The sequence below is a fragment of the Trichomycterus rosablanca genome, chromosome 11, assembly GCF_030014385.1.
Source record: "Trichomycterus rosablanca isolate fTriRos1 chromosome 11, fTriRos1.hap1, whole genome shotgun sequence".
Taxonomy (NCBI): domain Eukaryota; kingdom Metazoa; phylum Chordata; class Actinopteri; order Siluriformes; family Trichomycteridae; genus Trichomycterus; species Trichomycterus rosablanca.
The window spans coordinates 13,153,212-13,441,569 of NC_085998.1; the positions used below are offsets into that span (position 1 = coordinate 13,153,212).

The 288,358-nt window shown below is 38.4% G+C and overlaps 6 protein-coding genes and 1 long non-coding RNA gene across 15 annotated transcripts; all 7 read right to left on the reverse strand.

The window, feature by feature from the left end:
• Positions 1 to 11,953: 11,953 nt before the first annotated feature.
• lgals4 (galectin 4) lies at positions 11,954 to 37,151 on the reverse strand. Its single transcript, XM_063004458.1, has 50 exons — positions 36,946 to 37,151; positions 35,596 to 35,688; positions 35,401 to 35,489; positions 34,904 to 35,105; positions 34,702 to 34,815; positions 34,479 to 34,592; positions 33,666 to 33,754; positions 33,017 to 33,224; positions 32,817 to 32,930; positions 32,521 to 32,631; positions 32,325 to 32,413; positions 31,978 to 32,173; positions 31,300 to 31,413; positions 31,092 to 31,205; positions 30,838 to 30,926; positions 28,926 to 29,133; positions 28,737 to 28,850; positions 28,524 to 28,637; positions 28,320 to 28,408; positions 27,336 to 27,534; positions 26,190 to 26,303; positions 25,990 to 26,085; positions 25,770 to 25,858; positions 25,474 to 25,672; positions 23,477 to 23,590; positions 23,267 to 23,389; positions 22,784 to 22,872; positions 21,664 to 21,856; positions 21,467 to 21,580; positions 21,253 to 21,360; positions 20,964 to 21,052; positions 20,446 to 20,647; positions 19,638 to 19,751; positions 19,433 to 19,546; positions 19,253 to 19,341; positions 18,599 to 18,797; positions 18,410 to 18,523; positions 18,220 to 18,324; positions 17,465 to 17,553; positions 16,838 to 17,036; positions 16,639 to 16,752; positions 14,851 to 14,976; positions 14,602 to 14,690; positions 14,289 to 14,487; positions 14,092 to 14,205; positions 13,888 to 13,998; positions 13,645 to 13,733; positions 13,334 to 13,532; positions 13,140 to 13,253; positions 11,954 to 13,051 (listed from the first exon to the last, which is right to left on the reverse strand). The coding sequence occupies exons 1-50, from the start codon at positions 37,045 to 37,047 to the stop codon at positions 13,028 to 13,030; spliced, it is 6,294 nt and encodes a 2,097-aa protein (XP_062860528.1). The 5' UTR covers positions 37,048 to 37,151; the 3' UTR covers positions 11,954 to 13,027.
• A 4,043-nt stretch (positions 37,152 to 41,194) lies between these two features.
• LOC134323616 (galectin-6-like) lies at positions 41,195 to 44,222 on the reverse strand. Its single transcript, XM_063005190.1, has 10 exons — positions 44,144 to 44,222; positions 43,589 to 43,708; positions 43,345 to 43,433; positions 42,925 to 43,123; positions 42,728 to 42,841; positions 42,509 to 42,622; positions 42,263 to 42,351; positions 41,952 to 42,150; positions 41,758 to 41,871; positions 41,195 to 41,661 (listed from the first exon to the last, which is right to left on the reverse strand). The coding sequence occupies exons 1-10, from the start codon at positions 44,213 to 44,215 to the stop codon at positions 41,638 to 41,640; spliced, it is 1,134 nt and encodes a 377-aa protein (XP_062861260.1). The 5' UTR covers positions 44,216 to 44,222; the 3' UTR covers positions 41,195 to 41,637.
• Positions 44,216 to 46,715, reverse strand: LOC134323516 (galectin-4-like; the record flags this gene model as incomplete). Its single annotated transcript, XM_063005050.1, has 7 exons — positions 46,684 to 46,715; positions 46,332 to 46,530; positions 46,143 to 46,220; positions 45,938 to 46,051; positions 45,119 to 45,207; positions 44,341 to 44,539; positions 44,216 to 44,257 (listed from the first exon to the last, which is right to left on the reverse strand). Coding segments are annotated over exons 1-7 (753 nt in total), but the record flags the coding sequence as incomplete, so codon positions are not given.
• Positions 46,716 to 47,133: 418 nt separating this feature from the next.
• LOC134323078 (uncharacterized) lies at positions 47,134 to 47,602 on the reverse strand. Its single transcript, XR_010014007.1, has 3 exons — positions 47,512 to 47,602; positions 47,310 to 47,423; positions 47,134 to 47,218 (listed from the first exon to the last, which is right to left on the reverse strand). It is a non-coding gene; the product is annotated as an uncharacterized LOC134323078 (long non-coding RNA).
• A 27,242-nt stretch (positions 47,603 to 74,844) lies between these two features.
• Positions 74,845 to 84,351, reverse strand: LOC134323517 (galectin-6-like). The gene is made up of 13 exons (XM_063005051.1): positions 84,307 to 84,351; positions 84,136 to 84,224; positions 81,546 to 81,750; positions 80,456 to 80,569; positions 80,332 to 80,370; positions 79,861 to 79,944; positions 79,227 to 79,262; positions 79,092 to 79,118; positions 78,919 to 78,954; positions 77,432 to 77,461; positions 76,486 to 76,574; positions 75,171 to 75,336; positions 74,845 to 75,085 (listed from the first exon to the last, which is right to left on the reverse strand). Exons 1-13 carry the CDS (start codon positions 84,349 to 84,351, stop codon positions 74,939 to 74,941), a joined length of 1,107 nt encoding a protein of 368 aa, XP_062861121.1. The 3' UTR covers positions 74,845 to 74,938.
• Positions 84,352 to 86,545: 2,194 nt separating this feature from the next.
• LOC134323614 (ryanodine receptor 1-like) lies at positions 86,546 to 226,534 on the reverse strand. Of its 9 annotated transcripts, XM_063005180.1 has the most exons (108): positions 226,468 to 226,534; positions 217,886 to 217,953; positions 197,332 to 197,451; positions 196,700 to 196,801; positions 195,757 to 195,777; positions 191,063 to 191,137; positions 189,600 to 189,678; positions 189,225 to 189,337; positions 189,039 to 189,138; positions 187,104 to 187,200; positions 186,890 to 186,964; positions 186,535 to 186,691; positions 183,441 to 183,605; positions 183,213 to 183,334; positions 181,902 to 182,088; positions 179,483 to 179,618; positions 179,065 to 179,160; positions 178,489 to 178,607; positions 178,028 to 178,161; positions 177,628 to 177,869; positions 177,342 to 177,534; positions 176,965 to 177,181; positions 176,427 to 176,531; positions 175,152 to 175,255; positions 174,910 to 174,993; positions 173,584 to 173,743; positions 173,342 to 173,489; positions 172,621 to 172,823; positions 172,169 to 172,343; positions 169,598 to 169,806; positions 168,467 to 168,819; positions 167,305 to 167,434; positions 166,244 to 166,404; positions 165,417 to 165,579; positions 165,091 to 165,177; positions 163,771 to 163,997; positions 160,808 to 161,252; positions 160,133 to 160,684; positions 158,939 to 159,139; positions 157,422 to 157,533; positions 155,836 to 155,979; positions 155,390 to 155,663; positions 154,400 to 154,517; positions 153,456 to 153,588; positions 152,025 to 152,119; positions 151,795 to 151,930; positions 151,323 to 151,506; positions 151,115 to 151,226; positions 150,884 to 151,004; positions 148,300 to 148,469; positions 147,354 to 147,574; positions 146,103 to 146,193; positions 145,880 to 146,020; positions 145,639 to 145,799; positions 145,480 to 145,558; positions 143,546 to 143,635; positions 143,310 to 143,444; positions 143,131 to 143,208; positions 142,949 to 143,024; positions 142,744 to 142,867; positions 140,847 to 140,962; positions 140,684 to 140,751; positions 140,458 to 140,579; positions 139,160 to 139,209; positions 137,708 to 137,768; positions 136,898 to 137,024; positions 136,684 to 136,792; positions 136,506 to 136,587; positions 134,956 to 135,086; positions 133,653 to 133,973; positions 132,973 to 133,213; positions 132,524 to 132,611; positions 132,012 to 132,104; positions 130,075 to 130,089; positions 125,469 to 125,639; positions 124,489 to 124,548; positions 124,251 to 124,385; positions 121,250 to 121,362; positions 121,060 to 121,156; positions 120,870 to 120,976; positions 120,710 to 120,761; positions 118,297 to 118,386; positions 114,444 to 114,543; positions 112,884 to 112,963; positions 112,620 to 112,696; positions 111,620 to 111,693; positions 111,460 to 111,477; positions 107,392 to 107,472; positions 107,221 to 107,309; positions 105,805 to 105,933; positions 105,610 to 105,714; positions 101,034 to 101,115; positions 98,920 to 100,223; positions 97,285 to 97,367; positions 96,704 to 96,875; positions 95,669 to 95,755; positions 94,702 to 94,953; positions 93,739 to 93,869; positions 93,071 to 93,113; positions 92,774 to 92,907; positions 92,626 to 92,686; positions 92,395 to 92,541; positions 92,114 to 92,248; positions 91,875 to 92,031; positions 91,126 to 91,190; positions 90,017 to 90,117; positions 89,876 to 89,927; positions 86,546 to 89,785 (listed from the first exon to the last, which is right to left on the reverse strand). In XM_063005180.1, the coding sequence occupies exons 2-108, from the start codon at positions 217,928 to 217,930 to the stop codon at positions 89,690 to 89,692; spliced, it is 15,201 nt and encodes a 5,066-aa protein (XP_062861250.1). In that variant the 5' UTR covers positions 217,931 to 217,953; positions 226,468 to 226,534; the 3' UTR covers positions 86,546 to 89,689. The 9 variants fall into 9 exon arrangements, with proteins under 9 accessions (XP_062861250.1, XP_062861253.1, XP_062861254.1 ...); XM_063005183.1 differs by lacking the exon at positions 226,468 to 226,534 and having other exon boundaries at positions 118,315 to 118,386; positions 217,886 to 218,147; XM_063005184.1 differs by lacking the exons at positions 195,757 to 195,777; positions 226,468 to 226,534 and having other exon boundaries at positions 217,886 to 218,147.
• A 10,094-nt stretch (positions 226,535 to 236,628) lies between these two features.
• Positions 236,629 to 241,514, reverse strand: LOC134323045 (guanylyl cyclase-activating protein 2-like). Its single transcript, XM_063004460.1, has 4 exons — positions 241,311 to 241,514; positions 239,658 to 239,807; positions 238,047 to 238,146; positions 236,629 to 236,756 (listed from the first exon to the last, which is right to left on the reverse strand). The coding sequence occupies exons 1-4, from the start codon at positions 241,512 to 241,514 to the stop codon at positions 236,629 to 236,631; spliced, it is 582 nt and encodes a 193-aa protein (XP_062860530.1).
• Between the last annotated feature and the right edge of the window lie 46,844 nt (positions 241,515 to 288,358).

A 288,358-nucleotide genomic window follows, 5' to 3' on the forward strand; every position in this document is an offset into this window, starting at 1 on the left:
AAAATGAAATATCTGTTTGGGGTTGTAAAACAAGACATGTTGCCAAATGCCAATTATGTAACGCACAGCATACTGATTAAAAGGCACTGTTTTCAAGCAGGATTGAGGCAGGGGTTATAAAATAATGACCTTTTTGCCTCATAAGACTCACTAATGATGTCAAGTGAAAATATGAGACATGTTAATGACTGAAACTGCTTGGTCAGACACATTTCTAAACATTTTGCTTAGAGCTTTAAAGCAAACAAGTGTTTAACTTACGTCTATAAAACTGATGATTTTAGTGGAAACATCCCCAAACATGCGAATTGTAGTCACTTTCTCAAATGGAATGCGGTGGTTGAACGTGGAGTGATGATGATGATGATGATAATGATAAATATTCATTCATCAGTCTGTTTAACCAGTGCTTTATCTTGGTCAGGGTCATGGTGGGACTTATTCATTGGGAAGCACCTCGGTCAGGTCACAGGGAAGACACAGATTCACTCACACACACTTGCACTTTTTTCTTATGATGGATTGGCACATGCTGGCCAGTGTGTTTGTCTTGCGTGCAATGATTCCATATTAAACTTGACCCACTGCAACCCTGACCAAGATTAAGTGGTGGTAAAACATACAATGAAAAAATTATTGAATAAATAAATGAATGTATTAGTAATATGCTGAAACATGCTTTACCAGCAGTCGAAAATGTTCTTTGGTTGACTTTTAATGGTTATATTAAGAGGTTAACTATTAACAATAATAATGATACAAAAATATGAAATGAATGCAGTTTGCATATGGTAGTAAGAATTTCATGGTAGTCAAGGTAGTAAGAACATGATCTCTAATGGTTGTATTTTAATTATAATTTTACAGTTTTAGTAATGATTTTTTCCACAAAATTATAACAGTAGATCAAAATAAAGAACCTACCACTAACTACAATACTGTTAGACATTTCTTCACAAGAATGTTAAATCATATTTATTGTAATTGTATATTTCAGCTATATAGTGTTTTTCAAATGGGTATTTTCAAGCCCTACTCAGAGTGAGCTTTTCAGAGTTCTTACAGAGAGTGTAGTAGGAGTGCACCACAGCCTATGACGAACAAAAGGAATGCCAGTTCTCCTTTTTGCAAGTTCATGATCACGTTCATGAGAAGGTGACTTTGGTATTTACATTCTAAGCATTAGGTAGATACTTTCATCCCAAGCAACTTACAACTAATACAGAATGCATTCCAAACAAATTGGTGGTAAAATTGGAGGACTGAAAAGTGGCAAGTCGTCAGTGGTAGAGATTAAACTCTCTAATTTTGTATTTTTGTAAGTACAGAGTTGCATACACAATAATGATTTTTTTTCTAAACTTTGTTTTAATGCCTATCTGATATATGAATTGTACTTACAGGTCCGCTAACTGAATGTGAAAGTTCAACCATGATGGGTGTCAACCTTAAGACAGAGCTTCCGGTTTCTGTGATCATCTTCGCTTCCTTAAAGCAGGAAGAACTACTCCAATTCTAGGGGAAAAAGTGACAGTCAAAATGTTATTCAAAAATCAGATTGACCAGATCAAAACATTATATTTTCAAACCATTAAAAGCAAACTAAATAAATTAATAAAAATAAACCACAGAGGGAGATGGAAACAGTCCCATTAATGGCAAGTGTGGTAACTTTCTCTATAGGGAAGCGATGCTTGAACATGCAGAGTCTCAAGCCATTCAAATAAACCTGAAGAAACAATGCCAATATGCCAGCATTAATGCAGCAAAGAATACTGTCCCAACGTATATACACAAACGATAGATAGATAGATAGATAGATAGATAGATAGATAGATAGATAGATAGATAGATAGATAGATAGATAGATAGATAGATAGATAGATAGATAGATAGATAGATAGATAGATAGACAGACAGACACACAGACACACAGACACACACACACCTCATAACCATCTGAGTTAATAACAAAAAAGAAGATGAAGGCTGCACCTTTGGTGAAGGGCTTATCGGAGACAGTTTCTTCATTCTCCCAGCTTCCATTTCTAAAGTTGTTGAGGTATATATTTGAACCAATGTGGGGGTTAAAGTAAAAAGCAATGTCATCAGCATCAGATGAACCTGTCTTAAAATTAATCGAAAAGATTTTCGAAGAAAAAAAAAGTTTGGGTTTGTACATATTTAATGTAATTTTCAAATCTTGAAAAATATCTTTCTGTTCACAGAAAAGTGGTTATTTAAATGTTTGTAGCCTTCCTTAAGCTTAAATCAGTATATACGAGAGTAAAAGAAGACATATGCTGTGGCGTCTGCAGGAAGAGTCCCTTGGAAGAATACAGCCATGTTTTATTTGCATAGGGAAGTACCAGGGGGAGCACAAACCATCAGTCATTTTATTTATATATACACTGGTGCAGGTCATAAAATTAGAATATCATGAAAAAGTTGATTTATTTCAGTAATTCCATTCAAAAAGTGAAACTTGTATATTATATTCATTCATTACACACAGACTGATATATTTCAAATGTTTATTTCTTTTAATGTTGATGATTATAACTGACAACTAATGAAAACCCCAAATTCAGTTTCTCAGGTATGTCGTACGGGGCGAAAATACTTCAGTTTAATTGCAAGTTAACATTTTGCCGTCCAAGTTCTGTTTTCACTATGTTGCAGTTTGCACAATAAAACTGTTAATACATTCATATAAATACAGGGTGAGTCAAAATTATGCTAGCAGTAATGGATCTAGTCCCCATGAAATGTGTGTCCGGGCTTTAAATGGTACTGTTGCTTGCTGGTTTTTGTGTGTTAAATATGATGCCAAACAAGTTAAGACTGTCCTGTAAATCATCTTACGCATATGAAGTATGTTTTGTGAATAAATGGTTTCCACCATTGAAGTGTTAACATCATTTTGACTCACCCTGTATATATATATTTATGGTATTTACACCGATCAGCCATAACATTAAAACCACCTCCTTGTTTCTACACACAATGTCCATTTTATCAGCTCCACTTACCATATAGAAGCACTTTGTAGTTCTACAATTACTGACTGTAATTCACTGACTTAATCCACTGAAGGGAAATTAGAAGGCCATAATGAAATGATATTATAGAGCTTTTTACACCATCAAATGAATACATTGATGTATGAATACTACTAATAATAACCACTAACCACTTAAAGCCACATTGCATACATGAATCATTCATCTCTCGCACAGGCATCTCGACCAGCCAGCATCGACCTCCACCCTTCCTCTCACGCAGCCAGTTGTGACTGGTGGACACCTGGCTTGGGATTTTTTTTACATCCCAAAACTCCCATGAATTGCAAGTACCTTACAAGTGAATGTAAACTTTTGACTTAAAACCGTGTATTGTGTTTTCAAACTATTTTGAGATTAAAATAAAAGTTTACCATTGAGCATCTTTGAGCATAACCCCTTGAACAAATAAGGCCATCCCAGGGCTGATTCCTCCTGGGATTGCACCCACATAGGGAAGTGCCTAGGAGGTCACAAAAGGGGTCAGAATGAATGTTTATATGGGTTTTATTTTCGATTCATATCACTGATGGAGTGGGACTGCTTCTAAATGTAGTCCCCAAGGAGTTTTGCAACTTTTGTACACTAGTCCAAATTTGTTAGCCTTTTAGCAATGAGCTGATTAAACACATCTTTGAAAATGGCACAAAATGTACATACAGTGGTGTTCAAAAAAATAGCAGTCCAACACCATTAACTTGATAAATCAAAGTTTTTAGTAGAAATGCTATTTCTACATAGCAAAAAATTTACTTGAAAGTGTAGTAGAGTATTGAAAACAAAACAAACCCAACAATTAGGACATGCATGCCACTCATTCTGAGTAATCGAAGCATTAATTGAAAGGGGGTTGTTCAAAATAATAGCAGTGAGGAGTTAAATTGGTGAAGTCATTAATTCTGCAGAAGAATGGGTGTCAATTTTGGCCCTTATTTAAGGTAGGAGGGTGGCAAATGTTGCACAGGTTTGTCATAGCGCATTTCCTTCTGAAATACTGGGTAAAATGAGTTGTTCCAGACATTGTTCTGATGAACAGTGTACTTTGATTAAAAAGTTGATTTTAGAGGGGAAAAAACATACAGAGAAGTGCTGCAAATGATAGCCTGCTCAGCTAAAATGATCTCAAATGCCTTAAAGTGACAACCAAAACCTGAAAGATGCAGAAGGAAGCGTGGAACTACTGTTTGAATGGATCAAAGAATAGCCAGAATGGCAAATGTGATCAGCTCCAGAAAGATCAAGGAACATCTGAAGTTCCCAGTGAGTACAGAAGATGATTAAGTGAAGCCAATTTACCAGCTAGAACTCCTTGCAAAGTCCCGTTGTTAAGAAAAAGACACGTCCTGAATGGGTTCAAATTTCCCAAAGAACACATTGACTGGTTCAAAGAGAAATGGCTCAACATTTGTGGACTGGTGAAAGCAAAATTGTTCTTTTTGGGTCTAGTGGACGTAGACAGTATGTCAGATGACCCTCGAGCACTGAATTCGAGCCAAAGTACACTGTGAAGACAGTAAAGCATGGTGGTACAAAACTATGATATGAGGATGTTTTTCATACCATGGTGTTACGTCTATTTATCACATACGAGGGATCATGGATCAGTTTAAATATATCAGAATACTTGAGGAGATCATGTTGCCCTATGTCGAAGAAGAAATGCCCTTAAAATGGGTGTTTTAACATGACAATGACCCAAAACATCTTGGTTACAGACAAACAAGATTGAGGTAATAGAGTGACCAGCCCAATTTTTTGAGGCAAAACCCAAAATTGCAGAAGAACTGTGGAATGTAGTGTAATCATCCTGGACTGGAAAACCTGTTCAGAGGTGCCAGAAGTTGGTCGACTCCATGCAACACAGATCTTGGAAACAATTGTTATGCCACTAAATATTAGTTCAGTAATTTAAAGTAAAGTGAAACCTCAAACATTTTCAGTTTATAGATAAATTTTTTGAGTTTTTAAAGAAAAATGCTGCCACTGCTATTATTTTGAACAGCCTAATATTCATTTTTCTTAACTTTCTGTAAATGATGAACACAAACTGGCTAAATGTTATTAATGTTTTGATTTAGAATTAAAAGTGTAGTATTTTCAGTGCATTTGCATTTATGGACATAAAAGTTATTATAATGATTTTGTGCTTTATTCACTTTTTTAAAATCACTGCTATTTTTTTGAACACTACTGTACTTTAACTTTTTTTTATTCTAAACAGTAAAATACATTTCACTTTGAAGTTATCTGTTGCTAAATAACACACACACACATTGATTCACACTCATGCACACAATCAGTCGCACAGTCACACTTCCTTAACACACAACCCTACACTGCTGCTTATGTATCAGACTATGTTATATATTATTTTCCTTACTTTTCATTTAGTTAGTAGTGTGTACTAGTTAGCACCACACTTGTTTTTTGATGCAGTCCTGTCACTTTCTCAGGTAAGAAAATTGGCCCTAAATTTACTGTAGGTCTTTGTATTTGTCTGAACTGTGTGTATTGTGTTGTTTGAACCCTTGTCTTGCACCCTGGTCATGGGGGAATTAGCAATTTATTAGCATTTGTTTTTGCATTTTTCAGATGTAAATCCTTTCACTAAAGAGGTCAAGTGATGTAAAAACAATATAATAGATGTATTGATTTTTGTTTAGTCATGTTTTCGCATGTCACTATGGAAAAGCAATGACGTGTGTACTGCATTTCACATTTTCATTCTGGTAACTGCATTTCAATTTTTTAATTTGTCCTCTTTAGATAGGCAGACATTTGATTTATGTATTTTTTTCTGGTACTATATGGAATTTACAATTGTATGTATTTTAGACAGATTACCAAGGTTTAACCCCTTGGCTGAGTGTAAGTAGGAATGCAGGTCTGCAATGCCATTACCAACACTTTATTCCTGTGGCAAATGTTGTTTACAATCACCATACCAAATGTTTAGTTTCTAATTAATTCTGATCTGGAGTTATTGATGTTGGAGGAAAAAGAGTCCATGTTGCTCTCCAAATGTCTCAAAAGCTTTCCAACACAAAAAAACAGATTATATTGCAGAAAAAATATGTAAGATTAATTATTTGTACTTTATAGTGTCATTATTCAATACATTTGTGCCTTTTTGGCTCTAAAACTCTCCCAGACTCTGTCCATACACATTAAATTTACCCTCCCCCATTTCTTCACATCAGTCTGTAAAAAAGCAACTGAATCACTGAGTAAAACAAGTCCAAAACGACTCTTTTCAAACAAATTATTTATTGGAATCGAATCAGGGAGCTGTACTCATATCTATGGTAAAGATTCATTTGTTTTGCTCACTCTATGTGCACCAATGTGCATCATTTAGGTGAGCTGGTAATGAAAAAGACGGTTTTTCATTAGTTAGACGGACAAACACAGTAAAACATGGATATTTATATTCTGGAAATATTTTGGAAAAATCCACGATGTCCGCCATGAAGGAAAACATTTACAAAAAAGAGGATTATATCCATAATGGAACAACACACAGGTGTAGTTTTGGTCTTAATTTGAAGAAGAGAAACTCAGGTAAGCAGCAGTTATGATTTTATGCGGCTGTGTGGTTGATCTGGGTCGGGGTGCTGTTGTTTACCATGCGCTTTCATTTTGCAATAATAGCAAAGCATTATCATCTATCATCTTTATTGGGATTTTTTTGATGCTCATTTATTTAAAGTAAAACGGACAGTATAAATGTGACTGAGATTCTTCTGGTTTGTCTTGTAATAATACAAAATGTAATCACTGTCATTCTGTCAGAATTTATCAGAACTATAATGTTTTATTATAACTTGTAAACAAAATTAGCTAAAATCATTGACAGTGCTAAAAAGTACAGTAGAAGTTTTAAGTTTTCAAATGGTACCTTTTTTACCAAGAGATGTGTTGACAAAAAACATAATAATTTTTGTTCATTTTTGGGCCCATATACGGGTCGAGGACAGCAGAAGTCTCAAAACATTGACTTCTGAATGTAAGAACTTTAAAGGAACTGGTTGCAGATTTATCTCAATGAAGGCTGGCAGACTATTGCCAGGAACAAGGATCCCAACTGAAGTCCACAATATGATTCATTACAAACCAGTGTTTTGTGAATTTACACTCAACGCTACTGAATAAAAAGGGGAACTGAGGTGACAATGTTTCATAATGTGTAAGACTTAAAGAAAATTGTAGACCTCAAGGACTACTAAAAGTTCAAAGCAGAACGTTGAATTCCCATAAGCTAATTTATGAATTATTAGCCAGGTTATTCTGAGAAACTGCATGTTCACTTCTTGCTTGGGAAAATGCTCTTAACATATAATGAAACTTTTTGCAAGTTAGGCTGTTAGCAAGATTCCAGATAGCAAATGTTTTGCCTACAGTTAATACAGGGTGTCCCAAAAATAACTGACATTTAGATTTTTTAATAAAACACATTTTTAATTTGAACATTAATAATATTTTTGCTTTATTTCAAAGTAAAGACATGGAGGTTATGTATGAAACAAAATCTGACAAATGACCCCCTTGACCGTGGCAGCACATGTTCACTCTTTTGATGAAATTTTCCATGACACATTGACATAATTGCTGATAAATTTCTGCAATGTTGTGTCGAATTTCTTCTTTGAGGTCCTCAATGGATTGTGGTTTGTTGGTGTACACTTTATCCTTAAGATAACCCCAAAGAAAGAAGTCTAACGGCATCGTCACACGATCTTGGCGGCCAATTCACATCACCATTTTTAATGTGAATTTTTACAATTTCTATGGCATTGTTCGATTGTGTACCTTTTCATGATTTAACCTCAACGTTTACTAATGACAGCAATTTAAAAATCTCTAACTCAGGTTTTGCCACGAAAAAATGGCGGCAAATTTAAAATGTCAGTTAATTTGAGGACACCCTGTATACAGCCTACAGTCTTGAGCAAAAAGATTATTTTTTCACTAAAGATTTTCACTTAATACATATATTATATACTGCAACAATGAAAACGGGTTATTTTAATTACTAATAGCTCATCTCATGAACTCTCAATGTGAAACTGTTGTAAAATAACTTGGGTTAATTAAATCCACATAATCAAATTTAGGGACAGTGGTAGCCTAGTGGGTAGAGCTTTGGGTTATCGATTGGAGAACTGTCGGTTTAAATCCAGCCTTTGCTATGCAAAGCAAGGCCCCTAACCCTGTCAGCTCCAGGGGCGCTGTACACTGGCTGACCCTGCGCTCTGACATCAGCTTCCAAACAAGCTGGGATATGCAGAAAAATATTTCATTGTACTGTACATGTGCATATGACAAATAAAAGCATTCTTAAAAAAAAAAACCAAGCATATAATAATCTAGTCCAACACTGCTATATAATCACATGAATAAATAGCAGAGATTTTGGGAATTGTGTTTTACACAGTGGATTTCCATATATATATATATATATTTGCGAAGTGGCATAGCAAAATGTCATTATGTGTTGGTAATGACGTGTTGCAGTAATGACAATTTTTACTTTTTTTAAGAAAAAAACTAGATAGGCCATGGATTTGCTAAAGTTAGTCAACAGCTAGTACAAGATGCACTTTAAATACATATAAATAATGTGTAAATTTCTTTTTTTTTGTTGTAAAGTACTGCCATACTGATGTAAATGGTAATGACGCTGAATAAATATACTCTATGATCAGGAGGAATACATGATTAAATTACTCACATTTCCAGACATTAAAATGTTAATCTTCTCTCATGGCTGGCATGTGCTTCCTTGCAAGTCTTTGTTTCCATGGTTACAACATAAACAAGTGTTACCTTCAAATGATTCCCTACAGAAACCATACACTGTTGCGGTACTGACGATAATGCTGGGGACAGTAATACTGTATATTGCTCAAAAATATGCATAGGTTGTACAAATTACATTTTGTTTCTTTTTAAGTTATTATAAAACTCATATTGTGATTTTTATAATGAATTGATCACTTTTTAGCATTTTATTAGAGCAGAGAAGTTTTAAAGTCTGGGTTGGGGACAAGGCCAAAGTAGCAAAATATTGATGTTTAAATCATCATAAAAAATGAAAATCAAAAATTATTTTGGTATGTCATTTTTTTTAGTGATGCCATGAATGATCTTTTTAATACCTAAAATATTTGTTTTGTAATAAAGTATTTTTAACACAAATTTATAACTTAGGGACGTAAAAGTTCCCCCAATTGAAGAATCACCCATATGCAATGTATATAAAATTAGGTTATGGTTTAATTACAGTACTTGCACGTCAGAAGTATTTACATTAACATTAACGTTAGGATCCTAATGAGAGTGTGAAAATATGAGCATATCACGCCGATTCTACGTGGCTTCTCATCTCTGTTAAGATTGAATACAAGGTCTCCCTCCTTACTCACCAGTGTATTTGTGAATATGCTCCCACCCATTTGAAAGAACTGCTCACCACTCAAACCTCACTCCGATCCTTCCACTCTACCAACTCAAATCACCTTCTCCTCCCAAGAACCAAGCTCAGTACCATGGGTGATCGGGTGTTCTGTTCTGCTGCCCCTCGCCTTTGGAATGCCCTCCCTGACCATTTGAGGGCACCACAGACGGCTGGGACTTTTAAAGAGAGACTCAAAACCTTTCTTTTTAGCAGCACTTACGAATAATTTTTAATTAATGTAGTGATTGCGGCTATTTTTTATTATAATTACTTTTTATTTTTATTGCTTATTTTTTGTAGTGATTTCTTTTATCTTATGGCACTTTGAGATTTGTACGAAATGTAAAGTGCATTACAAATTAAATGTATTATCATTATTAACCATGTGCACATGCGCAATGGTTTTTGTTTGTTTTTATTTTGTGATATGTGTGTAATGTATAGTATAAATATTGTCAATGTCATTATTATCATCCAACACTAACACGCACATTTTGCAGGGATCCATTGCGCTTCATATAGGTTCATAAATTACTCCAATACTTGAACCGCTTTCTACACACTCTTTATAAAAAACTTCCTGGATTTCTCGAAACATGCTCCGAAGCCTCGGCACAGTACATCCCATCACTACCAAAAAACACCACACCTTCCATGTTTATTGAAAACACGTGACAACTGTTTTAAGAAGGTAATATTTTTCAATTTGTGATTTGTAAGATCTCAGAGTGTGTAGTTTTAATTTAAGAATTGGTTCACAAATATCGCTTGAGGTTTTTTCATTCAGAAGGTTTCCAATGTGTGTCATACTTTACACTCATAGTAAACTGGTCACGTTTAGTGCACTGGTCGCATCTAACTAGACTGCACGTTGGAATTTGGATACAATCATCAGCTTTTGAGACTTTGCCATTTCCAAGGTGTCTGTGATTTTAATTTGGTTGCTCATAAAGAATAAAAAAAAATGGAAGGAAAATGAAGGAAGCCGTCTTCTGAGAAGCAAAAGTTCAACATTCTTCAACAAAAGTTGAGAACCTCAACCTAACTCCTTTTGCTGAGACTGGTTCAAAAGTTGGATTCTGAGAGACTATTCTTGAGACTATTCTTCTATGTTAATATAAAGAGTTTGGCTTTGATCATTTTAATTGCTTAGTACATTTCATTGTTAATTGGTAACATACATTTAAATAAGATTATAAAGTGTTCCTGGTTCCACCACTATTAGAATAATATTCCAAAGTAACTACCTATTATCATAGTCTTTATTCTTCCATTATTACCACTCAGTTACTTCATTTACCAATTAATTGTTATTGTATGTTCTACGTTTAGTATCCAATAAACATTATAATTATTCAGAAATTGACTTGAAAAAACCTTAGTCAATCAGGAAATGACAGACTTTATAGTTTGGTTTTCCTGAGTTTGACCATAAGATTCAGGTGGTGCTCCATAATTTATTACATTTTTAATTGATTCTGTCATTCTTTTGAGACTTCAGAACATCTTGTTAGAGTAACATCATTCTGATACAAAAAAAGAAGTGTTTTTTATGAAGCATATTCTTTTTTACAGGGAAAAGTGTTGCATTCACTGTTTGTGTAAAGAGGAACCCAGTTTCACCAACATTATGCCACATCCATGTAACTCATAATGGATTTTAGAAAGTATTCAGACCACTTTAACCTTTTGCAGACTTTATTTTGTTATGGATTTGATTTTAAATGTGTAGTATTGCCACTTTTACCCATCATGCTACACTTAATTATTCACACCAAATGAAGTGAAAACATGTTGTTATAAATCTTTAGAAAATTAAAAGCTAAAATCTGTTATTTATAAAAGTATTTAACCCCTTTGCTTTGGCACTTCAAACTGTCGTCAAGTAAATTAATTTTGCTTTATTCTTGAGATGTGTCTAGAACTCAACTGGAGTACATTTGTTCCAGTTTGTATAAACTGAGTTTAGAAAGTCTGCAGCTGCAAAAGGAAATATTCAACCCCCCTCACCTTAAATGTTTTCATGATTATGTAAAAAGTTTAATCAAAATTTACTAATTTCTAAAGTTGACATAATTTTGTGTTTAAATAAAATGCATCAAATTCTCTTGATTAATATGCACCATCATTCAGTTTCCAACCTCAGAGTTTGGTGAAACATCCTTTTGCCTTAATAAACTCTTAATAAAATAAGAAACTTATGCAAGCTTCAGACACCTCTCTTTTGGTCTCTCCACCCATTCGTCTCATGCAAACACAAGGTATTTATCATGGCATGCAAAATAAGGACTGGAATTTAGCTCCCTTACAGTAAGGAGTTTTTAAAATTCCTGTAGATAAAATATGGAAAAAGTATTTACATACTCAATTATGAACATGCATACAGCATGTTTAATAAATACAAATATAGCAAGAAGTATCAGGACACATGATCTTTAGTCCCATTCTTTATTGAATGCTCGCAGAGAATTACCCTAAGCGTAAGGTACCCTAAGGTACATCAGCGTAACAGACAGATTTCAGCAAGGTTTAAGTAGCAGGCATGAATAAAAGCAAAGTAGAGTCATAAACATCACACTTATAACACTAAATTATGTTTCAATGTATAGATGAGCATATTCAACAAATCAGTAAATGGCCATGTATGAATGATGTTTCACTTAGATAGTTTTAAATGGACTTTTGAAGTAAATGCTTGTCACTTTAGAACAGTTCAGCTAATGGCTGCTGTAGGTACTCCCACATTAAAGGAGCTATTAGACTATATTGTACTACACTATAATTAGTACAGTGCATTCCTCTATCTACCAGTGCAGTGATTGCCACATAATCACACATCATAATAGGACCACTCCCATGCATAACAGCTGGCTTGGTATTTGGTCTTTTTTTAAAACATACCTTCAGTGATTGTGGCCAAAAGTTTTACTTTAAGTCCACAATATCTGCAGTAAATGCAGAGCATTTTAGTGCACATCAGAACAGTGCACAATCACTTCTGTGTCAGATTAATTTTATGCAGGTTTTTTGCTGTCATTTGGGAAGGAAAGGGGGAGGGGGTCTGCAAATTGTAGTGGCATATACACTTTTGCTGCAGAGTTTGCATTAAAAAACCCACAAAATAAGTAGTGTGAACAGGTGTGAACAACTGTAAAGGCCTTACAACAATCTGATTGATTTCTCAATCAAATCAGTTACTGTTGCCATGCCTTTTCCATTTGATGTTATACAAGTAATGTAAAGATAACTGATTCTAAGCTGAGTTTTTTTTAGAATCAAGAATGTATCATTTGTCAGGCCCATTTGCTCAAAAGTGTATAAATGATTCAGATATTCTATAAATCATAGAAAGGTATTTAGATTAAATAAAGAAAAGATAAAAGCTTGTAAAACCATTGTAAACACCATAGGAATGCATTCTAATGAAGCACTGGAAAGATAAACCACTTGTAAAATCAGAGAATGTGATGAAAGTGCATCATATTCCCAGAATGCATTTACAAGCGAGTTAGAAGCCAAGGGGAATGAGGTTCTAAAGAAGGAAAAACACAGAAATGTAAATTAATAAAATGTGCCAGATCAAACAAATGTTAATTTTATAGCATATAGCATTTACTTACCTCAATAAATCCAAGTACGCTTATGGAAACATCCCCTTTAATTCCTACTGAGGACACTTTCTCAAAAGGAATGCGATGGTTGAACCTGCAAAATTTCTGGTAATTCACATAGACCTGCAGAAACAAGATATGTTTGTTCATGGTTTTCCAACATTTTTACAGCTTTATTTGCAAAGAATCCAAGATACACATACCTCATAGCCATTTGATCTGATGGCAATAATTATATTAAATGATGCTCCAGCATCGAAGGGTTTTAAAGGAGCAGATTCCTCAGTCTCCCACCCACCACTTCTAAAGCTGTTTAGGGCCGTATACCGACCCATGCGGGGGTTGAGGTGAAAAGCAATGTCATCACCATCTGATAAACCAGTCTGAAAATTTATTCTAAACCTGCAAACCAAAAAAATAATAAAATATGTAATTTGGGGACCAGTAGTAATAAAAAAGGCATCACAGTGCATATTTGTTTATATTTGTTTCTGATAAAAGCATAGGGTCATACTCTTTGGCATTTGCTAGGACAGTCCCTTGAACAAAAATAGCCACATCTTGTTTCACCCCGATAGGGATTTTACCCACATAGGGAATGGCCTAGAAATACAAAAATAATGTGCTTAATCAGGAATGTCCTTACATGTTCTTGAATAAACAAGAATAAATATAGTAAAATTGAGTGTTTACTACATTACTATAAATTTACTGTATAATAATTTTGTGTACTTGAACAACAATATTTTTTACTCACAGGGTTGCTGATTGGTTGGGAAACCTCTATTTTAACCTCTTTTAAACTTGTGACTGTGATTGTTTGTGTGAGTTCCATTACTGCCTTAAAGCAGGAAGAACTGCTCCAGTTCTATTTAAGGGGAAATGTTATTAAATAAAGCAGTTTAACCAGACATAATAAAAACATCTAATCAACATCTAGCAAGAAACTGAAAATATTTACGTTAATTAAACCACAGATGGAGAGGGAAACATCTCCACGAATGCCGAGTGTGGAAACTTTCTCTATAGGAATGCGGTGCTTGAACATGCAGTGTTTTATGCCATTCACATACACCTACAAAAGAAGCTTTTAGTATTGTTTTACATGATTTATTAACAGTAATACTTTATAACAATAAAACCTTATATAAAACTCACCTCGTAACCTTCTGAGGTTATAACAACAAACATGATGAAGGCTTCTCCCGTGGTAAAGGGCTTATCAGTTGTGGTTTCTTCTTTCTCCCAGCTACCATTTCTGAAGCTGTTAAGGTATATGAATTGACCAAAGCGGGGGTTGAATTGGAAAGCAATGTCATCACCTTTACCTTGACCAGTTAGGAAATCTATTGTAAAGCTGAAAAGGAATAAAAATAAAATTAAAGTGTCACACAAAATGTCAACCAATTTCTACATTTCTAGACTTTCTATAATTGTTTACTAATGTAACAAGCATAATGTGAAAGCATACCTTTTTGCCTCAGCAGGTACTGCCCCCTGAAAGAATACAGCCATATTTTGCTTTATTCCTCCAGGCATTTTACCCACATAGGGAAGCACCTAAAAGCACAGACAATGTGCACAACCGGGTTTATTTCAGTGTTTAACATATAGTTCATAATAATGCCATTTTAGTTTATAATAATTAATAAACTTTAGTCAATTTAATGTTTTAGCCTATTGTGATATGTCTGTTTATCTGACATGTCATTCTACTTACTGGGCTGCTGACTGGATAAGAAACCTCAAACTTGATGGGTGTTGAACTGGGGTCTGTGGTCCATGTCACTGTGGTTTTCTTTTCTTCTACAGGAACAGGAACAAAATAGGAAGAAGTCTTCCAGTTCTGGTAACAGAAGTAAAAAGAAAAATTACTATATACACACCATTTTCAAAAACATGAGATGTTTTGTATAATGCAGTAAAAAAAATTAATGTTTCCAATGTTTTACTGATCAGTTGTATTGTATTTTGGAAACACATTTAGAATTGGATGACAACACACTACAAAAAAGTTAGGACAGGCAAAAAAAGAGTGAAAAGTTTATAGGATACAATAAGCAGGTAAATTGGTAACAGTTGAGAGAATAATAATTGAGTTGAAAAGGAGAATCAGGCTCAGTCTTTACAAGCAATGATGGGCCATGCCAAAAATTGTGGCAAATTTGTCAAACAGGTCAAAAAGATAATTTCTCAGTGCAAGATAGAGCGCTAAAAACAGGAAACACACCTATGCTGGATTGTGAAAATCACAGATTAAAACTCAGAAAGCAAAACGGAAAGACTCAGGAAGAAGCAGAAGTAACTCCACCAGCTACCCAGTCAGGCTATGGCAAAACGAAGCGTTCTGAAGCAATGAAGCTTTCCTGCAAACTGGTTCGGAAAAGGGTTCATTACTCGAAGCTTTTCAAAATGCTGCACAGTGGCCCGTGGTCAAACCAAGTAGTGCATTGTACCCTAGTTTGGAGTGAATCTTCTTTAGTGTAATAAAGTCAACATTAAAAAAGTCTCGTTTTTTTTTTTATTTAATTATAAAATTATTATTATGAAATAACTGAAATAATCTTACATATAATTTGATCTTATATATTATTTATATCAATATATATCCTTCACAATCATGTTAACCAAGGCATCATCAATCACTTGTTTTCTGGTACCTAAAGCACAAAAATACACATGTAATATATATCAGATCTTCTATAAGTGTGTACCATTATTGTAAACAACAAACCATATAGATGTAGCCAGAGAGAGATTTGGAGGAATGCCTTTGTGAAAAAAAAAATAAAAAAAATAATCCAGATTCACTAGAATATAAAACCAGTGGTTTAGGTTTCATTTTAACTTTGGAGTGACACACTGCTCACATCACCCAATACATCATCAATCATATGAGTGGTGATTTATCTTAAATAAATGCTACATAAGGAATAACAAACATTGCTATTTAATATGCCAAAGATCATTATTAATTCCAGAGGAAAATCTGCAATTTTATTTTATTTTTACATAAATTACATAAATAATAATAATTCAAATAACAAATAAACTGTATTTTCCCTATCTATACCTTGGCTGCTACCACACAGGTGCCATCACAGAAACTCAACTGAAATAATGCACCGTTTCACTATGGCGACTACCTGATAATGCTCGAAACAGGTCGAAACCCGACATGGGGTTCGCTCTTCTTTTGAACCGGGGCAAAGCAGTCACATGATTCGGTACAGAACGAAGCTTCAGACTACACTGGTCACGTGAACGAGGTTAAACGAATAAAGCATCGATACACTGCTTTAAAACCACTGCTTTGTTTTTTTGTTTTTGACACAAGCTTCAGAGCTCCAGTGTCACTTGCAACATCACTACTACAAACCTAGGCTCAAAATAGAAAAATGAGGGGGACTCCACTAACAACTTAAAAACTTAAGAATTTGGCACCACAACCATAATAATACGCAAACAGAAGATGTAGAAACTGACATAATTAAATGTTTATACTTACATTTATAAAACCACAGATGGAGAGGGAAACATCTCCACGAATGCCAAGTGTAGATACTTTCTCTACAGGCATACGATGGTTGAACGTGCAGTGTCTTACACCATTTATATAGACCTGGAAAAATTGCATAAGTTTTATTTACGTATTTATAAAAATCTTACAATAAAACTACTTTCTAAATTATAATTGAGAAACACACCTCATAACAATCAGATTTTATAACCACCAACATGATGAAGGCTGCTCCCTTGGTGAAGGGCTGGCTGGAGACAGTTTCTTCTTTCTCCAAGCTACCATTTCTGAAGCTGTTGAGGTATATCTTTTCACCAATGCGGGGGTTAAACTGAAAAGCAATGTCAGCACCAGCAGCCTGACTCGTTTGGAAATTTATCGTAAAGCTGGAAGAAAAGAAAGGAATTTATAGAATTATAAATATTTATGAGCATAATAAAATTAATCTATACACAATGCAGTATTTGCCCCTCATCCAATTTCTTTTATTTTTGTAAATTTGTCACTTTTAAATGTTTCAAATCTTCCAACTAGTTTATTATATACAGTGTAACTCTACTTCCCCTAAACTCAAAATTTTCAAAACTCAATGCATTTCGTGGAGAAATTAGTACTTGTATTTGATAAGAAATGTTTATTCTAACCAAAAAACTAATTACGCTTCAGCTCAGAGTCAGATAATCTTATGTTCTCCTATATAAAAATCTTGTTAAACATAAATTCATTAATTCCTCTATGGAATCAGGTCTTCAAGAATAATGATGCAGTAGAGTATTATTTTAAAACAAAGGCAATCATTCACATAAAAGCTTACTTTTTGGCATCTGCAGGAACATTTCCTTGGAAAAACACAGCCATCTCCGGTTTAATTGCTTCAGGTATTTTACCCACGTAGGGAAGTGTCTAAAAAACACAAGCAACATGTCAAAGGGTTAATGATATAGTGTATATTTTGTGTGTATACAGCTATGTATTTTTAAAATAATGTATACATATAAAACAAACTATTTTACAAATGTTTATGTGAATACAAAATAGAAATACATAGTAAATCAGAATAAATACTGATATAATGTCTCAGATCTCAGCTTATACAAGAGCAACCTAACTGAGTACACCAACCCTCTTTGCTTTTAAAACAGGCTTTCATCACAGAGCAGACACACACACACACACACACAGGGCAATTTTAATTAGCTCCAATTGACCTGACAGCATATGTTTGGAGAAAGGTCCCTGGCTACCCGGCCAGGGAATCAAACCCAGGTCCTTCTTGCTGTAAGCAAAAGCACTACTCACATCTGTCAATTTCTTTACAAAATCAAGATAGAATACAGAATAAAGTATGTGTAACTATAAAAATAATAAAAACATTGCTTGCAGATGGTAAACTGACTTCATATTTAAAAAACATACAACATCTAAAACATCTAAAGCATCTACTGTATAAAACAAATAAAATAATTTAAAAGTATTAGTATATAAACAAATAAATTTAATATATTTATATTAAATAATTTTTTCTGATATGTTGTGGCATTTATGTCCATCTGATGCTGATTTACTCACAGGATTGCTGACTGCATTTTTAACTTCTGCTGGGATGGATGGTAGGCTGGCGGCTGGGGTTGTAATTTTTATTACTTCTTTAGAGCTCGAAGAGCTACTCCAGTTCTTTCAAATAAAAAAAATTAAAAATGCTAATTAACAATAGTTTAGTCTGTACATATGTCAATAATAGAAAAAGTGACAAACTTACGTTTATAAGGCCACAGATGGAGAGGGAAACATCTCCATTAACGCTAAGTGTGGAAATGTTCTCTAGAGGAATGCGATGCTTGAACATGCAGAGTTTAACACCATTCACATAAACCTACAACAAAAATGTTAATTAATGTGTGTTAACTGCGGTTTAATTACATCTTTGTTCTTAAATAATAAACCTTACCTCATAACCATCTGATCTGATGAACACAAAAATAATGAAGGCTGCTCCCTTGGTGAAGGACTTGTCAGGAACAATTTCCTCTTGCTCCCAGGTATCATTTCTAAAGCTGTTGAGGTATATATTTTGACCAACCAAGGGCTTAAATTGAAAACCAATGTCATCACCATCTGTCTGGCCCGTCGGAAAATTTATTTCAAAGCTTTAAAGAAGAAAAAAAAGGAAAATCATGCATAAACATACAGAAACATATATGTACATATTTATAGCATGAAAAATGCAATATGTTTTTGTATGTGTATTTATGATTCTCATTTAAAGTCAAAACTGGGTAATTAAAACAGATTTCTAGTGTTTAAAACAAAAATCACTTCATTTTAAAGTTGTGTTTTTTGTTTTAATTATTTATTTAGTTTTATTTAGTCACAGAAAATAATAGTTACAAAAATCCTTCAAATCTTAAGACTGCGATGACACTGTACATTCTACTTAGAAATGTATGTGAACTTTAAACTGTAGTAAACTTGACTTCAACTATGCTTACAAATGCATGATGAACATGCAAATGAAACAATCATGTTTAATAAAAAAAATAATACTTATAATAATACATAATATGTTTCCTCAACTGTTTGTGAAATGTACATGATACTATACCTTGTGGCAAATTTATTCACAGTCCCTTGGAAAAATACAGCCGTATCTGGTTTTATCCCTCCAGGAATTTTGGTTGCATAGGGAAGTGCCTGAGAGAGCAAAGCAAACACTTTATCTATTCAAGTGTATATCTTGTTTATTATTATAAAAATGTTACTACATGTTAAAAGTTTCACTCACAGGCCTGACAATCTGGAAAAAAATCTCAGACAGCAAGAGTGTGATCTTTAAAGATGGGCTCCATGAAATGTTGATGTTTTTTCCTTCAGTAAAAAAGGAGGAATTCTTCCAGTTCTGAAAAACAAATATCAAAACAAAAAGATTTACAACGATTTATATATAAATAACAGACACATAAGTAAAAGCAAGAGATTGTAAAACTAACATCAATGAAACCATAAAGGGAGAGTGAAACATCCCCACGAATGCTCAGTGCTGCAACTTTGTCCACAGGAATGCGATGTTTGAACATGCCGATTCTAATGCTGTTTACATAGACCTGCAAATATGACAGAAAATTAATGAACACTTTATCTACTACTTTTATTTACCAAATTTCATTTATTTTATTTATTATAATATACAGTCACATCTACAATTATTGGCACCTCTAGTGAAGATGAGTAAAAAGGGTTTTTATTCAAGTTTGTCACAGTTCTAGTTGATTGGATATTCATAATTATACTGTACATATTCATATACTGTAAATATGATCATTTACATATGTACACAATATCCACCATCAGAAGGGTGGCTATTTATTATAGCTGTCCCCTGAATTATGAAGGTCAGCACACTTTTCCCCTTAAGTAAAAGTGAGTGTTCTCCTGTCATTTTCATGTTGAAAAATAACTATGAGAATTTGACCTCTGTGACACCTCATATATAGACCCCAGTGAAACAGTCACAATTTACTGCTTTATGTTCCTACAAACAAAAGTAAAATATACTAGAAAGAATACTTTAGTTACATTTTGTTTTTAAGAACATCTATGGGTGGCAATAATTGTGACGTGGTTTTGGTAAAAGTAATTTATAATGTAATTTAAGGTTGGAGGTTTTCTTATATATTTTAGTTTGATCTTTCAGTTTTTTCTTATTCACCCAAATGTGCATTTCTTATAAACTTTTTCCTTATCAGGGGTGCCAATAATTGTGTAGGAGACTTAGACATACACATGCATAAAACACACCTCGTAACCATCTGATTTAATTACAACAAACATGATGAAGGATCCCCCCTTGGTGAAGGGCTTGTCAGAAGAGACAGTTTCCTCTTTTTCCCAGCTACCATTTCTGAAGCTGTTAAAACGTATGTACTGACCAATGAGAACGTAGAAATGGAAAGCAATTTCGTCACCAACAGACTGACCAGTTTGGAAATTTATTTCAAAACTGCAAAGAAAACAAATGTTGTACAAAAAATGAATAAACTATTATGTCTGCAACTGTAACAGTAATTTAAAACAAAACTGGATTGATTTGATTTCAAGTTTTTCCTACATAGCTGTAGGTTTTTCACACTGCGCTCCTTTACAGTTCTTTATGATTCTAAACCAACTTTGACAATGAAAAACGAATTAAAAATTCTGCTCAACTGAATTCAAACAAGGAAATTGGTTTCCTTAACCCCTTCATAGGCATCTCATATTAATATTGGTTGCTTACATCATGAACAACGATGAAGTAGCAATTTTTAGTTGAGGTATACCTTTTAGCACCTACAGGAACAGCACCTTGGAAGTACACAGCCGCATCTGGTTTTACCTTACCACTGATTTTATTGACATGGGGAAGAACCTAATGAAAACACAAAATAATGTGCACATGTGTATTGGGCCATCATATATTAATTTAAAGACAATTCAATTAATCAAATTAAAATAATAATAATATAAATAAATAATTTCACAATTTTTCAAAATTGTTCACATAATTTCTAAAAAGTTTCACAATTCTAAGAAAACTTATTTTTCTTGGAACATTTATTTGAGACTTACAGGCTGGACGATGGAATTTGAAATCTCTGGAGTTACTGGTAACAGGCTTTGACCTTCCTTGACTGTGATTTTTGATCCATCCGCAGAAAAAGGTGATGTGCTCCAGTTCTATTAAGAAATGTAATATATCAAACAGAATTTAAAACAAAGTAGCTTCAGAAAAACACATAACTTTGCACGAAGGACATGATGGTCAAGAAACTAATTTACTTACTTCAATAAAGCCATATACGTTGATAGTAAAATCTCCATGAGCAGCAATCACTGAAACATTCTCTATTGGAAAGCGGTGATTGAACGTACAGTGATATAAACCATTCACATAGACCTGCAGATTGTAGCATTACAGCAAATTTTACTTTAATGATTGTCATTTATTTTTAAGTAATATTTGCATAATTATAAACAAACCTCAAAACACTCTGGTTTAATGAGGAAAAACAGAGTGAATGATGTTCCTCCTGTAAAGGGTGCGATGGGGGCAGATTCTTCTTTCTCCAAGGCACCATTTCTAGTGCTGTTTAGGTATACATGTTTTTTACCAAAGCGGGGATTGAAGTGAAAAGCCATTTCTTGGGTCTCAAGTGCGAAATTTATCTCAAAGCTACAAAAAGCACAACATGAAAGAAAAATTATGGTTAAACTTTTTTTGTTTTGTTTTGTAATGCAAAACAAATAGTTTTTGATTTCTGATTTTAGTGATTTCTGATTTAAAAAAGGTTCAAGACTCTTACTTTGCCACATCTGCTTTCTTTCCTTTAAACCACATGCTTTTTGTCCTGTGCGCCTAAACTTCATTTCCAGTTTAATATTTCTGGGGTGCTTTGCACTCATGTTTTAAAAAGTGAATTTTAGAAAATGCTTAGATATTATTCTTTTGGTATAAATCATTGTTTTGTGTATTGGTGAAAATGTTTTAAAAAATGAATGTACATGCTCCGAAAGCTAAACATAGATTTTTAGGGCATTCAGTTGTCTGGTGCCTTGCTGTGAACAGTCCTAAAGTTGAAATGAGCTGCTTCATATTGGTTACTAGATCTCTATTTGGTGGGGTCAAACTAATGTGATCAGTAATTTTTTTTCCTATTTATTCATGCATTTTCTTCCATTTTCTCCCAATTTTTTGCATAGTCAGTTTGTCTTCCACTGCTGGGGGATACCTGATTCCGTTGAGGTGGGTATATTGCTGCTCACGCCTCCTCTGACCCGTGCGCAGCCCTTAACTGAACCCTTTTTCACCCATGCATTCTGCACAGTCACCTCTATCTGCTAATCAGGGTCCTTACACAGCATTTGAAGACCCCACCCACATAGTCGGGTCATCCCACCCTAGCAGAAACATGTTTGCTGCATGCACTGCCAATTAAGCCCTCTAGATGGCGCCCAGCCGACCAGTGGCAACGCAGCATTTTAAACAGAGAAGTTCAGAATCTAGGCGCTGGTGTGCTAGCGGAATATCCCACTGTGCCACCTGGGTGCCTATGATCAGTATTTTTTACATATTTGTTTTAAAAGCATTTTTAAAACATACGCTTTGGGAATGGCAGAAAAAGTCCCTTGAAAGTATACAGCCATGTCTGGTCTTAAGCATCCAGGCAGTGTATTATAATGAGGAAGTGCCTGGAATAAGAATAAACAGAATCCATCAGTCATTAGAGAAAAAATAATATATACAGACTTTTCTAATAAATATGATATTTGATGTACTATTCAGGTAACATTTATCACTATTTGAACATTGTCTTGCTGGGACAGACTTTTACCATGACAAGATTAATGTCTGGTGATTTCAGCTAAATGATGGGTGAAACAACCTCAGGTTAAACTGTAAAAGCCAATCTGTGCCCTCTGATGTAGATATATTTCATATCACTACTGTACTGAATAGTATGTTTAATAAATGCACATCAGATGGTTAAGTTACACATTACAAAATGTACATACATAAATGTAGTTTGAAACACAGTTAACCAAACATTGGCATTTATATTGATTAAATATGCTGTTAACTTACAGGCTGGAGAACTGCATATGACAGAGCAGATGGCACAGGTAAAAGGCTTGAGAATGGCTGAACAATGCTTCCCATGCCTTTGACTTTATTTTGGTCTGTACCAAATGGAAATCTGCTCCAGTTCTGATAAGAAAAAGATACATGAATCATATTTATATTCATAACAAATTACAGCTTTCTGCACAAAACACATTAAAGTGAGAGACTTACATCAATGAAACCAAAAACAGGGAGGTTAACATTGCCACGAACGCTAAGAGTTGAAACCTTCTCTATGGGAATGCGATGCTTGAACATGCAGTGTCGCCAGCCATTTACATAGACCTGGAAAATAGAAGATTACTTTGTGAATATACAAACCACATTTCCATAAAAGGACATTTTGAATTTATTTATTTAAATGTTTTATACCATGTTTACACAATAATTATATTCATAACAGGAGGGTTATGTCATTTTTATATCAGTCTATAGTCTTGTCAAACGTTGTTTTAGTATGCTGTTTTATAGAGATAGGTATTTGGCAAATATCACAGAATGGGTAGCTTCCCCCCTTATAAGATATGATTGTGTTAAATGTGTGTGTCCAATGCTGCGTGTTGTATAAACCACCTAATCAATACATTTCATTGGTTGTATTTTATTGGTTTGGATTTTGTGAAAATGACAGGGCATATTTCATGGAGTTTGTTTTTGGATTGTGTGTTCCATTTTGTTTGCCTCATATTTTTAATGTAGAAAGATATAAACGGCATCAGATGGAGGGAGTTTACAGTCTGTTTTTTGATCTCCTGTTGTGCTCCTTGCTTTTCATTCCCAGCAATGCTGCAGTGTCCCGGAATCCAGCAGAATCTTATGTCATAGTTTATATTGTTGAGTTCTTGTTAGCAGGACTTGGAGTCAGTGCATATCAGTGCCCTGGAACGGCACTCATTGTCAATGTATATCAGAGCCATAAGACTGTGTAGACTGAGCTGTACAGAGGTAGTGTTATTTTGTTTGTTTGTCTGCCAGCTACTATCACTGCTGCTACTTGGTTTGTGGATTTAGAGCCATCTCTAAATAGCACTGAGTGGAATGGGAAACTGTCTCTTACTTGAAGGAACCCTTTGATATATGTGCTTGGATAAATGGTTCATTTTTGGTATTTGACGATGCCCAGGATAATGTTAGGCCTTACTAATTTTGGGTAACTTACTAACTAAGGTGGGGTCATTATCATGAGGTTGGAAGAAGTTACTTAGGTCCAGGTTTAGTGAGCTAAAGTGATGCTTGATGCATATCCCGAAAGGTTGTACACTGTTTGGTTTTGCACTATACAGAAAAGGGTACAATGGGTTAAAGGATGCTCTATATGCAAGGTTCTGTGGGTTATATCCAAGCTTCACAGCATATTGGAGTGCAAGTTTTAAACGTCAATTTTAAAGAGTGTTGTTGGGCTTCCACATATAAACTCTGTACAGGTTATGTTCGGAAAGCCTCTAGTGTCAGTCTGATGCCCTGGTGGTGGATGATATCTAGATAGTTCAGAACGTCTATGCAAAGTCGGGGCCAAAGTGCTGTGTTGGGGGACATGGCAGCCGCAGCCACCATTCCCCTCAAACACCAGGATCCCTTTCTATGCAGACACGGGTTGCACCTCACGGCAAACAAGGCGCCTCATCCGCTCAGCATGAGGAGACTGAGGACCTATTCTACATATATAGAGGACTGAGGAAACTAATTGTTGCACTTTTGCAAGTGGAACTGTGGTCCATTCTTGCTGTATACAAGACTTGCAGTGATCAACAGTCTGTGCATGCCGTTGTCTGATTCTTCTCTTCATGCTGCATCACACATTTTTAATAGGAGACATTCTGGACAGCAGGCAGGCCAGTGTAGCACACTCATTCAGCGTTTATTTAGCCATGCTATTGAGCCATGGCAACATCTTGCTGCAGTAATCATGGATTTGTCTGAAAAAGCTGTCACCTTGATGGCACCTTGATTCACTCTGAAATCCTAATATATGCCTCCCCATCAATGGTACCTTCACACATATGCAAGTCACCCCTGTCATGGGCACTGATGCACCGTTACATAATAACAGATAATGGTTTTTGCACCTTTTACTAATAACAGTCTAGAAGATAGTTTGCCTTCAACATTTGTGCACTTTTTTGGTAAACTGTAAATACTAAAAAAGATATACAATTATAAAAGCTTACCTCATAGTGGTCAGAATTGATGACAATGAACATATAGAATGATGCTCCCTTGGTAAAAGGCTCATCAGGAGCAGTTTCTTCTTCCTCCCAGGAACCATTTCTAAAGCTGTTTAGGTATGTACATTGACCAACATGAGGATTGAAATGAAAAGCGATGTCATCACCATCAGACTGACCTGTCTGGAAATGTACTGCAAAGCTGTGGGGGGAAAAGTTATTAGAAATGTATGTGACATGAATCAGATGCATGATCAACTTATTAAACTGCAATTGTTATAAAAATTATAAGAGCATACCTGGGGGCATGTAAAGGAATTACCCCTTGAAAGAATAAAGCCATGTCTGGTTTTATCCCTCCTTTGATTGGCCCCACATATGGAAGTGCCTAACAAATAAAAGAAATTTCCAATCATATATCCATCATTTAGTAGGACAATTTATTAGGACAATTTGGACACAAAGAAATTAGACTGTGTTAAACATAGTATGTTTAAAAGCATGTGTCGTTTAACTCACAGGTTGGATGACTGGATTAAAAACAGTAGATGGGATTGATATAGTTGGTGGTACAAAGCTTTCCTTGCTCGTCATTAAGGATGATTCGCTCCAGTTCTAATTAAAAATGAAGATGTAAACATGTTAATGCTCTTATTTAAACCAATCAACACATTTCATTTATTTACACAAACTACTTTAATACTATGAAATAGTTTTACCTCTACAAAACCATAGATGTTGATAAAAACATCCCCACGAAAACCAAGTGTGGATACATTTTCCACTGGAATGCGATGCTTGAACATACATTGTTTGAAGCCATTCACATAGACCTGAAAACAATTCAACAATTTAATTATCATAATCCTGGCTTTATTACAACCCCAAATCAAAAGAGGTTGTAACAAAAAAGTTAGTATGACCCAAAATACTTCATGTTTTGTCTGGTCAACTTCTTTGATGTACTGTACAATCAATCCTGAATTTCCTGCAACACATTCCCAAACATTTGGGCCATTAAAGGATTTATCGTTTTGTAATTTTGCCATTCCTTCTTACAAAAGTTAAAAGATGTTTTGGCACTAAAAATTCCATGTGATTTTGTTTCAGGTGGTAGTGTTCCCCCTTCTTTCTGCTAAAACATGTTGAGGTGTGCAACAGTATGGGGTTGTCATTGTTACATTTTTTGTTTAAAAATTATCCACACATTCTCTATTGGGGACAGGTCAGGACTGCAGTCCAGTACCTGTACTTTCTTATTCCACAGTCATGCTTTGTAATGTGTGCAGCATTTTGCATTGTCTGAAGAGAGCATATTTTGCTCTAAAATCTTAATTTTCTTTGCTGCATTAATGCTGCCATCACAGAAGTGTAAATTACTTTTACCAAGGGCACTGACACAACCCCATACCATGACAGACCCTTTCTTTTAGACTTGTTCCTGATCCATTTCCTCCAAAAAAGCTTGAGAATACTAATTCATCTGGATTGCCAAAGTAATCCCTTGTCCATTGTTTAGTGATATTACGCACTGTAGAGTAAGAAATATACAAATATAGAGTAATCACACATTCACTGACAAACTGGAGATCCTCTGCATGTCTTTGCAATCTTTTAGTTTTCTAACTAGCTCTAAATTGCCCCTTTCCAACGTTTTTGGAATGTGTTGCAGCCCTGAAATGGAGCGATGCATAAATATTAACAAATAACAAGAAGTTGACTTAACATAATATCAAATATCTTGGGTTCATTATGTCTGCACAAATAAAATGAAATAAAAATCAATGTACAAAACACTGTGGGGGCTTTTCATACTGTCCCAACTTATTATTTTTAAATTCTCTACAGGTTCACTTTAAACACACCTCATATCGCTCTGCTTTAATGACAACAAACATAGTGAAGGATGTTGATTCGGTTAAGGGACGCTCTGACACAGTTTCCTCTTTTTCCCAGTTACCATTTCTAAAGGTGTTCAGGTAAACATATTGACCAAAGCGTGGATTGTAATGAAAAGCAATGTTGTCACCATCGGACTGGCCTGTTTGGAAATTGACCTCAAAGCTGTAAAGAAAAGCAAACAGTTATACAAAAAATTCATTAAAATAGATAACAAATTTTAATCTCAGTCCTGTCGACCTTATTAATTCAGTAGAAAGTAGCAATCAACTTAACAAAAGATGATTTATGACAAAATCAGATTTATAACAGTTTAATGAATGCTGCTCTTGCATTGACACTGCCTTATTTTGCCCTCTATTATGTTCAGTGACATCTGTGCCACTGTTTATTGTGTTATTAATACAGTGCAAGTATGATGCAGAATCAATTAAAATTATTGTTTACCTTTTTGGCATTTAGCAGACACTTTTCTTCAAAGCGACTTTAAATACAGTATATTATCTAAGCAATTGTGGTTTAAGTGCCTTGCTCAAGGGCCCAACAGTGGCAGCCTGGCAGTGGTGGGGCTTGAACCAGCGACCTTCTGATAATAATTGTTCAGTACTTTAACTGCAAAGCTACAACTACCTTATGCCCAATTTAAATGTTTTTTTATCATCAGCTAAATATTCAACTTTATATATAGATTTTATAGTGATAGCATGGCTAAAAAAATACCCAAATGTGCAGCAAGCAGTAAAGTGTTAGGGCGTTGACCACATTAATGCAAGAAATACATTTTAGCAGTCTTGCATTTATACAAAAAGCACAGTAAAATCCAGTGGTAATTCTATCATGCATCTTACTATTTTATTACTCATTATACAGCATGTTTTAAATCTTGCAGTCTTTACTGATTTTGTTCTTGGGTTTTTTTTAGCATTTGTTAATAAAAAGTAAAACAATACCCTTTAGCGTTTTCAGGAACTGCTCCCCGAATAAATACAGCCATACCAGGTTTTATTCCTCCATTGATTGTGCCAACGTAGGGAAGTGTCTGTGGAAAGCATGTAAACAAAATGCACAGTAGTGCATAAATATATGTCCATAAAAAATATAAATAGTAACAATAAATATCAAATTACTTATACATTGAAACAATGGCAACTCACAGGCTGGATGACTGGGCTGAAAAGTTCTGAAGGAACTGGTAACAGGCTTGTAAATGATAATCCTGTGTCTGTGATTGTTGGATGTTTTGTAAAAAAGCACGATCTTCTCCAGTTCTGGTAGCAGAATGAAAATGTAGAACATAATGATTAGTTACACTTTTAACACTTAAATACTTTACAGTAAAAGTAATATTAGATTATTGTTTTACTCACATCCATAAAACCAAAGAAGTTAATATTAACATCTCCACAAATGTAAAGTCCGGTGACTTTTGTTAGAGGAATACGATGCTTGAATGTACAGTGTCTAACACCATTCACAACCACCTGCCAAACAGTTGTACATTTGTTTAATGATTCAATGATAATAAAAAGTGTGTGTGAAATAAGTAAAAAACATACCTCATAGTTCTCTGCATGGACGGCAATCAACAGATTGAAAGCTGCTCCTTTTATAAAGGGTTTATCAGAGACTAATTCCTCCTTTTCCCAAACACCATTTCTAAATACGTTCAGGTACACATATTGACCAATCCGGAGATCGAAATGAAAAGCAACTTCATCACCTCTGTATTCTGTACTTAGTCCTGTCTGTAAATTTACTGCAAACCTGTAATTTAGAAAGTAAAATCATTCAAACTGAAAAGAAACAGCATTTAAAATTTGGAGCCTGTAGATGATTTATATACAGTATATATATATATATATATATATATATATATATATATATATATATATATATATATATATATATATATATATAGTAGCTCACAAAAGTGAGTACACCCCTCACATTTCTGCATATTTCATTATATCTTTTCATGGGACAACACTATAGAAATGAAACTTGGATATAACTTAGAGTAGTCAGTGTACAGCTTGTATAGCAGTGTAGATTTACTGTCTTCTGAAAATAACTCAACACACAGCCATTAATGTCTAAATGGCTGGCAACATAAGTGAGTACACCCCACAGTGAACATGTCCAAATTGCGCCCAAAGTGTCAATATTTTGTGTTACCACCATTATTAGCACTGCCTTAACCCTCTTGGGCATGGAATTCACCAGGGCTGCACAGGTTGCTACTAGAATCCTCTTCTACTCCTCCATGATGACATCAGTGGTGGATGTTAGACACCTTGAACTCCTCCACCTTCCACTTGAGGATGCCCCACAGGTGCTTAATTGGGTTTAGTCCATCACCTTTACCTTCAGCTTCCTCAGCAAGGCAGTTGTCATCTTGGAGGTTGTGTTTGAGGTCGTTATTGTGTTGGAAAACTGCCATGTGGCCCAGTTTTCGAAGGGAGGGGATCATGCTCTGTTTCAGAATGTCACAGTACATGTTGGAATTCATGTTTCCCTCAATGAACCGCAGCTCCCCAGTGCCGGCAGCACTCATGCAGCCCAAGACCATGATGCTACCACCACCATGCTTGACTGTAGGCAAGATACAGTTGTCTTGGTACTTCTCACCAGGGCGCCGCCACACATGCTGGACACCATCTGAGCCAAACAAGTTTATCTTGGTCTCGTCAGACCACAGGGCATTCCAGTAATCCATGTTCTTGGACTGCTTGTCTTCAGCAAACTGTTTGCGGGCTTTCAGGTGCATCAGCATCCTTCTGGGATGACAACCATGCAGACCGAGTTGATGCAGTGTGCGGCGTATGGTCTGAGCACTGACAGGCTGACCTCCCACATCTTTAACCTCTGCAGCAATGCTGGCAGCACTCATGTGTCTATTTTTTAAAGCCAACCTCTGGATATGACGCTGAACACCTGGACTCAACTTCTTTGGTCGACCCTGGCAAAACCTGTTCCGAGTGGAACCTGTCCTGGAAAACCGCTGTATGACCTTGGCCACTGTGCTGTAGCTCAGTTTCAGGGTGTTAGCAATCTTCTTATAGCCCAGGCCATCTTTGTGGAGAGCAACAATTCTATTTCTCACATCCTCAGAGTGTTATTTGCCATGCGGTGCCATGTTGAATATCCAGTGGCCAGTATGAGAGAATTGTACCCAAAACACCAAATTTAACAGCCCTGCTCCCCATTCACACCTGGGACCTTGACACATGACACCAGGGAGGGACAATGACACATTTGGGCAAAATTTGGACATGTTCACTGTGGGGTGTAATCACTTAAGTTGCCAGCCATTTAGACATTAATGGCTGTGTGCTGATTTATTTTCAGAAGACAGTAAATCTACACTGCTATACAAGCTGTGTATGTGTGTGTGTGTGTGTGTGTGTGTGTGTGTGTGTGTGTGTGTGTGTGTGTGTGTGTGTTTTTTTTTTTTTTAAGACAGCGTACTGGTTGGCATTTGCAGGAACACTTCCTTCGACATACAATCCCATTCCAGGTCTAAGTCCTCCAGTAATTGGTCCAACATAGGGAATTTTCTGTAGAACAAACAAGTTATACATTTATTATAAAGGTAAAATAGGTAGTTTGTTTAAATAAACTTCAAATTTATCTTTAAACTATTTGTATAATCCTGGTCAGTGATTTTCCTTTAGGCAATACATTTTGACATTTAACACTACTGTGTATGCTGTTTGACTTACAGGCTGTATGACTGGAGTTGAAATCTCAGTCACCACTGGTAGGACATTTGAGAATGAGTTATTTGTACAGGTGATTTTCGGTTGGTCCGTAAAGAAAGAGGATTTGCTCCAGTTCTAATAGGAAAATGGAAATTTCAATATGAGCTCCAGCAAAACAAACGTTTAACACCTTCTGAAAACAATAATATCAGGAAACTGTTATACCTACCTCAATAAAACCATAGAAGAGTACAGAAACATCTCCCCAAATACAAATGTCAGAACTTTTCTCTAAAGGAAGGCGGTGCTTGATAATGCACTGTCTCATGCCATTTACATAGACCTGCCCAAGAGACACAGTATATACATTTGAATAATTACTATGTAAATAGAAAAGCCTGTTTTATCTAAAATGACACAGGGCTTTCCACTGATCAGTCAACACTGGGCTGGCTGGCTACATTTACCTTCCCCTCATTGCTCTTATATGAGGCCCTGCTGTAAATTACATAAATGATTACATATGAGTGGGGTCATAGGCTTCTTGGTGTCAATGAGAACCAAGAATCCTCCTAGACTGCCTATTCTTAATTTCAGCAATGGTAACACATTTGACGCTTAACAGACGGTTAGTTGAAACCCAACATAACTATAAATTATTATTATTGGTAGTAAAAGAGCAATGTGGTTTATAGCTGGTTGGAAGATTGTATTAGGCCACATGCAGATGTTTTTTTCTATTATTGGTTGAAGAGTTAGATTCTATACTGGACCATTTCTTGCTAACACCTACCAGTCCCAGCCTGACCACACTGACACCTAACTGGACATGGATGATTAAGATTAAGATTTTTATATAATTCATAAAAATGTTAATTGAACATTTAAAACTTTTAAAGGATCATACCTCATAGCCTTCTGATTTGATGATGACCAATAAAATGAAGGTAGCCCCCTTGATAAAGGGATGATTGTAGACTAGTTCCTCCTTCTGCCATGCTCCATTTAAGTAGATATTAAGGTATAAGTACTGACCAAAACGGGGGTTGAAATGAAATACAACATCACCATTTTTCTCTTTTGTTTGGAAATTTACTGCAAACCTGTAATACAAAAATATTTACCAAATCTGTAAATCAAAGTAAAAATCTGATCTGCAGATACATACTTAACAGGACAAAATATTTTACTAATAATTATGCAGCTGACAGCTTAATACAGATTGTTAATATTAAAATAAAAATGACAGCATACTGGGTAGCATCTGTAGGAACAGTGCCTCGAACATAAAGAGCCATTCCTGATTTTATTCCTCCTGGTATTGGAGCAGCAAAGGGAATTTTCTACAGCACATAAGACAGATATATGTTAGAATAAGATCTTTAAAAAATCCTGAAGTGTTTTAAATTTGATAAAAATATATTTGACATTTATCTGTATCACAACTTACAGGCTGTATGACTACATTTGCAAGCTCAGAAAGCATTGGTAACACACAGGATGGACTCTTAAAGCCTGCCAATTTGTATTCGTCTACTGGAAAAGAAGGACTGCTCCAATTCTGAAAACCAAAACATCAATGATCCTTTTAATTAAAATTGTTGGTCAGAAAATAATACTTATAATGCTTATTATTCTTAGTACTATAAATTAGGTGGCAAAGTCTATGTGTTTAGTTTCTAGGTACTTCTGACCATATAGTGTATTCTAGGCCCAATACAGATTCAACATAACTGTGTTACTTACATAAACAAATCCAAGGAAGTGGATTGAAACATCTCCATAAATTTTGAGGGCAGTAATGTTATTTAGGTTGATGCGGTGTGTAAATGAGCAGTGCCTCTTGCCATTCACATAGACCTGTCAAAGAGTTCCATGCAATTATGATACGTTTATTTAAAGCAATTTGACATTATAGAAGAGTAATATGGGTGCCATCTACTCACCGTATAGTTCTCTGACTTTACGACGATCAGTATGGAGAAGGTTGTTCCCTTAGTGAAGGGCTTCTCAGCAGCTAATTCCTCCTTCTGCCAGTTTGGTTTGATCCAGGTGTTCATGTATACATATTGGCCTATCCGAGGGTTAAAGTGAAAAGCGACGTAATCAACAATATCCACAGTATTATGTCCTGACTGAAAGTTTATGAAAAATCTGTAAAAAAAAAAATATATATATATATCAGTCACACAAAAGACCCAAGTATGTAAGAAAGTAAGACATGGTTAGAGATTACAAAGCTGTAAAAAAGTTTTTTCCCCTCTGTTTTCTGCTTTTAAATGACCATTTTATTTATTAAAATGACCAATTAACCAACCAATTACTGCAGCTCTCGTTAATTTAAACATCACTCAAATAGAACCTTCCCAGATCAGTGAAGGTTGGTTAAGGTTCTTCACAAAAGGTCCTTATCTCCAAATGGGTGATATATGTGGTGCATAAGTTTTCTTTGTGGTTTCTCATGTTGTTTTTATTATGTTAAATTTGGTATAAGTATATAAAACCATTAAGTGCGGTTAGGTTTGGTGGGACAAATATGCAAAAAAAAATCTGGAGATCAAAATTTTTGACAGCTATGTAGAACTGACAACATACTGTGTAGCATTCAGATTAACAGCCCCTTGGATATAAAATGCCATTCCTTGTCTTATGGTTTCAGGAAGTACGCTGAAATATGGACTTTTCTGTAGAACAAACAACAAAAACATACATCATAGAAATAAAAAGAATCTCTTTGTAAAGACTTTTACTTCACAAAGTAAATTTAGGATCTGAAAAAGAATACAAGACAAAATAATTGGATACTGTGCTATTAAATATCAATCCAAATCAAAAAGGTTGAATTAAAATAAACTTTATAGTTAAAAAGAGGGATTCCTAATCTCAGCTCTATCAGCCGAACTGTGAGAAGTGATACCACACACGTGTCGGGGGAGTCGTGTGACAGTTGCAACCTTCCTTGTGTCAAAAGTGTAGGTCGGCAGCAGTAGATAAGATTCAATTTTAATATTTTAAAATTAAATGTAAAAATGCTTAAACAAAAAATACCAAAACAAGAATCTCTCACAAAATGAAATTGCAAAATGTCACTTCATAAAACTTCACAATGCAGTGGCAAAAAGTAAAATTAAAGTAACAACAGCTCAACGGTAAAATCTGGAGGAAGCATAATCATCAACATTGAGAATGCTTCATAACATCAGGGTCTCATAAAAATGTTAAAATCTCTCTTTACTGCGCACTATTTGTTTTTTTTAAAAAGAAGGGGATTGAAAAAATATCAGTAATAAATATTAAAATAGTGAGGAAGTTGACAAAGGATGAATAGACCTCCTTGGTATAATGTTTTTTAACGTATTTTCATATAAGACATTTGGTCTTTAGAAAGAAATATTCTGTTGAACTTACAGGCATTATGACTGGGTTTAAGATCCGAGATGGGATTGGTAACAAGCTCGAGAACAAGCTCCCCATGCTTTTGGTATTCTGTTGGTCCTTATAGATAGAAGATGTGCTCCAGTTCTGAAAAGTAATGGAATTATCAAACTAATATGGTAGAAAAAAATCTTCTCAGAAACAAATTTACTCACTTTTATAAAAGTCATTCTTATTAAGAAACTATTTTACTCACATTAATGTAACCAATCACAGAGATGAACACATCATCACGAATTGTTAGTGTCGTAACCTTCTCTATTGGAATGCGATGCTTGAACAAATAAAGGTATAATCCATTCACGTAGACCTGAAAATTCAAAAGAACTCCATTTTATTTGATGTAATAGACACAGTAGTAATGTAATTAGAAACTGCAAGTATATGAAAAAACACACCTCATATCCCTGTGACTTGATGACGATCAGTATATTGAAAGATTCACCAGCAAACATTGGCTTGTCATAGACAGATTCATCCTTTTCCCAGGCACCATTTCGGTAGGTATTCATGTACATTAAGTTAGCATAAATGCGAGGGTTGAGGTGAAAAGCCACGTCATCAGAGTTAGACTCCCCTGTTTGAAATCTGATATCAAATCTGTAAAGGAAAATAAAGTTAATTAAAATGAGGTGAAATTAAATCAAATCTGATGTTATATAAAACAAAAAGTAGTTATGCCTGGATGTTATGTTTCATACTTTTGTTAATTTTATGAAATAGTACAACAATGACAAGAAAAATATTAAAGTATGTGCAAAAGGACACCTCTCCAATAGTATACTCTTAGAACTTTATTAAGCTTTTCGACTTTAATTGACTTGATTGGCAGATCAGGAATTCAATAGTGTGTGTGTATATATATAAATCTTATGTGTAGAATATGAGAACATACTCATTGCTATTTGGAGGAACAGCTCCTTGGAAGAACACCGCCATGTCTGTCCTTAACCCTCCAGGAATTTTTCCTAAATAAGGAATAACCTAGAGGTAGGACAAACAGCATTCACATTAAGTATTTTTAAATAAATAATTATTTCTAAAAATTAAGAAAAAAATTTTTGAAGCACTATTTGGCCACTGTACTTACAGGCTGGATGACTGGATTGAAGACCTCTGGTGAAAAAGTAATTGCGAACGGGCATGTTGGTTTTGTATATCCGGTTAAGAAAGTCACTTTGGTCTGGGTGTAATAAGGATAGTAAACAAAAGAAGAATATAAAACTTTAGATCATTTGTTTGTTTGTTTATTAGGATTTTAACATCATGTTTTACACTTTTGGTTACATTCATGACAGGAACGGTAGTTACTCTTTACATAAGACTCAATCGAACACAGTCTTGGACAATTTTGTCTCCAATTCACCTCACTTGCATGTCTTTGGACTGTGGGAGGAAACCGGAGCTCCCGGAAGAAACCCATGCGGACACGGAAAGAACATGCAAACTTCACACAGAAAGGATCCGGACCCCCCCCCCCCCCCCCTTCCCTCCCACCTTGGGATCGAACCCAGCTGTGAGGCGACAGTGCTACCCACTTAGCCACTGTGCCACCCCTTAAATCATTTGTGTAAACACTACATTAATATGAAAAAAATCATATTTACTTGCATCATTAAAACTAAAAAAGAAAGAAAAAAGAACATCTATGTCACTGTAGTCGCACAGGGCCAGATATCATCACTAAAGTGGCTAGTTTAAAATAAAGTGTTTACAAATTTTGGTATGAACTGCACTGGAACGTAATACTGTTTAATCCACAAAATAACAATGTCATAAATTTGAGTAAGCAGGCTAAATCTTTGTTTTTTGAATTGTTTTAGAAATTATAATTAAAATTAAATTATAAACATATTCCACTCACTAGCTTTGCTTAATGTGCTTAGTAACCCAACAACCACCATACTTATTTACCCATAATTTGGTGGATTTGGATTGGTCTTGTGCACAGAGTCATGCACTGATCTATGTGTTCCTTCACTTTTGTATAGGCGCCTCGGGCTACTAACCAGGGTCCTTACACAGTTTTTTCTTACCCAACAGACAAGTGGTCAATTTTTCTGCTGCAGGCACTGCCAGTTGTGCCTGCTAGGGGTGCCCAGCTGACCGGTAGCAAAGCTGACATTCGAACTTGGAGAGAATCCCAGTGTTAGTTTGAAATATCCCTTGCGCCACCTCGGTGCCCAAACTTGCAACTTAAGGTGCTGAGTATAAACTAAGCTGTTGTGGTGTGTGTGTTGGTGGGTCTATTTTTGAACCACTAGATAAATAAATGAATAAATAAATACAATTAAGTAAAAAAAAAAGAACAGTAGTATTAACTCTATTAAACTGTTCTGTATCACAACTAACTCACATGACTTTTTTTCATAGTAACCAGAATTTTGCTAAATCATTTTTCAGATCATTTGTATTAAACCTACATTAATTCAACACTTACTGGCTCTTGCGGGGTGCTGGCTTGATGTTGGCCACCACAATGCCCATGATGATGCCCATGATGATGACCACCATGAGAATGGCCAGTATGACAGTCTTGCATGTGGCCACCATGATGATGGCCACCAAGATGATGGCCAGGATGACATTCTTGCCCTTGGCCACCATGATGATGGCCACCATGATGATGGCCACCTTGAAGATGGCCAGGATGACATTCTTGCCCTTGGCCACCATGATGATGGCCACCATGGTGATGGCCACCATGATGATGGCCACCTTGAGGTTGGCCAGAATGACATCCTTGCCCTTGGCCACCATGATGATGGCCACCTTGATGATGGCCACCTTGATGATGGCCACCTTGAGAATGGCAGCCTTGCTGTTGTCCGGTATGATGACCTCGTCTCATGTTGGCAGCAATTAGCTGTACAGACACTTTACTCAAACAATTCTGTGAACACAGAACAAATGTGTCAGTGTGTGCACTAAGTTTTATAGTGTAATGGTAACGGGGTGGGACAGCATACATGAAGATAATTGAAGCCCACAAGGAGTTTAACACGTTGCTATAAACCAGTTAAAACACATTTGCTTCTGGCAATAAACTGACTAGACAGATCTCGGGGGAAAATACAAATTTGACTTTAGAAATATGTACACACAACAAATGTGTGAGAACATTATTCTTCTCAAAAATGTAAGTTATTTGTAGCAAAATAAGCCATTATCATTTATGCAATGTTTCAAATAAATGTACTTTTGTGCAGATAATATATAAACTGTTGGACAAAAAGGACCAGTTTTAACAAATATACATTGAAACATCTTCATAATTACTGAAAAGTTAAATTGCAGTTTAACCCATCAGTTTGCAATTTATCATCCCATGAGACAAGGTGAGTTTTTTAAAAACTAATTTAAATACAGTTTAAACCTCTTTTTACAAAAGCACTGGACTACTTAGTCCTTATTAGGGTCACCCAGGGTTAAAATTCCTGCCTGGGTGTCAAGTCAAGTCAATTTTATTTGTATAGTGCTTTTTACAGTTAACATTGTCTCAAAGAAACTTTACAGACTCCAGGACCAACAGACCTAAAACCCTGTTGAGCAAGCCGAGGGTGACAGTGGCAAGGAAAAACTCTTTTAAAATTACAGTAAGAAACGTTGAGAGGAACCAGACTCAGCAGGGACCCCCATCCTCCTTGGGTGGCCTGGAGGATAATTCAAATGAATAGAATTTACACAAATCATACAAGGCAGGCTGTAAGGCAGGAATACCCTGGACAGGGTTCCCACTACATCACAGGTCTTTGGCCATCCCCCCTCTCACATTAGACATAGCAAATCATGTCTGTGCAGATGCCTAGCTGGCTTATAGCTTGGCTGAGATTCAATCTCTGAACTCAGTGGTGAAGGGTAGCATAACAGACTGCTGTGCCACCCGAGCACCTTACATGTGTAAGTATTTAAGATGAAAGAAAATGACCAGTCAGTATAAACGAATACAGATTTGTTGTGATGTGCTTAGTGGTTAGCTGAATTAATTTAATTAATTAGCTGAATGACTATTTTCACATCCAAATGTCACAATGATGTTATTTATGACAATGTTAAATGTGTTGTTAAGTGCATAAATTATGACATTGAATTTTTAGCAATTTTTGCTTATATTGTTACTTTGTAGTAAAAAATATTTCTCAACTAGAAAACCCTCTTTATAACACAGGTTTTAGTAATCCATAAATCATCAGTATTTGCTACAAACTGACATGCCCAAGGTGGATACTGGCCTAATAAAGAAAAAAACATGTTTGAAATATATTTGAATGGTTTTAAATATGGCTTGCATGTGTTCCAATAATTATCACTTTATTTTGAAGTACATTTTTGCATGTTGGCAATTAGGTAACAGAATTATTATGACATCAATAACCAAGTCTTATCTTTGCATGATCTGAATCTGCCTAAAGTGTTATCTTAGACTTAAAACCTAATGTTCAAATGCTTCAACCTATATCCCCCTAAAATCAAAGGGCTTTTTCTGCCAAGTTATATTACATTGCCTAACTTTACATAATCAGCCACACAGTCATTTTACTGGAACCCTGGTAAAGATGGGTTTGAGAAAATTATGAAAAATCTGTCTGTGTGGGTAATTGGTTCAATTGTACACAATATTTAACTGAAATATAAGGAAAGTAATAACAAAAAGGAAAGACTTTACTGAAATATGACACGTTTATTCTGCCACCATGCACAGTAATAAGGATAAACTAGGTTAAACAAAGATGTTTATGTACAATTAAACAATTAATTGTCCTATTGAACAAAAAAAGTTTCTAGCATCCAAAACCTTAAGGAGAGGATTTCTGAAAAAGTAAAATTATTTATTTATGTATTTATTTTTTTAGCTGTGGCAACAGTATGGGAAAGTAATAAAGACATTGTTTGACGAGTTTGATGTAGAAAAATACTTTGCATAAAATCGTAAACTCAACCTCAATAAACATGTTAAGGTTGAACTGAAACATAGATTGGAAGCCTGGCATTATCTTTCAACATAAGAGCCTAAACAGTGATAGTTTAATGTGCATGTTGGCAAGAGTATTATAAAAATCAGATCATCAGGACCTCATTAGTTAATCATGCCTTAGGAAAACATTGAACACAAAAAAGCAGCATTTAGCTTTGACAGTGACCTGGGGTGTTACCAACTGTCAAAAAACCTTAGAAGAATACCGACATTAGACATCTAATCTAGTTTTTATGTAAAATTCTATTTGTCTTTATGTTGTGTATACGGTTAGATTTCATTTCTGTCTTTGTTAACTTTATGCTTTTATATTTATTTATTTAAATAAATGTATTTAAATTTAACTTTTTTTTAAATCTTTTGCACCTAGATAACCGTTGATATGTTATGTGCTATAAATGAAATGCCTGTCTTTTAACTGTTCTGTTCTCTGTAGTATAGTCCAAATACTCTCTGGCATATTTCAGAACTCGTTTTTGTGCTTCTTGGTCAAGAGTGGCATTAAACCGACCATAAAGTGCTTAGTTGTAAAGTGAACTTTTAATGGTTTTACATTTTACATTTACATTTTCGACATTTAGCAGACGCCTTTATCCAAAGCAACTGACACTACTGTGACAGTATACAATTTAAGCAATTGAGGGTTAAGGGCCTTGCTCAAGGGCCCAACAGTTGCAACCTAGAAGAGGTGGGGTTTGAACCGGCAACCTTCTGATTACTAGTCCAGTACCTTAACCTCTAGGCTACAGCTGCCCATTACAACTGTCCCAGCCTTTATCAGGTCATTTTTTTTAGATCATGGGATTTCTCCCATGGTCAGGCAGTTTTGCAGGTTGGAACCTCTAGACAATATTCCGAGTGGTGTCTCTAGGAGCATTCAATGTCTTGGAAGTATCTAATCCACTGGCCCTTTGGTGCAAAGAAATCCCCACTCAACTTTGACCACATTTCTGAGTGGTGCTTATATAATACATCACAGCTGAATCAAATTACACAAGACATGAAGGCCGGGAACACACGTGACTATTCAGCTTGTACCTACAGTGTTTAAATATAATAAAACGTAATAATTGTAAGCATTCTCCATATACCTTTGGCCCTACAGCCATAATTAACATAATTAATTAAACATGACGACACCATAGGAACAATGTTATTTATAGACTGTGTAAAAACTTTTTATTAGAAAAGAAAAATCAAATCAATTGGGCAGTGGTAGCTCAGCAGTTAAGGTACTGGGCTAGTAATTGGAAGGTTGCTGGTTCAAGCCCCACATATACCAAGTTGCCACTGTTGGGCTCTTAAGCAAGACCCTAAACCCTTAATTGTTTGGACTGTATACAGTCGCTTTGAATAAAGGCACCTGCTATTTTTATCATAGAACTTTTTTTGTGGATTATTTATGTAGATCTAAAGAAATAACATGATCAAAGCTGTACCCTTGGTAATCTAATAAATAAATAAACATATAAATAAGAGCACAATCAGGTATTTATCATGGCATGCAAAATAAATAAATAGCAAACACTGGAATTGGGCTCCCTTACGGTAAAAGGTTTTTAAACTTCCAGTATTTACATGCACAATTATGAACATTCATACAGCATATACACTAATACAAAAATGGCAAGATGTATCAGGACACAGAATCTTTAGTACCAGTGTTTATTGAATGCTTACAGAGAATTACTTTAAGCAGTACATTTCAGCAAGGTTTAAGTAGCAGGCATAAACAAAAGCAAAGTAAAGTCATAAACATCACATTTATAATACTACATTGACACCAATTTAAATGTATAAATGAATATATTTAGAACTGATTAAAATATTTATAGAGCTTTAAATTGCCTTTTGAAGTAAATATTTGTCACTTTAGAACAATCTAGCAAATAGCTGCTGTAGGCACTCTCACATTAAAGGGGCTATAGTGTACTATACCATAATTAGTACAGTGTATTGTTCTATCTACCAGTGTAATGTTTGCCACATAGACCCACATCATAATATATCCACCCTCATGCTTAACAGTTGGCTTGGTCTTATTTATATTTGGTCTTTGATCAGATAGTATTTTTAATTTTCCACAGTTCCATTTAATTTGCATTTGAAAATGTGATGAAAAGTGCATCATATTCCCAGAGTGCATTTAAAAGCAAGTTAGAAGCCAAGTGGAATGAGGTTCTAAAAAAGGAAAAACACAGAAATGTAAATTAATAAAATGTGCTCGACAAATGTGTCAGACAAATAATAATTTAAAACCATATAGCATTTACTTACCTCAATAAATCCAAGAACGCTTATGGAAACATCCCCTTTAATTCCTACTGAGGACACTTTCTCAAAAGGAATGCGATGGTTGAACCTGCAAAATTTCTGGTCATTCACATAGACCTACAGAAACAAGATATGTTTGTTCATGGTTTTCCAACATTTTTACAGCTTTTTTGAAAAGTAATCCAATACACACATACCTCATAGCCATTTGATCTGATGGCAATAATTATATAAAATGATGCTCCAGCATCAAAGGGTTTTAAAGGAGCAGATTCCTCAGTCTCCCACCTACGACTTCTAAAGGTGTTTAGGGCCGTATACCGACCCATGCGGGGGTTGAGGTGAAAAGCAATGTCATCACCATCTGATAAACCAGTCTGAAAATTTATTCTAAAGCTGCAAACCAAAAAATAATAAAATATGTAATTTGGGGACCAATATTATTAGAAAAAGGCATCACAGTGCATATTTGTTTATATTTGTTTCTGATAAACGCATAGGGTCATACTCTTTGGCATTTGCTAGGACAGTCCCTTGAACAAAAATAGCCACATCTTGTTTCACCCCGATAGGGATTTTACCCACATAGGGAATGGCCTAGAAATACAAAAATAATGTGCTTAATCAGGAATGTCCTTACATGTAAGAATAAACAAGAATAAATATAGTAAAATTGAGCGTTTACTACAGTACATTACTATAAATTTACTGTATAATAATTTTGTGTACATGAACAATAATATTTTTTACTCACAGGGTTGTTGATTGGTTGGGAAACCTCTATTTTAACTTCTTTTAAACTTGTGACTGTACCGACTGTTTGTGTGAGTTCCATTACTGCCTTAAAGCAGGAAGAACTGCTCCAGTTCTATTTAAGGGGAAATGTTATTAAATAAAGCAGTTTAACCAGACATAATAAAAACATCTAATCATGCATCCAAGCTATAAATAGCAAGAAACTGAAAATATTTACGTTAATTAAACCACAGATGGAGAGGGAAACATCTCCACGAATGCCGAGTGTGGAAACTTTCTCTATAGGAATGCGGTGCTTGAACATGCAGTGTTTTATGCCATTCACATACACCTACAAAAGAAGCTTTTAGTATTGTTTTACATGATTTATTAACAGTAATACTTTATAACAATAAAACCTTATATAAAACTCACCTCGTAACCTTCTGAGGTTATAACAACAAACATGATGAAGGCTTCTCCCTTGGTAAAGGGCTTATCAGTTGTGGTTTCCTCTTTCTCCCAGCTACCATTTCTGAAGCTGTTGAGGTATATGAATTGACCAAAGCGGGGGTTGAATTGGAAAGCAATGTCATCACCTTTACCTTGACCAGTTAGGAAATCTATTGTAAAGCTGAAAAGAAAAAATAATGAAATGAACTGCACTGCAAATAAATAACAGAGCTCTTTATTTTCAATTTCTAAATGTCACTGTGTCTTCATCTTTCATTCATATGTGTAACCATTAATGCACCAACCACGTATCTAGAACATGTTCCATGTTTTTAACAATGACATGCTTATAGACTTTCTATAATTGTTTACTAATGTAACAAGCATAATGTGAAAGCATACCTTTTTGCCTCAGCAGGTACTGCCCCCTGAAAGAATACAGCAATATTTTGCTTTATTCCTCCAGGCATTTTACCCACATAGGGAAGCACCTAAAAGCACAGACAATGTGCACAACCGGGTTTATTTCAGTGCATTCAAGAACCGAAGTTTAATATATAGTTCATAATAATGAATAAACTTTAGTCAATTTAATGTTTTAGCCTAATGAGATGTTTATGTTTACCTGACATGCCATTCTACTTACAGGGCTGCTGATTGGATTAGAAACCTCAAACTTGATGGGTGTTGAACTGGGGACTGAGGTCCATGTCACTGTGGTTTTCTTTTCTTCTACAGGAACAAAATAGGAAGAAGTCTTCCAGTTCTGGTAGAGAAGTAAAACAAAAAACAATTACATACACACCATTTTCAGAAACATGGGATGTTTTGTAAAATGCAGTAAAGATTTGTGATTTGTTAATTATTTTAAATGTTTTACTGATCAGTTGTATTGTATTTTGGAAATATAACACATTTAGAATTGGATGCCTACAACACTACAAAAAAGTTAAGACAGGCAAAAAGAGTAAAAAGTTTAAAGAATACAATAGGCAGGTGAATTGGTAACAGGTGAGAGAATAATAATTGAGTTAAAAAGGAGAATCAGGCTCAGTCTTTACAAGCAATGATGGGCCATGCCAAACATTGTGGCAAATTTGTCAAACAGGTCAAAAAGATAATTTCTCAGTGCAAGATAAAACGTTCTTATATTTCTCCAGATGCATTTGAACCATTAGCATAATTAAATGTTTATACTTACATTTATAAAACCACAGATGGAGAGGGAAACATCTCCATGAATGCCAAGTGTAGATACTTTCTCTACAGGCATACGATGGTTGAACGTGCAGTGTCTTACACCATTTATGTAGACCTGGAAAAATTGCACAATTTATTTATGTATTTATAAAAATCTTACAACAATACTACTTTCCAAATTATAATTGAGAAACTCACCTCATAACAATCAGATTTTATGACCACCAACATGATGAAGGCTGCTCCCTTGGTGAAGGGCTGGCTGGAGACAGTTTCTTCTTTCTCCAAGCTACCATTTCTGAAGCTGTTGAGGTATATCTTTTCACCAATGCGGGGGTTAAACTGAAAAGCAATGTCAGCACCAGCAGCCTGACTCGTTTGGAAATTTATCTTAAAGCTGGAGGAAGAGAAAATAATTTAAAGATTTGGTCTCAAAAGCATCAGTCCTTAATTGCAGTGCAGAACAACACACATTGTACTGAGTAAGCCTTTATAAACAGAATTAAAAGAATCTAGGGCAGGCTATAGTGATAAAGTATTTGCCCTTCACCCAATTTCACATTTGTCACATTTAAATGTTTCAAATCCTCTAACTAGTTATATATATTAAGATAAAGACAACAAAGGTAGACACAAAATTATATTTAAAATAGTATTTTTTAAATTTAAAAACCTTTGAAATGACCATTCCATTTAATGAAGTAAAAGATTTAAACCTGTAATTGCTCCCTAAAACTAATTGCTAACAACAGATTGATTCCTTTTTGTTGTATTTATGTGCAGTATATATGTATGTGTATTCATGAATATACTCATATATCTTCACCTCAGACTCAGAAGATGTTATGTTCTCTTTAAAAAAAATCTTGATAGAGACATAAATTCATCCATTTCTCTATGGAATCAGGTCTTCAAGAATAATGATGCAGTAGAGTATTATTTTAAAACTAAGGCAATAATTGACATAAAAGCTTACTTTTTGGCATCTGCAGGAACATTTCCTTGAAAGAACACAGCCATCTCTGGTTTTATTGCTTCAGGTATTTTACCCACATAGGGAAGTGTCTAAAAAACACAAGCAACATGTCGCATGGTTAATGATATAGTGGGTATTTTGTGTGTATACAGTTTAGTTATGTATTTTTAAAATAATGTATACATATATACTATATATAACCCACTATTTTACAAATGTTTATGTGAACACATAAAATAGGAGTACATAGTAAATCAGAATAAACTACTGAAATAGTGTCAATTGCTAAGCTTGACTATCTCAGCTTATACAACAGCAACCTAACTTCATGGTCAGGCAATTTAAGAGCCCACTTTGGAGAAATGCATGTTGCATTCCACATGGGGAATCCATGTAAGGTCCTTCTTGCTGTATAAAAGCACTACCCACAGCACTACCCATGATTTTAACAATACTTAAAAAAACAAAACTGAAATTCAAAATACAATTGATAAATACTTTTAAACAATTAGGATAGGTCAAATTAGTTAATTGGATATTATTTCTTTAGAAAATCAAGACAGAATACAGAAATACAGAATAGTGTAACTATAAAATTTTGAACATTGCTTGCAGATGATAAACTTGTTTAATAGTTTGTGGCCAGACCCCCTCAGCTAAATAATAAAAAAAGTATTAGTATATAAACAAGTGTTTTATCTACACAAATGAAACAAATACTAAAATTAATATATTTTTTGTGTTATCAATTATTTTTTTTTAATAATTGAAATATTTTTTTTATATGCTGTGGCATTCATGTTCATCCTATTTACTCACAGGATTGCTGACTGCATTTTTAACTTCTGCTGGGATGGATGGAAGGCTGGTGGCTGGGGTTGCTACTCCTGTAATTTTTATTACTTCTTTAGAGCACGAAGAGCTACTCCAGTTCTTTCAAAAAAAAAAAAAAAAAAAAATTTAAATTAAAAAACATTAGATTAGTCTGTATAAATACCAATAATAGAAAAAGTGAAAAACTTACGTTTATAAGGCCACAGATGGAGAGGGAAACATCTCCATTAACGCTAAGTGTGGAAATGTTCTCTAGAGGAATGCGATGCTTGAACATGCAGAGTTTAACACCATTCACATAAACCTACAACAAAAATGTTAATTAATGTGTGTTAACTGCGCTTTAATTACATCTTTGTTCTTAAATAATAAACCTTACCTCATAACCATCTGATTTGATGAACACAAAAATAATGAAGGCTGCTCCCTTGGTGAAGGACTTGTCAGGAACAATTTCCTCTTGCTCCCAGGTATCATTTCTAAAGCTGTTGAGGTATATATTTTGACCAACCAAGGGCTTAAATTGAAAACCAATGTCATCACCATCTGTCTGGCCCGTCTGAAAATTTATTTCAAAGCTTTAAAAAAAGAAGCAAAAATTAAAGTCATGTAAAACCAGACAAAATTCACTTCATTTTAAACTTATTTTTATTTCATTTTTTATTTTTATTTATATTATCTATGTTTTTTTTTTTATTAGGACAGACCTGTTTTAGTGGTTCTTAAATTACATTTGATAACCTGGACAGGATTTCTTAAGCATAAGTTAAAAGCTGTTTTTATGACCTTGACCTGTAATTAAAATAGATTCAGCCAAACTAGGGCTTTAATTAAGTTCACTGACAAAAAATTAAGAGACCATGTGACAAACTAAAAAAACACCTATAGAAGTTTCTCCACTTAAGTTGCTGTATGTATAACTCTGAACCAGCAGGTTTTAAGCATGTTTCAAATATTTAGAAAATAACAGTTACAAAAATCCTTTAAATTCTAAGACTGCGATGACATACTGTACATTGTACTTACAAATGTATGGCAACTTTTGACTTAACTATATTTACAAATGCATGATGAACATGCAAATAAACCAATTATGTTTATAATAATATAAAATAATACTTATAATAATATATAACATGGTTCCTTAACTGTTTGTGAAATGTACATGATACTATACCTTGTGGCAAATTTATTCACAGTCCCTTGGAAAAATACAGCCGTATCTGGTTTTATCCCTCCAGGAATTTTGGTTGCATAGGGAAGTGCCTGAGAGAGCAAAGCAAACACTTAGCTATCTATTCTTCAAATGTATATTTTTTAACATCATGGCATTATGTCCATTCGGTATTTCACTCACAGGCCTGACAATCTGGAAATGAATCTCAGACAGCAATAGTGTGATCTTGGAAGCTGGGCTCCATGAAATGTCGATGTTTTTTCCTTCAGTAAAAAAGGAGGAATTCTTCCAGTTCTGAAACACAAATTTACAAGATTTACAATGATAAATATATAAATAACAGTCACATAAGTAATTAAAAGCACAAGACTGTAAAACTAACATCAATGAAACCATAAAGGGAGAGTGAAACATCCCCACGAATGCTCAGTGCTGCAACTTTGTCCACAGGAATGCGATGTTTGAACATGCCGATTCTAATGCTGTTTACATAGACCTGCAAATATCACATACAATTAATGAACACTTTATCTACTACTTTTGTTTACTCAATTTTATTTTATTTATTATAATATACAGTCACGTCTACAATCATTGGCACCTCTAGTGAAGATGAGTAAAAAGTGGTTTTATTGTAGTACATTTATTTTAAAATTCTGCTGGAAGATACTACTATTTAAAATTTTTTGACATAGGCAGAGATATTTTGATTGAAATGTACTGCTATTTCATGAAGTCCATGATGCCATGTGATGCTACGTTCCCAGGGCCTTTGGAGAAAAAAACACCTCCACAACATCACAGAACCTCCAGAATACTTAACAGTGGGTATTAGGTTCTTTAAGTGTAGAAGTGTTCTCCTTTTCACACCAAACACACCTTGTTTGTTGCAATAAATTTCTTACATTTCATCTGACTGTAGAACATTGTTCTAGTCAAAGTCCTGAAAGCATTTAGCAAACTATGGTTTTTAAATATCCATATGCTTAAATATCCATATGCTTATGTAAATACTTTTGCTTCTTCTTTTTATCTTTCAGAGAGTGTCAAACTAAATTTTGTTGTATGCAAGTATAATGACAATAAAGGTTCTTCTTCTTCTTCTTCTTAATTAGATTACAGAAAAGACTAGACACATCAAGACTAAAACACTGATGGCTGTTTGAGAGACTTGGTGACCCCAAAATGCATTTTTTCTAAAACCCTTCCTTCTTACAACTCTGCACTCTGTGTATGAAGACAAAACAAACCTGAGTTCTTGTCCAGGCAAATTTGTCACAGTTCTAGTTGATTTGAACTTCATAATTATTGCCCTAAATATGTATAATTTACATATGTACATATGTACTCTAAATATAATTTACATATGTACATAATAGCCACTGCAGGGAGGTGGTAATTAATTATAGCCATCCCATGAATTATGAAGCTCAGCACACTTTTCTCTCATGTAAATTGAGTGTTCTCCTGTATAGGCAGTTGTAGCCTAGTGGTAATTTAAGGTTGGATTTGATGTGATCTTTCAGTTTATTTTCTTTCTTATTCACCTAAAGGTTCATTTCTTCTAAACTTTTTTAGGGATGCCAATAATTGTGTAGGAGACTTTATAGACATACATATACATAACACACACCTCGTAACCATCTGATTTAATTACGAAAAACATGATGAAGGATCCCCCCTTGGTGAAGGGCTTGTCAGAAGAGACAGTTTCCTCTTTTTCCCAGCTACCATTTCTGAAGCTGTTAAAACGTATGTACTGACCAATGCAAACGTAGAATTGGAAAGCAATATCGTCACCATCAGACTGACCAGTTTGGAAATTTATTTCAAAGCTGAAAAAAAACAAATGTAGTAGAAAAAAGTTACAAAAATAAATAAGCTATAAGCTATAATATAAAAACTATTATTGCTGTAACTGTACAGTAATTTAAAACAAAACTGTATAGTCTTAATTTTGAGTTTTGTCCTACATAGCTGTAGCTCTTTCACATTGCGCTACTTTATAGCTTGGAACTCTGAACCAACTTTTGACAATGAAAAACAAATTAAAAATTCTGCTCAACTGGGAAATTCAAACAAGGAAATTGGTTTTCTTAACCCCTTCATAGGCATACCTCATATTAATATTGGTTGCTTACATCATGAACAACAATGAAGTAGCAATTTTTAGTTGAGGTATACCTTTTAGCACCTACAGGAACAGCACCTTGGAAGTACACAGCCGCATCTGGTTTTACCTTTCCACTGATTTTACTGACACAGGGAAGAACCTAATAAAAAAACAAAATAAGGTGCACACGCGCATTGGGCCATCATGTATTAATTTAAAGACAATTCAATTTAATTTAATTTTATTAATTTAATAAAATTCTAATTATTTTGAGACTTACAGGCTGGACAATGGGATTTGAAATCTCTGGAGTTACTGGTAACAGGCTTTGACTTTCCTTGACCGTAATTTTTGATCCATCCGTAGAAAAAGGTGATGTGCTCCAGTTCTAATAAGAAATGTAATATATTAAACAAAATTAAAAACTAATTAGCTTCAGAAAAACACATAACTTTGCATGAAGGACATGATGGTCAAGAAACTAATTTACTTACTTCAATAAAGCCATATACGTTGATAGTAACATCTCCATGAATAGCAATCAGTGAAACATTCTCTATTGGAAAGCGGTGATTGAACGTACAGTGGCGTAAACCATTCACATAGACCTGCAGATTGTAGAATTTTAATAAAATTATTGTATATAGTTCTATATAATATTATATATAATATTTGCAAAATTATATACAAACCTCATAACACTCTGGTTTAATGAGGAAAAACAGAGTGAATGATGTTCCTTCTGTAAAGGGTGTGATGGGGGCAGATTCTTCTTTCTCCCAGGCACCATTTCTAGTGCTGTTTAGGTATACATGTTTTTTAACAAAACGGGGAACGTAGTGAAAAGCCATTTCACGGCTCTCAAGCTCGAAATTTATCTCGAAGCTACGAAGAAAACACAACATGAAAATGCATTTTTGGTTTGGGATGTGCAGTAATGCAAAACAAATGGTTTTTTATTCTGATTTTAATTTCCAGTTACAATGAAAAAAAAACATTGTCTTTAAAACTTTTAAATTACCGTTAAAAATAATTGTATTGCATTATTACTTTACTAAACTATACTAAAGTTCTGCAGGTTTGGTTGGGTAGTGTTGGTGTACAGCAATTTAAAGTATTACCACAGACAAGTCTTATGAGTTATATACAGGACTCTTACTTTGCCACTCCAGGCATCTACTTTTTTTCTTTTATACTTTTAAGCTTTTTTAATCCACATGCTTTTTTGTCATGTGTGCATAAACTTCATTTCCAGTTTAATATTTCTGGAGCTGTTTTCATCCAAAATCTCTCTTTACTTTTGCACTCATCTGTTTTATGAATCCTAACGACTGTTAATTCCAACTGCGTATAACAATCAATCACATTGATACAGTAGATAGTTATTAAAAACAAATTTAGCAAATTGTTAAAAAGGTTAGATTTTTTACTTTTGAGATAACACAATGTTTTGTGGATTGATGAAAGAAATTAATGTACATTTTAGACAGTTACATAAAAATGTTTTCAGAAAGCTAAACATAGATTTTTAGTTGCAAGGTGTTCTGCTGTGAATGGTCCTAAAGTTAAAATTTGCCCCTTTATATCAGTTACTAGTTATCTATTTGGTAGGGTCAAACTGATGTGATCAGCATTTTTTTTACATATTTGCTTTAAAGACAACTTTGAGAACATACGCTTTGGGAACTGCAGGAAGAGTTCCTTGAAAGTATACAGCCATGCCTGGTCTTAAGCTTCCGGGCATTCTACCAACATGAGGAAGTGCCTGGAATGAGAATAAACAGTATCCACAATCAGTCTTTAGAGAATAAATAATATATACAGACTTCTTCTAATATAATATTTAATGTACTATCCAGGTTGAGTTTGTTTAGCACCATTTAAACACAGCTAACCAAACATTGGCATTTATATTGATTAAATATGCTGTTAACTTACAGGCTGGAGAACTGCATATGACAGAGCAGATGGCACAGGTAAAAGGCTTGAGAATGGCTGAACAATGCTTCCCATGCCTTTGATTTTATTTTGGTCTGTACCAAAAGGAAATCTGCTCCAGTTCTGATAAGAAAAAGATACATGAATCATATTTATATTCATAACAAATTGCAGCTTTCTGCACAAAACACATTAAAGTGAGAGACTTACATCAATGAAACCAAAAACAGGGAGGTTAACATTGCCACGAACGCTAAGAGTTGAAACCTTCTCTATGGGAATGCGATGCTTGAACATGCAGTGTCGCCAGCCATTTACATAGACCTGGAAAATAGAAGATTACTTTGTGAAGTTGGGACATTTAATAAAATAACATATATAGAGTGGGTGATTTGTTAATTCTCTTAAATATTTAACTGATAAAAGTTGAAAGAAAAGATTTCCAAAAGCAGTCATTTTGTGTCTACAAAGGCAAGCTATTGTAGCTCATACAGAACGAGGCATGGCAACATCTGGAAAAGCCATCACGTTGATAGCAACATGTGTTTTGTTTTGTTTTTTTAATCCCAGTATATGCCTCTCCATCAATGGTAACTTCACACATATCAAATCACCCATGCCATGGGACATATTAGTTTTTGCACCTTTTACTGATAATGGTCTGGATGGTAGCTAGCCCTCCTGTTAAACATTTTACTGTCAACAGGTTCAACATTTTTGCACTTTTTGCTAACTGTAAATACTAAAAAAGATATACAATTATAAAAGCTTACCTCATAGTGGTCAGAATTAATGACAATGAACATATAGAATGATGCTCCCTTGGTAAAAGGCTCATCAGGAGCAGTTTCTTCTTCCTCCCAGCCACCATTTCTGAAGCTGCTTAGCCATATACATTGACCAACACGAGGATTGAAATGAAAAGCGATGTCATCACCATCAGACTGACCTGTCTGGAAATTTATTGTAAAGCTGTGGGGGAAAAAAAGAAATCAGAAATGTATTTGAAATGAATCAGATGCATCTTATTAAACTCAAATTATTGCATTATTGATATTAATATTTCATTCATAATTGTATTTCCTATATTAGTTTTAAAAATTATAAGAGCATACCTGGGGGCCTGTAATGGAATTACACCTTGAAAGAATAAAGCCATGTCTGGTTTTATCCCTCCTTTGATTGGCCCCACATATGGAAGTGTCTAGAAAACAAATAAAAAAAATCCCAATCACATCCATCATTTAGTACAGAATCTTATAATGAAGACTTTTTGATATAAGGATAATTATGACACAAAGAAATTAGACCTTGTTAAACATGTTTAAGAGCATGTGTCATTTAACTCACAGGTTGGATGACTGGATTAAAAACATTAGATGGGATTGGTATAGTTGGTGGTACAAAGCTTTCCTTGCTCGTCATTAAGGATGATTCGCTCCAGTTCTAATTAAAAAATGAAGAGGTAAACATGTTAATGCTCTTATTTAAAATGATGCAGCTTAACCAATTAACAAATTTCATTTATTTACACAAAATACATTGAACATTATGAAACAGTTTTACCTCTATAAATCCACAGAGGTTGATAGAAACATCCCCACGAAAACCAAGTGTGGATACATTCTCCAATGGAATGCGATGCTTGAACAGACATTGTTGAAAGCCATTCACATAGACCTGAAAATAATTCAACACATTAATTGATCATGTTCTTGCCTTTATTACAACCCCAAATCAGAAGAGGTTGTGACCATTTGAAAAATGCAAAAGAAAAAAAATAAAATAAATAATAATAATAATAATAAGACAAAAAAAAGATAGTATGACCCAAGATACTTCATGTTTTGTCTAGTCAACTTTATTTATGTACAGTCAATCCTGAAATCCAGGCCTGCAACACATTCCAAAAAAAGTTGGGACGGTAAAGGATTTACCATTTTGTAATGTTGCCATTCGGTCTCACAATACTTTAAATATGTTTTAGCACTGAGAATTCCATGTGCTTTAGTGTTTCAGGTGTTATTGTGCCCCCTTCTTTCTGCTACAACAGCTTAAGTTGTGCAACAGTGTGGGGTTGGTGTTGTCATATTTTTCCTGTTTAAAATTCTCCACACATTGTGTATTGGGGGCAGGTCAGGACTGCAGGCAGGCCAGTCCAGTATCCATACTTTCTTATTCCACAGTCATGCCTTTGTAATGTCTGAGGACAGCATATTTTGCTCAATTTACTTTGCTGCATTAATGCTACCATCACAGAAGTTAAAATTATTTTTACCAAGGGCACAGACACAACCCCCACCATGACAGACACTGGCATTTTGACTTGCTGAAAATAGTTTGGATGTTTTTTTTTTTCGTCTTTAGTCCAGAGCACATAGTGTCTATTTTCTTCAAAAAATGATTTAGAATGCTGATTTGTTTGGTTTGTCAAAGTAATGCCTTGTCCATGTGGTTGAATCAGATATTAATAAATCATGGTTGCATTGCCATCTGAGGGTTTAGAGATCAGGCCTGTGCCCTTGTCCTTTATGCACTGGAATTTCTGAAGTTCTTTTGAACTGTTTAGTGATTTTATGCACTGTAGAGTAAGAAATATACAAATCTCTTCCTGTCTTTGTGTGCCTTGCATCCACTGAAAAGCTGGGAGAGACTTCAGTTTTTGGAATGTTTTGGAAAGTTGACTTAACATGGCAAAACATAAAATATCTTGGGTTTATAATGTCTGCATGAATAAAATGAAATAGAAATCAACGTAAGAAACACTGTGGGTTTTTTTTTTTTTACTGTCTCAACTTTTTATCTGATTTGGGGTTGCATATTATTTTTAAATTCTCTACAGGTTTGTTTGAAACACACCTCATATCCCTCTGATTTAATGACAACCAACATAGTGAAGGATGTTGATTTGGTTAAGGGATGCTCGGACACAGTTTCCTCTTTTTCCCAGTTACCATTTCTAAAGGTGTTCAGGTAAACATATTGACCAAAGCGTGGATTGTAATGAAAAGCAATGTTGTCACCATCGGACTGGCCTGTTTGGAAATTGACCTCAAAGCTGTGAAGAAAAGCAAACAGTTATATAAAAAAACGATTTAAATCTTAGTCCTGTCGACCTTATTAATTCATTCTTTGTCAAAATACATCAATATATTAATATTATTAATAAATTAATATCAGTCAGGAAAGTAAAAATCAACTTAACAAAAGATGATTTATGACAAAATGAGATTTATGACATTTTCTTCTTTTGCCCTCTATTATACTTATGTTCAGTGACATCTGTGCCACTGCTTATTGTGTTAATAATGCAGTGCAATTATGATGCAGAATCAATTAAATGAACGTTTAAATTTTTGGTATTTAGCAGATACTTTTCTCCAAAAATCAGAAGCAGAATCAGGCTTTATTGGACTTATCAGGAATTTGACTTTGGTTATACAGATGCTCACAGTGCACAAAAAATACAATAAAACATCACGATTTACAATTATGTGACAGTATACAGTCTAAGAAATTAAGGGCCTTGTTTAAGGGCCCAACCGTGGCAGTCTGGCAGTGGTGGGGCTTGAACCAGTGACCTTCTGATTACTAGTTCAGTACCTTAACCGGTAAGCTACAACTGCTCTATGACCAATTTCAATGTTTTATTAGCATTAGCTAAATCTATAAATTTAACTTAATTTATAGATAATGGTAGCATGACTCGTAAAAACATAGCATGGCTTTGTGTTAGACTGTTCACCATTAATGCATGAAGTACATTTTAGCAGTTCACAATAAAATCCTGTGAAGATTCCACTAAGCAGCATACTAATTTTTCACCCATTTATTGCATTTTTTAAATCTAGCTGTTTTTGTTGATTTTGTTCTTGGGTTTTTTAGCATTTGGTAATAAAAAAATGAAACAATACCCTTTGGAATTTTCAGGAACTGCTCCCCGAATAAATACAGCCATACCAGGTTTTATTCCTCCATCGATTGTGCCAATGTAGGGAAGTGTCTGTGGAAAGCATGTAAACAAAATGCACAGTAGTTATAATAGTTAATAGTTAAAACATTTTTTAAGTAAGAATTAAGATTAAGAAATTACTTATTGTATTATTATATTTTTATACATTGAAACTATGACATGTGCTTCTTAACTCACAGGCTGGATGACTGGGCTGAAAAGTTCTGAAGGAACTGGTAACAGGCTTGTAAATGATAATCCTGTCTCTGTGATTGTTGGATGTTTTGTAAAACAGCACGATCTTCTCCAGTTCTGGTAGCAGAAAGAAAATGTAGAACATGATAAGTAAAACACTTTTAATTAACAGTAAAAGTAATATTAGATTATTGTTTTACTCACATCCATAAAACCAAAGAAGTTAATATTAACATCTCCACAAATGTAAAGTCCGGTAACTTTTGTTAGAGGAATACGATGCTTGAATGTACAGTGTCTAACACCATTCACAACCACCTGCCAAACAGTTGTACATTTCTTTAATGATTCAATAATAATACAAACTTTTTTACTTTTTAATTTTTATTTAATCCAAGTGTGTGTAAAATAATGGAACAAACATACCTCATAGTTCTCTGCATGGACGGCAATCAACAGATTAAAAGCTGCCCCTCTTATAAAGGGTTTATCAGAGACTAATTCCTCCTTTTCCCAAACACCATTTCTAAATACGTTCAGGTACACATATTGACCAATCCGGGGATTGAAATGAAAAGCAACTTCATCACCTCTGTATTCTGCACTTAGTCCTGTCTGTAAATTTATTGCAAACCTGTAATTTAGAAAGTAAAATCATTCAAACTGAAAAGAAACAGCATGTAAAATATGCTCTATCTTTGGAGCCTGTAGGTGATATTAGATATATTTTGTTTATAAAAAAGACAGCATACTGGTTGGCATTTGCAGGAACACTTCCTTCAACATACAATCCTATTCCAGGTCTAAGTCCTCCAGCAATTGGTTCAACATAGGGAATTTTCTGTAGAACAAACAAGTTATACATTCATTATGAATGTATAAATAAACGTTCAAATAAACTTCAAATTTATCTTTAAACTATTTGTATAATCCTGGTCAGTGATTTTCCTTTAGGCAATACATTTTGACATTTAACACTACTGTGTATGCTGTTTGACTTACAGGCTGTATGACTGGAGTTGAAATCTCAGTCACCACTGGTAGGACATTTGAGAATGAGTTATTTGTACAAGTGATTTTTGGTTGGTCCGTAAAGAAAGAGGATTTGCTCCAGTTCTAATAGGAAAATGGAAATTTCAATATGAGCTTCAGCAAAACAAATGTTTAACACCTTCTGAAAACAATAATATCAGGAAACTGTTATACCTACCTCAATAAAACCATAGAAGAGTACAGAAACATCTCCCCAAATACAAATGTCAGAACTTTTCTCTAATGGAAGGCGGTGCTTGATAATGCACTGTCTCATGCCATTTACGTAGACCTGCCCAAGAGACACAGTATATACATTTGAATAATTATAGACAAGCCTGTTTTATGCATGTTTAATAAAATGGCATAGGGCTTTCCACTGGGCAGTCAACACTGGGCTGGCTACTGTTTTACCTGTGACACCTTTACCTTCCATATAAGGCCCTGCTGTAAATTACATATATGATTATATTTGAGTGGGATCATTCCATCTGGGCCTCTTGGTGTCAATCACACCCAAAAAAAAGTCTCTTAGATTGCCCATTCTTAGATTTAGCATTGGTAACATCTCTAAATAACATTTTCAAATTACTAAATTACAAAAATTATCCTAAAAAGCATATTATGCTTTGTAAATGAACCAACAAAGTATATTTACTTCAAAGGGAGATTTTTAACAAACGGTTAATTGAAACCATAGTAAAAACCATAAACTATAAATTATTTCATATTAAAAGAGCAATGTGGTTTATAGTTGGTTGGAAGATTGTATTAGGCCACATGCAGATGTTTTTTTCTATTATTGGTTGAGGAGTTAGATTCTATACTGGACCATTTTTGCTAACACCTACCAGTCCCAGCCTGACCACACTGACACATACCAAGACATGGATGCACACTAAGAACTTTATATAGTTCATAAAATGTTAGTTGAAGATTTAAAACTTTAAAAGGATCATACCTCATAGCCTTCTGATTTGATGACAACCAATAAAATGAAGGTAGCCCCCTTGATAAAGGGATGATTGTAGACTAGTTCCTCCTTCTGCCATGCTCCATTTAAGCAGATATTAAGGTATAAGTACTGACCAAAACGGGGGTTGAAATGAAATACAACATCACCATTTTTCTCTTTTGTTTGGAAATTTACTGCAAGCCTGTAATAAAAAATATTTACCAAATCTGTAAATCAAAGTAAAAATCTGATCTGCAGATACATGCTAAACAGGACAAAATATTTTACTAATAATTATGCAGCTGACAGCTTAATACAGATTGTTAATATTAAAATAAAAATGACAGCATACTGGGTAGCATCTGTAGGAACAGTGCCTCGAACATAAAGAGCCATTCCTGATTTTATTCCTCCTGGTATTGGAGCAGCAAAGGGAATTTTCTACAGCACATAAGACAGATATATGTCAGAATAAGTGTAGGTAATCTTTGAAAGAGCCTGAATTCAAAATGTTTTGAATTTGTTAAAAATATATTTTACATTTATCTGTATCAGATAAATAAACTTACAGGCTGTATGACTACATTTGAAAGCTCAGAAAGCATTGGTAACACACAGGATGGACTCTCAAAGCCTGCCAATTTGTATTCGTCTACTGGAAAAGAAGGACTGCTCCAATTCTGAAAACCAAAACAGAAATAATCCTTTTAATTAAAATTGTCCATCAGTTTTATTGTTCTTAGTATTATAAATTAGGTGGTAGAGTCTGTGTCCATATAGTGTATTCTAGGCCCAAAACAGATTCAACATAACTGTGTTACTTACATAAACAAATCCAAGGAAGTGGATTGAAACATCTCCATCAATTTTGAGGGCAGTAATGTTATTTAGGTTGATGCGGTGTGTAAATGAGCAGTGCCTCTTGCCATTCACATAGACCTGTCAAAGAGTTCCACGCAATTATGATTCTTTCATTTAAAGCAGTTTGACATTATACAGTAGAGGAGTAATATGGGTCATAGTAATATGCCATCTACTCACCGTATAGTCCTCTGATTTTACGACGATCAGTATGGAGAAGGTTGTTCCCCTAGCAAAGGGCTTGTCAGCGGCTAATTCCTCCCTCTGCCAGTATGGTTTGACCCAGGTGTTCATGTATACATATTGGCCTATCCGAGGGTTAAAGTGAAAAGCGGCATAATCAACGATATCCACAGTATTATGTCCTGACTGAAAGTTTATGTAAAATCTGTAAAAAAAAAAATATACATATATATCAGTTACACAAAAGACCCAAGTATGTAAGAAAGTAAGACATGGTTAGAGATTACAAAGCTGTAAAAAAGTATTTCCTACTTTCTGATTTCTTCTGTTTTTGCATGTCACAGTTTATTCTTTTAGATCTTTAAACAAAATGTAGTATGACAACCAGAGTAAACACGAAACACAGCTTTTAAATGACCATTTTATTCATTAAAATAACCAATTAACAAACACCAACTGATGCTGTGTGAAAAGGTAACTGTTAGTTAATCACTCAATCAATTAACCTATTAAAATGATAATTGGATTAAGAATTACACCAGACACACCCAGGTTTGATTACTGCAGGTCTGGTAAATTTAAACATCACTTAAATAGAACTCTCCCAGCTCAGTGAAAATGGCTTAAGTGTCTTCACAAAGGTTTCTTATATTCACATGGGTGATGTATGTGGTGCATAAGTTTTTTATTTCAATAAACAAAGCTTTTTGAATGTTTTTTGTTGTTTTTTATGTTAAATTTTTAAAACCATTAAGTGCGGTTAGATTAGGTGTGACAAATACACAAAAGAAATCTGGTGGCGACAAATACTTTTTTGACCGCTATGTAGAACTGACAACATACTGTGTAGCATTCGGATTAACAGCCCCTTGGATATAAAATGCCATTCCTTGTTTTATGGTTTCAGGGAGTATGCAGAAATATGGACTTTTCTGTAGAACAAACAACAAAAACATACAATAATAAAATAAATAAAATAATCTATGTGTAAAGACTTTTACTTCAGAAAGTCAATTTAAGATCTGAAAAAGAATACAAGACGAAATAATTGGATACTCTGGGACAGTGGTAGCCTAGTGGGTAGAGCTTTGAGCTATCAACCGGAAGATTGGCGGTTCAAATCCAGGTTCTGCTATGCAGCCACTGTTGGGTCCTTGAGCAAGGCCCTTAACCCTGTCTGCTCCAGGGGTGCTGTACAATGGCTGACACTGTGCTCTGACCCCAGCTTCCAAACAAGCTGGGATATGCGAAGAAAGAATTTCATTGTATGTACATCTGTATATGTACAGTATGTGACAAATAAAGTATATCTTATCTTCTTCTTCTTCTATCAAATATCAATCTAAATCAAAAAGGTTTTATCAAAATAAACTTTATAGTTAACAAGAGGGATTTCTAATCTTAGCTTTGCTATCAGCAAACATGATTGGCTGTGTTTCTGTAGAAAGCAGGACAGTGGCTGAACCGGGTTTTCTCATAACTGCTGCAACTGCAGCCTCTGCTGACTGCCTGATGGTGCCTCCACAATCAGACAGGTGATAACAGAGATCAATGCATAATTCTCCATAGGGGAGGGGGCATGTAACTTCTTGGTCTGCGGAGGTGGAGGTCTGCGGCAGTAGAGGTGAATACAATTAGATTAAAATTTAGTTAAATTAAAATTAAATGTTAAAATGCCTAAACTGAAAATACCAAAACAAGAATCTGTCATGAAATGAAAAAATGTCACTTTATAAAACTTCACAGTGTAGTGGCAGAAAGTCATGGTAAAATCTGGTAGAAGCATCATTTCATGAGAATGCTTCATAGCATCATGGTTTGGCAGTCTCATAAAAATGTCAAAATCTCTTCACAGAGCACCATTCTTTTTTTTAAGAAGGTAAATATCACTAATAAACAATAAAATAGTGAGGAAGTTGACAGGGAATTGCTCGTACATTTGGTCTTTACAAAGAAATATTTTGTTAAACTTACAGGCATCACAACTGGATTTGAGATCCGAGATGGGATTGGTAACAAGCTCGAGAACAAGCTTCCCATGCTTTTGGTATTCTGTTGGTCCTTATAGATAGAAGATGTGCTCCAGTTCTGAAAGAAAAAAGGAATGATCAAACTTATACTGAAGAAAAAATCTTATCAGAAACATATTTACTCACTTTAATAAAAGGCATTTATATAAAGAAACTCACATTAATGTAACCAATCACAGAGATGAACACATCATCACGAATTGTTAGTGTCGTAACCTTCTCTATTGAAAAGCGATGCTTGAACATATGAAGGTATAATCCGTTCACGTAGACCTGAAGATTCAAAAGAACTTTTTTTTTTTATGTAATAGACACAGTGTAATGAAATAATATGATAGTTATGTGAAAAAGCAAACCTCATATCCCTGTGACTTGACAACGATCAGTATATTGAAAGATTCACCAGCAAACATTGGCTTGTCATAGACAGATTCATCCTTTTCCCAGGCACCATTTCGGTAGGTATTCATGTACATTAAGTTAGCATAAATGCGAGGGTTGAGGTGAAAAGCCACGTCATCAGAGTTAGACTCCCCTGTTTGAAATCTGATATCAAATCTGTAAAGAAAAATAAAGTTAATTAAAATGAGGTGAAATTAAATCAAATCTGATGTTACATAAAACAAAAAGTAGTTATGCCTAAATGTTATGTTTAATACTTATTGCAAAATTGTGAGCACCCTTAGCTAAATGACATATTTTGTTGATGTGCAAAAGTTTTTCCAACACAATACTCTTAGAACTATTTTTAATTCACGTGATTGGCAGATCAAGATTTGTTATCAGAAATTCTGTTTTTTTAAAACTTTGTACTAATGCTTGAAAACCATGCTCTACTCCAAGCAGCTGATGGAAGAGCTGCAAGTGATGCGTACAAAAGTGTTTAACAAGCAATTTCCACCATCCAAATTTACGATTTTGAAAGACCATAAAGACTCCAGAAATGCTAGCAAAAAAATGTATCAATCAAATAAATCAATACACGACCACGGTACTATTGTTACTGATGTAGTTGTATATGTGTATATATACAGTGTATCACAAAAATGAGTACACCCCTCACATTTCTGCAGATATTTAAGTATATCTTTTCATGGGACAACACTGACAAAATGACACTTTGACACAATGAAAAGTAGTCTGTGTGCAGCTTATATAACAGTGTAAATTTATTCTTCCCTCAAAATAACTCAACATACAGCCATTAATGTCTAAACCACCAGCAACAAAAGTGAGTACACCCCTAAGAGACTACACCTCTAAATGTCCAAATTGAGCACTGCTTGTCATTTTCCCTCCAAAATGTCATGTGACTCGTTAATGTTACTAGGTCTCAGGTGTGTATAGGGAGCAGGTGTGTTCAATTTAGTAGTACAGCTCTCACACTCTCTCATACTGGTCACTGAAAGTTCCAACATGGCACCTCATGGCAAAGAACTCTCTGAGGATCTTAAAAGACGAATTGTTGCGCTACATGAAGATGGCCAAGGCTACAAGAAGATTGCCAACACCCTGAAACTGAGCTGCAGCACAGTGGCCAAGATCATCCAGCGTTTTAAAAGAGCAGGGTCCACTCAGAACAGACCTCACGTTGGTCGTCCAAAGAAGCTGAGTGCACGTGCTCAGCGTCACATCCAACTGCTGTCTTTGAAAGATAGGCGCAGGAGTGCTGTCAGCATTGCTGCAGAGATTGAAAAGGTAGGGGGTCAGCCTGTCAGTGCTCAGACCATACGCCGCACACTACATTAAATTGGTCTGCATGGCTGTCACCCCAGAAGGAAGCCTCTTCTGAAGTCTCTACACAAGAAAGCCCGCAAACAGTTTGCTGAAGACATGTCAACAAAGGACATGGATTACTGGAACCATGTCCTATGGTCTGATGAGACCAAGATTAATTTGTTTGGTTCAGATGGTCTCAAGTATGTGTGGCGGCAATCAGGTGAGGAGTACAAAGATAAGTGTGTCATGCCTACAGTCAAGCATGGTGGTGGGAATGCCATGGTCTGGGGCTGCATGAGTGCAGCAGGTGTTGGGGAGTTACATTTCATTGAGGGACACATGAACTCCAATATGTACTGTGAAATACTGAAGCAGAGCATGATCCCCTCCCTCCGGAAACTGGTTCGGAGGGCAGTGTTCCAGCATGATAATGACCCCAAACACACCTCTAAGACGACCACTGCTTTATTGAAGAGGCGGAGGGTAAAGGTAATGGACTGGCCAAGCATGTCTCCAGACCTAAACCCAATAGAACATCTTTGGGGCATCCTCAAGTGGAAGGTGGAGGAGCGCAAAGTCTCGAATATCTGCCAGCTCTGTGATGTCGTCATGGAGGAGTGGAAAAGCATTCCAGTGGCAACCTGTGAAGCTCTGGTAAACTCCATGCCCAGGAGAGTTAAGGCAGTTCTGGGAAATAATGGTGGCCACACAAAATATTGACACTTCAGGAACTTTCACTAAGGGGTGTACTCACTTTTGTTGCCGGTGGTTTAGACATTAATGGCTGTATATTGAGTTATTTTGAGGGAAGAATAAATTTACACTGTTATATAAGCTGCACACAGACTACTTTTCATTGTGTCAAAGTGTCATTTTGTCAGTGTTGTCCCATGAAAAGATATACAGTGTATCACAAAAGTGAGTACACCCCTCACATTTCTGCAAATATTTCATTATATCTTTTCATGGGACAACACTATAGACATGAAACTTGGATATAACTTAGAGTAGTCAGTGTACAGCTTGTATAGCAGTGTAGATTTACTGTCTTCTGAAAATAACTCAACACACAGCCATTAATGTCTAAATAGCTGGCAACATAAGTGAGTACACCCCACAGTGAACATGTCCAAATTGTGCCCAAATGTGTCGTTGTCCCTCCCTGGTGTCATGTGTCAAGGTCCCAGGTGTAAATGGGGAGCAGGGCTGTTAAATTTGGTGTTTTGGGTACAATTCTCTCATACTGGCCACTGGATATTCAACATGGCACCTCATGGCAAAGAACTCTCTGAGGATGTGAGAAATAGAATTGTTGCTCTCCACAAAGATGGCCTGGGCTATAAGAAGATTGCTAACACCCTGAAACTGAGCTACAGCATGGTGGCCAAGGTCATACAGCGGTTTTCCAGGACAGGTTCCACTCGGAACAGGCTTCGCCAGGGTCGACCAAAGAAGTTGAGTCCACGTGTTCGGCGTCATATCCAGAGGTTGGCTTTAAAAAATAGACACATGAGTGCTGCCAGCATTGCTGCAGAGGTTGAAGACGTGGGAGGTCAGTCTGTCAGTGCTCAGACCATACGCCGCACACTGCATCAACTCGGTCTGCATGGTCGTCATCCCAGAAGGAAGCTGACGCACAAGAAAGCCCGCAAACAGTTTGCTGAAGACAAGCAGTCCAAGAACATGGATTACTGGAATGCCCTGTGGTCTGACGAGACCAAGATAAACTTGTTTGGCTCAGATGGTGTCCAGCATGTGTGGCGGCGCCCTGGTGAGAAGTACCAGGACAACTGTATCTTGCCTACAGTCAAGCATGGTGGTGGTAGCATCATGGTCTTGGGCTGCATGAGTGTTGCTGGCACTGGGGAGCTGCGGTTCATTGAGGGAAACATGAATTCCAACATGTACTGTGACATTCTGAAACAGAGCATGATCCCCTCCCTTCGAAAACTGGGCCTCATGGCAGTTTTCCAACAGGATAACGACCCCAAACACAACCTCCAAGATGACAACTGCCTTGCTGAGGAAGCTGAAGGTAAAGGTGATGGACTAAACCCAATTGAGCACCTGTGGCGCATCCTCAAGTGGAAGGTGGAGAAGTTCAAGGTGTCTAACATCCACCAGCTCCGTGATGTCATCATGGAGGAGTGGAAGAGGATTCCAGTAGCAACCTGTGCAGCTCTGGTGAATTCCATGCCCAGGAGGGTTAAGGCAGTGCTGGATAATAATGGTGGTCACACAAAATATTGACACTTTGGGCACAATTTGGACATGTTCACTGTGGGGTGTACTCACTTATGTTGCCAGCCATTTAGACATTAATAGCTGTGTGTTGAGTTATTTTCAGAAGACAGTAACTCTACACTGCTATACAAGTTGTACACTGACTACTCTAAGTTATATCCAAGTTTTATTTCTATAGTGTTGTCCCATGAAAAGATATAATAAAATATTTGCAGAAATGTGAGGGGTGTATTCACTTTTGTGATACACTGTACTTAAATATCTGCAGAAATGTGAGGGGTGTACTCACTTTTGTGATACACTGTATATATATAGATATAGATATAGATGTGTGTGTGTGTATATATATATGTGTATGTGTGTGTGTGTGTGTGTGTGTGTGTGTGTGTGTTTGTGACATACTCATTGGCATTTGTGGGAACAGCTCCTTGAAAGAACACCACCATGTCTGTCTTTAACCCTCCGGGGATTTTTCCAGCATAAGGAATAGACTAGAAGGAGGACAAACAGCATTCAAATTAGGTATTCTTTAAAGAACTACAGTATGTGGCCACTTTAGACAACTTACAGGCTGGATGACTGGATTGGAGATCTCTGATGGAAACATTGTTGTGAACAGGCCTGTTGGTTTTTTATATCCACTTAAGGAAGTCACTTTGGTCTGGATGTATTAAAAATAGTAAACAAAAAAAAAAAGAATATAAAACGTTAGATCATTTGTGTAAACACTACATTGATGTAAAATATCATATTTACTTTTATCATTAAAACTAAACAAGGAAGAAAAAAGAACATCTCCTTCATTGTAGTCTCACAGGGCCAGACATAATAAAATACATCATTAAAGACGCTAGTCTGGAAAAAAAAAAACTTTTACAAAACTTGGTATGAACTGCACTGCACAGCCTTTCTAATACTGTTTAATCCACAAACTATCAATGTTAACAATGTTAAATCTTAACTGTTTTAGAAATAGGCTTACTGATTTATATACAGTATGTATATAGTTGCAGGAATGTTTTAGAATGACATGATGATTTAATTTCAATCAGCTTAGTTTTAAGGTGTTTACCGTGCACTGGTGTCATTTTTGCATTTAAATTATTAGCACAGTAATAATAACAAGCAAACTAAAAGCAACCTAACAAAAAAAAAAAGTAGTCTTTTAGTCTACTTTTAGTAATAGGTGTAGAGATATAAATTCATGTACATATTTTTGCTCTTTTTCTAGCCATGTAAGCCTACATCTACAGTTTTCACAGGCAGCTATTGTTTACATTGTGCTACATAGTGTGTAACTACTGCTGGTGCAAGTGCCCTTTTTGAAGCCTACATCTATAGTTTTCACAGGCAGCTATTGTTTACATTGTGCTACATAGTGTGTAACTACTGCAGGTGCAAGTGCCCTTTTTGAAGCCTACATCTATAGTTTTCACAGGCAGCTATTGTTTACATTGTGCTACATAGTGTGTAACTACTGCAGGTGCAAGTGCCCTTTTTGAAGCCTACATCTATAGTTTTCACAGGCAGCTATTGTTTACATTGTGCTACATAGTGTGCAACTACCACTGGTGCATGTGCCCTTTTTGCCAGACAATTATTAATAATTACTCTGTGATGGAGGCACCATTGAGAGGCATTGCTCATGGGCAAGGCCTCAGTGCAAACAGCAAGGTCATGTGGACTGAGGATAGTAAAAAAGGCCTTCTTTTACTCAGACAGTGGACGAAAAATAGGGTTCTATGTTAAAATTACTAATATTACCATTAAATGTGTACTGTTCTACCCTGCTGTACTGTTCTGAATCCTGCTACCCTATTGCCTACAGAGGAAAATGATTAATCAGATGATTGTGTTGCTTTAAATAATAAACTTTGTTCCCTTAGGCCTGACCTACAGGAGACTGCATTTCGAGATTTTGATCTTGGTACACCTCTCTTAAAGATACACACACATATTCTATAACAGCAGTCATTGTTTTTGTCACCAATTTAACTTCACTGTTAGCCCTATTGGTTTTGCTAGCCAACGGTCTTTTTTTCAGACTGAACTGGATAACATTAAACATGTGTGTGCGTGGTCAGTGAGACTACTCAAATATGTCTCCTGTGGGTAAAAAATTAATTGCTTTAGCTTTTGCTTATCTTTTTGAACCAGTAGATAGATAAATAAATAAATACAACAATTAAGTTTCAAAAAACAGTATCACAACTAGTAATCCAATAACTGGATAAATAAACTTTTTTTTTCATAAAAAACAGAAATTTGCCAAATGACATTCAGATCATTTGTATTAAACCTACATTCATTCAACACTTACTGGCTCTTGCGGGGTGCTGGCTTGGTGTTGGCAGGCTTGATACTGGCCACCACGATGATTACCACCATGATGATGGCCACCTTGATGATGACCACCTTGAGAATGGCAGCCTTGCTGTTGTCCGGTATGATGACCTCGTCTCATGTTGGCAGCAATAAACTGTACAGGAAGACACACTTCACAGTCAAAGAAAATTCTGTGAACACAGAACAAATGTGTCAGTGTGTGCACTAAGTTTTATAGTGTACTGCTGATGGGGTGGGACAGCATACATTAAGATAATTGAAGCCCACAAGGTGTTTAACACATTGCTATATGTACCAGTTCAAACAAATTAGCCTCTGGCAATAAACTGACTAGGCAGATCTCAGGGGAAAATACACATTGGACTTCAGAAACATGTATATACATACAGTCAAACCAGAAAGTCTGCACATCTCTTTCATCAAGTAAAGTAAAGTAAACCTTTATTTATATAGCACTTTTTTAAGGCAATGCTACAAAGTGCTTCACAATCAAGATATTATATGAATAAAAGAAATAAAACACACATAAAATACATATAAAACCAGAAAAACAACCCAGATACATCCATGGGTGAAATAAAAACAGACATAAATTATCCAAACAGTGCAGCTTCATCTAATAAACCATAAAACAGGAAACGTCATCTAGAGTCCATTCTTAAAGGCTAAGGTATAAAAATATGTCTTAAGCCTTTTTTTAAAAATCTCCTTTGACACAGCAAGTCTAATATCCAAGGGCAGGGTATTCCACAACTTAGGAGCATACATGGAAAACGCACCCTTCCGTTTCCACTTTGTCCTAGGGACAACTAAAAGCCCCTGACTGGAGGACCTCAGAGCCCTGGCACCTGGAATACGGAATTAAGAGGTCAGAAATATAATCTGTTCTATCACCGTGCACCGCCTGAAATGTTAAAACCAAGATTTTAAACTGAACTCTAAAAGCAACAGGCAACCAGTGCAACGATGCCAGTATGGGGGTAATATGCTCCCGTCTTTTAGTCTTAGTGAATATTCGGGCGGCTGCATTTTGGACCAATTGCAGCCGTGCCATTTCCCCTTGACTCAGACAAGTAAAAAGAGCATTACAGTAATCTAGACGTGATGATACAAAAGCATGAATAATCTGTTCTGTATCCTGGAATTTCTCAATTGAAAATAACCAGACTGTACCAGCTTTGTTACATGCATTGAGAAGTTCAGCTCAGAATCAAAAATAACACCAAGATTTCTGGGGTAAGGATTTGACTGTATTGCCAATGACCCAAGTCCCTTCTTTAGGTTGTTGGCAACATATTGGGGGCCCAGAACCAATACTTCAGTTTTTCCCTCATTCAATTTAAGGAAATTACAGCTCATCCAATCCTTTATTGCAGGAATACATTCAGTTAAACTCTCTAATCTACTGAAGTCATTTCTCTTTACAGAGAGATAAAGTTGTGTATCGTAAGCATAAAAATGGTATGAATTATTGAAACGACGTATCAAGTTTCCCAAAGAAAGCATATATAAAGAAAATAAAATGGGACCAAGGATTGATCCCTGTGGAACCCCACACAAAAGATCAGCGCATGAAGACAACCTATCTCCACTAGATACCCTAAATGTTCTATTGGATAAGTATGAGACAAACCAATCGAATGCAGATCCTAATATTCCAACCCACTGACGCAACCGTATCAACGGTTGCACTAATATCCAACGAAACCAAAACAGAAACCTCACCAGCATCAGCATTCATTAAAAGATCATTTAAGATTTTCACAAGAGCTGTCTCTGTGCTATGTTTCTGCCTAAAACCTGATTGAAATTTCTCAAATATACTGTTTTCTTCTAGTAAGACTAACAGCTGTTTTGCCACCACTTTCTCCAGAATTTTCGAAAGGAAAGGTAACTTTGAGATTGGTCTGTAATTCTCACAATTTGTTGGGTCAAGACCAGGTTTTTTGAGTATAGGCTCCACTGTCGCCAATTTAAAATCTGGCACACAGCCTGAACTAAGTGATAAATTCACTATTGATTGAAGATTACTGCCAACAAAATAAAAAAACCTTCTTCACAAATGAAGCTAGGAGAATGTCATCAGGAAAGGTTGAGGGATGCAAACAGTGCACAACTTATTTTAAGTCCTCTAAAGAGATGGGAGAAAACTGATTTAAAATTTCAACCCCCTCCCTGTTAAAAACTGTTCAGGGTCAATCTCAGATCTAGTTGTGTTCACCTCTATCCCATTTACTAGACTATCTATCCTAAAGAACAAAAACCTTGGGTTGTGTTTATTTGTAGTTATTAACTCCTTAAAATATTTGGTTCTAGCATTCCTCAGTTTATTATTAAAGATAGACCATAAGCCCTTCAGAAATAAATAGTGAATAGTGAAATAGTTTATTACATTACAGACTCATTCTATAATAGTATAATAGATTGAGTTCATTTTTTGTCACAAAATTGTACACAAAATAGCTCACAATGACAAAGTGAAAGCAGGTTTTTAGACATTTGTGCTAATTTATTAGAAATCAAAATGTAAAATATCATATGTACACAAGTGTGCACACCCTATGATATGACACCCAAAAGTGAGTTGATGTGCATTTTGTTTTCACTGATACTGCTTGAGGTGTTTCTACAATTTAATTGGAATCTACCAGTGGTAAACTTAATTGATTGAACATAATTGGGGATTGCCAACACATTGCCATTACATTTACATTTTCAGCATTTAGCAGACGCTTTTATCCAAAGCGACTTACACGATGAGCTGAACACGATGACCAGTTGAAGGATAAGGGCCTTGCTCAGGGACCCAACAGTGGCAACTTGGTGGTGGCTGGGCTTCAACCGTCAACCTTCTGTTTACTAGTCCAGTACCTTAACCACTGAGCTATCACTGCCCTATATAAGGTCCCACAGTTGACAGTGCATATCAGAGCAAACTCCAAGCCATGGGGTCAAAGGAATTATCTGCAGAGCTCAGAAACAGGATTGTGTCAAGGCATAGATCTGGAGACGGGTACAGAAACATTGCTGCAGCTTTACAGGTCCCAAAGAGCACAGTGGCCACCATCAGTCATAAATGGAAGAAGTTTGGAACCACCAAAAATCTTCCTAGACCTGGCCGCCTGGCCAAACTGAGAAGGTGAAAGGGGTGTGCAGACTTTCTGGCTTGACTGTATACAGCAACAAATGTGTGAAACAGTTATTCTTCTCAAAAATGTAAGTTAATTGTTAATAAGCCATTATCATGTATGCAATCTGTATTAATATTACATTTAATATGTAAACTATTGAACTTAAGAAAACAAAAAGCATTAAAACATCTTCATATTTACTGAAAGGTTCTATTTAAATTGTCTTTTGTGGCTGTATACAGTGGATTCAGAAAAAAAAATTAGACCTGATGACTTTACAACTGATGATCAGTTTACAATTTATTATTCACTGACACACTGGACTACTCAATCAAGGTCACCCATGAAACACTGGGTGCAAGGTAGGAATATCTAGGAGAGGCTCCCACTACATCACAGGGCTTTGGCCATCCTCCCATGACATTAGACATAGCAAATCATGTCTGTGTAGACGCCCAGTTGGCTTACTGGTGGTGGGCTAGCATTATAGACTGCTGTGCCCCCTGAGCATGTGTGTGTGCTTAAGATAATAGAAAATGACCAGTCAGTATAAACAAATACAGATTTCTCCTCAAACACAAACTGTGATGTGCTAGACCTCCTTATAGCACAATAATCCATAAATGATCTGTATTTACTGCAAAACCGACATGCCCAGGGAAAAAGAAAAAAACACTTTTTAATGAATTTGAATAATTTTAAATATGGCTTGCATGTACCACAAAGATTACCGTTTTTTTCTTAAAGTACATTTTTGCATGTTGGTAATAAGGTAACAGAATCATCATGAGCTCCATAAACAAGTCTTATCTTTGCATCATCTGAACTGCCTGAAGTGTTAACCTACTGTATATCTCCCCCAAAATCAAAGGGCTGCTCCTTTACAACTGTCAAGTTTGATAACTGTTTAAGCTGTTTAGGGGAACTAATAAAGACATTGTTTGACAGGTTTGACGTGGGGAAAGTCGTAAACTCAGCCTCAATAAGGTTTGGACCTGTCTATAAAATAAGCAGTCTAAAAAAACACGCAACCATGTTCAGATCAATCAGGACCTCATTAGTTAATCATGCCTCTGGAAAACAATTAAACACAAAAAAGCTACATTCAGCTTTGACAGTGACCTGGGGTGATACCAACTGTCAAAAAACCTTAGAAGTACACCGACATTAGACATTTTTGAATGAAGACTATCTATTTAATCTAGTTTTTATGTAAAATTTAATTTCTGTCTTTATGCCCTGTATACATTTATATTTCATTTCTCTCTTTATGCCCTGTATACATTTATATTTCATTTCTGTCTTTATGCCCTGTATACATTTATATTTCATTTCTGTCTTTATGCCCTGTATACATTTATATTTCATTTCTGTCTTTATGCCCTGTATACATTTATATTTCATTTCTGTCTTTATGCCCTGTATACATTTATATTTCATTTCTCTCTTTATGCCCTGTATACATTTATATTTCATTTCTCTCTTTATGCCCTGTATACATTTATATTTCATTTCTCTCTTTATGCCCTGTATACATTTATATTTCATTTCTGTCTTTATGCCCTGTATACATTTATATTTCATTTCTCTCTTTATGCCCTGTATACATTTATATTTCATTTCTGTCTTTATGCCCTGTATACATTTATATTTCATTTCTCTCTTTATGCCCTGTATACATTTATATTTCATTTCTCTCTTTATGCCCTGTATACATTTATATTTCATTTCTCTTTTTATGCCCTGTATATGGTTTGATTTCATTTCTCTCTTTAAACCCTGTAAATATTCATTTTTTATTTCTGTCTTTTTGCCCAGTATACATTTATATTTTATTTGTCTTTATGCCCTGTATACATTTATATTTCATTTCTCTCTTTATGCCCTGTATATGGTTTGATTTCATTTCTCTCTTTAAACCCTGTAAACATTCATTTTTTATTTCTGTCTTTTTGCCCAGTATACATTTATATTTTATTTGTCTTTATGCCCTGTATACATTTATATTTCATTTGTCTTTATGCCCTGTATACATTTATATTGCATTTCTGTCTTTGTGAACTTTATGTTTTTGTATATAATGTCTATTTATTAAAATGTAACTTTTTTTAACCTTTTGCACATAGATTATCCTTTGATATGTAATGTGCTATAAATGAAACCTGCCTGTCTTTTAACTGTTCTGGCCTCACTATACCACAGGTTTAATTTAATCTCATTTCCCTTTAATCACACTAAGGAAATTCTGCTAACATGTTTAATGCAGCTACTGGGAAAATAACTGAGACTGATGTATTTGTACTGCTACCACATTTACCACCTTAATGCTAGACAGCACAGTGTCATATCAGAAGCAGACCTTACAAAAAGCACAGTGACAGTTTAATGTGCATCATGGCAAGAATATTATAAAAAAATAAATAAATAAAGTCTAAAACATAAAAAAAAATGCTAATTTTAATTTGTTTGTAAACTGAAATTGTTGGTATTCCACCATCTAAGTTTAACTTAATCAAAAGACAGCTGCCAGAGTTTTTACTAGAAGTGTTAAAGAAAAGAACTAATCACCCTTTGCATTTGATCCCAGTATGTTACTGAATCGACTTCAAAGTATAATTAATTATCTTTAAATCACTAAATGGTTTTGGGTCATTGGACCCGTCTATAAAATAAGCAGTCTAAAAAACACGCAACCATGTTCAGATCAATCAGGACCTCATTAGTTAATCATGCCTCAGGAAAACAATTAAACACAAAAAAGCTGCATTCAGCTTTGACAGTGACCTGGGGGTGGTACCAACTGTCAAAAAACCTTAGAAGTACACCGACATTAGACATTTTTGAATGAAGACTATCTATTTAATCTAGTTTTTATGTCAAATTTAATTTCTGTCTTTATGCCCTGTATACATTTATATTTCATTTCTCTCTTTATGCCCTGTATACATTTATATTTCATTTCTCTCTTTTTGCCCTGTATACATTTATATTTCATTTCTGTCTTCATGCCCTATATGGTTTGATTTAATTTCTGTGAACTTTATGCTTTTGTATTTAATGTCTATTTATTGAAATGTAACTTTTTTTTAAACTTTTGCACATAGATTATCCTTTGATATGTAATGTGCTATAAATAAAACCTGTCTGTCTTTTAACTGTTCTGGCCTCACTATACCACAGGTTTAATTTAATCTCATTTCCCTTTAATCACACTAAGAAAATTCTGCTAACATGTTTAATGCAGCTACTGGGAAAATAACTGAGACTGATGTATTTGTACTGCTACCACATTTACCACCTTAATGCTAGACAGCACAGTGTCATATCAGAAGCAGGGTGCAAATTACAACTACATATCTACAGTTGAATGAATTACAGAATTATTTAATAGCATTGGCATGCAGTGTTAATAGATCAATTATGCCTTAAAAATAAATCACAACATATAGTGGACAATGGTGGATACTAAAACTATATTATTTCAATGCTGACTAATAAATTTATCCAAAAAAAAAGTGTTAGGCAAACGTAATTATTGCAATACAAAAAAATTCTGCCGAGACCTTATTACATGTGCATTTTTTGCAGACACTTATCCAAAGCAAGTTACAATTGAGTTACAATACAGTTCAAGCAACTGAGGGTTAAGCGCATTGTTCAGGGGTGGTGGGGTTTAAACCAGCAGCCTTTTGATTGCCAGGCCTTAACCGCTAAGCTACCTCTGTTCAATTAGTCTTACTGGTCAACACATGCAGCCTGAGTGTAATGCCTTGTCCTGTGTAGACTCCCACCTTGCTTCCAGTGTTCCTAGGAAAGGCTCCAGACTCACTCTGACCCTGATCAGGATAATTTGCTTGTTAAAATTGAAGCAATAATTAAATGTTTAATAAAATATACATAAGAACAAACCACAAATGGCTGGATAGAGGCACTGAAGAGCACAAAGTTACATTTGTTTGGAGATTAAAGAAGGACGATTAGAAGATTAAAGCAACATGCAAATTAGTTTCTCTTATAATTGATTCATGACTACAGTGCAGTGGCATCTGTAGAAACACCTTAGTTAAGAATTCAAATAACCTGCAGCTTTTCTTTTTTTACAAAGAACATTTGCTAATTGTATATGTATATATACACTGATCAGCAATAACATTAAAGCCTCCTCCTTGTTTCTACACTCACTGTCCATTTTATAAGCTCCACTTACAAGTTCTACAAGTCCATCTGTTTCTCTACATACTGTTTTAGTCTGCTTTCATCCTGTTCATTAATGATCAGGACCCCCACAGGACCACCACAGAGCAGGTATTATTTAGGTGGTGGATCATTCTCAGCACTGCAGTGACACTGACATGGTGGTGGTGTGTTAGTGTGTGTTGTGCTGGTATGAGTGGCTCAGACACAGCAGCGCTGCTGGAGTTTTTCTTTAATACCATGTCCACTCACTGTCCACTCTATTAGACACTCCTACCTAGTTGGTCTACCTTGTAGATGTAAAGTCAGAGACGATCGCTCATCTATTGCTGCTGTTTAAGTTGGTCATCTTCTAGACCCTCATCAGTGGTTACAGGATGCTGCCCATGGGGCACTGTTGGCTGGATATATTTTTGGTTGGTGGACTACACCAGTGATGTGTTTAAAAACTCCATCATCATTGCTGTGTCTTATCCACTCATACCAGCACAACACACACTAACACACCATTACCATGTCAGTGTCACTGCAGTGCTGAGAATGATCCACCACCTAAATAATACCTACTCTGTAGTGGTCCTGACAATTGAAGAACAGCATGAAAGGGGGCTAACAATGCATGCAGAGAAACAGATGGACTACAGTCAGTTATTGTAGAACTACAAAGTGCTTTTATATGGTAAGTGGAGCTGATAAAATGGACAGTGAGTGTAGAAAAAAGGAGGTGGTTTTAATGTTATGGCTGATCGGTGTATGTATAGTCATATGCAAATAAAAGCAAATAAAAATATTTATTAAGACCACATTTATTACTGTTTCCTGTTTGGTTAAAGTTCAGTCATGTTACAGATGTAATTTAAAGTTAATTCAGTAACAAGGCAGAATGTATTAATAGAATTGCACTAGAAGAACATGTTCAGTAGTGGATGTATGAGAGCTGGACGTCTCCCTGCACCTCCAGCATGTCGATGAGGTTATAGCGCTGGAAGCGGTGATAGAAATGACACAGATGCTGTCCATTTACAAACACCGTAAACTTATCTTCACCACAGCGAATAGAGATCTGAGAGAGAGAGGTTTCAAACCATTTCATTGGTATGAACAGATAAAAAAAATATTAATACATATCTATATCAGCTAACACTTACTTCAAAGAACTGTCCTTCCAGGAAAGGGTTAAAGTTGACATCTCTCTCTTCTTCACCCCAGCATCCACCAATCTGACTGTTTCTGATTACAATCCCCTCTCTTATTCGAGGGTTGAGATGAAAGGCAATGTCTCTTGAAGCACCACTTAAAAAGTTAAGGCAAAACCTGTGAAGTACAGAGACAAAATCATTGACTTCTACAGTTCAGCCTGTTGTAATAAACGGTATGGCCAAAAATATGAGGACATCTTTAATGGCCAAAAGTATGTGGATACATGCACTTGTTGGGTATTTCAAAACCATTGCTGTTATTTTAAATTTGACCCACCCTGAGAAAGTGGTAGCCTAGTGGGTTGAGCTTTGGGTTCAAATCCCAGCTCTGTCTCACTGTTGGCCCCTTGAGCAAGGCCCTTAACCCTCTCTGCTCCAGGGGTGCAGTACAATGGCTGACCCTGTGCTCTGACCCCAGCTTTCAAACAAGCTGGTATTCCCTGATGGCTGTGGCCTCTTTCAGCAGGATAATGCGCCCAGCCACAAAGCAAAAATGGTTTGGCAGGAATGGTTTGAGGAGCACAACAATGAGTTTGAGGTGTTTACTTGGACTCCAAATTCCCCAGATCTCCAATCGTCTGTGGGATGTGCTGGACAAACAAGTCCGATCCGTGGAGGCCTCACCTCGCAACTTACAGGAGTTAAAGGATCTGCTGCTAACATCTTGGTGCCAGATACCACAGCACACCCTCAGGGGTCTAGTGGAGTCCAGGCTTTGACGGGTCAGGGCTGTTTTGGCAGCAAAAGGGGGACCAACACAATATTAGGCCACCTTCATAATGTTATGCCTAATCGGTGTATGTATATATAACAAATAAAGGCGTTCTATTCTATTCTATTCTAATCAAAGAGCATTTGCCAGGTTAGACAATGATGTCGGATCAGAGAGTCTCCGATGAAATCAACATTTCAATTGATCCCAAAAGTAAGAGTTTAACAGGGTTAAGGTCACAGCTCTGTGCAGGTCACTGGAATTCCTTCACACCAAACTTGTCAAACCAGGGACCTTCCAAACCGTGTCCACAAAATTGGAAGTGTGTAATGTAAAATTTATACAGCTGTTATGTGGCAATGGGGGCGGACGATTGGCCACTCAATAATTAGAAGGGGTGTCCTCATATTTTTGATTATATGGTGTATTTTGCTAAAACATGAACATCTTCTGTGAATAAGTGTATAGAATGAGCTAGGTTGCTAGGAAGCAATTCGGACAGGGTGGCAGTGATTTAAGTACAAACACACCAACAAACTTAACACACTGTACCTGTCAGCTCCATATGGCACCATGCCCCTAATGATAATGGTCCTCTTGATGGTCATGCCTCCAGGGATCATATCTGAATAGGGGATGGACTTAAACACAAATAAAACAATATATTTACAACCACAAATTAGAAAAAGACACTATGAGAAAAAAAATATTGCTGCCAGTATGAGCACAAGATATTTCAGGTTTTGTCTTAATATACATTCGTTTCATTCATTAAATGAAAAGCTGGGATGGGGCAGTTTAGGCCTAATAACAAGGTTAAAAAATAGTGATGTAATTTCAAACAGGAGTCAAACAGGAGTCAATAGGAGTGATTGTAATCATGACAAAATCAGTATCCATTAAGAGTATGAGAAGCAAAGATGGACAGAGGATCTCTAGTTTGTCAACAAATGTGTGAGAAAATTGTTCAAATGTTAAAACACAATGTTCCTTAAAGACAAAATCGAAATGATTTGTATTTTTCTCCCTTTACAATGCATAATATCATTAAACAATTCAAGGAATCTGGACCAATTTCAGTGCATAAAGGGCAAAGGCGCATGCCTAAGCTTACCTAATAATAATAAAACTAATATGTATATATAAAACGTTTTATAAAAAGTTTTATGCCAGCCCACGACCACTAAGCTGCATATTTAGCCAGCTATGCATCAACACATACATGATTGGCGATAGAAAACTCATGATAGACTGATATCCTGCCCACAGTATTCCTGTTAAAACTGTACCCACTGCGATCAAGATTTAGCATTTGATGAAAATGCAAACACTTATACTGTATAACACATGATGATGGGTCAGTGTTATGATCGTGTACTTTTTATTGTTATGTACAGTATTATTGATTATGTCTATATGCAGAATTCTGTAACAAGAAATTTCGTGCAGTCTGATGGATTACCTACACAATAACTAATAAAGCTTGTTTTTTACTTACAGGGTTAAAGATAGGCTGTAGTCCCATTACCTGTTCAAAAAAGAAGGAAAACCTTTGTGAGCATTCAGCAACAGTCTTGCATTATAATTATTACCAAGCAGTATTTGTCTTCACCCTAAATATGCAAAATGTAAATCTAAAGGATTTTTCCACACTGTTACAGTACCATGCACCACGGCCTATATATGGGCAGAAGGCATGACTTTGCTCTCATTTATCAAAATTTGTTTGACTTTTAATTAAGAAGCCTGTGTAAATACCAAGCCAACATTATACAGCATTAGCCTTATGTTAGCCTCTTAAAGCCTCACATGAAGCACTAGGGCAGTGGTGGGCAAACAATGGTCCGCAGGCCACATACTTTAGGCTGTTTAATCCAGACTGCTGAGTATTTACAAAATTGTCCTAAAACCGCATTAATTACACCTTTTTCCTGCAATACCCTGCGTTTCAATTGATTCCACTAGATGACGCACGCCAAACACTACCAATCTTTGCTAAAACCGAGTCTATCTGGTCTACACACAGATATTAATTTGTCACATTTGCCAACACGCTGAGCCCTATTACCCGACTGGAGTCACCCGCGCCAGCGTGATCTAACCACTTGGCTGGTTTAAAACGTCACACATAAACCATTAACTCATGTCGAAAGTGCTGCTTTAAACGCTGAATTGGTTTTGTTTAGACGGTGATACACCAAGTATAAACAAAGATAAAAAAAATACACACTTTTAAAGTATTGTGAAAAGCCTTTCTATAGGAGTGGTGGCTGTTACATCTACACATGTAATGTAATGTACATACAAAAATAATTAAATAATAAAGACAAAACAACAGTGTGTTTTAAACAAGACCAAAACTAAATCTCTGGAGAGCAGAGGCCAAGTTTATTTACAACCCCATGGATTAACATTTGAAGGGACAGTAACTCATGTTAAAACACAGGTATTAAAATGAAAAATGCTGGAATTACTTACTACTGCAGTGTACACAATATATATTGCACAATATACCTGGAGCAGACAGGTTTAAGGGCCTTGCTCAAGGACCCAACAGTGGCTGCATAGCAGAGCCTGGATTTAAACCGCCAATCTTCCGGTTGATAGCCCAAAGCTCTAACCACTAGGCCCATTAAATGGAATTCCGGATTATCAGAAAGGTTGTTTTTTCAAAGCTTTACTAACTTAAGTCTTTAATAACATATTCAAGACAAACATTTTAGGTTCAGTTGTTGATGTGTCATTAGTGTTATCAGACCACATTTGTTAAGGAATTCATGTTTAAATCTATGTATTAATACTGTTGGGACATGAGTAGCCTAGTAGGGAGCATTTTTAATGCAGCACCGTTCAGAGGTGCTATATGATGGCTGACCATGACAAGGTAGGATATGCAGAGAAAGAATTGTACTGTACACATGTACAGTATATGTATATATGGTAAATAAAGACATGCCTTAGATTATTATTGTGATCTTGACTTACTGGCAGATTTCCTCCTGGATAGCCCATGTTTCCTCCCTGCAATAAATATTCACATATAGTTACCACATAGTGACATTTTAAACTAAATAAATGAATGAATAAATTCATAATAACTGTTTATAGATGGTGGTATATATAGAAATAATATAGATAGATATAGGTAATTATTTTACCCCCATTCCTTGTCCAGGGTAACCTCCCTAAAATATGCAAAAAGTAAGTACATACAATCATTTAAACAAATTATTGTTTTTAAAACTGTACAGAACACAAAAATGTACAGTATAAACACAATCCACTGCTCTTACCCCCATGCCACCCATTCCACCTCCTGGATAGCCTCCCTGCAAGCACAATATTTTACTTAATGGCATTAAATACATAAAGGCCACTTTAAAAAAAACACATTCACCTTTCGGGAATGTGTATTCCTTATTAATTTATAGCTACACCTTCCATCCAGATAAACGTCTATACACAAATACTGTTGCTTATTGTCCCACACACTGCAGTAGAGCAGTAGATACACAAAGATATAATTCACTTTTCTTACCCCTGCGCCACCCATTCCACCTCCTGGATAGCCTCCCTGCAGGAGCAATATGTTACATGATTGTCAAAAACAAAAAATAATGTATTAATTCATTCATTTTTGTAAATATTATGGAAACACTTTGTGGCATGGCCTCCTTAATCCTTACTGGAGGTTACGATTGACTACAACTGTTGACTTTTTGTCCAGTAAGTGTTCAAGTTTTATTTATGTCCTAGGTCGGTGAAAAAAAATAAATGAATAAATAATAAATAAATAATAAATAAAAACAATAAACAAAAAAACTATAAATAAATAAATAAATACAAAATAATAAAAAAATATTTAAAAAATGTTCTAGGTTGGGAATCACATCTTAACATGATGATGTTGGTATGTTATGCACTTACCCCCATTCCACCTCCCATTCCTCCTCCCATTCCACCTCCCATTCCTCCTCCCATTCCACCTCCCATTCCACCTGGAAATCCTCCCTGTGAAAGCAAAATTTACAAAGAATCTTAATGTGCATGTACAAACTAATTCACTGTATGGCAAAACATATATGGACATCTGACCATAATCTGACCACTTGACCACTTAGTCTTCACTCTTTTGGGATAGCGTGCCACAGGATTTTGGAGTGTGTAGGAGTCTACACAATTTCTGTGCCCAATTAATCAGTTTTATGACCACTGGAGCTCCTCCACATTAAATATGTCAATCTACATTTTTATGAATCTCACTTTTTGCACAGAGGCATGGTCATGCTGGAGCACATGGTGTCCACATATCTTGGGCCAAATAGCAAAAGTTATATGTAATGTAATGTATTGTAATGTTCTGATGTCCTGTGGTGGAGCCAAGAAACTGGCACTTACCCCCATGCCTCCCATGCCTCCCATGCCACTTTGCATACCCTTAAACAGGTAGTTCATGAATTAGTATCAGTCTAATTAAACATGCAGTGCAATACATGTTATTGTATTTCAGATTACTTCTTACCCCGATGATGTTAATAGTGTCAACAGACACATCTCCGCCAATCTCCAAAGCGCACACCCGTTGCAGAGGCAGTCTGTGCTGGAAGAGGTAGAACTCTCGCCCATTCACACTCACCTGCATATTCATTAAAATACAGTTGTAAGTTTCTCCATGCTTCATAAAACACAGGTCTAAAAATGACTGATTATATATTTACCTCCACATAACATCAACATTTCCCTGATCTAATAATTTTTAAACTTAATATTTAGTCTCCGGCTTAGCAGACAGAGGGTCCTCCACAAGAGGGTGCTATTAACTTTATTAGTTGTATCAGAATCAGAATCAGAATACTTTATTGATCCCAGAGGGAAATTGCAGAATTACTCTTTTCAATTTTGTTTGTTCCCTCAAGTACAACAAGTAGTATAGAAGGTAATAAGAAAAATATTTCATGCACACTTACATGCAGACAACACTATTCTATAGGGATGTAATGATACACTCTACCCACTATGCGATACGATTCACGATACTGGGTTCACGACATGATTTTTTTTCAGATTTTTTTAAACAAAATGAAATTGAAGACAAATTATGACAAAGTTTCCTTTTATTGTTTCTCTTTCAAATAAAATAGAATACTGTATTTGTACTTATCTAGATAATAAACACCCTTTTATTTCTGAGGTAGGTATAAACTATGCAAAACAATGCTTGTTAAAAAAAAGAAAAATATAGCGTGAGTGCCCTCTGCTGTTTAAAGTGAATATCGATTCATCTTAAATGAATAACCGATTCAAATCATGGCACGTGCACCGATTTTTAACTGTCTTGTGGTGCATCATTACATCCCTATTATTCTATCTTGGCAGTGTAATCAATCATCTAGTTTTTTACCTAAAATCTTTAGCACCAGATGAGTGGTGGGCGCAACACTTTCCTTGATTGGCCTGTTTATTTTAGTTTATTTTATTTACTTCAGTGGTTGTCGCTTGTAAAATAGCTGAGTGTCAGTAATCATAACACTTACTCATTAGGATAATGATTTCATTTTTCCTTCAGCATTTATATTAGACTTAGAGTTGGATTAAGGGTTTTTTTAAGGCACCTGATATCCCTCTGAGTTAACGACAATGACCATCTCGAAATGCTCTCCCTTGCTGAATGGCATCTCTCTGACTTTCTCCTCGCCTTCCCACGAGCCATTCTGGAAGGTGTTGAAGACCACTTTGTCCCATAGGTCAAAACGAGGGTTGAAGTGAAAAGCAATATCGCATCCATCAAATTCTCCACACTGCAGATTTACAAAAAACCTTTTGGGAAAGCATAAAATGACAACATTATCCCAGTGCAGCAAACATTCAGTAATTGTCTTCAAAAATAAAAGCTTTAAATAGTTTTTTAAAGCCACTTTATTATACATTATACATTATAATATATACATTAATCCCATTCTATACATTAATCCCTAGATGGTAATAATAATAATAATACACCGATTATGTATAACATTATGACCACCTTCCTAATATTGTGTTGATCCCCCTGTTGCTGCCCAAAAAGCCCTAACCTGTCGAGGCATGGACTCCACTAGACCCCTGAAGGTGTGCTGTGGTATCTGGCACCAAGATGTTAGCAGCAGATCCTTTAACTCCTGTAAGTTGCGAGGTGGGGCCTCCATGGATCCGACTTGTTTGTCCAGCAAGGTTTGACTAGCCTTCAAGCCTTCACTCCCCATATGCATGACCCTGTCGCCGGTTTACCACTGTTTTTTCCTTGACAGATATTGACCACTGCAGACTGAGAACACCCCACCAGAGCTGCAGTTTTGGAGATGCAATGACCCAGTCGTCTTGCCATCACAAATTCGCCCTTGTCAAACTCGCTCAAAAATTTTTTTCCTGCTTCTAACACTTTAACTTTAAGGATAAAATGTTCACTTGCTGCCTAATATATCACACCCACTAACAGGTGCCGTGATGAAGAGATAATCAGTGTTGTTCATTTCACCTGTCAGTGGTCATGCATGCTCTTTAATAAGTTAGCTACAAAATCATGTGCCACAAGTATTATGTTAGTGGTAAATTGTTTGCTTGAGCAGTGGTAGATCAGTGTTTAAGGTACTGGATTAGTGATCAGATGCTCAAATAAATAAAAAGTTGTTCACTAGGTGAAGCATTAGTATCAAACAGGACTTGATTTATTGGTGGTGTGTCTATCAGCCCAATTAGGCTGTTGGGTCAGGAATTTTTACTGCCCTATGTCACTTTCTTTTAGTAATTTGTTACTGTCTGTATTAAGTCAGCCAGAGTACCGGTACACTGACACTCCTGTACCTCACTGGGACAGGAGTATGGACTAACATACACTGTGTTCATGCAATAAGCCGTACAATCTTCAAGCTAATAGAAACAAACATACAAACTGAGGCTTATCAGATCAGCTCTGTATAAATGTAAGGTCCTTTTAAAAATGTTGACGTATATCAGATATCCTGCCCTCTATGTGATATGAAAAACGAACTGCAACACCTTAAAGTACACAAAGAGAACAGTAAACCTTTTCTTTAAGAGCATTTCTGAAATGTCCGGTTCATATCGCTTACATTTGCAAACTTACACAATTTTATTGCTCACATAATCGTTACCGTATATGGGCAAAAGGTTCAGGTGTTTCACTCACTCACTTTCTTAACCGCTTATCCGATTAGGGTCGCGGGTGGGTGCTGGAGCCTATCCCAGCTTTTCAATGGGCGCAAGGCACACAGTAACACCCTGGATGGGGCGCCAGTCCATTGCATGACAGACACACAAACACACACACCCATTCACCTATAGGGCTATTCAGTGTCTCCATTTAACCTGACTGCATGTTCCTGTGGGAGGAAACCGGAGCTCCTGGAGGAAACCCACGCAGACACGGGGAGAACATGCAAACTCCACACAGAAAGGACCCAAACAGCCCTTCAGGTGTTTCAGTAATGCCTTATCCTAGAAGGATCTTAAAATCAGTTTGACCAATCAAATTATATGCTTCCTATTTGGCAACAATTTGTGGAAGGCCCTGTTCTGTCCTAGCACAAAGAGAGGTCCATAAATTTGTTTTAATCAAGTCAATAAAGGTAATTTTGTGCAGTTTATGTTTTTGGAAGAGGTTTGTTTATTTGTTTGTTCATTAGGATTTTAACATGTTTTACACACTTTGGTTACATTCATGACGGGAACGGTAGTTACTCATTACAGATTAATCAGTTCACACGGTTATATCGAACACAGTCATGGACAATTTAGTGTATCCAATTCACCTCACTTGCACATCTTTTGGACTGTGGGAGGAAACCGGAGCACCTGGAGGAAACCCACGCGGACACGGGGAGAACATGCAAACTCCACACAGAAAAGACTGCCCCACCTAGGGATCGAACTCAGGACCTTCTTGCTGTGAGGCGACAGTGCTACCCACTTATCCACGGTGCTGCCCTTTTGGGAGGGTAAAACCCACAAAGACACGGGGGTGGGTGGCTGCATAACACTGTGCCTGAGTGACCTGAAGCAAGGATCAAACCGAGAAACTCACGAGCCATGCTGCTGTGCACCACCATAAATGAACCATAGATGTTAACCAGCAAGACATGATAATTCCACAAATAAAAAAAATCTAATAAAAACAAACATATATTGAACAGCTTGATCGACTACCTGCTGATATGATGTTGAATCTTTCCCTGAATGTAGAACGACATTCCTTCTCTAAGACCTCCAGCAATCGGACCAACATATGGGATGCTCTAAACATAAATGATTAAAAAATAATAATAAATAAGTAAGTAAATATTTCCCTGGACACAGTAACTATTTACATGTACTTACTGGGCTGTAGATGGGCTGGTAGCCTGGTGGAGCTACAAAAGCCATGTTGGGTGGATGCTATGTGTCTCTCCAGATGTGAAATAAGTAAGTACTGTAGAGGTGGACTTCACAGGACCAGGGAAGGGGCAAAATCTGGAGTCTGCTCTTATAGCCAGGTGTAATGGGCGGGGTACATTCACCTGTGCTCATAGACTGACTGCGCTGTTTACTCAAAATCTGTTATCAGCAACTACCATGCTGAGCCCAACAGTCCAACAAAGGAAAGCAACCAGGGCAGCTATGGCTACTGTGTGTTCCCATGTGTTTATCAAGGGCGTGTCTGTGATATTAACACTAATAAATCATGAACAGTGGCGTAAAACCAGTGTCTGCCCTCTCATTATTATATATTTTTTTGAGTGTATATTCAACTAAATGGTTTCACATCATTTTACAAAATGTAATGGAAATGAGAAGACAAGGACAAGGAAATATAAAGCAGGTTTTATTTATTATCGTTTTATTTATTAAAGTAAAAAATGTATGCAACACCTACTGTACTGTAGTTCACCCATGTAAAAAGTTGTTGTCCCCACCCTTAACTTTATAACAGATTGTGTCACATTTAACAGCAACCAAACCCTTCTACAACAGATCCGTTGTTCTACATCCTTGCCAAATTGTGATTACAGGCAATCAGTCATCCATTCACAACTACTAGCAATCAATTTACATATTTGTGTTTTTAAAATAAGAATGAAAATGGACTGGATATTACCCGGCATGCAGTTATACATTTTCTTTAGTGCATGCTTTTGTCAGAATTTGGGAATACATTTAGGTCCCTAGAACCCCAGCTTAGAACTGTTGGCCCAATCACGCCGCCTCATGATTCCTTGTTAGTATTTGGTATTTTATCATCTGGATTCTATAAACCCAAATGAAGAATGCAAATATATATTACAATCAAATTATTTTTCCATGTATCCCAGCTCGTTTGGAAACTGGGGTCAGAGCCAAACTCTCAATCTTTCAACTCAGCGGTCCCCAACCATGGGCCAGTTTCATATGAGATATAATTTCACGGACCGGCGGGGGGCGGTGGGATTTAAAATAGAATAGCTGTATAATGAAAAATCTGTGTGAATCCTGAGCTTTTTTCGCTGCAACGACACGCTACTCCCACCTAGTGGTGATTGTGGACAATAACACCTGAAGAGTATTGAAAATTTAATAGCTCTTGTAGCGATCACTAATTATTTATACTTTGTGTGGCCCTGTAATAAATGACCAACGGACCAGTACCAGTCCGCGGCCCAGTGTGTGGGTACCACTGTTTTATCTGATAGGCCAAAGCTCTACCCATTAGGCTACCACTATCTCTATTACTAGTTATAATGTCTGTAAAAAGTAAGTAAAAAAAAGGTTTACATTTCAGATATATGAGCACTATATTGGGTAATTGAGACATTTTTAGGTTCCAGTCTATTATTATTTTTTTTATTACAATAAAACTAATAAAAGTCTGTATAACACATAATCCTACCATATTTTTATTCTTTTATTTTTATACACCAAAATAAAAATTGCCATTTTACATTAGTCCAAATATGTCTGTACATAAACAAATTATTAATGTAGGTATCTTAAAGTACTATATTAAGACTATATATAAATTTATTAAAATTATGCTACAAAACAGGAAAGCTTTAAATGATTTATTTATTGTTAAAGAGAAAATAACCTTTGGGGGCAGCATTGTGGCACAGTGAGCACAAACACTTTCATGATTTCAGAGGTGGTGCATTAACTCCAGATATTTTCTAGTTGCAGCACTTGGCATCTGAGTGGTGAAATACTGATATATAAAATACATTTGTACAATTTCAAAAGCTAAAAACCAAATATTATTAAATTGATTACAGGAATAATATTTTACAATAACCGTTTTGCATAAAACATAGGACATACTGCATATGTGTATATTATTTTATGCCTTAACACCTGTGTGAATGACACCTAAGCTATATATGAATATACTGTCCAGTCAGACTCCCACTGGCGTCTGATCTGATTACTCCCAACTTCCACTTATCGTAAACATGAAATGGCATTTTGACTGATATGCATCCTGAATTGCATGATAAGCTTTAATTACTAATTTAACTGCTGTGACTCAGCGCTCTCTCTCTCTGGGTGTGGTTAATATGTTAGTTATTATTTTTTTTACATTTTTGTAATGAGAAATGACTCAGTAATGTGCTCTTAAAATATATTTTATTGCAATTCTGCAAAGCAGCCCAGTCAGATTCTTACAACTGCAGCACACAATCGTTAAATGTTGTGTGGCTTTGTCCCCGACTTTTCAAGCTCAAATTAGGAATATTTGGGAAAACAAACAATACTATATTGAGTTAAAAGTAACAGCAGAAGTCACAAAGCCATCTGATTAATTCAGTTGCAAACTGGACACACATCTCATCCATGTTCAGTTGGTAATTTCTTTATCAGTACCTTTTTTCTCTAAAAAGTACACAATACATATTTATTTAGTACAGAAAAGCTCAGGATATTTCAAAGCTCCAACTAAAAATATATATATTTATACATCTATATATTTGTTGTCAAAATAAGTTACATTTCAATAAAATCTACAGCATATCGAGTTTCCTTTCTCAAAGATGGCAAAATAATACATCTATACATCAAAGCATTAAGATGCACTGGTAAATAAAGGAAACAAAGGAAACACCTGATCACACTGATGTAACTGTTGGCTAATATCAGTGTTTCTATACAAGTCTAAGAACCACAGAATGAACCCTGCTGGTAGTGTAGAGATGAGCTGCAAAAACACAGTGTGAGTGAATGTGGCAAAACAATCAGCATCTCATTCTAAGACTTTGGAGTGCAGAACAGTTAAACCCCTTTCACACATGCACCTATAACCCGAGAATTTATCAGTGATCTACTATGGTGTGGGTAAGTGTGTGCATAACCCCAAATTAAAATCCCTGGTAGACTTGACAAAGGCAATTTAATAAATGAAGTAACAAAAGAGGGTCATTCTAAAGCAGAACACCCACAAGTTATGTCGAGAATGTAGCGAAAGTAGATAACACAGCTGATAACAGGTGTGTAAAGCTGCACCAACTGCATGATACTGAATTGTGATCTTGCAAAACAGTACAATATATGTAATCCTACCCTGCCACATAATCCAGTAACTATAATAATAAATATAATTATAAAGTAAGTTAAACACACAAGTCTGCCACTGAAATTCTTGTTTTTAAATATGTAGTAATTTAGTATTTATTAAGTAGTAAAATACATGTTAATTTTCTATTGGTTTTATTATTAAGTAGTTACCATAGACAGCGAGAAGCCAATCTCAAGGTAAAGATGGCTCGGGTGATTGAAGGATGTGTTTGTAATCATTTATGTGGCTCTGCCTTTTAAACCATGTTAACAAGGACATTTCTGCCATTCCTTTAAAAAACACACACACATTCTGTGGATTTCAATAAAAATAGTGCAACAACAAACTGTATGCACCAGTACATAACCACTAGTAAAATGATGCTTTGTTATTATTTTTAAAAATGCCCCAGTTTTAAAAACTTTAAAAGAAATAACAATGATGTAGTCACGCATCAGGTAATAAGAGACAATTCATAAAATAATGTAGCTTCAGCCTACACAACAACAGTTTAAAAATAAATGAATATCAGTGGGCAATCAAAAATTGCCATTTCTATTTTCCAGTATTTGAATGTACATTTTACTGGGTCAAACAGAATTATCCAATTTCAGGGCTCACACTGTGTATACAGGAACGCCAGTAACCTACGATCAGATCTGACTACGTCCCAATTTATCATACTGTATTAAAAGCGTGACAAATTAGGACAACTCTGTTATCCCCAGATTAGCCTTAAGTCTTGACTTTAAAGTCTATTTTGCATGAGCCTCGGCCTACACACACATGCAACCATCCAGCAATGCACATCAATGTTTTCTAACAGATGGCAAAAATTCCTTATGAACACAACAATAAAAATCATAAAAAACAGTAAGTGGCTGATTTGTATTTTTACCATATATGGTGTTCTTTTTGAGTTATTTTTTTGTTTTCCACCACTTGGGAGTTTAAGTGCAGGGTCAATGCTGTGATCACTAACATTTATGGTTAAAAGGACTTTAAAAAGCCCAATATCGTTAATCTAATGTACAGCTTAGGCTCGTAATCAACAATCAATGGTAGATTTTAACAGTGAAAAAAAATGCAATTGCCAGAAACTAGCATTAGAATAATTAGGATTGGTTGCTCATACAGGGTTGGTATTGCATTTCTTTAATAATCCGATGGTCAGTACAGACATCTTTTAATACATAAAAAGTTTAACTGTTTAAAAATTTGTGTATTTAAATAATACTAACTCTTACTGGTTTCCTAAATAATAAATTAAAGTGAATGTGAGTTAAAATACTTAAGAAAAACCTGTATGTGTAACTTTACACCCCTTTGGTATCCATGTCAAGTGTGTAAAAAGGGTCTCTTTAAATGTGCAAATGCATTAAAGGACAAAACCTAAACGACCATGTAAATAACCATGTAAACAACCCAGTGTGAGTGTGAAAGGGGCTTTAGTTAAACATTAAATTTTAAGCTCACATCAATTATATGAAGAATCGTAGATAAAATAGATGAAATAGGCTATACAACATTGTCTCAGAAAAAGAACAACAAGATAAAGGCCTTTGGTTAGATTCCTCTCAAAGAATCAAATGTGGCACACATTTATATATCGCGTCCATTAACAAAATCGTCTAGTTTAATTGTCAACAGTTAAACCGATTCCTAGAACATAATGATTGTTACCAGTGTTATGACCACATATGTGGTTCTGGTGTATATATGCTGTATTAAGCTGAGATTTTGTCTGAATTGTCTACTGGGTCTAATAAAAAGATTGATACTGATGTTCTTTAAATAAGAATCATCATATTTTCCATTTCCATTGTACAATTAGGCACAGTGATGTTTTAAAATCCATAGATATACCAAAGAGACCAAGAGAAGAAAGAAAGGCTGTGAGTGCTCATTTTGGTCTGATACAGTCCGTCAAATGATTAACACAATAAATCAATGAATGAAGCCCATACATTTCTTCTCTCTGTCTCTTGCTTTCTCTCTCTCACTCAAACACAGATAAATTAACATTCACACGTTGCATATTTATCTTGCACTTATTTTTACATTCACATAAGGACATAAAAGGCTATGTAAATGTGTGCTTATCTAGTTTAGTGTTTCACTCAATTAAGGAACAATCACTATTCCTCTGAGTTTATATTTTGAAGCACACACACACTAGCACGTCCTATACAGCACCGGACACTAGCCAAGCTGATCCTCATATTGCTTCCTAAAACAGTCGCCAGCCGGGAAAAAGTCCCAGCATCGCTCCTGGTACATCTTCCACACATACGATTCCTACAAGGACAGACAATCAGAGTGAAAAAAATTAAAGGAAACTGTTCAGAACAAGAACAAGAACAAAGTATAATGCAGGGTGACACCAACCTGTCCTGTGTGCTCTGTTTCATCTTTATTGATTAAATACATCAGGAAGAACCTGTACAACCAAGGAGGAAAAATGATTACAATGAGAAACAAACTGTAAACAGAACCAAAGCAGACAGTTTACTAGAATGAGTCACTCACATGTAGTTTGCCAAGTTGTGCTCCTCCATTGTATGAGTTTCAAAACCATGCGGAGTCGTGTCAAAGTAATCACTGCCGATCCCACAGATGAAGCACTTAGTCTAAAAAAGTACAGTGAATGGTGTAAGGACACGATCGGAATCAAAATAATATCATGACAGAAAAAGAGCAGTAATTATTTTGGGTATGGATGGTAACCACATGTCCTTATTAACCGTTATAGAGTGCTTCTCGAGTTATTATTAATATAAAAATATCTACTTCAATCTGTCTCACTAAAAGTAATTTTTTGTCTTACTTGTGGATTTTGTTTAGTATTTTCTCAAGCTTGGATAAGTTTAATAGTTTTAAATTTAAAATCTGAAAGATATCAATGCTGTCTCATTCCTTTTAATTAAACAATAAATATCATTAAATACTTGATGCAGGATTAATAATGTTAAATAAAAGTGTAGAAAATTTTAGCTCTGTATTCAGACTAAATGCAATAACTGCTTAAACGGAGCAAGCCCAAATCCCAGTGGTGCTATCAACCAGGTGACCATCGACACAGACATGTCACAAATCCAGCCTCTCTGTGCTCCTGGAGCTCATGTTGATGTGCCCTGCCCCTCTCTCCAGGAGCACATGTTGGAGAGTGTCTTGTTTAGGTTTCCAAGTTGACACCCCTTCTCAATGATTGGTCAATGATGATGATCCACAGCGGAGACTATTTCCTTTTGTCTTTTGTTATTATTAAACGTGAACATCTCTGCGTGTGTGTCTGCCCCTTTCTTGTCTAGTTAGCCCATTCGTTACAAGACATGACTGACAATGTCTGGAGGGGTGGCCAAATCCCTGCAATGGATTGCTGCCCTTCTCCAGGGTATTCCTGCCCTGCACCCAGTGTTTCTTGGTGTTACCCACCGTGATTCTGACAAGAATAAAGCGTTTGATAAAATGAAATGAAAAAGAGCACAACATTATATACAAAAAGTGACAAGAAAGTTTGTGCACTCTGCCACATTAAAAGCCACAATGATCCAAAAATGATTAAAAATGTTTAAAATTAATAAAATCATTTGGTGGTAAGAATTAATTAATTGTGATGGTGAAGAGAGAACACATACCTCCATGTCCTCCCTGACCTGCTCTTGCTGATCTCTCAGCTCACCAAAGGCATCAATAATCAGACCTGCACAATCCAATACAGCAATTAACATTGGTACCATATCTACACCCATGTTTACTGCACATCACCTGATGTAAAGTACGCTAGCTCACCAGAGTTGGGGTTTCGAATACATTGTATCGAATCTCAGCTCTGCCTTTCCGACTGGGCTGGGCGGCTGTATGAACAACGATTGGCTGTTGTTCAGGGTTAGAGGGTAAGAAAGTCGGAGCATAGGTCCTCATAACTGGTGCGACTGTGGCCTTTGCTGGCTGACTGATGGCGCCTGCACAGGGCTGAGGAATAATGCTGATGGGGGTGTGGCCCTCCATACACAGTGCCCGTCAAGTGTATAAACTCGACTCGTGCAGGTGAAAAATGCACTATCTGTACTGACTGTGCGTACCGGAGGGGGCGCAAGTCAGTTGAGAGGCGTCCTCAGTCAGCGGTGAAGGGTCAAATCGGTATGGAGGACGCACTCAGTGTAATTGGACACGACTGGACTGGGGGATAAAAATTGGGGGAAAAAAGAGGAAAAAAAAAAAAAAAAACTATGCTGCTAATGTACCCTTATTAATAAATGTACTGGTAAAACATCAAAATGAATGAATGAATGAATGAATGAATATTTTACATTTATAATCAAATGCGTGGGTGGCACGGTGGCCTACTTTACAGGCTAACGTCTGGGTATTTTGGAGTCCTCACCCTGAATGATGGCCAGCAGGATAACGATAACGAAGAAGAAGAAAGTAATGTCGAAGACCACGCGGTACAGCTCATATTCGTCTCCAGCCGGATCCTCAATCTCATCACCTATACCACCGCCGGCTCTTACACCCACGTACATGTGAAACAGGTAGCACTAAGAGGACAAGGGCAAAACTATCAATTATCAATTCCTTTCATTTTTGGAACCTTTCTAAATGTATAGTCTGGAGCCTTACAGTCATCATGTCATCACACTTCATGTCCGGTTCATCCTCGTCCTCGCTCATGTTGTAGAACTTGCGGAAGAAGTTGAAAGCCACAACAGTATACAGGTACACGACTACAGCTAGCAAGCCCACTGTCATCACCAGCTACTCCAAAAACAGATGACGAAAAATGAATCAACAAAGATGCATTTAGTCTAAAGACTTTTGGTATTTTTAACTTAAATAAACACAATCTCTGCTTTAAAGTCTTTAAATGACCATGAATTACCATAGCTTTAATTCTACCGCACCTGTTTGCCGTTGTGCGTGACTGAGGACAGGATGGTGCGCAGCGTTTTGACACCCATGGCAATGTCCACCAGGTGGCAGGCAAAGAAAAAGTTGTTGTAGTGACCCAGGAGGGACATGACCATGTACCACACCAGGTAGAGGAAAGTCTGAAAAAGGATTTAATCAGCATGAGCGAATTCAATGTGAATCACTGACTCTAAGAGAAGCACTCGAATGCCCTCAAAACTCACGTTATCTGTGAACACCACTCCAAACTTCCAAATCTGGTACTTGATATCAATAGAGGTGAACCTGAAGACATGAAAGCAAATGTTTTATTAAGGGCTTCTTATTACAACACAAGCAATCTAACATCTAACAGGTGTATTGCTTTAGTACCAGGTAAACATGGATGTATCAGGTTCTGGCTTCTTTTCATGTGTCATTGCACTGACGTCTAGTGATGCCAAGTCCATTCCCAGCAGCTCAGCAATTCTCTCTCTGCCATAGATGTCACCATACTTCTCCAGTACCTGTAGTTAAAAATGAGATGACATGGAAATAAAGGTAGAATTAGGATTAAAGATTGAAAGAATCGAAATAGGAGGCATCAGTATAAGATTGGGTGACATTTCTAGAGCAGAACATACTACAGTACACTGAAAATTTGAGGTGAGAGAACAGTGTGATACTGACCTTTTTCTTCACAAACTTGTCCCAGTAGTTGTTGGGGAAAGACCTGTTCAATAAAGAAAGTTAAAGTTAACTTCAAAAGTCATGTATAATAAACAAAAGCTATGGCTGCAGTCCACTGAGAACTTGGAAACAGTGCAGAAAGTAAAAAGGTAGCCTAATGGGTAAAGCTTTGGTCTATGTATCCCTGCCTCTGCCATTTAGCCACCATTAAGCCTTTGAGCAATGCTCTTCTTGGCTTCAGGGGCCTGATGACCCCAGCTTCCAAACAAGCTTTAATAGATGATCCCCCAAAATTCTCCTGATTTAACATCCCTGGACTTCTACACATGAGAAACATTAAAGGATGTGATGTATTGAAGAAGACCAGCTACACTGCGGCACTTTGTGAAAAAATTGACTATTATACATATATTTTTATATATTATTTGGCTGCCTCTGTATATAGTTGGTTTAGTGTACTGTATTTATAGGTTCATTCATTATTTGCATCTATCACTATAGCTTGGATCTAAGGTTCCAGTCCCCAATCAGTGCTACTGGTCAGTCAGGGTGTCAGCATGGACAAGATAGGCTATGTCCAGGAACGGAGGAGGTTGATGAGAAGAGTGCTGTCTGGGGTGCATTACGTCCAGTGATTCTGGGTAAAAAGTAATAATTCAATATCTTACGGCGTATTTAGCACCAGTCTGTCCCACTGGCCTTTGATGTCATCATCCTCTGGCTGTTCAGTCACATAAATGCCATCGAATTCCAGTTTACGTGCGAGTTCCTTTTCCCTCTTGAAGATGACCAGGGGAACCTGCACCACACACAATTCCATGTCAACAGTGAGCAATGTGCATTTCAACATCTGTTAAATGTAATTATAATTTGTTGCTACAGTGGTAAATTACTCTAGCTTGCTACTGCTTGGATCCAGGGTTTGAATCCCCAGTGGTGCTATCGACTGGTCAGAAGTCTGCATACACACATGATTGGCTATGCCTGGAGAAGGAATTACTGCATTGTGCCTAGTGATTCCTGGGAAGCCAGACCAACCATGACCAGGATAAAGTCCTTGTAAAACATGAATGTTATTGCAATCTGAAATAACTGATGGTTGGGAGCTTTTGTGGACTTTACTTAGTGTCCACTGTTCATGTGAACGGTCTGTGCCAGTCCGCATTTTCATACTGTATCAACCTTGTACTGATACTTAGTTCATATTAGTATATGCAACAAGCCGAGTGAAGTGTTTTGGTGTGGTAGAATACACAGAATTAATTAATGCACTAATCAAACTGCACCGTTTTTACTTTTAGTTTAAGTATGTAAAACAGCTTGTTTATGCAGTATATAGACAAAAATATGTGGACACTTGGCCATAAGCTTGTTTAACATCCCATTTTAAAACCATTTTTGCAGCTTTTACAATGTCTATCCACAATAACATCTTTCCAAAATATTTTGGATGTGTGTGCAGGAATTTGTGCCCTTTAAGTCAAAACTGCATTTGTTCTGTCAGAAACTGTTGTAGAATAAGAGACTCTGCCTCACAGTCAAGGTTCCAGTTTAGTGTACCTCTAGAAATACAGTGTTTTAGGTGTAAATCTTATTTTACAGCTTGATTTTGTAGCTTGTTTAATACTGACCTTAAGACAGTTGTAGCCGATAATGCAGAGGCCGGAAATGATTGTGTGTAAAATTCCGAGCAAGAACATTGTAGGCTCCATGTAACCTGTACTCTCCTCCAGAAAGTAATACACAGGTCCTTCATCATCATCTTCCTCCCCATTTTCTTCCATTCCTGAACCTTCTGGCTCACCACCGGATCCCTCAGCCATACCTGAACCCTCAAACATGCCTGAGCCTTCAAACTCCTCACCCGGAGGGCTGCTGGATACCTGAAAGATAAAGTATGGACAAAGATTTATAAAAGCACATGCATCAATTTAATAATGAAAATAGCTAAACAATTCAGGATCTATAAAATGACACTATAATACATTTGACTGTTATTTTTGCCATATATATGACCCATGCTGGTTGAGGAGGGCCACTTTGACATGTGCAACCACCAGATGCTATCTGAGTATTTATACAGAAAGCCTAGGGACAAATGCAGCTCTGAATCATTTGACAAAGCTCAGAGTCTGTAAGCTAGATGGACAGTATTGCGCCCTTAATTACTTTGAGCAAGCTCTCTCGTTTACTGTTAACGGCTCATCTTGTATACATTCGGCTTTACTGAATCCCTCAATCGATTCAGTTCACCGAGTCGACTCATTGTTTTACTTTTTCCTATTGAGCAATTGGTGTGCTGACCACCCAGCCTTATTTAAGTTCTCTAAAGAGCCACTACAAGGAAAGAGTCAACTCCTCGTTTATTTGACTCATCATAGTTTTGTTTTTGAACTGGACAGTAGGCATCACTGTTGAAAAAGTAAGATGGTTACTCCCCATCTGGCCATTTCCACTCTAGGACACAGCCAACTGTACCTGTAGCACACCTGACCAGGCAGGCAGCACAGCTAAGACTAGAACCCAGGAAGGTGAGCTAGCACACGGCAAATGTGTAATTAAAATCCTAAATAAATCAAGATTTATTCTGTTGTTTACCTTGTAAAAAAGCAGGATGAAGTTCAGAGCAAATGCCATGAACAGAGCCAGGAAGCGCAGGTTGTAGAAGTTGCGAGACAGGCAGTTCTAAATAGAAAATAAAAAGCATATATTTTATAATAAAAAACTTTTACTATTTAATAATTAAAACACCCATTTTATATCAATTTGTACTAAAAATAACAGATCAATCACAAAAAAACATTCAACAAAGCTATTTATGTTTGCCTTTTCCCACTGCATTTCACTTTGTTTTACCACTGTTTCATCCTGGTCAGGGATGTGGTGGGTCCATTTTTCCCAGGAAAAAAAAGGAATGAAAAACAATCTGCATTGCTGTGTGTAGATTTTTCTACAACAATAAACTTATAAGCCAATCATGATATTTTTTAAGATTCTGATGGTTTCATGGTATATCACGGTTATGTCTGTGGCTTATTCTACTGTCATAAGTACATAGAATATAAAACGTTTTAATTTCACCATGTATATAGTGAAGGTTTTCAGTACTATAAGCTTTGCTCGGCCCCATAAAATGACACAATATATGATGGAATCAGTACTCGTGAAACAATTGCAATAAATACAATTGCTATTGTTTATTTAATATTTAAGTATTGTGCAATTACCCTTTAAGAAATAAAATGACATTTGCAAACTCCACTGTACTTGACCACTGGTCTGTTGTAGAAAAGTGGACGACTTTATATATCTACGCTTCCAGTTTGCTTATAACGTTGGTTTAGCATCTGACCAGAATTATTTTTGCCCCTGGAATCGACTGTTTTAATTATTGTTCTGTAAGCTTCTTTCTCGACTGTCTATAGAGGAATATTATATGATCTGCTGCCTACTGAAGCATACAACTGTTGTATTAATTTTGCTATGGTATGGCAGTATTTGAAAAACCCATTTGGTATGAGGAATCAAAGACGGTATACCGAATGTACCATCATACCACCCAGCCCTAGTTTCTATCATTTCATTTTCATGTTGTACCACCACTTTATCCATATCATAGTCTCGTGAACTTACCATAAACTTGATTCTCTGGACCTCCAACTCATTCCAAAGTTCAAAGGCTTCACCAGCAGCTTCTTTCTCCTTCTTAGTTTTGGTTTTTACTTGTTGTTGCTTATCCTCTTTAACCTTTTTCTCCTCTGGCTCGGCCACAGCTTCCTTCTCGGCTTTCTCTCCGTTTTCAGCACTTAAAATGACACGTTAGTTAGTATATTTGTTGCTCATCAGGGGTCTTTGTTTCTGGAATCTGTAAAGCTGCTTTGAGACAATGTCTATTAGGCAGGAACGCATAAATCAACCCACTGTAGTCCCAAGTATGAATCCCAAAAGCTTTAGCGCTCATCAGTGCTTACAAGTCATGACTGATTCAGGGTCTATATAAAGAAAGCCCAGAGACCAGTGCAGTGCCAATTCATTTAACAAAACTCCTTTGGTAAAGTAGAATTCATCTTTACCTACTTCAAGAGAGCTCTCTATAAGGTCTCATTCAACTAGTCATGTAGCTTTATTAGAAACCACACTGTAGACATGCTAATAGTTTTTTCTTCTGTGGGGAACTTGGTGGAACATTACTAATCATTCAATCTTATACTTACTCTGCTTTTTCTGGTTCTGGGGCTGGCTCTTCTACTACTGGCTCTTCTTCAACAGTTTCCTCTTCCTGTCCTTCTTCGCCCAACTGAGAAACCAGAACAAAAACATGCAAAATGAAAAACAGCAATGTAATAATTTAGAACATTAAAATGGCTTGAAATGCAACATGAAACATGAAACAAAAGCTCATCTCCATTAGTGAAAATATACTGTATGGCCAAAAGTATGTGGACCATAAACATTTTGGACATCCTTTAAAAACAAGGAACTATAAAGTTATCTCAGCCTTTTGTGCCTATAACAGTCTTTACATTTCTTGGAAGACTTGTTAGCAATGGGTGTGGCTACGACCGAAACCAGATAAATAAAAAAAACATGGTTGGTACTTTTACATATCTTTGGTCATATCGTGTATTATAATATAGAACTTTTTAATCCTCTATGTTGAATATAATATAAGATAATTAAAGTAATTAAAACAAATTTTCTTACTGTGATGGTGTGTGTCTCAGTGTTTTGAGACCACATCTTTGTTTTTGTCAGGGGCAATGGCAGCTTAGTGGTTAAGGTACTGGATTAGTGATGGGAAGGTTGCTGATTCATGCTTAATACAGCCAAGCTGCCACTGTTGGGCCCCTCAGCAAGGCCCTTAACCCTTAAGTGCCTGTATTGTGATCGTTTACAATTCTTGCTTTAGATAAATGTGTCTGCCAGTTGCTGTTAATGTAAACATGTGATCAGAATAAAATAAAAAGATTATTTAAATGACAGTCTTTAGACAGCCAATTCTACTGTTTTACCGGCAGATGTAGCCAGATAAATGAAATACAATACTTTTAAACTTGTGTTACAGCTCAAGGTTCTGAGAAATGGTAAGAATCAGCTTTTCAGAGAGAGTCTAAAACGTTTATCGTAAAGCTTAACGTATTAAAAGAACAAGACAGGAACACTAAACTTCTCTTAATTATTACTGCTCGTAAGTTCTCTCCTCCAAGTAAGAAGCATAAACAAAAAAGAATTAAAGGTAAAGAGCAGGTTGTATTGTATTTTTATTGATTTTTAACTGTTTTTTAATTGTATTTTAGTGTTTTATATTATATTTCTGTTATTTTTAGTATATAAGTGTCAAAAACAACCCCATTATTGTACATGAGCCTAAAATGTATGCAGTTCCACAGGACCATGGAACACATTGACAGGTTCCCCATGCATCCTTATGGGAAAAAATACCTTTAAACTCAACGCCAGTCCCAGAACCAACTGACGTTAAGTTTCAAGGTACCACTGTACACTATATGGACAAAAGTACTGGGACACCCCTTAAAATGTTTCAATTTAGGTGTTTCAGCCTCAGCAACTGCTAACAGATGTAATAAATCAATTATCTAAAGGAAATTATATGCTTCCAACTTTGGGGAAGGCCCTTTTCTGTTCCAGACTGTGCCCCTGAGCAAGGTCTATAAAAAAATTATATAGCCGAAAAGATGTGACATCCAACAAGCTCAAGGTCAGGTGTCCAAATACTTGACTGTATTTAATACTAAGAAAAACTATTAAGTATTTCTTTTATCCTTTTTGATATTTAAAATATTAAGTAGCAATAAAATTATATATAAATATTTTTATTTGGTGCTCACCAGTTTTCTCTTGAGCAATGGGGTGCCCTCTGGTGTTGGAGGCTCCTCTGGCTCTGTCTCACCCATATCTCCTAAACCTCCAGGGGTATCAAATCCAGACCTGCCACCTCCCTCTGCTTCCTCTTCCACATCTTCCTCTTCTCCAGCACCAATTTCCTCTCCTTCTCCTGATCCACCTGCTTCCTGGACTTTTCCTGGCTCGGATGAGACTTCGCCGTGCACCTCATCCTGAGTTGGGTCAGGCATGTTAGTTAGGATTTCGGTTAACGTCATCTTCTTGGCTCCCTCTACGAGGCCACCTCCAAAGAGTGTTTTCCAGATCAGCATAAAGAAGCCTTTGCAGATGCTGTAGATGAAATGCAAGATTCCCATGATTATGGTAAAGAAGAAGGTGGCAAGGCCTACGATCATCTCCTTTATGGTCATCTTCCGGAGTCTGCGATAGCGTCTGCGAAGGTTGCGGAAGGTGAAAAGTTTAAAGAAGTTCACAACACTCTTGATGAAGTCTGCAAACGCCGAGCTGGACTCGGCAGGAGCCTCCTCTCCATTCCCTTCCTCTCCTTCACCTGCGCTTTCATTTGCCCCTCCACCACTTTCCTCTTCTTCCTCATCATCCTCATCTCCGTTCGGTTCTTCCTCTTGCTCAGAGATCTGGGAGGCTATGTTCATCTCAAAGATGGTGTCCTCGCAGAAGTTCACAAACATCTCCATCTTTTCCGATTCTGCACCTTCATTGACCACGTCGAATATGAACTGCCTCTTAGACTCTCGGACCTGAGGCATTTCCCACTGGTTGCGGTTGGCCTCGCTGATCTCAAAGTAGATACGCTCGATCTTTCGACTGGCACCCATGATCTCAATGCGGCCCAGGAAGGGGCGGAAATAGTTCAAGACACTTTCAGCCTGCTCTAAGAAGTTCTGTAGGCGTGTGTCATGCGGTACGTGTTCAGAGAGGTTGGTGAGTAGCACGGCGATGTTGAACCCAATGTCTTTGGCTGGCTCCTGAAAGCGATCGGCAAACTCTTCGAAGTTGATCATCTCATTCTCATCAGCCTCGGAGCAGGAGAGCAGGAACTGGATCTCAGAGGGCGAGTACTGCTTTTGGCTGTCCATGGCTTTGGAGAAGTCTTTCTTAGAGATAAGGCCACGCGGGTCGGTCACATAGTCGCGGAAGGCATCTGATGCCACGATGTCCTTCAGCTTAAGGAACATGTCAAAGAACTTGAGGATCATCTCAACGTTGCTGGATGACTCTACCAACATGTCTACCATCTGGCGAGCAATGGTGCCATTTACGATGTTACCTGATTAGAAAGAACAAAAAAATGAATTTACATCTCCAGTTCCCTTCCATTGTATAGTCAATTTCCACTTATTTCCTGACAATCATGCTGGCCAATGAGGACGTCAGACTAGCACATACGCCGTCCAAGTTGATGACCCTATCAAGTTGCTCTTTGTACCAGCCAGTGGCGGATTCCCACATAGAACAGTCACATGCACAAAGGAACATGCTATATTTTAAGTACTTCATCACCACTGGTGCCAGTGCCTTGACCAGACAGTAGAAGTCACTGTTATAGCAGCAGAACAGTGATACCAATATGACCCCCCTGTAATGCTCCCACCAGGCCCTTTCCGGTAATTGCGCTGTGCTTTTAAAGTGTTACATGTCCAGAATAAAGAGTTATTAAATGTTTAATGACTTTTAAATTATATCAAGTGTAATTAAGTGTAATTAATAGTGTAATGATGTCAGGGACAGTGGTAGCCTAGTGGGTAGAGCTTTGGGCTATCAACCGGAAGATTGGGGGTTCAAATCCAGGCTCTGCTATGCAGCCACTGTTGGGTCCTTGAGCAAGGCCCTTAACCCTGTCTGCTCCAGGGGCGCCTTACGATGGCTGACCCTGCACTCTGACCCCAGCTTCCAAACAAGCTGGGATATGCGAAGAAAGAATTTAATTGTACTGTACACGTGTATATGTATGTATGACAAATAAAGTCTATCTATCTATATCTAATTAAGCGTAAATATTTGTAAGACACGTCCAGCCATTAAGGGGTGAAACAAGATGTTAAGTCTTTTCTTTGAACAAGGTGTAAAAGTGTCTTACCCTCCAGTAGAGACAGTAGCATAACCACCATGTCTTTTTGCAGGTCCAAAAGCTCCTTCAGAAGACCAATCTGACTGGAATCCTAGAATGACAAAAGCACAAGCAAACATCAATCACATACACATTTTTACAAAGTGTTCCTAAAAATATAGATCTTTAAAACTTAATTCACCTTTCTGAGAGCCAGGGCTAAATTCTGATCATTTTTTGTTTCTTGTGATATTGTAAAAATTTTTAAAGAGCTTTTAAATCAACCCCCCCCCCCAACTAAAATTGGCTTAAAATTGCCAGTACCCCATTCGCACCCCATCCAGTCGTAGACAAAGTGGAACGTATCTCTCTTTCGGGACTGCTGCTACCCTCACCCCTAATCAAGAAGAGCAGATGCTGTCCAAGCTCGTCAGACACATGTGCATCTGATCGCTTTTTTCACCGGCCGGGGCAGGGTCTCAAAGAGAGCAGTATCGTGTACGGAAAGCCACGTACTGCCATCTGTGATCAGCCGTTCCCTGTGCAGATGCTTCTATTGGTCAGCAGAGGCCACACTTACACCATTAATAAAGAATAGTCATTCAGCCAGTCCCTCCCCCTACAGATATACAGCCAATCGTGGAAGGGTTTGATTTTTATGGGTACAACAACAGTACCATTCATTTGACTCGTTATATTGGAGTTAATATCATGGACAGGATGTCCAACAAGCTCATATTTTTTTGTCATATAGTGCACTTGTCAAGCCAATAAAGTCAGGTACTTGAATGATCCTGAAATGTGGCATGTAAATAGGGAGGGAGGCTGTACCTGTATTTTACCTTTGATATTTAAGTAATATAAGTAGTAACCTATAGTTCCCGAGCTCATCCTCACCAGTTTTTTAAATATGCCAACAATGAAGAATCTCCATACCCTACCTCATATTAAGGCCTTTATATCATGTAATCCCACTGTTACCTTACCTCTGGGTGTGTTTTACTCCGAAACTGATCCTGGTTTGCATTTAATTAACAGATACAAATAGAGCATCATACACAAAATATCTACACTAATAGCTACACCATATGCATATATGAATGGGGATAGAGTAAAGACACATGGCTAAAACTTAAAAAGCATGAAACATATAGCAGTGACAATAAAGCAGCTAAATCGAATCATTCTAAACAGTCATTATTGTCTACGTTACTAATAAGAAGCATTATTAAGCCCTAATGGCATGTAATGCCATGACTTTGGCATTTATTGCATGCTCACAAATCTATACTGACATCATTTATTTCTCCAGTTGTATGTTAGCCAGTCCTGATAAAGTCTAGAATTTTTTCAGCTGTAACCCATCTATCTATCATTGTGTACCTGGTTTTGGTTACAGTAGGTTACATGGTAGTTGGTGATCAAACATGGTGACACAGTGGGTAGTGTTGTCACCTCACAGCAAAAAGGGCCTGGGTTCTTTCTGTGTAGAGTTTGCATGTTCTCCCTGTGTCTGTCCCAAAGTCATGCAGTCAGGTCAGTTGGAGCTACTAGAAATTGTCCTAAGTGTTTGTGTGAATGTGTGAGGGTGTGTCTGCCCTGTGATGTACTGGTGAGGTGTCTGGGGTTCTTCCTGCCTTATACCCTATGAATGAGACCCACAGTGACCCTGACCAGGACAAAAAAATTAATGAATGGTAGTTGGGCAAAGCTTGGGTCCTATACATTACTGATTTCCTATAGACACATCAATCACTGTTCCTCTTGAGCTTCACGCTCCCACTGTCTATACCACAAGGTATTTCTTTCTTGCCACTTTAATCAAAAATTAAGGAGAATTAGGTATTATTATTCACCCTACTAGCTTAACTGTAGCCTGTAGAATATGATCATTCATTAGCTAGGTTTTTTATATGTATATCTTTTTCCTATATACAGTATGTGAGACATTTGTACATACTAGTGATTTACGTCGGCATCAACAGCAGCTAACCCAGGCTAAAAAATACAGAATAATAAGCTGAAGTAAGCAGTGGACAATGTGGCGTATGGGGGACATACATTTTAGACTTTGTAAAATGAAAACTAAGGTAAGACACAAATCCTTACGCCATTTCGGAGTCCTGGATCAGGATGCGTCTGGCAGTGTTATAAATAAAATATATATATATATTTATTCAATTTTTTTTTTTTGCTTTGCTGTCTTGATGAACCTTACTAATGTAGTAGTTTTTAACAAGTGTTTACTTGTGATTGACACCTCTTTAGGAGAGACGACAGACAACATATAACTGGACCTGAGCATCATGACAATAAAGATTGTAATAAATTCTACTACAGTAAGAATTGATTCTGGGTAATTTGAGAAACCAGTGTAATAAAGAAGTGGATAATATCCACAGTCCACATGCAAGACACATTTACATTTTTGGCATTTGGCAGATGCTTTTATCCAAAGCTACAGTACACTGTCTAAGCACTTGAGGTTTAAGAGCCTTGCTCAAGGGCCCAACAGTGGCAACCTGGCAGAGCTGAGGCTTGAATAGGCAACCTTCTGATTACTGGACCAGTACCTTTAACCACTACGCTACAACTGCCCAAGACACGTAATACAACTGGGTATTAACAAGTTCTCTGCAACTCAAACTAATTTTTATAGAACAGCATCTAGTAGTGTGTGTTAGTGCTAGGAATATGACACTTGGCAACATTTCAATATGTCTCTTAATACACAGTACATAGCGCAAGTGCATATGATGCGTAACATGTTGTTTACTTCTCTGAAACAGTGGTATATTAGTGGTATAATATAATATTAATGGGATAATATGCATTATTTAATTATATAGGGAGGAAATACTCTCTCAAACAAAAAGAAGAAAAATACGGGGAAAAAAATGAAATGTGTTTAGAGGTACAACAGCAAAACCAGAGAGCATTAGGGTCGGGGAGTTAAAAGAAATAAGAAAACGTTGAAATTGGGCGTATATATTAGTGTACCAGACAACATTTTTTTCACACAAACAACACAAACACAGAAAACTACTACTATTAGTATACACACTATTTCAAGACAGAAAAACTATTACAATATTAAAGGAAAAAGAAAACTATAATTATTGTATTCATAGTAGGACTGCTAAGAAGGGATTGTTGATAAGAGAGAAATAAATGAATAAATACATACTTTACTCTGCAGTCCCCATGTGAAAAAAAATTTACATAACAAATTAATTAAGAACAACAATTAAGAAATCACATCGCATACTACATCAGTGGCAGTTGTTCTGGAAGTTAATCAATCCCAGCAGTGCTATCGGCCGATCAGGTGATATGATTGGCTATTTCTGGGAGGGGGATTGTGATGGATTGGTGTCTTACTTACGGAGTGTGGTATTGCATTGCACCCAGAGATTCCAGTGATACACTGAATCTCCACAGAAATAAGGAATGGTGCTGATTATAGCTACAGTTTTAGTGTGTTTCTACATGGTAGCGCGTGTTGGATGGCTATGAGTGTATCGAATGCAGCAGTCTTGTTTTTCTTGTCTTGGTTTTAAACACATTATTGTTAATGCTTTGAGGAAAATGATGCTCCAACTATATATAATATAAAGCCAAAAGCATCATGTGATCAACTACCCTCCCTTGAGTACTAACACACAAGTTGTGCATACAAAAATCTCTGGTCTCAGACTGTACAACAACGAGTGCAAAGAGGAAAATGTTTCTAATAAAGAAGCCTGTATGTGTAAACAGTATTTAGAAATCCCAACAATACTGCTGCATCTGATACACTTAAAGAAGAACAACACACATAATCATGTTAGTTATTGCAGTCATTGAAGTGCTAAGAATGATCCATCAGCCAAATAGATTCTGATTAGTAAAGGTCCTATTGGGGTGCCTTTTTAATTGAAGTATGGAGTAGAGGAGGGTAACAAGGTGTAAAGAGCACCAACCGGCTACAGTAAGTCATTATATACCCACAACATACATCTTTATGGCAGATGTACCTTCTAAAATAGTCAATCATTGTATGTACAAGATAGATTAACCTTATAATGTGGACAGTCAGTACACGCACAATGGGGGTGGAAAGGTTCAAGAAGTCTGAGAACACTAGTACACGTTTCTATTTTATTTTTTAAGTTTCTCCAATCGTACAAATAATATCGTCAGCAAATTATATAATCAGGATCATTTTTAAGAAGTTGAACCTAACTATGTATGTTTAGAATTTCTAAGTATTTGGGAACCATTTCTGTGGTTGATGAAAATATACTGAATTTGAATTTCATGTTCATCAGCCGCTTTCTCCTGGATGGGACTGTGGCTGGTCTCGTTCTACCCTGCACACCAGGCGCAAGGCAGGAGTATCCCAGCCAGGGCACTGATCTATCGCAGAGCTTTGCCCAAGTCAAAAAAAATCTGTGTAGACACCGGGCCGGGCAATAGTACCGCCAAAAGACATCAACTTTGTTCGTGTGCTTTTCATTAGTTTCTAATAACAGACCCAATGCACCCAATATTACGCTCAACTCTTGCTTTGTTCAGTCTGTATTTGTAAACAGGTGTGTGGGAATTTGTGTTTATACACTCTTACCTGTGCCAGTTTCATCATCATGTGCGCAAACACATGCAGGAATCCCACCACAGCATCCCACAATCTGCTGTGAGCCAGTGACTGCTGGTTACCAGTGCACGGGCCCTAAGGAATACCAAAATAAAGTTTGCAAAGTTCAAGAAGAGCTGCAAAAAAAGAGTCACTTGAAGAGTTAATACAGGATAAAACTCCTACCTGAATATATTCTGTCAGGCTGTTAAAGACCTGCTTGGCTACATGCATCGCTTTGGAGAAGTTCCTCTTGCCTGGTTCATCAATGATGTCTTTTCCAGAATAATACCAGTAGAAATCACTGATGGATTCCTGCAAATGAGGCAAGGAGGTCAATTAAGGGGGTTTGTTTAGCAACAAACATCTTATTTAACAATAAACTTGACACTGGTGTCTATAATATACGAACTACACAGTCGAGTCACATTATTATGACCACCAGCTAATATCTAGAGTAACTGTCGTGTGCAGCACGAACAGCAGCTAGACAGGCTGGGAGGTCTTTACAGGTATCTGAAGCCATGATGACTCCAGTGCATCCCATAGCTTCTGGAGGGTGTGTAGGGGAGGTTCCATAGAGCAAACAAGATGATCAAGATGGTCCTACAGATGCTCTATTTAGATCAAGTTTGGGGAATTAGGGGGCCAGGGTAGTACTTGGAAGTTTTGGTCATGCTCTTCCAACCAATGTCTGACATGTCGCATTGTCTTGCTGTAAGACCCCATCCGCCCCAGGGAAGACAATTTTACCCATGGTACTTTTATCCATGACAGCAATGAGGGATATACATGCAGACAGCCTATCGCACACCTTATATACCCACCAAGTCAGCTCACAAAACATGACTTCCTTTATGAGCTACATGCTGCCACCATGTGACTCGACTGAGTATATGGCCAAAAGTATGTGGAGACCTGACCATGGGCTTGTTGGACATCTGAATCCAAAGGCATAGGCATTAAGCTGAGCGCTATTAACATTGACCTCTACAGTGGTGATCCTTCCTGTTGCTAGACACAAAATCCAAAACAGAAAAATAACTAACCTTGTATGCACTATACACTCTATGGAACAAGTATTGGGACACCTTTTTTTATTTATGTGTTGAATTGATGTGACTGGCAAGGGTGTTGTGCAAGTGGTGGAGGTGACCAGAGTGCAACAACTACAAACCTTAATGCTTCTTTTTATGGAATTAATTTAAAGCTTGCTTTGCAATATTGTGTAAAGTTCTGAAGCCTCATTTCAGAGGTCTAAGAGGTCAACAGTAGTTCTGCTTTAGGCTGACACCATGACTTGAAATAGTACATATGCAACATAGAATAGAATGCCTTTATCATCAAATATACATATACAGGTGTGCAGTACAACAAAATTCATTATTCGCATATCCCAGCTTGTTCGGAAGCTGGGTTCAGAGTGCTGGGTCAGCCATTGTACAACGCCCCTGGAGCAGAGAGGGTTAAGGGCCTTGCTCAAGGGCCCAACAGTGGCAGCATTGTAGAGCCAGGATTCGAACTCTCAACCTTTGAATCCTGGCTACCACTGTCCTCAACCTTGTGCGACCATGGCCTCAGATTGCGCTGTACTTTGTATACCTGTAATCTCAGTAGGTAATCCACAGTGCAGATGATAATGTTGATAGTGGTGGTACTGCCAGTTTGGGTGCGCAGGTAGTTCTGGAAATCTAAAAATAGAACAGAAATGCTTAGATGAAGAATTTTTTTACATTCAAATTGTCCCGTGTGTGGTTTTCCTCCTGAACTTGCCATTATTGTGGCCCTCGCAAAGCAGCTGCAGGAAGCGGAAGAGGTCGCATGTGAATTCATCATCTGCCATTACTTTCTCATCTGCACACATACGAAAGGTGATCGTTATTAGAAAAAAAATGTGTTTCTTGCTGGAGTTGGTGTGTGACAACAAACTAGACTTTAGTGAGGAATTAAAAAAATACCATGCGATGAAATTTTGTTAATTTAATTAATGTGTGATAACAGACGAAACAACAAACATGAACATATATAGATGAACACAGCCCAATATGACACACAACATGAAAAACCCACTCAACAAACTGATGAACACAGAGAATACAATGAAGAACTCACATAACATGCCTACCTGCTGGGATCATGTTGTCCAGGAAAAGTGGATTACAGTAACATGCCCACCTGACACACCCATATAGGTTGGCAGCAGGCATGCAGGCACAGATTGACTAATTGTGTTGGTTCCTTTAAACTGCACTTGAAAGCTGGGGGTAGCTTTTTATAACTGGCATCCCAGCCTCAGCAAGAGTGCAGAAACAAGAGGTTGAAACTAAGAAGCCATTAACATTCTGGCAAAGAGGCTGCGATTTTAAAGACACCCCTCCACCTGAAGTGAATGACCACTCAATGAGGCGCAGAGACTGCCATATTAAAGAACCGGCACTGTCAGTCATTTGTGCCTCCATGCATAATACTGTATCCCCCAACCGCAGCTATATGGCAGGTGGGTCTGTTTCAATTTTAATAAACATAGATAAGGGAAAAAAAAAGAAAGCACACAAACACAAAAATGGAGACAAGTGAAAGGACACACAGCCATGCAAGACAGATCTACTGCATCTCTGCTGTGAAAAAAGAGAACCAATTAAACTGAGAGGAAGCTGGGAAATACCAGTCAAATAATATACACAACATTTTTGTAGGGCTGCCACTAACGACTATTTTTCTATCAATACATCTATTTACTTTTTTATCAATTAGTCGATTAATCTAAACGATTAATTTTCCTCCAAAAAATTTTCTTCTGAATCTCATTTACGCTTCTTTTATTTTAACAACAAACTGGATGGCATAATAACATGGCACAAAACTAAATATAAACAGGGTTTATGTCCATATTATCACATTCTCAAGTGCTTCATATTAAACAAAGTGCAACACATGTTTATGGCATTCCGTACACAAAGCAAAGTGCTTAAACTTATAGCAGAAATAAAATAGTTAGAGGTGTAGGCACATCTCATTAGGTCTAACGTACAGTAACAACAGAATGAGCCCAGATTCTAACCTACACATTCACTCAAAACTTCAAATTTGAAGCGATGTAAACAAAGTGGTAAGTGTTTCACATGAGAAGCTTTTTGCACTTTGATTGCTGTGGCAACCTCAAAAATCGTGAGCTCAACACAGCAAAGTGTGCGGCGGTCTAACTGAACTCGCTAAGGAATACGGTATTCCAAAATCTCAGCGATTAAGAAGCTTAATGAAAAATATTTTTGCCTTGTGGCAAAAAGGTTTGCCACGTCTCATGCACCCTAACTGAACTCGCTAAACTCACTTAAGAAGCGGAATGAAACAATATAAACGTGCAACATGGCATTAGTGCTGCTGTGGTACCATTAAAGCTTTGCACAGTGTACAAACCACCTTTTTGTTTTGGCCTCTGACTGTTGCAGACAGCATTTTTTAAGACTGAGCTTAATGCCGGCAACCAGTGACTGGAACAAATACGACTTAGGTCATGCACACAGCAAGTAGTGCTGAGGGAAATCATATGAACGGTTACATGAATAAAAACGTTGTAGAAATTGAAGAGGATCATTTATAAACATAGTTTTAAAAACGATGCATCTACTTAAAATATTGACATCAACGCTAATCGACCAATCGCAGCATTCCCTACATTTCTGTAGCAGATAATTTATCAAAGAGCAATTTTAGATGGGCTAAGATCTATAGATTATACCCACTCATGGACCCAACAGTAGCTTTCTGGAGTATATTTACAATACCAGATAAGCTAACATTGTTTTTGTTGCCTGATACAGAAAAAATATATTTAAAAAAATATTTCATAAAAAAGGATTAAATATAGATTCAAATAAACTGAAATTATTAATAAAATTCTACAATGTATTATTTGTAGTATTTCTTTATAAACATGTACAACATTTTAAAAAGCAAAATATAAAAGTTTAATAACTCAAATTCATGAACATATCTTAGGACAAAATGTGTTTCTATTATTTCACTTCTGCTCATGACACTCAGGAATAATTAGGGTGCAATTACTTATTGGACATTTATCAGGTACAATGCTGTTGTGACTGATTTACTAGTCATTCCAGAACATGTTCCAATACTACTACTGTGCACTCACTGAGCACTTTATTAAGTACACCTATCCGGTAAATGTATTCATTGATTTTTCATTAATTTACAGTTAACCAGTTAACAACTGGTTGTCGTCTTCTTCCTTCAGCTTTCAGCTCCATTAGGGGCCACCACAGTGGATAATTTGCCTCCATCTTGCCTGTCCTGAACATTCTCCTCAATCACCTCAACCATCTGCATGTCCTCCCTCACTGCATCCATAAACCTCCTCGTTAGTGGCGCCATCCTCAGCAGCCTTCTCCTGATATCTCATCTCTCCTCTAAGATGTCCAAACCATCTTAATCTAGCCTTTATAACTTTGTCTCCAAAACATTCTACCTGGACTGTCCCTCTTATAAACCTGTTCCTAATCTTGTCCATCCTTGTCGCTTCCATTGAGAATCGTAGCATCTTTACCTCAGCTACCTTCAGCTCCCTCTCCCTCCCTTTAGTATTACTGCCTCCAACTATACAACATAGTAGGCGTCCCTAATGTCTCGTAAACTCTACGTTTCACTCAGAGAGATATCCTTCTATCACAAATCACACCTCTGTCACTCTGCATCACCCACTCCACCCTGTCCTCACCTTCTCATTTACCTCACTCTCCATTACTTTGTACACATGACCCTGGGTATTTAAAATCATCCAGCAATTTTTTTCAGATACAGATTTTCTTTAAATGTCGTCAGTGTAAGTCTTTAAAAAATATATAATAATAAAAAGTATAATAATAAACAAATAAAAATACGTTTTGTGGCTCATTTTTACGAGTTCCTAAAGCTGCAATTCATTTCATCATTTAGGTCAGTGGTTCTCAACTTTTTCTTTTCTCAACTTTTTAAGGCCCCATGTAAGACAACACTGCTCACTGCTTGTTGCCAAAAACTATATATATATATATATATATATATATATATATATATATATATATATATAGGGTATCAACGCACACATGACTGGCTATGTCTGAGGTGCGGCGGCTGAAGCCCTGAGATGGACTGGTGCCCTGTACAGGGCATTATTGCCTTGTGCCCAGTGTTTTGGCTGATAATAATAATAATAAATTATTATTATAACACCTGGATTTTTCCTACTTGTTTTTTCTTTAAATGGCATAATTAACATGCTTTAGTTTGGTCAATTAGTAACTACAGTGTTTTCATTCAAATCTATTTTATTTCTTTTTTAATATCTTGAGGCCCCCTAGTGGTTGAGAACTTCCTGGCGTCCTGGTTGAGAACCACTGATTTGGGTGACACAGGTCACCACAGCTCTCTATGATCTGAGAAAAAAACTGATCAGAAAAGATTGGACAAGAGTCTTTCTTTCCTCCCAGTCATTTTAAGAGCATTTGATTAACAGTAGATCTGTGAAAGAGCACTCAAGGGTCAGCAAGCAAAGACAAATTTCAGTCATTGTTAACACAAAATGCCAGATACACCAGTAATAATAAAATGCAGGGAAAAAGTTTTGATTGAAAGTTGACTCATGTTATTGTTGTTGCTACATGTTCAATGGAGCAGTTACAACAATGACTGAATCACTCTTTGCTAGTTCCCCTTGAGTGCGAAATGAAATGCAGTTAAAACTACGCCACAAAGAAAAAGGGTAAAAACAGGTAAAAAAGAAAAAGATAGAAAAAGATGGGACAGAAGTTAAGGAAGAGAAATATGTAGACAAAACTTATTTACCCCGTTCTAGCTTGATATCTAAAAACCGAGGGGCAAAAAGGAGAGATCAATAGCAAAGCTAACAGACCAAGATAAACTGCACTAACTCTCTATAATGCACCCTAAACTTTATGTCAGATAAAGTTGCATATTTAAGTGGATACGTAGCGTGGTGACTTACTTGTGCCCTCTTCTGAAACCATTCCAAGCCCCTCTGCTTTATTCTGCCTCTCAAATGCATTCAAGTCTAGAACACTGCAACACACACACACACAATAATAATAATAATTTAACAACAGTGTAGGAATAAAACACACTGATGTTAAATACGAACAAAATGAGAAAGGGTTTTAAAAATGACCTAAACAGAATACACATATATGGGTTGCACTGAAGAGAGTTTACAGTTTACTGTAATTTTACTCTATACACATAGTCACACCTAACACTATTTTTTTAAAGACCAGGTATGTCTCAGTCTCAAAATGACATAATAATTTTATTGTATATATGAATTAGAGCGCCTGGGTAGTACGCTAGCCCACTACTGCTGAGATCCAGGGTTTGAATCTCATTGGTGCTATTGGTGGACTGGGTGTCTACACAGACAGACTAGGTATTTGTAGGTGCACTAATCATTGTGAATAAAATAAGGGTTGCATCATTGCTGGATGTTCTAGTTTAACTTCAACTATTTAGGTAGGCTGTGCTGTCTGTGTATTGTAGCTTCTATTTATTCTATCATTCAATTTATAAGTGTTATTTATTGACTGTGAGCTTTGGATGTAGTGTGGACACCTGACCATAAGATTCCACAACCATAGTCATTAATATAATATACTATGGTCAGCCTTTACTAAACCTCTGTGAGGGGTTTGCCCAGGTGTCTAATTGTCATTAGGCACTCACGTTGGACGAGAAGGCTTGTCCCAGAATGGACAGTTGGGGTTAGGGCTCTGTGCAAACCACTGTTCACTCCATACCAAATTCATTCACTTATTTCTTTATGGACCTAGGCTTTCAGCAAACTGGTGGCCTAAATATATCATTTATTTTACATCATTTATATTACACATCTGTTTGCAATGGGTGTGGCTGAACACCCGAACTTAATAATGAGATGTTTTTAAATATTTGTGATCAAATATTTGTATTAATAAATAAAATAATGTGTGATCTACCTGCAGGTCTGCATCAGAGCCTGCAAGCTCAGAAAGAAGCCAACGTCCTTCTTGTCCTTAAGGTAGTCCAGCATTCTCTGTAAGAGACACAGTACAAGAGCAATAAGCGTACTTATATAGAAAGCTTATGAGTAAAAACTGACGGACACTTTTAAAACACAGTCCAGACTGTTCAATATTTAGCAGAATGTGAATATATGAACCGTGTGTTCACATTACTCTCAGTACACAACCTGAATATTTCCACATGAATAAAAAGCAAACCTGCTGGACGTCACAGTTGCCTCCGTTGAGGATGGAGATGCCCAGCTTGAGAGTGGAAGAAACCATGGCTCCAGGCTCACCTAAACCAACAAAGAAAGATTTTTATAATAATTTTTATAGCGCTTTTCACAATATCAAGGTCGTTTTACAGGAGCGAAAGGACAAAAACACTGATTAATGAGAAATGTCTTTAGGAGAGACTTAAAAGAAGAAACAGTAGAACCAGAGTTCCAGAGCTTGGGAGCTATAGCTCTGTACAATCTATCATTTACAGAGTAGAGTCTAGTGTTGTAGAGACACTCTAAAGGTGTAGAGAGGAACCTGCCACCAGAGAACCTTAAAGAGCAGGTAGGAATGTAAGAATGTAGGAGCTCTTTAAGATAGGCCAGCGCCAGTCATAACTGTAACACACCCCAGACAGAACGGCAATCAATTGCAAGTGTTTTGTAGATGTCTGACCCACAAAAGGTATTGCTGGGGGTTGTTATGAAAAAATTACATGCTTGATATCACCTGTATCAGTTTTATTGTTTTGTGCATTAAATCCTTAGTTATATTGTGCTTGAGGTGTGGCTGGGAGTGTGAAGTACAGAGATAAGCAACATGTCTGTTGTAAGCAGATAAGAAACAACAGTGAGAACAGAATGAAGATTCCAAAGTCCAACACCCTAGAGCGGTATAAAGGGAGGGCCACAGTTCTATTCCTTGTTCTTCAGCTATTCCACCGCTGTAATAACCCTCGATCATGCCAATAAATTCTCCAATCTAGTCAACTGTAATCCTCGTTTTCATTTATTATCTGATCTTATTTTCCCATGGCAGGATTCAAACCCTAAACCCTGGTAAAACACAGTAGTCCACTAGTGCTGAGATCTCAATCTCTCCAATCTTGAGGTGCCTGTACTAGCAATGAATGACCGGTCCACTAATACTGAGATCTCAGCTCTGCCATCAGCCTGCCGGGCGTCTACACGGACACACGATTGGCAGAAACAGGGTTGTTTGTCGCTGGGGCAATTACAAGCTCTAATGTCCGGGATGCCTCAGCGGAACTTGGGGGGGGGGGGGTACATATGGTAGTGTGTGGCTCTCTGCACATGATACTGCGGTCTCTTGGCAGGTGAAAAGAAGTAATTAACAGCTGTAGGTGTGTTGGAGAGTGTGAAAGTAAGAATGTCAGCGGCAACGAGAGATAATCTCCAATTGGACAAGAATGATTTGGGTAAAAAGTCTTTTTTTGCTGTATCTAATTCCCTCCCTTTGGAATCAGGCTGCTACCACCACCCCTTGTGCTGGCACCCAATCTAATACACGCATAGTAGCCAAGCGCATCTCTTCACCTGCCCGCAGTGAAGTCTTTGTTACAGACCGGCATCAAGTTCGGAAAGACACGCTAAGCTCTCCAGGTCATTCATTGCTAGTACATATGAGCGCTTGGCGGGATCGGACTCGGATCTCAGCGGTTATGGGCTAGTGTATTAGACCACTGTGCTGCCCTCCAGGGGTAATATGTACGATTTAATTCCCATTTAACATTTTTGAGTGGTGTATCTTTCAAACCTTTGCAGGCGCTTATCATCTGCAGCACCATCTCAGCTGCTCCACGGTCGTGAAGTCGGGACTGCTGGTACAGAAGCCTCTGCTTCTCCATCTCCTTTTCCTGTTCACCAGAGAGCACAAGAACACAATGAGGAAGCAGCCTGGATTCATAACACTGAACCCCATTTACACACACAAGTAGCATACAATACAGTACAATACAACACAACAACACACACACACGCAAACTCAATCAATCGTCTAATGTCCCTAGTTTTATTATTATGTATGATATTTTACAATAAGTACTGCTTGTTTGGTTCATCATGCCTTAGACTTTCATAGTGTTTACAATCTATTAACACCAAATAACAGTGGCAGGCCAATTAGCTATATTTAAACAAAGCATATATAATAAAAGTATTATTTAAACTTCTTATTTAGTAAGCGCACGCCCCATCTTGCCCCCATCACCACAGGGGATCATTCTAGATTCGTCTTCCTTTACCGGGTGCCCTTCCTGACACAACTCTCCTTATTTTATCTGGACCTGGGACCAGCACTGAGAGTGCACCTCCCAGTGGCAAGGCTGACATTAAACAATCATGTCAATCATGTACTGGCCGACAGCACAGCTGAAATTTGAACCCTGGTCTCAGCAGTAGTGGGTTAGTTTACTTTACCACTCCCCCACCATTTCTTATTATAGGTTTAAGACAGTGGTAGCCTAGTGGGTAGAGCTTTGGACTTTCAATCGGAAGATTGTCAGTTTAAATCAAAGCTCTGCTATGCAGCCACTGTTGGGCTTTTGAACAAGGCCCTTAACCCAGCCTGCCTCAGGGACGCCAATACAATGGCTGACCCTGCTGTGTGGAAAAAGAACTTCAATGTACTGTATGTGTATATGTATTCTTCTTTAAGAACCAAAACATTTTACCCTCAAACATTTAAACATAAATATCACTTCTTCATACACACAGTCACACACTTATCCCATATGCAGAAGTAAAATTAGTGATATGATTGTTATTGGAGCATACCACATTTGCTAACTGGCACAAATGTTGTTGGACTACAGCAAACAGCCCTTGTCAAGCCGGACACTAAAGCCAGTGTGCCACACTGAACCTCAAGGAATCAGAATTTGGGGCAGTGGTAGCTCAGTGGTTAAGGTACTGGACTAGTAATTATAAGGTTGCCGGTTCAAGCCTCACCATCGCGGAGGAGATCACTATTGGGCCCCTGAGCAAGGCCCTTAACCCTCAAGTGCTCAAATTGTATTCAGTGATAAAATGATTTCTACCTGACAAAAAATTAAACAAAGATTTTTACACTATATGAACAAAAGTATTGGGACACTCAATGAAGACATGAAGAAAAGCTTGGTTTAAAAAAACAAAACAAAAAGGGCGCTCAGGTGGCACAGCGGTAAAAACACACGCTGGAACCAGAGGTGGGATCTTGAATACATCGTATCGAATCTCAGCTCTGCCTGCCGGCTAAGGCTGAGCGACCACATGAACAGCGATTGGCCTGTTGTTCAGATTTGGGAGGGACTAAGCCGGATGGGGTCTCTCTCCCATGACCGGTGCAATTACGACCTCTGCTGGCTGACAGATGGCGCCTGCACAGAGATGAGCAAAGAGTGCTCTCAGGGTGTGTCCTCTCCGTACACAACGCTGAGCTGCACTGCACTCGTCAAAGTGCAGGTGATAAAATGCATACGGCATGCTGCCCACGTGTCGGAGGGGGTGTGGGTTAGCTTCGTTCTCCTCAATCAGAGCAGGGATCGGCATTGGTGGAGAGGAAGCATGACGCAATCGGGCAATTGGACGCGCTAAAAGGGAGAAAAAGGGGAGAAAAATTCATCAAGAAAAATATTCAAAAAAAATAATAAATAATAATAAAAAAAATAATAAAAATATCCAGTGGTCTGCAGCTTGGAAATGAACTGCAACATCAATTGAGGCTTCCTTGATCAACATCAGGGCCCATACATACAAATGCTCTATTGACTGAATGGGCACATTTTTCCACAGACATACTTCAGTCTTGTGAGAAATCTTCTCAGAAGAGTGGCTGTTGTTCTAGCTGAAACGATCACATTGAGGTCACTCTATTTCAATACCTAGAGTTTAATATTTAATAGAAACAATATTAACCATGTAATGTATGTCATCCTGTATACATAATATTATTTTGCAGCCACCCAAAGAAAAAAGTAACTGTAGACAATCACTTATAACCCACAAACGCCTCAGCACTTTTCTCATAGGCTTAGTGAGGTTTTTTTTCCCTCGCTACAGCAAGTGAGGCTCTGGATTCATACGCACTGCGAGAACATGAGTGTTGGGTGGAAGAAAAGAGAAAGAATAAGTGCGTCTGACTGACCGTGCAGGCTTTTACTGTAGTTTTTGGTGAGTAGTACAGAGAGGAAGATGGACTAAGGAATCAAATGGTAAATAAAGGACATGACATGCTGCATGCAGTTACAACACCTGATGCCAATCAAGAAAACCACAGAGACATCATCATTGTGTTATTCAATAGATGTTTATCTTTATCTTGGTCAGGGTTACGGTGGGTACAATTTTCTGATAACCACTGGGCGCAATGCAGTAACATCCCAGACAGGACACCAATTCATGGGGGGGGTGTTAGACTGGTAGACATCACCACTGGTGATTCGACACCCTGGTTCCCTAGCACAAAAATTACCACTGTTCCACATGAGCACCCAAAAATATCACTTGGAACTGATTTTTGTATTCAGTAGGGTTTGATCAATTGATTTACATAAATAAATCAAAATCGAAATGAGGACAGCAGTAGCTCAGTGGTTAGGGTGCCAAATTAGTAATAAGAAGGTCGCTGGTCCAAACCCCACCACTACTAAGTTGCCACTGTTGGGCCCCAGAGCAAGATTATTAATTCCTTGCATTGTTTTCAGTCCCAATTGTAAGTCACTTTGGATAAGTGTCCACTAAATGGCATAAATGTAAATGTATGATGTGTTCTACACCCATGCTGCAAGTGATTTCACTGATTGGAACCAGGTTAAGCTGATCTAGTGCAATATATATGTTAGAGATAAATACATCCAAACAGGAAGCAAAGTCTGGAGAGGTGGGACTGCTGCTGTATTAGGGGAACAGTTAATGGAGCTGGTGCGAGTTGCTGATTGAGTGTGCGATTGTATTTGTTCTTTACATCCATATGCACAACCTCACACACCCAACCTTCAACACACACACTGATATTTATCTACAACTATACATGTAAACTACAATGTTTTAGAGGACATTAATGCTGAATGCAGAAGAATAATTAAAAATACAGAAATGATACTACTGATTGTTTCCAGTAGTGAGGTTCAATATCATTTTGAGATAAACGCATTAGTGTCCTAAAAGCACTGACTAATGCTGCACATAAACACAATACACCAACATTTCCCGAGCCTGATTTGGGCGAATGTTGGTCTCTGATATACTGGACAGGTCATATATTTGTAAATTTGTCCATTTCTGCTTTCCATCTCTCTGCACTTGCTCTGATCATGCATGGTAGATGCTTGACTGGGAACTGCAAAATCCAGCAAAGGTGTGCAAAGTCAGTCCATAGCATATAAAAAAAGTGAAGCATGGAGGGAAAAAAGAAACAAGAAAAGAAGGATGCAAGAGAAAAGGAAGGAAGGAAGAGGAAAAAAAAAAAACAAAATAAAAATAAGAAAGAAGTCAGGGAGAGAAAGGCTGGGGTGGTGCAAGAGGGGAAAAGTTGTGCAGGTGCAGTGTTTATTTCTCGCTGTGTTCACTCAGTGCGTAGTTTTGTTGGCTCTTTCCTGTGGCGCGAGCCCCCCTGGACCCCCCCATACCATCTCAGTCTGTCGCACCTCAAATGAAGCCTCTTCGCCCCCCTCCTCCTCCTCCTCTACCTCCGTGTCCTCCTCACCAATGTGGCAGCTCTGTGGAAAAAAGGCAAAGACAATTAACACGTGTTAATCATTTCCTGTTCTAAGCAGATATTAAAAGTACAGAAGTGTTCAAATCCCCTATTTATTTTTCTACTAGTTAAACAGATTATTACTACATACTACTATATGGGCAAAAGTATTCGGACACCACTTCTAATTATTAAATTTATGTGTTTCAGCTACAATTATTGCTACCAGGTGTAATAAATCAATTAAATAATGAAAATTATATGCTTCCAACCTGGTAGCAACAGTTTGGGGAGGACCTGTGCACAAAGCAAGGTCTATAAATATATGAAGTTAAGACACTCCAGTGGTCTGCACAGAGCCTTGACCAAACAAGCTGGGATATGCGAAGAAAGAATTTCATTGTACTGTACAACTATATATGTATATATAACAAAGAAAGTATATCTTCTTCTTCTTCTCCCCGAACAACTCTAGAATGAAGTAGAACATAAACTGAGGCTTTCTCGACCAACATCAGTGCCCAGCCATATAAATGCTCTTTTGACTGAATAGGCACGTATAAGCACAATAGGAAGTTTTGTGAGAAGCCTTCAAAGAAGAGTAGCTGATGAGATTATGCTGAGGTCACTCTTGATTTTATTTATTATTGAATTGGGATGTCCAACAAGCTCATGGTCAGGTGTCCACATACTTTTGGCCATACAGTGTATTTAGTCAGCATATGACTACATAAAAGGCTGATGTAAATAGTCAAACATTGTTTGTTTTTCCCTAAAAAAAATGTGATTCATTATATTTTCTAAATATATTTTTACAATATTATGCATGGTAGGTGGTGAAACACCACAACTGTTTACAATCTTGCCATGAAAAATATTCTTCTTAACTGGCTACAAGCATAGATGGCTCGTGACTCGCCACTTTCCGCCAAACATGCTGAACACATCCTGGACAAGGAGCAGGGCACTGATTCTGAATTATCATTTAGTAAATGTTTTATTTATTTATGTACTATATATTCTTTGATTTTATTTTCAGGTGGAACAATAAGCTTTGACACTTGATGGCTTTCAAAGTCATCAGATCACTGTACAGTTCACACAACACATCTGGATCTCTTGTAATGGGAAGTCGTTTAAGTCGTTGTGGTTTTTACACTACATGATTGATCGGCGATAGGGGGTCACATACTACTTGAGCGATCACCAGGAGGAATTGCTGACGAGTCTGTCTGGTCTACTAAACTACATTTTGTCACAAAATCACATGCAAGAATTGACAAGAGGTTTAATGATACCATGTCCAAAAATTGCATGTCAGCAAGAAGTGAATGATCAAAGTTGTTTGTGTGCTGATGTGCACCGTAAAAACAAGGAGACAAATTAAATGAATCTGCAGAGAGAGCTGAAGGTTAAAAAATATATATTTTTGCAATGCAATGATATTATTATTTTTATATATATATACGTATATATATATGCATTCCCCCCCCCCATTTTCCTCCAGATTTAGCGCACTTAATCTTTGTCTTCCGCTGCTGAGAGATACCAGATTGCATCCAAGGAGAGCACGTCGCTGTACACGCCTCTTCCGACACGTGTACAGCCCTCCTCTTCTCGCCCATGCACTCTGCACAGGTGTCTCTTCCGCCAATCAAAGTCCTTACACAGCGTATGAAGACCCACCCACCCACCCACCCACACATAGTCCGGTCCCCACCCTGCAGATATGGTGGCCAATTAGTATCTGCTGCAGGCACCTGCGGCAGTATCTGCTGCAGGCACCGAGGCAACCGAGGAGTTCATAAACTCGGTGCTGGTGTGCTAGCGGAATATCCCGCTGCGCCACCTGGGCGCGTGTTGGTATTATTCTTGTGTGTGTGTCGATGTATTCTGCTAGAAACTGTATCATGCCCCTGCCCCACACATTTACAACTCCTCCCCCTGGGTTTCCCATCACTCCATATCTTATGTACTTATTGGCTGTAGCTCGACTCCACACCTCTCACAAACTGATTGCAACACTTTTCAAACTACAGGATTTTAAGTCGTTACCAGGTCCAGGTATTTAACATGCTAGATATTTTTCTTGAGTCTGCAAGCAATTAGCGAACTGCATAGATCAAGTCGGTAAACAGTTCACACATAGCAATCGAGAGCCAATTTTCAACCCGTGAATGAACAGGGATTTGCCTTCGAGCTGGCACATAATATCAGGGCAAAAATTGTGTAGGGTGAACTAGGCATAAGTCAAGTCATGTTTTTTATTAGGGCTGTAGTACGCACATATTTAAATTATGGGATCAGGTGGATGGCAATGACTACAAATGAAGTATTGTACATACCTTTGCCATTATATCAGCGTAAGCCATGTACAGGTGATCTACATCAAGCTTTCTGCAGAAAAAAAAAAGATATTATTAATATATTTACTGTATTAAAGATGTAGTAAATTCATTACAAGTTCATCTGCATCTGATAAAAAAACTTTAAAAAAGGCTTTACGTTTTTTCGGTGAGAGCTGTGCGGCTGAAGTGAAGAATGAGCTGATGCAGGGGGTCGGGTTTGGACTCGGTCTCCTCTTCTTCCTCCTCCTCTTCCTCCAGTGTTTTCTGAACAGAAAACAGTCTCATAACCAAACCACAGCAAGGCTATTTATCATAAAACTATGAAAGATGAACAGCTGTCAACACACAGATAAATCATCAATCATTTTATCCTCAAATGAGTAGCCTTCATTTCCCAGCCAGTTCCGTTTGTAGCCGTCTAGGAACATGTTGGATCCCCGATGCCTGTAGAGAAAACCAAGAAACGAGAAAGGTTGGACTGGTGGGTTGGAGTGGAATAGTGTGTATTGCGATTATAGTAGCAAGCCAGTTAAATACCTGGGAATGTTGTACAGTGGAGTCATTCTGAAACACGCCACTACGGCTCTGCGGCGCTGCTTGGACAGCAGCTTGTGCCAAACCATCTTCTTCGATTTGAAGGGGTGTTCTGTCTGAAGAGGGATGATACGGGTTAAGAAATGTCACACATTCAAAACAGCCTTCAAAACAGATTATTTTTGTCAACAGCTAGCACATGAGGGGACAGTGGCAGCCTAGTTGGTAGAACTTTGGGTTATTAATCAGAAGATTGTTGGTTCAAATCCAGCCTCTGCTATACAGCCATTGTTGAGCCCTACAGCAAAGCCCTTAACCCTGTCTGCTCCAGGGACGCCGTACAATAGCTGACCCTGCGCTCTGACAAAAGAATTGCATTGTACTGTACACGTGTATCTGTATATATGACAAATAAACGTGTTCTTCTTTACACACTAGATGGCTAAATGTATATAAACACCTCCAAATTGTTGACTTCAGATATTTCAGCCACACAGGTGTATAAAATCAATGCTATTTAAAAAAAAGTTGTATTTTGTTAAGTAAAAGTGTAAATATGGTGAGCTAACAGGATAAGCACATGTAAATACAGTGGGGTCAAAAAGTAGTTAGTCAGCCACTGATTGTGCAAGTTCTCCTACTTAGAAAGATGAGAGAGGTCTGTAATTTTCATCATAGGTACACTTCAACTATGAGAGACAAAATGAGAAAAAAAAAATCCAGGAAATCACATTGTATGATTTTTAAAGAATTTATTTGTAAATTTTGGTGGAAAATAAGTATTTGGTCAATAACAAACAAGCAAGATTTCTGGCTCTCACAGACCTGTAACTTATTCTTTAAGAAGCTCTTCTGTCCTCCACTCGTTACCTGTATTAATGGCACCTGTTTGACCTCGTTATCTGTATAAAAGACACCTGTCCACAGCCTCAAACAGTCAGACTCCAAACTCAACCATGGACAAGACCAAAGAGCTATCAAAGGACACCAGGAAGAAAATTGTAGACCTGCACCAGGCTGGAAAGAGTGAATCTACAATAGGCAAGCAGGTTGGTGTGAATAAATCAACTGTAGGAGCAATTGTAAGAAAATGGAAGACATACAAGACCATTGATAATCTCCCTTGGGGTCAAGATTTCATCCTGTGGGGTCAAAATGATCATGAAAACGGTGAGCAAAAATCCCAGAACTACACAGAGGGACCTGATGAATGACCTGCAGAGAGCTGGGACCAAAGTACAAAGGCTACCATCAGTATACACACTACACCGAGAGGGACTCAAATCCTGCAGTGCCAGGCGTGTCCCCCTGCTTAAGCCAGTACATGTCCAGGCCTGTCTGAAGTTTGCCAGAGAGCATATGGATGATCCAGAAGAGGATTGGGAGAATATCATGTGGTCAGATGAAACCAAAATGGAACTTTTTGGTAAAAACTCAACTCGTCGTGTTTGGAGGAAGAAGAAGAACCCAAGAACACCATACCTACTGTGAAGCATGGGGGTGGAAACATCATGCTTTGGGGCTGTTTTTCTGCAAAGGGGACAGGACGACTGATCCGTGTTAAGGGAAGAATGAACGGGGCCATGTATCATGAGATTTTAAGCCAAAACCTCCTTCCATCAGTGAGAGCATTGAAGATGGAACGTGGCTGGGTCTTCCAGCATGACAATGATCCCAAACACACCGCTCGGGCAACGAAGGAGTGGCTCCGTAAAAAGCATTTCAAGGTCCTGGAGTGGCCTAGCCAGTCTCCAGACCTCAACCCCATAGAAAATTTGTGGAGTCCGTGTTGCCCAGCGACAGCCCCAAAACATCACTGCTCTAGAGGAGATCTGCATGGAGGAATGGGCCAAAATACCAGCTACAGTGTGTGCAAACCTGGTGAAGACTTACAGGAAACGTTTGACCTCTGTCATTGCCAACAAAGGTTATGTTACAAAGTATTGAGTTGAACTTTTGTTATTGACCAAATACTTATTTTCCACCATAATTTACAAATAAATTCTTTAAAAATCCTACAATGTGATTTTCTGGATTTTTTTTCTCACTTTGTCTCTCATAGTTGAAGTGTACCTATGATGAAAATTACAGACCTCTCTCATCTTTCTAAGTAGGAGAACCTGCACAATCAGTGGCTGACTAAATACTTTTTGGCCCCACTGTACATATAAACACATACCGTATAAAGCTTTATCAATCAGGAACAGATAACGTATAAGGCAGATTTCACATGATCAGTGTTTTGTGCTTCAGTTACAGCTTTTAAGCCTTTTACAGCTTTCTGCTGGCTGTGCCGATGAGCGGCAAGCTTGAACACAATACACAGTACCGACTGTAACGGGTCAATTACCTTTGACGGCTTCAGCTAGCAGCAGAAAGCGTGGATGGCCAGTTGTAGTCTAAATCAAACTACAAATCCCAGGAGCTGTAGTGACAATTTGTTCTAATACACTGCACCTAACTCTGGGGTTATTTAAGAGAAGCCCGAGGACCAGTGCGGTTTCACTTTGACAGCAATGTAGTTGGCTGTTGTGTGTTCATTCAAATTGGCCCTCCTGGCCTCTACTTTCACTTTACCAGAAGCTGTTTACTGTTCTCTTCAATCTCTAGCGGATTTGATTCTCCGAACCAATTATGAGTTTTTTCTTTTTTCTCTTACTGTCTTTCTTCCCTTTTTTGTTAGTTTATCCTTTTGGAAGAGAAGCATCCGAACTTCGGCCACGTGTTGGCTAATTGGTGGACTGAGTAGCTGGTTGGCGAATTGTGGTCACAGTTCCACTTAGTTCTTCGATTCAGTTTGGTTGCGAGTCTACTGTCAAATATAAACTGACAATATTGATTGACAGATTTGTATGTTTGTTTTTACAAGAATTGTCTGTCAACAGTCATGATTTGTAGAAGTTAGAAGCAGTTCCCACTGTGTCATGTGGATTCAGCCTAAAGTGTAAGTGTTTTTTTGGGACTCTACTGTATATTTGTGCAAGTGTGTTTTTATACTGCTTACCACTTCAATGTGGTACAGCACAGCGGCGACCTCCTGTACCCTCTTCACCACTTTCTCAGGGTTTTCAGCATCCTCTGCCTTGCCTGAGTTTTCCTTATATAAAGCCATCTGCCAACGCATGGAGGGGTCCTCCACCTACACACACCATACAGAGAGTAAGAGAGGCAAGTACAACGGGCACACCTATGCGGCCACATACACGCTCACATACACACACCCATGTGCACACACTCCTCACCTTGCCCTGTAGATGCAGGTTATTCTGAAGACACTCCCTCACTTCTTCATCTGTGTCTTTCTGTAATGAGCACAAGAACGATTAATGCGATAAAATTCATTTTAATTCATAAAACCATTTCTAATTATTACCAAACAACCATTTCTTATTTCAGTTAATTCCATAAAATCTGAAATTAAAATACTATTTAAAAGTAATTTGATATTTTTAGTAATTTAAGTGATTCATAAAATATTTAGTCTTATTTATTAAAAATCTCACATTACAGTACATTTAAAATCAATGTCCCTTAAAGTTAAACTGCTTCCCTGTGTGTTGATTTCTTTTCTTTTTATTTAAAAGGTTAGCATAGTCAATTTGTGTTCCACTGCTGTTGATCTCTGATTGCATTAGAGGGTATGTTTGCTGCTCGCGTGCCCTCTGAAGCATGTGCAGCCCTAGAGAACCCCTTCTTTACACCCATGCTTCTGCATAGCCACGCACTTAGTCCGGTCATTTCCAGACCCAGCAGACACGGTGACCAGATTGTGCCTGCTAGATGGCGCCCAGCTGACCAGTAGTAGAGCAGATTCAAAATTTGCACCACAAATTGAATACTTTTAAAGACGTTAAAACAAATGTTTATCAACAACTTTAAAAGTCACAATGGGTCTGCATTCAGTCCATTGCAGGGCTTCGGCCACTTACATCAGATGGAGGCTGGCCAATAGCACCACTGACCTTCAAACCCGGAACTCAGCGGTGGGCTAGCGTGATAGACTAATGTGCCACTTGAGCATCTTTCCCCTTATTTGTAAAATTGACATTTTCAAATATTAAAAACAATATAACAACAATATAACTTAAAATAACCAATCATCGTTTCAGTTACTGATTTTCTTTATCCTTCCACTCAATTCCTGCGTCTATAATTGGCTGATGGTTATAAAAGCCAAACTTGCTAATATTACTACTACTAGATGTAAGTAATGGCTCAGTACCAGAGAATATCGGATCTTTGCCAGGTTGATCAGCTCTTGATCTGCTGGAGAACACATGTTGAGACCAATGGGCAGTAGTTTCTTCAGAGCAGCAACAATCAGTGAGGTCTGCACAGAGTATCGGTCCCCACGCCGCTTCTTTTTGGTACGTTCTGCATCTGCGCCACCACCCTAGAAAGACTTAGCAGAGTTAGACTGTACCAGTGAAAGGTATAACTGGGAATTAATAAGGTAAATATTTTGCCCTGGTACTGTGGGCCAAAAATAATGTTAAAGTTGACGTTTACTTTGGTACAAAAGACAAATAATATTTACTAAAGTTACCCAAATATGCAATTCTACAGAATTCTAGCATAAAAACATTACACATTACCAAAATTGCTAAGAATGTGGCATATGTATGCTGTCAGCTGACTACTATTTTTTTTTTTTTTTACAGATTATGTTATAATTTATGCACGTTAAAATGAAAGTGTTGTCTGTTGTGGGAAAATGATTTGTGTTACAGAAAAATACTGCCTGAAATCACAACAGATCACATCATGCATGAGACGTAAATGTTAAACTCAAATATTAAAACCTACAGGTCCAAACAAACACATAGAAGAAGTGCAGTTTGGAGCCAGTGGGTTAGTAGGCAAGTTGAAGGCAGTACAGTGAGGTGCTTAGAAAACACAATGCAGTCCCAGTGTTAGTCACACACCAGTTGAAAACAGCACACCAGAAAACCAGCAGCTGACTAAAGAGGCCTCCTGTCTTACCCATTAATCTTTCTATTCACCTGAACACACTCACATGCACTATAGTGCTGCAGCAGTACTATGCTTCTGTATGAACTTCTTCTAGTTGGTGTGAGTGTGGGTGTGTCAGTATGTTTAGCCAGTTCCAAAGCTGACTTTTGTCAATAAATCTACCTATACTTAGCTACATAATAAATAATTAACAATAAATAATTTATAAAATAATAATTTATAATAAATAATTTTAGCTACATAATAAATAATTTACAATAATTTATAATAATAATTTGCAATAAATAATCTTAGCTACATAATAAATAATTTACAATAATTTATAATTATTAATTTCAGCTACATCTTAAAAGTATGGGATGATATTAATATGAATAACAAAAATAATAATTATTATTATTTAGTAAAACCGTGTGTGGTTTGGAACTGATAAATGATGATAAACTAATAATTTGATGACAAATGAAGCAAGGAATGGAACGAAAAAATTATTGGGATTCCCAAGGAAATTACTGTACCCTAAAGTAAAAAGTCATAAAGCATAGATGCCACTAAAACATCGTCACACAGCTGATACACTAAAATATTAAATGAAGAAAAATTGTATAGACAATGCATTATAGTATAATTATTAATGTTTCTTTATGTACAACCTATTTTCTTATTTTTGCTTTTATTGTTTCTGTGAAAAATATATTAGCTGATGATTCATCTAGCTAAAATTTCTGTTTTAGAATCAGGTTAATCTGATTACCTGATGTTAAACCACCTGGTGGAACTATGAGTGGATCTCTGGCTTTTAGAACCAGTACTGGCTTGTAGATTATGTACGTCTACAGGAACATTTTAAAGGTGAGTCGGGTGACATGAGCATGTGAGTTGGGTGACATCATGAATTTCCATCTGCAATTCAAGTCAATCAACACATGAACAGTAGAAAAGTGATTGTGGTAACGCTTTATAATAACTCTTTTTTTAATATATACTAATACTGATAATCTTCAAATAAAATGAATTAAATAAACTCTTGCAGCATTTAAATACAAATGATGTGCTAGCATTTATATGTAATTTAATCAGAACAGAATGCTTTATAAAGGGTTAACATGGTCTTTCAGGTTCCTTTTTAGTGCTGCAAAAGGTTTTACAAACAAATAAAAAGAAAGAAACACCATACAGATGCTCGGGTGGTGCAGAGGACTAACATGCCTGCACAACACCGCAATGTGCATTCAAACACTCATGAATGGGAGTGTGAATCTCAGCAGAGCAACAACCTGGTCAGACGTCCACACAAACACAACTGGCCATGTTTGGTGGATGAAAGGTTGGACGGGGTCCCTTCCCATTGTGATATGTGAACATCAAGACTTGTCCTTGGAGCATAGTGTGACTCTTTATATGAGACATGCTCTGTGTGAGAACCCAACACTGGTAGATGAAAAGAAGCGGCTGGCGACTGATCGCAGCACTCCTTGGTCAAAAAATAGGTAGTGCAACGGCAGCCGAGTTACAATTGAGAATTGGAAGTGACTAGATTGGGAGACAAAAGCGAGAGAAATCCCCCAAAAATAATACTTATACATATATTTTTATTTAAATTACAAAAGTGTTTTGCACACGGGTTACTAATTACATACCAACCGTGTACAAATAGTTTGTACCCAGGTCTGAAGCCATAATAAATATAAAGTACAGCATTCAGATTTTCTGAGCTGCAGAGAACAAAAACATCATTTCTGACCTTCAAAAATGGAGGTTTTGAGCTGTTTTTTTCCCCCAGGTTCCAAATGTTTCTTTTAGCCTGTGCTAGCCTTGCAAGAAATCCAGCAGCCCTTCTGTGCTTAAGTACTAGCTCACCCAGTCCTCTCCTTACCAAGTGTGCACTTGCAAAGCGGACATAGAATAACTACGTAAAGCACAAGCACTAGTGAGGTTAACAAGACTGGGTAAAAGTTTTAGTTAGTTTAGTTTGCTAGTTTAGTGTTATCACCACAGTTATTGATTTTACTGAGCTGGTAATGCTTAAACAAAGCATTGTGCAGCATGTGGTGCATGCACAGAAACATACAGATAAAAAATATCAACCAAGTCTGCTGGTGAAATAAAATATCACATGCATGCAGGAAACAGAAATGTCCTAGTCAGCTTACAGTTTAGCCAAATAGGAAACTGATTGTATGGGCTGTTGAGATTGAAAGTCTGAATAGCTTAGAAAGCTCAAACATACATTCTATGGTCAAAATTATGTGGACATCTGAAGGAGCTCTGAGTGAGACATCTCAAACTCATGAATTCGAATCTCAGCTCTGCTACTGGCAGGCTGGGCACAATTACGACCTCTGCTGGCTGTCTGAGAAGTGGTGTGTTAGTCATGGCTCTTTTTGGAAATCGGCAGCAGTGAAAGAAGTGAAATGCAATAGGGTAACTGGACACAACTAGATTGGGAGGACAATTGGAGAAAATGTATTGGATATCCTTCAGCAAAATCATGGGCGTTAATATTAAATACCCACCCCTTTTCAAACTATAACAGATTTCACTGTGTTCCACAAAAGTTTTGAGTATGTCTGTGGGAGTCTGTGCCCATTTAGTTAAATTAGAACTTTAGAGCTCATGTGCAGATGTTGGACAAAAAGGCCTGTCTCATAACTGATGTTCCAATTCATCTCTAAGGTCAGGTTAAGGTTGTGCAAATCACTAAATCCATGCAAAACTGGCCAAGTTAAATCATATCTTTATGAACCTCACTTGTGCACAGGAGTATAGTCATTCATTAACTCAATAATTAGAAAAAGTGTCCACATACCTTTGGCCATATAGTACATATGCTTTTTTGGGAGTAAGGGTTAAACGTTTTCTATTATATGACACAAATACCCCCACTGTGTTCACAACCCACATAAAAGCCCTTCATAAATATTGGTAGTAAATAAATATGAGTAAATATGAGTAAATAAATATGGAAGTAAAATATTATTTAATAAAACGATTTAATAAGTATAAAAAAGAGAACCCTAAGAAGTCTACAATAGAATTTCAAAAATATGAAATTAAGATAAATTAAATTATGAAAAAAAATGTCAATATCTTAATAAAAGTGTTGGGATATTTGAACATAATAACACTGGTTATTATAAAGCGTTACTGTTCCCGTTCAGTGCAATGGTTTAAGTAAATTAGAACAAGGGGGGTCAGTACCAGCTAAGAAACGGGATGGATTTATTAAGTCATGCCCCCCCTTCTACAAAAACAAACTACCCATGATGCCACACTCTAACCATAACATTGTTTTTTAATTATATGAGCAGAACATAACAGGCAATAGTGTATTTGTACGAGTATGACTAAAGAGAACCAAGGATTAAGAAAACCCAGACGTAAAGCTTCATTACCACAGTCATCGAAGAAGAAAAACAGCAGGAAGAGAGAAATAAACAAAGAGAAAAAGAGAAACTGCAACGAATTGCAGCAAACAAGATCCAGCAAAAGGGCAAACCCATCAAACATCAGCAGGGCAATGGGACTCGGGCCCAGCGGCGAAACAACAGCTGAACCGAGTACCATAATCCTGATCCTGCAAACTAGAACTGAGAGCTTTCATCAAACATCTTATAATGCAAGCTCTCTCAAACACACACACACACTGGCAGCAAGAGAGATTCAGAATCTGGAACAATTTATAACAAGTGAAGGCCTGATTGAAATCATCTGAGAAGCAGTTCTTAATGAATGAACGCCTGCCTGCGTTTGCTGGTGTGCCAGCGTGTGTGTGCGAGTTTGATGAAAAGCCTCGGCAGGGTGTTGCCATGCGAAACAGCACAGCTTTTTGGCGTGCAGAGACGTAGTCTAACCTCTCCGTCCCCAGCCTAGAGAACCCGGCGTCCACAGGACAGAACACACACACATACACAGAGACAGTGTCGTTAACATCTCCGCCGCGTGTGTATTCACATCCAGTAACTCCTACCCTCACACATGGGTCAAACAAAACAACAAGTACCACTGCTTCTGACGGCAAACTGCATGATGAGGAAAAGTCTACCTTTTAAAACGTAAAGCAAGCAGATGATGAAAAGTAACTATACAGAGAAATCTACTGGCTGAAATGAACACAAAGAACAACATATTTTGGCTGAGGGTTTGTTGTCTTAGGGTGCCAGACATGATCTCATAATTATTTTATTTTATTTGCAATGTTTACCATTTACCTCTTTATCCTGGTCAGTGTTGCATTAGGCATCCTGGACAGGACGCCAATTCAGCACAAAGCTTTGGTCATTCTTACCCCCAATCACGTCTGTATGTAGATGCCAACCCTTCAAAAGCACAGCTAGAAATTTGAACCCTGAATTCCAGTGGTAGTGGGCTAACATAATTTGATGTAGTTTAAGTACGATGGTATGCAGTCTAACCCAGCGTTCTCACCGGAAGCAGCATCACAAAGCGACTGGCTGTCACTCATTTTCAATTAGAGCTAGCGAATTTTGGCAACAAGATGCAGCATGAAGTGGGCAAAGTCAGTGGCTTTATGCTAATTAGGACCAAAGTGATGTGCCGATTACCAATAGGAATTGAGCACTGAGCAGAGTGGTACAGACTTTTTCTCACTACCATGGGTCTGTTTGAAAGCCTAGTGAGCTTATTGCCTACATAGGCAGCTGCCTAAGTAGAGAGGATTCTAATAAGTCATTGACTTATAAGTCAGGTTATTCGAATGCACTACTTAGACAGCGATAACATCAGTTTTCGCTTACTAACAGTTAGCCTTATGCCATTCAAACCAATGGGATAAGGTGGCACAACGGGCTAGCATGTCAACTAACATCTCCCTTCGTGTACCGAAAACGATTAAATTCGCTGACAAGCCCGAATTTGCAAATAAAAACACTTGTGCAAGTTTATACAAATTAAAAATTTATGATAATTTATTTACGTTTGAAAATAACTCATATTTGTAATTTTTTGTGAGAAAAGTTATGCCGCACTGAATGCTGGGATTGCCTTCACCGCTAAGGCATCATCAGATGCACCCTAGTTATTCTGTCTATTCCATTCCATTTAAATTAAAGGTGCCTCACCAGGCAGCATTTTAAGGCATCTAAGAATGTAGGATGACGTAAAATGCGTCTATGTAGAGAGCTCACTAGGTTTTTGAACACACCCCATGAAACGGTACCCTCCATTTTTGAGTCTATTCTGCAAATAGACTCAAAGAATAATCTTGTTATGTTGACTGCACAGACACTGATGCACTATGCAGGGATGCAATTTATAGACAAGCAATTTTCCTCAGAGATTATTTTTAGCAGGAACACCATGGTGGGAATGAATCAGATTTGAGGTCAAACAGTTTGTTGTATACGCTCTGTAGATTTCAGACAGTAAAGTATACAATACTGCCATGACATTTGCTTTTGTTTTTTTGGTTGGCATCAGTAAAACCATGGCAACCAAAGGTCAGCTTCAGTTTACAAACACCCACAGGTGATGACGCTGTCGATGTGAATGCAGGGTGATTAGCAATCACAGTGATTTTGCCAACATAACTCATTGGTAAGACACAACCCATGTTTCAATTACTTTCACCTCACTTACTTTTAACTGCCACAACTGGATAGGCCTTATACATTTTAAATGTTCCATTCCTAAAGGGTCCATTTCCACCCATGTCGTATATCTCTTATGAGATCATATCTGGCTCAGTGAGACAAGAAATCTATTCAAAAATAAAAATTTTAATAAGTATAAAATGATCCTAAATTGTGCTGAAGCACAGCCAACACCTTACCTTGCTCATTTTACTCTTGCTGTCAGCTGTGAGAAAGGACATGTTGTTAATCTCATTGAACACCACAAAGTTCTGCTCCTCCCGCTTGAAGTTCTGCAGAGGCAGAGTGTTCAGAAGTGACATTTACCAACAGATGTAATAAACAGCAGTCATGTAACAAAATACTGTACTTAAAGCCAGCTACAAAGATTTCCTACAAGGTCCTTAACCCTCTTGTTTCCAGAGGTGCCGCACAATGGTTGCCCCTGTGCTCTATGCAGAAAAACACTTGCATTGTACTGTACATGTATATATTACAAATAAATGCATTCTATCTGCCCTACTATGCTATACTGCACTGTGCAGAGTCAAATATTAATTCATTAATAAATGTGCCTGATACAAATATAGTCAGTTACTGTATACCTGCCTGAAGTGGCTGAGTGGACCTGGTCCATATACCTAATAAAGTGGCAACTGAGTGAATGTTAAAGTCAAGGTACTGTTGTTAACAATAACAACTGTTCACTCACATGAGATTTTGACCAGAAGATGAAAACTTCTCCCACCATCCTGAAGAGGTCTTCAGCATCAGGGTCAGTACAGGTCAGCCACCTTGCCCTTTAAAAATAGAGATACGAAGATATGATCTTGTGCATTTTGATCAAATGTAGTCACATATAGTATATATTTTCTCATATATACTGGGGGGCTGCAATGGATTTGGCCTGTCAAGAGTATTCCTGCCTTAGACTCAGTGTTTCCCAGTGGAACTGGACCGCCACGACTGATCATAATGAAATGCAAAAAACAAACTAGAAAAACGAAAATAAAATCACAATTTATAATAAAACTAAAACTAGATTAATTTAAAGGAAATTTACAATATTGTAATAATAAAAAATGATGGTTTGGATTTGATTTGACCGTCACTTGGCTTTAAATGGTGGAAGCTTTCCTCATTCTCTAAAAGCAACAGCACCTGCTGTTATCCACATAGCGGATGAGCAGCGGGTAGAGGGCGTAGAGGTCCCTGCAGAGCACAGCAAACTCGTCTCGAATGGTTCCTTCTTCACTGTCCACCTCTGATTTTCCCTCCATGCGTAAATGCTCCTCCTCAGCCACTACCTTCGCTGAGCGCTTCTTCAGCTTCTCCATGGTGGGGATGAAGTGTGACTTTAGCATCTCCGGTTTAGCTCGACTCACAATGGGCTGCGCAAAAACTGAGAGAAAGAGAAAAAACAGGAGAGAAAAATTACTCTATATAGTAATAATAATACTACTAACACAACAAAACAATAACATAATAATAATAATAGACTCATGGCAAATGACAACTGATAATTATCCATGTCATTAAAAAAACTGATTTATCATTGGCAGTCCAGGGCTAAAAAAAAGAACAAAAAAAAGTTTGTGAACCCTTTATTAAATAACTGGTAAAACTGGTTAAAAAAAATTGGGTTGGAAATGACCTAATGTCACTTCATATTAATCTAACTGAACTCGGCTTAGTGGTTCCAAACACAGATTTTATGCTGTTTAAACTTTTTAAGTCAATGTATTTTTGTTTTAATTTTAATTAAACATTTATTTATAAATTAATACACATACAAATGTTAACATTTTAAATGCAGAGTTAATTTAAATAGCCCTACTAACCAGCCAATCTCTTCATCCAGGACGCCTCATCAATGCCCAGGTTGTTGACCACAATCTTCATGATGTTGCCCAGCAGCTGGTTGAGTTGTTCTGACGTGACGTCAGTGCACAGTTGTCCCTCCTGCTCAGGGAAGTTCTCAAGCCCTCTCTCCCACCAGCGTGGGAGGTAGTTACACAACATGGGTAGGGTGATTTCAATCACGTGGGGCATCTCAGTGTATCGGGCACCAGAGTCTGCCAGGTCACCGATCTCTTTCATTAGAACATCAAGCTCTGGGATGTCCAGACACAACTCCTGCACCTGACTGGGGAGACCCAGAACTAAAAGAGGAGCAGAAAAGTCAATATGTAGACAAAATATAGGTCCAGTACATCTTTATTCTTTCTTTATTATTTATAAGGTGACAGATTTTTAAAAGGCTATAAGGTCAAGTATACAAAGGTTTTGTGGCAATAATGAATGTTGGGTCCATTACAAGTAAGAAGGCAACAGTGTTCATTTAAATGGATACAGGGTACCCAGCTGGTGCAGCAGTCTGTCACGCTAGCACACCACTCACAAGTTAAAATCTCAGCAGAGCCACTATCCTAGCTAGGCGTCCACACAAACAGTTTGTGTGTGTGTGTGTGGGGGGGGTTGGTGACAGGACAGGGTTTCCCGCTGTCGTGATAGGCAATCTCTGGGACTGATATGCCAGAAGAATCAGAAAAATAATTCCTCTGAATATTTTATTGTTGCTACCACTTTATACACTTCTTTTTCTTCTAGATTTTTCCCATTTATTTTCCAATCTGGTCATTTCCAATTCCCCCATTGCGTATCCACAACCGCTTGCACAACCCCCAAACTCATCAACAACAGTCGTATCACCACACGGCCCCTCCAACACATGGCCAATACGTGGCCCCTGTCTGTCACCTTCCGAAAGCTGGGTTTCCACACAGAGCCGAATCACATACAGACCAACACACTAGGCTCCACATTCCCCCCTCACCACTAACAATTTGCTCCTATTGCAGTGAAAACAGGAAGAGACCCCGGTCGACCTTCCCTCCCTCAAACACAGCCACTTGACACCCGACCAGGTCAGTGGCTCTGCTAAGACCATTAGACTGCTCAGCCTCGTAATAAGAAAGAGATAGATAGATACTTTATTCATCCAGAGGAAAATCTTTGAATACACTTTATAAATACACTTATATCCATAAAACAATACTATCACAGACAAAATCGCATTTGTTTTAACAAAGATCTTAGTTGTCACAAAATTAAAACAACAAAAAAGCAAAGGTCAGTACTTACTAGCTCGCTCTCGTGGTGTTTTGGTTGTGTATACTGAGTATGAATTGAATTCGTTGAGAATTGGTTCCAGATAAGCCACAGGCATGGCAGCAGCCAGATGAGCCATACACTCACCAAGAGCAGGCCTCAGTCTAAAACACACATATGTTCAATTCCCATAGAATGTTACACAATAAACACAAGTCTCACAACATGCATGTTTCACGCCTTACATCAATGTAACACTCATTTCCTTATTTATCTAAGACAGCGGTTCTCAACATCTTTTTCTCGTAGACCCACTGGATAAGGGTTATGGCATTTTTTATGCTTTCAGCGAGGATGACAAAAGGTTTTGTGTTCTTGCTCATGGGAAATGTAATGAATCCATGACCTTGGTATTTTCTGATTTTGGTTGATGTTTAGTTTAGTGTTTAGTTTTTAACGTCATGTCTGCCCTTTGGGCCATGTTCATGGCAGGAAAGGTTGTGATCTGTCTTTTATTTACTTATTTCATTTGACTTAGAGAAGTTATGTCTGTTGTCTATGTATGTTCATTTATATGTGTTGCTTCAGTTTTGTTAATGACAGGAATTTTAGGAGTGTTGTTGCTTTTGTCTTGGTAAAGAGTTCTTTTATGGTTTTTGCTGATAAGACCTGTTGTCTTTCATGGTTATAGATGATACATTCCAGCATTAAATGTTTTATTGTAATCTGTGTTTGGCATGTTGCGCAATATGGGACAGCTTTGCCTTTTATCAGGTACATGTGTGTTAATCTAGTATGTCCAATACGGCATCTTGTGTATACTGTCTGGTCCCAACGGTTTTCGAGGTAGGTCTTCATTTTTTTCCCAATAGTGGGATTAGCTTCGTGCAATTTATTATTCTGGTGTGTGTTCCAGTCGTTTTGCCATTTGTCCTTGATATATGAGTTTATTGTAGGTTTGAGGTCCACTGGTGGGATCTGATACATTGGATCCGGTATGCATGTGGCCTTTTTTATTTTGGTTGATGTAGTAGGTTTACTTCTGGTGACCTGGTGGTGGGAGCTTGCTCACCTTGGTCTACTTCAGTGGGATCTGCATTAACAACTGAATCTGAACCTTTGATAGTCGTTGTGTGTTGACCTTTGCACTTTTGTGGTGGGCTATAGGTAGTTTCAAATAGATCTATATGACATCACAGGAAATCTCCCATATGCCAAGAGTGTTGATTTTCTGGTCTCATCAAGTGTGATTCTTTGTAACTCTCCTCAATTTGTTTATTTATTTTATTTATTAAGATTTTAATGTCATGTTTTACACACTTTGGTTACAATTATGACAGTACAGGTAGTTACTCATTACACAAGCTTCATCAGTTCACAAGTTTAATGTCAAACACAGTCATGGACAATTTTGTATCTCCAATTGCTATGAGGCAACAGTGCTACCGACCGAGCCACCCTAACTCTCCTCAATTAAATGCAACGGGACCCCCCTCTCCCCCCAAGCTCACTGAGGCCCCCTGTTTGGGAACCACTTATCTAAGACATGGCTGTAACAGACATTATCCAATAGCAACACTTACTTTTCTGCATGAGGAGTCTTGACTGTGCCCACCGAGTACATGCTACACATGAGACGATAGCAGGATATCTGCAGGTCATCCACTGATCAAAACAGAACACATTCACATGCCGTTAATCAGGGTTCAGTTAAAGACACACGCATTGCTTTATTTAGACAGTTAGTAAGCTCAGACTTACAGATGACATCATCACCGAACTGATGCTGAGCAATGTGCTCAAACAGCGATGTGAGCACCGGCAGAAGAGCAACCGTGGTGTAGTTAATGTTCTGAGACACGCCTTTAACCTATAAAAGGACAGAGATGCAGCTATTGAGGCAGTTATGTATAGAGAGCGACATGAAAAAAATACCATCACAACAAACCTAGAGGAGAACACTTGTGATTCTCACCTGATTTTTGGTGGACACTTTACCCAGTTTAAGATTTTCAACCATCTTCTCAATATCATCGGCAGCACTCTCGAAAAAGGAGCGCAGGCCTGCTTTTACAATCTCCGGGCCAGATTTCATCACAGTCCTGCCCAGATATACACAGTTAGTACAAGTGTTCTCATTCATAGTTCTAAAAGACATCCTCAAAAATTGGGTTTTAAAGATCATTTAGACAGAGGTCCTTTTTATGAATATCAACCTAAAAAAATCTATAGAACATCTCATAAAAAAATTTAAAAAAAACAATAAATATTGTTACACACTCGACCCAAGAGTAATAATTCATTCATTCATTGTATGTTTTGTCACTGCTTTTTCCTGGTTTTTCCTGATTGCTCCACCTGGAAATTCGAACCCAGGACCTTCTTGTGGTGAGGCGACAGTGCTACCCATCAGTCCACCGGGTGTCTACACAAACATGATTGGCTGTGTCTGTGGATGTGAAGGGGAAAGTGGCCTGCAATGCATTGGCACACTGTTTAGGGTATTCCTGCCCTGTGGCCAGTGTATTCTGATGGAACTGGACTTGTCACGTACCTGACCATGACTGATCCAAAAAAAAAAGAAAAAAAAAAGAAAAAAAAAGAAAAAAGGCCATACTGAAAAGTTCCTTTTTTGTAAGCATGAACAAGTTGCTATTTTTGTATTTTTATATTTTAATGAACTTCTTCCTTTGTTATTGTTGCTCACTCTGTCACTTTTTGAGCCTGAGGATAGAAGGGAAGGACTGAATAAGTCAATGGATTTTGAAAGACTATAACTACTTACCTGGCATCTAATGAATGGGACAGGATGTGTAGGCAGTTCACCACTGCTGATGAATCAGTTCCTGTGAACAACAAGCGTAACATAATTTCATTACCTGAAGCCACACACACAGCTGTATTATTCTACTGGATTAGTGTAGCACAACTCCAAAATCCAGTATTTATTTGATTAGTTAAAAATTGTCAGCAGTATAAGATCATCACACCATAGATTATGAATGAGCAAGAAGAACTGCAGCACTACATATCTGGATTCTATGATAATTAAGTTGTTGGTAAAATAGAACTAAAGTCACACTGTCTGTGTTTACATGCAAATATTTTCTCCAATCCGATTTAACTCATTTGGATTATATGTACACTCTACTTTACAATATGATGAAAATCTTGGTTTACATGCATGCTACAAGTAATCTGATCCAAAATTATGGCATGACGTAAACTTCAGCTATGATGCAAATGCACATGTGCAGAACGTACTTAAACTTTCAGATTAAGAATGTAATCGGATACAGGTGTTTACCTGGCTATTACACTTTAAGTTTTTTTTGTATTTTGTTTATGCATTTTCTCCCGACTTTTCTCCACACTTTTCTCAGCACGTCCAATTGCATCATGCTTCCTCTTTACTAACGCCGATCCCCGATCTGATTGAGGAGAATGAAGCTAACCCACGCCCCCTCCCACACGTGGGCAGCAGCCGTATGCATTTTTTATGCATTGCACTAGGCGAGTGCTAATACGGATCAGCCCTGTGTATGGAGAGACACACCCTGATCAATGCACTCCTTCCTCGCCCCTGTGCAGGCACCATCAATCAGCAGCAGAGGTCGTAGTTGCATCAGTTACGAGGAGACCCTATCCTGCTTACTGCTACCCCACCCCTATATGAACAGGCCAATCGTTGTTCATGTGGCTGCTCAGCCCAGCCCAACGGATGTATTCGAGATCCCAGCTCCAGTGTGCTAGTGTGTGTTTTACCGCTGCGCCACCTGAGCAGCTTATTACACTTTTATTTAACAGGTTACTCAACTTGTTTAATCGGATAGAACATGTATTCGGATTGGCCTTAATCGGATTAGTCTATTCAAACTGTGGTGTATACATGAACGTATTCTATTCTGATTGAGCTTTTAGTTGGACTATTAACAGATTATCAGGCTGCATGTAAACGTGGCTTATGATTGCAATAACAAAGCACATGCTGAATACTGCAAAAGTAAAGATTTTTAAATGGTAGTTTTCTGTTAAACAATACATATATCGTCATCTTTTCTATATCCTTAAGACAGTCCTGTCTCCAAAAATGTAAGCAGAGCACACCAAATCACAGCAAAGTCACAGCAAACATGAAGCAGTACAGTGAGTGTTTAGAAGAGAACATAAAAAGCTACATCAAGCCAACGAGGGTGAGAGGTGAGGGTGGCATCAAACCCTTACGCAGGCTTCTTACCAAAGAGGGAAACTCTGTGCCTCACTAGAGCAGCCAACTTACAGAAGATGCTGAGGCATAAAGAGAAAAAGATAGAGAGATGAAACAGAAAAGAAAAAGCAGGAAGAGAGAGGTTGAAGTTCAAAAATGATAACAAAAGAGGATTCAGAATTAAAATAAAGCAGTGAGACAGAACAGGGAACAGGTTTTGGCATACAGAACACAGGCAGAAAGGAAGCCTATCACAGCTGACCAGAAAAAAACAAAAAACAAAAAAGACCCCCTGAAATAGACTACTATCTACATGTTTCTTTCTTTAATGTGCTTTATTACACTCACATTTGTGACTTAAAATTGCATTTAATAAGGCCTTAATATAGATAGGCAAGGCTTGAACCAGCAACCTTCCAATTACTAGTCCAGTCCTTTAACCACTGAGCTACAACAACCAGGCTACAGATAACAACTGTAGGTAAAAGGTTAGTTTATTTATTTCTATGCAGATCATAAAGTAAATAATAAATAGGTGTAAGTAAGTCGGCTGTCGCAGTGGTGAATTACACTAGCTCAAAACTGCTGGGATCCAGGTTTCAAATCCCCAGCGATGCTACTGACTGGTTGGGTGTCTACATACTGACGTTTGGCTATGTCAGATGGGTTGTTTGTCAAAGCCCCACAATGGACTGGTGTCCACTCGCAATGGACTGGTGTCCACTCGCAATGGACGGGTGTCCAGTGATTCTGGGACAACGGACCGACTGTGACCCTGACCAGAGATAAAAATATGAAAATAAAATAAATATTAAAAATTAAATCTTTTCAATTAATAACAAAATTATTAACAGCAACACCAATAATAAGGACATTAATAAATATGTATGTACTTAAATGTGTTAAATAAGGCGCTCGGGTGGCGCAGCGTCAACTGGTCGGGCATCTATACAGACATGATTGGCAATGTCTGAAGAGTAGGGATGGTGGCCAAACAACCAAAGTTACTGGGAGGTGCACCTGGCAGTGCACTCTCAGTGCTGGTCCCAAGCCCAGATAAAAAAATAAATAAATCAAATGGGCGGACTTGCTGTGGTGGCCCGTAAATACAAAAGTAGCCAAAACAAGAACAAAAAAAGTAAATTAATTTATATAGCTCCTTATTGCCAGTTGTTACGTCAGGAAGTTACTATAACTAAATAAAACACAATTTAATTAACAACTAAATTAGAAATAGCCCCTTTACTGTACAGAGATATATTTAATAATAAACAAAAATCCTAAATAGTCATAATTCTGTACAAGTGGAATGTAATTAACCAGGTTACCTGGCAATCATCTCTTTCTCTTTGTTAGAGGCATGACCACCACTGCCCAGCACTTTAGCAGGAGTGGAGAGGAAGTACAGGCAATGGTTTATAAAGTACTGGTTAACCAGCGGAAGCAGGATCTAGATGTGATCAAGATTCAGAACACATATACATGTCCAGTTAACCAATCAGTATTCGGTTTGTTTTCCATTTCTTTCCATTGAGAAGTCTGATGGTGTCTCACCTTGGCGAAGAATTTGATCTCCTGCTCATGAGGTGATTTTTCGACTCTTCCGCTGCTTACAACAGCCTCTGCAGTGGCACACATGCCAAAAAGATATTGGATATCAGATTGGATTGTGTAGCTTTAAACATCATGTTTTATGACATAGTTTATACATCCATACCCAGATGTGCAATGAACTCCTGAGCGATCTCCATCCACTTCAGCAGCTTCTGGAGGAAACCATAAGCAAAACGCTTTTCGATGGAGGAGATCTCCTGCTCCATGTCCTTCAAACCTCTAAACAAAAATAAATAATAAATAAATAAATAAATACACACACCAGTTATAATAAAATCATGCTGCTGGCAAACGATTAAGAATGATAGGGTGCTTGGGTGGCACAGCGGTAAATTACGCTAACCCATTACCACTGGGATCCAGGGTTCAAATTTTCCAATGGTCGTCTGTATACACACAGACATGATTGCCCGGGAAAGGGGGTGGGTGGCCGAGGCCCTGAGATGGATTGGCATCCTGTCCGGGGTGCATTACAGAATTGTGCCCAGTGATTCCGCAACACTGAACAGACAAAAAAGATGGTAAAAACACAGGGAAACACTGGGTTCAAGGCAGGAATACCCTGGACAGGGTGTTAATCCATCACAGGGCACTGGACACCCCTAGACATAGCCAATCGTGTCTGTGTAGACATCAGGCTGGCCAATAGCACAACTGAAATTGGAAATTGGATGTCAGGGGTGTTGGGCTGGTGTAACAGACCACTGTGCCAACCAAGCCCCTACAAAAAAAGCATACATCATAAACCAGCTGCATGAGATGTTTTCCCAATTGTGATGAAAACACAACATACAAGTGTTCTTCAAAAAGTTTCCACACTTTTTCTTCATTTATTAAGAATTACATTACTTTTCTACACAGTCACCTTCCGATGCATTTCTCCCAGCGTCCCAACTTTTTTTTTTTTTTTTTACCCCTTTTTCTCCCCTTTTAGCGCATCCAATTGTTCAATTAGCATCGTGCTTCCTCTCTGTCTATGCCGAACCCTGCCCTGACGGAGGTGATTGAAGCTAACCCGTATCCCCTCCGAAACACGAGCAGCAGCCAGATGCATCTTTGCCACCCACACATTGACGAGTTTGGCGCCACCTAGCGTTGCATGCGGAGAGACACACCCTAAGGGCACCCTCTCCCATCTCTGTGTAAGCGCCTCCAATCAGCCGGCAGAGAACGCAATCGCATTCTGACAGAGAGAGACCCACATCCGGTTCTTTGTCCCACCCCCCATATGAGCAACCGGCCAATCGTTGCTCATATAGCCACTCAGCTTCGAACCGGTAAAGCAAGGCTGGATTCGATACCACGTTCTCAGAATCCAGCCCTGGTTGCAGCGCGTTTCTTTTTACCACTGTGCCACCTGAGCGGCGCGTCCCAACTTTTTAATGCCATTAGCAAAAAATGTTTCTGGTTGAGCGTGTAGCCACTGATGCACCGCTGCTTTCACATTATCATCACATGAAAATCTTCTTCCCCTTAAAGCTTCTTTGAGTGTCCAAAAAGGTGGAAAATCAGATGGCGCTAAATCCGGACTATAAGCTTTCTCTCGGTGTTTCAGACACGACCAGTTACTACTCCTCCCACCCTCACTGTTTCCAACCAAAATATAAAAGTGTGAAAACTTTTTGAAGATTCCTCATAATACTGTAGACTGTAAGTACAATGGAAAATTGTGTGTAGCAACTTAAGAGGAAGGTCCATTAATAACACCTCAATAGGACAGTGGTAGCCTAGTGGGTAGAGCTTTGGGCTGCCAATTAAAAGGTTGAGAGTTCTAATCCTGGCTCTGCCATGCTGCCACAGTTGGGCACATGAGCAAGGGCCTTAACCCTGTCTGCTCCAGTGGTGCCGAACAATGGCTGACCCTACGCTCTGACGCCAGCGAAGAAAAAATTTTGTTGTACTGTACACATGTATATGTACAGTATATATGCCAATTAAGGCATTCAATCCTATTCTATTCATAATAATGTTAACACTAATTAGAACCAGAATTGTACTACCTGGTAACAGCATATCCTTCAAACTGGAGAAATTTCAGCAGGTCTTGGGCTTTTTCTCTGTCACGAGATTTCTCCTTGGCCGTAAGAGTGTCATAGGGAACAAGCAGAGGATGGGTACCACCACCTAAAACAACACAGCTTCGAGTTTAGGAAGTGCTCCCAATCATGGCGTTTTAATTAAGAATTCTGTTTTCCATTTGCTCACCTTTAGCTTGAAGCTCCATCTTCTTCTTTCTGCCCCATGTGTTGTGGTAATTCTCAGCCAGTTGCTCTGCCATGGACTACACATGGTAACATCCATAAGAATTCACAGCAAAAAAAAAAAAAAACAGTCCTGAATAGATCCAATAACAACAAACAACTGCATTAAATGATACTAAGTCATACCTGCAGTTCTCTGGACAAAGCCATGGTTGTTAAATCCACTGGCTGAGGTGAGTATCCCTGGCTAGGGTCATAAGTAGCCTAAAGGAATTCACAAATACAATTAATCAAATCAATTTTATAGCTTACAGCTCATCCTGGATTCACTTATTATCTATTTCCATTGTTTAGATTTTTCCCACCTGAGCAGTTTGAGAAATCTTCCTGGCAGCCTTTTCCACCTTCTCACCCTCATCTCGAGCTTTCTCTATAGTCCACTCCCAGGCCAGCATGGCCTTAATGGACTCCTTAATGGGCCAGCGATAGATCTCTTTATCCTGAAGGGTGAATACACATAGCATGTTTTATTTTCATAACAATCAGTGTAACGGAATCGGTGTGACTATATGAATATTATATATTATTTTATGCATCGTACTTTTTCTGAAAAGGTTTTGTATGGACGGAGCATAGGATGGGACTTGGCAATCTCATCCAGGGTTTCTCCATAGGTCCAGTTATTTTGGATCTAAAACAAAACAGACATTTATCAAATGTGACGATGTTTACAAAATAAATACATAAACCTGAATACCTAGTAAATCATTTCAGCCCACATGTACCACTTTTCTATTACACTACATATATACACTATGTATATATCTTGCTGGACATTCCTTTTTTAAAAAAACAATTGGTATTAAAATAGTGACCCCTATATGATCTTTTCAGCTAGAACAACAGCCACTTTTTCTGGGAAGGCTTCTCACAGGTATGTCTGTAAGAATGTGCCCATTCAGTCAAAAAAGCATTTGTATGGCTGGGCACTGATGTTGGTCAAAAAAGCCTCTGTTATTTATTTATTTATTAGGATTTTTACATTATGTTTTACACACTTTGGTTACATTCAAGACGGGACAGGTAGTTACTGGTTACATATTTTGACTGTGGGAGGAAACCGGAGCTACCTGAGGAAACACATGCAGACACAGGGAGAACGTGCAAACTCCACACAAAAAGGACCTGGACCGCTTCACCTGGGAATCAAACCCAGGACCTTCTTGCTGTGAGGTGACAGTGAGCCCCCCATGGTGTCCCCCCCCCCCCCCAAAGCTGTTCAGTGGGGCTGAGGTCAGGGCTTTGTGCGGGCCACTAGAGTTTCTTTACACCAAGCATTTGTGCATAGGGGAACAGCCATGCTGGAACAGAGAAGGGCCTTCCATAAACTGTTGCTGCAGAGCTGGAAGCACATACTCTCCATTATATAACTGATTTATTACACCTGTTAGCATCTGTTTTGGCTAAAACACATAAAATAGAAGGGGTGTCCCAAAATTTTTGTCCATATAGTGTATATTATTTACACTGGGCGGCACGGGGCTAAGTGGGTAGCACTGTCGCCTCACAAAGGGTCCTTTACTTTCTGTGCAGAGTTTTTATGTTCTCCCTGTGTCCGCATGGGTTTCCTCCGGGTGCTCCGGTTTCCTCCCACAGTCCAAAAACATGCAGCCAGGCTAATTGGAGACACTGAATTGTCCTATAGGTACCTAGCCGCTAGGATGCATAAACCAGTGAATTGTAGTGCCGGTCCCAAGCCCGAATAAATAGGGAGGGTTGTGTCAGGAAGGGCATCCGGCGTAAAAACTGTGCCAAATCAATAACGGGAGCAGTTGTTGTTGTGTTTTATCGCCATTATAAGCTCTGTATTTAGAGCCATCTCTATGGCGTGCCATTTGTATGTTTTTAGAACATTCTTATTACACGACAGGTGTTTGAAGAGGTTAAGATTACAACAGATGTTTTAACTTTATGCTTTTCAGAAATTTTAAAATCTTAAAAGGAGACGTTTTTCTAAAAATGTCTTTTATGTCCGATCCCATCAGGTACAGATTTCTGTCCTGGGTAAAAACCTCGCATTCACATAAAATATGTTTCATTGTTAGGGTAATTGAGCAATGAAGGCACTTTGGGGCCTGTTCTCCTTTTAGTAGGTGTCCGTGTGTAAGTCTTGAGTGTCCTATTCTGCATCGTGTGAGAGCTACTTGGTCCCCCCTCTTCTGGGTATAGTTCATTTTGTATGGTTGTACGCTTTGTCCCAGTTCTCCTGCCATTTTTCTTGTTGGTGTGGCTTTGGGATCTGCTTCCTCATTTCCCCTAATACCCTTGTGGCCTGGTATCCAACAAAACCTCAGAATTTTGTTTGATTGTTCCAGTGTTTTCAGTTCATACAGTATTTCTTCAATGCTGGGGTGTTGACCGTCATTATGTCATTAGTTACCCTGTCAGGAGTTCCTGTGTGAGCACCACAGCGTTACACCAAGTTGTGTGTTTTAGAAATGTAAAGCCTTAAAACACTCTTTACGAGGCACTAACCTTCTCAAAAGCCCACTTATCATGAGAATGCTCTGCAAATTTGTTGATAAAGGCGTCCAGTTTCTCAGGGATAATGGTGCTGTAAGAATGAAAGCAGTTTTAATAAATAATAGGTTTAATTGCATGGGTCATGTGTAGCTTTGCTATTTAAAAACTCACTTGGTAGTCTCTATAGGTCTGGGATCAAAGTTACCCTCGGCATCGACTGTGGCTTTCTTCTCTGTGGCGGAATAGCTGGCATCTACGTAGTCAGGAGGGATGGCACCAGCGATTGCACAAATGCACTGCATGGAAATCTTAAACAACTCTGCATCGAATTTCTGAAGGAAAATGAAACACTCAATATGCTTGTTTGTTTATAAGCATTATTATGTGCACATTTTATTAATCTGATCTTTACCTTGTGCGCCAGAGACTCAAAGATTCCCCAGAACAGTTTGCGTGACAGATGCAGCTCCTCTTCTGACGTGGTACCAAAGTTAGCCCATCCGTTCGGCAGGCAGTAGTACTTCCAGCAGCGCTCGTAGTGATTTGTCAGCAGCTAAGAAAAAAGCAAACTCAGTATGAAATGATACTGTGGGATGCTGAAAACATCTGGAAGTTAGACATACACAGGATCATACTTTTAGAGGCATCTTGGCATATTCGTTAAGAATCGGCACGTCGAATACAAGTCGCCTCAACAGATGCTGCAGCATTGATGGGTGCAGGTACCTGAAAGAAAGCAACATTTTATCTTAGTCAAGGAACGCAAAAAATATGAATATGAAAAAAAAAAGTGCCATTGTGGATATATTTTTTTCTATTTTATGTATGCATTTTCTCCCAGTTTAGCGTAGTCAGTTTCTCTTCCGCTGCTGGGGATCTCTGATTGCAGTCGAGGTGGGTATATTGCTGCTCACGTCTCCTGCAACCCACATGCAGACCTTAGCGGAACCCTTTTACCTATGCATTCTGCACAGGCGCCTCTCTATCTGCCAATCAGGGTCCTTACACAGCATTTAAAGACCCCACCCACATGGTCCGGTCATCCCACCCTAGCATAAACGTGTCTGCTGCAGGCACTGCCAATTATGCCCGCTAGATGCCGCCCAGCCGACCGGTGGCAACGTCAAATTGGTGGATCATTTTTGATGCACACATTTCTAGTCCATCCTGCTTTTGTAAATTCGTGAGGTTTAAAACCAAATAATTTCCTTTTTTTCCATTTCATTTTCATCAATCGCTTTATCGTGGTCAGGGTTGCGGCGGGCCTGGTTCAACCGCAAGGCAGTAATCCACTGCAGGGCTTCAGTCACCGCCTCACCTCAGACATAGCCCCACCCCAGTCATCATGTCTGTGTAGACACCTGGCTGGCCAATAGCATCTATCTCGCTTGTGGTGGTCTAGCATAACAGACCACCAGTGGTGCTTAAATCAAAGGATCAAGGTTGGGTAATTTATGTATATGCACATATAATGAAAACTAATAATAAATAAGGGCACTTGGGTGGCACCATGGTCAGTTAAACTAGCCCACCACTGTTGAGATCTGAGTTTGAATATTAACAGTGCTATCAGCAAGCCAGGCATCTACACAGACATGATAGGGTATGTCTGGGAAAAAAGGATGGCTGAAGCCCTGCAATGGACTGGTGCCCTGCCCAGGATATCCATTCCTTGCGCTCAGTGGTTCCCAGTAAACCCTGACCAGGATAAAGCATTGCACAGACAGTTTTGGACTTATCCACATGTCATTGTTACTGGTTGTATCATGTACATGACATGATACATGTCAACTAACAAAAAGAAATAGATAAATACATTATAAATGTTTAAATTGCTAACAAATTCGATATTGGATTTCATAACGAGAACATGAGGTTCAACTGACTTGACTAGGGACATGAGGCAGTCCTCGATGACGTCACGCTGGGCCTTGGTGAGCGCCCGGCCGCGGGACAGTCTGTAGATGGTGTGCAGCATGGAGTCGATCATGATGGCACGATGATCGCTGCCCGCAAACAGTGGTGCACATTTGGTCAGGAGTGGCAACACAGCTGAACACAGATAACGGTTCAGTGCCAGCGCCATCTCAGTGGTACTGAAAGCCACCTGAAATCAAAACAACACAGAAGCTCATTCAGACTACTGAGTAAATAAAGACTGTTGTAATAAATAAATAAAATCAAGCTAACCCACGCCCCCTCCAGCCATATGCATTTTGTCACCTGCACTAGGCAAGTGCTAATGTGGATCAGCCCTGTGTACGGAGAGACACACCCTGATCAACGCACTCCTGTGCAGGCACCATCAATCAGCCAGCAGAGGTTGTAGTTGCATCAGTTACGAGACCATATCCGGCTTACTACTAGCCCACCCCTATATGAACAACAGGCCAATCGTTGTTCATGTGGCCGCTCAGCCCAGCCGAATGGCAGAGTTGGGGTTTGATACGATGTATTTGAGATCCCAGCCCCGATGTGCTAGCGTGTGTTTTAACGCTGCACCACCTGAGTGGCAAAAATTTTTTTAACAGTGGCTCTAAAATGCTGTTGTAAAAACAATAAAGGTTCATCAACCCACTTCCTTTTTAAATTTTTTCTGCATCGCACTGCCAGACCTTCTGTTTTAATCTAAAATCTTTTTTTTTTTTTTACAAAACTGCATGTGAATAAATTGCCAATACTGTGTATTGTTTTTAAGCTTGCCCTTTTGAAAGGCTTGTGCATCCAGCCTTGTGGCAAACGAAGCACAAAACACTAATCATGTGAATGCAGTTTTAATGTCCATTTTGTATCTACATTATGATAAACTGCATGATATTTTTAGATGCTCACCGTGTCTAGAGAGGCACAGGCTCTCATATCAGGCAAGAAGCCAACCTCCAGAACATGCAGCAGGAAATCCTGGTTATCAATACCGTACACTCTGTCTAAGAACAACACCATGGATGCCTTGTGGTCTGGTACAAAACTGGCAGACATTTTGGGCTCGATGATCTGACCGTCTGTGAAAAATAAATAATTAAAAAATCAATAAAAAGATAAAGCAATCAGGAACACTTAGTACCTAAATGAAAAAATGCAAATGTAAATGAGTCAATGTTCTTCTTGACACCCCTGATCAAACCATACAATGTGGCATGTACAGTGGCGACGACGATGTGTTGACATACAGTGGTACCTCGTAACTCGACGTCCCCTAAACTTGAAATCTTTGAAACTCGACACCCTTCGTCGAGGAATTTGCACCCTTATACTCAACGTTTCCCTTAAACTCGACGTGTGTGCAACTGTCACTTTGCTCAGCGCTTGGCTGAAGTGGTGCAGTAAGACACCATCAAAGTGAGACAAATATGCATGTGTGTGGAATAACTGTCAAATCCAGTCTGAAAGCATCCACATCAGCCCCGGTTCTGGACTGCTTTGCTTGGGGGGGCAGTAAAACCTAATGAGGGGGCATGTTGATAGTCATGTTTTTGAAGCCAGAAATATATTCAAGGCTTGATTTGTGCATGAATGATGACAGCCAAGCTATTGATACTGGCTTAAAGTGATGTATGAGGTAAAGAAATAAAAATGCATGTTTTCGAACTTAAACTTAAAACCCAATGATTAAAAAATACATGTTGATTATGTAAATGGAGAAAAAAGATTATCTAATTGTATTTCATTTTAATACGCCCCCTTAATTAAATTGCCATTACTAATAGAACAACTCTATTTCTTGAAAGGCTTTAATACAAATTTAAGTCAAAGCTGACAAATGTACCTACACACAGACTGAGAATATTCAAACGTGGAAATAGGAATGAGTGAGAATATTTATATTATTGGGAAATTAAAATATAAAGAAAACAAAAGAATACTAATTCTGTAAAAAAAAAGTGTTTACCAGTATACCTGCCTCTCGCTCACACTAACAGAACATATACTGCCGAACTGAACTGTTTGGGGCAGTCTGCCGATTTTTATATGACTCAAAGAGCCAATCAGGAATAAGCAAGGAAATATCTTCACACTGTAAAACAAAATGCATTTTTGTGATTGGTTCAGAGATAATTTTAAAAATAGCCGTTGCTTGCATTGTGCTTGGGGGGGCAAAGACACAATTTGGGGGGGCAATGCCCCCCTCAGCCCCCCCCTAGCGCCGGCCCTGATCCACATGTATCTGTGTTTAGCTGGATTTTTCTCCTGTTTTTATTTTTAAACTCTCTGACGATGTATTAAAAGAAAAACATAGAAACACTAAACCTCCTTTAATTATTACTGCTCATAAGTTCTCTTCACTAATAAAATTCCTCGCTCGTTGTTTTAATACAATAAATCACGTTAATCTTTGTGCACTGCCACACTCGCAAAAGCTATTTTGCCGCTTCTCATGTGAATATGCCTTTACTGAACTGTGATAAAGCGTGTTCCCGGACTACCATAAAACAAGTAGGAAACGACACTCTTTATGGGTAATGTCAGGCGAATGGTCGAAAGCACTGAAAAAAATAAATAAATAAAATAAAAAATAGCAGGAGCACAGAACTTTTTTTTGTCCATTTACAAGCGCGCCTTTTTTTTTCTAAAAAGAAAAAAAAACATAGTAAACACGACCTCTATCACCAGAGGATATAGACTTATGACTGCAAAGTCATCTAAGTCTCATTATCTTAAACATCCATTACCACAGGAGTAGAAAAGCATTTAGCTCCCCCTCAGGGAAGAACCCCTTACCCCTATTTCAGAGCTGTATTTAAACAGGTAGCTCCTCCCCTAGATCATGCCAAATATATCAAAATGAATTTAGATTTCACAGAGCAACGAATATGGCGAAATGTTATGAGTTATAAGCAATACTCAAAACCATTCAGTTAACAACATTTCCAGTATTTACAGCGTATGCTTAGCTAACATTTATTTTTCTTTTACAGGTTTTTCACCCCTTAGTAAGTAAAGCTTAGGAGTTTTCCACTAGTACTCTTTTAGGACCCCACTGGTGAGTGTTACCAGTGCTAGATTATTACAGGTGAGTGTTTACACTACAGTCCATGTTGGTAATGTGTCAGGGGTACCTTACATCATTGCATGAACGAAATACAGTATTCCAAGATTAAGCATCTCCATGATTAATAAGCATAAGGAAACAATAATGAAATAAAGGAAAAGTGCAGGTTTTATTTTTTATTCAGTTGTATTTTAGTCTTTTTATATTATATTTGTATTTATAGAGTCAAAAACAACTCCATTAGCCTAAAATATATGCAGTTCCACGGGAACATGGAACACATTAACAGGTTTCTCATACATCCTTATGGGAAAAAATACCTTAAAACTCAATGTCTTTTACACTCAACGCCACTCCAGTAACCAATTGACGTTGAGTTTCAAGGTACCACTGTATTTGGGAAAATCACCGAAATGTTTTTCTTACCTTTGCCAAATGTGGGAATCTGCACTGGCAAACTGATGACTCCTACCAAGTCTTCAATAGGCACCAGAGACCTCAATATAGCTCTAATTCTCAGAGCTTCACCCTTACCAGCCTGGATCAACTGTTAAGCAAATCACATTGATGTTTACCCATCTGTCTCTACATCCTGGTCCTTTCACATTTGTATAATTTAATAGTATTACAACAAACGGTCCATTGTGCTAATCTTACATGCATCTCAGGAGCGCAGCGACCCAGCAAGTCAATAAGAGCTGAGTAGAATGACATGATGGCGTTTCCTAGATGCAACCTGTTCTCCTCCTGCTGCTCCTCACCACCAAACCTATAATTTAAGCACATCCCAATAGGTCAAGTCAAATCACCAAAGACAATTGGGAACAAAGGAAAAATGAATCATGGTAGAGAGTAAATGCACTACATAAAACGTCTGTCTTTTTTCGGTGTAGGTCCATCCCGGGCTGGATCCTCTGAGATCTTAATGGCATCCTCCATGGCAGCCAGAAGGCCAGCGCCACCCTCTCCTCTCAGGGCAGGGCCGAAGCACTCGGGACGGCGAATCAGCAGCCGCACCACCACGTTAGCATTCTCCTCTACGCTCTCACCTGCAGGATAGCAAAAATGTCTTCAATAACATGCTTTCACAATTTTTTAAACATAGGTGGTATTTTGGCCACAGCTTTGGCTGCCAGTGATGGGGCCTGAACCAGTCACCTTTCAATTACTAGTCCATCACCCTAACCTTAACACTTTTATTAATCCTGTTAATATTGTGGCATCAACTTTATTAAATAATTAAACACAAAAATACAGGGTGCAACACAAACAGGCTTATTTTTTAAAACAACCTAAAAAACTAATGTTAATCCAAGTTTTGTTCAACCTCCACTGACCATTAACAAACACAGCAAAGCGGAGGAAGTCCAGATAGCGCTCTCCACCACCGGGGTTCCAGCCAATATCAGGGTAGCCTTTAGATAACAGCATGGGACACATCTGCAGACCGCAGCCAGCCAGGTACGTCACCACCTAATGAAGGAGACAAAACATGAACCTGTTTATTTGACATATACCCTTTATTCAGTACTCTATGCCCAGTGCAGTAAATGCAACCACAGCTTACCATCTCCAGCTCCTGTTCCTGCAGAGCTAATGCCAGCTCATTGTTGTCAATGCAGGAAGCTGCAGCTACATCCAGAGGTGTAGATCCACGCATTCCTGAGCAAAAATAAAAAAATATTTTAAAGCACTTCATTTTATCAAGGTCACAGTGGGTCCATTGTCACTTGAAAACACTGGGTGCAAGGTGGGAATACACCCTGTACATGGGACCAAGCTGTTCTAATACAGTACATCACATTTATGATTATCTAGTATTTTACACACTAGGGCAATGTACAGCATCTAGGTCATCATCTGCATGTTTTTAGCGGTGGAAGAATACCCAAGGAACCAATGTTTTGAACATATTATTTCTAGGACGCTCGTGTGCCCATGACCGCCAAGATGCCGGTTCAAATTTTAGTAGTGCTATTGGCCATCCAGGGGTCTGCACAGACAGTGGTTATGTCTGAGAGTGAATGGCCGAAGCATTGTGATAGATTGGCACCCAGTCCAGGATATTCCTGCCTTGCACTCAGTGATTTCTAGTAAAATTAGACCTAATGTGACCATAAACAGGATAAAGCGGTTGATGAAAATGTTGGGAATTTGGCAGGTTGGTGGAATGGAGGTTGTCAGGCCTAAGGTGTGTAACTGCATTGAGCCCATTGGACCCAACGAGACCCTAACCAGATGAGAATGAAATGGTATTTCAGATGTTTTAAAATATAGTATGTATTAATAAGTATTAGCTAAGAGTAGCTCTATTTTTAATAGCTGATAAAAAACAGGCAGATGCTATTTGCACCCTGGTGTAAGCAGCAAAGTGTACAATTTACACCCTGGTGTAAACAGCAATTTATACTATTTACACTCAGGTGTAAATATCACAAGATTACAAATAATTTCACTATTTTTTATATTATTTTCAGATTGTATAATATTTTCAGATTGTATTATTTACATTATACATTATCTACACCCAGGTGTAAAATAGCAATATATACTGACATGCCAAAAGTCTTGGTACAGGAACTAGTATCATGTTAGGTACCCCTTTAGCCTGGCTAAGTGCAGCAGGCATTGGTTCCACAAGTGGACGGAAATATCTGGAGGGGTGTTGACCCGTGTCATCTGGACATTTCCAAGCCGTCCCCAGATAACGCCACTTCATGATCAATTTACTGCTATCCCTTGACCTTTAGCATGTCCATGTACCTGTATAGTGTTTATATATTGTTGGTAGACATGCGCAGTTGAGTTTGTTTGCTCTTTTTCTTTTTGGGGTACGAATAGCTGTACTGTGTGGGGAATGCTATGTGTACCCGGGTGCAAATAGACACTCCGTAAAAAAAAACCCTTGTGGCAGACTTAAGGGTGTGGACCCCGATGTACACTTTATATACTGTAAATAATAACTGTAATATAATCATTTATTTGAGTGTAGTCTCACCCAGGCCGATGCCGCTGTTCTGCAGCAGATAGGAGAGGTGGTCGAACATGGAACGCTGGTTTTGGCGACTGATACGACAGAAGTAACACAGGAAACGACAGCAGTTTGTCACCATTTGGGGGAATCGAATCTCCTATAGAGAACACAACACAGAAAGTGGATTACAAAGTCACACTGAGGTCATATTTGTTTAGACATCTCTAGCAATGATGCACCACCTGCCAGCTTCTGTCTCTTTCCATCGGGCTTCACTTCACAAATGTAACATTTAAATTGTAACACTTAAAATGAATACTAATCTTAATATGAACACACTTCTGAATATGATTTTTTTTTAATTGTGTGTTTTGTAATACTCAGTCAAGTACATAAAGTTTATTATTTAAAAAAAAATCTTACTATTAAATACACTATTTTGAACAATAAAACACTAATGTTTCAGAGCATTAAAGATGACAGAATTACATAATAGCAGAACTGTACTAAAATTAATAGAATTAAACTATAGCAGAAACTATTGGGACAGTGGTAGCCTAGTGGGTAGAGCTTTGGGCTATCAACCGGAAGATTGGGGGTTCAAATCCAGGCTCTGCTATGTAGCCACTGTTGGGTCCTTGAGCAAGGCTCTTAACCCTGTCTGCTCCAGGGGCGCCGTACGATGGCTGACCCTGCGCTCTGACCCCAGCTTCCAAACAAGCTGGGATATACGAAGAAAGAATTTCATTGTACTGTACACGTGTATATGTAAATATGACAAATAAAGTCTATCTATCTATCTATCTATCTATCTATCTATCTATCTATCTATCTATCTATCTATCTATCTATCTATCTATCTATCAGATGCTACGTAATTTTAGTTTAATAAATAATTTTCTGGTCCTATTCATCCACTTTGTTTATTGAACATTGTTTATGATAAACAAGAGTACACAGATCAATACCTTTGAGTCTCCTCCACCTCCGAGCACATTCACCATGACCTCCATGACGGTCTCGTGCATGCCAAGTGCCCTCATCAAGTTGGGGTGCTGGTAGAACACCTTGTTGTTCATGATGTTACTGTAAAACAGAATATGTATCTTAGATGTTAGTTATAAAATAACATTTAAAAATAATAATAAAAAATGAAAAATATAATAATTACAATGATGATAATAATAATAGTGATGATCATCATTACAATACTACTACCACATATAAAAATAATAATAATAATGGTTATTCCAATAACCATAATAAAAATAATAGTGATTATTACAATGATGATTGCGTCATGATTCCAGGTTCCCCTCCTCTGTCTCCACCCGTCTCCTGATTTGCCCTCACATTTATAATCTTATTACCTTGTCTTGTTATCTGTGTGAGTCTTGTCTTATTTATGCCGAGTGCTGTTAGGTTGAAGCTGGACAGCATAGCCTAGCTTAGCATAAAACCCTCCTTGTCATAATAGATTCCTTGTATGTCGTTATGGCCTAGTCGTAGTATTTACCTTGTAATCTTTATTCCTTGTTATAGCCATAGGCTAGCCTTAGCCATTGTGTATTGTTTGTTCTCACTTTGTTAATGTTTTAAATAATAATTGTGATGGTGATCACAATAATGATGTTAATAATAATAATAATAATTATTATTATTATAATTATTATTGCAATAATAATATGAATAATAATTACAAAAACAGCACATTAATTAAATCCGTCTCAGGTTAGCTGTTGCAAATGAGGTAAGGTGTTACAATTACACTATTAAATTAACATTTTAAGTGTTATTATTATTTATGGGCAGCATAATAGTAAGCTGTTTGACACAAAGAAGAAAAAATGCATTTGGTGCATGTGCAGTCTGTTAGATAAGCCTGATCTAAATTATGCATTACAAAATCTTTATTAATATCTTACTATCTTACTAGTGTCTAATAAATAAACACTAACCCGATGCTCTGGATCATAAGCGTCTCTTCCTCGGGACCCATCTGGACAATGAGAAGTGAGCGGATCTGACCCAGGCACTCCAGCAGGTCCATAATGTCCTGTACAGACACGGCGTTGATGGCGTAGGCTTTGGGCAGGGCACGAATCAACTCCCCTAGAGAGTCATACTGCCGATGCAGCAGGCTGAACATCATTCGGACCAGCTCGGGATTCTGGATAAATGATTCCTGTGCCCAGTGAATCATCGTGTGGGAGATCAGCTCCTGCAGTGTGCCTAAAAACAATAGTTAAAGAAATGAAATGACTAAATACTATTAAAACATGATTTAAAATCATAATTCTACAGAACAACTAAGTCGGTAGCATGTAATATTGTACTAAGTGCACTTTTTTACCTGATTTCTGATTCTAAGCAGCATATAGGTGCTAAAATCATTATGACTCACTAGGTTTGGGCTCTTCGTCTGGCTCAGGCTCCTCTTCTACTTGTGGCTTACGGATGTTCTTAACTTTTTCCACCAGTTTGAGCAGCCTTCCTTTAAGTGACATGTCGACCTCCTCTTCCTCCTCCTCTTCTTCCAAATGTATGCCTAAAAGAAAGAGATATTTCATATATTTAAAAATAAGAATTATGCTTTTTCAGCAATGGCAATATGTTAGAAGTCAGCTTGACGTGTGTCCATTATCACATCCAATGAGAGAGTATTCCACATTTGACTGAACGAATTTAGAACTGAGTAGTTCTACAATTACTGACTGTAGTCCATCTTTTTCTCTGCACGCTCTGTTAGCCCCCTTTGATGCTGTTCTTCAAGGGTCAGGACCCCCACAGGACTACTACAGAGTAGGTATTATTTGGGTGGTGAATCATTCTCAGCACTGCAGTGACACTGACATGGTGGTGGTGTGTTAGTGTGTGCTGTGCTGGTATGAGTGGATCAGACACAGCAGCGCTGATGGAGTTTTCAAACACCTAACTGTCACTGCTGGACTGAGAATAGTTCACCAACCAAAAATATCCAGTCAACAGCGCCCCGTGGGCAGCGTCCTGTGACTGATGAAGGTCTAGAAGATGACCAACTCAAACAGCAACAATAGATGAGCGATCGTCTCTGACTTTACATCTACAAGGTGGACCAACTAGGTAGGAGTGTCTAATAGAGTGCACAGTGAGTGGACACTGTATTTAAAAACTCCAGCAGCGCTGCTGTGTCTGATCCACTCGTATCAGCACAACACACACTAACACACCACCACCATGTCAGTGTCACTGCAGTGCTGAGAATGATCCACCACCCAAATAATACCTGCTCTGTAGTGGTCCTGAGAGAGTGCTGACCATTGAAGAACAGGGTGAAAGCAGGCTAAAAAAGTATGTAGAGAAACAGACTACAGTCAGTAATTGTAGAACTACAAAATGCTTCTATATGGTAAGTGGAGCTGATAAAATGGACAGTGAGTGTAGAAACAAGGAGGTGGTTTTAATGTTATGGCTGATCTATGTATATTGGGGGTGGGCAATATTCAGGAGTGCTCAAATCCCACCCCCCTAATATAAATAAATAAATATTAAAATTATGAATATACATATTCCGCTGACTAGCTTTGCTAGCTTTGTGTAATGTAAGGATCTGCCAGTGTTCTCATCAGTTGTTGGTATGTCAGAAATGTTTTAGAAAAGCAGGAAACCTTGTCTGTCTCCACAATGTTCAATTTATGGCTACTGTCTTGAGTTTACATTTTACATTTTCGGCATTTAGCAGAGGCTTTTTATCCAAAGTGACTTACAGTACTGTGACAGTATACTGTCTAAGCAATTGAGGGTTAAGGGCCTTGCCCAAGGGCCCAACAGTGGCAACCCGTCAGTGGTGGGGCTTAAACCAGCAACCTTTTGATTACTAGTCCAGTAACTTAACAACGAAGCTACAACGGTCCTACCTTGTGTTGGTATGTGTATTAGCCAGTATAAGCACGACTGCATATGCAGCATAATGCTATGTATGGGGTTACTAAACAGAGCATCCTGACTCACCGCAGTGATTCAGAAGGTCGTTGTGGAAGTTCTGCAGACATTCTCGTGTTTCATCAGGTACCGGACACTCCTCATCGTCAGGACTGTGTTTAAAGTTAGTCAGCAACATGACCTGCAAAAAACCACAGACAGCCCAATGAGGTGTGTTTATGTCTGACATTACACCACATATATGCTAACTTATTACATGTCAAAACAGTGCTTAGAACATCACAGCTTATTTGATGAGTGAACCCAGACCTGCTGTATTTTTGCTTTGTAATTAGGTTTAGCTCGGGTCAAATCCCAAACCAGGATTATAAGACCAAAAGTATGACATAAAAGTCTCTTGATCAGCAATTACAGCAATATGGGAGGCTCCTCTGTGAGCTACAATTAGCCCAGTCTCCGAATTTTGATGCAAATACATTAGTATGTGGACATCTGACTATGATTTCGTTCAGCATCCAATTCTGAAACAACAAAAATGTGTAAAGAAAGTTGCATTTATTCCATCCCTATTTCATCAAAAAGGCATTTGTGAGGTCAGGCACTGTTGTTGGACAAGAATGCCTGGCTTGAAATCGACTTTCCAATTTATCCCAAAGGTTTTCAGTAGGGCAAATTTGAGGCATCTGTGCCAACCACTAAAGTTCATCCACATCAAACTAGTCAAACAATGTCTTAATTGACCTCACTTTGTCAGGAGTTCCCATTTGTGTATGTGAATTCATTATGCTCCAGTCTGGGAAGCTTTGGCGACATCTGGTGGAGATGAAGGGTACTACTCAAGTTATTTACCTTAATTGCTCAGCCAATAGAATTCATCCAGTGGCAATTATGCACACCTGATTCCAATCTGTTCCTCATCACACCTGGTTTCTCTCCACTCCTCACCTTCCTCTTGTTACCCTATCCTGTATCCCCTGTTCCTCACTACCTTCCTCCTCTCTATTCTCCTGTGTTCCTGCCGGTTCCTCCAGCCTCCTGGTTTCCTCGCTGTTCCTTTTTTTTATTTCTTTGTTTTTAATAAATCTGTTTAAACTTACCTCTGTGTCTATGGTGTGGTGTTCGTTTTGTGGTTCCTAAATAACCTTTATTGGCTTAGTGCCACTCTTGACACACTTTATTCACAAGGACTGAACTGTCACAAAGCTGGCAGTATTCATTATATTTATATATACACATTTTATATTTAGTTTATAATTTATTTATTTATTTATTTAAGTTTTAACGCCATGTTTAACACATTGGTGTCATTTAATGGCAGTAATAGATATTATGTATGTGTCTTCATATTTTGGTCCATATTATATGTTCATTTTTATTTTTATATTTCTTGTGTTGTCTTGTGTGAGAGTCTCTTTGATAGTTTCTGGCATGTGTTAGTTTATAATTTAAAACGCCTCTTAGCAATGGGTGCAGCTGACAAACACCGAACTTCATGAGCATTGGTCATTAGTTTATATCTTTACAGCAGAGAAAGTCCGGCTTTACCTGCACAGAGCAGATTAACATAAAGTGTACATTGGTTGTACCTGTTCTTGAGGAGGAGAGCGGAACTCTCTGGTTCTCCGGGCGGTTTCAGCAGCAGACATGGTGAAAGCTCTCATGAGCTGATTGTAACGTTCACGTTGATTGGTCTGGATGTACTGCACAAAGTTGTCTGAGAAAGCAAGAATGGCTTCTACACGATGCCTCAGCTCACAGTCACAGAAATACTGCAGCAGTGTGCACATCTGAGAGAGAGATAGAAAAGAGAAGAAAAGGTCAAAATTACCAATAAGTGTGAAACAATCATTAAAAATGGAACGTAAATAAGCTGTATTTATTTTTAAATGTATTATATATCTTTATTTATTGTATATTTTTGCATATAAGGATGAAGACACATTTTCTCCCCTTATTCTCCTAACTTTCTTAGCGCGTCCAATTGCCCGATTGCGTCACGCTTCCTCTCCATCAACGCTGACCCCCGCTCCGATTTGAGGAGCACTAAGCTAACCCACGCCCCCTCTGACACGTGGGCAGCAGCCGTATGCATTTTGTCGCCCACACTAGGCGAGTGCATATATGCGAATCAGCCCCGTGTACGAAGACACACACCTCGATCCGCACCCCTTCTCCGCCCCTGCGCAGGTGCCACCAACCAGCCAGCAGAGGTCGCAATGCACCAGCCACAACGCTGGCTTAATACCCCACCCCTTTATGGACAACAGGTCAATCGCTGTCCACGTGGCCGCCCAGCCCAACCGGACGGCAGAGCCGAGACTCGATACGATGTATTCGAAATCCCAGCTCTGGTGAGCTAACGTGTGTTTTTACCACTGTGCCACCTGAGCAGCCGGATGCAGAGACACTTCTAAGCAGGATATTCTGCTAGCACACCAGCACTGAGATTCTGACCTCTCCAGATTTGAATCTTAGCAGGCACTACCAACTACAGCAGACAAAATTGGCCACCAAGAACGGACTAATAAGAGGGTGGGGTCTTCGACGCTGTGTAAGGACCCTGATTAGTAAACCCAAGGCGCCTGTACAGAAATGGTGGAACGCAGAAATCAGTCTGTGACTCTCCCTGTGTGAGACTGGTCTCACATGTGAATCTACCAAAGTATGGGCGAATAAGAAGGGGTCGTGCCGGAGGGGGCGTGGGGCATGCAGGCAGGATCCCCAGCACCGGACTAATTGGCTATGCTAAGTTGGGAAAAGATTCAGTCTTAGTATCTTACCTGCAGTTTGACAGACTCGGGCAGCTTCATCTGAAGCAGTCCTTCCTCTGGCGCCTCTTCCTCTTCTACCTGTTCCTCTGGTTCTCCCTCCTCTGCCTCCTTCTCCTCCTCAGTTTTCTCTCCATTCACCTTTTCCTCTCCCTCCTGCTCCTCCTCCACCTTCTCATGTTCTTCCTTTTTCTTTAGGGCTGTAAGCTCTTCATCCTCCTCTTCCTCACCCACTCCTTCATCCAGCAGTTCCTCCTCTCCCTCTGCTGCCTCCTCTTCCTCTTTTGCCTCTTCTCCCTGCTCTTTAGCTGCAGCTTCCCCGGCTTCACCCTCTCCTTCCTCCTCTGCGTTCTCCTTGGCTGTTCCGAAGACATTGGGGTCGATCATCTTGAGGATGTGCTTAACGTCTTCATCATTAAAGATGCCCATGATGAGGAGGGTGCTGATGAGTTTGAGGATGGGCACAAAGTGAAACTCGACACTGCCACCTACTGGATCACGCATGGCCTGACTGCCATCCATCACAGCTTCAGTGAGCATGCTCAGAGCCCTGGTCTTTAGGTCCTAAACATACAGAGCAGACAGAGCATTGTGTCTTTAGAAATAATAACTACTTGTTTTGTTTTTATTATTAATGTTATAATAACAACAACAGGTGTAGAATAATACAACCATAGTATATCATACCTGCAGAGGGAAGATGGGACTGAGAGTGTACAGGTCTGGGTCAGTACCCACAAAGTTAATGGCCGAGAAATGAAGTTTGGGTCTAAGGCAGGTGGTAAGTCCTACACCGGGCAGATCGTGGGCTTTCTCAGCGTCTGGGTACAAGGTGATGCTGAGCGTCTCCTTAGTCATAGGCACGATAAACTCCCGATTGGTGCCCAGACGGTTGCGCTTGGCTGATTCCAGGTGGATGCTGATGAGCAGGTCGTAGTAGCCGATACGCAGAGGCCCCGGCAGATACGTGTTCTCGATAGCGTAGAAGAGCTGTGATTCATCCACATGGCTGCAGAGGGCATGAGCCACGCGGTTGTTACCCAGAGCGCACACGGCGCAATACAGCATCAGAGTGTGGTAGTGGAACTTCAGCAGGTCGTGACGCTCCGACAGCTCCAGGGCGTCAATACACCTGAACATCAGCAAAGAACAAAAACATTTTACATTGAGGTCTTTCAGGTACAAATAAAAAAAAGAGTTTAGAGGCTCAAAGACAACCCCCATGTTCTTTTTAAGGGAACCTAAGACCCCAGAGCTCACAAAATACACTATATTGCCAAAGGTGCATATGAACTTGATTGACATCGCATTCTTAATCCATAGGGTTTAATATGATGTTGGCCCACCCTTTGCAGCTATACTCTTCACTCTTCTGGGAAGGCTTTCCACAAGGTTTAGGAGTGTGTTTATAGGAATTCTTAGCCATTCTTCCAGAAGCACATTTGTGAGGTCAGACACTGATGTTGGACGAGAAGGCCCGGCTCGCAGTCTCCACTCTAATTCATCCCAAAGATGTTCTATCGGGTTGAGGTCAGGACTCTGTGCAGGCCAGTCAAGTTCTTGCACACCAAACTCACTCATCCATGTCTTTATGGAGCTTGCTTTGTGCACTGGTGCGCAGTCATGTTGGAACATGAAGGGGCCATCCCCAAACTGTTCCCACAAAGTTGGGAGCATGAAATTGTCCAAAATCTCTTGGTATGCTGAAGCATTAAGAGTTCCTTTCACTGGAACTAAAGGGCCGAGCCCAACTCTTGAAAAACCACCCCACACCATAATCCCCCCCTCCACCAAACGTTAAAAATTTCACGACTGGGCTTGTTGCACAGGTGGCATCCTATTACGGTACTAAGCCGGAATTCACTGAGCTCCTGAGAGCGACCCATTCTTTCACAAATGTTTGTAGATGCAGTCTGCATGCCTAGGCGCTTGGTTTTATACACCTGTGGCCATGAAAGTGATTGGAACACCTGAATTCAATGAATTGGATGGGTGAGTGAATACTTTTGGCAATATAGTGTATATTTAGCCTTTTTTCAATCAGTTTGATACTTCATGACTTTTCCTAATTTTATGGAAACTGCAAATAAACAATATTTTTTTATTTATAATATTAAAATCATACACTTCTGCTGGGGGTCTCAGAGACCTCAGCTAGATTAAATAATTAAAGACAACAGATTTTCATATGTTTTGTTTGGTGCTGAGGGTACAGCTGATTCTCATACACACACACAGGGAAATTCACCTAAATAGTCTTCTTGTTCGCTAAGATCAATTCATTAAATGATTTAAATGTTTAATATAAAACCCAAAGTTTTATATTCGGGTTGTATAGTTCGGGTTGTTCACAATTCTCCAAAATATATTCTGTTCCATCTTTTTTGACCAAGAAGAACAAAAGTAACAATTAATGAGTAATTTAATAATACAAAACTTAAATAAAATTCTGGTCTAGACACTAAATACATGTATTGAATAAAATGTAACTACATATATTTTGCCTTTTCCCCAATTTTCCTCCCATTCTAGTCGTATCCAATTACCCGATTGCATTAAGCTTGCTCTCTACTGATGCTGATCCCCACTGCTGATTGAGGAGAGCAAGACTGTCACACGCCCCCTCCGACATGTATGCAGTAGCCGACTGCATCTTTTCACCTGCACTAGGTGAGTTCATATGCAAATTAGCTGTGTGTTCTGACAGCCACACCCTGATCAACAAATTATCCCTCGACTCTGTGCAGGCGGCATCAATCAGCCAGCAGGGGTCGTAATTGCACTAGTTATGAGGTCCCTATCCAGCTTCCCACCCTGTATGAACAACAAAGGCAGTTAAAGCCAAGTGGTTAAGGTACTGGACCAGTAATCAGAAGGTTGCCGGTTCAAACCCCACCACTGCCAGGTTGCCACTGTTGGGCCCTTGAGCAAGGCCCTTAACCCTCAATTGCTTGTATACTGACACAACTGTAAGTCGCTTTGGATAAAAGCGTCTGCTTAATGCCAAAAAATGTAAATGTAAAATGTAAATGTTCACATAGCCAGCCAGCCGGATGGCAGAGCTGAGTTTTGAATCGCCAACTTTAAAATGTCAGCTCTAGTGTGCTAGTGTGTTTTTACCACTGTTCCACCTGAGCGGACAGTAATTTTTTAAAAATAAACAACAAAAACAGGTGTTCCAGTGGCGCAGCAAGCTAGCCTATTTGTACGGTAGCCCACCACTGCACCACCGCTAAAGACCCAGGTAAACGTCAGTGGTGCAACCGGTCCGCCAGGCATCTACACAGACATGGCTGGCCAAGTCTAAGGGGAGATGATAATAATTGATTTATTAGACCTGTTAGAAATGTTGCTGGCTGAAACACATGAATTAAATGATAACAAGGTTTGTCCCAATACTATTTGTCCATATAGTGTAGAGTGTGAATAATGTACAATTAAAAATAAGCTACATCAGAATACAAAAATATACAATACATTTATCTACGAATAATCACCTCACAATTTACTATACATTCCAACAGACTTTAAACTGTGTGACTATGTTTTACTTTGTTTTTAGTAAAACTGACAAATAATAAGTTCTGTTTTGAGTTAGGGTTAAGAGTACAACTCAATATAGTTAAAATAATGCCTCTTTATTTTCTGACCTGTTCTCCTCAGGGATGTGCAGTGCCATCATGGTGAGCGGTTCGGTGCATTCTACCATCCAGCCATGCCGCTCACTCATTTTGCCCACCTCAGGTTTCAAGAAGTGGTTGGGCACACGGCTCCATATAACCGGCGTGAGCATCTCCACATCCAGACGAGGAGGACACTGGGGTACGGGGTTCTTCCTCTCACTGCGGAACATGGCTGCTGAGAGGGGCATGATGTTCTGGAAGAGAGAGGAGTCAGTATTACAAGGCAAGGCAAGGCAAGGCAAGTTTATTTGTATAGCACCTTTCATACACAGTGGCAATTCAAAGTGCTTTACATAAGGAAAAAAAATTTAGATACAATTAAGAGAGCATGAAATTCAAACAAGAGAGATAAAAAATTAAGAACGTGAAAAATTAAAAGAAAATATTGTAAAATATACCCTACAATTTGGGAAATACGAAATTAAAACAAGAGAGATAAGCAATTAAAACATGAAAACTAAAAGAAAATATAGTAAAATATACACTACAATTTAGAATGTACACTACTTTTACAGCGATTACAGCATTTTAGCAGTCATTATAATGAGCTAATACTGGTAAAGTAATAACCGAATAGCAAAAGTACATCGTGTCTAAACGATATTCAAAATTTTTACAGTCGTGCAGGGAATCAGTTGAAAGTTCATTGTAACTATTCAGTGAAATATTAGTTTTTGTACCAGTATAAATGATAAAAGGAGAGACTCTGCATCATTAATTACAGCCGCCATACTAAATGCCTAAATGCGAGTAAATGCCTTCTACAATGGTTTCTTTTCACCAGCTAGCGGCGGACTCCTACAAAGGGCGCTGACACAAACAAATGAACACTTCATGTTTGCTTTATTTCTTTGTCACTAGTGTTGCTGTTTTGACCAGGTGATAGACTCTGCTGTTGCAGAGGAAGAAAGGTGACCCCCAATCTGGCCCTCAGTACCTTCCTCTTACAGACAAGGCTGTTTGTAACTGTAGACTTTAACCTTTGAAAGAATTCCTAAATAATAAAAATCAAGTTTTTAAATACATTGTTCTTTTATTTTTTTCCATTTTATTCCATTTCCATGTTTTTTACACTTTATCCTAGTCAGGGCTGCAGTGTGCCCAGACAGGACGCCAATTCATCACAGGCCCTCAAACTCGGACTGGCACCCGACTGGCCAATAGCACAGCTGGGAATTCAAACCCTAGATCCCAGCGGTAGTGGGCTAGTGTAATTTACAGCTGCGCCAGCAGTATTACTTTACTACATTTGATTTCATTTACTACAAGTTTCTGTAGAAGACTGACCTTAAGCTTGCCCAGCTCAAACTGCAGCATGTTCTGGCTGAAGGGCTGAACAAACACAGCAGGGAAAAGCTTGGTGTTGGGCTCCACCTGAAAAAATCAAATGTCAACAACACAAGGTCAGAGCACAAGTGAGTAAAACAATGACTAAAAATCTCCATTGTTAAATGTGTAGTCAAGGCTACTAAGCTTGTAATAAGATGTGAATTTAAAAATGTAAAGAACTACAGAAAGTACCGAACACGCCTAATCACCAAGACACAATAATTCTAGACAAATTCGCATCAAACTAAGTCATCAATGTCACAGGAAAGCATCATCAGTCTCACCTGATAAAAAGTGTTAATTTCCTTTCCATTGGCCATAAAAGTCATGAGACCTGTGGCCAAATCAACCAGACAACCAACCACCAGATCCTCCTGACTAAAGCGCTGCTGGGAACCACTAATCAGATCTCCTCCCCACACCATGTAGCAGTTGCTCCTCTTTATGCTAATAAACAATAAAACATAATTTAAACATACAAACACTTTCTACAAGGTCTAGAATTTGAATCTTCATGATCATGTTTTTTTATTAATGTTTTTTTCCATTCCCTGTTTGCTTCTGCATTTAGGGGTCACTACAGCTTCCCCATACCAGACACAGCACAGTTTTTACACTGGATGCCCTTGCTGACACAACCCTTCTATTTTTATCTGGGCTTTGGACCAGCACTGAGAGCGAACGAGCAGATGCACCTCCCAATGACTATTTCAGACAACCCCTCTGGCTTTAGCCAATTATGCCCAACCGGTCGATAACATTGCCGAGATTGAAACCCCAGATCCCTGGATCTCTGGAGTTGTGTGTTTTTACCACTGCACCATCCGAGCAACCAGCATCATCATGTTGCATCCGGTTGTGCTGTAATGCACCCCAGACCAGAGGCCAATTCATTGCAGTGCCTTGGCCACCCCCCTCCCCACAGACACAGCCAATCATATCTGTATGTTGACACTCAACTGGCTAACAGCACCATTGGGGATTCAAACCCTGGATCACAGCAGAATTGGGTTGGTACAATGTACCACAAGCACCTGGATTTAAATTTTTTAACTTATTTGATACAATTAAATCATAATAAGCATGAACTGTTTCACAGCTGACACCTCACCTGTCATGTACATTACCCTTGTCGTCTCCTACAGTCACTGTGACATTGCGCACTTTAAAGAGGTCAAAGCTAGGATCATACTGGTGGTAGTCAGGAGTGACCCAGCCAATCCAAACGCCACCGGGCTCTTGACCAGCAAAGATCCGCACTGAGTAGTAATACTAGAGAGAGAAAGTAACCAAAAGGTTTTGACATTTACCTTTATTAACAGTCTGCTTAAATGAAATGCTTAAATGTAGCTGATAAATCTTGTCATGATCAAAATAAAAACACAGATGAAAAATGCCACAACCATGCATAGACAAACATACAGTTTAAGTTAAAAAAAGCTTACATACATTATTATGGACTATTTCAAGTGTTACTTCTATGTGGCCATATAAACAGGGCTTGTTTGACTGTACCCATTAAACGTCGGGAAAGATAACTGAACCTGGCACCTTATGCAGAGACAAGATTTGTCTAGATTCAATGAAATTAAGGATCAACCAGAAATTGTACATCGCCATGAGGAGTTTGCATGTTCTCCCGGTGTTTGTGTGGGTTTCCTCTGGGAGCTCCCATAGTCCAAAGACATGCAGTCAGAATTGGAGATCCCAAATTGTCTGTGATTGGGTTTGATATTAAAAAGACTTGAACTGATGAATGTTGTGTAACCAGTAACTACCTGTCCTGTCATAAATGTAACCAAAAGTGTGTAAAACATGACGTTAAAATCCCTTAAAAATAAATAAATAAATAAATAAATAAAATCTCCATGATGTTGGAAGCTGCAGTGCAAGAAAGAAGTCCCTGCTTCAAAACTGACTAGAATATATATACATACATATATATATATATATATATATACATACGTATATACGTATATATATATATATATATATATATATATATAAAATTTAATAAAAGATTTTTTGTTCTAAATCAGTAAAAGTTCACGACTGCCATGAGCAGGGAGTCTAACAATTACTGGTGTATGTTAACTTTTGACTTCAACTGTATTTTAAAATCATAAGCAATACTTTGTACTAAACAAAATCAAAGCATTTTTAAGGACTCACCGTAGTGGTGTTGAGGATGATCTCTGGGTCATCACGGTCATCAGGAACCACATCCTCCACCAGGCGTGGCACAACAACAGGGGGAGGAGGAGCAGCGATCAGGGCCGCTTTCTTAGCCTTAAACAGAAAACTGTGGAAAGAGGAAGAGCAAGATGAACATAATGGTCTGTCTCTTAACAACCCTAAAAATAAAGGGGGCACAAACAAAAAAGTGGCACCTAGCACAGGTATGCATAAATGAAAGCTACACTATATGGCCAAAAGTATTTGGACATCTGAATGTAAGATTTACATTTTTGGCATTTATCCAAAGCGACTTACAGCACTGTGACAGTACATTGTCTAAGCAATTGAGGGTTAAGAGTCTTGCTCAAGGGCCTTGCTCACTGGCAACCTGGCAGAGGTGGGGCTTGAACCAGCAACCTTTTGATTACTAGTCCAGTATCTTATAGAAGAATGCCTTCATTTGTCATATATACATATACAGGTGTACAGTACAACAAAATTCTTTCTTTGCATATCCCAGCTTGTTTGGAAGCTGGGGTCAGAGCTCAAGGTCAGCCATCACACACAGCGCCCCTGGAACTGAGAGGGTTAAGGACCTTGCTCAAGGACCCAACAGTGGCTGCATGGCAGAGCTGGGATTCGAACTCTCAACCTTTCAGTTAATAGTCCAAAGCTCTACCCACTGCTACCACTGCCCTGTTGCTGAGCTTGTTGGACATCTCATTTCAAAAACAAAATAGTATTAGAACAGAGTGACCTCTATGTAACAATTTGAGCCCTAATAACAGCCACTCTTTTTGAAGATTTTGAAGTATATCTGTGGGAATTTGTGCAGCATTTACTTTAAAAAGCATCTGTATGGCTCCAAAAGCTGTTTAGTGGGGCTGAGGCAGAGCTGAGGGCTCTGTGCAGGCCACTGAGGTTACTTTAAACCAAGCTTTTCTTTGTGCCTGTATAGGCATTGCTTCATGCACAGGGGGGCACAGTCATGCTGGAATGGGAAAGAGTCTTCCCTAAACTGTTGCTGTAAAGGTACAGGTAATTACACCTGTTAGCAATTGTTGTTTCTGGAACACATTACACTTAATAATAATCATAACAACATGCTAATGTGTATTAGAGTCTATGCCTAAAAGAATGCCACACTTCTCCTCACCCTTTCTTTTTGCCTTTCTCAGATGCCGTATCCTTGTCATTTTCTTTGACACCAGGAATGTCTTTAGGCACAGACGCCTCCTTCTCCTTTTCATCCTGCTCCTTCTTGCTCGCCGACTTCTTAAGCAGCTCGTACTCAGAGTCTGGATCCACCTCCAGCACTTCGTCTTCTGGTATAGTGAGCGTCCGAGTCAGGGGCGTGGTGCCCGCAGGCACCTTAAATGTCTCGTGGAACTCGATAGGCAAGCTGAGCCTTAAAAACATCATGTCTGTGTTGGCATTCTGGGAGCCGAAAGTCTTGTGGGTAAGTTTAAGACAGGGAGCAGTGTCTACTGTGCCATCCACACGAGACAACTGAAGAAGTAAAGGAGATTTTGGTTAGAAGACAATAGACTGCAATACAGTTTTTCTAACTGAAGCAGTAAAAGAGTTTTTTTTCCTTTGGCAACCATAATGCGGTTTGGGCACTCGGGTGGTGCAGTCATAAAAACACACTAGCCCACCAGTGCCGAGTTCTCGAGCTCTCAAGCTCAAATCTCAGCTCTGTTATCAGCCGGCCAGGAGACTAGACAGACACCTGACTGCTTGTATGTCTGTAGGGGCAGGGACAATGCCTGAAACGGGGATCCTCATCGCTGGTGCAAGTGCTGCCTCTGCTGACTAATCAAGGTGCCTGCACAGGGAGAGGCTAATTATAAATAGCAGCGTGTGGCACTACGCAGATGACATTGTGAGAACATGTGAGACTGGCCCTGGCAAAAAAAGAAGCGACCAGCGGCGACATGCGTGTTGGAGGGGGCTTGTGCCTCGGCCCTCCTCGATTAGGGATAGGGGTGTGGGTGGCAGCAGCGAGGAGAGTGAGGTAAGCACCAATTGGCAACAACTGGACTGGCTAAAGAACAGAATTTGTAGGACTATCTTCTTGCATTTATTATAACCTATAGCTCAAAAATGAAGTTCTATGTGGTGACAATAATATTTCTTATATTTATACTTACTTCATTAATATTTATCTACAAAAAAATCAGGATCTTTCTGTTGTTGCATCCAACTTTTCCACCTTAGACAAGCCTTGATAATCAGTTGATAATTCAAATTTTAAAAAGGTATTAACCCAAATATGAAGTAGTACCTCAATGTGATTGTGGTTAGTGGGCACTGTGATGAACTGAGGCAGACTTTTGCTGAACCACATGGTGATGTCTCTTTTCATGTTGATGGCAAAAGGTTCGAAGCCCTCCTGCAGCCCACAGATGGCAAAATAGCGCAGACTGCTGACATTCCGGCCCAGGTTAATTCGGCCCACCTGAGACAGGCCCAGTGAACACACGGGAATAAAACCTGCTCGATAAAGAACAAGGCAGAGACGAGATAGATGGATATATGAAATGTTAAACGCTAGGGTGTGCAAAAGTTTTCTAACACATTTTCTAAAACAAGTCTGTACATTTTCACAAGTCTAAAAAAAACACTTGAGCCCACTCAGCCCAATGTAACATATTAAAGAGAATTCATGTTTCAAACATTATACTATTCAATGTTCATCTGCATGATGTGCATCTATTGGCCACGCAGCATTTGCTTCTCAAAAGACGTCAGTGCCGAAATGATGTGTCCATATGCGTACAGACAGATAAACTACAAAACTATAGAAAAGGAAAGTTGGAAGGAAAGATCAAAAAGATGTGTTCCTCTAAAAACAAACAAAAACATTTAATGGCGAAGGCAGTAGATGACTAAACACCAGGCCAAATAATTGACACATCCCTATAACAAGCACACCTGCCATAAAGATTGGCATGAAGGTTGGCCTTTTTTATTCCCCAAATTTACACGGCAGATGGGGCATGAATGTACACCTTGATACACATCCCTCTTTAACAACAACAAAAAAATAAACTATTTTATTTATTTATAGCACCACAACCACATTGCTAAAAAATCTAAAGAGATGGTATGGATTGCCAACTACAAAGACATAAGGGTTAAGCAAAAATAACTACATATACAGTGGTGTTCAAAAAAATAGCAGTCCAACACCATTAACCTGATAAATCACTGTTTGTAGTAGAAGTGATATTTCTGCATAGCAAAAAAATTACTTGAAAGTGTAGTAGAGTAATGAAAACAAAACAAACCCAACAATTAGAACATGCATGCTGCTCATTATGAGTAATCGAAGCATTGATTGAAAGGGGGTTGTTCAAAATAATAGCAGTGAGGAGTTCAATTGGTGAAGTCATTAATTATGCAGAAGAACGGGTGTCAATTTTGGCCCTTATTTATGGTAGGAGGGTGGCAAATGTTGCACAGGTTGGTCATAGCGCATTTCCTTCTGAAATACTGGGTAAAATGGGTTGTTCCAGGCATTGTTCTGATGAACAGCGTACTTTGATTAAAAAGTTGATTTTAGAGGGAAACAACATACAGAAAAGTGCAGCAGATTATAGGCTGCTCAGCTAAAATGATCTCAAATGCCTTGAAGTGACAACCAAAACCTGAAAGACGCAGAAGGAAGTGTGGAACTACTGTTCAAAAGGATAGAAGAATAGCCAGAATGGCAAAGGTTCAGCCAGTGATCATCTCCAGAAAGATCAAGGAACATCTGAAGTTAGCAGTGAGTACAGAAGATGATTAAGTGAAGCCAATTTACCAGCAAGAACTCTTTGCAAAGTCCCGTTGTTAAGAAACAGACACGTCCTGAATGGGTTAACATTTGCCAAGGAACACATTGACTGGTCCAAAGAGAAATGGCTCAACATTTTGTGGACTGGTGAAAGCAAAATTGTTCTTTTTGGGTCTAGTGGACGTAGACAGTATGTCAGACGACCCCTGAGCACTGATTTCAAGCCCAAGTTCACTGTGAAGACAGTAAAGCATGGTGGTACAAAATGATGATATGGGGATGTTTTTTATACCATGGTGTTACGTCTATTTATCTCATACGAGGGATCATGGATCAGTTTAAATATATCAGAATACTTGAGGAGATCATGTTGCCCTATGTCGAAGAAGAAATGTCCTTAAAATGGGTTTCAACATGACAATGACCCAAAACATCTTGGTTACAGACAAACAAGATTGAGGTAATAGAGTGGCCAGCCCAATCCCCTGACTTCAATCCCATAGAGAACTTGTCTTCTGACATCTGAAACATGTTTTTTTGAGGCAAAACCCAAAATTGCAGAAGAACTGTGGAATGTAGTCTAATCATCCTGGACTGGAAAACCTGTTCAGAGGTGCTAGAAGTCGGTCGACTCCATGCAACACAGATCTTAGAAACAATTGTTTTATTAAATATTAGTTCAGTAATTTAAAGTAAAGTGAAACCTCAAACATTTTTTCATGTTATAGATCTTTTTTTTTTTTTAGCACTGCTATTTTTTTGAACAACCTAATATTCATTTTTCTTAATTTTCTGTAAAGAATGAACGCAAACTGGCAAAATTTTAATAATGTTTTGATTTAGAATTGAAAGTGTAGTATTTTCAGTGCATTTGCATTTATGGAAATAAAAGTTATTATAATGATTTTGTGCTTTATTCTGTTTTTTGAAATCACTGCTATTTTTTTGAACACTACTGTATTTAAAGCAAGAAAATACCAAATACTCATACCAAGGACCAACACAAAGAATGCCAACAAAACAATCCAAGTGGCTTCATGATTAAATAAAGATGAATTTTAAAATCCACATACTCACCGTCTCCAATCTCAATGTCTTTGAAGGCCATTTCTGAACCAGAGTCACTGATCAGCATCTCTCCATTCAGAGTGAACATGATGTTCATCTCCACCAGGTCAATCATGCATCCCACCACATCTCCGGACTGCCACTGGCGACCAAATGGCTCATTACCTATGTGCCAACGCTGAGCCTGAAAAAGGCAACATATAAAAGTTTGATATATGTTGCATTTGAAGAGTATCTGTTTTCATATCCACATTTAGTTTAAATCACCGGATAAACTGACAATAGTGAATGAGTAGGAGGAACCAACATCATGCCATAAACAGCAAGGCAGAAAGACATAATTCTGTAACTGTGCCCAGCCCCTGATCTTCATGTCAGGTTGGCATGTTACAGTAATACAGAGACTGCACAAATATTTACTCAGTATATACTATAGTATGACCCCATAAACCTTTACATACCCTGTTTCCATTAAAGACGTAAGCCAGCTCATCAGTTCCCAGGTCAGTGCCAGCACGTACATTGGGTCGGGCCCAGCCCACTCTCATCTCTCCTGTTGTCACTGCTTCAAACTCAAAATACCATTTTCCTGAGGTGACAGCGTACTGCTTCTCAGCTCTGAAGAGTCTTACTTTATTGCCTTGGATGCCCTCCACAGCATGACCTGTTAAACAAAGCGGGGGGCAGGTAGTGCATTGTATGTGACAGAATAAAGTCAAGGTGAAGAATAAAGATGCCGATTCTGGTTTGTACTTGCTAATTCAATGCAGTTCTTGTATCGTGAATGTAATAACTGCATGCAGTTGCAGCCAGTTAGGTTTGACCAGTGAGCCTTTTGCACCTTGGACAGATTTTAAATGATCTGGGGCTCATTATTTTGGACAAGAAGGTCTGGCTGGCAAGCTGTGTTCCAATCTGTGGTAAAAGTCTTCAGTGCAGTTGAGGTCAAGGCTCTGTGCAAACCACTAGTGGTCCTGCACTCCAAACTCATCAAACCGTTTCTTTATAGACCCTGCTTTATGCACAGTAGACTTGTCATGCTGAATAAAAAGCCTTACTAGAACTATTGCCGCAAAACTGAAAGCTTCTAATTTATAGAACAGTTTAAAATGGGTGTGGCTAAAACACCAGTAGTCAATTATTAGGAAGGGTGTCCGCATACTTTTGGCAATAAGTACTTACTACTTTCTTGGTCAGGTGGCTCAATGTTGTATCCGTAGCCAATGAGAGTGCGTACGGCGCTGTTCACACTGTCTCTGTTGGTTTTCTTGGTTCTCTCGTCCAGCAGGTTATACGGTACCAAACGAGGGTTACGCTTATTCAGAATGTCCTAAAAAAGGAAAGGTTAAGTTCAACATTTCAAATAGTCATTAAGCATCTAGAAGAGTCTGCCAGCAAACAACTTTGTCATATCTAAATGATACCTGTACAATGCTGTAGGTCCAACCCTGCCTCACTCGGTCTCGTGCCCACACATTGTGCCCATTCTCTGCCAGCTTTTCCACCAGCTGGTTTTGATTGGGTGTGAGTTTTACGTGACTAAGGTCCAAAGGGGCTGGCTTGTAACCACTGCTCATCACATACCTAATAGACAAAGATAGAGAAAAAACAAGCCAAATTTTCAACATTTCTAGGCCCAATTGCAAAATGACAGCTAGTTATACTATGTTGTGGGTAAATAATTGTTCCTGTTCTGGTTGCCTATGTTTTTCCCCATTGACACATTTATTGATTTTAAATAAACAAAACCTAATATTACACTTGAGTTAATATCAGGGTTGCACTGGGTCCAGATTCTCCGGAACCACTGGGCGCAATGCAGTAAGACATTTTTAGACATAGGCAATTTTGTCTGTATGTTGATGCCCAACGGGTAGTGGGCTAGCATAACGTGCCCAACACAAGATTCATCGGTTCACAAGTTCAATGTCAAACACAGTCATGGACAATTTTGTATCTCCAATTCACCTCACTTGCATATTTTTGGACTGTGGGAGGAAACCGGAGCTCCCGAAGGAAACCCACGCAGACACAGGGAGAACATGCAAACTCCACACAGAAAGGACCCGGACCGCCCCACCTGGGCATCAAACCCAGGACCTTCTTGCTGTGAGGCGACAGTGCTACCCACTGAGCCACTGAGCCGCCCTGTCTGACTGTTATTAAATGTTTCTTATCATAAATTGGAATATTCTGTTCATATTACATTATCTCAAAAGTTAGACCAAATGTTGGGTGATGATTAAATAGTCACTAATATCCTTGACATATCTAACCTGTTAATAGCCATAATTTTATTTTGGCACACAGTTCTTACATCGGATGCAACCTCCTTATATTATCTGGGCTTAAAACTGGCACTGAGAGTGCACTGACAAGTGCATCTGTCAATGGCTAGGCTGTTCTGTCATTCCCCATCCCCCACCACAGACATAGCCAATCATGTCTGTTTAGACATCCAACCGGCTAATAGTACGGCTGAGATTCAAACCCCAGATCTCAGCGGTAGTGGACCACTAAGCCACCAGAGCACAATCTTTACTACTGAACAGTTTTTTTTTTAAATTGGTGACTTTCATTGGTTGAATAAATACCTATTGTACAGCTTACTAGAGACTGAGAGCACTGTCAGTTATTTCATCATGGATATCTAGACCATCCCATTAGAACCATAACTAAAATTATATTACATTCCAAAAAGTACATTTATTCTATACTTGGAGCAGTAGAGGTTTAACTTTAACACATACGTTTTGGGCAGTTTGATCTTCTTCAGGTTTTCTTCTGCTTTCTCATCTCCCATACCCACATGGCAGCCCAGAGCCAGCAGAGTCCTAAAGAGTTACACAGCAGAAAGGAAAAGCAGAGTCTAAGCAACAGAGCATAAACTCAATAAAAATAAAGTTATAGTAAAGTTACACTAATGTTCAGGGGTAAATTACAACAATGAGGGAGAGAGTTTGTTAACATGTCAGGCACAAATGTTACTTACTTTAAAGTCTCTCCAGACATCTGCAGGTTGTAGTTTCTCTCTGGTTCTGGCAAGCTCTGGAAGTCCACCAGGCATGGGTGCAATTTCTTATTGTCATCTCGGAACTAAAGAAGAACGATGATGTATATATATTTACATGAATTTAAAATTATAAAAAGATCACATTATGGGGTAGAGGTAGAGAGAATTTATTTGCTGTGTTAATTGTCTGTGTGCAGAATGTCTCACACTGTGGTTCAGTGGAGACCCAACTGTGCTTCATACAAGGCCAAGTGGAGTTGTATGACCGTTTACCTTTAATAAATAACATAATTAAAAAAATAATAATAATAAAAAAAATAAAAAATAAAATATATATATATATACTGTATATACAGTATATATATATATATATATATATATATATATATATATATATATATATATATATATATATATATAATAGTTTGCTCTTACTCAGGTGTTCTTGTTTTGTATTAACTAAAAATGAAAAAGTAACAAAGAGAAAAAAAAAAAAGAAAATACACAAAAAGAAAAGACACAAAAAGTCAAACATGTTGTTATTGTTTATATCATGCAGTTCTGTAATGGGGTGGACCACACCTCGTCACTATGGTGCTAGGTGTCTGTCTAAGATAAAACTATACTGTGGCTAAAAAGACATAAACTTAAAAGGGTAAAGGGAAACAAAAGTGGTGGCCAAAATAGCAGAAACCAAAAGTAACCAATGAAAGACACAAAAACATCTGCAGCCCACAACGGAGACAGTGGATAGAAAAGAGATAGCGCAGAATAAAAACTAGCAAACTGCTCAGAGCGTTTGTGACAACCAAGTTCTTATTAAAAGAGGAAAAAAGGAAACCCAGAACAAGCCAAGGATGGCAATGTTCGAGTGAAACCCCACCTCACCAATGGGCACAGCCCATGCTCAGGATGGGTTCAAACGTGGCACCAGAAGTGTGACTACTCTGGACATGTTCACAAAAACAGATACAGAGTGGCAACATTGTGCGCCGGCTAAAAACCAGACCGGGCCAAGCCCAGCCACACGGTTTCTAAAGAAAAGCCAGCTATGGAGCCAGTAAGTCTGTGAGGAATGAGAAAAATAAATAAATAAATAGAAACACTTTCACCTGGAGCAAAATAACTTTCAATGAGGAAGACACGATTCTGTAGCCGTACCCAGCTGCCGATCTCCACATCAAGTGGGCCGGTTACAAGTTGTAGTGTGCAATGTTCTGTATGTGTAAAAACGGAATAATTAAAGCTTCCTACCAGGCCGTAGGTCCAACCCTGCTCGATGCGGGTCACAGCCCACAGCTCGTGGATGTTCTCAGCGAGTTTCTCTCTGATGCGCTCCAGATGAGGAGGCAAAACGATCTATTCAAACAGAAACGCAACAAGATGTTATTCGTTTTTCTGAAAATCAACTGACAGATGGAGTCACATAACTACAAGAGACCTATAAAAATGTGAATGTATGAATAATCAAATTTTTTACTTTACTATGCTGTATTTAATTAAACACTCTATCCTGGACAGGGTCATGGTGGGTCCAGTTCCACTGGAAAACTTTGGGTGCAAGGCAGGAATACCCTAGACAGAGCACCTATGCCATTACCCAATTATATGTAGATGCCTGCCTGTCCAGTAGCATCACTGAGATACCAACCCAGATCTCAGCGATGGTTGGCTAGCATAATAGACTGCTGCGTCCCCCAGGCACCCATTATATAAAATGTTATATGCTTTAAATGCTTTATATACATGTGTACCACAAGATAAACAAAGACAGTAGTGATAGATGGACTACCTGAGCAGTATCCACAGGGCAGGGTGTGAATGAGGTGTGTGTAAGAGACTGCGTGGGGCCCAGTAGATTTCTGACTCCATTAAAATCATGCTTGTATTCCTTTATGGGCTCAATGCGCAGCCTCTCTTTGGGCAGTACAGCTTCATAGCATGGAGAATAGCCAGGAGGAGGACAGAACTTGAATTCTCCATGACGTCCACCTAACAGAAATCGGGCTCTAGAAAAAGCAAAGGATTCAGATTGGAAAAGAATAGTGGTATGGTGGACAGCAGCTGGAAAGCAGCTATGGTGCAAAATGTGCACCAGATTAGTTTAAAACTTCAAACCATTCAAAATCCTTTAATTTCCACTAAAACAGTGCATTTTTGCACCCTTACTTGACTCCAGCTGAGAAGCTAATGACTGGGAAGAAGAGGCCGTCTAAATTGAAGTTCTCAAACATGCCCTGAACGGGATGCCCGTTGATACGGAAAGAAATACTGGGCACGCTCAGATCCAGACAGCAGCTCACAACATCGTCAGCTGCAAGACACTGCTGACTGGGTGACGCCACCTGACGAGGCACGTGACCTAAAAACACAGACATTAAGACAGGGTGGTACAGGGATATCAAATCAGATTTAATCACAAGTGTTAACCGATCCTTGAACCATTCACACTAACCTGACCAGAGATGAAGTCCATCAAATCCGTAAGAGTAAAGGTCATCACCGACTCCATTGCCTCCCCAGCCTTCTCCACCTCCAGGATAAGGACTGTATCCCTCAGTCAGGGCCCAGCCAACGCGCAAGTGACTGGCCTGAGCTGTCACAAACGGCTCCACGTAGTCTACGATCATCTCGTAGTACCACTTTTTATACTGGGTTGAACCCTCACATGTTCCAAGAAAGATATTGGGCCTTACACTAGAGACATAAAAGGAATGCTGGGTTAAATTACTTCGAACACTTGCTGATTAGCAATTGATCAGCAATATGAGTCAATACTTCATCCAGATGTCAAATAACATAGCAGCTGGAACTTATTGGTGAATAAAAATAAAAAAAAAGACACCATGACTTACCTGGCTACATAATTTACAATATTCGTCTGCAGAAGAAGGTCACGACGCGGAAGTAGATTTTCTGTAATGAGGTTTTGATTGGATCTAACAGCCACACCGTTACACACGCACAAAGATCGCAGCACATCCAACACCTGTAAGGGCAAAGAGATTACGTCAGACATTGTTTACCTGAGTGTGCATATTGAGATGAGTGTTACTGCAGGGTGTTATTTTTTTACTATGCATCTGAGCTTAAAATAAGGAGTTCGGTTTCTGATAGTTATGCTGTTTAATGCAGCACAGTCATCTCTAACGTGCTTTACATATAAACCCCAGAATAAAATGTATAAATATATAAATAAAAACACAAACTGGATGAAATTGAAACAGAACTGTGATTAGAATACAACTTTAATAGGGTCATATGTGTAGAAAGGTGTGTGTTTACTTAAGTTAAAATAATGCCATAATCATTGGACCTTGTGATTGCGTCCATGCTTGTCCAGTAGAGAGATAATGGATTTAATGTGGTTCTCCTGAATGATGTTCAGGACTTCAGGGCTTTCAATCAAAATGCAATACAACACCTCCAGAATACCTGTACAGAACAAGATCAAACCATTTACAGACATTAAAAACTGTGATATCAATGCATGAGGTTTATAGAGAATGTATTTTAGGAGGGTTACTGATCATTTCCATTAACTCAAACACAATTCCTCTGCCACATGGATCACCCCATGCTGACTCTTCAACATGTGTGCAGTCAGTTACGGACAGTCTGGCTACTCGACCAAACACCAGAGGTCGCATTTGTAACAGCAGTGAGGACACCTGTCAACATGAGTCTGGCTAACCAGGGTTAAGCAGTGATAAAACATGAAAATGAAAGGCTAGTTACCAAACTGAATGAATACATTCTCTTTATAATTCATTTAGACTACTCTTAGAAATTAGTGCTATATTGATTTGATTTCTCCCTGAAACTGGTATTGGTGACCAAACTGCAATGTAAGTCTGCATTCAGCATCTGGGTGTGAGAGAACTGTGCATACCTGAGGAGGCCTCTAGACGGTCCAGTTTACTGACCAGCCAGTCCAGGTTATCACAGAACAGAGCACAGTTAGTACGGTTTCCTCTGATGAGAGAAGCTGCACAAAAAGAGAAGTAAAATGAGTGTATATACACAATGTATACCTGACCATGAGCTTTATGCACATACCATTTCAAAAACAATTATTAAAATTCCATTTTCTCTTTATTCCAAACCTTCTCATATGTGTTTGGTACATACAGTATGTCTGACTTATTGTACAGTACAATTACATAAATGAGCAAAAAGGCCTGGAAGACACAGTTATTCAACAAATAAGATCTACACAATTTAAAATGTGTTTAATCTGCACATAGGGCAAGATACAAACGGTAGCACTTCTGTAACAGTATAAGGTATGACGGGGTGAATGGACTCACCTAGCAGTTCATAGAGCAGGTTGACAATTTCTTTCCAAGACTCAGCTGCTTCCTCTCCAGCAAACTCAGAAAAGTGTGCAGCAGTGTTGTACACATTCAGCCTGTCCACACAGTCCAGCACTATGGTGATCATTCCCTATATTACCATCAGAGTGGTGCAGAAACCACACGGTCAAATCAGACAAGATTCAGCTGAACAGATTTACATCTCACTGTGAAACAGATTTTTAATCAGTAAAAATATTTCTTTACAATTATTATGTATTTATTAGGATTTTAATGTCATGTTTTACACACTTTGGTTACATTCATAACAGAATAGGTAGTTACTGGTGATTCATGTGGGAGGAAACTGAAGCTCCCGAAGGAAACCCACACAGACACAGGGAGAACATGCAAACTCCACACAGAAAGGACCCGGACCGCCCCACCTGGGGATCGAACCCAGGACATTCTTGCTGTGAGGCGACAGTGCTACCCTTTCTTTGAAGTAATCTCAATAAAGATACCTTTAAATACTTTCAATTGTCACCGTTATGTGTTGCATAGACAGAAATGAATAATGACACTAAAAATCATAATACATTTTGGTGTCATTATGATAGTATTTTTCTGACCTTGACACTGATTTTTTATTTCCCTATTTCTTCAACCGCTTTATCATGGTCAAGATCGCAGCAGATTTTGTTTCACAGGAATACTCTGGACAGGGCGCCAACACACAACAGGGTTTCATCACACAGACACAGCCAATCATGTCTATGTAGACACCTGGTCTGCTAATAGCACAACTGTGCCACCCGCCCATAGACCACTGAAGTCGTGTCGTCATTTTGTAGGCCACGCCATGTTGTTATGCCCATATTTGGTAACCCGGGTCTAAGAGAAATTTTGAATAGGAAAAATGGATGGAGATTTCGCAAATTGCCTCTCTCGCATCCTGTAGTCATAAAAAATGTTCCAAAGCTGTTACGTTTTGTTTTATGGAGATTCTTCTGTCTATTATCACTGGATCCTCTGAATTATGAAGTCGTTAAAGAGTCAAAATATGAATATTGCTACATGTAAGCTAATGCTACTGCGCACTGAATTGACGTCACTAAACTGGAAGCCTCTTAATTTGTTCTTTTTTTTTCTTTTATAAGCCTCTTAAATAACCGCACGAAGCAGCGCGATTCACCAGTGTAACAGTGCAGTGATATTCACAAGTTTTGGTTGATATTTTTAGCAGCTAGCTACATTAAAGTAGAAAGCAAGGATGGTTGGGTGTTACTCCTTTGGTTGTACTCACCAAAAGCGAGCCGCTCTTCCGTTGATTTGATTGGTGTACATTTACATTTACATTTTCAGCAATTAGCAGACGCTTTTATCCAAAGCGACTTACACAAGAGCTGAACACAATGACCCAACAGTGGCAACTTGGTGGCGGCGGGGCTTGAACCGGCAACCTTCAGTTTACTAGTCCAGTACCTTAACCACTGAGCTATCACTGGCCTTCACTGGTGTAGTTCAGTGACGTCTAATTAATGTGCAGTAGCATTAGCTTTCGTGTAGCATTATTAGTATTACGATCCTTTAACAACCTGTGATGTACAGGAGAAAAATGTACATAGGACAAAACGTACAGGGTTCTGAACATGTTTATTTAGCACAGGATGTGTTAGAGCCGTAGGAATTTTTCCCATAGGAAATCTGAGTTAGACCCGGGTCTCCAAATATGGGCATAACGAGGACTACAGAATGACGCACGACTTCAGTGGTCTATTACAATAGCACACTACTGCTGGGTTAGAATCTTGGGCACCTATGCACAGTTTAGTTTAGAGTTTCGATTTTAATGCCACGTCTGCCCTTGGGCCATGTTCATGGCAGAGAAGGATGTAATATGTTGCAATTCTGTTTTATTATATAAGTTATGTCTGTTGTCTATGTATGTCCATTATTTGTGTAGCTTTAGTTTCGTTATTGTCAATAATTTTAGATTTATTTATTTATTAGGATTTGAACGTCATGTTTTACACTTTGGTTACAGTAATGACAGGAACGGTAGTTACTCATTACACAAGATTCATCAGTTCACAAGTTTAATCTCAAACACAGTCATGGACAATTTTGTATCTCCAATTCACCTCACTTGCACGTCTTTGGTCTGTGGGAGGAAATCGGAGCTCCCGGAAGAAACCCACACAGACACAGGGAGAACATGCAAACTCCACACAAAGGATCCAGACCGCCCCACCTGGGGACCAGGACCTTCTTGCTGTGAGGCGACAGTGCTACCCACTGAGCCACCGTGCCACCCTTAATAATTTTAGATATGCCACTGCTTTTGTGTTGTTGAACAGTTCCTTAATGTAAAGGTGTTACATTTCAATAAAGTGTAATATTCATTAGCTCACGTGTGTGCACGCATACACACCTCTTCTTGAAAAAGGTTCTGTCGGTTCCGCAGTGAGCGCAGTTTGGTCTGCTTCTCCTCGTGCTCCAGCTCCTCCTCGGGCGGTCGGAAGTAATGGATCAGATCCTGCAGGGACAGAATTACTCCATCCAGTGGCAGAGACACTGGTCCAGCAGCCCTGTTCTTTCCACTCAGAGAGTCCAGTCCCCTGCACACACACAGACACACACACAAACACAGTGAATTAATGGAAGCACTTATCATCTTATGTTCACATAATGCGCTGTAAAAGCCAAGGTAACACATTAAGAGAACATTTTAGCTTCTAAGTCTTTTTTCCTTCCCACTTAGTGTCCGGGCATTAACACCTACACACTTAAAGCACATTTTTTTCTGAAAATAAAGGTGGAACAGTGATAAACAAGTCACTATACAACCCACTATTTTAAGAAACACATCTGCTCAGGTACAGGGTGACATGTGGAAATGCTGAATGAATTTTTCATCAACTAGCATCAGGTTCCTTCAAAGAGACCTGACACATACAGAGGATCCTGCTATGCTCTCTAGGTTCCTCTTCCACTCAACCAGGTACCAGAAGTTGCTGTAGCAGTGCTTGAGGGGGTGAATTCCTATCTGGTTGAGCACCCAAACAGGCCAGTGGCATTGCCGACACACAAACTCGGGTCCCAGCATTGAAGGGCTTGTGCATTAGAATTCTGTGCCACTCAAGAAGCCAATAGATAAAAGTACACACCTTTGTCATAATGGATTTAGAGCACAAGGGTGTATACACTGGTCTAACTGGCCCACCTGCTGTAAAGATCCTTGGAGGTATGTTTACAGAGTCGTGTCCTCACACCTTGCCATTTATGGCCGGCAGAGGTGGCATGGAGGTACAGACTGACATGTCAGTTCAATTTAACTGACAGTTAACTGCATCTTGTGTCTGCTAAATGCTGATGCTTAATTTGACCTTGGGAACCCAGCCAGCAAGGCAACACTTTTTAGCCAGAGCAGACCCCACACTGAGCATGGGCTGCACAAGTTGGTAAGTTGAGGTGCCACTTGTGCATTGCCATCCCGGGCTTGTTCTGCCTTTCCTTACTTTAATCAAACTTGGTTGTTGCAGGCACTCTAAGCAGCTTGCCATGCTGTGACAAGAAGTTTTTTCTTTCTACGCTAACCCTTTTCTATCCACTTTCACAGCTGCGAGCTGCAGATGTTTTTGTGTCCTTCATTTGTTACTTTGCTTGTTTCCTTTATTCTGGCCACCACTTTTATTAAGCAAATATAAATGATCAGATGTAATTAGGCTATGAGGTGCCATACTTGATGAACTGCGTAAAAAGAGCTGTGTTGCTGTAAATCATGCGAGATGCCTGAGACTCCTCCGTCTGAGAGCGTGACAGCACTACAGCATCATCCATGTGGCCTTCCTGATGCAGAGTGACCTGTGGTGAGACAGAATAATATGACATTTACACAAATGACTGGTAAAATCCATTTATAAAGAATAAAACAATAATGCGGCCTGGTATCTCAGAGGCTGCATTGTACCTTTCTCTTCATGGTACCCAGACGAGCTGCTTTGGCATCAAGGGCAGCATAGGTGAGCCACAGACCCGTGGAGACATGCTGCACGAAGCACATGGACTCACCGTACTTGATTTCTGGTATGCCCATGCCCTCAACATCACGCTTCTTTGCAACCTCAACCTTCTCCTGCTCAGAGAAAGTGGAAGAATAAAGAAAAGTTGCTTTTTAGGAATTAAAAAAAAAACCCTGAAATTTTGGCTGCAAGGCTGGAAAACACAGTGTGAAACTAGCAGGCAATCACACATTTACCCTCACTTAAACCTAAGGGGAAATTCTAAGTAGCCAATTCACACATTTACACTATATGGACAAACGTATTGGACCACCCCTGTGTTTCAGCCATCACAATTGCTTACAGGTGTAGTTAGGGCTGGACGATATGGCTAAAATTTATATCACGATATAACTCCTAATTTCGGTCGATACGATATAATTCCGATATCGATATGAATAATACAAATGTCAGAAAAACTGCCACCAAAATTGGATGGCTGTACCTGCAAACCTCTTTTCTGGTTTCTGGCAAGAAATACAAGCTGAATACATGACTGAATTAGTCCTTCATCTCTTATCAGCTATTTCGTCTGCTTCTTTTTCAACTGTGGACAGTGGCGGAGCCAGACAATTTCCATAGGGGTGGCCAGACTGAGACCACTGCTCACACAGGGGTGGCACAGAAACTGTCTGATACCTTTTTTTTTTATGTGGCAAGTTGCTGTGGATCTATAACCTTAACATTATGAGAAAGAATTTCAAAGATATTCCTTTGCAATACTTTATCATTTGACTGCAAACATGTGTGTACTGATGAGACTCATCTGAACCCCAGAACATGCTAGCGTGAATGCATGGAAAACAAATTTTTATTTTCTTTCAACAATATAATACAGACTGACCAACACTATTAAGCCAAATCAGCATTGAAAATTGGCTTTACTTGTAATAGCCTTCCACAATGCTGGAGCTTCTTAAAACTGAATATTTTCTTTTAAATGGAAGTGAAAAAAAAAAGCCCAATTTGGAGGAAAACCGCCCAATCTGGCAACACTCAGGGCTCTAGACTAACTTTTTGCACTGGTTGCACTGGTGTGCCTAACTTTTTTTCTTAGGTGCACCGGCACAAAAGTTAGGTGCACCCAAATTTTCTACCGCATCGCATTTAACACCTGTTTAACAGGTTCACTTTTTTTAATACTGACTTTGATTGATATTGATTAACTAACAATCTGGTCAACATTAAGTTCTTTATTTGAAGCACAATTCTACACGAAAGGTAACTTACTGAAAAAGTGTTGGTGTTTAAAGTGCTTCACTGAGCTGAAATTTAAACTCAAGATAAATTAAATAAAAAGAAAATCTAAATTAAAAGTGCAAGTGTTTTAAGGGCTTCAAACTGCACATCTCATTTAATGATAAGAATATTACATATGGTTAATGCAGTAACGACACGCATATTATTGACATAGGCTACATCACATGACATTATTACATTTTTTGCCGCTGATATTTTTAAAGTGCCTTAAAAAAACATGAACTGTGTGATATGACGTGGTAAAAGTGACCCGGACAGAACGAACAACGTTTAACGTGAAATATAAACAGCACACGTGAAGTAAATCCAGCTAAACACAGATACATGTGGAGCTGTTAGACTGGGTTTGATGGTTATTTCACACAGATGTTTGTTTGTATCATGGAACTTTAATGATGTTTTATCTCTCGAGTCGAGCGCTGAGCAAATCGGTTATTTATGTCGAGAGTCGCGGTGAAAGCGAAGTGCAAAACTCTTCTCACGTCAATTAACTAAAGAAAACAACAACTGAGACAAACACGTCACGTCTTCTTATCACCGATATTTGATTGATGTTTTTACATTAAAACCAACATCTGTAACAGCAGCACAGATGCTCACACATAGTCTACACACTCCGTCATGATATTTCTCTCGGGATATCGCCCGCCGGTGATGACGCTGGTCCCGCCCTTCACTATCTCTGATTGGTTTAGATATATAGATATGATTAGATTATGGGCCTAATGTGTGTCTGTTGGTGCACTGGAGACTTTCAGAGTCACAGAGACTTTTTTTCCCCTCGAACGGCTGGTCGCAGATTGACTGTGGATGCTCGTTCACTCACAGCTGTTGAACTTATTTAGCCGCTAATATCCACCGTGTTGTAGGTAGCGTAATCAGAGCAGTAACTGTGGCGCACGTCATCATGCACTTACGTAAGCATATCGATCGAATTTGTTTAAAAATCATATCACCGTTATTGAAACATTTTCTATCGCAATATATATCGATATCGAATTATTGTCCAGCACTAGGTGTAGTATATTAATTATATGTAGGAGAAACCCCTTTGCTGTTCCAGGTTCAAGGTCTATAAAGACAGGAAGAAAAGCCCTGACCTCAATCCTACTGAACAGCTTTGAAATAAACTGGAACATCAGTTGAGTGCCCAGCTATACAAATGCTCTTATGACTGAATTGGCACAAATTCCAACAGACATACATCAGTCTGTGATAAGCCTTCTCAGAAGGGTGGCTCTTATTATAGCTAAAACAATCACATAGATGTCACTCTGTTTTAATATCATGTCTTTTTTAATGGGACGTCCAACTAGCTCAAGATCAGGTGTCTAAATACTTTTGGCCATATAGTGTACATGTTTTTTGGGAGGCTGGAGGGAACTGGATTACCTGGAGAAAGCCCACACATGTATGGCAAAAGCATGCCAAACTGCACAGTGAGTAAGTGAAGTGTAACAGAGCTACCCATTTTTTTCTCATGGCTGCTCCAGTATTTAAGGGTCGCCACTGCGAATCATTCTGATCAGCATACCTGAATTAGCAACATTTTTATGCTGGCTGCCCTTCATGATTAATTAATTACATACATTTATTTTAATTAAATTGTATTAAACTGCATGTGCAATATAATATATGCAATAGTAAAGGTGCAGTACTGATTTGTTTGTCATTGCTCTAAGGGTTATAGGTCATTTTATGGCTTGTCTGAGATCACTGAGAATGTATAGAATGCACAGAGACCTTGGAGGCTCGGAAGCAGAAGGCCGACTGTTTGGTGTTGGCCTTCGCAGGTTCAAGTACCATCAGGCCCTTTTCTTCATCCAGACACACATAACGCCCGGTGGTGATGTGACGGATACGGAACGGCTGACCCCACTTCATATGACTTCCACTCCAGCTGCAGAGAGCAAGCAGAAAAGTATTTGGATTGTTTTTATCGACAACTTCAATGTGGTCAGAGTTGCGATGGCTCCTGCAGGAATACCCTGAATAGGGCCAGTCTATCGCAGGCCGGTGGCACTGCCGCAATTTGAATTTGAAAGGGAATCTGTTGTTTCTTAAATTCTAAAACAAATGTAATGAAGATTTCTCTTGCCTGATTCTCAGAGGTTCAAGTCTCCATAAAGACCGAGCTTGACTGCAGACCGCTCCTGACTCGTACTGAGCAATCCTGGCAAAACAGACACCAAAGAGAACAGACAGAGATAGACACAGACACCAGAAATAAGTACAGCAAGTAGAAAAATGGAGCAAATATTGCTGGCAATGTTTCTCCAAAGTTATTGAGGTGATTTTGTTTTCGATCTTACTTGCGCTGTTCTTCTCCTTGGTCTGGTGGTGAGATGGCCAGACATTCATCCATATGACCATGGAACAATCGCAGAACATGGCCTCCAGTTAAAAAACCTAAAGAAAAAGATCAGTAATCAACTACAGATCTATCTCAACAAACAGACGTGCATATTCAAGATTAGAGAGCCTTATGAAAATGTTATATTGTGTTCTGTGTAAAAATAAAACAAGTCTCTGAAAACTGTATTGTAATTCATTATTTTTTTTGTCCCTCATTTTGTTGTTACTAAGAAATTACACTAAAGCAGAATACAGTGAGTTAACCTTTTTTTTCCCTCTTAGACACCCCATGTTAAAAAAAAAAAACCTCTGGAGCCCCATTTGACATGTTATAATAATATTCCTACGCTTTTAGTGAGGATGACAAAAGGTATTGTGTTCCTGCTCATGGAAAATTCGATGAATCCTTAATAAAGGTATATTATCCTGGTATATCTTATATTTTTTGGGGTCTTACCCACCTGGTTGAGAACTATTGGTCTAATACCACCACTGCTGGGATTGAAACCTGGATTGCTAACAACCGGCCCTACAAAGACTCCTACAGGGCATGTACAAAGTCATGATAGGCTATGCTGGGAAGGGGGGATGTATCTCTGACCCACACCAACCTGACCACAACAAAGCAGTTGATAAAAATAAAAGTATTGTTTACATGAGTAATTAGGAGTTTTTAACCTGCATGAGCAACACATGGCTGTGTGGTCAAAACAGGCCTACCATTGTTATGTATTAATGCATGTGTATGGCCACTGTTACAGTCTGCCACACAACATAATCACTCCAATAAATAATAATTCAAATAAAATGTTAAAAAAGGTTAAACTATGATCAAAGGTTTGTTTTACATTTATAGCTATGGCATTTTTATCCTTGCAATTGTGACTAAATAAAGCGCAAGCAATTGAGAGTAAAGGGCCTTACTTAGGGTCCCAACAGTGAAACCTTTTCAGTGGTTGGGCTTGAACCAGTAACCTTTCACATATATTCCATACAAGCTACCACTGCATTTTTTAACGCCACTTACACACAAATATAGACCAAGTTTTATTTGGGTCAAAATGATAAAAAGCAGAATCACTGCTATTTTGCTTTTAAAAAATGCTAAATCACTAAGGGCCCACACACACATTTGACCTAAATACTCAAATACATACTAGGATTTATTTTGGGCTGACCAGGAGACGCATTTTTAACACTGTTTCAACAGATTTTCCTCTCAACCTAAAAATAATGTAGGCATGTGTGAATGAACATTTTAAAACAACATTCTGAATGTGCTGGTCAACCACCCCTGAGATCCAGGTTCAATGAAAAAAAGCGGTTGGCAACTGCACGTGTGTTAACAGGGCTGAGTTTTGGGGACGGTCCTACTTTTTCCAGCAGTGGAAACTGGGGAACTGGATATTCCTCCCAGGAGGAAAAATCCTCCCAAAAGTCCTCAGCAGATCACTGCACACTTTAATGGCTTTGGAATGCAAAGCACTTAACACCACAAAAGCCTGGTTCTTGGTACCCAAAATACATCCGTTCACAAGTTTCATGTCAAACACAGTCATGGACAATTTTGCATCTCCAATTCATCTCACTTGCATGTGTTTTGACTGTGGGAGGAAACCGGAGCTCCCGGAGGAAACCCACGCAGACACGGGGGAATATGCAAACTCCACACAGAAAGGACCCAGTCCACCCCACCTGGGGATCGAACCCAGGACCTTAATGCTGTAAGGCAACAGTGTTACCCACAGAGCCACCGTGCTGCATAGCTTTTAAAGCAGGAAAAAATGATTGCTTCAGTGATGTTGATTGCTTCAGTCTTTATAAATATGGTTTATATGGCATTTTTGAATCATAAACCTATCTTTAATTATAGGAACTAAGTAATAGTTTACCCTCTGCAAGTTCACATCCTGAACAGACTGGATTCATGTTCCACAGAGTCTGCATGAACGAGGCGTCCACCATTAAGTCCCCGCTGGCATAGGACAGGTGCTGCAGAAGGACAAAAAAACTAAGCTTACACACACATCACATAACTACAATACAGGAAGAAGACAGAACATCGACGAGTTTCATACCAGGTATCTCTCGGAGGACACGCTAACCAAGATGAGGTCATCTCCTACTCTGACCTTCTCACCTTCTGACCTCTGCTTAGAGGCTGGATGGATAGTCCACCAGCATGCCTCGCCTAATAATATGCAAAATAGTTAGTGCACATTTTAACATTTCAAAGAATGGCAAAACCTAAGTCACATGTTCATATGCATAGAAACATGAATTAAAGAATCATTACAAATCCACTAGTGGAAGGGTCACTACACTGGTCACACAGTAGAAGAAATTAGCTGAGCTATATATATTTTATTCGTGATAACCTATCAGACAACTCCAATCCCCACCCAAAATCCATAAGCATAGAATGCTGGTGTCAGTGGGTATGTTAGAAGTACCTGTAGAGTCCTCCTGCAAGCCCACATCAAAGGCCAGCTTGTCCGTGAGTGAACGTGATGTGGTCAGGCAACTGAGATACTACAATTTAAACATGACAGCATGTTAAAAGAGACAGTCAGTTATTCAAATCAGTGGTTTTTAAACTGGTATTTAATTTAAACATTTAACATTAAACATTTCTTTGTTTAAAAGGTTTAATTTTTTCACAGGAGAATCGCAACCGCCACACGCCCCTCTGACACGTGTGCAGTACCGACCCATTTTTTCACCTGCACGAGGCGTTTTCATATGGGGATCAGTTTCGTACACGGAGAGTCACGCACCGATCCCCATAATCCCCCGTCTCATTGTGCAGTCACCATCGATTAGCCAGCAGAGGCCACAATTGTAGCAGTTAGGAGAAAACCCAGGTCAGGCATTGTCCTGCCCCTTACAGACACACAGCCAATCCTGTGTCTGTGTAAGCACCTGGCCGGCTGATAGCAGAGCTGAGATTGAACTCGAGAGCTCCAGATCTCAGCCCTGGTGGGCTAACGTATTATACCACCACACCACCCGAGCACCTACATCACTACATCTACAAACAGGATAATTTACTTCAAGACCGACTATGTTTACCAGAATGAAAGAATATATAAGCATGTCATAGCTAAAGGGATGCAGATGCTACCCTAAATATGCAGCCCTTATGGAATAGACAGACCTTTTGATAATGGGTAAGATTATTATATCCATCAGCAACCTATGCATTTTAACAAACTGCTACGACTAGCCAGCCCAAACATCTAAATAAACATCTATAGCGCCGCTCAGGTGGCGCAGCGGTAAAATACGCTAGCATACCAGAGCTGGGTTTTCGAATACATCGTATCGAAACTCAGCTCTGCCACCCGGCTGGGCTGGGCGGCTGAATGAACATTGATTGGCTGTTGTTCATAGGGTTAGGGGCAAGCCGGATCACGGGTCCTCATAACTGGTGCAATTACGACCCCTGCTGGCTGACTGATGGCACCTGAACAGGGCTGAGGAATAATGCTGATCAGGGTGTGGCTCTCCGTGCACAGTGCTGATCGGTATATATGAACTCGACTCGTGCAGGTGAAAAATGCAGTCTGTACTGAGCACGTGTCGGAGGGGGCATGTGTCAGATAAGAAGCGTCCTCAGTCAGCAGTGGGAATGCAATGGGGGTAATTGGACACGACTAGATTAGGGGAGAAAATTGGGGGGAAAGGCAGAAAAAATAGACATCTATAGCATTAATTATCCACGATTAAGATTTATGTATACTGGGAATGTGAGCTCACATTTTTTGAAGGTTTTTTTTTTATCATGACAGGGGGTCAGGTTTAAGAACCCCAAATGTAAATAATTTGTAAATGTAAATACATTGTAAATAAAACAAAATCTATTTTTCAACAACATTAAAGACAATACAGGACAGAGGTCTGGTTTGTGTCTCACCATGCCAGAATGGCTGTGTCTCAGCAGAATGGCGTGGCCATATAGCAGCGTTCGATGACCACCTCCTTGAGAGGACTGGAAGCAGAGCGTCCAAGCAAAGAAGAACAAGAAATTAATTCCAAAGTAACATTAATCATCTTTTGTACCAGACAAAAGTGTGTGTTTGTTTGTTTATTAGGATTTTAACATCATGTTTTACACTTTTGGTTACATTCATGACAGGAACGGTAGTTACTCATTACACAAGGTTCATCACTTCTCAAGGTTATATCAAACACAGTCATGGACAATTTTGTATCTCCAATTCACCTCGCTTGCATGTCTTTGGACTGTGGGAGGAAACTGGAGTACCCGGACCTGGACCGCCCCACCTGGGGATCAAACCCAGGACCTTCGTGCTGTGAGGCGACAGTGCTTGTGTGTGTGTGTAAGTGTGTATGTTTAGAATTGTTTGTGTATGTGTTGTGAGTTCTAACACCAGCCGTCTTCATCCTATATAAAAAATGTTTAGGAGCACAACAAACAAAACAATGAAAGAAGAGGGTAAAACAAACACAGAGCATCATGGGAAGAGAGAAGGAAGAGGAGCCACATTTAAGAAGAATGGGCATCCTTTCCTTTCTGGTCACACTTAAAGGAAGTGTATTATAGTACAGCACACATAAGTACATAACCATCGAACAAACAGAGGTCAAAGTTCACACCAAACTGAAAGTTCACAAACCGCTTCACCTTTCTTAGCAATAAGTAAGGTTTAGGAATGGGAAGACAATGATTATTGTTATTAGTCGTTATGGTCACTGACACCAGCAGGGTGAACAGCATCAGCTGTGTCAGTAGCACTGCGTGGGTGAGAGAGAGAACACACACTGCAGAACTCGCGGGTTAAGCACACCTTAATCCACCTGTGTGGGTCAGTGTGTTACGCCACCACCTGTCTTTCTCTCCACATTAGCAACTGTGGCTTTGGAAGATTGTCTCTCAGCACCACGTGTCAGATTCTGTCCCTATTGACACCCCTCTCCCTCCCTTCCTCCCTCCTGCTGTGACTTCCACATGCCATGCTATTCTCATTATCATGGCAGAGGTCGCTGAATGTTTTAGAAGCAGGTGAAGTCCTGCTAATGCCAATAAGGATGCACTACTTCTCTCTCACTCTCTGTCTCTCTTGTTGTGAGATTGACATCAGGATGTTTTTGCTAGCTCACCTAGTCTGTTCACAGGTTTAATCCAGGTAAAATGGAACAAAAAGGTGGTCACTTCACATTCCCTTCATCCCTTATTTGTATTCACACATGTAGAAACATCCTTCAATAGGTAAATCCCCAAGTATGTTTACAGCTACTGTACATCTGTATGCACAGCTGCTGTTATATTGCTAACAATGCTTCAATACTTTATTTCTTACTGTTATGTTGTTAACCTCTTATGTAATTAAATTAAATGTAATGTAATTAAAGCTACCTCACCAAAACATTAGCTAGCAGCTTACTTATCAAGCATTAGTGAGCTAACACTGTTATTCAGCCTAACAAACTTTACCTGAATAACTTTGCTATTATTTAGCCAATCTTGAGTTTTGCCCAGCATGAAAACTGATCCACAGAGCTGCAACTAGTTCACTCATTAATTACTAGGGATGTAACGATGCACCACAACACAGTTAAAAATCGGTGCACTTGTGCCACGATTTGAATCGGTCATTCATTTAAGATGAATCAATATTCATTTTAAACAGCAGAGGGCACTGGTATGCTATTCACCTCACCTGGTTGATGGCACTTCACAAAGAGGATACTTTCTTTATTTCTATTTATTTATTTATATAATGTTAAATTTGTTTTAAAATTTCATTTCAGTTTTTTTTTACACAATAAGCATTATTTGGCATAGTTTGTACCTAACTCAGAAATTAAAGGGCATTCATTATTTAGATAAATAAAACATAAGCACAAATACAATATTTTATTTTTATGAGAAATAATAAAAGGAAACTTTCTCTTAATTTGTCTTCAGTTTTCAAAAAAAAGAAAAAAAAAATGGAAAAAAATCGTATCGTGAAACCAGTATCGTGAATCGCATCGCATCGTGGGTAGAGTGTATCGTTACATCCCTATTAATTACCAACTACACATGTTATAACTGCATTGCTGTATAATCGGAACATAATATATATGAAAAAGTAAAAAGTATTTGGACACCTGACTATGGACTAGTTAAACGGCCCATTAAAAAAAAAAAAAAAAAAAAAAAAAAGGTATTAAAACAGAGTGATCTGTTCAGTTTTAATAACAGCCACTCTGCTGCAAAGGCTTCTCACAAGACTTTAAATTACGTCTGTAAAAACTTGTGCCCATCCAGTCAAAAAATAATTTGTATGTCTTGGCACTAATGTTGCCATGCCGGAACTGGAGAGAGCTTTATCTAAACTGTTGAAAGCATATAATTGTCTTTATATAATTGATTTATTAAACCTGTTAGCAATTGTTGTGGTTGAAACACATGAATTAAAAAATTTAGAATCAGTGTCCTAAAAGGGTGTCCAAATACTTTTGTACTTTTTAACAAATCAAATACAAATACAATTCTAGGGTGTCAGACTTCAGTTCTGAAGGGACAGAAAAATGCAGCAACACACTTATTTCAGCCCAGCTGATTACCAACTTGGTGTGTTTCGTATAAATTGCATTGATAATTTTCACATTGATGTAACTTTTGTCTTTTCGATAGTTGTTTTCTATGGTCAAGGAAAACATTTACAATTCTGAGTAGTACTTCATAAAATAAGGGATTATAAAGTACTTGACTGATGGACTGCACCACTCATATCTGCCTCACAGCCTTCAGAGAACCTGCTGTCATGAGCACTGTTTTGTTAAAGAAATAGGCACGAATACTTGAGCATGTCATGGCTAGTTCTGAGCTGGGATTTTCATCTCTATGATGCAATAGCACACTGTCCAGCTGAAACCCCACATCAGAAACAGGGACCTCCAGAGCTTGAGTTTGACACCACTAGACTAAAATGGTGTTTCTTATTAAAGTATGGAATGAGATGAGTAGGAGATAAAATTGTGAAAGGAAAGTTTTAAAAAAGTAGGAAAGAAAAGAAGTCGTTCTGTTGAGGATGGTGAGTGATTTGGTAGTGATGATATAGTAAAAGCTGTAAAGTGTGGTAAAAGAAAAAAGAAGGTGATGGTTAGTGAAATGGTGCATGAAATGGTGCATGAAATGGCGGTGAAACAGGCACATATCTAAAGAAAACCCTGCATTTCTTTTGATAATAGACGGACATTCTCGATTTATAGAAAGAAACACTGGATTTTCTTTAAAAACCTGTATACTAAAATGGCTCATGAAAGTTATAGCCCCGGTAAGGCTGCGTTCACACGGACAGTCTTGATTTCTGTAAAAAATTGTCTAGATCGTTGGTATATATACCAATTTTCTCCCCTAATCTAGTCGTATCCAATTACCTTGATTGCATCCTCCAATGATTTAACCCTCCACCGCTGACTGATGACGCTTCTCAACTGACACATACCCCCTCTGGCATGTGCTCAGTACAGACTGCATTTTTCACCTGCACGAGTCAAGTTCATATATACCGATCAGCACTGTGCACGGAGAGCCACACCCTGATCAGCAGTATTCCTCAGCCCTGTGCAGGCACCATCAATTAGCCAGCAGGGGTCGTAATTGCACCAGTTAAGAGGACCCATGATCTGGCTTGCCCCTAACCCTATGAACAACAGCCAATCGTTGTTCATGCAGCCGCCCAGCCCAGCCGGATTTAAGAGCTGAGATTCGATACGATGTATTCAAAATCCCAGCTCTGGTGTGCTAGCGTATATTACCGCTGCGCCACCTTAGTGGCAATTGTTGGTATATTCGTAGGTGGAGTTTATTTTAACCAAATCACTGAGAAACTCATGTCTTGATTTTTTATCTTATGTAGGTAAAAGAATTAAAAACAATAAGATTACATATAGTTAAAGATGCATAACTATATAAGATAATAGTAATAAGAGTAATATACTAATACAATTTGGTTTATACTCTAACCTGTAGGTTATTTTTCTCTACAAACATTCATCTGAGACAAAAAAAATATGGATTTTTATTGTTGGCATGGGCAGTTTTGTAGAATAGAGTTAAGTTGATAGCCCGGTTTAATTTACTGATTTAATAAATAAATGACTGATACATGATTAGTAATGATCAGTGTATATGATTCACCCTTGCACTGCTCTCATTAAAATTAGTCATATCAATTTATTTTCCACCAGATTCCAAGAATGTCCATGTAAACGTAGCCCAAGGCTCTTGATGTGTGATGGCAGCAAACTGAGATCAAAGGGGGTATTTTCTAGCTGTAGCCAGAATTTGAGTAATCTTACTCCTGTCTCTATGTCTCTGATGTTTATTCGTACATTGACTCGTATTACGTTTGTTGGAAATGTCACTGGGCTACGAAATGTAGTTCCTGCAACGCAGACCGAGTAAAGAACAGGTGTGAACAAAACTAAGGAGGAAGAGAATGTTCGGGGGAGAAGGACAGTAACTGCAGCACCATTTCATTTCATCTGAACAAGACACACTGGGCGGGAGGGACAGGAGGAAGTGAAAGAGAGGTGCTTAGATCGGACTGGGGTCAACAGATAAACACGAGATAAACATGAGCAAGGACATACCCACTGGTCCAAATCGACCGCCTATGTGCGGCAGAGAAAGAGATGAGGGGTCAGGAAAGAGACAAAAAAAAAAAAAGTAGATGAGGTAAGTTGCGCTTAGAGGCACTAGGGAAGGTTTTTCCCCAAAATTGTCTTTTACTACCTCCTTACTCCTCAAAACAACCCTTAAATGACAGTGAAATGCTATCATACAAACAAAAAATAACTAAATAAATAATAAATAAATAAAAATGAGTGAATTTTTATCAGAAAGCTCTTAGGCCATCATTATATTTGTTATTGTCTACATATATGCAAAATACTCTCTGAGCACTGTATTAGGTACACCTACCTAACACAAACATTCATTTATTATTTTTAATCTACACCATACAGATTAACTTTGTACATATACAATTACTGACTGTAGCCCATCTGCTAATCTGTGTACTTTGACATCACCCTTGTACCCCCACAGGACCCTGACTGACCAGATATTATGGGGTGATGGACCATTCTCAGCACTGCACTTCCAATATTTGGGTAATGACATGGTAGTGTGTGTTGTATACATGTAGGTGCAGCAGCGTTGTTGGGATTTCTAAAAACCTTAACGTCAATGCTGGAAGTAGAATAGTGCTCCATCCAAAAATATAGCTTTAGTCTTTGATTGCACCCCTACAAGAAGTTTTAACAGAGTATGCGTTCCAAAAAAAGAGGCCAGTAAGTGTATTTAAAAATCCCAACAGTGCTGCACTTGATATTCAACACACAGACACACATAGAATAGTCCACCACCCAAGAAAGATCTGGTCAGTAAGGTTCCTATGAGCATCCGTTGATAAACGGCGTACAAGGGGGTGAAAATGAGTACAGAGCAGCATATGTGCTTCATTCAGTAACTGTATCCCCAAAAAGTTCAACTTCCCCCAAATCCTCTGATATTCGTGACTTTGGCTCCTACCTCGTTCATCTCGACAGTGTTGGCCAGCATCTCCTGCAACGCCCGCACCGAGAGCGACTGCTCCAGCACGAAGGCGCAAATTGCCAAATCAGGAGGCACATTCTAAACGTGGGACAGAAAAACACACATAAGAGATTGTTACTTTAAGTAAAAACACAAGCTAAACACAGTAGATACAGGTGTTACTGGTGTTCCTGGATCATGTCAGTTTAAAATGCAGGTTCAGGTTGATTCAAATTGATTGCACTTGTATAATTACTTTCCAGGCAGCCTGGAAAAAGTTGAATAAAATCTGTTCTGGCAGTTTCCTGGCCCAAATCTGAATGGCAACCGTCAGTTTTTAGGAGATTTTGGTTATTAACGCTGTCATGAACAAGACAATTTTACTTAACACACATTTGATAGAATCAGATTTAGGTCAGTTTTCTCATGCAGTGCAGACATAGACAAAATGATATGTATATTATCTTAACAAAAGGTTTATTGTAGCCAAGTATGCCCACTTTGTTACTTGATTTTAGACTTTTGAAAATTAACTATTATCCTAATAGTTATTATCCTAACTATTAACCAAAGTCTACATTCATAACCAGAATACAGTCAAGTTTATGCACATAAAAGCCAAAAGATACCTGAGCGTTGGACGTTGTTTCAAGAAAGCATAGTCGGTCCCCAAAGCCCTCACATGACAGACAGAGCTTGATCTGCTCTTTCAGGACGGTCGCTGTACACTGGAGCACCACCGTGTCACCCTGAAATGAATACATTTAAAAAAATGAATAATCATTAGGATCATAAGTCAGATATTAATAATGCAGTTGGCTGCCAACAATGGACTTGAGATAATTCATGCATAGTTTTAAGCCTTTGCTTTGACCTACAGGCAACAACTATGAAAATCTTTGAAGGATGAACAGCTTTGATATTGCCAATTAATGTCAGAAAATAAGGCAATAGCTGGGTGCAAGGCAAAAATTCACACTGCACAGGGTGCCAATTCATCCCAAGGGTATTGTGCGCTCATAGATTTATACATTCACTCACTTACTCGAACTAAAAAGCAACTAAGAGCAGACAATCCACCCTCTGAAAGGGGTGCAAAACTCCTTACAGATAGTGACAGAAGGCAAGAAACAAACCAATGGTTCCAGGACCCACCCACATTACCTGCTGTGCCACTGTGCTTACTATTTTTAATATGCTAGCCAATAACATGCCACATAAGCAAAAATCCTTTTATTATTATTTTTTTTTTTTTTCCATGGGATACCCTTCCTGACAAGCCTCCTAATTTTATCCGGCCCTGGGACTGGCACTGAGACCATACTGAGCTGTTTTCCTTAATAAGACATTAGCCAATCATGTCCGTGTGGACACCCGACAAGCCAGTAGCACTGCTATTCAAACCCTGGATTACCAGATATCAGTGGTAGTGGGTTAGCATACTTTACGCCACCCGAGTGTCCTCCCATATTTTAAAACATTGGGGTATTTAAAATAAGTCAAATTTTAGTTTACATTTTGGTTCATCTATAACTTGCTCTTTTTAACTGTTAGCTCAGCTCTATGCTAATGCGAAACAAAATCTAGAACAGGCATTGACAAGGTGTTCAAACAAAATGCATAAACAGTTTAAAGTTTTATACATAAAACATGGCATAAATGTAACATTCCTGACTCATAAAAATGTGGAATTTAAACAGGTAATGAATTGAGATTCCTATAACCACAGCAAGACAGACAGATAAACACATACACACACGGTCGGGTGTAAATGTACCAATAAACACTTCCAGTTCCACCGTCCAGCTGACACAGTGCATTCTCAGCTGTTCCTCCAGTCACTCATTCTTTATATAAGCATGTTAGCGCCATCTCTGCAACTTTTCATTTCTATCTTAAAGCTGACAGTTTCATCCTGTCGTTTTACATGATCTTGCTCTTGAACCCTTAATTTAATGTGTTTTTTTTTTTTTTTACAGTCGCTCCATCATTAATCTTGTGGCAGCCTTAATCTGTCTGGCTGTGCTTTTCTAGACAAAAATTAGAACACTGTGACCACTGTCCTTCTTGGCTGCCTCTTCTAATAAATGTATTCTAGTACTGTATAGTCAAGTAGTTAGGTTTAGATACAATACAGGGACAAAATTATTGGGACACATCTTCTAATTATTGAATGAATCTGTTTCAGTCACAACAATTGCTAACATCAAACATATATGAAATGATATGCTTTGTTTTGGAAAAGGAACCTTCCCTAATCTTTTGCTTCAATGTCTGTACCGACATGAAGGAAAGCTTGGTTTACAGAATCTCCTGTGGCCTGCAGAGCTCTGACCTCAGCCTCAGTCCCATTGACCAGCTTTGGAACATCAATTAAGGCTTTCTTGACCATCAGTGCCCAGCCATACAAATGATCTTTTGACTGAATGGGCACAAATTCTCATAGACATGATATAAGCAGAAGAGTGGCTGTTGTTCTAGCTACAAAGAACATATAGAGGTCACTCTATATGAATACAATTCACTTTTGGTATAAATATTAAAAACTACAGTCATCATAAAGATTAACTTTGAGGTGCCTTATGTTTTGCAATTTTTTGCTTTGTACACTTAAACTCATTTATCAACCAATATAGACCCGCATAAGACCGCTATGGTCAGACTATGTTTGGGAGACGGACCATCATCAGGACAGCAATGACAGGTAACATGGTAATTACATATTAGTGTGTGTTGTTCTGGTATGAGTGTATCAGGTGCAGCAGTGATGGTCAATATTGGAAGTAAATCAGTGCTCCAACCAAAAATATAAAGCTAACAGCATCCTGTAATAAAAAAGTAACCACTTATAAAAGACCGGACAAAAATGAACACATAGAAAATAGTCTGTACACCTACAATAAGTGCAAAAAGAGTACGTGTTCCTATTTAGGCTGTTTTGGGCACTTGAGTGGTGCAGCTGTCTAATGTGCAAGCACATCACAACAGGATGTTTAAACTCCCGAGTTCGAATCTCTGCAGAGCAGGCTGGACGTCCACACAAAAACAACTGGCCGTGTTTGAGTAAATGTTGGACAGGGTCTATTCTCACTGCTGCTGTTATATGCAATCTCTGTGAGTAGTTTGGGTGCCTGCACAAACAGGAAGGGGGAACATAGTGTGGCTCTCCATATGTGATACGGCTGTGTGGGAACCAAACAATGGCAGGTGAAAAGAACCGGCTGCAGATTGAACACGTGCCAAAGGGGCGTGTGGTGATCCGGCTCTCCTCTCCTCTCCCTGACCCTCATATGGAGATGAAGCAATACTGATTCTCTAAAAGGTTCCAGAAGCTCCAGTGACCCTTCATACTGCTTCTGAACTATCATGTATTGGTGTAGTCATGCACATGTGAACATCAGTGATAAAGGACCAACAGTGTCTCTCTCTTATCTACTATCACCATTATTCATCGCTTTTTCCTCATTTGTACACCATGATCTTATATCTTATCTACTACTCCATCTACCACAACTACGAAATTATAAGAGCAAAATTAAAAGTATGATGAATATAAACCAGGACTGGGTGATACAATGGCATGGTACAAAACATTGTACTAAAAAAACTCATTACACAGTTTCATTTATTTTTTAATGATTCACATTTCGCTTCACTAGGTTATTTATAGAGTGTTGTGAAAATGCATTTTCCTCTATCTAAATATCCTCTATTTCTGGACAATCATCACACGTTTTTGATCATCATACAAAATATTAAATATTGAGAAATTAAAAACAATTTATTAGCAAATAATACAAAATGTTTATACCTCACAACTAAGAGGCAATTAAAGTTTTACATGTTCAGGCATTTTCAGAAACCCTGGCACCAATGATGCTGAATCTTTCCAGAAGATCCAATACCTGATATGCATTTTGAAGGCAGCAGGGTGGGAAACTTACAGTATTTCAGTATGAAGAAGACAAAAGTCATGACAACAACAACAAAAGCACTTTACAACATTACCATTGATGTAGAAGTCAAAGTGGTGAACAGCTTCTGCCTACTTGAACCAATTATTAAGAGTCAGAAGTCAGGAAATACAACACAGACTGGCACATGGCAGAACAAGAATAAAGAAAGATGAAAAGATGTTCAGATGTAATGATTTGTCTCTCCAAACAAAGATTTTTCAGAATTGCCCAGACTGTGGTCTTTTCTATGGGTCTTTTTGGATGTAAAAGCTAAGCAGTAAAAAGCAGGACAGCGAGACAGGATGCCTTTAAACTTTAGTGCTGGTGATGACTTTTGAGAGTTTTTTGGTATATAAAAACAAACAAATGGATCCTTAACCAAAAAAAAACCCACCCTCTCACCTAAAGCCTAAACAACTAAACTGAATCTCTCTTACTTTGGACACATTATGAGAAGAGGAAAAAGGAACAAGCTATTAGGAAGCCTAAAGACCCAAACAGAAGACAGGACACTCTGGAGAAATGCTATCTATATGGTCACCAAGAATCAGAACTGACTCGATTGCACTTGTATATGCAGAGTTAGAATTTACTGCTTTTAACTCAAATACAGTTTGTGGTAAGAAACAAAATTCATTTACCAACATAAATAAACCAGTTACTTGTGTGTTGGTTGTCTGGTTGATTAAACATTACCTTTCCAAACAAACTATAAAAGGCATCTAGATTAAAAAGATCAGAACAAAAGAAAAACGGTTGAAATAACTGGCATAGCCTTGAAAATTGAAAGTGTCTGTAAGGTTAAAGTCCCTTTTGCTGACCAAAACAAGCCGTAAGTGATCTGCCACTGTGTGCGTCAGCTGCATTAACAGTGATACATCATCGTGCAAATCTGCAGTCCTGAACCCCCATGCTAACAGGCTTAACTCATGCCTGTATAAATACACTCAAAGCCACTGGGGGGATTTCCAGGATTCATAATGCTTTACGTTACTCTCAACAAATGAGCAGCACTAATGTGTCACTACAAGACCTCAGAGCTCCGACAGAGCTCAGATAAAGGTGAGCCAATCCAGATTTAAAAACTCTGATCATTAATAATAACAAAGACATGATCATTGAAGACACCAGATACAGGGGCAGTGAAGATGGCAGACTGTTCCACTAAGGCGAGTATAAGATTACAGTTCATCCATATTTAGGATGGGATTCATGGGAAGGACATGTCTGCACTGCAAGCAACACACGGGACAGGCAACTGTGCCAAAGGAAAAAAGAAAAACATTTAAAAGAACAGTGATTGCTACAGTTATTGTAAAACTGTTTGGGTTCAACATTTTAAAATTTAGGGTAGTTTAAACGTATTTGCAACTATAATCTTTTCAAAATGCCTATTAGCCATTAAAAAAGGTCTAGACCTGTCAAGAAGTCAGTCAGTCAGCCGCTCAGGTGGCGCAGCGGTAAAAACCCACACTGGAACCAGAGCTGGGATCTCGAATACATTGGCTTGGCTGAGCTGCCACATGAACAACGACTGGCGTGTTGTTCAGATAGGGATGGGATATTAAAAGCCAGATAGGGATTCTCTCATAACTAATGCAATTACGACCTCTACTGGCTGATTGATGGCGCCTGCACAGAGACGGGAAAAGAGTGCTGTCAGGGTGTGTCTCTCCGTACACAGTGCTGATCCACATTGCACTCGTCAAATTGTAGATGAGAAAATGCATACAGCAGCTGCCCACGTGTCGAAAGGAAGCGTGGGTTAGCTTCGTTCTCCTCAATCAGAGCGGGGATCGGCATTGGTGGAGAGGAAGCATGACGCAATCGGGCAATTGGATGCTCTAAAAGGGAGAAAAAGGGGAGAAAATGCATAAACAAAATATATATATATATAGTGGGGCCAAAAAGTATTTAGTCAGCCACTGATTGTGCAAGTTCTCCTACTTAGAAAGATGAGAGAGGTCTGTAATTTTCATCATAGGTACACTTCAACTATGAGAGACAAAATGAGCAAAAAAAAATCCAGGAAATCACATTGTAGGATTTTTTAAGAATTTATTTGTAAATTATGGTGGAAAATAAGTATTTGGTCAATAACAAAAGTTCAACTCAATACTTTGTAACATAACCTTTGTTGGCTATGACAGAGGTCAAACGTTTCCTGTAAGTCTTCACCAGGTTTGCACACACTGTAGCTGGTATTTTGGCCCATTCCTCCATGCAGATCTCCTCTAGAGCAGTGATGTTTTGGGGCTGTCGCTGGGCAACATGGACTTTCAACTCCCTCCACAAATTTTCTATGGGGTTGAGGTCTAGAGACTGGCTAGGCCACTCCAGGACCTTGAAATGCTTTTTACGGAGCCACTCCTTCGTTGCCCGAGCGGTGTGTTTGGGATCATTGTCATGCTGGAAGACCCAGCCATGTTCCATCTTCAATGCTCTCACTGATTTTTTGGCTTAAAAATCTCACGATACATGGCCCCGTTCATTCTTCCCTTAACACGGATCAGTCGTCCTGATTGCTCCCACAGTTGATTTATTGACACCAACCTGCTTGCCTATTGTAGATTCACTCTTCCCAGCCTGGTGCAGGTCTACAATTTTCTTCCTGGTGTCCTTCGACAGCTCTTTGGTCTTGGCCATGGTTGAGTTTGGAGTCTGACTGTTTGAGGCTGTGGACAGGTGTCTTTTATACAGATAACGAGGTCAAACAGGTGCCATTAATACAGGTAACGAGTGGAGGACAGAAGAGCTTCTTAAAGAAGAAGTTACAGGTCTGTGAGAGCCAGAAATCTTGCTTGTTTGTTATTGACCAAATACTTATTTTCCACCATAATTTACAAATAAATTCTTTAAAAATCCTACAATGTGATTTCCTGGATTTTTTTTTCTCATTTTGTCTCTCATAGTTGAAGTGTACCTATGATGAAAATTACAGACCTCTCTCATCTTTCTAAGTAGGAGAACTTGCACAATCAGTGGCTGACTAAATACTTTTTGACCCCACTGTACAGTATATATATACAGTGTATCACAAAAGTGAGTACACCCCTCACATTTCTGCAAATATTTCATTATATCTTTTCATGGGACAACACTATAGACATGAAACTTGGATATAACTTAGAGTAGTCAGTGTACAGCTTGTATAGCAGTGTAGATTTACTGTCTTCTGAAAATAACTCAACACACAGCCATTAATGTCTAAATAGCTGGCAACATAAGTGAGTACACCCCACAGTGAACATGTCCAAATTGTGCCCAAATGTGTCGTTGTCCCTCCCTGGTGTCATGTGTCAAGGTCCCAGGTGTAAATGGGGAGCAGGGCTGTTAAATTTGGTGTTTTGGGTACAATTCTCTCATACTGGCCACTGGATATTCAACATGGCACCTCATGGCAAAGAACTCTCTGAGGATGTGAGAAATAGAATTGTTGCTCTCCACAAAGATGGCCTGGGCTATAAGAAGATTGCTAACACCCTGAAACTGAGCTACAGCATGGTGGCCAAGGTCATACAGCGGTTTTCCAGGACAGGTTCCACTCGGAACAGGCTTCGCCAGGGTCGACCAAAGAAGTTGAGTCCACGTGTTCGGCGTCATATCCAGAGGTTGGCTTTAAAAAATAGACACATGAGTGCTGCCAGCATTGCTGCAGAGGTTGAAGACGTGGGAGGTCAGCCTGTCAGTGCTCAGACCATACACCGCACACTGCATCAACTCGGTCTGCATGGTCATCATCCCAGAAGGAAGCTGACGCACAAGAAAGCCCGCAAACAGTTTGCTGAAGACAAGCAGTCCAAGAACATGGATTACTGGAATGCCCTGTGGTCTGACGAGACCAAGATAAACTTGTTTGGCTCAGATGGTGTCCAGCATGTGTGGCGGCGCCCTGGTGAGAAGTACCAAGACAACTGTATCTTGCCTACAGTCAAGCATGGTGGTGGTAGCATCATGGTCTTGGGCTGCATGAGTGTTGCTGGCACTGGGGAGCTGCAGTTCATTGAGGGAAACATGAATTCCAACATGTACTGTGACATTCTGAAACAGAGCATGATCCCCTCCCTTCGAAAACTGGGCCTCATGGCAGTTTTCCAACAGGATAACGACCCCAAACACAACCTCCAAGATGACAACTGCCTTGCTGAGGAAGCTGAAGGTAAAGGTGATGGACTAAACCCAATTGAGCACCTGTGGCGCATCCTCAAGTGGAAGGTGGAGGAGTTCAAGGTGTCTAACATTCACCAGCTCCGTGATGTCATCATGGAGGAGTGGAAGAGGATTCCAGTAGCAACCTGTGCAGCTCTGGTGAATTCCATGCCCAGGAGGGTTAAGGCAGTGCTGGATAATAATGGTGGTCACACAAAATATTGACACTTTGGGCACAATTTGGACATGTTCACTGTGGGGTGTACTCACTTATGTTGCCAGCTATTTAGACATTAATGGCTGTGTGTTGAGTTATTTTCAGAAGACAGTAAATCTACACTGCTATACAAGTTGTACACTGACTACTCTAAGTTATATCCAAGTTTCATGTCTATAGTGTTGTCCCATGAAAAGATATAATAAAATATTTGCAGAAATGTGAGGGGTGTACTCACTTTTGTGATACACTGTATATATATATATATATATATATATATATATATATATATATATAAACTGAAAATGAAATCACAAACACAGTCTATGAACGGATACAGAAATCAACGGACACTGTCAGGTAAATTTTTAGAAAGGAGACAGAATGTACTGCAATAAAAATAATACTAATAATCACACAGCAGGAATAGACAATGAACAATGTCCCAATACATTGCAAGGGCATCATTCATCCACACATTCCCATAATGGCCACTTTTTTAAAGCAGGCCCCAGGTTTGGATCCATGCTGGGCATGGAATGTGTTTGTTGGTGGGATGGGGTGACACTTGCATATTGTTGACCCCAGCTTGTTCTGGGTTTCCTTCATTTCCTCTTTTTTCAGAAAACTTGGCTGTCACAGGCACTTGGAACTGCTTGCCATATTGTGACAAGCAGTTTAAATATTACATTTTCAGCATTAGCAGATGCTTTTATCCAAAGCGACTTACAGTACTGTGACAGTATAGCAATTGAGGGCTAAGGGCCTTGCTCAAGGGTCCACTAGTGGCAACCTGGCAGTTGTGGGGCTTGAACCAGCCTTTTGATTACTAATCAAGTACCTTAACCGCTAGGCTACAACTGCCACAATTTTGTGCTATCACTTCTCTTTCCACTCTCCGTTGTGGGCTGACGATGTTTTTGTGTCTTTTATTTGTTACTTTGCTTTTATCGTTTGTGGCTTTTTAGCCCCAGTAATTTACCAGCTTGGTTGGGCATCCTGCAAATTGGGTTCACTAATCTATCCTGTTACAGTATACCCAAAAATATACATGTTATAGGTTTTATATGTAGCTCATAGATATATTTTAGATGTAGCTCATAAACAGCCAATGAATGCACATACAGGATTACTGGCAGGTAATAAATTGGCTAGAAAGTGTGTATATTCCCATTTGCTGCATTTAACAGGCAATTTTATCCAAAACAACTTATATTAATGACTAAATACAATTTGATCAATTGAGGGTAAAGGGCCATACTCAGGGGCCCAACAGTGGTAACTTGGTGGTGGTGGGGCTTAAATCTGCAACATTCTGATTACTACTCCAGTCAGTACCTTAACCACCCCAACCAGTAACACTGCTTCTATATATAAAGTTCCAAGTTATTCCTAATAAACCTGCCAAGTTGTGGAATGTTCAAAGTAATGTTTATTAAACTTCACTGTAATGTTATATTTATAATCCCTGTAATTTTACTGTAAGCGCTGCTGTACTTGTTCATTTATTCACCTCTGTGCTATTTACAGAGAGCCTGTAGGAGAACATACAGGTAAGTTAAGGCCAGTGTTGAACAAATATTGAGCCTGTTTAAGAGTCATAGTACAAAACACGGAATGTGACTCATCAGGTGCTGTGGCTCCGGTAGGTGTTTAAGCACATATGGGCATTTCACCGTTTGAAGTGGCCTCCTATGGTCAGATAAAGGTAGGTGGCAATAAAGAACACTAACAAAAGCCAACTACAAAAGTTCCTGTCTGTTAGGACTGGACAAGATACAATGCTATGAAAAAGTAATTGCTCTCTCATTTATTTAAGGATGATGCTTATTACTGCTGTGAAAAATTCTGCCTCCTTGGTTACTTAATCAAGCTATTTAAAAGGTGTTTTTAAAAAATAGAACTTTGGTCAAACAAATGCAGACATGTCTCTGAATGTGGAATAGGTTCACCAACTGTTTTATATCGCAAGGAATACTGCAATCACAGGCAACAGGCTTCGGCTTCACCACAACCCAGATGAGTGAGATGAAAGTGGTACAAATGACTGTAATGTAAAATAGTTCAAATCTCAACAATGCTACTGGCAGACTGGGCGACTACAAGAACAATGATTGGCTCATTCATCAGGGTTGGATGCCAAAGGCTATTCCTCATAACTAATGCAATTACGACCTCTAATGGCTGATCAATGGCGTCTGCAAAGAGATGGGGGATAATGGAGATCAGTGTACGAGTCTGTACGCAAGACTGAGCCACATATGAACTCATCTTGTGCAGGTGAAAAGATGCAGTCGGCTAATGCAGACGTGTCGGAGAGGATGTGTGTTAGTCATGGCTCTCAGTCAGGAGTGGAGGTCTGCAGTAGTACAGAGGAAGCAAAATGCAATACTGTAGAATAATTGGACATGACAGGATTGGGAGGAAAATTGGGGAAAATGCAAAAAAAAAAAAAAAAGCCACACCAGTAACAAGTAGGTGTATACAATTAATTACATACAGCATTCACTTTCAACAAATTGGGAATAGCTCTTAGAATAGCATAACTGAGCCACTGTGTAGAAAGCAAGGTACATAAAAACACTGTTTATTGAGTTCAAGTGTGGAGAAGCTCCAGTGGTCTGCACAGAGCGCTGAGCTCAACCTCATTAAACAAATTTTTATCGGAACGTCAATTCCGAGCCAGGTCTTTTCATCCAACATATAATAATAATGAGTCTCTGACTAAATCCACAATAGCTGCAACATCCTTACTAAAAACAAACTTCTAAATGCTTTTGCAGGCCACTATAAACTCGAAGAGGGCCACAATAAAGTCTGATATTGCTGATATTAGTCTTTTTCTTGCCAAGTCTCCAGTCCATGCCTAGAGGGGTCATTTATAAAAGAATATTTACAATGCTTGTGTGTGCCTCAGACTAATACCATCTGAAAAACCATAAAGCTGTGGACAGCCGGCCACACAAGCTTTAACAAAAGGTCACTTCCTCTACAGGTGGACCGCCTGCAGGGCCAGAGTCACGGTGGTATTTATGAGGGACGGATTTATTGCTCTGTCGCACAACTCAGATTTTAGCTCTCTATAAGCAATCACCCAAAAATTATGAACTAAAACAGCCAGCAATTGTTTGCAAATTGAAATTAAAACAAAACTGTGGATTGGCTGCTCTAAATTCCCTCTAGGTGTAAGTTAGTAAGTTAATGGGTGACCATGCGAATAGAAGTTCATTAGAATAAAGCAGCTATTTAAAATAAGTGACTCTTAACATAAATAAGTGGATGAATAACTTCTTTAAAAAATACATTTAATTTAAATATGCTGTTTGTTTTTAGACTATGACATGAATATTGCAGTATCCTACTTGAGGTACCTTTTTTAGTGTAACAATAGTGAGACAGTAAGATGGTAAGATTAAATGATTTAAAGCTTCATGGTTTTACAAATTCACAAATTTAGCACCTCCAGGTTTATGAAGTAGTGAACGCCTGGCCACAGAGGCATCATGTGTAGCCCCACGCCTGTGATGTTATAGAGAATGAACCCAATTGCAGAATACTTAACCAAGGTAGATTAATACAGTGGCTGAAGAGCCACAAAAAGAGAAAAATATTAACAAATGGCCAAAAGAAAATAACCAAAAAAACAAGCAAACCATAAAATGATCACCAAGAAAGATAAGGAAGAAAAGGAAGGCATTCACCCCACATAACTATAACTACACCCAGTAGCCATGTGGTCGCCCTACAAGGGTTATTATCTTTAAAGACCCCAGTGATCGCCAGACCTCAAAGAAAACACAGAGAGAGAGACCACAGAGGAACTGGGTTGTCGTTAGGGGCAGCTACTCAATCCCGACACATTTAACAAACTGTTTTATTATTTCTATATATTTAGGTAGATAGATAGATAGATAGATAGATAGATAGATAGATAGATAGATAGATAGATAGATAGATAGATAGATAGATAGATAGATAGATAGATAGATAGATAGATAGATAGATAGATAGATAGATAGATCTGTGTAGTGGGCCAATGTACTGACTAAGTCATTCATTTAAGTAAGTAAATGAGTTAATGTCTGGTCTAGTGTCTAGTGTGTATTAATTGAAAGGTTAAGGGTTTGAATCTTAGCTCTGCCACACAGCAACTGTTGGGCCCTTGAGCAAGGCCCTTAACCCTCTTGGCCCTAGATGCGCCGTACAAATGGGCACTTCCAAAAGGGCTGGGATATGCGAAAAAATACAACTGTTTATGTACATATGACTAACAAAGGCATTCTATTCTATACTGTAAGTGCCCTGTCCAGAGTGTATTGTTTCCACTGTTTTCAGGTACGCTGCAGACCCACCTTCACACTGATCATCACCAGGGGTGTAAAATGATAGTAATTTATAAGGATAAGAACAGTCAATTTAAAAAAAGAAGGGACAAATATCTCCCAAAATGCACACTGTCGTCAGAAAGTACATACATACACCATCATATCACCTAGCTAGATATACTCTTGAGATTGTAGTGTATAATGTGTGTATAGGCAGAGTAAGGAATGGAAATATTTGGCTCAGACTGTATGTGCTGAGCAAAGTGATACTGAGAAAATAGACTCTGGTGTTATGGATGGAGCTCTCAGTTACCCCAGGTAAAAACAGCCTGTTTACCTCCGTTCATTCTAGCCCTCCCGAACAAAATAGCGGCTTAATGCACAGTGCGTTCAATTCCAGACGTCAACAGAGTGTTCGTTATTTGCTAAATATCCTTATTTTACCCTATTTCTTGACACCACCTTCACCTCCTTATAACACCTCTTAACCCTACCCCCCACCCCCATTCTCGCTCTCCCTCACTCCTTGTCTCTATTTCTGTGGCTGCACCTGTCACTTGCATTCCCCCGCATTGCTGACTGGCAGATAGTTTGTAGGCATGCTCACGCCAGCTTAACCCTCCACCCCAAATCATTAAAACTACGTAACTCACTTATTAGATGTTATTAAATCAAAAATACATTTAAGGTTTGCATATGCATGTAAGATCTTGAGATTTTAATTATTTCTGTATTAAATGTTCACACTTTATGCATCTATTCCAGGTTTTGAAAATGTACATTTATTTATTTAAAAAATATACATGTAGTAATAAGGTGTATTGTTCAGGTGGTGCAGAAAGTTCTTTTTGTAAACGGTAGCTCAGTGATTAAGATAATGAACTATTTGTTTGCCACTGTTGCGCCCCTTAGCTCTTAATTTCTGGCATTGCATTCAGTAGTCGCTTTGGATAATAGTGTGTAATAAATGCCATAATGTGGAATTCTAATTCCTTGTTGATAATGATCAACTCCTTTGTGCCCATATTATTCTCTATTAAGTTTGACCGCACTCTGTAAACCGGCTGGGTTGAGCGGCCACATGAACAACGATTGGCCTGATGTTCATATAGGGGTGGGGTAGTAGTAAGCCGGATAGGGTCTCCTCATAACTGATGCAACTACGACCTCTGCTGGCTGATGTGTCTCTCCGTACACAGTGTTGATCCACATTAGCACTCGCCTAGTGCAGGTGAAAAAAATTGCATCCGGCTTCTGCCCACGTGTCAGAGGGGCCGTGGGTTAGCTTCGTTCTCCTCAATCAGAGCGGGGATCGGCATTGGTGGAGAGGAAGCGTGATGCAATCAGGCAATTGGACACACCAAAAGTCGGGAGAAAAGGGGGAGAAAATGCATAAACAAAATACAAAAAAAGTGTCTAAATAAAATTTAACTTTAACCTTACACAGAAATATCACAGAGTATAACCCAATGTTTAAGGTACTTAAAGTCAGATCTCAGTGATGTTTATTTATCTTCTTCGAAGTCACTTCAAAGTAATGTTATGTGGGAGAAATCAGACAAGACTGTAGAACTACTAGAACGAATTACTGCAAAATCTAACAATCACTTAAAAGCAAAGGTAACAAGCTAAAGAAGTTTTAAGACTCAAGTTTAAACTCAAAGAAGCATCAAATTTAAATAAAATAAATAAAATGTGTCACTTATCTAGGCTCAATCAACGACAATCAATACTGTGAACCATTTTGCTCTCAACTAGCACTTAGAAACTAGAACTTTAGAACATTTAAAACAGTTTCTCAATCTGCAGTAATGGAGAATGCAAATAAAACTAAAGCTTTTATGCAACTGTTAAAAATCCTGACCAAGACGTAACATAGTTTGGCAGAAAAAGTAATGACAATACAGAAAGTACACAGCTGATTTTTAATACTTTGCTGGATTACATTTACCAGGGCTTTATTCTGAGTAAATGATATGGATGACTAGCTCGGCAAATTAACAGCAGTTCGCTCTTGTTTATGCATGGAGTTCCAAGCCATTTATGACCGCTTACATTGATTGTACAACGCCTGGCATTTCAGCAGGACACAGCACAGCAGATTGCAATGTTTGGCTTGTCAAAGAGCCAGTACAAAACGGCAATCCAGCCTAATATATATGCATACATTTTAAAGTAAAACATACTTCCAATAATACTTATTTTAAGGTGACAATAATAAATGATTTTCAATAAATCATGATGCACTGTATTATTATTGCAGCCTATAATATCACAGTAACATGTTCTACCTGTAACAAGGGCAACACAGTGGCTATGCAAGAAAGTACTGGGTTAAATCCCTAGGTGGGGCGATCCAGGTCCCTTCTGTGTGGAGTTTGCATGTTCTCCCCATGTCTGAGTGGGTTTCCTCTGGGAGCTCTGGTTTTCTTCACACATTCCAAAAACATGCAAGTGAGGTGAACTGGAGATGCAAAATTGCCCATGACTGTGTTTGACATTAAACTTGTAAACTGATGTAACGAGTAACTACCTGTTCTGTCATGAATGTGACCAAAGTGTGTAAAACATGTTAGGACGTTAAAATCCTAATAAATAAATAATAAATATATCTACTTGTAACAGTGCAGACATTTGGTATAAATGCACCTTTTTGTATGGCAGACTTGGTTAACTGTCCTAGAATTTGGGAATGAGCACTGTTGTTTTGTCCCACATCTCTGTTTCATTGTTTATTCAAAAAACATGAGTTGGACATGTGATGAGGCACCATATGACAACATTAAAGGCAGTGTTAAGTCAGGACTCAGAATACAAGGAAGACCAAGAATAAACTGGATTGGCAACTTCAAGACATGGATTTTATTATCAGGAGCTAGTCTGCAGCACATGACACGAGGCAGGCGGCATTAGAGAAAGTTGACCCATCACTGCAAGCAACCATAAAGAGATGATGGCATGCCATATTTACATGTTTTAGACATGAACAGCTTTTTGTGTGATGTTTTATCAGTTCAATTTATGTGTTCTAGATTTTTTCTGCAAATTAAATAGATGGATAGAAAACCTTTTACGTTATGATGATAACTGGGTTAACATTTTAGTTTTGATTACTCAGTGCTAGCCAGTTAGAGGCTGGAGCTATAAAAGCCATCAGACTAACAGCTGAAATCATCTGTTTATTTAGATCTGATCATGGCAGACTAAATAAATGTCAATGAAACAGATGCTTTAAATCATCCCATCTCTGTGTTTGTCTCTCATTTACAGCACTGTATTTGTAGATTTAATTATCTGGGGGCTTAGCTAAATTAGATCCAAAAGCCTGATGTAAATCACTGCCTTATATGATGAGACATACATTAGTGCAAAATGAATCTATTGTTTGTCAGTGTTTACGCAGTAAGCTATTTTCATCAACTGATATTTCCTTGTATGGGTCTTGGCAGATTCTATTCCACCAGGAAACAAGGCAGAAATACCCTGGACAAGGTGCCACCCCTCTGACATACATTATATGGAAAAAAGTATTGGGACACACCTTTTAATCTTTGAATTCAAGTAAGTCCTATTGCCACGTGTAAAAATCAAGAAGTTAGTTATGTAGTCTGCCTTACACATTTGTCACACATTTGTGACAGAATGTGTTCTAAGGAGCTCACTGAATTGTGTACTACTGTAATAGGATGTCACCACTTCAACAGGTCAGTTCATAAAACCTCTTCTCTCCTAGATATTCCACGATCAACTGTGAGTGGTATTTTTTGAGAAATGGAAGTATTTAGGAACCAAAGCATCTCAGCCACAAAGTGGCAGACTACGTAAGTTACAAAGCGAGATCGCAAAGTGCATAAAAGTCACCAATGCTCTGCTGACTTAATAACTGCAGAGTTGCGCATTAACATCAGTGCAAAAACTGTGACAGGAGCTTCATGGCATCCCTGGCCGAGGATCTGCCTGCAAGCCCTACATCACCAAGCACACCATATGGCCGCAGGAAGCCGAGGGGCAGTGGTAGGTCAGCGTTAAGGTACTGGATGAGTAAACAGAAGGTTGCGGGTTAAATCTGGGCTACCACCAAGTTGGCACTGTTGGACCCCTGAGCAAGAAACTCGTGATGTTTTTAAGATTTCAACAGGATGATATAAATGTGTCGTTTATTTGTTAACCATCCACTAATGACAGTTGGTTATTGGTTAAAAGAAACTGGCAAAATTTGCATCCCAACTTCCAATACATCATGCATATGAAGTATCTGTGGTTGAAGAACCACTGGTGGTAATATCTCTGACACACCTCTACACAGTACAACAGACCTTACTTGTAGCGTACATTAAAAAAGGAATAATGTAAAGTCTACCTAAAGCATGTGATTTCCCAGAAATCAAAGACCAACATGTACATGCAGAATCCTCCTGATAGATTCAGGCAATGCAGAAGTAGGACACTTGCTTTCCCCCTTGAGTGCCTGACTCTCTTATAGTAGCAAACTATAAAAAGAACCCTGAAACCCGAATACCCCAGAAACAATCTCACACATCTATTTGGGTACGACTTAGACATGAGCATAATAGATAGATAGATCTAAAGTTGATAAATAGATATGAAGAAACAAGATTTTTTTATGATGTCAAAAATTGTGCATGTTCATTTGCAACAGCAGCCATCTAACATTAATAAGGCATCTCTATGCCTCTGTCTTTACATCACTTTGCATGCAAGGCTAATGACTTTGCACTGATTCCCTTTTGGGCCACTGTTTAGGTGGGGTTCTCAGCATTGTCGCTACCTTTACCCAGAGTATGATCCATTATTCCTGAAGTAGATCCATAAGCCTGATAATAAAGACACTGAAGATTGTGAAGTACCCAGCCTAAGCTATACCACTCTCTCTGGAAATAACAATGTGGATTAAAGCTCTAACTTGTCTCTATTTGTGTGACTTGTTACATCAAGCCTCACACCATGCAGTGACGGCTGAAAAAAAATTAAGCCCCTTACCCCAGTACATAGATTATGCTATGAAATGTGGTTTGTTTGGTGGGTATGGCTTTGAGATAAATACAGTTAAGTTAATAATAAAGTTAAGTAAATTAAAGACCTAAATCAGACATAAACAATTTAAATATGTCCAGCCGTGCTATCGGCTGAACAGGCGTCTACAGACATAATTGGATATGTCTGGTGGCGTGGGGTTTGGTGTTGGTTGCCCGATGGATTGGCGTCATGGCCGGGGTGTGTTACCGTATTGCCCCCAGTGATTCCAGGTAAGCCAAACCCACCACAACACTGACCAGAATAAAGTGGTGGTTATGAAAATAATTGACATTAAATAATGCCTTATTTGGAATCATTGCAACTCTACTTCAGAAGCATCTTTTCTATGTTTTTGTATCTATTCTAAGTCATACACAGAATTTTACAATTAGAGCTATTACAATTACGATGACAATGCCAGTCAAAATGCCATGACTGCTAAACAACTGATACAACTGATTGTCTTCATTATACACAGCACCCAGTGATCACACAATGATCCACACTAACAAAAGCTACCCGAGTGATGACAGCTCCCCGCTGTGGAGAATCTTTCCTCCAGATGCTTTAAAAAATTTAAATCTAAAGACACTGGGAAAACCACAACAACTGACTATTATTTTGGTGTCAGGTGATAATAATAAGAAGTTGACATTTGCTCTTAATTAGAAATGAATTCTTTGAGATACTGCCATTCCAGACTGGACACTCCTAATTTCTAGAGAGACGCATTGAGTGCTATTATTATTCCTATTGTTACACAGCAACGTTTATCCAAATCAAAGAGAATCCAGACAGGCATGTGTACAGATAATTCCCAAAGACAGATGCAAAACAATTATCTTATTTGTAGTTTATCTGACCAATTCTTAAATAAAAATAAAAATCAATCTGCTACCAAATGAGTACGTCACAAAAAGTGCAAATGCCATTAAAATCTTGTTACCATTAAATTAGCTAAAATTACTCAGAGTCTATAAATGCTATCATATTGTTTGTTTATTAGGATTTTAACGTCATGTTTTACTCTTAGGTTACATTCATGACATTCAAGTTTCATCAGTTCACAAGGTTATAACAAACACAGTCAATTAAGTGTCTCCAGTTCACCTCACTTGCACGTCTCTGGACTGTGGGAGGAAACCGGAGCACCTGGAGGAAACCCACACAGACACGGGGAGAACATGCAAACTCCACTCAGAAAGGACCCAGACCGCCCCACCTGGGGATCAAACCCAGGACCTTCTTGCTGTGAGGCGACAGTGCTACCCACTTAAGTCACCGTGCCAAATGCTGTAATACCTCAGAGTATTTACTGACTAATTTTACTATGTTTTACCTCTAGGTAAAACGTTTATGCAATAATATTAAATGCATCTAGATTTAAACAACGCTGAAATATTCTTCTTAACATTTTGTTAATATCAACTGACTTTTTGCTATAAACTCTTCTAATAAATTCCTAAAGTCCAGTAAATTATACACTTATTATATACAATTATAAAAACTATAACTGTACTTTGGCTTTTAAATGGATTCATTTTAGAAAGAAGTTTATAACATTTAATAGTTGTGGTTTATTGGTTTTGTTTGTTTGTTTATTAGGATTTTAACGTCATGTTTTACACTTTGGTTACATTCATGACAGGAACGGTAGTTACTCATTACACAAGGTTTATTAGTTCACAAGGTTATAACAAACACAGTCATGGACAATTTAGTGTCTCCAGTTCACCTCACTTGCATGTCTTTGGACTGTGGGATGAAACCAGAGCACCTGGAGGAAACCCACACAGACATGGGGAGAACATGCAAACTCCACACAAAAAGGACCCAGACCCAGGACAGTGCTACCCACTGAGCCAGCATGCCGCCCCGGTTTATTGGTTTTAAAGTGCATAATACCATAATTTTAGTGGGGGTAATTTTTGTTTTTTCTCTTATGAATCAATACAATTAACTTTACCTCTGAAACCAGTCAGACATTTTTAGTGGATTGAGTACAATAAAATGGTTCAGATTTTTTTTACTTTTTGCAAAGCCTTTTAATATTATTGAAATTTTATTCCTGCCATTTCTTAACCAGTGACTTTTAAATTTTACTATAGAAAGCATTAAACATTTACTTTTAACACCTAGAGTATTTAAAATAGTGTGTACAGACCCTTATTAAAGAGCAGCACCTCACGGCATAAAGAGTCTGGTTTTGATTCCCCAGCCAGACGGCCGGGGTCCCTTCTGTGTAAAGTTTACACGTTTTCCCTGGGTCTGCATGGGTTTCCTCCGGGTGCCCCGGTGTCCTCCTACAAGTCTATGCAGTCAGGCCAATTGGAGCAACTAGAAATTGCCAAGTGTGAGGGTGTGCATGTGTATGTGCCCTGTGCTGGACTGGTGACCTGGACTGGTGTTTCCTTCCTTTTGCTTAGTGAATCAAACCCACCGCCAGGATAAAGAAATGGTAAAACAAACCATAAAGGAATAAATAAATATTCCAAAGTATAATTTGCAGGCTAATATGACTGGGTGGCTTTGTTCTGGTATTGTAATGCTGTCTGTGCAACCCCCCCCCCCCCGTTCCCAAAACACACCTTGCCTTTGTTTGCAGTGTCATCATTAAACTCATTTACTCCAGTCTGTCCTGAGCGTTATACTATTATTTACCCCCCAAGTAAACTAGTCTGCAAGTTTCAGTACTGAAAGACATGGGGTTATAGAGCAGCTGACACCCCACCCTGCCCCCCAGTGCCCCCACCCCCTTCTGAGTCAACCAAATTGCTTGCTTCATCTTCTACCGCCACTCTATAAGTCTCCTCTTTCCTCTGCTTGGGTAAAAATAGATAACGATGCAAACAGATGTTTCTGCTACTGCCATTCTGCCCTCATGGACTCAAAGCAAAGAAGATTCTGGAACAAATTGTAAGAAGGCTGAAAGAATGAGCCTGTAAAATTTAGGATGCTATAATAAGTCAGAATAGTAGCAAAACTAGTCCATGTACTTTCAAAAGCAGGCCAAAAATAAAGTCATGGTAAAAATAGTCCAGTAGCTTAAAAGAGAAAAAGAACCTTGAAGGAAATGTGTCAGAAGTTACTGAAAGCGCCATTGGTTCTCTTTTCTAAATAGAGCACTTCAAATGGCAAGTTTGACATTTATAAATATCAGCTGGTGAAAGTGCAAGGTGTCAGATGCACAAAGAAACACAAGTATTCTTTCAGAGGCACAAGAAAATGAGAGACACACTGATCAAGGTCTGATTAAAGCCATACAATGTCCCAGCTTGTTATCTGTATATGAGTACTGGTCTCATCCATAACAGGAACAGATCCTTTACTGACTTTTTAAAGTGTTGCTAGAAGGAGGCCCTGTGTGGTGCCATGTCTGACCCAATATCAGTTCCAGAATGTTAACCTTATCACCAATATTCATTATCTGTGCATCACTAAACACTAAAATATGTATACGCCTTGATCAGAATGGCCAGAAGAAATGAGGCTTGCTCACCGTTCGCAGGAACTGGATCTCCTCATCTCCCTCGCCATCAGCCATCCTGCTTCCAGCGGTGGCAACAGCTCCTCAGGAGAAATCACAAAAATCCTTCAGCTTTTCTCCTCAGCGAGACTTTTTTTCTACCTTTCTCTCTCTCTCTCCACTCTCTCATACACACTCTCTTATACACTCGCTCTCTCAGTGCTGTGTGTAGGTGTGTTGGAGGACACCATGTGTCCCGTAGCTCTCACGGTGGTGTAGGAGAGAGTGACAGTCAATTCAGTAATTCCTCCTTCTCTCTCTCTCCTTCTCTCTCTCTCTCTCTCTCAAACCTGTCCATATTTGCGCAAGTATGCCACCCCCTTCTCTAGGCTGGGGACTCCCCCAGGGGCCAGTGGCCTATAAATGCATAAGTGTGAGTCTGGATGTGTGGCTCAGTGGGAGTTTAGGGGATTTTATTAGTGATGGTCAGAAGTAGCCAGCTGATTGCTCAGTAATTATGCTGTGATGTAATTTATTAATAAATACTAGTGAAAGTGTGATTCCATATCATGTGTTTTGTAAGAGCAACATTTACATTTTCGGCATTTAGCAGATGCTTTTATCCAAAGCGACTTACATTACTATGACAGTATACACCGATCAGACATAAAATTAAAACCCCCTCCTTGTTTCTACACTTACTGTCCATTTTATCAGCTCCACTTACCATATAGGAGCACTTTGTAGTTCTACAATTACTGACTGTAGTCCATCTGTTTCTCTGCATGCTTTGTTAGCCCCCTTTCATGCTGTTCTTCAATGGTCAGGACTCTCCCAGGACCACTACAGAGCAGGTATTATTTGGGTGGTGGGTCATTCTCAGCACTGCAGTGACACTGACATGGTGGTGGTGTGTTAGTGTGTGTTGTGCTGGTATGAGTGGATAAGACACAGCAGTGCTGATGGAGTTTTTAAACACCTTACTGTCACTGCTGGACTGAGAATAGCCCACCAACCAAAAATATATAAAGCCAACAGTGCCCACCTAAATAATACCTGCTCTGTGGTGGTCCTGTGGGGGTCCTGACCATTGAAGAACAGGGTCAAAGCAGGCTAAAACTGTATGTAGAGAAACAGATGGACTACAGTCAGTAATTGTAGAACTTCAAAGTGCTTCTATATGGTAAGTGGAGCTGATAAAATGGACAGTGAGTGTAGAAACAAGGAGGTGGTTTTAATGTTAAGGCTGATCAGTGTATATTGTCTAAGCAATTGAGGGTTAAGGGCCTTGCTCAAGGGCCCAACAGTGACAACCTGGCAGTGGCTTGAACCAGCAACTGAGTAACCAGCGATTACTAGTCCAATATCTTAATCGCTGGGCTACAACTGTACTGGAACACTATTTAATTTATGTTTCAACCACAACAACTGCTAACAGGTGTAATAAATCAATTATATACAGGTATATACAGATATGCATCCAACTTCACAGCAATAGTTTAGAAAAGGCCCTAATATGTTCCATTACGTGTCCTCCAGTGGACTGCACAGAGCCTCGACCTCAGCACCACTGAACAGCTTTGGAATGACCTGGAACATCAATTGAGGCTTTCTTGGCCAACATCAATGCTCAGCTATATAAAAATATATCAGCACTCTATAAATCAGTACTTTATTGCATAGCAAGAAGGAAGCCACTATGGAGTAGCCAAACACACATATGACTTATGAAGTTTGCCAAGTAGAAGAAGAATCTGGTCTGGGTATCTGGTTAAATTAGATTGAAACTCCTTGGGCAAAGCACACGCAGCACCCAGCTAATACTTCCCCCAGGGTAGTACATGGTGGTGGTGGCACCATAGTGTGGCAGTGCTTTTCCGTGCCAGGGAAACTGGTACAAATTTGGAAACAGAGACTTGCAGGCAAATACAGGAACATCTTTGAAGAAAAGCTCAAAATAGGGAACAGTTTACTTTTCAACACAACAATGGCCCAAAGCATACAGCCAAAACAACACTTGAATGGCCTCAAGGAAAGACACACAGCCCATCAAAGATCAGTGGAGAGACCTAATGTAACCCTGTTATAAATATCTATAGTTCAGAAAGAGAATCTCTCAAATCATCAGATTTAAACAATATTAAGGCATTAAGGACTGAGTGCAGACTGTAAAGTAAATCTCCAGATCCTTTATTCCTTAAAAAATGGAAGTTTCTCCTAGTGCTGGGCAGTATGATGGTACATTCAGTATACCGTCTTTAATACCATATGGATTTTTCAAATACCGCCATACCGTAGCACAGTTAATACAACAGCTGTAGGCTTCAGTAGGCAATGAATCATATAATATTGTTCACCGCTAAAAGTGCTATGGAGCGCTGTGCAGATTAGATACAGCTCATAACAGCATTAGCATAACAGTGTTAACAGATGAGAGAGGCTTCCTTGACATGATGAAAAAATGAACAAAAACAGATGGAGAATGAAGAGAGGAAGACCAAATATGCACCAGAAGAACCTGCCAAAAAAATGGCATAGACTAAAACACTATATACTGCACGGTTTGTTGAGCCATGGCTATTGCAAACAACGACATTACGAACACAGTAACAATCCACATTTGCAAGGACATGATTCCTCTATAGACAGTCGAGAAAGAAGCTTTCAAAGCAATAATTAAAACAGTGGATTCCAGTTATGTCCTACCGGGTGAAAATACTTCATACTTTTCAACAGCACAGCTTAAAGTTCTCAGAACCTTCACTTTATGGTGAAATTAAAATGTTTTGTATTCTATGTACTTGTGACAGCAGAATAAGAGACATACAAAAAACACATTGTGATATACAATGATACCGTCAGAATCTTTAAAAAAATGTGATACAAATTTTGTCACACTGCCCAGCCCTACTTTCTTCTTTAAACATTAGGATTACCATCATATTCTTGTCATATTTTTTATTGTATAGCACTTGTTAGTATATTGTATTACATTTGTTAGTATATTGTGTAGCACTTGTTAGTATATTGTGTAGCACTTGTTAGTATAGTGTGTAGCACTTGTTAGTATATTGTATAGCACTTGTTGTGTAGCACTTGTTAGTATATTGTGTAGCACTTGTTAGTATATTGTATAGCACTTGTTGTGTAGCACTTGTTAGTATATTGTGTAGCACTTGTTAGTATATTATGTAGCACTTGTTAGTATATTGTGTAGCACTTGTTAGTATGTTGTGTAGCACTTGTTAGTATATTGTATAGCACTTGTTGTGTAGCACTTGTTAGTATATTGTGTAGCACTTGTTAGTATATTGTATTACATTTGTTAGTATATTGTATAGCACTTGTTAGTATATTGTGTAGCACTTGTTAGTATAGTGTGTAGCACTTGTTAGTATATTGTATAGCACTTGTTGTGTAGCACTTGTTAGTATATTGTGTAGCACTTGTTAGTATATTGTATAGCACTTGTTAGTATATTGTATAGCACTTGTTGTGTAGCACTTGTTAGTATATTGTGTAGCACTTGTTAGTATATTGTATAGCACTTGTTAGTATATTGTGTAGCACTTGTTAGTATATTGTGTAGCACTTGTTAGTATATTATATAGCATGTTAGTATATTGTGTAGCACTTGTTAGTATATTGTATAGCACTTGTTAGTATATTGTATAGCACTTGTTGTGTAGCACTTGTTAGTATATTGTGTAGCACTTGTTAGTATATTGTATAGCACTTGTTAGTATATTGTGTAGCACTTGTTAGTATATTGTGTAGCACTTGTTAGTATATTATATAGCATGTTAGTATATTGTGTAGCACTTGTTAGTATATTGTATAGCACTTGTTAGTATATTGTGTAGCACTTGTTAGTATATTGTGTAGCACTTGTTAGTATATTATATAGCATGTTAGTATATTGTGTAGCACTTGTTAGTATATTGTGTGGCACTTGTTAGTATATTGTGTAGCACTTGTTAGTATATTGTGTAGCACTTGTTAGTATATTATATAGCATGTTAGTATATTGTGTAGCACTTGTTAGTATATTGTGTGGCACTTGTTAGTATATTGTATAGCACTTGTTAGTATATTGTATAGCACTTGTTAGTATATTGTATAGCACTTGTTAGTATATTGTGTAGCACTTGTTAGTATATTGTGTAGCATGTTAGTATATTGTATAGCACTTGTTAGTATATTGTGTAGCACTTGTTAGTATATTGTGTAGCACTTGTTAATATATTGTATAGCATGTTAGTATATTGTATAGCATGTTAGTATATTGTATAGCACTTGTTAGTATATTGTACAGCACTTGTTAGTATATTGTGTAGCACTTGTTAGTATATTGTATAGCACTTGTTAGTATATTGTACAGCACTTGTTAGTATATTGTATAGCACTTGTTAGTATATTGTATAGCACTTGTTACTATATTGTTTAGCACTTGTTAGTATATTGTATAGCAGGTTAGTACGTATATTGTTTAGCACTTGTTAGTATATTGTATAGCACTTGTTAGTATATTGTATAGCATGTTAGTATATTGTATAGCACTTCTTAGTATATTGTGTAGCACTTGTTAGTATATTGTTTAGCACTTGTTAGTATATTGTATAGCATGTTAGTATATTGTATAGCACTTGTTAGTATATTGTATAGCATGTTAGTATATTGTATAGCACTTGTTAGTATATTGTGTAGCACTTGTTAGTATATTGTATAGCATGTTAGTATATTGTGTAGCACTTGTTAGTATATTGTATAGCACTTGTTAGTATATTGTATAGCACTTGTTAGTATATTGTGTAGCACTTGTTAGTATATTGTATAGCACTTGTTAGTATATTGTTTAGCACTTGTTAGTATATTGTATAGCAGGTTAGTACGTATATTGTTTAGCACTTGTTAGTAAATTGTATAGCACTTGTTAGTATATTGTATAGCATGTTAGTATATTGTATAGCACTTCTTAGTATATTGTGTAGCACTTGTTAGTATATTGTGTATTACTTGTTAGTATTTTGTATAGCATGTTAGTATATTGTATAGCACTTGTTAGTATATTGTGTAGCACTTGTTAGTATATTGTATAGCACTTGTTAGTATATTGTGTATTACTTGTTAGTATTTTGTATAGCATGTTAGCATGTTAGTATATTGTGTAGCACTTGTTAGTATATTGTGTAGCACTTGTTAGTATATTGTTTAGCACTTGTTAGTATATTGTATAGCATGTTAGTATATTGTGTAGCACTTGTTAGTATATTGTATAGCATGTTAGCATGTTAGTATATTGTGTAGCACTTGTTAGTATATTGTGTATTAACTGTTAGTATTTTGTATAGCATGTTAGTATATTGTATAGCACTTGTTAGTATATTGTATAGCACTTGTTAGTATATTGTATAGCACTTGTTAGTATATTGTGTAGCACTTGTTAGTATATTGTGTAGCACTTGTTAGTATATTGTATAGCATGTTAGTATATTGTATAGCACTTGTTAGTATATTGTATAGCATGTTAGTATATTGTGTAGCACTTGTTACTATATTGTGTAGCACTTGTTAGTATATTGTATAGCGTGTTAGTATATTGTATAGCACTTGTTAGTATATTGTATAACATGTTAGTATATTGTGTAGCACTTGTTAGTATATTGTATAGCATGTTAGTATATTGTGTAGCACTTGTTAGTATATTGTGTATTACTTGTTAGTATTTTGTATAGCATGTTAGTATATTGTATAGCACTTGTGAGTATATTGTATAGCACTTGTTAGTATATTGTATAGCACTTGTTAGTATATTGTATAGCACTTGTTAGTATATTGTATAGCATGTTAGTATATTGTGTAGCACTTGTTAGTATATTGTATAGCATGTTAGTATATTGTGTAGCACTTGTTAGTATATTGTGTATTACTTGTTAGTATTTTGTATAGCATGTTAGTATATTGTATAGCACTTGTTAGTATATTGTATAGCACTTGTTAGTATATTGTATAGCACATGTTAGTATATTGTTTAGCACTTGTTAGTATATTGTATAGCATGTTAGTATATTGTATAGCACTTGTTAGTATATTGTATAGCACTTGTTAGTATATTGTATAGCACTTGTTAGTATATTGTTTAGCACTTGTTAGTATATTGTATAGCATGTTAGTATATTGTGTAGCACTTGTTAGTATATTGTATAGCATGTTAGTATATTGTATAGCACTTGTTAGTATATTGTATAGCATGTTAGTATATTGTATAGCACTTGTTAGTATATTGTATAGCATGTTAGTATATTGTGTAGCACTTGTTACTATATTGTGTAGCACTTGTAAGTATATTGTATAGCATGTTAGTATATTGTATAGCACTTGTTAGTATATTGTTTAGCACTTGTTAGTATATTGTGTAGCACTTGTTAGTATATTGTATAGCACTTGTTAGTATATTGTATAGCACTTGTTAGTATATTGTATAGCACTCGTTAGTATATTGTGTATCACTTGTTAGTATATTGTATAGCACTTGTTAGTATATTGTGTAGCACTTGTTAGTATATTGTATAGCATGTTAGTATATTGTATAGCATGTTAGTATATTGTATAGCACTTGTTAGTATATTGTGTATCACTTGTTAGTATATTGTATAGCACTTGTTAGTATATTGTATAGCACTTGTTAGTATATTGTGTATCACTTGTTAGTATATTGTATAGCACTTGTTAGTATATTGTATAGCACTTGTTAGTATATTGTATAGCACTCGTTAGTATATTGTGTATCACTTGTTAGTATATTGTATAGCACTTGTTAGTATATTGTGTAGCACTTGTTAGTATATTGTATAGCATGTTAGTATATTGTATAGCACTTGTTAGTATATTGTGTATCACTTGTTAGTATATTGTATAGCACTTGTTAGTATATTGTTTAGCACTTGTTAGTATATTGTGTAGCACTTGTTAGTATATTGTATAGCACTTGTTAGTATATTGTATAGCACTTGTTAGTATATTGTATAGCACTCGTTAGTATATTGTGTATCACTTGTTAGTATATTGTGTAGCACTTGTTAGTATATTGTGTAGCACTTGTTAGTATATTGTATAGCATGTTAGTATATTGTATAGCACTTGTTAGTATATTGTGTATCACTTGTTAGTATATTGTATAGCACTTGTTAGTATATTGTATAGCATGTTAGTATATTGTATAGCACTCGTTAGTATATTGTGTATCACTTGTTAGTATATTGTGTAGCACTTGTTAGTATATTGTGTAGCACTTGTTAGTATATTGTATAGCATGTTAGTATATTGTATAGCACTCGTTAGTATATTGTGTATCACTTGTTAGTATATTGTGTAGCACTTGTTAGTATATTGTGTAGCACTTGTTAGTATATTGTGTATCACTTGTTAGTATATTGTGTATCACTTGTTAGTATATTGTATAGCACTTGTTAGTATATTGTGTATCACTTGTTAGTATATTGTGTAGCACTTGTTAGTATATTGTATAGCATGTTAGTATATTGTATAGCACTCGTTAGTATATTGTGTATCACTTGTTAGTATATTGTGTAGCACTTGTTAGTATATTGTGTAGCACTTGTTAGTATATTGTATAGCATGTTAGTATATTGTATAGCACTTGTTAGTATATTGTGTATCACTTGTTAGTATATTGTATAGCACTTGTTAGTATATTGTATAGCATGTTAGTATATTGTGTAGCACTTGTTAGTATATTGTATAGCACTTGTTAGTATATTGTGTATCACTTGTTAGTATATTGTGTAGCACTTGTTAGTATATTGTATAGCATGTTAGTATATTGTATAGCACTCGTTAGTATATTGTGTATCACTTGTTAGTATATTGTGTAGCACTTGTTAGTATATTGTGTAGCACTTGTTAGTATATTGTATAGCATGTTAGTATATTGTATAGCACTTGTTAGTATATTGTGTATCACTTGTTAGTATATTGTATAGCACTTGTTAGTATATTGTATAGCATGTTAGTATATTGTGTAGCACTTGTTAGTATATTGTGTAGCACTTGTTAGTATATTGTATAGCATGTTAGTATATTGTATAGCACTTGTTAGTATATTGTGTATCACTTGTTAGTATATTGTATAGCACTTGTTAGTATATTGTATAGCATGTTAGTATATTGTATAGCACTTGTTAGTATATTGTGTAGCACTTGTTAGTATATTGTATAGCACTTGTTAGTATATTGTATAGCACTTGTTAGTATATTGTATAGCATGTTAGTATATTGTGTAGCACTTGTTAGTATATTTTATATCGTATATATGAATAAGTAGGTGGACTATGTGGACAACAATAGCATTGCCAGGATTAATTTAGAAAAGACTTAGACATTAGAAAAAGGCTACACTAAGAAATTGCTTAGCTATATAACAAATATTAAAATGTGAACGATTTTCTTGCATGCATACACTCGCACGCGCGCACACAGTGTGCGCGCGTGCGAGTGTATGCATGCAAGAAAATCGTTCACATTAATGCTTTTATAATAACATACAAATATCAAACACACAAACACACACAAACAGTTGTTAGTACGCATTTCACCTGCACAATCTCCATCTAAGTATCCTCTCTCGTGACCATCCCTCCTGCGGGTGCGAACCAGCTGAAACAGCACCCTCAAATTTTTAAAGGCTCCACTAGGCACCCCAGACATCAACTTCACAGAGCATGCTCAGAATATTACATCAACTCTTGTAGTTTTTAGAGGAATGCTGGGAAATGAATTTTTTCACCTTTAAGTACAGAGTAAAGTTTTAATAGTAATTATTAAGAATGTCCAGTAGATGGCAGTGTTTCAACACTGCAAAAAATAGGCCATTTTTCTTGTAAAGCACCAATAAGAAGTGTGTACGTAGAACAGATGTGAATGCGTTAACACATCTGGATTGTTATGTTATGTTTTTAGGCAGATGTTTGGAACAAATCTGTTAAAGAACATACACAGATCAGCCATAACATTAAAACCACCTCCTGGTTTCTACACTCACTGTCCATTTCATCAGCTCCACTTACCATATAGAAGCACTTTGTAGTTCTACAATTATTGACTGTAGTCCATCTGTTTCTCTACATACCTTTTTAGCCTGTTTTCACCCTGTTCTTCAATGGTCAGGACCACCACATTATTTAGGTGCTGGATGATTCTTAGCACTGCAGTGACAATGACATGGTGGTGGTGTGTTAGTGTGTGTTGTGCTGGTATGAGTGGATCAGACACTGCTGGAGTTTTTAAATACCACGTCCACTCCACTTTTACCTAGTTGGTCCATTTTGTAGATGTAAAGTCAGAGACGATCACTCATCTATTGCTGCTGTTTGAGTTGGTCATCTTCTAGACCTTCATCAGTGGTCACAGGACGCTGCCCACGGATCACTGTTGGCTAATTATTTTTGGGTGGTGGACTATTCTCAGTCCAGCAGTGACAGTGAGGTGTTTAAAAACTCAATCAGCACTGCTGTGTCTGATCCACTCATACCAGCACAACACACACTAACACACAACCACCATGTCAGTGTCACTGCAGTGCTGAGAATGATCCACTACCCAAATAATACCTGCTCTGTAGTGGTCCTGTGGGGGTCCTGACCATTGAAGAACAGGGTAAAAGCAGGTTTAAAAAAAAGTATGTGTAGAAATAGATGGACAGTCAGTAATTGTAGAACTACAAAGTGCTTCTATATGGTAAGTGGAGCTGATAAAATGGACAGTGAGTGTAGAAACAAGGAGGTGGTTTTAATGTTATGCCTTATCAGTGTATCTGTTGCAAGATGGTTTGGACGCTTCCCAATAAGTATTCACCATATTTGTCCAGTAAAATCCATTTGATGTCAAAATTCAAGGTATCCATTGATATAAATTGTACTTTCTGTGGCTGCTTTTTGTAGTTTTTTATCTGTTTTGGCTCTGTGACCACACTCGAAGACTATGGCAAAATATTTGTAGCTTTATCTTGGACTTTATTCATAGTGAACTTAAACCATCTTAAAATATTTTACAGTGTTACCTTGTAACTCGACGTCCCCTAAACTTGAAATCTTTGAAACTCTACATCCTTTGTCGAGAAATTTGTACTTTTAAACTTGACTTTTACCTGAAACTCAAGTGTGTGCGACTGTAGCTTTGTTCACGTTTATGTTGTCTGTTTTACTTCAAATAAATGAGCATTTCAAAAATCCAGAAAAAGTTATTTTAAAGGTAAAGATAATGCTTTGCTATCATTGCAAAATGAACGCGCACAGTAAACAACAGCACCGCGACCCAGATTAACCACACAGCAGCATAAAATCATAACTGGTGCAGTTTCTCTTCTTCAAATTGAGACCAAATCTATACGTGTGTTGTTTTATTAGAGATATAATACACTTGTTGTTACTTCTTGGTGGCCATTTTGTATGTTTCCAGAATATTCCCAGAAAAATAAATCCATTACCAACTGTGTTTGTCCACCAACCACCTTAACCCGTAATTCGTTACCTAAGCTATCATTTATACTTCTACAACCAATAAAGGGAGAGTTTATCATTGCCAGCTCACCTAAATGACCCACATTGGAGAAATCCCACAAACATTAGCATATCTTGCTTTGGATTAGAGGAACTGAAATTCCGCCTTAAATCTGAATTCAGAAGCTCTGATTGGTTTATACAGCTATTTTCCAAGGCCCTTGAACCACGGAATCTCTGAATCAAATGCATACTGATCCACAGAATTGTTTACGCATGATGCCATAATGAAATAGAGTGAGCAAAACGAATGAATCTTTACCATAGATAAGAGCACAGCTCCCTGATCTAATTCGATTCCAATGAATAAATAGTTTAAAAAGAATCGTTTCTGACTTGACTCAGTGATTCAGTTTGCTTTTTCACAGACTAATGCCAAGTTCACACTACACGACTCTTCAAGTCGTCAGGTCGCTGTACAGTTTACACTACACAACTGGATCTTTTGTAATCGGGAGTCTTTTAAGTCGGTGTGTATTTCACACTACACGACTGATCGGTGATAGGGGGTTTCACACTACACCATCTATCACCAACTGGAATCGCAGGCGAGCTTCTCTGGTCTCCCAAACTACGTTTTGTCACGAAAACAAACGCAAGATGTGACAAAAGGTTTAGTGATACCACGTCCAAAAATACACGTCAACAAGTAGCGAGTGATCAAAGTTTGTGCACTGATGTGCAGCGTAAAGTCAAAAAGAAAAAATAAATGAATCTGAGTGGATTTGGCTACATGAACAGCATGGATTGTTCTATAGTGAGTTGGAGGTTAATAAATATTTTTTGCAATGCAGCGTTGGTGTTATGTTTTATATCACCACGTCAATATGTACCTTTTGCACTTTTCGCTAATAACATTGTAGATGGTCCTTTTCATCTTAAGCACAGAAAACCAAATGTGTATTTTCCCCACAAATAAGCTATTTATACGGCAGTATCGTAGTTTACAGAAAATTTACAATTTGCAGGTAATAAAAATGATATACACACAGACACTAAAACATGCACAACAACTACCTGTACTATGCGGGTCAGTTCCTCTCTGTCCAATCGACCATTTCCATCCCGATTGTAAACTTTAAATGACCACCTGAGTTTATCCTCAAGCTTGCCACGAAGAGCCAAATGTAGTGCAGCCACAAACTCCATGAAATCTATGGTGTTATCCTAAAGAAATATTGACATTCATATATAAGTAATCAGTAATTAAAAATATTTTTGGTTTGGGTTCTGTTTGGGTGTTCAGGCTTCTTAATGGTCTTCATTGTTCCTCCATCTTGTTGATGGCGACTTTTTCCTTAATCTCTTCTAAGAATAATTGTCTTTTTCAATGAACTGGTTCTTCTCATGTGTCTAAAATAAGAAAGAGTCAGTTTGGCTATCTGGGCTTTGCACTAGGGTTTAGGTTTGATGTGTATATGATTTATTCAAATCATGTAGTCCAGTGGTCCCCAACCACTGGGCCGCGGCCCGGTAAATCAGAAAGAATAAATAATTAGAGATTGCTACAAAAAGCAAATTTCCAAAACTCTTCAGGTGTTATTGTCTTATCACCACTAGGTGGGAGCAGCGTCTCGTTGCAGCGAATAAAGCTTAGGATTTACACTGATTTTCTATTCTATAGTTATTCTATTTTAAATCCTCTAGTCCCCGCCAATCCGTGAAATTATATCTTATATGACACCGGTTTGTGGTACATAAAAGGTTGGGGACTGCATCTTGGGGAACCTTTGGTCTTTTCTGTGGATTACATGCATCTAATTAAACTGGTTTCTTTGTATGGAAGACAAAGCTTAATTAGCACAAAACAAAAACTAATGCTTTAGTTTAATATAAGTATAAAATTAATAAATACATGTAAAAATTACAAATTTAGAAATTTTTATTCAGGGTGTCTATACATGCATGATTGGCTATGCAGGGATGGCTGAAGCCCTGTGATAAACTAGGGCTTTGTCTAGGAAATTCCTATACTTGCCACCAGTGGCTGACTTTTACTTGAGGTGTTATAGACTTTTTATCTAGTTAATGACTATTTATCTATTAAATATGAATAATTATTGATAATGACATTTAATAAAATATAAATAATACTGTCTTCACAACAACTATTTCTATTTTCCCATTTATATACTCAGATGCTCAGATTCCCTGCATTAACATAAAACTCACCTGATTAGTATCAAACGATCTAAATAAATTCTCCATATAAGCAGATTCTTCAACCGATGAGTCACTTATTCCAAAAATCCGTTTGAATTCATGCAGGAAAAGGTTTCCATTGGGGCACTCGGTTGCAAACTCCTGAATCTGACAGAGTGCTACTTCACTGTTCTCTCTGCTCTTGGACTGACCCATTCTTCTATAGCACACAGTCAACATACATGCCAGTGATCCAGGACACCATTTCTCAAACATATAAACAGACTTTCCCTCAGAGTGCTGTCAGGGGATTAAAGCCTTTTGTATTTTTAGTCACAGGCACCAATCCACTTGACTGATTTAGTGGTCGCTTCTTAATCTGTAGTGTAGTGGAGAGTTCCCAATAAGAGCATTACATTAGAACTCATCAGTTGTGGTGTCATAAATCACTCGTAAATTGTAAAATACTTCTATACAGTTTTTTTTCTTGCATACAAATAATCTTTCAAAAAGTGTCATTTTAACGTCATGTTTTACACTTTGGTTACATTCATGACAGACTCAAGATTCATCATTACACAAGATTCATCAGTTCACAAGTTTAATGTCAAACACAGTCAATGACAATTTTGTAAAAGTAAATACAATATTTGGCTGATTTGGGAAGAGAATTCACAGGCTGTTTAATTAATTAGCTTTTGAGAGGTGGAAGCCAAAAAACTTGGAGGGAGTCCACAATGGCATGGAGAAAACATGAATAACTTGGCTACCTAGAATGTAAGGAAAAAGTAATATGGTTTGATCAAGAATACAGTAGACCCTTGAGTTACGAACGGTTTACAATACAAACATTTCGGGTTACGAACGATCTTTTTCAACTTAACGTACGAACAAATTTCGGATTACAAACAGAAATTCGAGAAACACATGACATCACGAACAAGTTGACTCCAACCGTCTCTCTAAATATATATACAGTGAGCAAACATTCGGACAGTGGATGGTGTTTTCTTTATATTTTGTAAAATTCAATATTAAAATGTCCCCAAAGAGGGTGCAGAGAAAGTGCAGTGGTGAGAAAATCACTACTTGTTGTTGTATAATTACTCCTGCCAGTAGCTGTCACTGTGTATCAGACAGAAGGGACAGTGAGTGAGAGAGAAGGAAATCGGCTCAGTATAGTATTCTTTTTTTCGTGCAATTACACCTACAAAATACAACACTATTGAAATAAAGAAGGAAATAATAGAGAAATATGAGAGTTATTGTTGTTTCTGGTAGATACATTTTATAAAAAAAAAGAAGGACATTTATTATGGTGTATGGTACAGCACACGTATTGAAATGTGATGTGTGTGTTTTATGTACAGTACAGTACTACTGTGTATTATTGTTTATTATTGTTTATTACAGGAATGTCTATTCTATAATTTAAGATTTAAGGGAAGATATACTTGTATTTATAACAAAAAAGACCATTTAAGACATTAGAGAGGTTAGGTAAGGGGGTGGTTTGGGAGGTCTGGCACAGATTAATTCTATTCACATTATTTCTTATGGGAAAAACTGGTTTAACTAACGAACATTTTCACTTAAGAACAGCCCTTCAGAACCAATAAAATTTGTAAGTCAAGGGTCTACTGTAATTTTAGAGTGTATATGCCTGTCATGCGCACTTTGCCCAGCAGAGAGAAGCACAGGCCGACTTAAGTGTATCTGCACAGCCCATAATCCCATAAATCAGGGCTTGTTGTTTTCAGCTGTGTTGAACAGGCCGGCAACGCCAAGCGAAACACATTTTTTTAATCCAAAGTTTCAGTGAATGTAAGTAGGAATGTAGGTCTGAAATGCCATTACCGACTATTTACTTCTGCGCAAATGTTGTTTACAGTCACCATACCATATTTTAGCTTCTAACTAGTTCTGATCTGGAGTTATTAAAGTTGTAGTAAAAAGAGTTCATGTTGGTCTCCAAAGCTTTTCAACACAAAAAATAGATTATATTGCAGATAAAAAATATGTAAGATGAATTATTTGTACTTTGTAGCGTCATTATTCAATACATTTGTGCCTTTTTGGCTCTAAAATTCTGTCACTCTGTCTATACACATGAATTTACCCTCCTCCATTTCTTTACATCAGTCTGCGAAAAAGCAAACTGAATCACTGAGTAAAACGAGTCCGAAACGACTCTTTTCAAACGAGTCATTCATTGGAATTTAATCAGGGAGCTGTGCGGTAAAGATTCATTCGTATTTCTCACTCTGATAACGAATTACCAGTTTCAGCTTTTTATCGCAAAAGCCGAGAGAATAAATTATCCGGTTAAGACAGTTTTCGTTAGTTAGTAGGACAAACACAGTTGGTAATGGATTTTATACATTCTGGGAATATTCTGGAAGCATACAAGATGGCCGCCAAGAAGAAAAACAAGTAGATTATTTCCCTAATGGAACAACACACGGATTTGGTCTTAATTTGATGAAGAGAAGCCCAGGTAAGAAGCGGTTAGGATTTTATGCTGCTGTTGACAGTGCGCTTTCATTTTGCAAAGATAGCAAAGCATTATCAACTATTGAACTTTTCAGGGGTTTTATGCTCATTTATTTGAAGTTAGACAGCATAAATGTGATTGTAAGATTCTGCTGGTTTGTGTGATATAAATATTGTGAATGTTAATACTTCAAGGATATTTTACTGTACCGCTTCTACATAATAACCAGATTTCTTACTTTATTCATTCACTATAGCATTTTAAACATGCCCCAACATTCATTCAGTACCTGTTTGTAAGTATTCACAGAAGCAGTTTTAAGTTCAATGCTGATCCTACTTTTTAAGCTACATCCTCCCAGCTAACAATTTTTGGTTCCCAGAACGTTCTGGGAACGGATCATTTTGGTTGCTCTTTGGTTCCCCAGGAAAGTTTTCTTTATGGAAATAGAACGTTCCCATTTGGTTGTGCATTATAGTTCTGGGAACGTTCCCCTAACGTTCCCATAACCTTAAAATGATTGAAACCTTTAAGGGAACCTTGTACTAACCTTTAAATTATTGAAAACTTTAGATAACCTTGCAATAACACCACGAGAGTACGTTAGGTTTCATAGTTTTATAGTTGGTACTTGTAAGTAAAGGTTGATCTACATGGACCGTCTCAAGCTCCTACTAAAAAAACTTTAAAGATCATAAGAAAACCTTCCGGGAACGTTACTGGAACGTCACTTTAAACACATAAGAAAGAAAACCTTAAGGCAACTTTTAGGTAACGTTCTCTGTTAGTTTTCATAAAAGCATGAGAGAACGTTAGGTTTCATAGTTCCCGGAACGTTCCAGGAACAGCGCTGATTTTTTTAAAGAAAATAGAACGTTACCATAACGTTATGGGATGGTTCCCTAAAAATAATCATAGGGGAATCAAAATCTAACGTTACGGGAACGTTCTGTGTTAGCTGGGCTGTTATATTGTTACCTGTTTCTGTCTGTCATTTCTCAAATAGAAACATACCATCCCCAACTCATAAAATAAAACTTGATATTAAACCAAGAAATCTGAGTTAAAAATAACGTTGTGAGTTGTGACACAATTGCATTTGTTTAAGAGAAATGTATCCAACACCCATATAATATCATGAACAATTCATTGTGTTTTACTGTGTAATGCTGTTTGTGTGCATTTGTCTCATCTGCTTACTGACTTCTGCTATGTAAATGTGACAAATGAAGCAATCTGATAGGATTCATTGAATAGATCGAGTAGGTTATAGTTTGAGTAATTTGTCTCAAATAATATAATTGTAAGAGTAATTAGGCTATACTATGCATGAACAATTTTTCTCCTGTTTCCATGGTTGTGACTACCAAGGTAGGCTAAATCCCAAATGGCTCCACATTGTCTACATTTGTGCACTACAGAATAATGGCTTCCACACCTTATGTGGTGCTCTGTGTTGCCAAAGTGAAGTTAATTAGGATTTGCACTGATTGTTAGGTTTTTATACAGTGGTATCTTACCACTCGAGTAGTGCTTTTAGTTCGTTTTTATCATACTTCATGAATCATGATCTAGGTCTAAACTGATGCTTAGGTTTAAGAGTAGGGTTGCCAGTATCTCTGTACCTGTATGATGTATCTGTGCTCTGTTCTTACATTTTTTTCAGAAGTAATTTACTTTGTAGTTTAATAACATAAAATTTACTTCTAAACATGTAAAATAAATTTGAAAAATTTGAAAATCCTTGTAAAACCTCTGCAAATCATGCCTGTTTAAAGATATGTATAATCCTTGGAATTCATATGCCCGCATTCTTTAAATGTCAAGTACTGGAACTGAACAAACATTTAGAAAGATGAAGTGCATTATCTTTAATCAAATTCTACATACCAACTGCTCTTTTACATGTGACATGACTATAGTAGTGGAAATGGTGAACTACAGAACCAGAAAATTAAATTGTTTCAGACTAAGGGCTGAAATGTAATGAATAATTTTAAATGTAGATGGCAAAGCAGGTACATAGTATGGGGGTCTATATGCCATTATATACAGGTACAACACATCATTTTGCCACAACAGTTGCTAACGTGTGTAATCAGTTTCATGAAGGAAATGACATGCTTCCAACTTTGCAGCAACAGTTTAGAGAAGGTCTTTTCTTGTTTCAGCATGACTGTGCCCCTGTGCTTGGTTTAAAGAAACTCCAGTGGTCTGCACAGATCCCTGACCTCAGCCCCACTGAACAGCTTTGGAATGAACTAGAACCTTATTTGAGGCATCAGTGCCCAGCCATACCAATGCATTATGTATGGCTGAATGGGCACAAATTTTCACAGCCTTGTGAGAAGCCTTTTCAGGCTTGTTGTTATAACCAAAAAGATAACATATAGGTCCCTCTATTTTAATATCATTTGTTTTAACATTGGGATGTCCAACAACATCATAATCAGGTGTCCAAATACCTCTGGCCATGTAGTTTAACTCTATATGATTTGAAGGGTTCGCTATGGCTTCTGTTTTTGCAAACTGTCAAAAAATGCTTCTTCAGCTTCTCTTTTATCTTTTAAGCCTCAAAATACTAATGTGGTCGGGTTACTAAATGAGTTACATAAGCTCTGTGAAAAGCTACTAAACTGGCAAGGAATGTAAAGTTTAGAGTTTAAAATAGACCATTTCAAACAATTTTATAACTTTAAAGCATATAAATTTTATGTATCAGTGGAAATTATATTTATTACAATTTTGTCTGAGAGAAAAAAAAATAGTATAAAATTGCACATGACGAATATCTCTGCAATCCCATTTGCCTAAACATGAAAAAAGCCACGTACATGCCATGTAAAATGTACCTTTAGGATCAAACTAGTTTCCTGTGTCAAATAAAAGTATTTCACTAAATGCAGATGAATTGTGCCTAAAAACGTGCTTAGTATAACTAACCCTTATTCTAAGCCGTTAAGGTGGTGCAGCGGTAAAGTACGCTAGCTCACCAGAATTGGGGTTTCGAATACATCGTATCGAATCTCAGCTCTGCCTTTCCGACTAGGCTGGGCGGCTGTATGAACAACGATTGGTTGTTGTTCGGGGTTAGAGGGTAAGAAAGTCGGATCATAGGTCCTCATAACTGGTGCGACTGCGGCCCCTGCTGGCTGACTGATGGCGCCTGCACAGGGCCGATGAATAATGCTGATGGGGGTGTGGCCCTCCGTACACAGTGCCCGTCAAGTGTATGAACTCGACTCGTGCAGGTGAAAAATGCAGTCTGTACTGACTGTGCGTACCGGAGGGGGTGCATGTCAGTTAAGAGGTGTCCTCAGTCAGCGGTGAAGGGTCGAATCAGTAAAGAGGACACATTCAGGGTAATTGGACACGACTAGACTGGGGGATAAAAAATTGGGGGGAAAAAAAAAAAATAACCCTTAGTCTTAAACTGATACCATTTTCTATATTTCAATAAACAGTTTTATAAAATTTATTCATGCTCTCAATACTGAAATGATTTATTTGGTATTATTATGTATGTGGAGAGATTTAGCATTTCCTGTAGAAGTATGTTCATTTTAGAAATGAGCACTTTTCCTTCTCTGTTCTAGCACCCAGCTGTAAGGGTTCATGTCTAATCGTAGCATGTTGAGAATCCAGGGGTCTTTGCGAGCCCCTGCCAAAAACTCCTTCAGTGTTATGCGACCTGAAAGAGAAACACGCATTTATTAAATTACTTTTGTACTATTCTGAACCTGTTGGATCAGGGATTGAACAAGCAATTAAAGAAAACAGAAGTTATCAGAAATGTTTAATAAATCCACCAGATCAGTTTAATAAATGACTAATACATCTAAGTAAATGACTAATACAGCTTATATTCAATAAAAACAACAAAACCCTTATTTCATTTATTTACATTTACATTTTTGGCATTAAGCAGATGTTTTTATCCAAAGCGATTCACAGTACTGCGACAGTATATTGTCTAAGCAATTGAGGGTTAAGGGCCTTGCTCAAGGGCCCAACAGTGACAGCCTGGCAGAGGTGCGGCTTGAACCAGCAACCTTTTGATTACTAGCTTCATATGTACCAAAGGCAGACAAAATAAGCAAAGTCCCTTTCACACTACTGTGCTCAATTGTATGCCTAATTATTGCAGTAAGAAGAGCATATTTACACAGTGTGTTGCACACCAGAGGCATTTTGGTAACATGAATTATAAAAGTAATAATATAGTACAGTAAAATGACCAGACAATACACTGATCAGCCATAACATTAAAACCACCTCCTTGTTTCTACACTCACTGTCCATTTTATCAGCTCCACTTACCATATAGGAGCACTTTGTAGTTCTACAATTACTGACTGTAGTCCATCTGTTCCTCTGTGTGCTTTGTTAGCCCCCTTTCATGCTGTTCTTCAATGGTCAGGACCCCCACAGAGTAGGTATTATTTAGGTGGTGGATCACACTGACATGGTGGTGGTGAGTTAGTGTGTGTTGTTCTGGTATGAGTGGATCAGTCACAGCAGCGCTGCTGGAGTTTATAAACACCTCACTGTCATTGCTGGACTGAGAATAGTCCACCAACCAAAAATATCCAGCCAACAGTGCCCCATGGGCAGCGTCCTGTGACCACTGATGAAGGTCTAGAAGATGACCAACTCAAACAGCAGCAATAGATGAGCGATCGTCTCTGACTTGACATTTACAAGGTGGACCAACTAGGTAGGAGTGTCTAATAGAGTGGACAGTGAGTGGACACGGTATTTCAAAATTGTGGTTTGCATACTTGGTTTGGACAGTTTTTATGCCAAATGCCCTTCCTGATAAACTGTACTTACATAGTCCATCATGTCTGTATAGACATGTGAACTCTAGATGCAAACACCTGACTGCCCTTAAATGGTTTGACATATTTGGTTTGGTTATGTATTTTCTACATAAAATTAGTACACAATAATGAAAAATTCATCATTTTAATTCACTCACCATCTTCATCCACATCTACCACTTTGAAGATCCGCTCACATATTTCATCAATGGAGACCTCTGGACCTTTCCTGTCCAATTTCTTTACATGGTATATAATCTACAAACAAAACAGTATGTATGTCTATACAGGCTTAAGAAATTATGCAACATTACACTGATCATTTATTCATTCAACTATATTCAATAACCGCCCCATGATCGTCAGTGTTGTTGGGCACAGAGAAGAAATACACACAGGACAGGAAACTAATCCATCACAGAGCAACATATGCTCATAATCAACTCACACACACCTACAGGCATTTTAGAACAGCCAATCCATCCCGCATGTTTTGGTGAGGTGGGAAAAAATTGGAGTACCTAGAGAAAATCCTCACAGATGGTGCAAGAACATCACACAGTAAATAATGGCAGGGATTAAAGCCAGGTGTTCAGGAACCGTATCGCTGTATGATACCCACACTACCTGCTGCACCACCATGCCACCTTTATTTATCCATACGATTAGTATCTGAAGTCAATCCCAAAAACACTTAAACATGCTAGTTAATCCCAGGACATCATACACAGATCAGGCATAACATTATGACCACCTCCTGGTGGTCCATTTTATCAGCTCCATTTACCATATAGAAGCACATTATAGTTCTACAATTACTGACTGTAGTCCATCTGTTTCTCTACATACTTTTTTTAGTCTGCTTTCACCCTGTTCTTCAATGGTCAGGACTCTCCAAGGACCACTACAGTGCAGGTATTATTTGGCTGGTGGATCATTCTCACCACTGCAGTGACACTGACATGGTGGTGGTGTGTTAGTGTGTGTTATGCTGGTATGAGTGGATCAGACACAGCAGCGCTGCTGGACTTTTTAAATACTGTGTCCACTCACTGTCCACTCTTTCAGACACTCCTACCTAGTTGGTCCATTTTTTAGATGTAAAGTCAGAGACGATCGCTCATCTATTACTGCTGAGGTGTTTAAAAACTACATCAGTGCTGCTGTGTCTGATCCACTCATACCAGCACAACACACACTAACACACCACCACCATGTCAGTGTCACTGCAGTGCTGAGAACCATCCACCATCTAAGTAATACCTGCTCTGTGGTGGTCCTGTGGGGGTCCTGACCATTGAAGAACAGGGTGAAAACAGGCTAAAAAGGTATGTAAAGAAACAGATGGACTACAGTCAGTAACTGTAGAACTATAAAGTGCTTCTATATGGTAAGTATATAAGCAAGCAGCATATTGGCACAGTGGGTAGTCTTGATGCTGCATATCTTCAGTGTTTTGTTTTCAATCTCCAGTTTCACTTTTTGTGGAATTTGAAAGATTTTCTTTGGGTCTCTTTAAGATACACTACTTTCTAGGTGGTTAGATGTACTAAATTATACCTAGCTGTGAGTGGTTGATGCCCTGTGGTGGACTGGTAGTACCCAGTGTTCCTGGGATTGATTTCAGACCCACCAGTCACAAAAAAAGATTGCATAAATGTGATCACCATTTTTTTAATCAACTCCATTCTTAAATACTTTACAAAGTGAATGTATTCTTTTGTATGCAAGAGCATTTTATTAAGCTAAGGAAAAAGAAATGCACTTACTTCAATAATTGTTCGGAGTTCAGCCTTGTCTATGAAGCCATTGCCATCCTTGTCATACACTTTAAAAGACCATCTGAGCTTGTGCTCTAAATCTCCCCTGAACACCAAGTTTAGAGCTGCTACAAACTCTAAGAAGTCAATGGTGTTGTCCTTAAGCAAACACAAAGCATCTTATTAACCACTAAACAAGCTTAGAAAACGTTTAACAGTACTGCTGGTATATCAAACACACAATTTTGACCAGTTGGCTTTATAACCAGTTTATTGCTGCTATTCATAAACTACTGGTTAGGTTCAAATGAGAAAGAAATAAGTGGATGTTAAGCTCCTGCAGTCTTTAGTATACACCGATCAACCATACCATTAAAACCACCTCCTTGTTTCTACACTCACTGTCCATTTTATCAGCTCCACTTACCATATAGAAGCACTTTGTAGTTCTACAATTACTGACTGAAGTCCATGTGTTTCTCTGCATTATTTGGGTGGTGGATCATTCCTAGCACTGCAGTGACACTGACATGGTGGTTGTGTGTTAGTATGTGTTGTGTTGGTATGAGTGGATCAGACACAGCAGTGCTGATGGAGTTTTTAAACACCTCACTGTCCCTGCTGGACTGAGAATAGTCCACCAACCAAAAATATAGATAGATGAGAAAATAGATGAGCGATCGTCTCTGACTTTACATTTACAAGGTGGACCAACTAGGTAGGAGCATCTAATAGAGTGGTCCTGGGTTCGATCCCCAGGTGGGGCAGTCCGGGTCCTTTCTGTGTGGAGTTTGCATGTTCTCCTCGTGTCCGCGTGGGTTTCCTCCGGGTGCTCCGGTTTCCTCCCACAGTCTAAAGACATGCAAGTGAGGTGAACTGGAGATACTAAATTGTCCCTGACTGTGTTCTATATAACCTTGTGTAAACTGATGAACCTTGTGTAATGAGTAACTACCGTTCCTGTCATGAATGTAACCAAAGTGTAAAACATGACGTTAAAATCCTAATAAACAAACAATCTAATAGAGTGTATGGCATTTTAAAAACTCCAGCAGCACTGCTGTGTCTCATACCAGCACAACACACACTAACACACCACCAGCATGTCAGTGTCACTGCAGTGCTGCGAATGATCCATCACCTAAATAATACCTACTCTGTGGTGGTCCTGACCATTGAAGACCAGGGTGAAAGCAGACTAAAAAAGTATGTAGAGAAACAGATGGACTACAGTCAGTAATTGTAGAACTACAAAGTGCTTTTATATGGTAAGTGGAGCTGATGAAATGGACAGTGAGTGTAGAAACAATGAGGTGGTTTTAATGTTATGACTGAGATATATATATATATACACCCTGGAACAAACATGTTAAAATGGTTTAATTAATAAAGATTGGACACATTTAAAAGTTGTCAAAAATAATTTTATAAAGCTATACAATAATTAAATCAATTTAGCTGTTGCAGCATATCAGAATCAAATAAATATCGAACTCGCCTCTTGTTCTGTATTATACAAAATGTTTTGCTTCCTGGCTTGATTGATTTTTATTTTTAAAGACAGTAGAAAAATACTATCAAACCATAGACAAATGAAGACTGAATTCCAAGTGGGACTATTACGTAACAAAGAACATTGAAAATGATGGTTCTTTGTCTCACCCTGTTCTTGTCAAAGGCACGGAACATACTCTCAGCATATTCTGATGCTTCTCCAGCAGCTCCCACTCCAAAAAACCTTTTAAATTCATGTAGAAACAAGAGGCCGCTGGGACACTCGGTTACAAACTTTTTGTACATATCCTGAAGCGCAATGACGTCAATCTCTACAGGCTCGCTCTGCTCAATGTGTTGAGTCTGTCCCATGTTTACTCTTTACTGACTGTGTTAGAGAACCTGTCCTGAAGCGGCTTCCACTACCAGGTCTTAGTTAATAAAGTTAATGGAGATTAGGCTTAAGACTGTGAGAGTAAAAACTAATAAAGCTGAAGATGAACTGGGCGGATGAACTGACATCATTATTTCTCCACTGTTTGCTGGTAAAGAGCCTGTAAAACCAAATATAATAATAATAATAATTAGGGCTGTCAAACGATTAAAATTTTTAATCGCGATTAATCTCAGAATTTCATATAGTTAATCGCGATTAATCGCATTAAAAAAAATCTGTGTAAATGTTATAGAAAACAAGGATTTTTAAGTGAAATGTTACAATTAAAATGGTGAACACATTTTATGCTAAATGTACTTATGTTAAAAACTGCTGGGACAAGAGAAAACTGTAAGGGAGTTTATTCACTCACATACTAGGCAGTAAATGTCAGATTGTAGGTTAGAATTTCTCCATCAGCAAACATTGTAGATCAGCGGTGCTTTAGGTGGGATAAGGCGTAGTTATTGTATCAGACTTGTCTGTGGTTGTATCGTGACGATGGTTTGATGGACGTTTCTACACGAAGTGAGTGTGTTTTGACCCTTTGGGGCTTCCATAGTTCATGAACTAACGTGCTCGACTCAGCTTTCCGGTATTCGGTACAGAAGAAGAAGTTAATTAAGTGTAATAAAGTGTTCTGCTCCCGACAACTTGTGAATATAGCGTGTATTTATTTCTTTATTATGCAAGTGCATCACTACCACGATCGGTTACATTATGTTAACAAACCGCAAATGAAAAACGGTGGCAAGTCCGACATTAAAACGTTTGTTCTACCAGTCAAGTCTCAACATGAACTAGAATTTGCGTTAATGGCACTAATTTTTTTAATCGCGTTAAATTGAGGTCGCGTTAATGCGTTATTATCGCGTTAACTTCGACAGCCCTAATAATAATACATTTTAGGGTACCCAAGGACACTGTACAGATATTTACAGTACAGTAACATTAAATACATCAGTATTAGATACAAGAAGATACGAATTTGACCAGGTAAAAATAATTTAAAATAAAAAAGCAATAAAAAAATAAATGTAAATGCTGTATAAATAATTGATTCATTAAAAAGAGAAAAGTACCTAAAACAGAAAATTAAAAAGCAAAGTGGACAGTATCAGTAATTTGGATTAAATGCAAGCTGTGAAAGATGTAAAGTGTTTTGAAGTGGTAAAAAAAGAGGTACATGCACACATGGAAGGTGTGTTTTTTAAGGAAGCTCGTTTTTTTAAGGCGATTGGGCACACCACCAAAAGGCTAAGGGAAAGAATTTTTTAGCTGTGTTTTGCCTCTGCATGTCATAGTCCAATCAGCGTCAAGTTGTGTTCTGTACAGTACCGCCCCTTTTAGGCGATTTCAGTCTAATTGAAAATCGCTGGGATTGCTCTGATAGACTCTCATATTACTAGGGTTGGGCGATATTGCCGATTTTCATACCGTCATACCGTCTTCAGGAAATACCGCGGTATACGGTATTACCGCGCGCGGGGGGGGTTGGGGGGTTGGTTGTCGTGGACAAACTTTACAGTGCACACACTTGAGTGTAATTATAATATTTCAATGTTTTATTATAAAAAGAAATAATAAAAATAAAAAGAATAATAGCAGGCTAAACACTTCAATATATTTCAAAAGTTAACTGCTTAGTTTATAGTTACAGATATTTCTTAAAAGTGTATGAATGTGTACGATTAGTTATGCCTGTAATCCAGAATTAAGTTCTATACCGTAACAAAAAATATGAATGTAAATGTTCATGTTCCGATGACGGTGATGTAAAATAATGTTAAAATAATTCAAAGTCCAAACATTTGAGTGGTTAACGAGAACGCTACTTTACATGTCACACAAGCTCAGCGCAAAACATGAGAGCGGAAACGGTACAAATCCGATCTATTCCCTACACACTCGCTCCCTACGCCCTATAGTGCACTTAACATTCTTAAAGGGCCAGACAATATATTTTATAATTCACATTACACGACAGGTGAGACATTCTTTTTTCCTAATATAGCGCTTTTATTTAGGAAAAAATAGTTCTTACATAGGCAGGAAAATCTATGGCAGACAAGAGTCAGAACAGCGGATTGGGCGTAACGTTATTATTACTGTTTGCTCCTTTTTCTCAACACTTGTGCTCGATTTACACTGAAGATATATTTAGTAAATAAGTACATGTCCGCGCATGCACGCGCTTGTGTTCATTTCCGCTTGAACTGATAAAAAATGTTGATTTTGAAAAATTAAAAGACGAGCCGTTATTCAGTTTCTGCTTGTTAGCTCACAGCTAATGCTAGCCAGTGTGGCTCTTCACTCGTCTCTCTGTGTTATCAACAGTGAGCACCCCACAGCCAATCAGCGAGCTCCAACCGCCTACCCCTCCCACCCCTCCCTTACTGTGGATGCGCGCATGTCCTAAAGTCTCAGTTTTCAAGGTAAACCTGAAGCAGAAATTTGGCGCGTCACATTTAAAAAATACCGTCACCATTTTTGAATACCGTCACCATTTTTGAATACCGCAGTATACCGTAATACCGTCATACCGCCCAACCCTACATATTACTGCATTTTTTTCAACCGTAGTCACTGAAATGCAATCTTGGTTCCGGGAGGGCTAGCACTTATGTGTTTACGTCATACGTAAACTGGTGTAGGGATAATTGGGGCAGTTCAACTTGGAGCAACTCAGTCGTGTCGGGCCATTCAGTCATCGTAGTAAGGGCCATTCAGTCATCGTAGTAAGGGCCATTCAGTCATCGTAGTAAGGGTCATTCAGTCATCGTAGTAAGGGCCATTCAGTCGTCATAGTATCTGGCAGGAGCCGTCACTGGCAGCCACACTAAAATCGCTATCTTCACAAGTGTGTAGCCTGGAAGGCAAATAAGTGTCAGAGGATCCTAAAGGGTGTTCAGCTAAGTATGGTTGGTGGAGACTTGAAAGGTAGGTGTGGGACAGGCTGTGTGGGGACTTAATGCCCACCAGAAGTATTTTATATTGTATTTTGAAATGGACAGGGAGCCAGTGTAGATGTTTGCGTGTGGGACTGATGTGTTCCCATGGACTAGTGTGGGTGAAGACCGTAGCAGCATATTGCAACCTGTTCAGACTGAGCCAGGAATCTGTGAAGAACAGATGTTAAAGTCTAGAAGGAAAAAGGATTTATGCTTTATTTTCTCTAAGGTGGCTGGGGATGCAATCAACAATGCCTCAGTTCTCTTAGTGTTTAGCCTCAAAAAGTTCACACTCATCAGTGTCTGGAGGTCGGTATGGCAATTAACCAGAGCAGAAGAGGGCAGGTTGTGTTAGGATTTAGTGTGTATCTTCAGCGTAACAATAAAATTGCACTCTGTGCTGTCTGGTGATATGACCAAGGGGGAGAATGTAGGTGATAAATAGCAGTGGGTCAAGAACTGAGCCTTGAGGAACACCACGAGAAAGGAGAGATGAATGACCTAACCCTGTCTCTTAAGATGAACTGCTGTCTATGAGAGAAATGACTGAAATCAAGTCAAGACAGTCCCAGATACGCCAACAACTCTGAAGTCGTTGCAGGAGTGTGTTATGGCATACTATATCAAAAGAAGCATTCAGGTCTTAAAGCACGAGGATGTTCAATAACTCACGATCAGCTGCAACCATCAGGTGACAAATGCAGTTTTATTGCTTTTATTTCCCCTAAGAGGTAAAATGTTCTTTGATATGTGTAGCAACAGCACGCTCAAAAAGCTTGCATAGAAAAGGGACATTAGAAATGGGCTGGTAGTTGATGAGATCCTTATGTTCAAGTACAGGCTTTTTCAAAACTGGATTGATTGCTGGTTAGGGGAACAATGCCAGAGCTAAGAGAAGCCTTGACAGCCATTGTTAAATGGGACATAATGAGGAGAGACAGCTTTAACAAGAGAAGTAGGTATTGGATCAATTTGACAAGTGGTAGCTCTAGATGACTTGATGAGCCTTTCAATATAACTCTCCTCTAGGATTTGAAAAGCAGAGAATGTTAGTTGACCAGAGGTAGAAGAAAATCTGTTATTTGCAGGAAATAAAGATTGATGAAGTTGCCTATAAATGTTTTTAATTTATTCATTTAAAAAGAAAGTTACAACAAAGTTCTTGCAAAGATGTTGACAAGTTGCAACAGTTTAGCACAGTGGAGAAGAAAGTGCTCTAGGATTGGCCTGACGATTACCTATGACAGTGGTGTATTTTTATTTAAGCATTCTAGTTGGCAACAATTAGATTTCATATGGTGAAGCTCTGGAGAGCAGAATGAGCTAAGGGGAGCAAGTTTATCCAGGTTATCTGAAAATCAAAATTGATATTGGATGACCAGGGCCTCTTGAGTTAAAATTCAAGTGTCAGGAATGGGACATTAAATTACACTGAGTGAAGTGTTTGTGTGAGTGAGAAGAAATAATTGTCTCGGGCGGCACGATGGCTCAGTGTGTAGCACTGTCGCCTCACAGCAAGAAGGTCCTGGGTTCGATCCCCAGGTGGGGCGGTCCGGGTCCTTTCTGTGTGGAGTTTGCATGTTTTCCCTGTGTCTGTTTGGGTTTCCTCCGGGAGCTTCCATTTCCTCCCACAGTTCAAAGACGTGCAAATGAGGTGAATTAGAGATACAAATTGTCCATGACTGTGTTTGACGTTAAAACTTGTGAACTGATGAACCTTGTGTAATGAGTAACTACCGTTTCTGTCATGAATGTAACCAAAGTGTAAAACACGACATTAAAATCCTAATAAACAAACTGATCATTTATTTTCCTTTAAGGTGCTCTTTTTTGATGCACCCATAGTTTGGTCACCTGTTTGTTTTTTTCTTTTTTTTAAATACTGTAAAATTCAAGCTTCTTTTCATGTGTTTCTATTATTCTGATGAACTGCAGACAAGACATTGTTTTAAAGACATTTGGCATCACAACTATTTGAGAATAATAAAGCAAGGCCGCTCAGGTGGCGCAGCTGTAAAAACACGCGCTGGAACCAGAGCTGGGATCTCGAATACATCGTATCGAATCTCAGCTCTGCCTACCGGCTAAGGTTGAGTGGCCACATGAACAACGATTGGCCTGTTGTTCAGATATGGGCCGGACTAAGCCGGATGGGGTCTCTCTCCCATGACTGGTGCAATTACGACTGCTGGCTGATTGATGGCACCTGCACAGAGATGAGAAAAGAGTGCTCTCAGGGTGTGTCGTCTCTGTACACAACGCTGAGCTGCACTGCACTCGTCAAAGTGCAGGTGATAAAATGCATACGGCATGCTGCCCACGTGTCGCATTGATGGAGAGGAAGCATGATGCAATCAGGCAATTGGACTCGCTAGAAATGGAGAAAAAGGGGAGAAAATGCATAAACGAAAAAAAATAATAATAATTAAATGCCAACAGTTTTTGCTGGTGAAGCCTTCTGCACAGCGTCTCAATAACTTTACTGCTTACTAAATCCTGCTGAAGTCTCCTGCACTTTTTCACTGGCAAGTCTCCAACATAGCGGGAACTGCCAGTTTCTATCAAGGTTAAGGAAAAGAAGTCACTTGTGTTGCTGGTAAGGGCAGTTGCTGGTGAGTGTTAGAATGGTGCGACTACAATAAGAAAAAAAGCTTTGCGCCTGAAAAAATGTAAGTAGCTTAGCAGTATTGTGCTGTTACACAGAGTTGATCATTCATTTACAAATGCTGTTCACAGGGCTTTTTTATGACACCCTACAAAAACAACACATTCACTTACTTTCACTGTAAAGTATTTAAAGACATTTTAGAGGAGCCAGTCCACCCACATGCATATTGCTCTGGGGTAGGTGGAATATAGAGTGCCTAGAGAAATACCAGATGAATATGGAAGTAACATGCAAAACTATGTGCAAACATCAGAGGTAGGGATCATGCCAGGGTCCTGCCAGTACCCATGTTGCTATGCACCACCCACTCAGTTGCTAAAGATTTGGTTTTTAATAGTATTACAACTCTTAAAATACCATAACATTTACTAAGTATTTACTAACTAACAGTATGTATTGTTTTACCTGGTCATTGAAAACACAATATTCCAGACAGTTGAACACAAAGTTGGTGGTTAGAACATTAAATTAACTATTTTCTGATTTTTTTCAGTACATGCAACAATAAGTAACAATACATTTAAAGATGATTAATAGAATAGAATAGATTTCCTTTTTTTCTATTTTATTTATGCAGGGGGTGGCCGCAGGGGGTGGCCGCTTTGCCGGTGTTACTTTTTTGTGGAAGCATTTCTGCACACAGGTGTGCCCACAGGGACGCAATTCAACAGCGCACCTCAAGCATGTAGTTCTCCACCAAAACAGTGCAGTAACACATTTAACATAAATGTCAACCACCAACACAGTTACAGAAAAAGTACTACTACTGAGTACTAATACCAGTTATTAATACTACTTCTTATGAGTTGTGGCGCACTACAAGTAAAGGCACCAACGGGATATTCGCGTTCCACTGTTGCCAGATTGGGCTGTTTTCCTCCTAATTGGGCGTTTGTTTTTCAAAAACAATTTAATAGCATTTAAATAACACTTCTATTGAAAAGAGAATATTCAGTTTTAAGAAGCCCCAGCATTGTGGAAGGCTGTTAAAAGTAAAGTCAATTTTCAATGCTGATTTGCCTTAATAGTGTTGGTCAGTCTGTATCATATTCTTGAAAGAAAATTAAAATTTGTTTTCCATGCATTCACACTAGCATGTTCTGGGGTTCAAATGAGTCATCAGTACACACAAGTTTGCAGTCAAATGATCAAGTATTGCAAAGGAATATCTTTGAAATTCTGTTAAGGTTATAGGCTATATTTTAGTTGTTCACAGGGAAAATGAGAAAAAATAAAAAGCTTATTATTCTAGGCTTGATGTAATTCTACATGACATTCACTGCCATAGGTAAACGAGTGAGTGACCAAAACACTACTGGATCAACAGCCACTAGCCACATAAAAAAAATAAGGTATCAGACAGTTTCTGTGCCACCCCTGTGTGAGCAATGGTCTCAGTTTGGCCATCCCTATGAAAATTGTCTGGCTCCGCCACTGTCCACAGTTGAAAAAGAAGCAGACGAAATAGCTGATAAGAGAGGAAGGACTAATTCAGTGGTGTATTCAGCTTGTATTTCTTGCCAGAAACCAGAAAAGAGGTTTGCAGGTACAGCCATCCAATTTTGGTGTTTTTGGCAGTTTTTCTGACATTTGTGTTATTCATATCGATATCGGAATTATATCGTATCGACCGAAATTAGGAGTTATATCGTGATATAAATTTTATATATATACTGTATATATATATATATATATATATATATATATATATATATATATATATATATATATACAGTCGTGAAAAAGTTAGGACACCCATGAGAACCTTAGTCTTTTTGAACATATTTAAACATATGGACATTTGAGCTTCATTTGAACTGTACTGAGAAATGTAGCTTATATAACTAAACAACAAAAATGTACTAAAAAATACTTTTAAACTCAAGTTGTAAAATGTAATTAACAAAAATGGAAATTTATTGTGAGGAAAAAGTTAGGACACCCTATGCCCTAATAGCTGGTATTTCCCCATTTGGCTGAAATAACCTCAATTAGACATTTCCTATAACCATCTACCAGTCTCTGACATAGACTGGTGGAAAGTTTTTCCCACTCCTCCATGCAGAATTTCTTCAGCTGTGTGAGGTTTGAGGGGTTTCTTGCATGCACAGCCCGTTTCAAATCAACCCACAGCATCTCAATAGGATTAAGATCCGGGCTTTGACCTGGTCATTCCAGAAGTCTCAATTTCTTTCTTTTGAGCCATTCCTTGGTGGATTTACTGGAATGCTTTGGGTCGTTGTCCTGCTGCATGGTCCACTTCCGCTTCAGTTTTTGGACAGTTTTTTACATTTTCCTCAAGCACCCTCTGATACAGTGAAGAATTCATTGTAAATTCTATAATGGAGAGCTTGCCAGGCCATGCTGCTACAAAGCAGCCTCAAACCATGACATTTCCACCTCCATGCTTCACAGTTGGTATGAGGTTCTTGTGCTCAAATGCTGTGTTTGGTTTGCGCCAAAGATGTCTTCTGTTACTGTGCCCAAATAATTCAACTTTGGATTCATCTGTCCAAAGCACATTGTTCCAGAAGTGCTGGTCTTTGTCTAGGTGTTCTCTGGTAAATTTTAGTCTTGCCCTGATGTTTTTTTGACAGCAAGGGTTTCTTCCTTGCACACCTCCCATGAAAATCAAACTTGTGCAGTCTCTTTCTGATGATAGATGCATGTACCTTCCTATCAACTGTGGCAAGAGCTACCTGTAGGTCCTGTGATGACATTGAAGGATTATTGGAGACTTCTTTACGCATATTGCAGTCTGCCCTTGGGCTGATTTCTTTATAAATCCTGTCCCAGACTAATATGCATCTACAACCTTATTTCTGAAGGCCTCAGAGAGTTCTTTAGATCTCACCATGGTGATACCACTCACTTCAACAATCATAGGCAAACCAAACTAATGTCTGAGGTTTAAATAAAACTCCAATGTCCTCTAACAATGGTCTAATCATTGCAGCTGATGTGGTGCACCTGATTCTAAATTTCCATTTTTGTTCATTACATTTTACAACTTGTGTTGAAAAGTAATTAAAAAAAATATTTTGTTTAGTTATATAAGCTCCATCTCTCAGTACTGTTCAAATGAAGCTCAAATGTTCATATTTTTAAATATGTTCAAAAAGACAGAGGTTTTCATGGGGTGTCCTAACTTTTTCACATGACTGTATATATGTATGTACAGGGGTTGGACAAAATAACTGAAACACCTGTCATTTTAGTGTGGGAGGTTTCATGGCTAAATTGGACCAGTCTGGTGGCCAATCTTCATTAATTGTACATTGCACCAGTAAGAGCAGAGTGTGAAGGTTCAATTAGCAGGGTAAGAGCACAGTTTTGCTCAAAATATTGCAATGCACACAACATTATGGGTGACATACCAGAGTTCAAAAGAGGACAAATTGTTGGTGCACGTCTTGCTGGCGCATCTGTGACCAAGACAGCAAGTCTTTGTGATGTATCAAGAGCCACGGTATCCAGGGTAATGTCAGCATACCACCAAGAAGGACAAACCACATCCAACAGGATTAACTGTGGACGCAAGAGGAAGCTGTCTGAAAGGGATGTTCGGGTGCTAACCCGGATTGTATCCAAAAAACATAAAACCACGGCTGCCCAAATCACGGCAGAATTAAATGTGCACCTCAACTCTCCTGTTTCCACCAGAACTGTCCGTCGGGAGCTCCACAGGGTCAACATACACGGCCGGGCTGCTATAGCCAAACCTTTGGTCACTCGTGCCAATGCCAAACGTCGGTTTCAATGGTGCAAGGAGCGCAAATCTTGGGCTGTGGACAATGTGAAACATGTATTGTTCTCTGATGAGTCCACCTTTACTGTTTTTCCCACATCCAGGAGAGTTACGGTGTGGAGAAGCCCCAAAGAAGCGTACCACCCAGACTGTTGCATGCCCAGAGTGAAGCATGGGGGTGGATCAGTGATGGTTTGGGCTGCCATATCATGGCATTCCCTTGGCCCAATACTTGTGCTAGATGGGCGCGTCACTGCCAAGGACTACCGAACCATTCTGGAGGACCATGTGCATCCAATGGCGGTGCCGTGTATCAGGATGACAATGCACCAATACACACAGCAAGACTGGTGAAAGATTGGTTTGTTGAACATGAAAGTGAAGTTGAACATCTCCCATGGCCTGCACAGTCACCAGATCTAAATATTATTGAGCCACTTTGGGGTGTTTTGGAGAAGCGAGTCAGGAAACGTTTTCCTCCACCAGCATCACGTAGTGACCTGGCCACTATCCTGCAAGAAGAATGGCTTAAAATCCCTCTGACCACTGTGCAGGACTTGTATATGTCATTTCCAAGACGAATTGACGCTGTATTGGCCGCAAAAGGAGGCCCTACACCATACTAATAAATTATTGTGGTCTAAAACCAGGTGTTTCAGTTATTTTGTCCAACCCCTGTATATACAGTATATATATGTATATATATATATATATATATATATATATATATATATATGTATATGTATATATAAATGTTATTTCATATATATCACTGTTTGCTATATATTTCCTTTTTGGCTTGCCATAATACGTGCAGCCAACGGGGGGGCAGTGAGGTGGGTGGTTGAGTTCATGTCGTTGCGGAACGGTAGTTAGTCATTACACAAGGTTCATTAATTCACACAAGGTTACATCAAACACAGTCATGGACTATTTAGTATCTCCAATTTACCTCACTTGCATGTCTTTGGACAGTGGGAGGAAACCGGAGCACCCGGAGGAAACCCACGCAGACACAGGGAGAACATGCAAACTCCACACAGAAAGGACCCGGTCCGCCCCACCTTGGGATAGAACTCAGGACCTTCTTGCTGTGAGGCGACAGTGCTACCCAATTAGGCACCGTTCCGCATGTAGTGTTAATTAGAACTCGTGACATGTACATAGACCTGTGAACAACTCTGCACACGAGTTGTATTGATCTAAAACTAAATTGAATGAACTGCATATGAAAGCGGATGATTCTGGCTGATAGCATGCTGCACCTTCTGTTTGAGAAAATGCTCAGGGAAATGTGTGAGTGGGTATTGTGTTTTGTTTGTGCAATGTAGGTCTTAGATTAAATAAAAATGGATGTAATTATTTGTCTCATATTCTGACAACCAGCCTTTAGCAAAGTCTCTCAAATCATTGTCTTGAAGTAATCTGTCACGTTTTAATGGCAATATTAGATTTAATACACTGTAGTGCTCTTCACATTTTTGTGTTTTAGCTCAGAGGTTTCTGTGATTGATGTTTTATCCTTTTGATCACACATTTTCTTTTCTTAAACAGAACCCTTTAGGAATGAGAGTTTTTGGCTAAAAGGGGGGATTTAGGTGTTTACCTGTTTGGTTGTTTTTCAACAGTTAGTAACATTTAAGTCTTTTTTTCTATTTATTTATACTTTTTCTCCCAATTTTAGCGTAGTCCGTTTGTCTTCCGCTGTTGTGGATCCCTGATTGTAAATTGCTGCTCACATACCCTTCGACGCATGCTCAGTCCTAGCGGACTACTTCTTTAGGCCCACGCTTCTGCACAGGTGCCTCTATCAGCAAACCAGGGTCCTTGCACAGCGTTTGAAGAACCCACCCACTTAGTCCTGTCATTTCCCTAACCTAGCAAACACAGTGGCCAATTTGTGTCTGCTGCAGGCACTGCCAATTGTGCCCGCTAGATGGCGCCCAGCCGACCAGTAGCAGAGCCAAGATTCAAACCGGAGCGTTCAGAATCTCGGCACTGGTGTGCTAGCGGAATATCCCTCTGCACCACCTGGGCACCTTTTTAAAGTCTTTCTAGCCTTACATATTTATGAGCTGCAAGAATAATTCAAATGTAAATATTAGGGCTGTCGTTAATTAACGTGATTAACACATTAAAATTTTAATCACGATAAAAAAAATGATTCAAGAATAAATTTTTTTTATCAAACTATGTTTTATTGGGCTGTTTGTGCCACTTTAAATATGTGTCTCTGTGGTAATTTGCGCTGCTTTAACACAGCAACATTGTGTATAGCGATAACACGGGTCTTTTTCCAGTTTGCGGTCATGAGTTACAAATTACTGTAGCTGCTGCTGCTACATATTGCGAAATGTAGCGTGTTTTTGAATAATAATTTTTGTTTTTTTATTTTGATTTTTACCGGGCCAATTTATACCCAGTTGCCTTATGCTTCCTCTCTACTGGAGCTGACCCCCACCCTGATTGAGGAGAGCGAACTGTCACACGCCCCCTCCGACACGTGCGCAGTAGCCGACTGCTTGTAGTACCCTGAGCGCCTGTTTCCAGTGGCAGGGTTATAAACAGAAAGATTCTCACTTTTGCTAGATAATGTGAACAGACTTGTCATTTTCAATTATTGGCTTAAAGATGGGTAACTGTTAACAACTCTATACAGACGTTGCCTGGCTTTTAAAAAATTATTTAGATTTAATAATTTTAGCATAATTGTATTTTTTTTTTGTAAACATTTTCTTGCAATAAAAATGTGCATAACTTTTAAATTTTTTGTTGTTTTTGCAGTCGATTAATCACGATTAAAGAAACAAATTTATCGCGATTAATCGACTGCAAAAATAACTAAACAAAATTTTAACAGTTATGCACATTTTTATTGCAAGAAAATGTTTACCAAAAAAATGTTTTAACCGTGTGATAGCCCTAGTAAATAGTGATTAATCCCTTAAACCTCTAAGATTTTTTTTTGTGATTTGTAATTTTCATTTATTCATTTATTAGGATTTTAGTCTCATGTATTACATTTTTGTTACATTCATGACAGGCAGGTTTACACATGATTCATCAGTTCAATGTCAAACACCATCACAGACAATTTAAAATCTCCAGTTTACCTGACTGACATTGAACTGTCAGAGGAAACCCACACAGACACAGGGAAACCATGCATTTAAACACCCCACCCACTTAGTCCGGTCATTTCTCTAACCCATCAAACATAGTGGCCAATTTGTGTCTGCTGCAGGCACTGCCAATTGTGCCCGCTAGATGGCACACAGCCAACCGGTAGGCGAGCCGAGATTCAAACCGGGGTGTTCAGAATCTCGGCGCTGATGTGCTAGTGGAATATCCTTCTGCGTCACCTGGGCGCCTTTTTAAAGTCCTTCCTACATACTGTATTTTTAAACAACTTTACATATTTATGAGCTGCAAGAATAATTCCAATGTAAATAGTGATTAATCCCTTAAAATAAAATAAAAAAATTGTGATTTATGAATTTTTAAATAAAACAATTATACTATTTATTCACTTCAATAAACTAACATTTATTTATTTTTTTAGTATTTTAGTGTCACGTTTTACACTTTGGTTACATTCATGACAGGTCAGGTAGTCACAGGTTACATATGATTCATCAGTTCAGTGTCAAACACCATCACAGACCATTTAAAATCTCCAGTTTACCTGACTGACATGTCCTTGAACTGTCAGCAGAAACCCACACAGACACGGGGAAGATCATTCAAACTGCACACAGAAGCAACCCGGACTGCTCCACCTGGGAACAGAACCCAGAACCTTTTTGTTGTGTGGTGACAATGCTACCCACTGAGCCACTGTGCTGCCCTTGAATCTTTATTTAACTGATAAAAGCACAATAATGGCTTTTAATTACCAGCTTGATTTGTGTTCTTTGAATACAAACACAAACAGTGTCCTCAGTTCCTAAACAATTAAAAAATCTAATTAATACGAAAGATGAAGTGACATTGATAAATTTTTGAGTATGTTAAATTAAATTTGTTAATATTTACAAAATACAGTTTTGGTAATGGGCTCGGTGGGTAGCACTGTCGCTTCACAGCAATAAGGTCCTGGGTTCGATCCCCAGGTGGGGCAGTCTGGGTCTTTTCTGTATGGAGTTTGCATGTTCTCCCTGTGTCTGCGTGGGTTTCCTCCGGGAGCTCCGGTTTCCTCCCACAGTCCAAAAACGTGCGTTCAGGTTAATTGGAGACACTGAATTGCCCTATAGGTGAATGGGTGTGTGTGTATGTGTGTCTGCCCTGCGATGGACTGGCGCCCCGTCCAGGGTGTTACTGTGTGCCCTGCGCCCATTGAAAAGCTGGGATAGGCTCCAGCACGCCCCGCAACCCTAATTGGATAAGCGGTTTAGAAAGTGAGTGAGTGAGTGAGTTTTGGTCATTGTAAAAAAAAATTAAAAAAATCTTTGTACTTTTGTCTAAGATTTGTTTAAGAATATAAACAAATTAGATTCTTGTTTTCATTGCACCTTACAATATGTCACAATATGTCCGATTTTTACCGGGCAAATTTATACCCAGTTGCCTTATGCTTCCTCTCTACTGGAGCTGACCCCCACCCTGATTGAGGAGAGCGAACTGTCACACGCCCCCTCCGACACATGCGCAGTAGCCGACGGTTTTTTTTTCACCTGCACGGGCCGAGTTTATATGCCGATCAGCTTTGTGCACGGAGAGCCACACCCTGATCGACATTATTCCTCAACTCTCTGCAGAGGGCATCAACCAGCCAGCAGATGTCATAATTTGCTCAGTTATGAGGAACCCTTGTCTGGCTTGTCCTACCTTATGTACAACAGCCAAGCGTTGTTCATGCAGCCGCCCAGCCCAGCCGGATGGCAGAGCTGAGATTCGATACGATACGATGTATTCGAAATCCCAGTTCTGGTGTGCTAGCGTGTTTTACCGCTGCACCACCTAAACGGCTCACAATTTTAAGTTGCTTTGGATGAAATAATCTACTAAATGCCTTAAATATAAATGCACTTGTATACCCTCTAAATCATATCTATGGTTGATGTAGCCTATGTAAAATTATGCAATGTACGTTCCAGTTAGGCATACCTAATAAAGTGCTCATTGAGTGTACATTAAGAAATGTGTGTAAAAAGACTCGGAGTAGCTCTTTTCCCTAGTAGTAGTCCTTTGATTAGGCCTCGACTGTTCCAGTCTTGGTGCATCTGTGTGTCAGGACTTGCTATATTCCAGCAATAATGTAGCATTAAAGGACATCATTTTCTCCATTATTGCTGGTCCTGCTCTATTTGTGCAGCTCTGCAGTCCAGCATCATTTAGCTTTTCAAAATGACTCCCATGTGCACCATGCAGGAGAGCTGTGTCATCTTGACTGTGTTTGGGATTCTGAGTGGGTTTATTTGAGATGAAGAATCCTGTAACGACTGCATCCCCCAGTGTGCAATATTCACTGCTCCATCCCTTCAACTCTTCACAAGAAACCTCATTCATTTTCACCGCTGTGTTGTTCTCTCCTCTACTGCTCACTTGATAATATATGTGTAGGTGTGCACTGGGGATAAAGAACAGCGCTTATTTGACAGAAGGGGCGTTTTGTGTTTCAGAACGTGCTGTCTGGTTTGCGGTTGGTCCCTCATGAATAGCAGTTGCCAGCTTTTTTCAAACCTATTGACAGCTGTTTATGAGATGGGTCTGCAGTATCGATCCCCAATACACCAGACACAAATGCTCCACTGTGATGTGACTTTCATTATCCAGCTAGAACATTAATTTATTTTAATATCTGCTTCATCCTGATCAGGGGCTCAGGGGGTGGCCCTGTCCAGAATACAAGACTACATTAGAATAGAATAAATTATGCACAACTAAAACAGACTAGACTGGAACAGAATATGCTGAAACGATATAAAAGTCCAGATCAGAATCTAATCTAATAAAATAGCATAAGAGAAAAAATAGTATCTGCTAAAACAAAGCACAAAAGAATGGAATAGAATGTTATACTGCAATAAAATAAAACTCAATATGCTGGAACTGAACTGCAACAAAAACAGGCTATAATAGAACGCACTGCAACAGAATTTAGCAGGCTAGCAGAATATAAAAGAATCAAATGCATTTCAATAAACTAGAATTTGCCGCTCAGGCGGTGCAGTGGTAAAAACACACTCTGCAACCAGACTGGGATCTCGAATACATCGTATCGAATCTCAGCTCTGCCTTGCCGGCTGAAGGCTGAACGGCCACATGAACAATGATTGGCCGGTTGTTCAGGTGGGCAGGACGAAGCCGGATATGGGTCTCTCTCTGTCAGACTGGTGCAATTACGACCTCTGCTGGCTGATTAGAGGCGCCTGCACAGGGATGAGGAAGGAGTGCTCTTAGGGTGTGTCTCTCCGTACACGACGCTAGGTGGCACAACACTCGTCAATGTGTGGGTGCTAAGATGCATGCGGCTTGCTGCCCACGTGTCGGAGGGGGCGTGGGTTAGCGTCAATCTCCTTGGTCAGAGCAGGGATCGGCATAGGCAGAGAGGAAGCACGATGCAATTGGGCAATTGGACCCGCTAAAGGGGGAGAAAAAGGGGAGAAAATGCATTAAAAGAAAACTAGATTGTAAAGTATAATACAGAACAGACATTGGGTGTGTTTGAAAACCTAGTGAGCTGCCTTGCTGTCTTACTGCCTACATAGGCAGCTACCTAAATAGAGAGGATTCTAATAAGTCATTGACTCATAAGGCAGGCTGTTCAACCACGCTACTTAGACAGCGATTCCATCAGTTTTCGCTAACTAAGCTAACACAGTTAGCATCAGGCTATTCAAACCAATGGGATGAGGTGGCACAATGCGCCTCCGTGTACCCCTCAGTGTTGCCACTGGTCGGCTGGGCGCCATCTAGCGGGCATAATTGGCAGTGCCTGCAGTAGATACTAATTGGCCACCGTATCTGCAGGGTGGGGGCCGGACTGTGTGGGTGGCTTGAGTCTTCATACGCTGTATAAGGACCCTGATTGGCAGAAGAGACGCCTGTGCAGAATGCAGGGGTGAGAAGAGGAGGGCTGTACACGTGACAGAAAAGGCGTGTACAGTGACGTGATGCAATCAGGTATCTCTCAGCAGCAGAAGACAAAACTGAGTGTGCTAAATCAGGAGGAAAATGAGGAGAAAGTGCATTAAAGAAAATAACTCTGTTTGTTTCTCCGCACCGTCTGCCATATTTTTTATTGCCTTTGCCGCTAAGGCAGCATCGGCTGGTCAGTCATACTCGAGTCAAAATTGCGTTGAAATTTTAAGATACCTTACTAGTGAGCATATTAAGGCATCTAGGATGCTGTCTATGTAGAGAGCTCACTAGGTTTTCGAACACACCCTTTATCATACCATATTAGAAAAGCTGACTAGATTGGAGTATACTCCAGCATCCCATCACAAACCATTCCGGATTAGTGTGACAGCATTCTATTAAGAATTGTAGCTGTTCTAGAGGTGAATGCTGACCCAACCCCAACTCCTTTATAATATTGTTAACCATGTCAAATATTTTGTCAACAAATGGTATTTAAATATTCAGCATGAACTCCGGTGAAGTGCAAACACATTTTAGGCTATTTTTACCTGTGCCTGATAAATCTTGCATCACATCACCATAATTTATTTTAATTTATCGCCAGCCAGACTCAGCAGAGTGGAGCATAATGAGCAGGTGTGCAGTGTAGAAGATAATGCAGAGATAGAATACAGAAAAAAAGAACTTGCTACAGTTCTCTACTAATAATAAAGTAAAATACAAATGCAAATAATGCAAAATACAGTGCTGGGGTGCAAACTTTAGCTAAATGGTTTTATCTATCTATCTATCTATCTATCTATCTATCTATCTATCTATCTATCTATCTATCTATCTATCTATCTATCTATCTATCTATCTATCTATCTATCTATCTATCTATCTATCTATCTATCTATCTATCTAATCTAATGTAATCTATCTATCTAATCTATCTATCTACCCTGTTTCCCCGAAAATAAGACAGTGTCTTATATTAATTTTTGCTCCCAAAGATGCGCTAGGTCTTATTTTCAGGGGATGTCTTATTTTTCCATGAAGAAGAATTCACATTTATTGTTGAACAAAAAAAATGAACATTTATTATATACTGTACAGTAGTTGCTCATCACAGCAGACTTGCACAGCAGGGACAGAGCGTACTGTATGGCGGCTTCCGGCCACCAGGGGGAGCTCACCACAGCACACTCGTACAGCACAGCAGGGACAGCGTACGGTCCAAACCAAAACTTTGCTAGGTCTTACTTTCGGGGGAGGCCTTATATTTAGCAATTCAGCAAAACCTCTACTAGGTCTTATTTTCAGGGGATGTCTTATTTTCGGGGAAACACGGTATCTATCTATCTATCCATCCATCCATCCATCCATCCATCCATCTTTTTACACTACCACTCAAAAAAACACTCATATACTAGGGATGTAACTATACACTCTACCCACGATGCGATATGATTAACGATACTGGGTTCACGATACGATTTTTCCCCGATTTTTTTTTTACTAAATGAAATTGAAGCCAAATTATGACGTTTCCTTTTATTACTTCTATTTAAAATAAAATACTGTATTTGGGCTTATATTTAATTCATCTAAATAATGAATGTCCTTTTATTTATTAGAGAGGTGCAAACTATGCAAAATAAATGCTACACGTTTCCCTTATTCTGTAATAAAATATATAGCGCCAGTGCCCTCTGCTGTTTAAAGTGAATATCGATTCATCTTAAATGATTAACCGATTCAAATCGCTGTCTTCCGGTGCACCGTTCCATCCCTATCATATACACATCATCAGGCATAACATTATGACCACCTTCCTAATATTGTGTTGGTCCACCTTTTGCTGCCAAAACAGCCCTGACCCGTCGAGGCATGGACTCCACTAGACCCTTGAAGGTGTGCTGTGGTATCTGTCACCAAGATGTTAGCAGCAGATCCTTTAATCCCTGTAAGTTGTGACGCTCGATTGGATTGAGAGCTGGTGAATTTGGAGGCCAAGTCAACACCTCAAACTTGTTGTGCTCCTCAAACCATTCCTGAACCATTGCTGTTTTGTGGCAGGGCGCATCATCCTGCTGAAAGAGGCCACAGCCATCAGGGAAAACTGTTTCCATGAAAGGGTGTACATGGTCTGCAACAATGCAGATGCCCCTTACGCAACAAACTGTGATGCACTGTGTATTCTGACACCTTTGTATGTGTGTGTTGGATCGGACCACACGGGCCAGCCTTTACTCCCCACTTGCATCAATAAGCCTTGGCCGCCCATGACCCTGTCGCCGGTTTACCACTGTTCTTTTCTTGGACCACTTTTGATAGATACCGCACAAGAGCTGCAGTTTTGGAGATGCTCTGACCCAGTTGTCTAGCCATCACAATTTGGCCCTTGTCAAACTCACTCAAATCCTTACAGTTGCCCATTTTTCCTGCTTCTAACACATCAGCTTTGAGGATAAAATGTTCATTTGCTACCTAATATTTCCCACCCACTAACAGGTGCTGTGATAAAAAGATAATCAGTGTTATTCACTTCACCTGTCAGTGGTCATAATGTTATGCTTTGTCGGTGTATGCTTAAAATCAGTTTTGGAAAAGGCTTTCACTACACCCTCAAGGTTTACGTGTTGACAATATTGCAGGATATAGTTTATTGCTATTGTAACACAGAGAAAAAGCAACTGACCAAAAAAATAGGTAAACTATTACAAGCTTAGGTTTTTCATATAGGTTTATAGAAATTGTGATCAAAGCCAAGGTGTCAGTAAGATAAAATAATTGATACCATCAAATGCACTTGGAAACTGGGAGAAAATCTGAAAGAAAGAGGTCTGGTAGACCAAAAGCCTTGACGACATCTAAATATCTTTTGTTGACAAAAGTATTTTGTCCCTTTATTTAACACATCATTAAGCAATTTCTTTAGTAATTACAGATGCAAGTAAATCCAACTTTAGGATACATCTGTGCAAGCTTTTGCACACCAGTATTTAGGCAATTTAAGGCGTTCCTCTCAAGTTCTGTCAGATTGGATGGCAAGCGGCTGTTTGGCTGTTTTTTTTTGCCAGACAAAGTTCTGCTCAAAGAGTTCAGCTTTCATCACATCAGAACAGAGAATCTTTTTTTCCTCCTGATGTCAAAAGCCTTTCAATAAGCTCTCTCATGCCTTTTATTCAGCAGTGCTTTCCTTTTTGCCACGCTGACTTTTGAAGTGCTGCAGAGATAGTTGTCCACCCAAGTTTCTTCCATCTCTGCACAGGACTCTTGTAGAGTGATTAATGGGTTCTTTCTTACCTTACTGTCCAAGAACCTTCTTGCCTGGATGCACAATATGAATGGACAGCCAACTCTAGAAAGGGTTAAGGTTAGGGCTGGACGGTATGACCATAAATTTGTATCATTGTATATATTTTCAAAGATTCTGACAGTTTCACGGTATATCACAGTATGTTTTATTTTTTTTTATGACTGGGATGTTTTATATGTCTGTGGCTGATTTTACTGCCATAAGTACATAGAATATAAAACCTGTTCATTTCACCATGTATATAATGAAGATTTGAGTACTATAAGCTTTGCTTGGCCCCATAAAATGACACAATATATGATGGAATCAGTTCAAATTCTTAGATGCCTTAAAATGCTGTCAAGGTACCTTACATTTGAACGGTATTTTGACTGAATAATAGCGCTGAACACAATCCCAGCATTCAGTGCGGCACAACTTCTCTCACAAAAAAATACAAATATGGCAGACGTTATTTTTTAATTGTAAATAAATTATCATTGATTTTTAATTTGCACAAATATGTACTAGTCTCATTTTTTTTTTAATTCGGGCTTGTCAGTGACAATTTACCCATTTTTGGTACACGGAGGGAGACGTTAGCTGGCGTACTAGCGCGTTGTGCCACCCATTGGTTTGAATAGCATGAGGCTAACTGTGTTAGCCTAGTAAGCTAAAACTGGTGTAGTCGCCGTAATCTCTGTCTGTAGCGCGTCCGAATAACCAGACTTATAAATCGATGACTTATTAGAATCCTCTCTACTGAGGCAGCTGCCTATGTAGGCAGTAGACAGCAAGGCAGCTCACTAGGTTTTCGAACAGACCCCTAATCTGCACAGTGCTCCAAAGCGCTTTTAGTGGCAAACAATATTATATGATTTGCTGCCTATCGAAGCCTACAGCTGTTGTATTAACTGTGCTACTGTATGGCGGTATATTAAAAAAAAATCCATACCGTACAAGGAATCAAAGCGGTATACCGAATGTACCATCATACCCCCCAGCACTAGTAAAGGTTGTGCCAAACCTTTATTTTGCCTTTGTGGTCCTAAAACACTCGAAGCCTCAGATATTGTTTTATATTCTTGCCATGATCCATCCAAAAGAATGAAATATTCACCGATCAGCCATAACATTAAAACCACCTCCTTGTTTCTACACTCGCTGTCTATTTTATCAGCTCCACTTACCATATAGAAGCACTTTGTAGTTTTACAATTACTGACTGTAGTCTATCTGTTTCTCTACATACTTTGTTAGCCCCCTTTTATGCTGTTCTTCAATGGTCAATACCCCCACAGGACCACTACAGAGTAGGTATTATTTGGGTGGTGGATCATTCTCAGCACTGCAGTGACACTGACATGGTGGTGGTGTGTTAATGTGTGTTGTGCTGGTTTGAGTGGATAAAACACAGCAATGCTGCTGGAGTTTTTAAACACCTCACTGTCACTGCTGGACTGAGAATAGTCCACCAACCAAAAATATATCCAGCCAACAGCGCCCCGTGGGCAGCGTCCTGTGACCACTGATGAAGGTCTAGAAGATGACCAACTCAAACAGCAGCAATAGATGAGCGATGGTCTCTGACTTTACATCTACACGGTGGACCAACTAGGTAGGAGTGTCTAATAGAGTGGACAGTGAGTGGACATGGTATTTAAAAACTCCAGCAGCGCTGCTGTGTTTGAGCCACTCATAGCATTTTTTGCAATCTCTAATTATCCTCACTCCATACTTTTTCTAAGCTTTTGGTTTCAAACAGGTAAAATCCTCCAGTCGTTGTGTTATTTTTTCACTTACAGACATTGACATCTCTTCCCGAATGCTTCTTTTGAAGATTGCATTGCTTATGTATTTTTAAACAGCTTCAGATATGGCTGGCATTTTCCCCCGCATTTCTCTTTCATTTCTCTTTTATTTCTCTTTTCTTCTGATCCAATGTCAGTGCAGCAAAAAGAAAAATATCTTTACTTTTAAATACAAGCTAGTTTTATTTATTGCTTAACTGATTCATTCATTTTCATTTACTACTCACTCATTACTCAAACTGAAAGTCAATTTGAAGTGTCCAGTCTACATATTACTATATTTTTGGGTGGCACAGTGGCTAAGTGGGTAGCACTGTCGCCTCACAGCAAGAAGGTCCTGGGTTCGATCCCCAGGTGGGGCGGTCCGGGTCCTTTCTGTGTGGAGTTTGCATGTTCTCCCTGTGTCTGCGTGGGTTTACTCCGGGTGCTCCGGTTTCCTCTCACAATCCAAAAACATGCAAGTGAGGTGAATTGGAGACACTAAATTGTCCATGACTGTGTTTGATATAACCCTGTGAACTGATAACTTGAGTGTAAAACATGACGTTAAAATCCCAATAAACAAACAAACAAACTATATTTTTGGTTAGGTGGGGTTAAATCAGAATACCGACAGAAAACCCACACAGACAGCAACTGTGCTGCTCCTGGGTAATCTTATCAAGTCAAATTTATTTAATCATTTTGCAGATCATTTTTCATACTTAAAGAAATAATTGCTTAATGAAGTACAAACATTTGTCAATAAAATAAGATGAATTTTCACCCTAAAGGCATCAGACAGTTTCTGTAAATTTAGTGAGACAAGTTCAATTACCGCAGCGTGTACCGCTCCCTCCACACCATAATAAACTCATGCTCCATAAATAGAATTCCCTGCTTATTATAAACTTGCCCTCAGCCCAGAATGAAAAGTGGTGCACTTTGCAATGAGAACAGCAGATACAACAAGTAAAGGATTTACATTTAAATCATTTATACCAGGGAATTTCAGAAATGTGAATTATTAAGAGCAAATGTACACATGTCCTCCAGCAACACTACAGATACATCCCCAGAATTCCATTTTTACTTTCTCACCTGTGGACCATGAACACAGACTTTACCTGAGGCTGGAATCTTTTGTGACTTTCAAGAGGAGTTCTTTGAAAAAATGTTTGCAGGCTGGACACTCCACAGTTTTAGGTTTCTAATATTTGGAAAGATTGGCTCTCACTGCAGTTCAGTGAAGTCCCTAAATATTTTAATAGGTTTTTTCTTGGCTCTTTTGAAATTTTCTTGGATTGTGGGGTAGTTCTACTGTAACAACTTTAAGGTGACTGCTTGGTTGGGTGATATACACTGATCAGCCATAACATTGAAACCACCTCCTTGTTTCTACACCCACTGTTCATTTTATCAGCTCCACCTACCATATAGGAGCACTTTGTAGTTCTACAATTACTGACTGTAGTCCATCTGTTTCTCTACATACTTTTTAGCCTGTTTTCACCCTGTTCTTCAATGGTCAAGACCCCCACAGTACCACCACAGAGCAGGTACTATTTAAATGGTGGATCATTCTCAGCACTGCAGTGACACTGACATGGTGGTGGTGTGTTAGTGTGTGTTGTGTTGGTATTAATGGATCAGACACAGCAGTGCTGCTGGAGTTTTTAAATACCGTGTCCACTCACTGTCCACTCTATTAGACACTCCTACCCAGTTGGTCCACCTTGTAGATGTAAAGTCAGAGACGATCGCTCATCTATTGCTGCTGTTTGAGTCGGTCATCTTCTAGACCTTCATCAGTGGTCACAGGGCGCTGCCCACGGGCCACTGTTGGCTGGATATATTTTTGTTTGGTGGACTATTTTCAGTCCAGCAGTGAAAGTAAGGTGTTTAAAATCTGCACCAGCATTGCTGTCTTATTCACTCATACCAGCACAACACGCACTAACACACCACCACCATGTCAGTGTCACTGCAGTGCTGAGAATGATCCACCACCTAAATAATACTTACTCCGTAGTGTAGAACTACAAAGTGCTTCTATATATGGTAAGTTGAGCTGATAAAATGGACAATGTGTGTAGAAACAAGGAGGTGGTTTTAATGTTAAGGCCGATTGGTGTTCATATAATATGTTTTGTTTTACGATCTGAAGTCTATCAGTGTGACTCAGTAACAGAGGCAATCAGAACAAATAGGCAATTACAATTATATCTTAATTTATTCAAACACAGGATAAATTGATGACTGGAAAAAGATGACTGGATTGTTAGAGAATTCAAATTGATGACCTCTTCAATAGATCCTATTGATAGTGATGTTAGCCAATGAAAGGCATTGTCCTGTAAATTGAACCAAAGATTATTTACGAGAAATCAGTCCAAGTAGCTGTTATCTACTCACGCACACGCACACAACTCCTACATCTTTAAAAGCGATGACCATATACTACAGATATCATTCCCACATGGGAGTTGAGGTGGGGCATTGGAGGGTGTCCTTTTCTGCTTGCAGACAAGAGAGAAAAAGTGAGAGAGGAAGATGTCATAGCTGTCAAATTTAGACAATTCAGAAAGTGGAAAGTAGACGGGTGCAGAATTGAATCTGGCTGTGGAGCTCAAACCCAATTACGCTGTCTGCCAGCAGAAACAGAGTACAGCACACTTATCTCTCCTTTAGTCTGATACACCAACAGTGAGTCAGGAGGAGATCATCTAATACATTTTATTAATAACAAATGTGTTGGATCAAATACGTATTTAGAAAAATATGTCATGATTTTCTTTACCGGGATTGTTTCTGATTCTTTATGCATGCTAGGTAACATTTGCCCTGGGAATCTCATTAGAGCACATGGCATCATGAACTCCATGAAATACCAGGAAAAAAAAAAACTTCAGATAAACGCTGTTCAGATAAACACAAATTTACTAAACCCAAAATCGAGCCTTCATGGCCATCTCAGTCACCTGATCTAAACCTTAAATTCTCCAAACCTCCGACCTTATGTTAGAAGACTGGTGACATGTATACAGTACACATCCAATAGATATGTATACTTTATTTTGTTGTGGATAATTATATGAATCCAGATTCTTTGTTCAATACTTTGCAGCCGCACCTTTTGACAAAGAAAGGGAATAAAAAAAATATTTGAATATATTCCTTCGAACTTTGCACACTTGGATTTGGGCAGTTTATCCCATTGTTTATGGCAGATCAACTTACGGTCCATCAGATTCAGTTGTAAGTAGGGATGTAACGATGAACCACAAGACAGTTAATAACCGATTCAAAAATTCCATGAATCAAATCAATTTGACATGTAAAATGAATCAATATTCACTTTAAACAGCAGAGGGCACTGGCGCTATACACCTCGCCTGGTTGACGTCAGTGGCGCTATATGCCTGGTTGCCAAATTCGGTGTTTTTCAGCCAAATTGGGCTTAATTCAAAATTGTTTTGCATAGTTTGTACCTACCTCAGAAATAAAAGGGCATTCATTATTTAGATATATAAAAGATAAAGGAAAAAATTTTATTGTGAACCCAGTATCATGAATCGCATCGCATCATGGGTAGAGTGTATCGTTATAACCCTAGTTGTGAGTGTCTGTAATCTGCTATTTTCAGGTATCTTCATAAATGTTTGATGGGGTTTAAAACTTGGCTTTGGCTGGACCACTTAAGAACATTCAGTGACTGTCCCTGAAGCCACTACAGTGTTGTTTTGGCTTTCACTGTTGTGTATAAAGGTAAACTGTCAGCACAGCACATCCTTAATTTTACATAATTCTTTTTTCACAGTAGGAATGATATATTAGCCAGGTTTTTTGCCCAACATAGTGTTTGCAGTTCTGCACAAAGATTTTAATTTCCTCCTCACAAGACCATAGAAATGTTGTCAGAGCCTCTTAAGCGAGCTGTCACAGGCCTTCGAAATAAACAGTGGCTTCCATCATACCATCTGCTGTAAAGGCTCAGTGCTACAGTAATGGTTGTATATCCAGCAGGTTCCCCCATCTCTGCATAGGACTACCTCCATGCCCAAGGCCTTTCTTGTCAAAATGTACAGTTTTACTGGATAGTTGACTCTAAGATGAAGGACTGCTGTAGTCTTGGGAACATCAAAAATCTTAGAAGTATTTATGTTCTCGCCCTGCATAGCCACAGACCAGTCAGGGTGCCCATGCTGACCCCTGTCCACTGCCGAAAGCGCCAACAATGGGCACGTGAGCATTGGAACTGGACCACGGAGCAATGGAGGATGGTGGCCTGGTCTGATGAATGGTCTGGTGGATGGCCAGGTGTGTGTGCGCGTCGCTTACCTGGGGAACACATGGCACCAGAATGCACTATGGGAAGAAGGCAAGTCGGCGGAGGCAGTGTGAGGCCATCCATGTGGATGTTACTTTGACACGTACTACCCACCTAAGCATTGTTGCAGACCATGTACACCCTTTCATGGAAACGTTATTCCCTGATGGGTGTGGCCTCTTTCAGCAGGATAATACGTCCTGCCACAAAGCAAAAATGGTTCAGGAATGGTTTGAGGAGCACAACAATGAGTTTGAGGTGTTGACTTGGCCTCCAAATTCCCCAGATCTCAATCCAATCGAGCATCTGTGGGATGTGCTGGACAAACAAGTCTGATCTATGGAGGCCCCACCTTACAACTTACAGGTGTTAAAGGATCTGCTCCTAACATCTTAGTGCCAGACACCACAGCACACCTTCAGGGGTCTAGTGGAGTCCATGCCTCGAAGGGTCAGGGCTGTTTTGGCAGCAAAAAGGGGACCAACACAATATTAGGAAGGTGGTCATAATGTTATGCTAACTAAATGATTGAAAAAAAACCCTTAGCAATTCAAAGCAACTAAGATTTGTTTGTTATAAATGAACTTATAGCTGCTCAGGTGGTGCAGCGGTAAAAAGACACGCTGCAACCAGAGCTGGATTCTGAGTGCATCGTATCGAATCCAGCTCTGCCTTACCGGTTCGAGGCTGAGTGGCTGTATGAGCAACGATTGGCCGGTTGTTCAGTTGGGGGGTGGGACAAAGAACCGGATGTGGGTCTCTCTCTGTCAGAATGCGATTACGACCTCTGCCGGCTGATTAGAGGCGTCTGCACAGAGATGAGGAAGAGTGCCCTTAGGGTGTGTCTATCCGCATGCAACGCTAGGTGGTGCCACACTCATCAATGTGTGGGTGGCAAAAATGCATCCGGCTGCTGCTCATGTTTCGGAGGGGATATGGGTTAGCTTCGATCTCCTCGGTCAGGGCAGGGTTCGGCATAGACAGAGAGGAAGCACGATGCAAATTGAACAATTGGATGTGCTACAGGGGGAGAAAAAGGAAGAAAAAAAAAAAAAAGAAAAAAAAAAAAATGAACTTATAAAATAACTTACGTTTAAATTATGAATAATAAATAATAAAATTGTGCATTGTCTTCCAAGTGTCAACTTTTGACAATTATTAACAAATGACAGTCATTTAAGGGTTAAAAATAGCGACAAATGTCAACCTTTTGGTGCCTATACCACATAAATAATGGCACATAACCTTTTGTAAATCTTACTACAGTGATTGTATAATGCTACACAATCAATATAGACAATTAAGTACTTTTTACCGTCTGTTGAGCCGTATCTTTAATGGTCATTCCCAGATCTATGCCCATGTGCACATTTCTAACGTCTAATGTGTGAACATTGTTACATTCATGAAGCATTCATCCACCTCTAGATACGTAAATGAAGCATGTATAGTGCATTGACTTTTCCTGAACACAGGCTGAAACTGAAATACATTTGGGACACAAACATGAGCGTACGGTGGAGGAGAGGTAGTGGGAAGCAATGGTTGAATAGAAAAAGAGATGAGTCTCAGGGGGCGCATAGCCAAGGAATAGGAAGATGTCTGTATAAATTAGATGCCTCGGTGGTCCCAGCTGAGCCCAATTACCTGGAGAATACAATCTCATAAGATACATAACACAGCAATCAATCTATCAGTGAGGAAGAGAGAGAATGATTTAGGCTAAGGAAATAGAGATAGAATAGACATGGAAAAGAAAGATGGGGTTGTAGAAATGTCAGCAGAAAAGCCAAGCAAGGAGAGTATTGTAATCTAGCCATTTTTTAAGTATGTAATTGCATGAGATGTGTGCCCAGATCCTTGAAAATATAGACATATATTTTTAAACCAATAAATAAAATATACACAGCATGAGGGTGTAACAGTGCAAGACTGGATGGTATAAAATAAATGGCAGGTAGTCTGTACTCGTTTTTCTTTAGTTTATGTTCAAACATCTTTTATTTCACAGATAGTTGATGCTCTATTTGTGCATAGACAAAGTGAAATTGCCTCTTTTGGGAGAGATTTCGGCCCAGGACTCATAACTTAAAATAGATCATCCCCGTTCCTCTGTTCCACCATTCCCCAGCCTCTTATTCAGGGACCGTACACGGCCTGAAGGGCTTCAGCTGCAAGTCAAACACAGCAGAAATGTTTTTTTCGACTTTTCTACTGAATTATTCAGACACTTGGAGCATCATCAGAGCTCCACTGAAAGGGCTTTGAATCGAGCTGCAGTGAACAAGTCACACGTACATTATAATTGGTGACTATAGTCTTATAGCTTACACTGATCAGCCATAACATTAAAACCACCTCCTTGTTTCTACACTTACTGTCCATTTTATCAGCTCCACTTACCATATAGGAGCACTTTGAAGTTCTACAATTACTGACTGTAGTCCATCTGTTTCTCTGCATGCTTTTTTAGCCTGCTTTCACCCTGTTCTTCAATGGTCAGGACCGCCACTGGACCTCCACAGAGCAGGTATTATTTGGGCGGTGAATCATTCTCGGCACTGCAGTGACACTGACATGGTGGAGGTGTGTTAGTGTGTGTTGTGCTGGTATGAGCGGATCAGACACAGCAGCGCTGCTGGAGTTTTTAAATACCGTGTCCCCTCACTGTCCACTCTAGTAGACACTCCTACCTAGTTTGGTCCACCTTGTAGATAGAGACGATCAGAGACGATCGCGCATCTATTGCTGCTGTTTGAGTTGGTCATCTTCTAGACCTTCATCAGTGGTCACAGGACACTGCCCACAGGGCCACTGTTGGCTGGATATATTTGGTTGGTGGACTATTCTCAGTTCAGCAGTGACAGTGAGGTGTTTAAAAACTCCATCAGCAGTGCTGTGTCTTAACCACTCATACCAGCACAACACACACTAACACACCACCACCATGTCAGTGTCACTGCAGTGCTGAGAATGATCCACCACCTAAATAATACCTGCTCTGTAGTGGTCCTGTGGGGGTCCTGACCATTGAAGAACAGCGTGAAAGGGGGCTAACAAAGCATGCAGAGAAACAGATAAACTACAGTCAGTAACTGTAGAACTACAAAGTGCTTGGATAAAAGCATCAGCTAAATGCTGAAATGTAAATGTAAACCTTCATTTAAACAGCTTTTGAATGAATTAGAACATGGAATTCAAGCCAGTTCTTCTTATCCAACATCACTGCCTGACCTCACATGTGCTCTTTTTATGAAATATGTACAAATTCCCACAGACAAACTCTTTTTTTTTTTTCAGAAAAGTAAAAGCTGATATAACCAAGTCCATATTAATGCACATGGTTTTGGTACAGGACTTTCAACAAGCTCATGGTCCAGTGTCCAATACTTTTGGCCATATAGTGTGAGTTTGACATAGCCCTATGAATACCCCCCTTCCCCTGGTAAAGTGTTACCCTTTGTCGACTACAGTTGCACAGCAGCTGTTTTACAATTCATTGAACCTTAATTTATCCACCCAGCGGTAAATCTTGCCTTTCACTGCACCATACAGAGAAGCACGGAGTAAAAGAGACGTTGCATGGTGCATGTGTATTTGTAAACTGAATGTTACATAAACAGCAGTCTGAATTCATGAAAAAATCAGTCTGAATTCATGAAAAGCTGCAGTGAATGTCAACAAGCCCACGGGTGGTTAAAAAAATAAAATAAATAAAGCAGTAAAAAAAAAATTACAATGGAGCATGAAGATTGATCTGCTTTTTACTCTCCATCTGAAGAGCTACTCTGTTCCATCAGGGTAATAAAGGGTCTTACTGGAGTGGGATGAGTTATACTCAATAGTATAATGAAAAGAGCAAAGTCAAATACAGGGTGAAGTAGTCGATAAGAGATGGAAAGAGTTTTTTCTAACCATCTACATTTAAATCTATGCCTCGCTTCGAATTCCAGAGACCTGTTTCTCATCCGTGTTTGCTACAAAGTGCACCATTAATAGTTCACAACATGCAAATTAAGCCCTATTTGTTATTGCTACAGTTCTGGGTGAACCGTGTAATGAGGACAGAAAATGAGCCCAACACTAATTATTTTCCTAAATTTGCAGCCAGTGAGAATTTGATTAACAGAACCAAGTGTACGTGTTCAGGGTTAAGGTTATTTGGATTTTTACTATAATCATCACCCATGTCTCTAGCAGGGGTCATTACACAAACCCGACAATAAAGAGATACGAGGGAACAAGATACTACATACATGCAAACCACAATTAAGGGAAAAAAGACACAGGTGAGAACAGTTGGGGGAAATGATACGAGAAAGAATAGAGGCATGATAGAACCAAAACAAAGATTACAGTGTGCTGTAGTGGCAGCTCCATTATGCCTAGTTTACACTACACGATTTAGGCACAGTGGTAGCCTAGTGCCAATTGAATGGTTGACAGTTTGAATTCGAGATCTGCCATGCAGCCACTGTTGGTCCCTTAAGCAAGGCCCTTAACCCTCTCAGCTCCAGGGGCGCTCTGCAATGGCTGGCCCTGCACTCTTACCCCAGCTTCCAAACAAGCTGGGATATGAGAAGAAAGAATTTCATTATACTGAACACCTGTATATGTATACATGACAAATAAAGGCATTCTTGTTGTTGTTCTTCTAATCTAGACAGTGCTATCGGCCAGCTGGAGAGGATTAAATGAATTAGATGTCTAAAGCTCTGTGATGAATTGGGCTCCTATCTAGGGTATTCCTGACCGGACCCTCTGCAACCCTGACCAGAATAAAGTGTTTGATGAAAATGAAATGAAATGAATTACTTAATCAAGTAAGCTGGCAGGGTGATTGTGTGTGTGTATTTAATGTACATAGTTTAGGGCTGAATACTTTTTTAGATACTAGATAGGGACGTTGTAGCCTAGCAGTTAAGGTACTGGACCAGTACTCAGAAGGCCATTGGTTCAAGCCCCATCACTGCCAGGTTGCTGCTGTTGGGCCCTTAAGCAAGGCCCCTAACCCCCAATTGCTTAGACTGTATACTGTCACAGTACTGTAAGTCACTTTGGATAAAAGTGTCTGCTAAATGCTGAAAATGTTGAAATGTAAATGTAGATACTGTATGTAATGCTGGTATTTGGCCAGTGGTTATTAGCAGTGTTGGGAAGGAAGCTGATTACCTTACATGTACATGATTGGGGGTGTAGTGCTGGTAGCACAAGCATTTGGCACTCATTTAGCAGCAGAAATCTAATGTCATGCTTTTGTAGGGAGTATAATTGGACACATCTATATCTGCAATTAGTCAGAACATTGTTCTTTCACACATCTTTAAAGTACTTGAGTGGAGGAGGGAATCGATAATGCAGTTAAATGTGTGAAAATAAAACCCAGGCTGTAAGAACGCCTCTGCTCCTCCTCAACGCTAAACAGGTCTGATGAGACAAAAACACTTTCAGCTACCAGTCCAAAAAAGAAAGGAAGGGAATGACTACAATGCTAATGTAGCATACAGACCATTTTACATCAGGTGAAGAACATTTTACTGTTCAGTATCAGTCCTTTTTACTCCACAATTCCTGGTCCAGGAATTTATTGTCTTTTACACAATATAGCTACATTTTGTTCCTGCTTCAGAGTGACCGAGCCACTAAGCACAGGATTTGACAAGCTTGGTGTGGAGGCAGATGGACCTGACCTTAACCATATTAAACACCTTTGGCATCGGTTGCTGACATTACAAATGCTCTTTTTAGAAAGGTGAGAGTTGTAATAGCCACTGGTGCCCATGGCTCTGAAATGTGATTTTCAACAAGCTCATGGTCAGATGTCCATGTACTTTGACCAAGCAAATTTTTAGCTCAGAACTGACCATCATTAGCTTTACAAAGCTAGACTTTATGGCAGGGAAGTCATTCAGAATATTAATTCATTGTCTGTTTTACCATCACTTTATCCTGGTCAGGGTTGCAGTGGATGCAATTTATTTTGTGAAAGGCAGAAAATAAGGCAGAAAATATCCAGGACCATCACAGAGCACACACACAACACACACACACACACACACACACACACACACATTCACACACAATTGGACTGACTGTATGTCTTTGGACCCGGAGGAAACCCACATGGACAGAGGAAAAACATGTGAACTCAGGCCATTCTTGCTATAATGCGACAGCTCTACCCACTGCACCACCGTTCTGCCCCATTCAGAAAATTCATGTCCCAAATGCCAAAGGACATAAAAACACAACTTTGTGTAAAGAACACAACACCTACACACCTGAGCAATAAATAAAGAATGTACTGTACACTGGTTTGATGAATTCACATGCCATCATATTTTAAAAACATTTACGATAGAATAGAAAAAAATGCTTTTGATATATATATATATATATATATATATATATATATATATATATATATATATATATATATATATATATATATATATATATTTCAAAAGCATATTTCATGCTGTTCTTCAATGGTCAGGACTCTCCCAGGACCACCACAGAGCAGGTATTATTTGGGTGGTGGATCATTCTCAGCTCTGTAGTAATGCTGACATGATGGTGGTGTGTTAGTGTGTGTTGTGCTGGTATGAGTGGATCAGACACAGCAGTGCTGATGGAGTTTTTAAACACCTCACTGTCACTGCTGGACTGAGAATCGTCCACCAACCAAAAATATCCAGCCAACAGCGCCCCGTGGGCAGCGTCCTGTGACCACTGATGAAGGTCTAGAAGATGACCAACTCAAACAGCAGCCATAGATGAGCGATCGTCTCTGACTTTACATCTACAAGGTGGACCAACTACGTTGGAGTGTCTAATAGAGTGGACAGTGAGTGGACACGGTATTTTAAAACTCCAGCAGCATTGCTGTGTCTGATCCACTCAAACCAGCACAACACACACTAACACACCACCACCATGTCAGTGTCACTGCAGTACTGAGAATGATCCACCACCTAAATAATACCTGCTCTGTGGTGGTCCTGTGGGGGTCCTGACCATTGAAGAACAGCATGAAAAGGGGCTAAAAAAGTATGAGAAAGAGATGGACTAGAGTCAGTAATTGTAGAACTGCAAAGTGCTTCTATATGGTAAGTGGAGCTCATAAGATGGACAGAGAGTGTAGAAACAAGGAGGTGGTTTTAATGTTATTGCTGATCAGTGTACATTATAGAACACTCTGTATGTATACAATATTTAGACCTTGCAAATGTCATTCTATTTTTAGAAAACCCACTAATGTATATCTCAGCACCCTGTTTATTATATATAATTCCCTAAACGCACATTGATTGTGTATGTGGACACACATCTTGGGAAGCTGACAGACTTTAAAGAGGCTCAGAGAGGAAACCTAGAACAGTTCACTTAAGCTCTTCACTTGTTTGAAGTGCTAACATATGTCATCTGGCTCTGGTTCCATTGCTCTACTCCTAGCTCTTCATCTCTGCTTCGCCGCAACCGACTTCCCATCTCATGAAGTGCTCTCTCACACAAACAAATCGATTTCTATGTCAGTTTATTTCAGGAGCTAGCTGTGCTGTGAACTCTTTGTGTGTCAAGCAATATAAATAGACAACTTCAGGGAAAAAGAAGTGGCCCACTGCTACCACGGAACAGAATATCTACTATTTAATTCACTAGGATACAGGCTATTTAATCAGATCATGAAAAACAGGGAGACAAACATAGATTAATACATTATCTGAATGTTTCATTATCCCCCTGCCAAGCGCTAGGTTTAAAAGAAGTGTATTACAGAGTGTACACCGCGTTCTCTTCTGTATGCATCTTTTATGCAAATGAAATCTCCGAGCAAGGAACTTGGCATTGAAGCATGTGGGGTAGCTGATGAATGAAGCACTACCTGGGGAACACCACTGATCTGAATTTAAATAGCAATCCTGAGTCGCAAAGTATGCCACATAAAACACCTGTGGCAGGCTAGCTGTCTCTGAAAACCTGTCTGGAGCGATGGATGTAGCAAGAGGACGACACTGGAGTCCGTAATTAAGATTAATAGGCAAAGATAATAGACAACAGACGTACTAGTCCACTAATTAATCACAGATTAACCTCGTGTATCTAGTGGCATGAACTGGAAAATCAACCAAGCTGAACGCTTTTAGGTGCATGGTCTGTATGAGGCTATAAAATAAAAGAACAATGAATTAATGAAAATATAACATTTACTACAGGTCATCTTAGTTCTTTCAGCCTTTTGTCTGAACTTGTCAGAACATAAACTTGTCATTTAGACTAGATGTGTGCATGGCTAGCTAACCTGTAGTACTGTTGTACTTAATCAATATAGGGTTGTAAAAAATAAATGTATTTTTTTAATAAACAAACCTTGAGTGCGATGCTTGTGTATTATTTAATTTATCATTCATTCATTAATTTGTCAGCTAGGACTTTTTGTTCAGCATGAATGCCTGACCTTACTTTTTTTTCCTGAATGGGCACACATTAGCATTTACAGCCTTAAAAAAGTGTAAACCAGGGGTGTCAAACTCACGGCCCGCGGGCCAGAAACGGCCCGCCACGTCATTTTATGTCGAAGTTTAACGACTGTATGATTGTTGTGATGGTTCGAGTCGTTACAGAGACGCGATTATAACTTAACGGGACTCCTGCGCCTTTAAGAGACAACCGTGACATCGTAGTCATGGCAACTAACTTTAACCTTCGCTAAGAAGCCATGTGACTTTTACGGCAAAGAGAACGCGGGGTAGCGTAGTCAGTAATGTAAACAATAATAAATGAATACAGATAATTATCTTGTAATATAATACCCAAGCATCGTCTGTAAGTAGTGGCGTTTATATTCTCAGTTGTTAGTAAATGTTTAGTGAGTATATCACAGCGTTTTAGTTACAAATTTACCGTAATGAAATACTGTTGTTACGTTACTATAGCAATTAGTATCTTTACACAAAAATTTAACTCGTTAGCGTTATTTTACGTTTGGTTAAATCTCATATTGTACCAGATGTAACACTTGACTACAGCTGTGTGCCTTTACTGTATTAAGTTATTTATTGTTTTTATTGTTTGTATTTTTACTTCATTTTGATGCACACAGTGTATCACACAGCTGGGAAGCAAATAAACCGACTGTATTCTGAAGGGAGCTGTCTGTCTGTCTGTCTGTCTGTCTAGCTGAGAAAGGAGTAAACTATTAGTGAGGGCAGAATGATTGTCTTAAAAATACACTGTAAAATCCTAAACAAACTGCATCTTTCAAAATACATGCTGATTTTGTGACCTGCAAAGTGACACATCCCGCCAGTAGATGATGTTACACATATTTACACATGATCCTAAAATGTACAAGAAGATAAGTAAGAAAATTAAGCATAAGGAGGAAATGTAATGAAAGTGAAAACAAGTTTGTGCTTCAGGAAGAGAAACTGGTGCGTCTCTTGTGTTATGAGGCCATGTCTGTGGTAAAGTAGGACAATATAAATGCAGGATTCAGCCTCCAAGAAAAACAGCAGACTGCAATCACAGCAGGATACGTTACAGTCGGCCCTTTGAGGGCCACAATAATGCTGATGTGGCCCTCGGTGAAAATGAGTTTGACACCCCTGGTGTAAACTGTTCTACCTGCAATTAGGGGGACATGAATTCTGTGTTAACTTCATGTTAATGCCCATACACTGATCAGCCATAACATTAAAACCACCTCCTTGTTTCTACACTCACTGTCCATTTTATCAGCTCCACTTACCATATAGAAGCACTTTGTAGTTCTACAATTACTGACTGTAGTCCATCTATTTCTCTGCATGCTTTGTTAGCCCCCTTTCATGCTGTTCTTCAATGGTCAGGACTCTCCCAGGACCACTACAGAGTATGTATTATTTAGGTGGTGGATCATTTTCAGCACTGCAGTGACACTGACATGGTGGTGGTGTGTTAGTGTGTGTTGTGCTGGTATGAGTGGATCAGACACAGCAGTGCTGATGGAGTTTTTAAACACCTCACTGTCATTGCTGGACTGAGAATAGTCCACCAACCTAAAATATCCAGCCAACAGCGCCCCGTGGGCATCATCCTGTGACCACTGATGAAGGTCTAGAAGATGACCAACTCAAACAGCAGCAATAGATGAGCGATCGTCTCTGACTTTACATCTACAAGGTGGACCAACTAGGTAGGAGTGTCTAATAGAGTGGACAGTGAGTGGACACGGTATTTAAAAACTCCAGCAGCGCTGCTGTGTCTGATCCACTCATGTCAGCACAACTAACACACCACCACCATGTCACTGCAGTGCTAAGAATGGTCCACCACCCACATAATACCTGCTCTGTGGTGGTCCTGGGAGAGTCCTGACCATTGAAAAACAGCCTGAAAGGGGGCTAACAATGCATGCAGCGAAACAGATAAACTACAGTCAGTAATTGTAGAACTACAAAGTGCTCCTATATGGTAGGTGGAGCTAATAAAATGGACAGTGAGTGTAGATACAAGAAGGTGGTTTTAATGTTATTGTACACTATGGCAAAATGTATGTAAAATTCGGACCATTCCATCAGCTTGTCCGATATCCGATTACAAAACCACAGGCACCGAGATCTGCTGATTGCAGCTGGCATGTCAAAAGACACTCATGTAATTATTTAGTAAATTGGGGCATAAATTCTTGATAGCAAATGATGTAGAAGTTTAGCCTGATATTTTTTTGTTGAGTATTTTAGTTTTGGTGCTAACCAAGAGCGTAGTTTTTTAAAATCATACACGTATTTCAATACTGAATTAATAAAACCAACATACTGTACTTTTAACACAATATTAATAAATACTTGTGTAAAGTATGTGTGTGGGTTTTTTTTTTCTTATTTTATTTATGCATTTTCTCCCAATTTAGTGTACAGTAGTCAATTTGTCTTCCACTGCTGGGGCATGCAGCTCTTAACAGAACCCTTTCTCACCCATGCATTCTGCACAGGCGCCTCTCCATCTGCCAGTCAGGGTCCTTACACAGCGTTTGAAGACCCCACCCACAGTCCGGTCATTCCCGCCCTACAGGCACTGCCAATTATGCCTGCTAGATGACGCCCAGCTGACCGGTGGCAACGCCGAGTTTCGAACCGAGGAGTTCAGAATCTCTGTGCTGGTGTGCTAGCGGAATATACCGCTGCGCCACCTGGGCACCCATGTGTGTGTTTTTGACCAGTTAATACTGTATCAACATAGCGAAGATGAAGGATGTTTGTCAGCATATGTGGATAGTTGACTGGAGCAGTTCTGTCACTGAAGAAAAGTAACAAATTAGATGTATACTTGATTTAATGCTTTTTTGCTGTCCACATACATTCCACATACAATTTTCTTTCCTAATCTAGTCATGTCCAATTACCCTGATTGCGTCCTCTATACTGATTCGACCCTCCACCGCTGACTGGGGACGCCTCTCAACTGACATACGCCCCCTCCGGCACGTACAGTCAGTACAGACTGCATTTTTCACCTGCACGAGTCGAGTTCATACACCGACGGGCACTGTGTACGGAGGGCCACACCTTCATCAGCATTATTCCTCAGCCCTGTGCAGGCGGCATCAGTCAGTTGCACCAGTTATGAGGACCTATGATCCGACTTTTTACCCTCTAACCCCGAACAACAGCCAACCAGAAGGCAGAGCTGAGATTTGATACGATGTATTCGAAACCCCAACTCTGGTGTGCTAGCGTATTTTACCGCTGCGCCACCTGAGCGGCTGCCCACATACGTTCTTGTACTTTTGTTGGTGGTAATGCCAATGTAAAATGTTTCACTTTTCACATATGGTTATGCATAATCATGAAAAGGCAAAATGAGGGTAAATGTTGCTTTTCTGTTTTAAAAAGTATGTTCGGGAGTGTAGTTGTTTTAACCACACCCATTGCTAATTTTCATTATTCCAAATAAACTGTATGCTATAGACTGAGAAGACATGTTTCAGACTCTACCTCTGTGCACAAAACAAGGTCCACAATGACATGATTTTATGAACCCTGACCTCCAACATTACTGAGATGATTTGGAACTATGACTGTGAGCCAGGTTTTTCTTCATCTGACATCAGTGCCTGACTCCACTTTGTTGTCCAGTTGGTCACACATTTCCACAGACACGCTCCAAAAAAGCTCCACAGGCTGGTAAAGGCACATAGGACGAAGGGAGGGGAAATGGGGGCTCCATATTAATGATCATGGTTTTTAAAGGGGTGTGTAACAAGATGATTGTCAAATGTTCACATAGTTTTGTCCATAAAGTGTATTTTTCTCACTTTTCGAGCAGCCCTCCCTCCAGTAAAAATAAATAATTCATCAGTTTTATATGAACAGGCACTGGACATCTTGCCTTGCTGAATGTAATTACCCAGAATAATCATCAGATTGCCATCATCATAGGCACCGCTATCATAATCATCACTGAGCTTATTCGTTTAGGAGGGTTGAATTTGCAAGTCTGGTAATATTCATATTCATGTATTCTAAACAGGGAAATGAAGAAGAGTGCCCTATTCTGCCCTGAGTAAGTACAGCTAAACCTCAAAAAGCCTTTGATTTGCATTTCTATTATACTTGCAAATAAAGAGAGCATAATATTCAGCTGGAAAAAAAATAAAATCTGTAACACGAGAAAAGTTTTGGGTATCCAGATTTGCCATTTCTGGCTAATAGTTTTTAGTGCAACCCATTATAAAGACCTGTGCACAGTTCACACCTTTGAGGTTGCCGGGTTTTTCCTGAGTGGCTCGGTCAGAGCTAGATGTACTAAGAGTGTCTTAATGCGACTAAAAAAAATAACGAGTTAATAAAAAATGTTTCCACAGAAGGCAGCCCAATGTTAAAACTAGATAGCTTTTAATAAAACTAGATAGCTAAATAGCTACTAGATAGTTAAAACTAGATAGCTTTTAATACTTCTACTGTAATACTTACTTAATATTTGTTATGCACCTTGAGCCTTACTTAATTAATAGTTTTTAACTTAATTAAGAGTCTTTTACTTAATTTTTTTTGTCTAATGTACCTTGAGCCTTTACGCATCTTTTCTGATGTACCTTGAGCTGTTGTAATACTTGACTTTCTCTCTGGGATTAATAAAGTCATCCATCCATCCATCCATCTATCTATCTATCCATCTGTCCATCTATCTATCCATCCATCCATCCATCCAGCCATCTTAATAATGGTCTTTTTCTTTTTTAGAAATCACTCGAGTTATTCTGGCTGTATATCTGGGAATGTTGTCTTGCCTTTGGTTAATGAGAATAAATTGCCCTCCAATATGTTGTGGTATATTGCTCTATTAATTCTTTCCTTTGATACCGTCTAAGAGAAGCAGCCTCCTCATTATGCCTCTACCTGCATGCTTTACTGAGGGTTTGGTGTTTTTGGGGTAATAAACATAACTTGTGTTTCTCCAAACACACCAACAGCTTTATCCTGGTCAGGATCATGGCGGGGATCCGGTTTTACCAGAAAAACGATGGGCACAATTTAGGGATACTGAAGAGGGTGTCCATCCATTGCAGGGCTTTGGTCATTTAAGAGACATAGCCAATTATGTCTGTGTAGACACCCAGCTGACCAATAGCACTGTTAAGATTGGAACCTCAGTTGTAATGGACCGCTGCACCACCCTTGTCAAAAGTTATATTTTATTTGGTCAGTGCTGTATTTAAATAAATGCTTGTAAGTTTATTTTAAAAGCAACTGTAAAAAAATAGTCAAATGAGATGTGCAAAAATGTTTCCACAAAATGCAGCCTAATGTTAAAACTAAATAGCTTTAAAATAGTCTTGTCCATGTTATCAGCTCTACTTACCATATAGAATCACTTTGTAGTTCTACAATTACTGACTGTAGTCCATCTGTTTCTCTACATACCTTTTAGCCTGCTTTCACCCTGTTCTTTAATAGTCAGGACTCTCCCAGGATCTCCACAGAGTAGGTGTTACTTAGGTGGTGGATGATTCTCAGCACTGCAGTGACATGGATATGGTGGTGGTGTGTTAGTGTAGTTTAACGGAAACTCTGCGTCAGTTGTAATTGGTCCATCGCGTTTGATTGACATCCACATCTTCCAATTGTAGACACTTTATATGGCACGCCATAAAACTGTTTTAGATGTGGCAGTAGTAGATGATTTTTTAAAATGCCAAAAGTGTTATTTATATTGTGTTATTTACATTAAGTGTATTTACATTATTTACATTAAGTGTATTTACATTGTTATTTACATTAAGTGTATTTACATTGTTATTTACATTATTTACAATGTGTTATTTACATTAAGTGTATTTACATTGCTATTTACATTGTTATTTACAATGTGTTATTTACATTAAGTGTATTTACATTGTGTTATTTACATTAAGTGTATTTACATTGTTATTTACATTGTTATTTACAATGTGTTATTTACATTAAGTGTATTTACATTGTTATTTACATTAAGTGTATTTACATTGTTATTTACATTAAGTGTATTTACATTGTTATTTACATTAAGTGTATTTACAATGTGTTATTTACATTAAGTGTATTTACATTAAGTGTATTTACATTGTTATTTACATTAAGTGTATTTACATTGTGTATTTACATTGTTATTTACATTGTGTATTTACATTGTTATTTACATTAAGTGTATTTACATTGTTATTTACATTAAGTGTATTTACATTGTTATTTACATTAAGTGTATTTACAATGTGTTATTTACATTAAGTGTATTTACATTGTTATTTACATTAAGTGTATTTACATTGTTATTTACATTAAGTGTATTTACAACGTGTTATTTACATTAAGTGTATTTACATTGTTATTTACATTAAGTGTATTTACAATGTGTTATTTACATTAAGTGTATTTACATTGTTATTTACATTAAGTGTATTTACATTGTTATTTACATTAAGTGTATTTACATTGTTATTTACATTAAGTGTATTTACAATGTGTTATTTACATTAAGTGTATTTACATTGTTATTTACATTAAGTGTATTTACATTGTTATTTACATTAAGTGTATTTACAATGTGTTATTTACATTAAGTGTATTTACATTGTTATTTACATTAAGTGTATTTACAATGTGTTATTTACATTAAGTGTATTTACATTGTTATTTACATTAAGTGTATTTACATTGTTATTTACATTAAGTGTATTTACAATGTGTTATTTACATTAAGTGTATTTACATTGTTATTTACATTAAGTGTATTTACATTGTTATTTACATTGTTATTTACATTGTTATTTACAATGTGTTATTTACGTTAGGTGTATTTACATTGTTATTTACATTAAGTGTATTTACATTGTTATTTACATTAAGTGTATTTACATTGTTATTTACATTGTTATTTACAATGTGTTATTTACATTAGGTGTATTTACATTGTTATTTACATTAAGTGTATTTACATTGTTATTTACATTAAGTGTTAGTTACATTGTTATTTACATTGTGTTATTTACATTGTTATTGACTAAGTGTATTTACATTGTTATTTACATTAAGTGTATTTACATTGTTATTTACATTAAGTGTATTTACAATGTGTTATTTACATTAAGTGTATTTACATTGTTATTTACATTAAGTGTATTTACAATGTGTTATTTACATTAAGTGTATTTACATTGTTATTTACATTAAGTGTATTTACATTGTTATTTACATTAAGTGTATTTACAATGTGTTATTTACATTAAGTGTATTTACATTGTTATTTACATTAAGTGTATTTACAATGTGTTATTTACATTAAGTGTATTTACATTGTTATTTACATTAAGTGTATTTACATTGTTATTTACATTAAGTGTATTTACATTGCTATTTACATTGTTATTTACAATGTGTTATTTACATTAGGTGTATTTACATTGTTATTTACATTAAGTGTATTTACATTGTTATTTACATTAAGTGTATTTACATTGTTATTTACAATGTGTTATTTACATTAGGTGTATTTACATTGTTAATTACATTAAGTGTATTTACGTTGTTATTTACATTGTTATTTACAATGTGTTATTTACATTAGGTGTATTTACATTGTTATTTACATTAAGTGTATTTACATTGTTATTTACATTATTTACAATGTGTTATTTACATTAGGTGTATTTACATTGTTATTTACATTAGGTGTATTTACATTCTTATTTACATTAAGTGTATTTACATTGTTATTTACATTAAGTGTTATTTACATTGTTATTTACATTACGTGTTATTTACATCTTCCGATATCCGATCCAGTGATTTGGGCCAGTATCGGACAGAGTATCGGATCGGTGCCAGTCCTACTAAGAAGCGTGTGGGATTATTACAAACACCTGTTTTGGAACTTGTGTTGGTAACAGGTGATGCTATCATGATAAACTAAAACATGATTAATGACAGTCTGCAAAGATGTGATTTAGGTCAGGAAATGAAATAGGCTGTGCACACACACTTACCTTCTTTTTTAGAAATCAGCCCCGAGTTATTCTGGCTGTATGTTTGGGAATGTTGTCTTGCCTTTGGTTAATGAGAATAAATTGCCCTCCAATATGTTGTGGTATATTGCTCTATTAATTTTTCCTTTGATACCGTGTAAGAGAAGCAGCTTCCTCATTATGCCTCCACCTGCATGCTTTACTGAGGGTTTGTGCTTTTGGGGTAGTCAGGGTCAGGTAGTCAGGATTGGATAGTCAGGATCATGGCGGATCACTGGGCACAATATAGAAATACTGAACAGGGTGTCGTAGAGATTTGGCCATCCAAGAGACATAGCCACTTACACCTATCAACCACAACATTAAAACCACCTCCTTGTTTCTACACTCACTGTCCATTTTTTTACTGACTGTAGTCTATCTGTTTCTCTGCATACCTTTTTAGCCTGCTTTCATGCTGTTCTTCAATGGTCAGGACCACTACAGAGAAGGTATTATTTGGGTGGTGGATCATTCTCAGCACTGCTTTTTGTACGGAGAGCCACACCCTGATCAATGCATTATTCCTCGACTCTACACAGGCGCAATCAGCCAGCAGAGGTCACAATTGCATCAGTTATGAGGTCCTGACTCCGGCTTCCACCCTGTATGAACAACAGCCAATCGTTGTTCGTGTACCCGCCCAGCCTGCCGGATGGCAGAGCTGAGTTTCGAACCGATGAGCTTGAAATGTCAGCTCTGGTCTGCTAGCGTGTTTTACCGCTGCTCCACCTGAGCGGCGTTCTCACTCTTTTCGGTACATCCTACAACTCTCCTAGTGTAATTGCTGGCTTCTCTTTTATTTTTGTTATCATCAGTCTCGGAGCATGTTGTGATCGTTGTGTGGGACCGCAGTATAGGGATGATTCAGGGTTCCATAAGCGGCGCTCAATTCTAAACGGAAATCCTGTAGTTTAAATACTGTTGTGTGCAATTGTAGTATTGACCCTGTCACTCCAGCCTGCATGTGTCCTTCTGTGAGAGACATGTATTATGCTTTATGTCAGAAAACCATCGAGTGATAAATGAAAGACATTTGGAGAGCTATTACTGTTATTTGTGTCCTGCTGTATCGACAGATGTCTCTCACCCTCATTCATGTGTTTTCTTTCTCTGTAGGACAGATTGTATTGTTCAAGCTTGATTAGTCTCGGACCACTGGCTCACATCAATCCACAGAGAGAGGGGTGTGTGTGTGTGTGTGTGTGTGTGTGTGTGTGTGTGTGTGTGTGTGTGTGTGTGTGTGTGGTGTGTGTGTGGTGTGTGTGTACATTTAACACTGTATGACAGGGGTGTCAAACTCACGGCCCGCGAGAGCTTAAACGACTGTACGATAGTTGTGACGGTTCGAGTCGTTACAGAGACGCACTTATAATTTTATGGGACTCCTGCGCCTTTAAGTACAACTGGCGACATCGTAGTCATGGCAACTAACTTTGACCTCGCTGAGAAGCCATGTGACTTTTACTGCAAAAGAATGTGGGGTAACGTAGTCAGTAACGTAAACAATAATAAATAAATACAGATAATTATCTTGCAGTATAATACCAAAGCATCGTCTGTAAGTAGTGGCGTTTATATTCTCAGTTGTTTGTAAATGTTTAGTGAGTATATCACAGCGCTTTAGTTACAAACTCGTTAGCGCTATTTTACGTTTGGTTAAATCTCATATTGTACCAGATGTAACACTTGACTACAGCTGTGTGCCTTTACTGTATTAAGTTCTTTATTGTTTTTATTGTATGTATTTTTACTTCATTTTGATGCACACAGTGTATCACACAGCTGGGAAGCAAATAAACCGACTGTATTCTGAAGGAAGCTGTCTGTCTGTCTGTGTCTGTCTGTCTGTCTAGCTGAGAAAGGGGCATAAACTATTAGTGAGGGCAGAATGATTGTCTTAAAAATACACTGTAAAATCCTAAACAAACTGCATCTTTCAAAATGCATGCTGATTTTGTGACCTGCAAAGTGACACATCCCGCCAGTAGATGATGTTACACATATTTACACATGATCCTAAAATGTACAAGAAGATAATTAAGAAAATTAAGCATAAGGAGGAAATTTAATGAAAGTGAAAACAAGTTTGTGCTTCAGGAAGAAAAACCGGTGTGTTTCATGTGTTATGAGGCCGTGTCTGTGGTAAAGTAGGACAATATAAATGCAGGATTCAGCCTCCAAGAAAAACAGCAGACTGCAATCACAGCAGGATACGTTACAATCGGCCCTTTGAGGGCCACAATAATGCTGATGTGGCCCTCGGTGAAAATGAGTTTGACACCCCTGCTGTATGAGCAAGGCATTACAGTAAAACAAACACTTTCATCTGCAGTGATTTTCACTGGCAACATTTATGTTAGTGATGTTGGCATTTCATGTTAAATGCTTATTCATTGTTTTTTTCTCATTTGTTCTTCTTTACTTTTAGCCCATGTCAAGCCTACATTTTAGTCAAACCTACATGATAGATAGAGGGATAGATTATAGATGGATAGAGGGATAGATGGATAAAAGGATAGATGATTGATAGAGCGATAGATTGATTGATAGATGGACAGAAGAATATATAGAGGGATAGATGGATAGATGATAAATAGATTGATAAAGGGATAGATGGATAGTTAGATTGATAATAGAGGGATAGATGATAAATAGATTGATGGATGGATGGATGGATGGATGGATAGATAATAGAGGGATAGATAATAGAGGGATAGATAGATAATAGAGCAGGGGTATTCAACTAAAATTTAAAGAGGTCCAGTTAGAGAAAAATTCTTATATATATATATATATATATATATATATTGATATATATATATTGATATTTACATTTTCAGCAGACGTTTTTATCCAAAGCGACTTACACAATGAGCAATTGAGGGTTAAGGGCCTTGCTCAGGGACCCAACAGTGGCAACTTGGTGGTGGTGGGGCTTGAACCGGCAACCTTCTGTTTACTGGTCCAGTACCTTAACCCAGCGTTTCTCAAAGTGTGTGGCGCCCTGGGGGGCGCAGAGGCATGACAGGGGGGTCGCGTCCGACTGAAATATAGTGCGGAACCAATGTTCTAACAAAGGCATTTTTTTTTTTACGGTGGACCATAAACAAACCGTGTTTTCAGGTGTGTCAGTATTCATTCTAACAGAGAGTCTAGATCAGGAGCGCTCGATCACACACACAGTACACGCTGGTACAGCGCTGCTCATACACACAGCACAGCGGGGCTGACATGACATGTGGCCACTGTTTATTTTTTGTTACCATGACTACGCCTCAGCCCACCTAAAGCACCGCTGATCTACAGGGTGGGTCATACGTTTCCATACATAGGAAAAATATATATATTTTTATAAAAAACATTTTTATTTATATAATATGCTCTACATGGCTGCCATCGCTTTGAAAACATTTTAATTCGTTGCTCTTTATTCAAACGCATTTTTTAGGGTATCTGAAATATAAAAACTAAATTTAGAAAAAAAAGCATATGTATGGAAACTTATGGCCCACCCTGTGTTTCAGATACCCTAAAAATGAGTTTAAATAAAAAGCAACGAATTGAAATGTGTTTTCAAAACAATGGCAGTCATGTAGAGCATATTATATAAATGAAAATGTTTTATTTTCTTTTATAAAAAACAATGTTTATTTTTCCTATGTATGGAAACTTATGGCCCACCCTGTTCAACGTTTTCTGATGGAGAAAATTTAACCTTTATTTATATGAAGTCAAGGGTCTCTGCTGGACAATTTGGAACTTCCACATATTTGACTGCCACATATTTCACAGCTTTTTCGCATCAACCTACTTTCCACATGAAAATAATGAAGTCTAAATATGGGTCCATCCTTACTGATGATCACCTGAAAAACTGCTTGAGCATCAGCGGCTCCTGAGCAAATCATCAGAATAAGGTCAGTGTGATTCAGTCACTTGCTCTGTAAAGCTGAATATCAATACAGGAACTGAAGCGCATTTAAAAAGCTTCAAAGCTTTTTTTTTTTAAAAATAATGAGTCCAACCTTAAAAAGTAGATCATGATGACCTGTAGACTGAAACAGTAGATCTCAAGCCATGAAAGTGTGTAAACCCCTGGTCTAGATTTACAGAACAGAGAGGTATTTCACAGGGATAAAAAGAAAAACAGCCACTAATACAGTGATAAGACTTAAACTCTCACAAATTAGTTTTTTAGGCACATATTCAACTTTATCTTTTTTTGTAAAGTGTTTGCAAATTTTATTTAATTTTTGAAATAGCAGACTGATTTAAGTTATTTCAACACAGTTACAATCGGCCTATTTTGTCAGTAGTTTAGTTTAGTCAGTAGTAATTTTTTTTTTTTGGAGGGGGGGGGGGGGGGGGGGGATTGACAGATTTTCATCTTCCAAAGGGG

What these genes read in the sequence shown, in the direction of transcription:
- lgals4 (XM_063004458.1), bottom strand. Translation starts at nt 37,047, where the DNA reads ATGCAAGACTGTCATACTGGCCATTCTCATGGTGGTCATCATCATGGG. An exon ending in ACGTATATGGCTTTATTGAA is followed by an intron (nt 21,361 to 21,466) that starts GTAAGTAAATTA and finishes ATTTCTTAATAG; the next exon opens with AACTGGAGCACATCACCTTT. An exon ending in GTGAATAAATTTGCCACAAG is followed by an intron (nt 18,798 to 19,252) that starts GTATAGTATCAT and finishes TCTTCTTTAAAG; the next exon opens with CTTTGAAATAAATTTTCCGA.
- LOC134323616 (XM_063005190.1), bottom strand. Translation starts at nt 44,215, where the DNA reads ATGCCTGTAGAGAAAGTATCTACACTTGGCATTCATGGAGATGTTTCC. An exon ending in CCATCTGTGGTTTAATTAAC is followed by an intron (nt 42,623 to 42,727) that starts GTAAATATTTTC and finishes CCCCTTAAATAG; the next exon opens with AACTGGAGCAGTTCTTCCTG. An exon ending in CCCAACCAATCAACAACCCT is followed by an intron (nt 42,352 to 42,508) that starts GTGAGTAAAAAA and finishes TTGTATTTCTAG; the next exon opens with GCCATTCCCTATGTGGGTAA.
- LOC134323517 (XM_063005051.1), bottom strand. Translation starts at nt 84,351, where the DNA reads ATGGCTTTTGTAGCTCCACCAGGCTACCAGCCCATCTACAGCCCA. An exon ending in ATCCAGGAGGAAATCTGCCA is followed by an intron (nt 77,462 to 78,918) that starts GTAAGTCAAGAT and finishes TTTTTTGAACAG; the next exon opens with GTAATGGGACTACAGCCTAT. An exon ending in GTGCCATATGGAGCTGACAG is followed by an intron (nt 75,337 to 76,485) that starts GTACAGTGTGTT and finishes TGTACTTCACAG; the next exon opens with GTTTTGCCTTAACTTTTTAA.
- LOC134323614 (XM_063005180.1), bottom strand. Translation starts at nt 217,930, where the DNA reads ATGGCTGATGGCGAGGGAGATGAGGAGATCCAGTTCCTGCGAACG. An exon ending in CGGTCGATTTGGACCAGTGG is followed by an intron (nt 191,138 to 195,756) that starts GTATGTCCTTGC and finishes CTCTGCTTCCAG; the next exon opens with TCCTCTCAAGGAGGTGGTCA. An exon ending in GATGGAGCTTCAAGCTAAAG is followed by an intron (nt 142,868 to 142,948) that starts GTGAGCAAATGG and finishes GTGTTGTTTTAG; the next exon opens with GTGGTGGTACCCATCCTCTG.
- LOC134323045 (XM_063004460.1), bottom strand. Translation starts at nt 241,514, where the DNA reads ATGGGACAGACTCAACACATTGAGCAGAGCGAGCCTGTAGAGATTGAC. An exon ending in GTGCCTTTGACAAGAACAGG is followed by an intron (nt 239,808 to 241,310) that starts GTGAGACAAAGA and finishes TGTTTGCTTAAG; the next exon opens with GACAACACCATTGACTTCTT. An exon ending in GGTAGATGTGGATGAAGATG is followed by an intron (nt 236,757 to 238,046) that starts GTGAGTGAATTA and finishes TTTCTCTTTCAG; the next exon opens with GTCGCATAACACTGAAGGAG.